Source organism: Cetorhinus maximus, chromosome 1, assembly GCF_964194155.1.
Source record: "Cetorhinus maximus chromosome 1, sCetMax3.hap1.1, whole genome shotgun sequence".
Classification (NCBI taxonomy): Eukaryota; Metazoa; Chordata; class Chondrichthyes; order Lamniformes; family Cetorhinidae; genus Cetorhinus; species Cetorhinus maximus.
Genome location: NC_135879.1, coordinates 190,576,483 through 190,854,645, shown reverse-complemented (window position 1 = coordinate 190,854,645; position 278,163 = coordinate 190,576,483). Strand labels below are relative to the sequence as shown.

The 278,163-nt window shown below is 41.9% G+C and overlaps 2 protein-coding genes across 4 annotated transcripts in view; one reads left to right on the top strand and one right to left on the bottom strand.

Annotated features, from left to right (window-relative positions):
• The window catches only part of nol6 (nucleolar protein 6 (RNA-associated)), a 125,509-nt gene extending 47,272 nt beyond the window's left edge, over positions 1-78,237 (bottom strand). Inside the window, exons 1-15 of the mRNA XM_078551346.1 lie at positions 78,100-78,237; positions 76,463-76,699; positions 67,554-67,670; positions 52,326-52,505; positions 46,784-46,952; positions 41,003-41,137; positions 34,684-34,847; positions 33,937-34,057; positions 31,249-31,307; positions 15,176-15,277; positions 13,952-14,067; positions 11,816-11,993; positions 7,979-8,101; positions 6,691-6,839; positions 4,111-4,186 (exon numbers count right to left, since the gene is read on the bottom strand). Coding sequence (XP_078407472.1) covers positions 4,111-4,186; positions 6,691-6,839; positions 7,979-8,101; positions 11,816-11,993; positions 13,952-14,067; positions 15,176-15,277; positions 31,249-31,307; positions 33,937-34,057; positions 34,684-34,847; positions 41,003-41,137; positions 46,784-46,952; positions 52,326-52,505; positions 67,554-67,670; positions 76,463-76,699; positions 78,100-78,147 — 1,974 coding nt within the window. The 5' untranslated portion in view covers positions 78,148-78,237. The remainder of the gene's footprint in view (positions 1-4,110; positions 4,187-6,690; positions 6,840-7,978; positions 8,102-11,815; positions 11,994-13,951; positions 14,068-15,175; positions 15,278-31,248; positions 31,308-33,936; positions 34,058-34,683; positions 34,848-41,002; positions 41,138-46,783; positions 46,953-52,325; positions 52,506-67,553; positions 67,671-76,462; positions 76,700-78,099) is intronic.
• Positions 78,238-101,327: 23,090 nt separating this feature from the next.
• On the top strand, positions 101,328-252,339 carry ube2r2 (ubiquitin-conjugating enzyme E2R 2). Of its 3 annotated transcripts, XM_078551389.1 has the most exons (6): positions 101,739-102,011; positions 216,124-216,210; positions 231,871-231,968; positions 245,225-245,359; positions 248,565-248,643; positions 251,104-252,339. In XM_078551389.1, exons 1-6 carry the CDS (start codon positions 101,835-101,837, stop codon positions 251,128-251,130), a joined length of 603 nt encoding a protein of 200 aa, XP_078407515.1. In that variant the 5' UTR covers positions 101,739-101,834; the 3' UTR covers positions 251,131-252,339. The 3 variants fall into 3 exon arrangements, with proteins under 3 accessions (XP_078407503.1, XP_078407509.1, XP_078407515.1); XM_078551377.1 differs by lacking the exon at positions 248,565-248,643 and having other exon boundaries at positions 101,328-102,011; XM_078551383.1 differs by lacking the exons at positions 216,124-216,210; positions 248,565-248,643 and having other exon boundaries at positions 101,376-102,011.
• The last annotated feature ends 25,824 nt before the right edge of the window (positions 252,340-278,163 follow it).

Genomic DNA, 278,163 nt, shown 5'->3' with positions numbered 1-278,163 from the left:
AATTTTAATCAGACATAAGAGAGAGGACAATACACACAAAAATCATCAGGAACAAAGAAAAAGGACAAACTCGATACTATCAAATGGGAATGAGTTGCAGGAATCTGCTGGGAAATGAGGTGGGCCAAGTGTCTGTGGGGAACATTTGGGTAAGGGTGAGCATCGTATCATAAGGTTCAGATTAGTAATGATATTATGGCAGGTGGCTGGTAAATGCCCAGCTGCCCAAATCCCAGGGGGAAACTTGAAGCAGCTGCCACAACTATTTGCAATTTGTACTTATTTCGAGATGCGGGCTTTGAATTCAGTAAAAAGGCCACCAAGTCTTATAGGTTTCTTACAAAACTAAATTAAACCTTTATTAATAGAAGAAATGATTTTAAGCACATACATAGATCTATAAATTACTACTATAATGACTTCTAAATCACCTAATTAATCTAAACCCCAGTAACACCTCCGTTAAGGCAACAGTGAGACACATAGATTTTAAAAGACCCAGGCAAAGTAACACAATACCCTGAACAGTCGAATTCAAAGTGAGTTTTTCTCCACTTCAATTCCTTGTAGACAGCAGCTTGAGGCTTAGATGTTGGAGGCTTTTCACACTTGTGGTATGCCTGCCCTTACATACAATCTTCGCTCCTTTATACATATCTTGCCCTTTGAATGTAAATTCCCATTGTTTCACTATGACTTTGGACTTGACCTCTCTCATAACAAAATATATCATAGTACCAATTTTACTAGTAATCTTTGGGAAAAATAAACACAGTTTTGTAACTTCTGGCTAAGTGCAACATTTCATTCCCTCTTTTGAATTCAAGCTAGTCTGGTTTATTTAAAATGTAAATGTTCCCTTTACACCTTATATTCTAAAATTCCCCCATGTTTACCTACCAACATTTCAAACCTAGCTTATCTTCTGATACGTCAAAGCCTTCAGACCAGCTGTCTTTAATTCAATTAAGTCCCACACACAGAGACCACAGTAAATTCCAATAACATTATGAAAATTATTATATCTTCCTGACAAATGGAGAAGAACAAGGAGCAATCTAATAAAAACTTCTAAACTGGAAGAGGGCTAATTTGAAGGAGAATTTGAGAAGGGATCTAGCCAAATGGAACCAAAGACTGACAGGAAAAGTTGTAACAGCACAATGGATGATCTTTAAGGAAGAGGTGCTTCAAGTACTGGATAGGTACATTCCAACAGGGACAAAGGATAAGGAAGTCAAAAGTAGGGCCTCCATAGATGACATGGAAGATGGAAATTATGATGAAACAAAAAAGGAGGGTGTGAAATGCAGGTCGCGTGAATTCTTCAAGTGAGAACCAGGTCATATACAATAGATGGAGAGTGCAAGTGAAGGGGAAAGTAAGACTGGCAAAAAAAGAGTATGAAAACAGAATAGCAGTCAACATAAAAAGGGAACCCAAAAATCTTTCTGATGACATATCAGAGAAATGTGATGAGGAGAATACAGCGAATGTTGCCTATATGGGTTTTAAGAAAGTGTTTGACAAGGTATCATTTAAAAGGCTAGTTAACAAAATTGAGGCTTGTGGAATAGGAGGGTCACTGTGCAATTGGATGAAAAAAATGGCTTAAGGACAGAAAGCAGCGAGTTGTGGTAGATGGCTGTCTTTTGGACTGAAGGGTCGTAGACAGCGGTGTTCTCCAAGAGTCAGTGCGAGGACTACTGCTTTTTTTTTTGCTATATATGAATGACAGGGATCATGGAATCAGAGTAAAATTTCAAAATTTGCGGATCATATCAAACTTGGAGGAGTGGCAAATGGTGAGGATGATACAAATTACCTGCAACAAACAGGCTAGCAGAATGGGCAGACAAGTGACAGATGGAATTTAACATAGAGAAGTGTAAGCTGATGCATGTTGGCAGAAGGGATGGGTAGAAGAAATATAGACTTAATGTCTCAATTCTAAACAGTGTGCAGCAACAGGGGGACCTGGGGATACATGTGCATCAATCTTTGTAGCTGGCAGGGAATATTAAGTGGTTAGCAAACATATAGGATCTTGGGCTTCATAAATAGAGGCATCAAGTACAAATGCAGGGAAGTTATGCTGAACCTTTATGAAACTCTGGTTAGGCCCCAGCTAGAGTACTGCATCCAGTTCTAGTCACCACACTTCAGGAAAGATGTGAAGGTCCTTGAGAGGTTGTAGAGGCAACTTACCCAGAATGGTTCCAGGGATGAGGGGTTTTAGTTACAAGACTAGGTTGGAGAAGCTGGGGTTGTTCGCCTGGAGCAAAGGAGATTGAGGGGAGATTTGATCAAGGTGTTCAAGATTATGACAGGCTCAGATAAAGTAGACAAAGAAAAGCTCTTCCCATTAGCTGATGGTACAAGGGCTAAGGGACAGAGATTTAAGATTTAGGGCAAGAGATGCAGGGGAAATGTGAGAAAGAACCTTTTTTTTTTAAAAAACACAGTGAGTGGCAATGACAGAGAACTCGCTGCCCACGAGGGTGGTGGAAGTGGAAACGGTCAATGATTTCAAAAGGAAACTGGATGGGCACTTGAAGGAAATAAACTTGGCAGGGTTACAAAGATCGAGTAGGGGGAGTGGGACTGAATGAACTGCTCCACAGGATGCTGGCACGGACTCAATGCTGCAAGCAGCTTGCTTCTGTGCTTTAATGACTCCAGGAGTGAGGATTGAGCTAGGAATTCACAGCCTGGCCAAGACTAAAGACTGCCGAGAGGAGATGTGAAGAAACCAGGTTAAAAACTGGATGCAAGATTCATCGTGTTTTTATTCTTTTCCTTCTCTTTGTGCTTTATGACAAATACAAAACCTACAATTAAATCTACTAAAGGTATTCAAAGTCCAGTGCACAAAACAAACATATTCCTGGGTAAAACTCTTTCAAGAAAAGTGTGCAATTGTAATTTAAGATCAGGCTAACAACCTTTTTGAAGAAAATTTCATAGATTAACAACAGAATAAAGCAATTGTGCAGCAATGTTGAGCTTAACCCATTTGTCTGTATCGCAGGTGGGGATAGAAGTATTTTCACAAATGGTGAGTGCTAATAGCTCATAGCAACTGACTCAGTTACTCAATCCAACAATTTAAGGAAAGTTAATTAGCTTAGAGTGATGCGTGGTCATTTAGCTTCTTTTCCTTTCATTCATCCTTAAGATGTGCAAGGCCAGCATTTATTGCCCAGTCCTGTTATCCAGTAAAAGTGGTGGTGGGCATCTTTATTGAACTGCACGGATAGCACTTTGATAGAACAGGGTGGCTTGCCAGATCATTTCACCTGCAGTTTAATGTCAATCATCCTAGCTTGACACTAGAGCAATGATGGCCAAATCAGGTGAGAACAGCAGGTTTACTTTCCTAAAGGAGATTAGTGAAACTGTTGGGTTTTTATGATTTCAAGGTCATTTTTCTGTTACCAGCTACTGCCAGATTCTTTATAAAATAATTACACAGTCACTGGCAAAAAGTCCCCAATCATTGTCTGCCATTTAATCTTTATTTCACTGATGCAAACACCTCATCCCCTTCCCAATAGACAGTCAGTCAGTTAAGTAGTCCTGACATACACCTCAACACTCAATATGTAAAAAGAATAGTATTTAGGTCATCACATTGGGCAGATGCTAGCAAATCAGATTTTTTTTGCCAACTTGGGGTCTCTAGGAAACACTGCTTTTCTCAAAGACACTATTTAACTGAGGATATTTCCACTGAAATGAGCCTGTTGAGTAGTGTGCATTTTTGCAAGTTCTGCCACGTAGGCTACTGCCAAGTTATCACATTCTGAAATTTGTACTATGCCTGGATTTAACGTAAAATTACTTCTGAAACTTTGAACCTGGCCTTCAACTAAATCAGTAAAAGATGTAGTCCTGGTCCCGAAAATAGAGAATGGGTCAGAGGGAAGAAACTTTAAATACCTTCTACTGTGTAACTGGATGTGGTGGCATTATGGATACCTTATTGGACTATTAATTCAGAGAATGAAAATAAGACAAAATGATTATACTACACCCCATCCCCCCGCCACTGAGTACGAGTGCAGATGGAGTACTCCTTCACTAGGTACTTTTAAATGAACTCCTTACCCCTTTTTCTACCTCGATGACAGAGTCCAGTAAGCCTCCAACATAGCACAATGATGATTTTGGTAGATCCACATGTCTAGTTGGGATAGGAAAAAGAAGGAAGAGTAGAGGGGAAAGAAAATATCAGTCAGCACTTACGAATCAATCAATTGTACCCTTGGTTCATAAACAGCCCAAATACCAAATACTTCAGAATGACTGTGTAAAGATTTGTTGGCTCCTTTTTCTCTGCCACAAATAATGGATAAATTTCACCATAAATTCAAATTATATGAGACAATACTCCTGACTGGCTATTATTCTGTGGGGGCTCTGCCTTTCGTTTGGAGAAAGGGAGAAAGCTCAAGTGTGACCTTCTGATATGTGGTCTGGGCTCACACGTAAAGAATGATGACTTGAACAAGTGTGCCAGCTGATAGTTCCACACCACCACAGGTCAATGTGCCAGGAGAGGAAGGGACAAACATTAAACAGTGGGAAAAAAAATAGTGAGGGGCAATAATTAAAAATAACGATGGAAATAAACACCATAGGTTTAAAGAAAAAGTGTTCCATCCTCCTCTGCCTCCTCCCACATTTAGTGGCAAACAGAGACAACACACTCAAACAAAATGAGCCGAATGAATACTGCCATTGTTATAACAAGAAACTCTACCCAGCTTGAGAACTGACTTACATATATGAAAATTTAAAAAGGTAGTTAGTTGTAATTTATAAAATATTTTTCACCATCGCTTATGGGGGCAGGGGAAATCAAATGAAAAAGCAGGATGTCTAAGATGCATAATTAAATGTTGCAACAGCTATGTGTCACTGCGGGGGGAGAAGCCAAGGCCTCTGGTTACACCACATATGCAGGGTGGGAACTTCTCTTTCCCCCATGTTGAAGCCATGACCCAATTGCTCACTGTGCAAGTGCGCAGCCAGGCGCAGGAGGCGTTTGAAGGATGAAAGGGGAAAATAGAATCTATGTCTAAAAAAAGGCCATTTCCAGCCAACTTACTGCTTTACAGCAACATCATTAACAATAATGTAACCCACAGACCAACAATGGATCATTGCCCACTTCTCAGGCTGACTCTGTAGTCTTAAGCCAGTCTATCACACCTGAGCACAGCTTCTGCCTGTTGCCACCAAACTACATCTCCCCTGTTTCCTCCTAAAATTGATCCTACAAACATATCCTTCCTCCTTCACAGCGCTGACTTCATCGTTCATTCCACAGGAATGGATGAGATTATTTTTGCAGCTATCAGAGGGCCAGAATCCTGAGTCTCATCCCAAATTTCTCTGGGAGGTGAGAGGAGAAAGTGAAATCAAAACAGAGGCGCTCAGGAAATATGAATATGCCAAGCAAGACCATTTAGCCCATTCCATCCAGGACCCATTTATAAATTATAGTGGTGAGGACCTCCCTCCCACACCACCTATTAATCCAATATTTAACCAACATGAGTTACCTTTCCCCTAGCCTGGCTGAAGAAAATCAGTGTTCTTGGGCCAACTTACAATCCCATCGCTCAACAGGTATTGATTTAGCACCTTTTTAAAAAATGTATCTGTTGCCCTTGATTCAACTATTTTCTCTGAGTTTGTTTCAAACATCTGCTATTCTGAGGGGATAAGATTTTTCAATTTCTTACCTTGCATTAGTTGTGAATTTTGTACTTTAGCCCTTCATTCCCAGTCCAATTTAACCAGATAGTTTACTTGGACCTCACCTATAACTTTCTATTCTGAACTCCTGTTTCGTGTGTTCCTTTAGTCTTCCAGCAAAAATAAACCAGTCATTTGAGCCTTTATTAATAACTTAGCCCCCTTAGACCTGGAATCATTCTGGTAAACCTTCTCTGAACCCTTCCCAATGCATTAATACACTCTAGAAGACCAAAGCCATACTCCAAAATTGGTCGTATCACTGAGCAGCACAATGTTAATATGGCTTGGTGAGAGACAGAGAGAGAGAGAGAGAGAGAGAGATATGAGAAGCATGAAGTGGAGATATGAGAAGCATGAAGTGGGAGACATCGAAAAGAGTGCAGTCTGCTGGAAATAGAGACTCACAGAAAAGAAAGATTAAAACATCTAAGGCGACAGAGATGGAAAGATGAAAACAAAAGTGTGAGAGCAGCACAGACAAACAAAAAGAATAGAAGACAAAGGCATAAATAGAGGGATGCAGCAAGATTAGAATGGGAAATGCACAAAGAGTTGCAGGAAGAGAGAATTTTTTATTTTTGCAGGGGATGAACAAGAAATTCTAAATTCCTTATCACCTCCCCAGTTCAAAGACAGAATGAGAATCAATTTGCTTCAGCAGCATTAGCTCTGCATTCAGCAGCCTGATTAAAGTAATAACGTGCACGTGATGAATCAACATATTGCATTAAAGCACCTCCCCTTCACATCAGCAATCTGGGTTCAAATTCAATTCAAACTGTGAGATGAAAGATTCTATGTACCATGAGTTTAATCAATCTTAACCCAGTTTATTCTAATCCTTTAAAAATTTGAGGAAACGGTTATGATAAGACATCGTCTGTCAGGAGTTCATTTTAACTTGAGTTAACAATGACTTACAGTTGAAGAAGATGTTTAATAATTTGTCCAGGGATAAGACGACAGTCACACATGTTGTCACCCTGCCAAAGGACAGCCTCGCAAATAGACCCATCCTGAAAACGTCTCAGCTCAGAATTCTCTCCCCAGAAGTCCCTGAATTCTGCTGCCTGTAATATTAAAAATAGAATATTTATTCATCTCCTTCAGTACAAGCCAGAACTGAAAAGAGTTAAGGCAGAAACACTAAACCAGCAAAGTTACCATGAGGCTCAAATACTAAAGATATAACCATATTTGGTGGCCAGGAAAATCTCTGGCTTTTCTATATAGTGCCAGGGAACACCTTACATGCACAGAAAGACAGGACTTCAGTTCAATTTTAACCCTGCCACCATTGTTGGAGTTTGGGAGGTGGGAGTGCATCTTCACTTAGACCTTAAGCTCTGGATTATCCTTCTTACACCCCTCTGTCTCTCCCTCTCTCTCCTCTTTAGAGATGCTCCATAAAACCTACCTCTTTGACCAAGCTTTTGGGCCATCTAACCTAATGTCTCTTTGTGCGGCTTGGTGTCATATTTTGTTTTAGAATTCTCCTGTGAAGTGCCTTGGGGCATTTTATTATGTTAAAGGCGCTTTATAAATATAAGTTGTTGTTGTTTAACTGTTAACAGTAACATATTTCCTACCACTGAACTTAAGCCACAGTTTTAGCCTAAGGGTTGGTAGATTTAAATCAGAGATGAGGAGGAATTACTTTTCTCAAAGGGTCGTGAATCTGTGGAATTCACTACCTCAGAGTGCAGTGGATGCCAGGACGCTGAATACATTTGAGGAGGAGATAGACAGATTTTTAATTATTAATGGCTGAAAGGTTATGGGGAGAGGGCGGGAAATTGGATTTGAGGCCGAAATGAGATCAGCCATGATCATAATGAATGGGGGGGGGGGCAGGCTCAAGGTGCTGAATTGCCTACTCCTGCTCCTAGTTCTTATGTTCTTATGCCCAGTGTTTTACTTAACACCAGTGTAACTGAATGCTAATGCTGCAAGATATCATCTGACTCAGTATCGCTTCACCTGTATGTTCCTCTGCAATGGAAGGGCACTGAGCTCTGGAGAAGCTCTATAAAATATTAATATTCAGAAAACTAGCTACAAACACATGTTGCAGCTACATTGACTCGACTCTAATAAGATGTATAAAATTCTCTGAAAATACAAATAACAATGTATTTGGAGAAAGGAAGAGGAATAGCAACATTACAACAGATTCAACTACTCTAAACTCTTAAAAAGAAGTCTTTACCTCAGGACTATCAGCCAGAGGTCCTTTTTCCAAAACATTTGCAGAAAACGCAGGGTTCAATAAAACACCAAATGACAAACATCTGCTGTCCTTGTGTTTTGGAGGATCTGCATTTATTGGCCACTGTATGAAAGGGGCACAAAAGGTCTGTTACTTCAATGCAAAAGCAAATGTAATCTTATTGTTCTGTATAAATTTTGTAAATCTCCACCTATATAGGTCAGTAATAATGCTTCACTTTCACTGATTAGTAGTGCTCCTTCCCAACATTTTTTGCTATACCAAACTGAAGCCATTCAGAAAGACAAATCATCAAAACAAAGATGATACAAGATCCCACAGCCCATGTAAAATGTTTTATCCTGAATGGCATACCATTACTATAGCAGTGAACAAAATTGGTACAGATTCTTTCAATATCCAAGGAAAGTGCCTTCAAACTCATTTAAATTCAGTACACATTACATTTACCAAAATAACTGGCAGAGGTATTTTAAGGCTTCAATGGCAATAATTTCAAAAAGCATAATGAATGGACATTTCTACTGCATCAGCAGTCTTCTAGTGCCTCACCGTGATGATCATTCTTCCCACGTAAGCCTCAATTGAGGATTCGCTTGCCAATCAATCACAAGAGAGACCACAGCCTATCCTCATCAACATCTACACTCCATTTCATAAAAAGGATTAAACTGATCAGCAACCAGGAGTTTATCATTTGTCCAGGGATATCTTGATCATTGCTCCCCACGTCCCCGCCCTCATTAAAAAGGGCATTAAAGACAAATGCAGTGTTTCCACCACCTCCGCTCCCCCAACTGAGATCAACAAACTCAGCTGAGTGGGAATCGAGCCTGGGCCTTGCTGGCCTGAAGCATCACCAAACCAACACAGCAGAGCTTGATCTGTCCATCAGCCTGTCTCTGAACATACATTGTGCAGAAATCTCTAAAGGGCAACGTGGAACAGCAATACTGAATGTCTCATCCTGCAAAGCCTACATGCAGCCAATGCTAATCCCCAGATGTTGCCAAGGAAGATTTTGCAGAGTTGCCTTGACTGAGGTTGCCTGATTGAACAGGCTTGTCCAATATTTCTCTTATTGTTCTGTTTAACAGTCGTTGTTCTATAGCTGAGTGGTTTGCTGGGCCACTTCAGTGGACATTAAGAGTCAACTAAATACTGTGGAAATGGAGTCAGCATAGACCAGTCTAGGTAGAAATAACAGGTTCATTTCCCTGAAGGATATTAATGAAATGACAATCTGGCAGCTTTCATGGTCATGTTTCAGGTGCTAGCCACAAGATAGAAGATATCAATTTCATAACATGCTACAATGGGATTTGAACTCATGATCTCTCATCATTGATCAGGTTAGTGTCTTCACTCCGATAGAGTACCCCCAAAAAAAAAATGTTTTTTTTTTACTTCATTCATGGGATGTGGGCTTCGCTGACTGGGCCAGCATTTATTGCCCATCCCTAGTTGCCCTTGAGAAGGTGGTGGTGAGCTACCTTCTTGAACCGCTACAGTCCATGTGGTGTGGGTACACCCACAGTGCTCTTAGGGAGGGAGTTCCAGGATTTTGACCCAGCAACAGTGAAGGAATGGCGATATATTTCCAAGTCAGGATGGAGAGAGACTTGGAGGGGAGCCTCCAGGTGGTGGTGTTCCCATCTATCTGCTGCCCTTGTCCTTCTAGGCGGTAGTGGTCATGGGTTTGGAAGGTGCTGTCGAGGAAGCCTTGGTGAATTTCTGCAGTGCATCCTGTAGATGGTACACACTGCTGCTACTGTGTGTCGGTGGTGGAGGGAGTGAATGTTTGTGGATGTGGTGATAATCAAGCGGGCTGCTTTGTCCTGCACAGTGTCAAATTTCTTGAGTGTTGTGGGAGCTGCACTCATCCAGGCAAATGGGGAGTATTCCATCACACTCCTGACTTGTGTCTTGTGGATGGTGGACAGGCTTTGGGGACTCAGGAGGTGAGTTACTCGTCACACGATTCCCAGCCTCTGACCTGCTCTTGTAGCCACAGTATTTATATGGCTAGTCCAGTTCAGTTTATGGTCAATGGTAACCCCCCCAGGATGTTGATAGTGGGGGATTCAGTGATGTTAATGCCATTGAGCATCAAGGGGCAATGGTTGGATTCTCAGTTGTTGGAGATGGTCATTGCCTGACACTTGTGTGGCGCAAAGGTTACTTGCCACTTGTCCACCCAAGCCTAGATATTGTCCAGGCCTTGCTGCATTTGGACATGAACTGCTTTGGTATCGGATGAATCGCAAATGGTACTGAACATTGTGCAATCATCACTGAATATCCCCACTTCTGCCCTTATGATGGAAGGAAGGTCATTGATGAAGCGGCTGAAGATGGTTGGGCCGAGGACACTACCGTGAGGAACCTCTGCAGTGATGTTCCTGGAGCTGAGATGACTGACCTCCAACAATCACAACTATCTTCCTTTGTGCTCGATATGACTCCAACTAGTGGAGAGTTTTCCCCGATTCCCATTGACTCCAGTTTTGCTAGGGCTCCTTCATGCCCCACTCGGTCAAATGCAGCCTTGACATCAAGGGCAGTCACTCTCACCTCACCTCAGGAGTTCAGCTCTTTTGTCATTGTTTGAACAAAAGCTGCAATGAGGTCAGGAGCCAAGTGGCTCCAAACTGGGTGTCAGTGAGCATGGTGACACTTGATAGCACTGTTGATGATCCCTTCCGTTACTTTACTGATGATCGAGAGTGGACTGATAGAGTGGTAATTGGCCAGGTTGGATTTGTCCTGCTTTTTGTAGATAGGACATAGCTAGGCAATTTTCCACATTGCCAGGTAGATGCCAGTGTTGTAGCTGTACTGGAACAGCCTGGCTAGGGGTGTGGCAAGTTCTGAAGCACGAGTCTTCAGTGCTATTGCTGGAACATTGTCAGGGCCCATAGACTTTGCAGTATCCGGTGCCTTCAGCCATTTCTGGATATCACGCAGAGCGAATCGAATTGGTTGAAGATGGACATCTGTGATGCTGGGGACCTCTGGAGGAAGCAGAGATGGATCATCTTCTCGGCACTTCTGGCTGAAGATTGTAGCAAATGCTTCAGCCTTATCTTTTGCACTGGCGTGCTGGGCTCCCCCATCATTGAGGATGGGGAAATTTGTGGAGCATCCTCCTCCAGTGAGTTGTTTAGTTGTCCACCACCATTCACCACTGCCAGGACTGCAGAGATTAGATCTGATTCGTTGATTGTGGGATCGCTTAGCTCCAATCACTTGTTGCTTATGCCGTTTGGCACACAAGTAGTCCTGTGTTATAGCTTCACCAGGTTGACACTTCAATTCTGGATGTGCCTGGTGCTGCTCCTGGCATGCCCTCCTGTACTCTTCATTGAACCAGGGTTGATCCCCTAGCTTGATGGTAATGGTAGAGTGTGGGATATGCTGGGCCATGAGGTTACAGATTGTGTTTCAGTACAATTCTACTGCTGTTGATGGCCTACAGCGCCTCATGGATGCCCAGTCTTGAGTTGCTAGACCTGTTCGAAATCTATCCCATTTAGCACGGCAGTAGTGTCATTAAATAAGCTACAAATGAACAACAGAGGGTAGGAGGACGTAAATCCAATAAAAGAAATGGCTGCTTAAACTACTAGATTTTGTTTTCCTTGAAAATAACAAAAAAGAACCAAATCAACGGTATTCTAGAAGCTAACTAATAAAAATGAAACTAACAGCAGCCCATGAGCAAGAAGTCATTTTTCACTATTCTGGAAAATATAATTTAGAACATATACAATTATTGCTCCATAACTCAAATGATCTTAAGATCACTGGACTTACTTCAGATGTTTGAAGAAGAGAGTGAGTAAGAAGGTGAATCCGCTGTCCCAGTCCACGGGTTAATAGTGACAGAAGGTGAGGTAAGATTGTCACAATATAGTTACCTCCATGATCAATCAAGTCATTGAGAAGTTTCATCTTTTTACAGCCTTCCTGCAGCTTGACAAGGTTCTTTAGACTATCAAGAAATATTTTAAAATGTGAAATTGCTCCTACACAAAATATTCTCACAATATGGACCAAATACCATTTAAAGAAAAAAAAATTCTTAGACCATAAGACATAGGAGCAGAAATTAGGCCATTTGGCCCATCGAGTCTGCTCCGCCATTCAATCACGGCTGATAAGATTCTCAACCCCATTCTCCCGCCTTCTCCCCGTAACCTTTGATCCCCTTACCAATCAAGAACCTATCTATCTCGGGCTTAAATACACTCAATGACCTGGCCTCCACAGCCTTCTGTGGCAATGAATTCCATATATTCACCACTCTTTGGCTAAAGAAGTTTCTCCTCATCTCTGTTCTAAAAGGTCTTCCCTTTACTCTGAGGCTGTGCCCTCAGGTCCTAGTCTCTCCTGCTAATGGAAACATCTTCTCCATGTCCACTCTATTCAGGCCTTTCAGTATTCTGTAAGTTTTAATCAGATCCCCCCTCATTCTTCTAAACTCCATCGAGTATAGACCCAGAGTCATCAAACGTTCCTCATATGTTAAGCCTTTCATTCCCGGGATCATTCTGAACTCTGAGATCCTCTGGACTCTCTCCAGGGCCAGCACATCCTTTCTGAGATACGGGGCCCAAAATTGCTCACAATATTCTAAATGTGGTCTGACCAGAGCCTTATAAAGCCTCAGCAGCACATCCCTGCTTTTATATTCTAGTCCTCTCGAAATAAATGCCAACATTGCATTTGCCTTCCTAACGACCGACTCAACCTGCAAGTTATCCTCAAGAGAATCCTGGACTAGGACTCCCAAGTCCCTTTGCACTCCAGACTTCGGAATTCTCTCCCCATTTAGAAAATAGTCTATGCCTCTATTCTTCTTACCAAAGTGCATGACCTCACACTTCCCCACGTTGTATTCCATCTGCCACTTCTTTGCCCATTCTCCTAACCTGTCCAAATCCTTCTGCAACCTCCCCGCCTCCTCAATACTACCTGTCCCTCCACCTAGCTTTGTATCACCTGCAAACTTAGCCAAGATGCCCTCAGTTCCTTCATCTAGATCATTAACGTATAAAGTGAAAAGTTGTGGTCCCAACACTGACCCCTGCGGAACTCCACTAGTCACCAGCCGCCACCCTTATCCCCACTCTCTGCCTCCTGCCAGACAGCCAATCTTCTATCCATGCTAATACCTTGCCTCTAACGCCATGGGCTCTTATCTTACTGAGCAGCCTCCTGTGCGGCACCTTGTCAAAGGCCTTCTGGAAGTCCAAGTAGATAACATCCATTGGCTCTCCTTTATCTAACCTACTTGTTACCTCCTCAAAGAATTCTAACAGATTTGTCAGGCATGACCTCCCCTTGATGAAACCATGCGGACTTTGCCCTATTTTACCGTGCACTTCCAAGTATTCTGAAATCTCATCCTTAATAATGGACTCTAAAATCTTACCAAAGACCGAGGTCAGGCTAATCAGCCTGTAATTTCCTGTCTTTGGCCTCACTCCCTTCTTAAATAAGGGGGTTACATTAGCAATTTTCCAGTCCTCTGGGACCCTCCCTGACTCCAGTGATTCCTGAAAGATCACCACTAGCGCCTCCACTATCTCTTCAGCTATCTCCTTCAGAACTCTGGGTGTAATCCATCTGGTCCAGGTGATTTATCCACCTTCAGGCCTTTCAGTTTTCCTAGCACCTTCTCCTTGGTAATGGCCACCATACTCACCTCTGCCCCCCGATTCTCTTGAACTTTGGGGATGTTACTCGTGTCTTCCACCGTGAAGACTGACGCAAAGTACCTATTCAGTTCCTCCACCATTTCTTTGTTTCCCACTACTACTTCTCCAGCGTCATTTTCCAGCGGCCCAATGTCCACTTTTGCCTCTCTCTTACCCTTGAAATATCTAAAAAAAACTCTTGCAATCTTCTTTTATATTACTGGCTAGTTTACCCTCATAATTAACTTACTGGAAGACATGGTCAAATGTTTGAAGAAGAGGCTTTCGGGTCATCAAAAGCACTTCAAATCCATCCACGGTCTTGTTGTCAAGAATTTCCATTGACTTCTGTGCTTCATATTGAATCTAGGAGGTTATCAGACAACAGGAAACCTCAACTGATCGGTCCTGATATGTTACAAATTCACATACACAGGAACAGAAATGCGAATTGTGAATCTATTGCTAGTTAGCAAACAATTATTTATTTCTTTAGTTCTTCCACATCTGTTTCTGGGTGGGAGTTTACTTATTACACAGTTAAGAGTCACTGAATTTGAGCAATATTATCTTTTGTTTGTCCCCTGCTTCAGATACTCCCACCGACAGCGAGTGTCAAATGGAATTGCAATATTTTTCCAGAGATTTGTGCCTGTTTCAGCTAAACAAAATAAGTGACAGCTATTTGCTGACTCACTCCTCAGGGCAATGCCTTGACCAATCAGGGTTAAGTAGCCTGGTTTAAATTTCAAACATTACTTGGCAGTTCACTGTCAGTCATCATCAATGGTGGCATTCTCCATGGTAACGCCTCTACCAGAGTCCACTTGCCAACCATACAGTATAAATTGTTGTTTTCCCCTTATATTGGTATTCTTGAGAATCATCCCGAGCGCAAGACAAAAAGCTTGGGCTGGTCTCTTTTTACAGACGTACGTGAATAGAGTGGTATGTGCCTGAATTTTCCAGCAACACTATGTGAGTGTTATTGGTCCATGCCGAGTTAGCTTATCTCACCAGAGTGGCAGCAGAAGCATGTAGCAGCTACTTGACTCCTATACCTATGCATTTTTCAATAATTCTCGCTGAGCACAAGGGAGGACGCTGACAAGGACACGGTTAGACACAACTGAAGTCCATCTTCCACCCTACATATAGTCAATCATGGTACCAATGTTCACTGATTGCTATTCTTCTCTAAGTCTCTATCCCAAAGGCGAGTAGAGACCGGCCACACCCTAGATAGAATCAGCACCTTCAAGAGTTGGGAACAGCAAATTTGGAGGAGGGGAAGAGAAAAAAAGCCAAGTGTGTTAAACTATTAACAAATACCAAATCCAGCATTCACACCCTCTCCCCGCCTTGCCAATAGTATCGTTGCCTTCATAAACGTTTCCACAGCAGAAACATTTTCCTTTAAATCAGGTCCATCGTATAATGAAAAGGAATTGCCAGCTGTCCCAAGCTACTTTACCTGTTTGTATTTGCTTGTAGTCATCTCAGCACAGAGGTTTACAAATCCCGAGGGATCGACAAATACAACTTCAAAGGCCTCGTGAAAGTCTTGAAGTGATGGCTGTGGGAGAAAAAGGTTAACAAATTATTTCAATAAATTACATTTCAATTAAAGCTTTTCAATTTAGACCTCTGCCCCATTGGCCTCAACCTTAGACATCATGGACAGAATTTTCTGCCTGTTGGGCGGGCAGGGAGCCGATCCCCGCCGGAGAAGCGGGCCGCACCGCCATTTTAAGCGGGCAGGCCAATTAAGGCCCGCCCAGCATGACGTCCGGCGGGAAGCGTTATGCACTTCCTGTGCAGGTGGGGGGATTCCGCAAAAGCGAGAGTGCGCTCTTTTGCGCATGCGCACGAAAGAGCACACATCTTCCTGAGGCAAAGTGCAGCCTCAGGGAGATCGCTTCCACTTTGAAAACGATTAAAAATAGAAAATAGACAATGTCACATGAGATGGGAAATGTTCATAATTTCCATAACAACTTTATTAAACTTTTTAAATCCCTACATGAAACCTCATCCCGCCGGTGGATGAGGTTTCATGTTTTTTCTATTGCCCGCCGGGGCTCCTGGCCTGCCCGCCAACCTTAAGGTTGGACAGGCAGGTCCTTTAATTGTTTAAATGATCCTGCCAAAGGCCTCAATTGGCCATTGACAGGTCGGCGGGCCCGCAGCTGATTTTGCTGTGCCCCCGCCTTCCTGAAAATTTAAATGGGGCGGGATGACGTCGGGGGGTCCACCCAATGTCATCCCGTGTCATTTTACGTGTCGGCGAGCGGGCCCGACCCCCTGCTCGCCGACGGCAAAACTCTGCCCCATATTTCCACAAAAAAAAACAATAATTCTGTTAGATAAACAAATAACATGTCACTTCATAAGACATGCAAAAAAGAGCTATTTAATACTGAAAGTAACATGTCTGTAATGCCATGTTGATGAACGGTGGCAGAGTGCAATCTATTCATCGACTCCAATTCTGAATAAAGAACAATGAACCAAGTTTCAGATGTGTAATTTATAATTGGTTTATTTTCAGGGTCTATTTCATGACTATTTGAACATAGTTGAGTTTAAAACAAATCATTTCATTCTTGAAATTAACTAATGGTAAAGAGCTAAACATCTTTGCTGCTGTTTGTTTCGTCAAACATTATCACTCTGATCAGTAAATAAAAAATGTTTAAAGCTTCTTATAGATGGTAGCAATTGTGCCTTAATATTTGAGTTTGTAAATTTGAATGCTAGTAGTTGGAGACTTGTTTGGGGCAGTTATTTTTGGAACTACATTATTAACACTTTAAAGTATTATTTTAAACATGTGTAAAATCCTTACATTTAATCTGGCAAAAATTTGTTTAATAACATGCATCAAGAGTATGCAGGAAACAAAATGAAGCAAGCAATTTGAGCATATACAAGTACATACATGCCAGTAAGAACAAGTGGAAGAGAAACTCAGGCCCCTCATAGATCAGATTCAATCCTCATTCTGTGATAGGCTATTATCTCAGTCATAGTAGCAATAGGATTGCAACAAATGACTGCATTAGCCAAGACAGGAAAAATATCTGGGGGCAAGCTCCTGATCAGGCTCAGCTATAGTGTCACAAAAACAGCAAACTGGGGTAGAAACACAAAGCGTCCCTTCACACACTTACTCCGCTGCCTGCCTCTGTGTGACTGATACAGCTTGATGTTTTACTCGGGCTTCTGTTTTGCCAATGCTTCAGGTAAACTGCAGTATAAAGAACTGTGCTGGACTATCAGTCTGCATTATGGAATCAGTTTTTGGAGTCAGGTTCTAACCTATCAAGTCCATCAGGAAAGACTAAACAAGCTGGGACTCATTATTCTCAACAAGAGAAGGCTGAGAGATGACCCAATAGCAATCTTCAAGGTTATGAAAGGGATTTAGAGGGTGGATGTAGAGAGGAGGTTTCCACTTGTTGGGGGAGGCCAAAATTAGAGGTCTTAAATACAAGACAATGACCAATAAATCAATAAAGAATTCAGGAGAAGGTTCTTTACCCAGAAAGTAGTTAGAACGTGATACTCACTGACACACTGAATGTTCGTGGCAAATTGGATACAATCATTTAAGGGGAAGCTAGATAAGGGCAAAAATAGGAAGAATAGAAAGTTATGTGACAGCGTTAGATGAAATAGGGTGGGAGGAGGTTCGTACAGAGCATAAACACCAACGTAGGACAGCTGGGGTGAGTGGCCTGTTTCTGTGCTGTAATTCTCTCAGTAAAAACTGCCCCTGTAAAGATTCCCTTTGATATTCGCAAAGGAAACACAGGTTGAGTGTCCTCAGTGAAGGTCTTTGTCATCGAATAGAGTGACTGGGCTGTTGAATGCCTCATAAAAGCAAATACTCTATACTGAAATTTATTTTTAATGGTGAGACACTAGAAGCTGCAGAGGATCAAAGGGGTTGGGCGGCCAAGTGCATAGGTCACAAAGATGATGCACAAGTACAAAGAGGCCAGCGTCATTTATCTCAAGGGTCTAAAATTAAAGAGTGATGAAGTTATGCTTCAGTTGTACAGAGCTTTAGTCAGACCCCAATAGCAATAGTACATTCAGTTTTGGCACCAAACCTCAGGAAGAATATACTGGCCTTGGATTGGGTAGAATACAGATTTACCAGAAATGAAATTGGGGCTCAAAAGGTTAAATTATGAGCACAGGTTACATAAATTTGGATTGTAGTCCCTTGAGTTTAGATTGTTAAGGGGTGATCTTATCAAAGCATTTTAAAGATGAACAAATTCAATATGTTAGATACAGAAAAGTCACTCCCTCTAATGGGAAAATCTCGAACATAAGGGCATGTTCTTTGCATGACAGCTAGACTATTTAGAAGTGAAATCACAAAGCACTTTTTCTACAAAGGAGTGGGTGAGTGGAAATCGGTATCTCATTTCCCAAAAGGATGTGGATGCTGGATGAATTAAAATTTTGAAGACTTAAATCCATAGCTTTTTGTCAGGTCGGGGTACGAAGGGATGTGGAACAACAGTTAAATGGAGTTGAGGTATAGATCAAACATGATCTAATCGAATGGTGGAACAAGCTCACTGGCTTGATTGAATTTTTTTTGAGGAGGTGACAAGGAGCATCGAGGAGCATCGACATTTGATGCAGTCTTTTGATAAGGTCCCACAGAGCAGACTGGTTGGAAAAGTAAGATTCCCTGGAATCCAAAAAGCAAGTGGCGAGTAGGATCCAAAATTGACTGAGTGGCAGAAAACAAAGGGTAATGGTTAACGAGTGTTTTTGTGACTGGAGGACTGTTTAAGATGGGGTTTTGCAGGGCAATGTTTCCTCTAATCTGCACATCCATATGGCAATGCAACAACCCAAAAGTTCCCACACAGGCCACACACAAGTCAGCTCCTTTAAGTTATCATGCGTGCATAGTTGCATAAAAAAGTTGAAAGGGGCTGCATGCTTAAATTTCCCACCAACCTCCAAAAAACATTAGAGGGTATGTTGGTCCTGGGACTCTTGCTTTACATGGAGCATAGCAATGAGTTAAGACTTAAATGTAGAGGGCATGATTAAGAAGTTTGCAGAGGATGCAAAAATTGGCCACATGGTTGGTTGTGAGGAGGATAGCTGTAGAATGCAGGGAGCTATTAATGGACTGGTCAGGTGGGCAGAAAAGAGGCAAATGGAGTTCAATCCAGAGAAGCAGGAGGTAATGCATTGGGGGAGGACAAACAAGGCAAGGAAATACACAATAAACGGTGGGACACTCAGAATTGTAGAGGAATCCAGAGATCCCTGAAAATAGCAGGAGCGGCATATAAGGTGATTAAGGAGGCATATGGAATATTCTCCTCTGCCTTCTTTAGACACAGGGGAGGTGCCAGAGGACTGGAGAATTGCAAATGTTACACCCTTGTTCAAAAAGGGGTGCAAGGAAAAAGCCGGCAACTACAGAGCAGTCAGTTTGACTTCAGTGGTAGGGAAACGTCTGGAAACTATAGTACAGGATAAAATCAATAGTCACTTAGGCAAGTACAGGATAATTAAGGAAAGCCAGCATGGTTTCATTAGGGGGAAATCGTGTCTAACTAACTTCGAGTTTTTTGAGGAGGTAACAGAGAAGGTTGGTAAGGGAAACGCTGTTGATGTAGGATTTACGGATTTTCTAAAGGCATTTGATACAGTGCCACACAACAGACTTGTGAGCAAAATTCTAGGTCATGGAATAAAAGGGAAAGCAGGCACTTGGATAAGAAATTGGCTGAGTGACAGGAAAGCAAAATACTGCAGATGCTGGAAATCTGAAATAAAAACAGAATGCTGGAAGAGCTCCGCGGGTCTGCCAACATCTGTGGACGGAGAGGCGGAATTGGCGTTTCAAGTCAGCATGACCCTGAAGAAAGGTTGTGCGGGCTCAGGGCGTTAACTCTTTCTCTCTCCACGGGTGCTGTCGGACCTGCTGAGTTTTTCCAGCATTTTCTGTGATAAATGGTTGTTTTTCCAGATTGGAGGAAGGTTTGTAGAGGAGTTCCCCAAGGGACCCTTGCTATTCCTGATATATATTAATGACCTAGGCTATGGCGTGCAGGGCATGATTTCAACATTTGCAGATGATTCGAAGATTAGAAATGTTGTCAACTGTGATGGGGATAATCTTGAACTTCAAAAGGACATAGAAATGTTGGTGGATTGGGCAGACAAGTGGCAGATGAAGTTCAGTGCAGAGAAATGTGAGGTGATTCATTTTGGCAGAAAAAACATGGTGAGATGGTATGAAATAAAAGGAGAGCCTCTAAGGGAGGTGCAGGAACAGAGCGACCTCAGTGTAAACGTACATAGGTGATTGAAGATGTCAGGGCATGTTGAGAGAGCAGTTAATAAAGCACATAGTATCTTAGGCTTTATTAATAGGGGCATTGAGTACAAGAGTAAGGAGGTCATGTTGAACTTGTATGAGGAACTAGTTAGGCCTCATGTGGAGTACTACATCCAGTTCTGGGCACCATACTTGAGAAGGATGTAAAGGCTTTGGAGAGAGTGTAGAGGAGATTCACAAGAATGATTCCAGCGATAAAGAACTGTAGCTATGAGGATAGATTGGAGGTTGGGACTCTTTTCCTTTGAGAAAAGGTGGCTGAGAGGAAACTTGATAGAGGTATTCAAGATCCTGAGGGGTATGAACAGGGTAAATAGTGGGAAACTGTTCCTACTCAAGAGAACATCAAGAGCTAGAGGGCACAGATTCAAAATAATTGGCAAAAATAGTAAATGTGATGCGAGACAAACTTTTTCATCCAGAGGGTGGATGGAGTCTGGAACAAACTACCTGAAAGAGTGGTGGAGGCAGGTTCGATCGAGGTATTCAAAAGGGAATTGGATTGCTACCTGAAAAGCGAGAATGTGCAAGGTTGCAGGAATATGGCAAGGATGTGGGACTAGGTGGAATGCTCTTTCCGAAAGCCAGTGCAGACACAATGGGCCGAATGGCCTCCTTAAGCACTGTATAGGTACTGTGATTAGTCAAGGCATGGAGCATAAGAGCAGAGGAGATTATGCTAGAATTGTATAAAGCACTAGTTAGGCCACAGCTAAAGTACTCTGTACAACTCTGGTCAGATTATAGGAAGGGTGTGATTGCACAAGAGAGGGTACGGAAGAAATTTACAAGGATATTGCCAGGGCTGGTGAGTTTTAGCTAAGCAGAAAGATTTGATCGGTTGTGGATGTTTCCTTTGGAACAGATGAGGCTGATGGAGATTTAATTGAGGTATATGAAGGGCCTAGATACAGTGGATAAGAAGGATCTATGCCCATTAGAAGAGAGCTCAATAACCAATGGCATAGATTTAAAGCAATTAGCATAAGGATTGAAAGGGAGTTGAGTTTTTAAAATTTCATTCAGAAGGCGGTGGGGGTCTAGAATTCACTGCCTGAAAATGATGGAAGATACAAAAACTCTCATTACGTTTAAAAAATACTTGGCTGCGCATTGAGGTGCATAACCTACAGGGCTACAGACCAAAAGCTGGAAAGTGGGATTAGGCTGGATAACTATTCTGGCTGGCCCAGACAAAATGGGCCGAATGGCCTCCGTCAGTACCATAAATTTTCTGTTTTTATCCTTACTTATGCTCCTATATTGAAATCAGTGGTGGGAAGTGAATATGGATTAGTTGATATTAAGTTGCTAAGTTATTAGCACTGAATCAGGCCCAGGGCAAAAGGACTTAATGAGTCATAAACAGGACACCACCACTCATATTTGTATGGGTCCCTTGGTTAAAAATGTAGCTGGATGGTAAGGGGGAGATTATAAAAGTGGAGCTGACCCTCTGGAGATTCATGCTTCAAGAACTGACTTTTTTTGTTTGCAATGCTTGACACAAAAAGGGATGAGCTCTTCTGACACAAAAGCAGAGTTTCTCACTGCCTTTGGAAGAAGTCGCAGTCTTTGTCACTGCATTAATCAGAAATAGATACATGAGTGTTGCAGTCTGGCACATTCCAAGGTCCAGGGCTACATGCTGAGGAACACACTAAAACTTGGGGCAATTGCCGCAAAGGTCAAAGGGGAAAGGCTACAGTTTAAGGCCCTCCCACCTTTGAACACTGAGGATGGAAACCTTGCAAAGCCCCTCAAGCTGAATGCACCAGAGAAAGTTTAGCATAAAATATAAATGTATTGCAAATATAACCTGTAATTCTAAGTGTAGTGAGGTACCTCAGAGCGTCATGTACTGTACAGAAATTACTTGAATGTACTGCACTTTGTAATTTAAACATGAACTGTTATATAACGTACTTGTGCACAACTTTATTCATAAAGTATCTTTTTGAGCAAAACAAAAAAAAAATTCAGAAAAAAAGATGCATTTCTTCTATTATTCTTGTACTCGGAAGGTATGAGAGATATTCTCACCAGTCCAAGATACCTTCAAGGGCAGAATATTAGTGGTTAGAAGCTAAATTGTGGCTACACAAGACTTACAGGCAAAGCTAAGAGTGCCAGTTAATTGCAAGTAGGCTGAGATAGATAGCTGAGGGGAAACCCATCACTCCTGTGCAAGGTGAATTCAGTCGGAACTAAAGATCCAAATGAAACAAATAACATGAAAAGGCTCATCGACTCAACACTCCAGAAACTAATGCCAGAGATGGAACTATACCACTCGTTAGAATGATGTTGTTTAAGCTCTGAACATTATTAATTACACGTGTAGACTTCAGATATTTGATAGCTTTGAATTAGCCAATCTTTTAACCTGTCAGCTATTTAAGCAATTACTGTCAAAGTAATCTCACCAATTTATAACCTGTGACTCCTGTTACTGCTTTGGGTAGTACTCCTCTTCTTAGTAATGATTTAAAGAGACATTGAATGTAAGGAATTCTCCTTTGATTAGTTAAACGATTCCTCATGGTTCAAGTTTGAGTGTATTGTCCAATTGCAAGTTTATTACTCAAACATAAAGTGAAGTAATTATTACAGTTACACAATAAACTCTTACATCCAGGTTTCCTACTGACCCGAGGTGATCAGGCTTGGTTTCTGTAGGCTGCACTTCTGACTGCCCCAACAGCTTAATCCAAAAGGCCCGTTATTTGTTCTTATGTTTTCCCCTTAATATGAGTCCTCCCACAAAATTCACAGAATATATATTGGTGACGTTCCTTCTCATCAAACTTCCAGACACATAATAGCCATCTTGATAGCTTGATAGTTAATTAGTTTAGCACGATGTCTACTGTCTGGCAATACAAAGGGACAGGACATGCCCTGGGCATCCCAGATAGATGATGTCATAAAACCTTGCATTATGTTTTGTACTGTCTCTAGTTTAAAGTAAAATAGAGTTAGGAAGAGATTCATGTGATCTGCTATGAGCTCTGCCTGACAACAAGCCTCCATGGCTTGGTTACCATGGGGACCGGGGGTTGGGGCGGAGCGGGCAGGTCAGATGTCATTGAAATGCACTTGCCAGGTTTAATACCTGAAAACAAAGGCAAAAGAAAATGGTCCTGTTGTTGTAGACTTTGTCTTGGAGATTTTGAACAGCAACAGAGAGAAACGGAGACAAAGAATAGTAGCTGCTGCAGTCTGCAGAAGGAAAAAGCTGTTTTCTCTGTTAGCTACCAGATAGAATGCTGTGAAAAGCTTGTTCACTGGTTGAAGAGAAGGAACCTGCAACAACTTAAGGACATTGAAAGATTCACCCTGGTCAGCAGAATAGGCCTTACTGCTAAAAGTCGGTTCGGGAATTCTCAGGAGATTGAGGGAAAGGACATTCGATGGTCATGGGACGTTATGACTCAACACAACAGGAAGAAGAAGTGAACCCATTGGAAGCTGGAAGTGACTGGAGACTGATTCCGATAAAGGCTAATCCTGTGGAATGTGTGAACAGTACATCTCCGGCTTAGGGTCCTCAGTTGTGTTAAAACATTAGTTAAGGGTTATATATCCTGTAGGGTATTAGTTGCCTACTAAATGATGTTTAATAGTTGTTGCTTTCAGTTTGTTACAGTAAAAGTCTTAGTGTGAAATCTTGTTATGCAATTCCTTTAAGTTGATCACTGGGAATTCAAGTCTCTTGTTTAAAATAATCAGTCTCTATGCAGATCATAACAGTGTCTTCTTCTTAGGCAGACTCTTGGATGACTTGCTTACACTCTGGTTCGATGAGTTCTGGGATGGCTGATAAGTCATCTAGAGACTCGGCTACATGTGTGGCAGATTGGTTTTTTTTTATTCATTCACGGGATGTGGGCTTTGCTGGCTGGGCCAGCATTTATTGCCCTCGAGAAGGTGGTGGTAAGCTGTCTTCTTGAACTGCTGCAGTCCATGCGGTGGAGGTACACCCCAGTGCTATTAGGAAAGGAGTTCCAGGATTTTGACCCAGCGAGAGTGAAGAAACGGTGATATATTTCCAAGTCTTAAAGGGGGAGTTGTTTGGAGGTTTGTGCAATCTCCCCAATAGCTCAACTTTGACTCTGCATATTTCCGATGAAGTCTCTCGATTTGTTCAGTGCCTTCATGAATGAACCTTCTCCATTTTGGTCGGTCACAAGCCAGAGACTCCCATTAGTCAGCGGGGATATTTGACCTCTTCAGAGATGCTTTGAGGTCATCCATAAAGCGTTTCCACTGTCCTTCTGCAACCAAGTTCCAAGTACAGCAGTTGCTTCGGGAATCTGGTGTCAAGCATACGAATGACAAGTCCTGCCCAGTAGAGCAGTCTTTGAGTACTTCATGCCTCACTGCTGGGCATGTTGGCTTAGGAGAGGACCCTACTGTTGGAACGCCTTTCTTGCCACCAGGTTTGAAGGATCTTCTGAAAACACCACTAATGGTGCTTGTCCAGTGCTTTGAGGTGGCTACTGTAGGTTGCCCAAGTTTCTGATGCATATTGGAGAGCAGGATCACTGCTCCCTGGTAAACCCAAGACTAAAGTCATGGTTTGAGATGCTTTTCTCAAATACCACTTTCCTTAGTCGGCTGAAGTCTCAGCTGGCACATTGGAGGCAATGATGAATTTCACCGTCTATCTCTGCCTTCATTGAGAGGACACTACCAAGATATGGAAACTGATCCACATTTTCCAGGGTCTCATCGTTGAGCTGAATCGACCAAGGGCAGCGTGTTGCTGTGGGGGCTGTTGGGAAGTGGATCTTTGTTTTCCAGACATTTCGTGAAAGGTCCATTTTCTCATATGCTTCCGAGGAGGAGTCGACAATGACCTGGGGCTCTCAGTGAGCGCACACATAGCCATCACCTGCATACTGAAGCTCTATGACTTGAGGTTGGATTGATTTTGGTTTTGGATCAAAGGCGACTCAGGTTGAACAGTTCCCCATCTGTTCTGTAGATTATCTCAAGGCCTGTGGGTAATTTGGTGGGGGTAAGGTGCAGTATTGAAGTGAGGAAAATAGAGAAGAGAGTTGGTGTAATGACACAGACTTTTTTAAAAAAAATTTGGGATGTGGGCATCGCTGACTAGACCAGCATTTATTGCCATCCCTAATCACCCTCGAGAAGGTGGTGGTGACCTGCCTTCTTGAACTGCTGCAGTCGATGTAGTGTAGGTGTACCCAGAGTGCTGTTAGGGAGGGAGTTCCAGGATTTTGACGCAGAGACATTGAGGGAACAGCGATATATTTCCAAGTCAGGATGGTGTGTGGCTTGGAGGGGAACTTGCAGGCAGTGGTGTTCCCATGCATCTGCTGCCCTTGTCCTTTGAGATGGGGGAGGTTGCAGGTTTGGAAGGTGCTGCCTAAACCACCTTGAGGAGTTGCTGCAGTGCATCTTGTAGATGGTGCACACTGCTGCCACTGTACATTGGTGGTGGAGAGAGTGAATGTTGAAGGTGGTGGATTGGGTGCCAATCAAGTGGGCTGCTTTGCCCTGGATGGTATCGAGCTTCTTGAGTGTTGTTGGAGCTGCACTCATCCAGGCAATGGAGAGTATGCCATCACACTCTTGGCTTGTGCCTTGTAGATGGTGGACAGACTTTGGGGAGTCAGGAGGTGAGTTACACTCTGCAGAATTGCTAGCCTCTGACCTGCTTTTGTAGCTACAGTATTTATTTGGTTGGTCTAGTTCAGTTTCTAGTCATTGGTAACCTCTCAGGTTGTTGATAGTGGAGGATTTAACAATGGTAATGCCATTGAAAGTCAAGGGCAGATGATTAGATTCTCTCTTGTTGGAGATGGTCATTGCCTGGCACTTGTGTGGTGCAAATGTTACTTGCCATTTTCTGCCCAAACCCAAATATTGTCCAGGTCTTGCTGCATCTGACTCAGACTGCTTCAATATCTGAGTTGTCACGAATGGCACTGAACATTGTGCAATAATCTGTGAACATCTTCAATTCTGACTTTATAATGAAGGGAAGGTCATTGATGAAGCAGCTGAAGATGGTTGGGCTGAGGATACTATCCTGAGGAACTCCTGCAGTGATGTCCTGGGGCTGAGGTGATTGACATCCAACAAACATGACCATCTTCCTTTGTGCTAGGTATGACTCCAACCAGTAGAGAGTTTTCCCCACATTCCCATTGGCTCCAATTTGCTAGGGCTCCTTGATGTCACATTCAGTCAAATGCAGCCTTGATGTCAGCTCACCTCTAGAGTTTAGTTCTTTTGTCCATGTTTGAACTAAGGCTGTAACGAGGTCAGGAGCAGAGAGGCCCTAGCTGAACCCAATTGAGTGTCAGTGGCAGGTAATTGCTATGTACGTCCCATGTGATAGCACTGTTGATAACCCCTTCCATCACTTTGCTGATGATCGAGAACAGACTGTTGAGTTGGTAATTGGCTGGGTTGGATTTGTCCTGCTTCTTGTGTACAGGACATACCTGGGCATTTTTTCACACAGTCGGGTAGATGCCTGTATTGTAGCTGTGCTGGAACAGTTTGGCCAGGGGCATAGTAAGTTCTGGAGCACAAGTCTTCAGTTCTATTACCAGAATGTAGTCAGGGCCCAAAGCCTTCGCTACATCCGGTTCCTTCAGCCATTTCTTGATATCACGTGGAGTGAATCCAATTGGCTAAAGACCGGTATCTGTGATGCTAGGGATCTCAAGAGGAGGCAGAGATGGCTCAATCACCTGACACTTCTGGCTGAAGATTGTTGCAAATGCTTCAGCCTTGTCTTTTGCACTGATGTGCTGGGCTGCTCCATCATTGAGAATGGGGACATTTGTGGAGCGTCCTCCTCCTGCTAGTTATTTAATTATCCACCACCATTCGTTACTGAATGTTGCAGAACTGTAGAGCTTAGATCTGATCCATTGACTATGTGATCACTTCAACCCTTTGAGACCGCTCCACCATTCAATGAGATCATGGCTAATCTTCTACTTCAGCACCATTTACCTGCACTATCCCTGTATCCCTTGATATTTTTAATATGTAGAAATCTATCGATCTGAGTCTTGAACATAGTCAACAACTGAATTTCCACAGCCTTCTGGAGCAGAGAATTCCAAAAATTCACCATCCACTAAGTGAAGAAATTTTTGCTCATCTCTGTCCTAAATGGCCTGCCCCTTATTCTGAGACTGTGCCTCTGATTCAAAAGCCCCCTGCATCTACCCTGTCAAGCCCTGTATGAATTTTTAATTTTTTTTAATGAGATCACCTCTCATTCGTCTAAACTCCAGAGAATAAAGGCCCAGTCTATTTAACTTTTCCTCATAGCAACATTTAGAATTATCCTGATTAACATGCAATTGGTGCAACAGATATTGGGGCTGACAGATTGGAATACCTGAAGGTAAGGGTTACCTTCAGTGTTCACACTACAGCATGGGAGATAAATGTTTATCTGTCACAGAGAATGAGTGGATTTTTTATCTTAGTACGGTCTACCCTTTAATGGTAGCTTAGCTCTGTCTACTGCATGCTGATCCCGTCTTCACTGAGAAAAGGTCTGTGGTGGTTCCACTGCTGAGGATTACAGCTTGCATGTCATCGTGGAGTAGGTGGAGGATGGCAACGAATCTCTAAGGGCAGTCAAATTTGAGGATACTCCATAAGCCTTCACGACTGACAGGATCAAAGGCTTTCATGGGGTTGAAAAAGGCCACATACTGTTAGTGCTGCTCCTTGCACTTTTCTTGGATCTGCCATGCAGTGAAAATCATGTTTGTGGTGCCCCTCGATGGACAAAAACCACACTGCGACTCTGGAAGGAGCTCTTTAGCCCCTGGAGATAACGTGATAACTGGCTAGCTGTAAGGAATTTCCATTATTCAAACTAACCTCTGATGTTAACATAAATCCTTATCCAAGATGTGATTAACTTTGATGGGACATAACCTTTAGCTGCTTGGTTTTTAAATAACTTTGTTGAGCAACTGTCCATTTATGATTTTCTATTCCACTGCGAGACACCCCGACTTCGCTCCTGCCTCAGTTGCTGTGTTGTTGAAACCCTTATCCACGCCTTAATTACCTCCAGACTCAACTATTCCAACGCACTCCCGAATAGACTCCAATATTCTACCCTCCTTAAACTTGAGGTCATTCAAAACTCTGCTGCCCATGTCTTAACTCACAGCAAGCGCCATTCCCCTATCACCCCAATGCTCACTGACCAACATCAGCTTCCAGTCAAGCAACGTCTTTATTTTTAAGTACTCGTCCTCATTTTCAAATCCCTCCATGGCCTCACCTCTCCCGATCTCTGTAATCTCCTCAAGCCCCACAGCATTCAGAGATATCCGTGCTCCTCTACTTCTGGCCGCTTGAGCAGACCGGATTTTAATAGCTCCGCCATTGGTGGCTGTGCTTTAAGTAGCCTAGGCTTCAAATTCTGGAACACCTTCCCTATACTTCTCTCCCTCATTTTCATCCTCTAAGATGCTCCTTAAAACCTACCTCCCTGAGGAAGTATTTGATCATCTGACCTACTATCTCTTTATCTAGCTCGGTGTCATCCTTTATTTTACAATGCCCTTGTGAAGTGCCTGGGAGTCTGTCGTTGCACTAGATGTGCAATATAAATATAACAAAACCACTTGACAATTTTCCTTTTGTCCCTCTTCTCCCTTTCACTTGCTCAAAACCTAATACATTTCTCACAGCCCTGATGAAAGTCATCAACTTGGAATGTTAACTGTTTTTCTCTCCACAGATGCTGCTGGATCTGCTAAATATTTCCAGTGTTTTCTGTTTTTATTGCAAAAGTGAATTCACTTACTCAGTAGATTGAGAGTAGCCTAATCAAGGGTTAGCAAATACACTTATATTCGAGCTAATAAGTCTAAGCCATCGCTCATCCCTAGGCCTAAGTTGGGAGGTAAAACTCCACTGGTTTTTTTCATAAGGAATAAAAGGAGGGAATTCAGGTTAGTCTAGTTCCTCAATAGATAGTTATCAAGATACAAAAATTCAACTTTCTTATAATAATGTTTCACGAGTGGAAAGCAGTTTCCAGTGGTGTTCCACAGGGCTCAGTATAAGGGCCCTTGCTGTTTGTTGTATATATTAGTGATTTAGACTTAAATGTGGGAGGTATGATTGGGAAATTTGTAGGAGTCACAAAGCTTTGCCGTGTAGTTGAGTTCAATGGTTTGGTTGAGTGGGCGAAGAAGTGGCAAATGAAATTCAATCCAGAAAAGTGAGAGGTAATACATTTGGGGAGGATAAACAAAGCAAGGGAATACTCAATAAACGGGAAGTTACTGAGAGGGGTTCAGGAAGTAAGAGACCTTGGAGTGCATGTCCACATGTCCTTGAAGGGACAGGTGGACAAGGTGGTCAAGAAAGAATATGGAATGCTTTCCTTTATTGGGCGAGGAATTGAATGCAAAAGCAGGCATGTAATGATGGAAATGTATAAAATGCTGGTTAGACCACAGCTGGAATTTTGTGTACAGTTCTGGTCACCACATTACAGGAAGGACATAATTGCTCTGGAAAGAGTGCAGAGAAGATTTACAAGAATGTTGCCAGGGTTTGAAAATTGCACCTATGAGGAGAGATTGGATTGGCTAGGGTTGTGTTGCTGAGAACTGAGGAGGCTAAGGGGTAGCCTACTTGAGGTGTACAAAATTATGAGGAGCATAGAGTGGACAGGAAAGGCTAGTTTCCCCTGAGAAGTCAATTACCAGGGAGCATAGATTTAAGGTGATTGGTAGAAGGATTAGAGAGGACATGAGGAAAAACCTTTTTAGCCAGAGGGTGGTGGGCATCTGGAATTCACTGCCTAAGTTGGTGGTTGAGGCTGAAGCGCTCAACTCATTTAAAAGGTACCTGGATCCGCATCTGAAGTACTGTAACCTGCAAGGCTACGGACTAGGTGCTGAAAAGCGGAATTAAAATAAACAACTAGTTTCTTTTTTCCCTTTTTGGCCAGGGCACACACGATGGGCCTCTTTCTGCACTGTAACTTTTCTACGTGTCTGTATTGGGTTTGGGAGAACAGCAGTGCTTGAAGTGCATGCTTTAATTATTTGAGAGAACCATAGAAAAGCTAGTGTTTTTTCTTTGAGAACTCAAGAAGGTAGAGTCCCATAGTTTTGAGATCCGCAAAAGAATGAGCTGGGTTCCAGTATTTTACCTCGTGGCATTAAAGCCAAGCACAGAAGGGGTTCCAAATCTGGGATATTCCTAGCCTGATGCAAAAGTAAATTACTGCAGATGCTGGATTTCTGAAATAAAAACAGAAAAAGCTGGGAACACCTAACAGGTCTGGCAGTATCTGCAGAGAGAGAAATAGAGTTAACATGCAGGTTGATGATCTTTCACTTCTGACAGAAGATCATTTGCCTGAAACATTAACTCTGTTTCTTGCTGCACAAGTGCTGAGAATTTCTAGCATTTTCTGTTTTTATCTTCCCAGCCTGCATAGCTCAGCTACTCTTACATAAACGTGCTCAGTTTTCAGGGATATTTTAGCTTAAAATTTAACATTCAAGAGTATTTGCCAATCATCAGCCAAGCCTCACTACACCAAAACTCTTAGACTTACTAGGTAGATTGTACACCATTATTGACAAAAATAGAAACATCTGCTGAACTAGACACTGCCAATTCACAGTGGACAAGTTGTTCATAATGTTGTTGAAATTGTTTTTAAAATACCAGCAGAAATTGCCAGGATAGGCATGGCACACAATTCAAAGCAAACTATACATAGCACAATAATAAAAGCAAAATGCTGCAGGAGCTGAAATATGAAATAAAAACAAAGTGTTGGAAATACTCAGTAGGTCTGGCAGCATCTGTGGAGAAACAGAGTTAACTTTTGAGTCGAATTTGACTTCCCTTCAGAACCCATTTACATTACACATCATACAAGTTATCAGGTTCCCAAGGTTGAAACAAAGCTTCAAGTGCCACATAATTTTGTGACTCAAAGCACAAAGACTGAATAATGTGGCGTAATCACAATGACAAATGCTTTAAAGATCCCTTGTCCAATTTAAAGGATTAATCAGGCTGCACAGAGCATTTTGCACTGGTTTCATTATTGCACATCTGCCATTTTAGAAAGAATGTAAAGTTACAATGAATGGAGATCGCCTTACCACCGAGTCGTCAGTGTCTTGGAAAAGACTGATGCCATTTTGAGTGAGATCCGTTACAGCTAAACAAAATTAAAAGTAAGAGAAACTAAAAATCACATATGAAACTGCATATAATCTTCATACTATGTGGGGGCAGAAACTGCAGCTTTTGTTTGACCAGGAAATCTGAAATCCATTCCCTCCAATGTCTGACACTGATTGCAGAGAGGCAGAATATTCTTCGAAATAATCGTCTGTGCAGAGATTTTCCTTTTCAACTTTCTCCCCTCTTCTCCTCAAAAAGCTAACCCATGCCAGAGTACAGTTTCTATCATGAACCCTCCAACACTTCATACCCAAATGGTCACTCTTCAAGGGAGAGCTGAAAGAGCGAAGTGGTGGCAGGCTGAAATGAAAATAGAAAATTCTGGAAATACTCAGCAGGTAAGGCAGCATCTGTGGGAGGGCCTCAACTGTTAGGTGTTCCCAATATTTTCTGTTTTTATTTCATCATGCCCACCTCACTCCACCACCGCCCCCCTCAGCAAGGATCTATCCTTTTGTCTCTCTTCTTCCTCATCTACATGCTTGGCAATATCATAACATTTGAGAGGTCCAAGAGGGCCTTCTCTAGACCACCAAGAATCAATGGGTAGAAATTCTGATTTTTGAGGTTCCCATACAAAAGCATAAATATTTATGCAACATTCCTGTATTTTATTTTTAACGAAGGTACATAACAAGATGTCACCAACAATGAAAAAGAAGTAGAACTGAACAAGGCAATGAGGAGTTTCACAGTGGGAAAGAATAAATTAGAGTGAAGACAGTTATGAATTGTTCCATGTTAATTTGAGGGGCAGAGTATAAAAGCAAGGAAGGCACATTAAACTTGTAAAAAACACTGGTTTGGCCCCAATTGGCATATTACATCCAGATCTGGGCACTACACTTTAGAAAACATATGAAGGCATTGGAGAGAGTGCAGAAAAGATTCGTGAGAATGGATCCAGGGATGAGGAACTTCAGTTACGTAGACAGATTGGGGAAGTTAGGACTGTTTTACTTAAGAGGAAAGAAGGCTGAGAGGAGATTTGATAGAGGTATACAAAATCATGAGGGGTCTGGACAGAGTAGATAGGGAGAAACTGTTCCCATTGGTGGTGCCAGCAGTTAACTGTCAGTCACCATCAATGAGTGCATTCTCCATGGCAACACCTCTACCAGAGTCCACTTGCCAACCAATCAGCACTCTCATCTCAAATAGTATAAATTATTGTTTTCCCCTGATATTGGTATTCTTGCGAAGTGTCCTGATGAGTGCAAGATGAAAAGCTTCGACTTTTTTTTCAGCAATACTCAAGTTCTGTACTACCAAATGACTGTTTTTATGTTTTTTTGCTAATTTACATTCATATTCTATTTTCCGTTTATTAGTTGGTTGGTCCTCCTTTGCTGTATTCTAAAATCCTCAGGTTTACCAATTTTCATAGGCCTTTTCTTTTAACCTTATACAATCCTTAATTTCCTTTGTTAGCCACGATTGACTGACTTTTCTTTTGGATTTAATACAGTAATTCTTTCCATTGGATCCAGATACTAGTGTTTGTCTTGACAATAGCTAAATTTTTTTCTGGCCTTTAGACGTGCAATTCACTCCAGATTTTACATTTCAAAAAACCCTATCTGAAATTTTGTGCACTTCCCTATATGAGAGAGAAAACAAACTACCGTTTTCCTGAACTCAGTAAAACTCTGTACTTGCATCCAAGTGTGTTATGTACTGACTTCAGTGTAACGCAAGGGCAAGTGGAGATGGTCCTGGTACATGAATGACAAAATGTTAGTATGGAGGTACAGTCAGTAATTAGGAAGGCAAATGGGATGTTGCTGTTTATTGCAAGGGGAATGGAATATAAAAGTAGGGATGTTTTCCTACAGTTATACAGGGTGTAGGTGGGAGCACTTCTGGAGTATTGCATACATTTGTGGTCTCTTTATTTGAAAAATGATATAAGTGCGTTAGAAGCAGTTCAGGAAAGGTTCATTTGACTGATGCCTAGGATGATGGTGGTGGTGGTGATGGAGGCGGTTGGATGGATGGGTTGGCAGGGGGAGGTGGTGGTGATGATTATCTTATGAGGAAATGTTGGATAGGCTGGGCCTGTATCCATTGGAGTTTACAAGAATCAGAAGTGACCCGGTTACAATACATAAGATCTTGAGGGGATTTGACAAGATGGATGCTGAGAGGATGTTTCCCCTTGTGGGAGAGACCAGACTAGGGGAGAGAGTTTAAAAATAAGGGGTCTCCCATTTAAGACAGAGATGAGAAGAATTTTTTTTCTCTCAGAAGGTCGTGAGGTTTTGGAACTCTCTTCTCTGAAGAGCGGTGGAGTATTGTTAGCTAAGGTGCTAGCTTCTTGGCTAACAAGTGAGTCAAAGGTCATCAGGGACAGGCAGAATGTGGAGTTGAGGCCACAATCAGACCAGCCATGATCTTACTGAATGGCAGAGCAGACTCAAGGGGCCAAATGACCTACTCCTGCTCCTAATTCATATGTTCTAAAGAACTGCTCAGATCATTCTCGCTGAGGGATCAGAACATGTTAGGAATGACAGTCCCGGTCAAAGTCAAAGAAATCAACTAGTTTTACAGTCATATTTGCAACGTGGGAACTTAACCTGAGAAATTAAAGCTTCACTTACCCAAGAACTGAAGGACATTACGCAGCACCTGGTACCCACTCATCATTTTGTTCAGTTTACGCTTAGAAAGCAAATATGCCACCAACATTGAAGCAAGAAATCCACTGAAACAGCCATAACCCTAAAGGGGCAGAAGAATTGCTTTTACACTTTTGAACTAATTATTAAAACTCATTTTTTTTTCTAAACAGGCATTTCAATGGATACAGAGCTATCATCCAGTGATGATGAAAAAAATGCTCAGTGGGGTTCAGTCTCTTTGGTAGAAAACTGAACTCTTCAAAAGGCTGCAAATTATAAAAACAGCAACACAAGTTGACCAGCATATTTTCCAGTCTTTTATTCTTTTACAGGATGACGTATGACCCAGCAGCAGTGAAGGAATGGGGATATAACTCCAAGATGGTGTGAGACTTGGAAGGGAACTCGTAAGTGATGGTCTTCTCATGCATCTAGTGCCCTTAAGTGGTAATAGTTGTGGGTTTAGAAGGTGCTGTCAAAGGAAGTTCCTTCATTGTGAAAGGTTAAAATCAATGCTGCTATTTAGCAGAAACATTATATTGAAATCTCAGAATTTAGTTGTGATTTTATTAAACCATCAGTTCTCCACTAGCATATGATAAATTACAGGTAACAATACCTTACATTACAATTCCAAACCTATTTTAACAGTGCTAAAATTCATCATGGACAGTCAAAGTTTAACATCTAAAGTTTACGCAAGATCAATGAGGTGCAGCATCATACCCTGCTCAATTCCCTCTGGTGGAGCCACACTTTAAGAATTCCAATTCCATCTTTCATTCCTGGGAAATCAGTGGCAGCATTGAAGAGGAAATGAAGATGTTTTTCCATCACCAGATCAATTAGTATGGTGTTATTATAGTGAGGCGTTGGAGGCTCGTCATTTTCTGAAAATGTAAATAATCTCTATAAGCTTATTTCAGCAAAAGGCAAGTGCATCTTTTGGCTCATTTTGTAAATACAGTGCCTATCTTGAAACATAGTCCAGGCTAGAGAAGTGGAAAATTAGTCTGCATTTCCAGTCCTGACTGGTATCTTGTGACTTCTGTGCCTATGAGTGTTCCTCGCCTGACAATCAGGCTCTGCTGCTACACCTGCCATTAATAAATAATTTTCTCATACTTGCTGCTCAAGCTCACACGAGAGAGGTACCAGGGAGTAGGCGATAACAGTGGAATCAATTCTCAGCACTTATTGACAATGTAACACAAGAATATGCTGTACTTCCGCTTTCTTTCAGAATGGACGTTGTCAGGAGAGAAAGAAATGAGGAAACAGGGACTAAAATATAAGCCGTGTTACAGACAGGAAAGGGAGGCAAACTGAACTTCTTTATCAGCCCATTATCTGTCCATAAGCAGAAGTGTTTTCAACCCTCAGTTTTGTGTGGTCCATTTTTTTTTAAGTAACTCGCAGTAAACTCTCTCTATGATTAACTCAGAAGGTTACTTTATTCCACATTCAAACCCAGGAGGATGTTCACAACCTCATACATACATATGCATCAAGTGGGGGGGGATAGAAAAAGGGAAGTTTCACAACTACAGATAACAAGAGTAAAAGAACCACAGAAATGAATATTAGTTCATGTGATTTCCAGAACCCAGAAAGTCAAAGTTCAGAGGGAGTTTCCTTTGTGGGAGAGTTCAGTTCAGATGGGGTCCCTGGTTGGAGGCAACAGTGCAAAAGTCTTTTAAAGCAAATAACGATGCAACAAGATGAGGTTTCTGTACATGGACTGCTTGGCAGGCAATCGAAGAATGCTTTTAAAATAAAACAAGCTCCGAGGAATGGAGAGATCGTGGCCAGCTGCTTGGTCAGCCAGGAGCCCTGCTGTTGTTCTTCTCAGGTTGGAGGTAATCAGCATACTCCTTGTTTCTCAGTTCTCAACTAAATATAGAGGTTTCAAAATGGTCACTCAGGTCATGTGACCTCCTTCCTCCACAATGATTTCAAAAGGGATGTTATTTGGTCTCTGGGTCTGGCTTTTGTGTTATGGCTTACAATGTCCCAGTCCTTAGCCTATGAAAGAGTCACCATCTATGTTGAAGATCTTATTTCGGGGAGGTATTATCTGGACAGACCCTATGACTCCTCTAGAGGGGCGAGCTTATAAAGATGCAAATGTCGTCCATTTTCTCCTCAATGCTCCCCTTCTGAAATGGACCTGGACAGTCCCAGGTATAAGTTGGGTCTGTTAACACCTCTACAGGAAAAACAAGTTTTAATCTCTGCGAGTCCCCTGGTTTTGTGATTATAATGTCCTTACAATAGGGTGCGAGATTTCACAAGGATGAGAGGGGAGCTCTTTTGTTCTTGTAACTCCTGTTGGAAGCTTCCAGGACACATGGTGAATCCTGTGAGTCATGAGACCTGTAGCAGCCATCTTTTAATTCAGCAAAAGTCCATTTTACGAACATAGATACGAACATATGAAAAAGGTGCAGAAGTAGGCCATTCAGCCCTTCGAGCCTGCTCCATCACTCAATAAGATCATAGCTGATCTGTTTGTGTTTTTAATTCCACATTCCCGTATATCTCTGACAACCTCTGATGTCATTGCCTAACAACAATCTATCCACTTCTGCCTTAAAAATATTCAATGACTCCACCTCCACCGCCTTCGGAGGCAGTGTTCCAAACTTATACAATACTTAGTGAAAAAATCTCTCATCTCTGTCCTAAAAGGGCAACCCCAATTTTAAAATAGTGTCCCCTAGTTCTGGGCTCACCCACAAAAGGAAACATCCTTTTTAGGTGGACATCTTGTCAATATCATTCAGGATCTTATATACTTCAACCAAATCACCCCTCACTCTTGTAAACTACAGTGGAAACAAGCCCAGTCTGTCTAACCTTTCCTCATAAGGCAACCCACTCATTCCAGATATCAATCTAGTAAACCTCTTCTGAACCGTCTCCAACGCATTTACATCCTTCCTTAAATAAGGAGAACAAAACCGCACACAATATTCAAGATGTGGTCTCACCAATACCCTGTATAACAGAAGCATAACATCCTTACTTTTATGCTCAATTCCTCCCTTAATAAATTCCATTAGCCTTTTTAATTATTTGCTGTACCTGCATAGTAATTTTTTTATGACTCATGCACTAGAACACCTATATCCCTCTGCACCTCAGAATTTTGCAGCCTTTCTTCATTTTAATACCCTGTTTTATTTTTCTTGCTAAAGTGAACAACTTCACATTTTCCGATATTATACTCCATCTGCCAGATTTGTGCCCACTCACTCAACCTATCTATATCTGTCTGCAAACTCCTTATGTCCTCTTCACAAAATGCAATGTCTGAGGCTCCTGCACTACTGTCTGCTTGGTGCTTTTTATGTCTCACTCACGGCCACATCCTCCTGTCCCTCACTGCTGACCAAAACAGATAACCCTCTTCTAAGAGGCTTGGCTGTCTTCTGGAACAAAGTGTCCAGGTACTCGTCCCTTTCCCTTATGTTGCGCAGTGCCTGCAGTTCAGCTTCCAGATCAATAATCCTCTAGCTGCTTACACTTTCTGGAGACGTGTTTATCATGGAATCGCCTTGATACCCAAAAGCTCCCACATTCCAAAGCTGCAACATAACACCTGTCCTGCCATTGTTACTTATGTTATTTAGTTAATTTAATTAAATTACTCAATTAACTTAGAATAATTTCTATGTACACTACATCTCTTTCCCCCATGCACCAAATTCTCATGTGAACCTAATTCACGACTCACTCAGTCTCTGTCTCACTCCAGTGTAGTCACAGGTCTCCTCGCGCGCCCCTTACTGATATTAAAATAGCAAAAAATAAATGAAGTTTGATGTACACAGTTTTGATTTCTTTCCAGTCTTACTGATATGTCATGAAGATAAAAATATAAAACATCGAGTAATAGCTGAAAACTTTACTTACTAAATCAGTTCTTCAACAAACATTTTTTCACACTTCTCTCCCTGCAATTTTCCTCCTCCCCTAAAGCTCATATTGTGGTCAGTTCTATGGGGTCATGGCACCTTTCATATATCTTGGCTTGCTGGTCAGTCTTCACTTCTGAGCCCTAACTGCAAACATTAGCAGGCTTTTTAAGCTTTGTGGGCATCACTGCCAAGCCTGATCCTGTCTTCACCCAACATGTCCACTCGTATGCGTACACATCCTAGCCAGTCAGCAATCAGGGCAGAAACTGGCTGATTTTGACCAAGTGACAGTGAAGGAATGGTGATATAGTCCGAAGTCAAGATGGTGTATAACTTGGAGTACTTCCAGGTGGTGATGTTCCCACGCATCTGCTGCCCTTGTCCTTCTAATTAATAGAGGTCACAGGTTTGGAAGGTATTGCCGAAGAAGCCTTGGTCAGTTGCTGCAGTGCATCTTATAGATGATACACACTGCTACCACTGTGGGCCGGTGGTGGAGGGAATGGATGTTTGAGGTGGTGGATGGGGTGCCAATCAAATGAGATGCTTTGTCCTGGATGGTGTCTAGCTTCTTGAATTAAAGCCACTGGAGAACATTCCATCACACTCCTGATTTCGCCTTGTAGATGGTGGTCAGGCTTTGGGGAGTCAGGTGGTGAGTTACTCACCACAGGATTCCCAGCCTCTGACCTGCTCCTGTAGCCACAGCATTTATGTGGCTAGTCCAGTTCAGATTTTGGTCAATGGTAACCCCCAGGAGGTTGATAGTGGGGGATTTAGTGATGGTAAAGACATTGAATGTCATGGGGAGATGTTTGGTTTCTGTGTTGTGCGAGATACCATTGCCTGGCACATGGGAGGCGTGAATGTTACTTGCTTATCAACCCAAGCCTGAATGTTGTCCAGGCCTTGCTGCTGATGGAGGATGGCACTGGAAGCTTTTTGTTTCACCTGAGCACTCTCCATGGCAATGCTCCTCATAAGAGACTGCTGCAATGGCATGCCTTCGCCTATAGTTCACCCCTTCCCATTTTCACCAAATAAATGTCATATGAAAAGTAAATCGGAAGCTTCTGTTATCTCCCCCAGCGCACTAGTCTCCTGTGAGCTGATGAGTTATGTGTACTTTGGGGACCCGGTTACCTCTGGGAAAATGTCTCTTAATCACCTCAAATACTTTAATTGGCTTCCCAATGCTGCCAAGCAGGCTGCCATCAACACAATGGAGCCGCCTCTTGGAAAGGAGGCGGGAGCATTAAGAATCCACTGACATTTATTTTTGCAATTTTCCCCGTGCCCCGTTAAGTATTTAGATATTCACTTGCGTTCCCATAGCCTCCAGGGCTATGGGTCAAGCGCTGGAAAATGGGATTGGTGTAGTCAGATCTTTGTAGACTGGCATGGACACGATGGGCCGAATGGCCTCCTTCTATGCTGTAAACGTGTATGAGGGATGCAGACCAAGAGCCAACATAAAAGTGGAAGAAAGAACTCCCTTTCTTGTTGATCATGAAATCAGTAGGCCTGTGAATCGAGGGTAAAGTGAAACATCTCAGGTGAGCAGCATTTCTGAAAGGCCAAGCAGAGGTGACCCCCCACCCTTTCCCAAACCCCTCCCAAAACCGAGCATAAAATATGGACACTAGCAGAATTGTTTTACCTTCTCCCTTAAATTTTGGATGCTGGTTGACATGTCCACATGTCCCCAGTTGCTACACAATAAGCACGGTTTCTGCAAGCCCCCTCCCAAGAGGCTGCCACACTCACAAAGCACAACATCGAGAACAAAATACAGCCAACTCTTCCCCACCACAAATGGGAGTCAAATCAGCCACCAAGCTCTTCCCCATCATTAACAATCTCATCTGCCCAATTACACAGCATTCCTGTCTGCACATCCTATTATCTCAATTTCCCATTCAGGGACCCTAAACTCACCTACACTCGCTGACAACCTCAGCATGACTCAAAAAAACTTCATAATCAGTTACATTTGAAGTTATATTACTGTCAGTTTATAGGCAAGCATAATAATGAGTTGGACATAGAAAAGCCTCAACAACAGTAACTGAGACAGATGATTAGCTAATTTATACTGATGGTGCTGGTTGACGTCATTCCAATATCTCTATTGATATTGGCCAAGAAACTGGGAGAAATCACTGCTTTTGATCTGCAAAGTGCATTTATATGAACAGACAGGGCTCCAATTTAACATCTAATCTCAAAGATGGCACCTCTCACATGAGGCACCACTTCAGTACAGCCCTGAAGTGCAGCTTGAAAAGACTAGTCTGGATTGCTCAGGAATCCTTCAATAATTTATCATTTACATGACTACTTGGAATGACCATATTTAAATAATCTAACATTTGAAATGTTTCATGGAGAGAGTCCTGCCGGAGATTCAAACTGGCAACAGCTGCCACATCTTAGGGTTGACTTATTTTTTTCATCTATCAGCATTCTTGATCTTATGATTTCTTCCATTGTCAAATCAGCCTTTAAGAAACTTGGTTTCTCCCTTTGATGCAAAAGTACATTTATGAAACCCACATCTGCCCAAGGTTTCAATAGTGTTTTCATATCTGGGAAGCTCATCAAACATCTTGCACGCTGGATAACAGAAAACAGAAGCACAAAGATTTACAGGGTGGTGGTTTTCAGTCCTTGATGGTTTTATGGTGCGCAATCTCCCTCTCATGCTTAGAGCTTTTCTTATTTCTATTTCATCTAATAGTTCTATGGTCGTGTACATTATAAACACCAAATGCACAGCTTTATAGGTTTCTTCCTTCCCCCCCATTACATCCTCGCTGTGTTCCATCATGAATCAACATACTAACTCCTCCCCCATCCCAGGAATCAAATCCACGCAGCTCAATACCTACAAGCTCTCAAAACTCAAGCTTAACAACACTTGATCATCTTCAAAATTTATCTATTTCCCTCTCCTACTCATTACCTATGGTGAAGTTCTGCACTGGCCTACTCAGTCGATCATTCAATCACATCAGCTTTACAAAATAAATAAAATAACATCTGGGAGCTAAAAGGTTAACTTCAGCATTACATAAAATACTACAGTAAAAAGGAAATAAGACACTTGTCACAGCACAAACCTCCCTGGGCAGATTCTTGCTCCAGAAACCAGGATACACGAACGTTGTTTTTGCTTGGATGAAAACGACTCAATTTGAAGAAAGAAGCAGGAGCACAAGGGTGAAGTCTTACTGTTACCAGTTTCTCATCTTTACCTAAAATGAGAGGATAAGCACTGTCAAAATACACATCACTGTAACTCAACTCTTGCCTTTTAACCTTTAAAAAGGGGAAAGGGAGTGAAGAGGAGGGCCTGAAGTTTTGGCAATTTCCAAACATTGGCCAAAACCAGCACAAACGATAGCATATTTTTAAATATAAATTACGTTCAGCACAAATAGAGAATCCACAACATTCATGCCAGTTTGAAAAAAAAACATTGTGCTAGAATCTGGTCTGACCAAGCCCCAACATCGAATTAATCACCATTAGGACTTTCCACTAATTATGCTCGCTTCCAAGCCTTCAAGGAGGCCCCAAAACTATTTTTAAAAAACACAAGGACACTAATAGGCTCATTTTAAAAGCCTTTGAATACAATCTTTTTTAATATACTAAGAAACTGACACCAATAACTAGCAAATGGTCGTATATTGATTTTAAAGTCACTTTCAGTTATTTGAAATTGGGTTACTCAGGTGCTGAACACAAAATTACCACAAATTTTTTATGGAATATTTTTAAAGCAATATTTTTTAATATTACCTTCTTAAATATTTACCAATTGTGCTGGTGCACAGCAGACTAGGTGTTTGGCGACATGCAAATGAGTGAACTGAAACTTGAGGAGAAAAACTCTTCTCTAAACTAATGTAATTTTGAGCACAATCGGTGCCCAGATCACCAACTGCATCCAAAATAGAACTACTTTTCAGGAATTTTCAATTACGTTCCAGGTTGTTTAGTTATTGGCAACACAAGGGTCAGAGAGAGATTTAGTTTTCCAAATCTCCTATCCTGCAAGGCAACAGTGTGATACAATGTTCAGAAAACAAGCAATTACAAAACACACAAGTAACTAAACCATGAGCAGTTTATGCTTTTTATTGCAAAGAGAATGGAATATAATAGCAGGGAAATTTTACTGCTGCTGTTGGTGAGACCACACTGGAATACAGTGTACAGTTTTGGTTTCCTTACTTGAATAAAGATATAATTGTGTTAGATGCAGTTCAGGGAAGGTTCACTCAACTCATTCCTGGGGTGCGGGGCTTATCTTGTGAAGAGAGGTTAAACAGGTTAGGCCTATAACCATTGGAGTTTAGAAGAACGAGAGGTGATCTTATTGAAACATGTAAGAACCTGAGGGGACTTGATAGGGTAGATAACAGGAGGATGTTTCCACTTGTGGAGGAGACTAGCACTAGAGGACACAGTTTAAGAATAAGAGGCCTCCCTTTTAAGGCCGAAATGAGAATTTGTTTCTCTCAGAGGGTTGTTAGTACGTGGAAATCACTTCCTCAAAAAGCAGTGAAGGCTGGGTCATTAAATTTATTCAGGGCAGAGTTAGACAGATTTTTGACGGACAAGGGAGTGAAGGGTTATGGGGGCAGAGCAGAAAGTGGAGTTGGGACCACAATCAGATCAGCCATGTTCTTATTGAATGGTGGAGCAGGCTCGAAGGGCTGAATAGCCTGGTCCTGCTCCTAAGTTCCCACTGTCAGTCCACAAGTTGCAAGAGATTCTTCTTCTCCTTCCAGGAAGCTTGACAGTTAAAATGATCCAAAATCTTATTTTATGTAAAGAATAAGTTTTAGAAAGGGCAACTAAACCAAACTCGCATTTAACTAGCACCATTCATGATCTCAACATATCCAAAGTGCTTCCCAATACAGGACTTTTGAGATGTAGTCATGGTTGGAATTGGGGACCCATAGCAAATAATTTGCGGACAGCAAGGTCAGACAAGTGGTCAAACAATCTATTACAGAAGTATTGGTTGAGGGATAAATTCTGGCCAAGGCACTGGAAGAACAGCACTGCTCTTTTCGAACAGTGTCAAGGGACACACTGACTACATTAAAGGGGTTATATAAATGCAAGTTTTTTTGTTGTTGCTTGTAGCTATTGAACTGGCTTTGAAGTGTAGTTGCTATTTTGTAGGTAAGTGTGCACTTAATTTGCGCAAACCAAGGTACCACAAAGGACATGGAGATAAACAACTGGTTAATTTGTTTTTCATGAGAAAAGAGATAAAAGCAAAATACTGCGGATACTGGAAATTCAAAATAAAAACAGAAAATGCTGGAAAATCTCAGCAGGTGAGAGTGTCTGTGAGAGAGAAACAGGGTTAACATTTCCAGTCCATATGACCCTTCTTCAGAGCTAAAGAGAAGTATAAAAATGATTAAATTTATACTATTTAACGGGGGTGGAACAGGTGAAGCTGGATAGAAGGCCAGCGATAGGTGGGGGCTAAGGGGAGGTTGACAAAGATGTCATGGGCAAAAAGACAAAGGGAGTATTAATGGTAGTGGTAGGGGCTTAAGAAGATGCTGATAGTGGCATAAAGGTAAGAAAGCAGAATGTGTTAATAGCAGAACAATCTGTGAAATAACAACATAGAACAAGTGACAGATGGCCCTTCTGGGGGTGGGGCGGGGGGAGGGGGCAGTGGTTGGGGAAAAAGGATAGAAAAAGGGATAAAAGGGGGGATAAAGAGGGGATAAAACAATGAATAAATGAAAATAAAAATTAAAAAAAAAATACATTTTTAAAAAAGGGGTGAAGATAGGAGGCGAGACTTCATGGTCTGATTTTGTTGAACTCAATGTAAAGTCCAGAAGGCTGTAAAGTGCCTAATCGGAAGATGAGGTGCTGTTCCTCCAGTTTGCATTGGGACTTCACTGGAACAGTGCAGCAGGCCAAGGGCGGACATGTGGGCATGAGAGCAGGGTGGTGTGTTGAAACAGCAAGCGAGAGGAAGGTCTGGGTCACGCTAATGGACAGGCCCGAAGGTGTTCCACAAAGTGGTGAACCCAGTCTGCATTTGGTCTCTCCAATGTAGAGGAGCATTGGGAGCAGCGAATGCAGTAGACCAAATTGAAGGAGGTGCAAGTGAAGCGCTGCTTCACCTGAAAGGAGTGTTTGGGCCCTTGGACAGTGAGGAGGGAGGAGGTAAAGGGGCAAGTGTTGCACCTTCTGCGATTGCATGGGAAGGTGCCGTGGGAAAGGAAGAGGTGTTGGGGGTGATGGAGGAGCGGACCAGGGCGTCCCAGAGGGAATGGTCCCTACGGAATGCTGACGATGGTTGGGGGGAGAGCAGGAATGGGAAGATATGTTTGGTGGTGGCATTATGCTAGAGTTGGCAGAAATGGCAGAGGATGATCCTTTGAATGCAGAGGCTGATGGGATGAAAAGTGAGGACAAGGGGTACCCTATCATGGGGAAGGTGTGAGGGCAGAAGCACGGGAGATGGGCTGGACATGGTTGAGGGCCCTGTCAACCACAGTAGGTGGGAAACCTCGGTTAAGGAAGAAGAAAGACATGTCAGAAGCGCCGTTTTGAAAAGTGGCATCATCAGAACAGATGCGACGGAGGCGAAGGAACTGAGAGAATGGGATGAAGTCCTTACAGGAAGCAGGGTGTGAGAAGCTGTAATCGAAGTAGCTGTGGGAGTCGGTAGGCTTGTAATGAATATTGTTGGACAGTCTAACACCGGAAATGGAGACAGAGAGGTCAAGGAAGGGAAGGGAAGAGTCGGAGATGGACCGACCATGAGAAGGTGATAGAGGGGTGAAAATTGGAAGCAAAGTTAATAAATTTTTCCAGGTCAAGACAAGAGCATGAAACGGCACCAAAGCAGTCATCGATGCACCGGAGAAAAAGAGTTGTGGGAGGGGGCCTGAGTAGGACTGGAACAAGGAATGTTCCACATACCCCATAAAGAGACAGGCATAGCTGGGGCCCATGCGGTTACCCATAGCCACAACTTTTATTTGGAGGAAGTGAGAGGAGTTTAAGGAGAAATTGTTCAGTGAGAGAACAAGTTCAGCCACACGGAGGAGAGTGGTAATGGATGGGGATTGTTCGGGCCTCTGTTCAAGGAAGAAGCGGAGAGCCCTCCGACTATCCTGGTCATGGGAAAAATATGTCGCAGCTCTGATGCCACCAGAAGCTTTAATTGCTGCCACTAAGGAAGAAGAGTCATACGGACTCAAAACATTAATTCAGTTTCTCTTTCCACAGATGCTGCCAGACCTGCTAAGTTTTTCCAGCATTTTCTGTTTTTATTTGTTATTATTTATTGCTGCCACAAACTTGCTTTTAGTACTTCCTTTGTCTTGGCTCAGTTCTAGCACTTTCCTCAGAGTCAGAAAATTGTGGGTTCAATAGCAAACTACTGGGAATGCTGGACATCTAGATAGAAACAGATAATTCTGGTAATAATCAGCAGATCAGGCAGCTATCGTGGAGAGAGATAGAGTTTGAGTTTCAGGTCGATGACCTTTTGCCAGAAAGTTTTAACAAAAAGATCATCAGCCCGAGACATGTTGTTTCTCTCTCCACAGATGCTGTCTTGCTTGAGTATCTCCAACATTTTCTGTTTTTATTTCAATTGTGGGTTAAAGCCTTACTCCAGAGATTTGAGCACAATCTGGGCTGACACTTCAGTATAGTAGTGATGGAGTGTTTTACTGTGTGAGATGCTATCTTTCAAATGAGATCTGAAACCTAATCTGCCCCTCTAGTGCCCCCAGTGCATCACCACTGTTGCTCTGATGAAGGATTCGCACCTGAAATGTTGACTTGTCTGTTTTTAACACAGGTGCTGGCTGATCTATTGTACAGTTCCAGTATTTTCTGTTTCTGATTCCAATTTTCAGTTTTTTATATTTTATTCATTATTATTCAGGAACTCAGTCAAAAGTGCTTACAAGTAGATGCCTTGTGAGGGCAGGACTCGGATGCTCACCACAATCAAATGTGGCTGACACTGCTTTAAGCTCATGCATGAGAAATGGGCACTTAAAACAGAATGGACAAGGCAAAAAGAACTTGCATTATTTGGCATTTTACACGGCTTGGGGATGTTCTGTCAGCACTTCCTGGTCCATGGACTACTTTTGAAAAACATAGTCACTGTTGTTTTAGAAGCAAATAATAGTGATATACTGAAGCATAACTGGAACCAGTGAAATTGTACCCCCGTCAGTGCCTTCAGGGGGGAAAAAAGTAATGGAGAAAAATAATAGCTCAGCAGAGAAGGCTGACTAAACATAAATGTGGATTAATATAACTAACCACAGCTCTTAATCCACCAAGCGTTTCTACCCAGTAATGACAAATATAACTCTAGATACTGTGGGCACTGTGAAGTGCCTCTTGAAAATTTGGGTTGCTCCCCCCGCCACCCGCCCAACAGCTACAGTTAAACTCTCAAAATATGTTACAATAATCAAGTCACAACTGTAAACTCAATTTAACATCACTAAAGAAACTACACTTCCAGATTTGTTCCCATATATTCTGCTGAGATGTTTTGATGCAATAAATGTACTCAACCCCAGCCTGAATACTTTGGTGTTTAGTCTCACAAAGGCAAGCGGACCATTCATGTGTTAATTTTCTAAGGAAAGGTCACATCAAACTTTACAAGTCCGCCCTGACAAAGAGTCCAATTCAAAATGAAACCAAGCTGAGGTTTTCTAGATATAACAGATGGTAACCCATTCATTTTTAATAAGACATGGTTAGCCCCCATTTTTAATATACTAACTGGCCGTTGGTGCATTTACAGCATTCTGTTTTAGTGTAACGTAACGGCTGCTCCATGGCAACATTTTTTGAAAATAACAAACCTTGTGGAGAAAGATACAAGATTGGTTTCAAGTGGTTGCTACTGAAGTAACCAAACTTCACACATCCAAAGAGTTTGTTCTTCGACAAATGATAGGCAATATGAGCCAGGTAGAGAGCACGCTTCCTGAGGTATCGCTGGTTAAGGTTGTCCTTCGCTTGGAGGATTTCCTGAAATTAGAAAGCTCAGGATCAACTTGGGAAATATCCCATCCCTCAGATTTCAATTACATCAGTCTATTTTTCTTTATTCCTTTTCCTATTTTGTCTTTCTGAAATTCGTTTCACCACATCAAAGGTAACTGTCATGGCTGAAATAGCAGAATTTCAATAGCAATCCATAAAGAAACTCAATGTCACTCGCTATATCGTCAGGCCAAGAGATGTATTTATTTGGTGTCAGATGCAAGTTACTCTTTAGCAGCTTACAATTTCATTCCCACTGATAACTGTCCAGGACAAAAACTTCCTCAGCAGTGTTGAAACGTGATAGACATTTGAGGCCAAGTCTGGAACTTCAGTCCTCCAATTTGAGTTCCAATGTCTTGTCACTGCATAAGATGCCTAGCCCCATTGTCAAATGTAATTTAAAAATCTGTTATTTTGCAACTTGCAAACATATGCTTATCTTATTTTACTGTATTCCCCCAGTTCTGTAAAACAAACCATTTTCAATATCACTTTGGCATTAGCAGAAGGTGCCCCAAAATGACAAGATTAGTTTCAATTCCCTCAGCTGGATTATTCTATTCAAGTACACAACCGCTTGCTGCTGCTTCCTCTTTTTTTCAGCTAATTCCTTATGGAGCTCCAAATTTCATCTACAATACCCACTCCCTTGCCAGAGGTGGGACCTATAGCCAGGGGTAATCACTCCAGGAAGAACAGAGCTTGCAATGACTTATGGCATTTCTTTCCAAAACATAATTTTAAGACTAACAATCTAACAATCTTGACATGCAGGAACTCAAAGAGGTTTACAGAGGTTATAGCTGGGGTAAGAAAAACTCAAGGTAATCGGGAAGAGCCAGCATGGTTTTGTGAGAGGGAAATCATGTTCAACCAATTTATTAGAGTTCTTTGAAGGAATAACACGTGCTGTGGACAAAGGGGAGCCTTTAACATACTGTACTTGAATTTCCAGAAGGTATTTGATAAGGTACCACACCAAAGGTTATTGCAGAAAATAAAAGCTCATGGTGTAGAGGGGTAACATATTAGCGTGGATAGAAGATTAACTAGCTGGCAGAAAACAGAGAGCACTCATAATTTACAAGATGTGACGAGCGGCAGCCTGCAGGAGTGTGTGCTGGGGACACAAATTTTTACAATTTTACATCAATGACTTAGATGAGCGGAGCAAAGACATATTAGCTAAATTTGCAGACCACACAAAGGTAAGTAGGAAAGTATGTTGTGAAGAAGGCATAAGGAGCTTGCAGACGGATATAGATAGGTTGAGTGAGTGGGCAGAAATTTGGCAGATGGAGTATAATGTGGGAAAACGTGAAGTTGTTCATTTTGGCAGGAAGAATAAAAAAGCAGAGCATTACTAAAATGGAGAATGACTGCAGAACTCCAAGGTGCAAAGGAATCTAGGTGTTCTTGTACATAAGTCATAAAAAGTTAGTATGCAGATACAGCACGTAATCAAGAAGGCTAATGGAATGCTACCCTTTATTATGAGAGAAGTTAAACATAAAAGTAAGGATTGTTTCGAGTCCATGTGACTCTTCAAGCTCTGAAGAGTCATACAGACTTGAAACGTTAACTCTGTCTTTCTCTCCACAGATGCTGTTAGACCGTCTGAGCTTTTCCAGCATTTTCTGTTTTTGTTTCAGATTTCCGGCATCCGTAGTATTTTGCTTTTATAAAAGTAAGGATGTTATGCCTCAATTATAGTGGGCATTGGAGAGACCACATCTCAAATACTTTGTGCAGTTTTGGTCTCCTTATTTAAGGAAGGATGTAAATGTGTTGGAGGTGGCTCAGAGATTTATTAGACTGATACCTGGAATGAGCGGGTTTGTCTTATGTGGAAAGGTTGGACGGACTGAGCTTGTTTCCACTGGAGTTTAGGAGTGAGGGGTGACTTGATTGAAGTATATAAGATCCTAAACGGTCTTGACAAGGTGGACATTAAGGTTATCAAGGGTAGATGGGAGTGTGGAATTTGAAACACAAACAGATCCTCATGATCTTATTGAATGGCAGAGCAGGCTCAAGGGACCAAATGGCTTACTTCTGCTCCTATTTCATGCGTTCGTATGTATGTAAATCACCTCAAGGTCCATTGAGTGAAAAGGGTCATGTATCTGGAAGTATGCAGATTAAGTGTTGACACATAAGTCTGAATCTTACAATGAGCTGGGAAGGGGACAGAGAAACAAAAAGCAAAAGGTTTTTGGAATAAGAGCTATGATGTGCAGAGCCAAGTACCCATCAAGACCAGTCATAGAACAGCTCCAGTTGGAAATTGTCTTGACTGAAAACAAACTCTCTTTAGATTATGCAGAACATATGGGACTGCCATCTTTTCTAGAAGTAGTTTGGAATAAGCAAATTGACTTGATATGAAATCAGAATGAGTCCACGTCAATATCAACATCCGTAAAAATAACTGAACATCACGCATCGATTCCAAATATCCACAAGCAAGAACAATGCAGCATCATATACGACATGTCACCTTTTCGACTCCCTCCCAGCTGTCATTACCTAGAACTTTGTTCCTTCCTCTTACTCTGAAGTTCAGTGTAGTTGTCATCACTTGGCTATATTAGAATCATAACATCATGCAATATGATATGAATTATTTTGAAGTTGTGAGTTGCACGAGATCACTGCAGAGATAAATTTAAGGGCCTGTAGCCTCAGCATAACAGGGACTCAAGGTTCTCTTGTAAACAAGAACCATGTTCCTATGAGGCCACTAAAAGAGAGAACAGCTCACGGAAACATTTTAAAACTGATCACACTTAAGGATCCCCAAGCCTTAACTCGTGACAATCTAAACCCAGTTCTCTGGGCTTAGAAAAGCTGAATGTGACCCTACACAAGAACAGCGTGCGCTCTATGGGCAGAATTTAGTGCCTGCTCCCCGCCACAGGCGAGTTCAGAGGCCAGGAGGTAGGAGGTGGTTTTGGGGGGGGGGGTGCAAATGGCAGAGGTCATGTGATCAGGCAGGAGAGAGCAGGACGGATACCTCATTGCCTCCCACCAATTAAGTCCAGGGTGGGAAAGCTTGTGAGTGGCCTTGCCACCCAGGAGCTAATTGATGCTCTTAAGCGGGAAATTAAAGCCCATTTAAGGGCCTCAACCCCCACCGCTGGAATTCAACCAACAATGGGAATCACCATGCGGATTTTCTTGCAGCCTAGTTTTGGGGGCAGTGTACCCCTTGTTCAAAGGCATTCAGTGCCTGATCAAGGGACCCAGCACCAAGAATGGGAGTGCCCAGTGAGAGCAATCCCCTGCCCTCTACTCTAACCAGCCCCCACCCACTCACCCACTCACCAGTGATCCTGCCATCACTTGCCTTTTGCCAAGGCTCCCATGATCAACTCTGGTGATGGCCCAAGTGCATTACCAGCAGCAACCACCACTCCCGATAACTCTGCTGGTAAGGGAGAGTTACCAGCCTCCGACTGGCCAGCAGCTCTCAGGAGTGGGGGATCCTCCCTAAAGGGGGAAGTGCAGCAATTAAAGGTCCCCCATGGAGCCAGGAGCCCCAGCAGCAAGATTCCTGCTGTCAATTAGGAAATTAACTCCCTCATGGTTTCCGGAGATTGGTCTGGGATGCCGCCAGTTATTGGTAGCAGACGTCTGGTCTCCCACCTTCCAAAGTAACTTCAGCCTCATCAGACAAACAGAAACACTAACCTAGAATTTGTTAACAAATTCAGTTTGGAGATTGTTGAAAATGGTGATGGGTAGCAGATACTGTACTGAAACATATAAGCTTGAGGGGATTTGACAGGGTGGATGCTGAGCATATGTTTCCAGTTATGGGCGAGACCAGGACATTATCTAGGAGACTAGGGGATACAGTTTAAAAATAACAGGTCTCCCATTTAGTACAGAGATGTGGAGAAATGTTTTCTCTCAGAGGAACATTAGCCTCTGGAATTCACATCCACAGAGAGCCGTTTGGTAGGACAGAACTTGAGTGCTGCTGACAAAAAAATAGACATGTCTGAGCTTTTCGTCTTGCACTCAGTCATAGAGTTTCACAGCACGGAAATAGGCCCTTCGTCCCATCGTGTCCACGCCAGTCATCAAGCTCCTATCTACTCTAATCCCATTTTCCAGCACTTAGCCCATAGCCTTGTATGCTATGGTGTTTCAAGTGTTCATCTAAATACTTCTTAAATGCTGTCATCAGGTCGCTCGCAAGAATACCAATATAAGGAGGGAAACAACAATTTATACTGTATATGAGAGAGTGCCGATTGGCTTGCAAGTGGCGTTGCCATGGAGAATGCACCACTGATTGTGACTGACAGTTAACTGCCAAGCATTGTTTGAAATTCAAACCAGGCAGCTTGACCCTGATTGGTCAAGGCATTGCCCTGCGGAATGAGTCAGCGAATGGCTGGCACTTATTTTGTTTAGCTGAAACAGGTGCAACGTGTGTACATGTTCTTTCTGTCTGCAAAGGACAGGGCCCTGTATATTAATATATGTAGCTTCCAATGCGTGTAAATGTGCCACAATGTGAGCCCGACTGACAATCTTAAATTGGTTGTCAGCGTAATTCTTAGCATGTTGAGGATTATTTAGCAAATGTTGTCCAATCGTGGGCTCACATCTAATGTTGGACACTGTTTCGCGTTTTGCAAGCACAGGCTGGTTTGGTATGGTCCGTACCCTGCCTGTTGCAAACAGTGGCTGGGACATGCTGTTTGATACGATCCACCAGTCTTTGAAACATAAGGCCTACGTACCTAGCATAACACTGGCACCAAAATTTATATACCACATTACTCATTTGTGTGATAGGCAGAATGTCTTTTTAGCTTAATGGCAGCATCCTGTTAGTGGCGAATACCACTCCTGTTGCTACTGCGTACTAGCAGTGTGAAGCAGCAATACTCAGAGCAGTGGAGGCTGGGTCATTGAATATATGCAAGGCTGAGTGAGATAGATTCTGGATTGACAAGGGAATAAAGTGTTATGGTGGGGTAGACAGGAAAGTGGAGCTGAGACCACATTTAGATCAGCCAATGTGCCATCAAAATGGCAACAGGCCCAAGGGGCCAAATGGCCTTTTTTAATCTTTCACAGGATGTGGGTGTCACTGAATAGACCAGAATTTATTGCCCATGCCTAATTGCCCTTGAGAAGGTGTTAGTGAGCTGCCTTTTGACTGCTGTAGTCCCATGTGCTACTCCTGCTCCTAATTCATATGTTCTTACATATGTATATATGGATGATCAAATGAAATGCAAAGTTAATTTAAGAAAAATTGAATTATGAAGTGAGCAAATCTGAACCCACCCCCCACCTCAACCCCCAAACAAAAATAACAATGACAAAACTTACTGCTGGCATTGTAACAGCAACATCCACATTGATCTCTGGCTTGATGCACGTACCAAGTAAATAACTTCCAATAACTTTTACAGAGGCAGGAGGTAGAAAGTGGAACTTCCCTTTGATATTGTATGGCATTTGAAGAAAGGGAACTTTCACACCTTTTGAAAGCCAAGATTGGTCGGTAACCTGTTGGAATACAAAAGTGTTACCAAAATAAACCCATTGCATAACAAAATACCATTTATCTACTATGTATTAACAATGGTTATTGGCTATATTATTCCATAGGTATTGCACTTACAGATGATGTTTTGAAAGTCACATTATGAACAGCTCAACCAATATTACTTGACTGCCTTAGAGAGTACTGAACTCTCCAGGTCAATCAACAGATAATTGTGTAAATATTAAAACATTTACAACTAAAATAGTGCTTTTAGATAACTCATAGATTGTACTCTCATGGCAAGTGTAAGTATAACCAAATGACAAATATTTAAAATTACTAGTTGCTGACCAGTCATTGGACAGCAATGAAAGTCTTGATCACTTTTTCCTCTCAGCAAATTTAACGGAAAAGCGTGAATGGGATGAGAAATCCGTAACTAGTCAATCTCCGAAACTGACCCCACAAGAAAGTAATAGAATAAGAAACCACCAGCCAACTCCCAAGAGGCAACAACCATCCACAAAGTCACCAAATCACAGCTCCCCAGTCAGAAGGGAAAACGCAATGTCAATCACAGTGAAACAAACTCCAAAACCAGAGCGCTGAAAAGAGCAACGTCTGGAAGCATTCACTCTCCCCCAGAGGCTAGTAAATCAAGCGAGACCCTTTCTTCTACTGAAAACAAAGTCAGGTCTAACACATTTCTTCCACACTTCCTCACTTGCCTCCCATCCCCAGGGAAATATCAGCCTTGCTTCCCCTCCTGATTGAGAGGTTGAGCCCTGCAATTCCCTGCCTTTATTTCACCCATGCACTCTACGCAGTATCCTCTGCCTCTCCCCATCCCCCACCCATGTTCATCATCTTACTTTTCCTCCACTATCATCTCTCTCCTTTCCCACATGGGTTCAGCTACCTTCCACCCTACAATACTGCACTTGGTCTTGAATCACAACATGCAATCCCATAGGAGATCAACTAGTAGGAACCTAAAAGTAGACAGCAAAGCCTGGTCTAATTCAGGTCAAAATACTGTGGATACATCAGGAACAGCAGCTAGATTGCTCTCTGTGGGAAAAGGGATAAAGTTTGAGGAAAATGGGGTCACTGATCCATGCTTCCCCCCAGTTAGTTTAAAAGCAGCAGTTTGCTCCCTCTTGTAGAATCAATAATTGGCAGCTGAATAAGTTCAAGGTGCTTAAGAGATAGGGGAACAATTGAAGGAAGGGAAGAATAAACCGACAATGCATTCAGAAAGATACTTCGGCAGCAAAAAAAAACACATTCCAATGTGATAGAAAATACATATGCAAAAAAAGCAAAAAACAAAAGCACATTAGGGATGCAGAATAGTAGGGCAGAGTTTTGTCCACTATAAGCAATTGTCCATTTAATCCATGTTTTGATTGTCAAATATGTCTGATGATTATTTCCTGATAAAGTTCCACAGGCATCAAAACAGAACTACTTCTTGTCCAGACCGCAAACAAATAGCACTCAACTACATTTTTCCAGAGCATGCATTATTTGACTTCAGGACCTATGCGAAAGAACTAGGCCCAAATTTTGCTGAATAACAACAGCGTAAATAATAACAACAGGGTAAATCTGACAGCAACTTCTGGACATCCACACAGATGTCATTAAACATGGAAAGCAATAAGTTGTTGTCAGAGATATGCTGTTTTTCCACAAGGTATGCTGCAGCTATCCTCACCAATAGACTTACCATAGAAATCATTATAGTGGCATGAACTTGAGAGTACTTACACACTGGTGCTGCAAAAAGGATAACTGAAAAAATAAGGCTAGTTCATTCAGGAATGTGTGTTTTTTTAAACACTGATAATTACTGCTGAACAGCCAATCTGGGCCTGCAAAAGTAATTCTACAACTATGTAATCTCATTCCCTAAAATCAACACTGCCTTTCTATTGTTTACAATTTTTTTTACTTTTCGTCTTTCATGTGAGATGTTAAACCAAGGCAACATCTGCCTGCTCAGGTGGATATTAACGGTCTCATGGCACAATTTCAAAGGGCAGCAGGGGAGTTATCCCTGGTGTCTTGATCAATATTTATACCTCAATCAACATCACAAAGAGAGATTAACTGGGCATTATCACACTGCTGCTGGGGAAGCCTGCAGTCTGCAAACTGACTGCCACGTTTCCTACATTACAATGGTGATTGCACATAGAAAAAAGTACTTCAATGGCTGTAAAACACTTCGAGATGTCCGATGGTCATGAGAAGCATTTTATAAATTTTTCTTTCTGCCTGCATGTCTCTTATCTCTCTCCCTTAATCCCATCTGTTTTCCCAATTTTTTCATTCTCTGCATGATTTAAATCTAATCTACATTTACTGCTTTATGCTTCCTGGGTTGGGCTCTGTGGGCTGGATCTTACTCACCCACGCTGGGCATGTTTTCGGCGATCAGGCAAGTATAATAGGGTGGGTACCCATCTCACCAGCTTCCCACCCACCCCCAAACTCACCCCCCATTAACACAGTAGGTGGGCGGGCACCGAAATCGATAACCCACCCGCCATGTTTAAAAAAAAATTAAGCATCAACTGAGCTTGTTAACAAACTAATTGGCCCCGATAATATGCCCCCCCTCCACCCCCATAATATGGTTGGAGTGGGCAGGCCATTTTTTTAAAGTTTTTAAAGGGATGGGAAGGAGGGAGGGGTACTATCTTTAGGAGGTGCCCTTTGCGCATCGGGGGCAGCCCCCACCCCCAAAGATAGTACACCCCCTTCCTTCCTACCTGCTTGCTCTCCAAAACCCACCCCCTGCACCTCCCTAAGCTGGCCAAACCCTACCCACCCAATAGCCCAGACTTACCTCACTCCAGGATCCATTGGGCCTTCTTCTTGGGACCACTTGCAGTCCTGACAGCACCCACTACTGAGCTCTGGGCACTACCAGGACTGCTGGAGCAATCCAGTTGGCTGGCAGGTCCCAAAGGTGGAGCCTCCTCCCCATTGAGGGGCAGAAGTCCCATTGTTAGCCAATTTAGCCTGCCCAAAGTGCATTATGCCTGCAGGGTGGGCTTGCATGAAGTCAGCCAGCTTCCAGTAAACTTTCCCTCCAGGGATTGGGAGCCATCTGCCCCACCCCCAACCCCAATAAAATGCAGCCCTGTGAATCTCAATGAGAGTTCTCCAATCTGATTAACTGAAGAGCCTTCCTGTTTCTTGCCCCATCTCCAGATGCCACAGTTCCATTGTAGAGGGAATTGCGATGGAACAGATGCCCAATGAGAGCAAGTCTCCGCTCTAAAGCCAATCAAATGTTTGGCAGCAGCTATTAGCGAGGTTGAGGCAAATGCTATTCCTTGAACACTGATCCCAAAATCAGAGCCAAAATCAAAATGATTCCGGTGGAAGCTGTCTCGACTGTGATCAGTGGTCACCTCCATTTAATCAGATTTCAAACAGCCCAACTCATCTACCATCAGGTCAGCTCCATTTGGGGCAGATTCAATTGAGCAGCGACAATTGTTCAAATCTGAGAATTAAAACAGGTGCTCTTGTATTTAAGATGTTTTGTTCTCAGCCAGTTAAACACAGCAGTGCTTGGAGTTTAAGATTACCATCTGTTTTTTTAAGCAATATTTTAAAATATTTCACGTTGAACCATGTTATTAGGTCACATATAGCATATATCCAGCAATCCAAACAGATGGTCTCTTAGCAGGGCCCCAGGAATCCAGTGATAATTCAAAACTTAAATCTGTCGCTAGACGATTTCTACACAAGCAGCCAGGTTCTTCTATTTTGTTTTTGTGTACATTGGTTAAATTCAAAATCCACCCCCACCTTACCCATCTAAAAGACTTGATTTACAAAATGACAGCCAATCCTCTCTATTTTCTCTCCAAAGATTAAAGCTTTACTGCCAGTGTGCCACTTATTTGATACATTTTCCTAGAAATCCCTGGAAATGAACAGCTCCAGAAGAACAGGTTGTGAAATATAAACTCCTCAAAATAAACGTTCTTGTAATTTACACCCATCCCGCAAATGGTGTGCCAGACAGGGGAGGGAATTAATTTGTTTTGGATTTCCAGCATCCGCAGTAGTTTTTTGTTTTTACCTCTGTGTTTAATTGACTGCCACTCCTCTTCAAGAAATGCCTACCTTGAAGAAGTATTGCTCTGTTCTCCGACAGGATTTCCGCCTGTCTCTTCTGCCTTGTTTACCTTCACTGCTTTCCATTTCTCTCCTGGTGTTTGACAAGGTGTTTACTAAAACCCGCTTTCACAGCCATATTTCCTTTCTCAGTGACTGTCTCCATCTCTGACTGACCCCACGTGGATTTCAACTGAAATTCCATCCCTCTAGTTTCGAACCCACCCAGGATTACAGGCATCTCTGGGACATAAAACGTTTCTCGGACTGCTGTTCCCGTCGCATTCTGAGATCCACACTCAGTGCCATGCGCCGCCATATGAACACACTCGACCTCTCCCTCCAGCAGCACCGCCGCACCCTTTATCAAAGCTGCGCGTTCCCCCAGTTTCATTTTATTCTTCGTCTCATCCGATGCCTCAACAAGAAACTTTTTCTCTTTCTCTCAAGTGCTAAGGAACGCAAGCTCCAACAACTCATCGACACCAACACCCATCTGGGACCCTCCACCCCTGCTTGTCCCTCCGTCCCCACCCCTTCTTCCAATCCCAGCCCCAGCCGCATATTCACTATACTCCCTGACCTTCCCCTCTCCGATGCTGAACGTTCAGTGCTCAGCAAAGGACTTAGTTTCATACCCTTACGCCCTCATCTCAATGAATTTCAGGCTCGGCACGATGCTGAACTCTTCTTCCGCCGTCTTCGTCTCCGTGCTCACTTCTTTGGGCAGGAGTCCTCTCCCCGTTCAACGGATCCTTTTACACACCTCCAATATTCTCCCTCCACCTGGACCCCTCCCTCTGGATTCTTACCTTCTCTTGATCTTTTCATTGAGAACTGTCGGCGTGACATTAGCCGTCTCAATTTCTCTGCTCCTCTCACCCATTCTAACCTGTCTCTCTCTGAACTTACTGCACTCCGTTCTCTCAGGTCCAACCCTAACATTGTCATCAAACCCGCTGACAAGGGTGGTGCTGTTGTTGTCTGCCGCACTGACCTCTACCTCGCGGAGGCTGAGCGTCAACTCGCAGACACTTCCTCCTACCTCTCCCTGGACCATGACCCCACCACTGAACATCAAGCCATTATTTCCAGGACTGTCACTGACCTCATCTCCTCTGGAGATCTTCCTCCCACAGCTTCCAACCTGATAGTCGCCCAACCTCGGATGGCCCGCTTCTACCTCCTACCCAAAATCCACAAACAGAACTGTTCCGGCAGACCGATCGTGTCAGCCTGTTCCTGCCCCACGGAACTCATTTCTCGCTATCTTGACTCCCTTCTCTCTCCCCTTGTCCAGTCCCTTCCCACCTACATCCGTGATTCCTCTGACACCTTACGTCACGTCAACAATTTCCAGTTCCCTGGCCCCAACCTCTTCCTCTTCGCCATGGACATCCAATCCCTCTACACCTCCATCCCCCACCAGGATGGTCTGAGGGCCCTTAGCTTCTTCCTTGAACAGAGGCCCCAACAATCCCCATCCACCACTACTCTCCTCCGTCTGGCTGAACTTGTTCTCACACTGAACAATTTCTCCTTTAACTCCTCTCACTTCCTCCAAATAAAAGGTGTGGCTATGGGTACCCGCATGGGCCCCAGCTATGCCTGTCTCTTTATGGGGTATGTGGAACATTCCTTGTTCCAGTCCTACTCCGGCCCTCTCCCACAACTCTTTCTCCGGTATATCGATGATTACTTCGGTGCGGCTTCATGCTCTCGTCGGGACCTGGAAAAATTTATTAATTTTGCTTCCAATCTCCACCCCTCCATCATTTTCACATGGTCCATCTCTGACACTTCCCTTCCCTTCCTTGACCTCTCTGTCTCAATTTCTGAAGATAGACCGTCCACCAATATCCATTACAAGCCTACCGACTCCCACAGCTACCTCGACTACAGCTCCTCACACCCCGCTTCCTGTAAGGACTCCACCCCATTCTCTCAGTTCCTTCGCCTCCGTCGCAACTGTTCGGATGATGCTACCTTCAAAAACAGTTCCTCTGACATGTCCTCCTTCTTCCTTAACCGAGGTTTTCCACCCACGGTTGTTGACAGGGCCCTCAACCGTGTCCGGCCCATCTCCCGCGCATCCGCCCTCATGCCTTCTCCTCCCTCCCAGAAACATGATAGGGTCCCCCTTGTCCTCACTTATCACCCCACCAGCCTCCGCATTCAAAGGATCATCCTCCGCCATTTCCGCCAACTCAAGCAGGATGCCACCACCAAACACATCTTCCCTTCACCCCACCCCGGCGGCATTCCGTAGGGATCATTCCCTCTGGGACACCCTGGTCCACTCCTCCATCACCCCCTACTCCTCAACCCCCACCTACGGCACCTCCCCATGCCCACGCAGAAGATGCAACACCTGCCCCTTCACTTCCTCTCTCCTCACCGTCCAAGGGCCCAAACACTCCTTTCAAGTGAAGCAGCATTTCACTTGCATTTCCCCTAACTTAGTCTACTGCATTCGTTGCTCCCAATGCGGTCTCCTCTACATTGGAGAGACTAAACGCAAACTAGGCGACCGTTTTGCGGAACACCTGCGGTCTGTCCGCAAGGAAGACCCAAACCTCCCTGTCGCTTGCCATTTTAACACTCCACCCTGCTCTCTTGCCCACATGTCTGTCCTTGGCTTGCTGCATTGTTCCAGTGAAGCCCAACGCAAACTGGAGGAACAGCACCTCATCTTCCGACTAGGCACTTTACAGCCTTCCAGGCTGAATATTGAATTCAACAACTTTAGATCTTAAACTCCCCCTCCCCCCATCCACATCCCCATTTCCGTTTCTTCCCCCTCCCTTTTGTTTTTTCCAATAATTTATATAGATTATTCTTTTCCCACCTATTTCCATTATTTTTAAATCTATAACTATAATACCCTGTCAGTCTTTCCACCCCACCCCCATTAGAGCTGTACCTTGAGTGTCCTGCCATCCATTCTTAATTAGCACATTCTCTTAGATAATATCACCACCTTTAACATCTCTCTGTTCCTTTATCTGTGACATCTTTTGACTATCTGCTCCTATCACTGCTTGCTTGTCCCTACAACCCCCCCACCCCCCACCCCACCCAACTTCTCTCTCTCTCTCCCCCCCCCTTAAACCAGCTTATATTTCACCCCTCTCCTAACTTCACTCTGCTGAAGGGTCATGAGGACTCAAAACGTCAACTCTTTTCTTCTCCGCCGATGCTGCCAGACCTGCTGAGTTTTTCCAGGTAATTCTGTTTTTGTGAAGGAATTAACACTGCCTATACTTTTACATACAGTATAATAAATCCAAGACACAATGCAGTCAGAGCACCTTTATAACCCATGCTGCAAAATTCCTAATCTCAACAGCAGACAGATAATAAAACAGTCACGCCTTGTTTTCTAAGTGGGGGGCAGAAGGAGGGGCTGGTTAAGAAACGTACAGAAGGAAAACAAATTGGAGAAAGAAATTTCTCGTCAACATCTTTCACTAATAATTTTAAATAGACCCCCCACTCCTAACAATATATGAGCATACAAATTAAGAGTAGCAACCACTCGGCCCCTCGAGCCTGCTCCACTATTCAATAAGATCACAGTGGATCTGATTGTAACCTCAACTCCACATTCCCAACTACCCCCAATAACCTATCACCCCCTTGCTTATCAAGGATCTATTTACCTCTGCCTTAAAAATATTCAGGACTCTGCTTCCACCAACTTTTGAGGAAGAGTTCCAAAGATCATGAACCTCAGAAAAAAATTCTCCTCATCTGTCTTAAATGAGCGGCCCCTTATTTTTAAACAGTGACCCCCTAGTTCTAAATTCTCCCACAAGAGGTAACATCCTTTCCACATCCTCCCTGCCAAGACTTTTCAAGATCTTACAAGATTTAATCAAGTTGCCTTTTCCTCTTCTAAACTCCAGCAGATACAAGCCTTGCCTGTCTAACCTTTCCTCAAAAGACAACCTGCCCATTACAGGTATTAGCCTCGTAAACCTTCTCTGAACTGCTTCCAATGCATTCACATCCTTCCTTAAGTAAGGAGACCAAAACTGCACACAATATTCGAGATGCAATCTCACCAATGTCCTGCATAACTGAGCGTAACATCCTTACTGTTATGTCCAATTCCTCTCATAATAATAATTCCATTAGCCTTCTTGGTTACATGCTGTACCCGCATATTAACTTATTGTGACTCATGTACAAGAACACCTAGATCTCTCTGCACTTTGGAGTTCTGCAGTCATTCTCCATTTAAGTAATACTCTGCTTTGATATCCTTCCTGACAAAGTAAACAACTTCACATTTTCCTACATGATACTCCATTTGCCAGATTTTTGCCCATTCACTCAACATATCTATATCAATCTGCAAACTCCTTATGTCTCCTCTACAACATACTTTCCTACCTATCTTGTGTTGTTTGTAAATTTTGTTCCCCTCATCTAAGTCATTGATGTAAATTGCAAAAAGTTGAGGCCCCAGCACAGACCCCTGCAGGACTCCACTCGTCATATCCTGCTAATCAGACAAAGACCCATTTACACATGCTCTGTTTTCTGCCAGCCAGCCAATCTTCTATCCAGGCTAATACATTACTCACTACACCATGAGTTTTTGTTTTCCATAATAACCTTTGATGTGGTACCTTATCAAATGCTTTCTGGAAATCCAAGTACAGTGTGTCTATCCACAGCACATGTTACGCCTTCAAAGAACTCTAATAAGCTGGTTAAACATGATTTCTCTTTCATAAAACCATGCTGACTCTCCCCGATTATCTCAAGTTTTTCTATGTGCCCAGCTGTAACCTCTTCAATGATCAATTGTAACACGTTCCCCACAACAGACGTCAAGCCAACTGGCCTATAAATTCCTGTGTTCTGCCTCCCTCCCTTCTTGAACAGAGTTGTTATATTTGCTACTTTCCAGTCTGAAGGAAGCTTTCCAGAATCTAGGGAATTTTGGAAAATTAACATCAATGCATCTACAACCTCATTAGCCACCTCTTTTAAGACCCTGAGTTGAAGTCTATCTGGATCCAGAGACTTGTCAGCCTGCAGCTCCATCAGTTTAAAAGCAAAAAACTGCGGATGCTGAAAATCCAAAACAAAAACAGAAACAGAAATACCTGGAAAAACTCAGCAGGTCTGGCAGCATCGGCGGAGGAGAGCACAGTTGACGTTTCGAGTCCTCATGACCCTTCAACAGAACTGAAGAATAGTTCTGTTGAAGGGTCATGAGGACTCGAAACGTCAACTGTGCTCTCCTCCGCCGATGCTGCCAGACCTGCTGAGTTTTTCCAGGTATTTCTAGCTCCATCAGTTTGCTCAGTACTGCTTCCCTGGTGATTGTAACTTCACCTCCTAACTTGCAGCTATTACTGGAATGACTTTTGTATCTTCTATAGTAAAGACAGAAGCAAAATATTTGTTCATTTCATTCGCCATTTCCTCATTATCTCCTATTAACTCCCTATTCTTATTCTCTAGACTCACTTTACCTACTCTTTTCCTGTTTAAATACCGGAAGAAACTCTTGCTATCCATTTTTGCATTTCTAGATAGCTTCCTCTCACACTCTAATTTCTTTCTCCTGATTAATCTTTTAGTCATTCTCTGCTGGTCTTTGTATTCTGACCAATCATCTGGCCTGCCACTCATCTTTGCGCAATTATATGCTTGCTCCTTATGTTTGATGCTTTCCTTAACTTCTTTAGATAAGAAGTGGTCACTGCTACCTAGGGGTGCCTTCATTCGTCCTGTCACATTGCACAATACCAAATCTAATATAACCTGCTCTCTGGCTGGTTCCAGAACATATTGCTCTAAGAAACTATCATGAAAACATTCTATGAACTCCTCATCCAGGCTACTACTGCCAATCTGATTTGTCCCGTTTATGTGTAGATTAAAGTCAGCTATGATTATTGCCGCCCCTTTATCACAAACACCTGATAGTTCTTCTTTTATACTTTGTCCTACATTGTGGTTACTGTTAGGGGGACTGTAGACTACTTCCATTAGTGACTTCTTTCCCCTACTATTCCTCATCCCCCATCCAACCCAATTCTACATCCTGACCTCCTGAGCCAAGCTCATCTTTAAATACTGCACAAATGCCATCCTTGATGAACAATCCTACCCCTCCATCTTCACCTAGCTTCCTATTCTTCTCGAATGTCACATGCCCCTCAATATTCAGGGCCCATTCCTCGTCATCCTGCAGCCAGGTCTCCATAATGGCTATCAGATCATTTTTATTTACTTCAACGTGTGCTATCAATCCATTTACTTTGTTATGAATGCTACGTACATTCAGATACAGAGCCTTTAGTTTAGTCTTTTTGTTATCTTTGTAATATCAAGTCTTGATTCTTTGCACATTCTTAGGTTTTTTCTCTGTCCCTGCCATTCTCCAACCCTCATCTCTCATATTACTATTTTCTTCTCTTACCTTGTCTCTACTCTTTGATATACCACATATTTCTGCATTTGATCACTTGCACTCCCCCCCACTATCTAGTATCTCTACTTCCCTAGTTACGTATTTCACAAGAACACTGGTCCCAGCCCAGTCCAGGTGTAGGCCGTCCCAACGGCATAGCCACCACTTTCCCCAGTAATGTTGCCTGTGCCCCACAAACTGGAACCCACTTCTCCCACACCAGTTTGTGAGCCATGTATTCATCGCTCTAATTTTATGTACCCTGTGCCAATTTGCACGCAGTTCATGTAATAATCCAGAGATTATAACATTTGACATTCTGCTTTTCAATTTAGTGCTGAGCTCCTCATACTCTCTAAGCAGAACCTCTTTCCTAGTTTTACCTATGACACTGGTAACTGACCCTCCCACTCTAAGTTCCTCTCTAGCCCTGAGCAGATGGCACTGGCAGACAACGCAGCCTCTACTCTCTACTCTTCTCTACTGCAGAGAAGTGTCAATCCCCCTGACTATACTGTCCTCTACCAGCTCTACGTTCCTTTTTGCTCCCCCCACTTGAATGGCTTCCTGTACCACGGCGCCATGGTCAGTTTGCTCATCCACCCCGCAGCCCCCATTCTCATCCAAACAAGCTGAAAGAACCTCATACCGACTGAATAATGGCAGAGGCTCACACTCCAGCCCTCTGGGTCCCCTTACCTGCCTCACTCACAGTCACACCCTCCTGTCCCTGACCAATGACCAAATCTGAACACCCAATCATAAGTGGTATGACTGCCTCCTGGTACAAAGCATCCAGGTAACTTTCCCCCTCCTTGATGTGTTGCAGAGTCTGCAGCTCAGCCTCCAGCTCAATGACTCTGAGCAAAAGTTCCTGAAGCCGCAAATACTTACTGCAGACGTGTTTGTCCTGGATCACAATGTTACCCAGGAGCTCCCACATGCTGCAGCCTTGACACATCACCTGTCCTGCCATCCTTAATGTGTTTTAAATAATTACTTAATTATATTATTCACTTATTTATGTTGCTTTTTTATATATGTTATTAGCTTTACCAATTTGTGTACTATTTTAAACCTTAAAAGGATAGAATAGAACTTACCAACTTACCATATACTCACCAGATAGCACCTTTCCCTGTGGTAGGGTAAAAACCAATTCCTACATGGTAAGGAAGATAGAAAAAGGAAATGGACACCTCCTTTCCCCCCACCACTTCACCAAACTCCGACTCTGCACTCAGTTTCCTCAGCTGCACTCATTTGCCTTAGCTGCACTAAAAACCCTGAATTTATAGTAATCTGAACTTGGCTACAGTAACCAGATTCAACCAGTTAGCTAATTAACTACTCAGCCCCCACAGCTGAGAGTGAGTTTACCCTGTCTAAACAGCAAAAAACTTAGTTTGCTTACACAGTCTGTTTACGAACTTCACCAAATAACAAATGACTAGGATTATCCTCTGGCAGGTTTCGAGCAAAATCCGATTTCTTAGAAATCAATTTCTCAATGTAAACATCTTTAATTTCACTAAATTAACTTTATCAGTACTGTAATTGACATGTAGAAATTTGCATGCTGATTTAATTTTCCATTGTCTGAAACTGAATTAAAGCCATTCAATAGAAACTTTATCAATCCTTAAAGTTTCTTTTCCCCAACAACCTTAAATTATTCATCAGAGCAGCCATTTACAGCACTACTTAGGAGAAATATTACACAGTCCATAACTCTCCTTGTTCAAAGTGTCATTTGCTTTGCTTCAGTAGATCTGTTTTCCAAAGATTCAGCCCTTGTATTTTCTCCTGAGTAAACTTACAATTACAATGATGTACAAATACAACAAGAACAATAACTTGTGCGCGTGTTGAGGAAAAACGTTTTCATCCAGAGAGTTGTGGGGTTCTGGATCTCATTGCCTGAAAGAATAGTAGAGGCAGAGACCCTCAATTCATTTAAAAAGGTGTCTGGATATGCACCTGAAGTGCCGTAACCTGCCCAGCTCTAGGCCGAATACTGGAAAGTGGAATTAGGCTGGGTGAATTGTTTTTCGGCTGGCACAGACACAATAGGCCAAGTGGCCTCTTTCTGAGCTGTAAACTTAATATGATTCTATGATTATATGATTATATAATAAGCCATGTAAAGTAATATAAGGGCAAATGGCCAAAGCTTGGTCAAAGGGGTGGGTTTTAAGGGACATCTTAAAGGAAGAAAGTGAGGTAGAGAGGAGAAGAGGTTTGGGGGGAAATCCAGAGTTTAGGGTCTAGGCAGCTGAATGCATGGCCACCAATTATGGAGTGATTAAAATCAGCAATGTTCAGGGGCCGGAATTAGATTAGCGCCGTTATCTTAGAGGCTTATGGAGCTGGAGGCAATTACAGAGATAGGGAGGCAGGGGGCCATGGACAGATTTGAAAACAAAGATGAGAATTTTAAAATCCAAGTGTTGTTTATCTAGGCACCAGTGTAGATCAGTGAGCATAGAGATGGTGGCTGAATGGAGTCTGCTGCTAATTAGGACATGGGCAACAGAATTTTGGATGACCTCAAGTTTAAGGAGGGTAGAATATGGGATGCCAGCCAGAAGCATGTTGGAATTGTCAAATCTATAGGCAGCAAACACATGGATGAAAATTTCAGCATCAGATATGGGTGGAGCCAGGCAGTGTTCTGGAGCAAGAAACAGGTGTTCTTATCAATGTCACAAATGTAGTCAGAAGCTCATCTCAGGGTGAAATATGATACCAGGTTTGCGAATAGTCTGGTTCACCTTCAGACCATGGCCAGAGAGAGGGATGGAGTTGATGACTAGGAAACAGAGTTTGTGTTAGGAACCGAAGACAATGGTTTCAGTCTTACAAATATTTAATTAGGGGAAATTTCTGCTCATCCAGTACTGAATGTCAGACAAGTAGTCTAATAAATTAGCAACAGTGGAAGAGTCAAGAAAGGTGGTGGTGAGGTAGAGCTGGGTATCATCAACATACAGATGAAAACGCTGTGTTTTTGGATGATGCTACTGAGGGGCAGCACGTAGATGCGAAATAGGAGGGGGACCAAAGATAGATCCTCGTGGGACAGAGGTAACAGTGCGGGAGAAGAAAGAGAAGCCATTGCAGGTGATACTCTAGCTATGAATAGATAGATAAGAATGAAACCAGGTAATGCACTGACAGCCAGCTGAATGACAATGGAGAGGCAAGAGGAGGATGGCTTGGTCAACCGTGTCAAAGGTTGCATACTGGTCAAGAGGACAAGGAGGAATAGTTGCTATTGTGAAAGTCATGTAGGGTTTCAATTGTGTAAGATTAAGACAGATGTAATAAGGTAGACAAAGAAAAACTGGTCCCCATTAGTTGATAGTACAAGGACTAAGGGACACAGATTTAAGGTTTTGGGCAAGAGATGGAGGGAGGATGTAAGGAAGAACTTTATTTTACATAGTGAGTTGTAATCACCTGGAACTTGCTATCTACAAGGGTGGTGGAAGCAGAGAAGATGGTACTTGAGGGAAACGTGCTTGCAGGGCAATGGGGACACAACAGGAGAATGGGACCGACTGGATTGCCCTGCAGAGAGTCGGCACAGACTTAGTAAGCTGAATGGCCTTCTTCTGGTTGGAATGACTCTATAGCCAGAATTTTCCAGCCCCGACACCAACGGGCACTGTCACGGACTGGACGGGAAAATTTGGAGAGACAGTGTCAGGGCCCGAAAATCCCGCCCTATGACTCTCATATAGCAGGTGATGGTAAAGAAAAGCCACTGCTGGAGATTACCTAAAAAGAAACAAAACTAGGGTAGTCTCAGTGAACTGCACTGGAGAAGAAGAGGATAGCGTGGTCACTCATCAAATGCCACGGGGAGGTCAAGCAGGGGCAGATAATGTATCACGATTAGAATAACACAGCATATCACTTCTGACTTGGATCCAAGCTGTTTCAGCCTTGTAGCAAGGCAAAATCCTGATTGAAGAGATTCAATCATGGAGTTAAAAATAAAAATCACTTGAATTTCTTTCAAAGGCATTTTAGAAATGGCAGTGATTCCAATACCTTCCTCCTTCGGTTGGGGAAATAACATGTCCATACTTCTTTTACCCTCTACCAGAAGTAGAGAATCCATTTTTTATTCATTGAGCTGCAAATGCACTCGCTTTCATTCGTTTCACGGTTCAAATGCTCGCATGTCCATGTTTGACCAATAGCCTCTCAGACAATGCACTGCCCATAATCAAAAATATACTGAGGCACAAGTCAGGCAAGTACAGATCAAAGGAAGAACTCAGTGAGAAATCATAAATGTGATTTTAAAAAGTTATGTCGTATATTTTGTTTGAAAATCAGTTTTCTTGGAGCTGTATATAATACTAGGTTATCAAATATGCTTACAGTGCAAACTACATTCAATTTAAGTACTCTCCTATAAATATAATTTAATTACTCTCCATATTGTAATAAAATAATAATTGAATTTGCTTACATCGACTTGCTTTGTTTCTGGTATGTTGCTGAGGAAATTCTTCACTTCATGGAGGAAGGTGTCAATAGCTTTGCGCTTTTTCTCTTTCAATTTCACTTCTTTTAGGAGTTCCTCAATCTGTAAAATACATTACAAGTCATCTAGAGGGACATGGACAATAGATTCCCAAGTTCTTTTTTAACCACTTCAACGATAACACCTCTTACTACTGAACTGCTTAATTCCTGCCTATGAAATCCCAAATCTTGCAACGGTTTCAATGGCTGACAGATAAACCTGTTGTCAATTGTGATAATGAGCCATACTGACATAAGAATACCCAGGTTCAATCTCTGAGAGAACCAGGAGAGAGATAGAATTGGAACAGGAAATGTCCCAAAACCTTCAAAGTACTGGTGTCAATACAGTGCTCAGCCATACAGAGTACACACTATCAGCTAATAATAATATTTAGAGTTAAGCATGCAGTGGAAGGCACTGTAAAAGCCCAGGCACAATGGGTACAATCTGTTTTCGTCCCACCACACCAGCTGAGAGACCAGCCAGTCCAAGAATTTCTTTGAATGAACAGATCTGTATCACATCATGCATTGTACTTACATTAAGCTGCAAGGACCAGGAAAGCTCAAGTTTGCTCTTCGGTCTATGCTGAGTTAGCTGGCATCATCACAGGAAGACACCAAGTGGAATGTTGCAAGCGTCTTTTGGGAACACAAGTTACTTCTTAGCTCTCTCCACAAATGACTCACTATCACCTTGACAAAACCCCTCAGATATGAATGGGGAGATACAAAATTAAATTCAAATTGTCACCTCAATCTGAAACATAACTTAATTCATCAGGAAGTCACTGAACTAACATGAACTTTTACCTCCATGGTTTAATATAAAGGCAAAAAAGTGAAATTTATTGGTCACTGCATAGAAAGGAAACCTCCCACAGTTATTATTTCCATTCCATATGACATCAGGTAGGTCCACTGTAAAAAATGCATCAACAAGAATGTGTTTATTAAATTAAAATAGAAATGAATTAAGAGTTTCATCAGATGAGTGCGCTCCCCTAAGCTTGTAGAAAATTAATTAAGAATGTTTACATCTGGCAATTGCACGGGTCATTTTAGCAACAGAAGGATGACTTTTTAATAGGATTTAAATTAAATTTTTAATTAAAGTAACTGTGAGGATGTTTGACTCTGAAAATTGTCAGATGGTGTGCCAGGCATTCTGAAGATTTCAAAACAGCACATTATCCATTTTCAACAATTTTTTTTAAGCATTAAATTTGTGGATTTTTTACTTGAGGAATTTTGTGTTTTTCAAGCATTAATGCTTTTCACTTACTTCTGAGTTTACTCAAAATGAATTAACATTGTTTAATAGGAATCAGCTTCCTCACAAGATGTAGCTTAGAAGTTTTAATCTAATTTCTGGCCTCCAAAACAACAAACTTTCGCTCGTGGTACAATTCTCTCAATAAAAGGATACCATGCATATGGCTCATTAACTTCCTTCAAATAAAATCTCTGTAGATATCAGTAGTTTCATTGACTTCAGAGCATTTTTGCTTTGATTGACCAACACATTATTAAGAAGCACAATATCTTTTGTCGGTCTTCACAGTCGAAAGCACAAGTTACATGCCAGAAATAGATGGTAACCCAAGGACTAATAAGAGAGAGGAAATTAAGGTAACTGATATCAGCAGAAGAGAAGTACTGGAAAAATTAAAGGCATTAGAATCCAACAAATCCCTGAGACCTGAAGGTATACATCCTAGAATTCTAAAAGAAATAGCTACATAACTCATGGATGTGTTGGCTATGATTTACCAAAATTCCCTAGATTCAGGAATGGTCCCAGCAGATTGGAAGTTAGCCATTGTAACACCACTATTCAAGAAAGGAGGGAAAGAGAACACAAGAGCTACAGGCCAGGTGGCCTGACAATCAATCATTGGCAAAATGCTGGAGTCTCTCATTAAGGAATCTTAATAATGCACTTAAAAAGCAGAGTATGATTAGAACAAGTCAACATGGTTTTACTAAAGGGAAATCCTGTTTTGACAAATTTATTTGCATTTTGAGCACGTAATAAAAAGGGTAGATTAAGGATAACCAGTAAATGTACCATACTTGGATTTCCAAAAGACATCTGATAAGGTGCCACACAAAAGGTTAACACAAAAGATAAGAGCTCATGGGCTTGGGGGTGAAATATTGGCATGGGTAGAGGATTAGTTAATGGGCGGGAAGCAAAGAGTAGGGATAAATTGGGCATTTTCAAGTAGGCAGGATGTGACTAATGGAGTGCCACAAGAATCAGTGCTGGGGCCTCAGCTATTGACAATCTATATTAATGTCTTAGACGAAGAGACAGAGAGTAATGTATCTAAGTTTGCTGGTGATACAAAGCTAGGTGGGAATGCAAGCTGTGAGGAGGTTGTCATCATCAGCGGTCCCTCGGAATCGAGGGTGACGTCCATCAGGCTTGGTGAGACTTCAGATGACCAAACAGCCCAATTCACGATCTACATGTTCTTCTGCAGCAGGGGAACATTGTTGCGCGGAACAGTGGAAATCACAGTCCCGAGTTGGCTTCCTTCTCCTTCCTTTGCCGCCATCATTCCATCTTGCTGTCGAGTCACAGGGCCTCGAAGTGGCTTGCACCTTGACAGACCAGGCGGTGCCATGCTGTGCGATCAACAGCATTCTCCTCCCAGTCGGTGATGTTAATGACTTCGTACTTTAGAGCGATCTTGATCGTATCCCTATACCTTTTCCTTTGGCCACTGGCCAACGGAGAGCTATGAGAAGAGAATCTGCCGATGGAGGCGGTTTTCGGGCTTCCAGACGCAATGGCCTGTCCATCGGAGTTGGTTTCACAGGAGCAGGTCTGCAATGCTGGTAGACGCAGCTTCATGGAGGATGCTCACGTTAGTCCAGTGGTCCTCCCATTTGACCCCCAGCATTCGATGCAAGCACCGTTGATGAAAGCTCTCAAGGATCTTAATGTGGCGTCAGTGGACAGTCCATGTTTTGCTACAGTAGAGGAGGGTGGTCAGTACAACGGCCTTATAATCCAGAACATTTGTTGACTTCCAAAGGTCCCTGTTGTCAAAGACATGTTGACGCAGCTTAAAGGCGGCAGCGCTGGCACGGTTGACTCAGCGTTGGACTTCTTCATCGATGGTAGTCCCTTGAGAGAGGTGGCTGCCGAGATAAGCGGAATGCTGCACGTTTTACAGAGCCACCACATCTACGTGGATGGAGCAGGGGGGTGCTCAACTGGCCCGGGGAAGGTTGGTGAAAGACCTTCGACTTGGCGATGTTTCAGGACAGGCCAAGCCAAGCCTCTTATACGAGCTGTTGAGAGGTCAAGCTTCCTTTGAATGGCTTGTACAGAGTGAGCGATCACGCAGCAGTCATCTGCAAACTAGTTGTCCATGGTGGTGAGTTTTGTTTTTGCCCGGAAGCAACCAAGGTTGACGAGCTTCCAGTTCAGACAATACTGAATGCCGTCACCAGGGGTAGGTCATCTCAGATGAGGCGGACAATGACAGGCAGGTACATGGTGAACAAGGTGGGGGGGGGGACCACACAACCTTGTTTGACCCCAGTCCGGATGCGAAAGGTGTCCGTTTCAGATCCTCCACTCAGGGACTGTGGTGGTCATGCAGGAGTCATTTGATGGTGGTGAACTTCAAGGGGCAATTAAAGTGTTGAAGATGATCTATAGAGCTTCATAATTTAAAGAATCAAAAGTCTTGGTCAGGTCGATGAAGGTGAGGAACAATTCTTGATTTTGCTCCTGACATTTTTCCTGGATCTGTCTAGCCACAAAGACCTTGTCCGCAGTGTCCCGGGAGGGTTGGAAGCCACACTGGGTTTCCAGGAGGATCTCCACAGTGACTGGGCGAAGGCGGCTCAGGAGGATACGGCCAGGATCTTACCCGCGATGGACATGAGGGAAATCCCCCTGTAGTTTTCTAAGTTTGCTGATGATACAAAGCTAGTTGGGAATGCAAGCTGTGGGGACAAAGAAAGACTGGAAAAAAACAGGTTAATCAAATAGGCAACAAGTTGGCAGATGGAGTATCATGTGGGGAAGTGTGAGGTTATTCACTTCAGTCATAAAAATAGTGAAGCAGAATATTTTTTAAAAGATGCGAAACTAGTAAATGTTGATGTGCAGATAGACTTGAATGTACTCATACAAGGAACACAAGAAGTTAGCATGCAGGTACAGTAAGCAATGAGGAAAGCAAAGGGCAAGTTGGCCTTTATTGCAAGAGGACTCAAGTACAGAAATAAAGAAGTCTTGCTGCAATCGTACAGGGCTTTGGTGACACCACACTAGGAATGTGTGCAATTTTTGTCTCTATATTTACAGAATCATATGCTTGCATTGGAGGCAGTGCAGTGAAGGTTCACCTGATTGTCCTTAGGATGGACGGTTGTCGTATGATGAGGTGCTGAGTAAATTGGTTCTCTATTCCCTGTAGTTTAGAAGAGCCAGAGGTGATCTTATTGAAACATTCAAGATTGTGAAGGGGCTTAACAAGATAGATACTGATACTTTGTTTTCCCTAGCTGGGGAATCCAGAATAAGGGGGCACAGTTTCAGGATAAGGGGCGGATCATTTAGGATTGAGATGAGAAGAAATTTCTTTGGAAATTTGTGAATCTTTGGAAATCTCTACCCCAGAGTGTTGTGGATGTGCCATCATTTAATATATTTAAGGCTGGGGTAGACATATCTTTTTGTTTCTCAGATAATTAAGGGATATGGGGAGTGGGTGGGAATGTGGAGCTGAAGCCCAAGATCAACCATGATCATATTAAATGGCAGAGCAGGCTCAATGTCTCCTCCTGCTCATTTTTCTTATGTTCTTCTGTTCAGAATACAGTGGGAAATGTCACAATTGCAGAAAGTCAACAATACGCTTGCCCAATTGAAAGTTTTTCATGAAATGTAGTGAGGTAACGCATATTCACAGATAATATGCTCTTGATTGCCGTCACAATTAAACTCGGTCCAGCCCTAAAATTACAAAAGTGCTCCTGCAGCACAGATCACTGGATAATGAATGTGAACTTAGCGTGAAGGATCATCGAAGATCCATACTCTTCCATAGTTACTGCAAGTTCACCATATTGCACCATTCACCAAACTAATCATTTGCAATTCTACAAGGCACGAGTCAGGAGTATGATGGAATACTCCCCACTTACCTAGATGAGTGCAGCCCCAACAACACTCAAGAAGCTTGACACCATCCAGGACAAAGCAGCCCACTTGATCCACAAACATTCACTCCCTCCACCATTGACACACAGTAGCAGCAGTGTGGACTATCTACAAGATGAACCACATGAATTTACCAAGGCTCCTTAGAGAGCACCTTCCAAACCCTTGACCTTTACCACCTAGAAGGACAAGGGCAGCAGATAAATGGGAACACCACCACCCAGATGTTCCCCTCCAAGCCACTCACCATCCTGACTTGGAACTATATTGCTGTTCCTTCACTGCTGCTGGGTCAAAATCCTGGAGCTCCCTTCCTATAGGTGTACTAACAACACTTGGACTGCAGTGGTTCAAGAAAGCAGCTCACCACCACCTTCTCAAGGGCAACTGGGGATGGGCAATAAATGCTGGCCTAGTCAGTGGTGCCCATATCCCGTGAATAAAAACTCCAAACCTTCTCCAATTTGAGCAAGAGCCATTTACCCTGTTTCCTCACCATCCATCAACATTTCACCCATGGTGCTTCATTTCCTTTTGTACCATATGCCTTCAACAGTCCCCTTATGGGAAAACATACTGAATACTTTCTAAAAATCCATATATATGGCGTCTTATTTATAATTTTTTCAAAGCCTCTTAAATCTTTCAAACATAATTTGCCTTTAACAAGCGAGTGCTGGCTGTCTTTGATTTAGATCAAGGATTTCTAAATGTTCACTACCTTGATCTCGAATTATAAACGCAAATAAAATCATGAGAACTATAAAAGATGTAGTGGGAAGGTGAAAACAGATTAGCAGGGCTAAAAAGGAAAATATAAAACGCTAGTAGACTGATGTTAGGCTAAATGATACATAATTACCTGGCTCATACTTCTCATACCTTCTTAAGCAAGGGTGTTACATTAGGTAATATCCATTCCCACTACACAACTTGAATATTCATGAAAGACTTAAATGTGGACAGAACCTTGGTGTCCTTACCCAACTGCCAAGTGTGCATGCTATTAGACCAGAGTGATATATTCACCTTGAGTTCTGTTAAATTGTTTCAGAACCAATCATTTTCTACAGTCGGGTTTTACATTTGTTCCATATCCTCTGCTAGTATACCCAATTCTTACTTCCACCGTAATGTGTAAAAAAAAATGACCAGTACATAATAACTATCATACCTTCATCCACCACAATAAGACTATGTGGTTCTATCGTCTCTATTCTACTCTGCGGTTATAAAAGTCCTTAATAATTCCTTTTGCATTGTCTACTACCCTTTTATATTTTCCCTTTTAGCCTTGCTAATCTGCTTTCACCTTCCCACCACATCTTTTATAGTTCTCATGATTTTATTTATTGTTAGTCCATCAAGCTTGTGAGGAAGATGTAAAGTGGCTACAGGAGGATTTGGACAGACTTAGTGAGTAGACAAAAACATGGCAGATGGAATATAATGTGGAAAAATGTAAGGTTATCAACTCTGGTAGAAGGAACAGATGTGCAGAGTATTTCCTAAATGGAAAGAGATTAGAAAGTGTAGATGTACTAAGAGACCTGGATGTCCTTGTCCATAAGTCATTGAAAGCTAATGTGCAGGTGTAGCAGGCTATTAGGAAAGCTAACGGAATGTTAATCTTTATCGCAAAAGGATTTGAGTACAGGAGTAGTGAAGTCTTGCTTCAGTTGCATAGAAGCTTGGTTAGGTCGCACCTGGAGTACTACGTGCAGTTTTGGTCCCCTTACCTCAGAAAGGATATTATTGCCATAGAGGGAGTGCAACGAAGGTTCACCAGACTTATTCCGGGGATGGCGGGACTGTCTTATGAAGAGAGATTGGGCAAACTGGGCTTGTATTCTCTACAGTTTTGAAAAATGAGAGGTGATCTCATTGAAACCTACAAAATACTTAAAGAAATAGACTGAGTAAATGCAGGTAAGATGTTTCCCTTGGCTGGGGAGTCTAGAACCAGGAGACGCAATTTTAAAATAAGGGGGAAGCCACTTAGGACTGAGATGAAGAGAAATTTCTTTACTCAGAGGGCTGTGAATCTCTGGAATTCTCTACCCCAAAGGGCCATGGAAGCTAAGTCATTGAGTATGTTTACGGTAGAGATTGACAGATTTCTGATTAACCATAACGTAAAGGGTTATGTGAATAGTATAGGTAAAAGGCATTGAGGTGTTCGGCCAGCCATGATCATATTGCATGGTGGAGCAGGCTCAATGGCTGAATGGCCTTCGCCTGTTCCTATGTTCGAAGTTTCAGTTATATTTATGTTACTCCACTTGTCCACCTGACACATCAACAGTTACTTCAGCATTTTCAAGGACTGCAGCAACAACTTGCATTTATTTAGCATCTTTAATATAGTGAAACATCCTGAGGTGGTAAGAACCACATAAGGAGATAATAGGACAGATGACCAAAAGCATGGTTTTAAGTAGCACCTCCATGACCTCACCCCTCATTATCGTAATCTTGTCTAGCCCCATAACCCTCAGATATCTGTGCTCCTCTACTTCTGGCCTCTTGAGCATCCCCGATTTTAAATGCTCCACCATTGGTGGCCGAACCTTCAGTTAGACATAGGCCCTAAGCTCTGGAATGCCCTCCCTTCATCTCCCCACCTCTCTACTTCAGTGTCCTTCTTTAAGACACTCCTTAAAAACTAGCTCTTTGACCAAGCTTTTGGTTACATTTCCTGATGTTGCTCAGTATTATATTTTATTTTCGAATGCTCCTGCAAACCAACTTGTGATGTTTTATTACATTATATATAAATATAATGTTATCTTAAAGGAGGGAGAGGTTGAGAGGATTAGAAAGGAAATTACAAACTTAGGGCCTAGGCAGCTGAAAGCATGGCCACCAAGGTGGAGCAACAAAATAAGAGCTGTGCAAGAGGACAGAGCTGGACCGCAGAGACATTAGGGGTTGTAAGGCTGGAGGTCACAGTGATATGGAGAGGGGAAGCCATGGAGGGATTTGAAAACAAGAATGAGAATCTTAATATTGAGGTGCTTCCAAACCAGGAACTAATGTAGGTCCGTGAGCACAAGAGTGATGTGAGAGTGCGAGTTAGGGTACAGGCAGTAGAGTTCTGGATGAGCTCAAGATTCTGGATGGATGGTGCAAGGTGTGAGGCCAGCCTGGAGAACATTGGAATATTCAACTCTAGAGCACCACTGAAAAAGGTATTTATTTCTAATTATTACTATATCATTGGGCTAGCTAATCTAAACCAAAAAGGGGACAAAGTTCTTCAACATACAATACATTCCAACTGCCATGTATAATAAGTGACTACAACGTGTTTCTGCAAAAAAAATTCCAAGCTCAGTATCTGCTGTGCGGTGCTAAATGATTTCAGCAACAGTTTGCCAAGGACTAAGATTTCAGATCACTCTCTAACAACTCCAAATGACGAGTGTGCATGTGTGGACACTGGCTAAAGAACTGGCTGCCAAAATTCACTGGCTTCACCCATGAAGAAGAGCAAGTGAGGTGCCAGAAGGGAGAAAAATCATATATTTTTTTAAATAGATACAATTTTTCAATCAATGTGATAGTGGGTGGAGGTGGGGTCGAGAAAAAGTAGTTTAGTTTTTTCCACAACAGAAACATTCCAATATCAAAAGCTTATATCATTCATGGTGCAGTACCTGCATTCTAAGCAGAGTGGAATGAAAGAGATTCTCCGTTTCTTTCAGCTGATTGAGCTCTTCATTAGTTGGTGGCTTATACAGCTCTCTTTTACTTAGTTTAACAGCTCCTATTACTCCAGCATCTGTTGTTTGCTTTTTTTTCATGACATTCCTTCTCTTTCCAGGCTTTTCAATCTCTTCATCTTTCTCCCCGTCATCACTATTGTTCCCAGCATCTTGGATTTTTTCTAAATCCTTAAATAAAAGCACAGAAGATTAAAAATACAATGTAACAAGTTACACTGTTAAATTAACAAACTACACTGGGAGAGCCAACCTCTATCTCAAGAGACTCTCACAGCTCTCTATTGCTGTAACATGACTCTTGACTTATCGACCCATGTGCTTAATCATGGAGGATTGCAGAAAAGGAGAGAACTGGGGGCAGCACTGCCACTATATGCACAAGCTTTCAGGATTTGACCGGGCTCTAAAGTAGAAAGCAAGGAGAGGTGGAGGATTCACTGTGGGTTTACCTTAAGATCATCCTTGCATTAAAGATCATGTAGGAGTGTAATGGTTCTAGCAGCAGCCACACACAATTGATATCAACTAAAAGAACAGACTTGTATTTATATAGCACCTTTCGCAAACTTCAGGACATCACAAAGCACTTTATAGCCAATGAGGCACTTTTTTATCCTGCAATCATTGTTCCAACGTCAGATGTGTTGCAATCAAGTTGCACACAGCAAGCTCCCACAAACAGCATTGTGATAATGCTCAGATAATCTGTTTTTGAGAGATGTATTGAGAATAAATATTGGCCAGAACAGTGGGGATAACTCCACCACTCTTCTTCAAAATAATGTCATGGGATCTTTTATCTTTGTGGGAAAGCGGAGTTAAGGTTTAACTTTTTGTCCGAAAGTCAACACCTCTGACAGTGCAGCACTCTCTCAGTACTGCACAGGAAGGTCAGCACATATTTTTGTGCTCAAGTTTCTAGAGTGGTACTTCAACCCGATAACTTAGGACAAGAGTGCTACCAACAAAGTACTATGGCTGACACCTTGGTAAGAAATGACAAATAACAGAGCAAACACCAGAATTGAGCTTCTTCTCAAAGTTCAAATGGGAACCCTCCACTGTGCTGGTTCACATTCCCTTGCACTGACACCAATGAACAAATTAATCACATTTTTCAAACTTCAACTGAACAACACAGTGAATTGAAACTGAGATGTGACAAGAGGACCATAAGACGTAGGAGCAGAAATTATTAACTTTCTGTGTGGCACCTTATCGAATGCCTTTTGGAAATCCAAGTATAGTACATCTCACCATCCTTAAGTTCCCATATTCTACAATCCAGACCCAGAACCTGTTCTGGCATATCTCCGACTAACCTAAATTTATTTACTTAATTAATTAAAATATTTTTAACCATAATTGATGAGAACGATGAGAGAGATTTGCTGTTAAGGTTTACTTGGGCATGATTCAATCACATGGACTACGGTTTAAAAACAAAAACTACGGTTTGATACTTGAGCAATGAGGACTATAATTGTACCGGGAGTAAAACATTTGAAACTAGCGCACGGAACGCATTGCACAAAAGTAGCTCAGAGCAATAAAACCAGTGCACATACCTGCTGTTCAGCAACGTGCAGATCAGTTTCAGGACTCTTTCTCTTCATCTTTCCCTTGTGCTTTCACAACCGGTTTTCCCGGAAGCAGTTCCTCAGCCTCGTCACACGTGCTGCCCTGAGTTCCGGCTCAGTCCGATTGGAACCCAACCCCCGCCTCCGCTCCACCTGATTGGTCCAACGCCTCTTCCACGCGCCACAGTTTCCGAATTCCCCATGATTCCATTCGCTGTCAATCACCGTGCGTCAGATTTCATTTGCTGTCCATCCCAGGATGTCGAACGTTCCCCGGGAATTTTCTCGGAGCTTCAACAGTAACAAAATACTCAGCTGATCAACAAGATGTGCTGCCTGATTTATTGATTATTTCCTGCATTTTCTGTTTGTACTTCAGCGCTTCATTGCTAGCGACGGAATTCTTTTGGGAGAGCGTTTACTTTGAGCAGTGAAATAAATTGGGTTTAGAACGTGTCCTGCATTTATTTGAATTGCTCCTGCATACAGTTTAACGCGGTGTTTGTACATAATACAGTCCAGGTTATGGGTTAACAATGTTTGCCATACTGCAAAGGAGGTGAATGTTTGTAATCAACAAGAATGATACAATTTGTAAACCGGTCTGAACATTTGAGGCGATTTAACTTTGTTTTAATTGCAAGGAGTGTCACTTTCCTGATCAGTAATACTTTGCAAGCTTAGCAAATATTACTGCACCTTTTCCTGGAAATGTCTTTCTCTCGTTGTATTATGTATTGTGGAGTTGGGTTGAGTAAATTTGAAAGAGAAATCACCTTTTACAAAAACATTGTATAAATTATTATTCTTTCAGCAGCCATGTTGCTGCTTTATTCCTCGGCAAGATCGAAACAAATAAAAACAGCATTACATCCAGGCATCGGCTCCCTCTGCTGGATACGTTTAAATGTATAATTAAAGAAGCAAGTGAACCATGTTCAGGCGGAAATTGGATACCACGGGGAAAAGCTGTCCCACAAGTCAACAGTAGCTTGTTGCTCAGCTAGATCCCAGAAGGGCGATTTGTGTGTCCCCCTACTACCCCATTTGAATTTAAAAATCGAGCGGTAGTGGTCTTCTGTGAACTCAGGATCTCAGAATTGCAGAAGGAGCCATTCAGCTATCATGTCTGCACCAGAAACAGAAATACCTGGAAAAACTCAGCAGGTCTGGCAGCATCAGTGGAGGAGCACAGTTGACGTTTCGAGTCCTCATGAACCTTCAACAGATCATGAGGACTCGAAACGTCAACTGTGCTCTTCTCCGCCGATGTTGCCAGACCTGCTGAGTTTTTCCAGGTATTTCTGTTTTTGTTTTGGATTTCCAGCATCCGCAGTTTTTTGTTTTTATGTCTGCACCAGCTCGCTGAGTAAACAATTCACTCAGTGTCATTCTCCCCTAACATTCTTTCTTTTCAGATAACAGTCTAATTTCCTTTTAAATGCCTCAATTGAACATGCCTCCACCGCACTCCGGCAGTGCATTTCAGACCTCAACCACTCACTATGTGAAAAAAAAATTCTAATATTGCTTTTGCTTCTTATGCCAATTGATTCAAATATGTGCCCTCTCATTCTTGATCCTTTCACAAGTGGGTACAGTTTGTCCCTATCTACTCTGTCCAGACCACTCAAGATTTTGAATGCCTTTATCAAATCTGCTCTCAGCCTTCTTTTCTCCAAGGAAAAGAGTCCCAACTTCTCCAGTCTACCCTCATAACTGAAGTTCCTCATCCTTGGAACCATTCTTTTGAATCTTTTTCTGTACTCTATCCAATGCCTTCACATCCTTCCTATAGTGCAGCACCCAGAACTGGACGCAATACTCCAGCTGAGGTCGAACTATGTTTAATAGTTCAAAATAATCTCCTTGTTCTTGTACTCTATGTCCCTATTAATAAATAGGGACTGTTACCATAAGACCATAAGACATAGGAGCAGAAGTTAGGCCATTTGGCCCATCGAGTCTGCTCAGCCATTCAATCATGGCTGATAAGTTTCTCAACCCCATTCTCCCCGTAACCTTTGATCCCCTTACAAATCAAGAACCTATCTATCTCCGTCTTAAATACACTCAATGACCTGGCCTCCACAGCCTTCTGTGGCAATGACTTCCATAGATTCACCACTCTCTAGCTAAAGAAGTTTCTCCTCATCTCTGTTTTAAAAGGTCTTCCCTTTACTCTGAGGCTGTGCACTCGGGTCCTAGTCTCTCCTTCTAATGGAAACATCTTCCCCACGTCCATTCTATCCAGGCCTTTCAGTATTCTGTAAGTTTCAATCAGATCCCCCCTCATCCTTCTAAACTCCATTGAGTATAGACCCAGAGTCCTCAAACGTTCCTCATATGTTAAGCCTTTCATTCCTGGGATCGTTCTCGTGAACCTCCTCTGGACCATCTCCAGGGCCAGCACATCCTTCCTGAGATACGGGGCCAAAAATTGCTCACAATATTCTAAATGTGGTCTGACCAGAGCCTTATAAAGCCTCAGCAGCACATCCCTGCTTTTATATTCTAGTCCTCTCGAAATAAATGCTAACATTGCATTTGCCTTCCTAACTACCGACTCAACCTGCAAGTTAACCTTAAGAGAATCCTGGACTCGGACTCCCAAGTCCCTTTGCACTCCAGATTTCTGAATTCTCTCCCCATTTAGAAAATAGTCTATGCCTCTATTCTTCCTACCAAAGTGCATGACCTCACACTTCCCCACGTGGTATTCCATCTGCCACTTCTTTGCCCACTCTCCTAACCTGTCCAAATCCTTCTGCAGCCTCCCTGCCTCCTCAATACTACCTGTCCCTCCACCTATCTTTGTATCATCTGCAAACTTAGCCAGAATGCCCTCAGTTCCTTCATCTAGATCATTAATGGATAAAGTGAAAAGTTACAACTGGGATGGGAGTGCACGAATTATCGAGCCCCACCACTCCACAGTCTGTACCATTAAATTAAATGTTTAATTTTCTCACCAAAATGGCCAATTGTGTACCTGTATCTCTAGTATCCAGGAGAAAAGAGACTCTGACCAGGCTTCTTTCAAAAACTTAAGAGTGATTAATTTATTTTAAAACCAAACTTCTTTTAACAAGTTGCAAGTACTGTTTAACACACAATTGTAATCGGCAAGTATAACTATCTATCTCTTCCTAAAGAATTCCTCCAGTACATACAGACATACAGACAAAGGACAAACAGATAGAGTCTGCAGAGATGGGCTAGGAAGGATGGGTGTTATAGAATAAAGGAAAAAGTCCACAGGGTCTCGACCCTGTGGACTTGGCGTTCTCTCATGTGAAGATTGGCCACGGGTCCCAGTGGATGCCTGGAAGTTCTCACCACTGGTCTTAGCTTTGCAGGTCCAAATGCAGACTGGTTATACTGAGATGATGGTTCTCTAGCTACACGTTAATAGCCACACACAATTTTGCACAAAGTAGAGACAGGGAGCCAGTCAAGGTAGGCTTCATTCTTCAGCTTGCTCTCCAACAGGACTGCCTTCAAAACAAGGAGGTTCACAACGTTAGTTTTTTGCCTCTGCCATGTGTTTGCCTTTTTGTCTCCCAGATTTTCATTAATTAGAGTGCTTTGCAGTTCAACAAACAGACAAACAACTCCTTCTCAAGTACCATATAGGTCAGGTGATTTCTTGGAAGAGGCGTGCTTGTTTACAGCTCCAAGGTGAACTTATGACCTTTTAAAAAAGTCCCAGGTTAGCATCCAGATGTCCAGATCATGCCAAATCCTTTAAATTTGTAAAATAAAACTTCAGTCTTGAGAGATATAATTCTAAAAATACCGTATGCTTTATTAACCACTCCTTAAGCTGGTAACTCCTGTTACCTTCAATGATTTATGCACATATACACCCTGGTTCCTCTGCTCCTGCACCCCCTTTAGAATTGTACCCTTTATTTTATATTGTCTCTCCATGTTTTTCCTACCAAAATGAATCACTTCACATTTCTTTGCATCGAACTTCATCTGTCACCTGTCCGCCCATTCCACCAACTTGTGTATGCCCTTTTGAAGTTGTACACTATACTCCTCACATTTCACTATGCTACCAAGTTTTATATCATCTGCAAATTTTGAAATTGTGCCCTGTACACTAAGGTCTATGTCATTTATATATATCAGGAAAAGCAAGGATCCCAACACTGACCCCTGAGGAATTCCATTACAAACCTTCATCCAGCCTGAAAAACATCCATTAACCATTGCTCTGTTTCTTGTCACTCAACCAATTTTGTATCCATGCTGCTACTGTCCCTTTTATTCCATGAGCTATAACTTTGTTCACAAGTCTGTTGTGCAGCATTCTATCAAATGTCCTTTTGGAAGGAAGTCCATGTATACCACATCAACAGCATTGCCCTCATCAACCCATTCTGTTAGCTTTTCAAAAAACTCCAGCAAGTCACTTGAATATAATTTTCCCCTTAAGAAATCTATGTTGGCTTTCTTTAATTAATCCACATTTGTCCATGTTATTACTGTCCAGTAAATTAAATAACTGCAATTGTTAGTTTTCTCTTTGCTGCTGTTGCTGCATGGTGTTCCCAGGCGGTTTGCACCCATAGTAATAAGGCGTAAATCATATACCCAGTGTAAAAGATGGAGTAAACTTGGGTGCAAATGTATTATGAACATAGTTACACCATACCCAAATTTCCTTGATCTTTATTGTACAATATTATTTCAATATGATTTAGGAACTATGTTGTCATGCAAAGGTATACATCCAGAATGCCATATCACTCATTGCTACACTATAGTTAGTGTACCAAAGAAACAATGTATCATTCCACAGGACATAGTGAGCTCTGGAAAAATACACTTGATTAAACGTTCCTGTATCTGTCTAAAAGCAGGTATCTGTGAGTAAAACCCAAACATTTTAAATGTAGTTAATGCTGGGTCAGATTGAGAAAAATCAACCCAAATTCATCTCAGAGAGAGAAAGAAAAGCCGAGTGAATTGTGCAAAACTGAAATGGCCACTACTACAGCAATGAATGCACAACTCAAGCCCAGGATGAATTTGGAGTCAGTGGCATAGTAGTATTGTCACTGGACTGGTATTCCAGAGATCCAGAGTAATGCTCTGGGGACCTGGGTTCAAATCCCACCATGGCAGATGGTGAAATCTGAATTCAATAAAAATCTGGAATTAAAAGACTGATGATGGCCATGAAATCATTGCCAATTGTCATAAAAACCCATCTGGTTCACTAATGTCCTTTAGGGAAGGAAATCTGCTGTCCTTACCTGGTCTGGCCTACATGTGGCTCCAGACCCACAGCAATGTGGTTGATTCTTAAATGCCCTCTGAACAAGGGAAATTAGGAATCGGCAATAAATGCTGGCCTAGCCAGCGGCGGCCACATCTCAAGAACAAATTTTTTAAAAGTCCTGAGAACAAAGCCAAATTCCAGATGCTGGACAAACATCCTTTGTTGTAGTCAATGTGGAGAAGGAAGGTCACATGACCTAAGACTCTGGCCTTTTGAGCAGTTTAATTTTGCCTTTCCACGCTGTGCAGCCAGCTCTGTTCATGTTGGACCACCAGCCCATCTAACCTGACTCTGTTGGAAGATTTTGTATCATTGCCTACAGAACTGATGCAATCTCTGCATGTCTACTTTATCTTGTGACATCAACGTCACCTGAAAAAGTGAATCTTACAACACCGGTCTCCAGCCAGCTGACCATCGAATGCCTATGTGAAAGAGTTCCTCATTGTACCCTGACTTTAAAAAGAACTAATTAAAAGCACCTTCTGTTTACGGACAAGTGATAAGAGGAAGACTCAGTTCTGTTGAAGGGTCATGAGGACTTGCAACGTCAACTGTGCTCTTCTCCGCCGATGCTGCCAGACCTGCTGAGTTTTTCCAGGTATTTCTGTTTCTGTTTTTGAAGAGGAAGACAGTGCTGTTTGGACTAACCCTCTCCTGTATGTAACAAAAGAAATAGATGAAAGGCTGGTCGTTTAGCTTCTTTGGGGCTCTGCACACTCCAACGTATGAAAATCTCTAATTAGAAAATACAACATTGCAGGCTGTTGGCATTGCCAGAGCATATGAAGTAATGGGCAGACAGATGAAGACACTGACTACCCAGACAGCTAGACTTCGGTTCATACAAGGGCAAGGCAGCAGGGTTGATGCAGTGAAACAGCAACAAAAGAATGGAGGCCAAACAGAGAGAAAGCTCTGCAAAAGCTGTGGACCACATAAGTCCACTGAAAGAAGTGTCCCACACACAGATCAAACTGCAGGGCTTGTGGAAAGCCCAATCACCAGGAAAAAAAAGTTCAGGAAAGAAAATGGTAAAGGAGTTATCAGATGCAGAGCAATAGGGCAAACAAGAAAGAAAAGAAAAAAAAATATCCATACCCGGGAAGAGGACAATGAATTTGAGGACACTATAGACATAGGAAATATACACCTACATGAAATGTCAGCATGCTACAGTTCCCATAGCAAAGAAATTCACACAGTCATTCTGATCAGGAAGAAGGTGATAATTAAGACCACAACCACAAATCTAAAGCTGAAGCTTGATACCGGAGCACAGAGTAACATCATCCTGTTCATACTATACCAGGAGATCTTTTCTGGAAATTTGAAGGAAAATGGTTACCCAAAGAAAGATGCCCTGAAACCAAGCAACTTCGTGCTGATAGCATATGGTGGAACTGAAATTTGATAGCTAGGAATGACCCAAATCAGAGGGACATATAAAGGAAGAGATATTAACTGCATGTTCTACATCACTGAAACAGATGACCCTGATATCCTAGGATTGAAAAGTTGCAAAGAGCAGTGGCTTATCTCAGTAAACCATGAGATGAAGGAGGCATCACTGAGGGGTGAAGGTAGTACACCCATTGAAAACCACCCTCTGATCAGAAGCAAGGAAGTTCTGATCCAAATGTATCCAAAGTGTTTCGATGAGATGGTTGGACATTTTGAAGATTTTGAGTATCACCATCACTATTCAGCCCCCATGAAGAGTACCAATAGAACTAAAAGAATAGCTTGAAAGAGAACTCCAAGACATGGAAGAAAAGAAAGCGATTGCCAGGGTCATGGAGTCTACAAATTGGCTAAAATTCATCATTATGAGGGATAACATGCAAAGCCAAATTAATGGGTTTCAGTCAGATATTGAAATTTTCAAGGCCAATATTGAAAGACACAAAGAGCTTGTGGCAGTAAAGGAAAGGGAGCTAATCCAGAAAGTTCAGGCAGCTAAAGAAGATGGTTTCCAGAAAGATGAAACGTTAGAACTGGAAAATAAAGACGCTGACCTGAAAAGACTGAAAACTGAACAGGACATTACATGGCAAGCTGAAAAGGAGCATATGGAAGAGTAACTGTAGCAAAAGAGACATCCAAAAGGGAGATCCTGACCTCGGGTTAAAACTTCAACAGCACATGTTTCAAGTAGAAGAAACTGAAAAAGAAAAAACAATAGTGCTGAGTTCAGACAGCAAATTCGTGAATTGCAGACACAGCATAACAGTATATCACCATCAGAGAATGATTTACTGGAGACCAATAACAAACTACAAGAAACACTGGAGCATTTAAAAGAGGAACTGTGAATTGCAAGAAGTCAAGAAGAGCAGGCACACCAGGAAGCTGAAAAATTGGCAGAAGACAGGTGCATAGAGTAGTTAGAAAAGATACATAAGTAAGGCAGAGCTTGAGGAAAAGTACTGCCAGGCCAAAGACCGATGCAGCATGCTGAAGAAGAGGCACACATTTTACCACCTATGTGATGCTGTGAATAATGTTTTTTGAGAAATGACAAGAAGTTATAAAGGAGTGTTTTAAGCTCAGAATTGTATCGATTGCATCAACATAACTTTTCCAATCATTAACTTTTTATTTATATTATGTCTGAACCAAAGAAGATTAAGTTGATCTAAAGAGACATATTATGTTTTTAAAGAAAGGGGGATGTTATATTATTCCAATATGATATAGGAACTATACTGACATGTGTAGGTATACATGTATATCCAAAATGCATTACAGTCAATGTATCAAAGCGGCCATGGTCATTCCACAGCACGAGGTGAGATCTGGAAAAATACACTTGAAAAGCTCTTGTATCTGTGTCTAATAGTGTGATTATGTCAAATTTCTGCAAACCACAAGACATAACAATGTTTCATATAAATAAATTGATCCTTGCATATGTACGTAACCCGGCTCAGCATAATGCAAATACTGTGGATGCTGGAAATCTGAAGTAAAATCGTCACAAGCATGAAATGTTAACTCTGTTTCTCTCTCCACAGATACTGCCAGACTTGCTGAGTGTTTTCAGCATAATGCCTTTGCTGCCCAGACTAAAGAGCTGTACAATATATGAACTTCCTGTATTTACACTGTTTTAAAATGGGTGTAAAATTAAGTCCAGAATTTTAGGTGCAGAAGGAAACAAAGTCAGGTGTTTCATTGCAATTTTTAAAGCAATTTCTTTTAAACTCACCCTTACTGAAACATTAAAAAAATTCTCATTGAGCCTGGGAGATGGAGGAAATTTAGTAAAATTATACCAGAATGAGGGACTTTAGTTATGTGAAGAAACAAAGATGGAAATGTTTTCCATACAGCAGATTTAATGCAAGCATTCAAGATTATGAAGTGTCAGATGGTGTAAATGAAGAAAAAGTCAACCTTTGAAGCTTTGAAAAATCCTTCCAAAAACAGGGGTTGACTTATATGCTTAAGTATAAAATGTGAACCACCAGTAGTTGCCATTTTGAAATCTGTGAGTATGATTTAAACTCCTGCACATCTTCTTCGCAAAGCAGCTCGTATTGTCAGCTTGTTGCCTGCATCGACTTATATGGTGAGTATACGCCATATCGTGGCATATATGTCGACCCAGCATATAAGACCATTCTTTCAGCACCAAAATGTACGTTTAGGCCCATGCTTGGTGTATAAGTCGACCCTCCATTCTTAAGTGATAAATGCATATTTAGGTCTATGCTCGCATTAGAAGTGAGCCTCAATTTTTCAGCCCGGAAATACATATTTAGAATTATACTCACCATATAAGTCAATGCAGGCAACAAGTGGGCCATATGAGCTGCTTTGCGAAGAAGGTGTGTAGGAGTTAAATCATACTCACAGATTTCAAAATGGCAACCACCGGTGGTTCACATTTTATACTTAAGCATATAAGTCAACACCTGTTTTTGGAAGGATTTTTCAAAGCTTCAAAGGTTGACTTAAACATTACGATCTACAGTATTCCCACTGGCAGGAAGGTTGGTAACTAGAGGGCACAAAATTAAAATCATTGGCAATAAAGCCAGAGGAAAGATGAGGAAAAAATACACAGCTGTTTTTTACAATCTGGAATGTACTGCCTGAGAGAGTGGTGGAAACAGATTAAATAAATTTGCAGGGGAGTGACACTAATTGAATAGAGCTTTCAAAGAGATGGCATGGACATGATAAGCCAAATGACCACCTTCTGAGTTCTATGATTCTATTAATTACATCTTAGACTGACTTTCATTCCTGTCAATAGCTGCCAAAGAAACCCGGCCATTGCTGTGTCTCTTTTCACAACTAAGTTTACCAGTGGTCATCACCATGACAGAGATGGGTCAGATTTGGCCAGATAAGTAAAATCCAAATTTTTCCTTAAAGTAATAGAATTGCATGATGACTGCACCTGGAGCATTGCCCTCTGTTCCATGACAGATTTTAATTTGTCATTTTTCTGTTCTTTGGCTTTGGGCATCTACGTTTTCCTCCTGTTCAGAATCTCATTACCTTCTGAATTATAATTTTGCCTATGGTAAAACTCCACTCTCATCCAGTCCATTCCACCTGGTTGGCTGATTTCATTAGCAAGTATGACTAGAAACACCCCCATTGGTTCAAAAAATGTATCATATCAGCCTTGTAACTGTGACATTTTTGAAATTCAATTTATTTAACTTTAGAAATGTATTCATCAAACATTGCCCACTTGGCTTCTTTTTTATTCTAAAGAGACTTAACATCAAATCTGTCAACTTTCCAGGCGTCACCAAGGGGAGGATCTGCGTCGTAATTATGGTTTTATTTAATGTGTAATGTACCTTTAAGAATAATGTTTGTTAAGGAAGATCACATGGTCTATAGTAACCAATAGGAGTGTAGCGCAGGCTACTTCAGTAGTTAGTAGTATAGGGATACAGTGTGAGTTGAAAGCATATGTATAGTTGCTGCTGAATGCCTTGTAAATAAACATAAAGTACCCACCAAAGAAGTGCCTGCAGATCAAAATGGTCTCAGATGTGACTATCTATCAATAGTACCAACTCAACCACCACTGACAACAATCTGTCAATTTCTATTCCCAAACGTTTTGATTTTATACTTTATCTTTACACCATTCCATTTCCTGCCTTTTTTTGTAAGTCTTTACAGAGACAGTCTTGGTATTCCCTTCACGTTAAAGACCTGTCCCAGCTATTGCTTCAGTTTGTGACATTTACTGCCAGCTTTCAACAAAGCAGTGGCCTCAGTAGACCCTTTTTCAGATAACCTTGAGCAAAATAAATAAAAGCTGGGACGAAAGAGCACAAATATATCTACCAAAATGTTCTAGACCATTTCAAAGTCAAATGTTAGCTCACTGTAGCTTACTGGCTGATACAGTCAACATTTAGGAGGTAAAACGCTGATAGTTTATTGATTTGCTCCACAAATGAACAAACAAGCTAAAAAAAATCTTCCTGACATTCACTGATGTTATGAGAGGTAGAAAAATGTTCAAACACAGGGTTGATTAAAGTTCAGATTTGAGGTTTAATTTTGCCACTGGTTGCAGCAGACTCCAAGTAAATAAACAAGCAATTAATGATATTGAGCTACACAAAATGGTCTCAGATGTGACTTTGGATCAATGCTGCATTAGCTGATCCCTGCCTAGACAATAGTGGGGTCTATGGAATTGGCCTCGGTCTTACCAAGATTTTGAAGATAAGTTCAGATGAGGGAAGCCATTCAACTCATCTGACTCATTCTTCTTTAGAAACCAATAGTTTCTATATCGCAGCGTCTAAGTGTCTCTTCTTGAAAGATTCCAGAGCTTTTGTCTCCACTATCCTGTCTGGAAATCACTTCAAGTATTTATCACTTTTGTATAAATAAGGAACTTTGGTTACTTACAGTAATCATGGCCTTGTCTTTTATTAATTTAAAACCAAATCTTGAAATCACGATTTAACTTCTCTATTTAGTTTAGTATCTTATGTAACTCTAAAAGGTCCTCTGTCATTGCTCAATTTTTAACAAAAAGGAGTGCGGGTTTTTCTAACCTTTCCCTATAATTCAGTCCTCAAACGGGGCTCAGTCTCATAAACATTCATTGAACTACTTTTGGGATTTGAATGTTTTATTTTTACCTCAATGACCAGGGCTAGGCACAGAACTCAAGCTAAGGCTCAGGAGAGCACACTGCAGCTTCAGCACAACTGCTTAGTAATCCATTCCACTGACTAGACAATTTAGCTAAGCATTTTGTGTGCATTGCTCTTGGTGATTGTGATCAACAATATCTATGCATAGTATAGGTTGAGTCTTTTCCAGATCCTTTTCAGTCCCTCCCAGATTAAGGTCAATACCATTCATTCAGTAAGTATACCCCCCAACTGTGTTAGGCTATTTTTCACTCGAGGCTATTTTCACTTTGGTGGCTGTGATTATACAGTTTTCTTTCACAATTCATTGTCACAGCCTAATGTGATTTTAGAATACTTAATAAGCACTTGCCTCCTGAAAATTTTGTCACACTTCCTAAAACAGACCTTGTGCGCCCAGTGGCAGGTTTCATGGCAGGTGGGAGCAGAAAATTTGGAGAGAGGCCAAAAATTGGATTCTTAGCAGCGGGAAAGCAGATTGGAATTTTCCCCTCACCACTTTCACGGCGAGCTGATGGCGGGTCAGGTTTCTCACTGATCCATGTCGGGAGCGCAATTTGCATGCATTACATTTTATGAATGTTCATTAAAAACGCCTCTCACCAGAATTACGTTCCCCCTCCCAATCTTGTGCTATGTCCAGGGGAAACTAGACCGCTCTAAATTGCGGCTGGAAATGAGTGGCATGCTGCTGTTGGCCCTCACTTCGCTTGTGACTTTGAGGTGAGTGCAACATTCAAAGCCTACCTGCAGCAGCACTGGTCCCTGACAGAGAGGCGCAACACAGGTGGGAGAGTAGGGTTGGTCTGCTCACTGGCTTCCCCTGTACTCTGGGATGGTGTCTTTTGTGGGTCTCAGGCAGGGGTCCAATATGAGACAGAGAGTAGCATTGCAGCTGGGGGGGCGGGCAGGTAATGACGGGAGGGGAAGGAAGACGGAGACACAGGCACAATGGGCAATAGTGAGGTTGGAGGGTGACAGGGGCTAAGAGGAAGGAGACATGGGGAACAAGGGACAGTGGCGGGTCGGAGTTGGGGAAAGGAAAATGGCGGCATGGGGGACAGTGGGCAATGGTGGCATTGGAGAGGGGCAAGACGATGACAGGCAGCGGGGAGACCAAGGGTGGGGAAGCTGGACCCCAACATGAAAGACTAGAACACAGGCACAGAAGGGATGGAAGGGAATCAGACTGTATGAATGGGACGGATGCATGCAGACTCCAGAATACGAGGAGGGGGAACTGCGTCAGTGTGGCACAAGGGGGATGGGTTGCAGAGGGACTCATGGAGGTGAGGGAAGGGAAAGGCTTGCACATGGGGGAGGGGTTGCACAGAGACTCATGGGGGCAGGAGAGATACTGTGTTGTCATCAGTAAAGAACTGGAGAGCTCATTGAAGGACAGTCATAGTCCCTAGTCTGGGGCCAAGAGGTTGGGTGAGAGATGAAAGGAGTTCTGAGGCTTTGTGCACCTCATAGTCAGGTTGAGAGATTAAGGGCAATCCTGGGGCTTTGCGGGCATGCTACAGCGATATGCATGGCATGCGTGTCGTAGTCCCACTCCAGGGAGGGACAAGGACTGTGTGCTCAATTGCGGTAAAGCACAGCTTGGTGTGCAGGTCCTGGTCATGATCTTACAGTCGGTGGCCATGGGCTTGTCTGGCTTGGCATTGGGCTGCAGATAGGATGGTTATAGTTAGGGGAGGCATCTGCAGCCTGTAAATGAGGAATAAGGAATAAAAAGGGGCAGTATTTGAAGCTCTCCTGAGGGGGAGATGGGTGTCTCCTCTGTACGTGACCATGCATACAGCCTCAAGATGGGGAGGGGAGAGCTCCATATTGGGCATGGGGACATCAACAGTGAAGAGTTCAGATGGGAGTGTTGGATTAAAATGGGATCCAGGATTACCCAGGAGAATAATGGAAGGGAGCTCTACCTGCATACCGTGGGGTTCCAGGAAGATTGGTGGAATCCAAGCACGGACAGGGGGAAGGTCGAAGCTGATCACAATATAAAAATGCATCACCACCATCTTGAAACCCCAAAATTATTGCACAATTTGAAATTGAAACTGGAAAAGAATCTGCTTGGGAAGGGTTTAAGTCAGTGTTGGAGAAGTGCAGGGCTGCACTCAGGGGCCCATTAACACTCCCTTTGTCCTTTAGTTCATGACATATTTGTCAATCCCTCCTTTGTCCCCACCTATCACTGGCCTTCTATCCAGCTCCACCTGCCCCACCCCACTTTAATAGTATAAATTTCATCACATTTCCACTTCTCTTCAGCTCTAAAGAAGGGCCATACAGACTCAAAACACTAACTCTGTTTCTCTATCCACAGATGCTACTAGACCTGCTGAGTTTTTCCTGCAGTTTCAGTTTTTGTTTCAGGAACCTGAATTGGGAGATGAGAGATGCCATCCAAGAAGTACAGCATGGAAGACCCGACCGTACCACATTGCTAACCACACAATTCCAGGAGGATGAAGGAACAGGCAACAGGATGCGGCCACATTCCTCCTGTCCCTTAGTGCCATGCCAATGCACTGAAAAGCCTTTACAACTCGTGACATCGAGAGCAAGTTCAGTATTCGGACATTGCACCGTAAAGCCTCATGATTCACTAGGCCCTAATCTTTGGAAAGGTCAGTGACGAACCCTGTATCTGTGCGCTCTGGGAAGTGAAAGTCAACACAACAGCACAAATGCTGCATCCAAGGACTTGATGCAGTCGTTGCCACCTTAATGAGGAACTTCAGCGGACACTGAGATGCACGCGTGGTTAGAGAGACCATCATGGCTGCAAATCTTATGCTTTGGCACTACCAATGAAGACAGCCATCTCATTTTGAGAGACAATTACAGCTACCTCTCCAAGGCTAATGAGCGCTAACTCCATGTTGTCTTATCAGGAATTTGGTTACTAATGCATTTCGTAAACATTTCCAGTAAAGAATTCGACACATCTCCCTGATGACACAAGGGTCGAGTAACTATCATGAGTCCACCGCACCTCACATGAATGTGAGGCTCACAAAAGGAGGCGATCTTGGAGTTGGAGCATGATTGCAATAAGAGGGCATAGATGCATATGCACAATGCTTTCAAATGATGAGACCATTCTCATGAGGAGCAAATGTATTTACAAAGGTGCATGATATAAACAGTGATTGAACACCCATGACCCTGAAGTGGTGTCAAAGCTTAATTTTCTAAGCCTACTGCTATGTGTAGGTGCATCTCTGACATCTGCAGCAGAGGTGGAGTCTGCTTACTGCTATGCCTTGTTGTCTTTGATGACTTTGGCAGGTATCCTCTAGAAGGCCAAGGCACTCACATGTTGGAGCCATGACACCAGGGAAAATGCGGACGGACTCCTCCAGCCTTCGCTCTAATCTGCTGACTGCCTCTCGCAACTCTCCCTGGTTTTCCACCGCCTGTCGTTGTACTTCCAGCATGTTAGAGGCGGCAACTTGCAAAGGCTCATCATCTGACTCGGACTCAGCGGGTGTCTGATCTCCAGCAGTCCTTGGAGCCCAGAGTCATGGGCTGTCACTGCCTATGACTGCTGTGGAGATGTGTCTGTGAGGTGTTCCCCAGAATGTGACCCCGAGCCTACATTATAACTATGACCCACCGGGGTGAGTGTATCTGTGCTGGTGGAGGGTGCAGGTGAATGCAATGATGGGTCTTCTTCAAATGGGTCCTCAGCATCCTCCTCTGAGGTGGCCTGAGGGCTGAGGGTAACATTGGCCCTGGTGGTCTGTCTGGATCTGCTGTGCCTGTAAGAGAGAGAAGATGGATTTAGTTCATGAACAGTCTGAATACAACATTGCATGTCACTCACTGAGGATGTCAGGATGTGATCAACTCATGGAAGACTCATCCATACTTGTTTGCTGGGAGAGGCCGATTTTGCCTTCCCCACAGGAGCAATCGCTGTCCTTGTCCGCTAATTCTGCAACCTTGTCCTCGAATTTGGACAGCTCCAGAACGTCGGCCCCCCCCGCCTGCAGTCTGCCTCCCAGGCAGTTGAAGTGAAACTGGTGGGCCTCCTGGAGCCATCCCTCGGCTAGAGGACATCCCAGTGCTGGTGGATTCCATGGATGAGGGCCTCAAGGGAGTCATTACTAAACCTTGGTGCGGCTTTCTTCTTGGAAGCAACCATATCGAGATGTCTCCTCCACACAGCTGGGCAGGAGAGAATGTGTGTTCCGGTTGCATTTAAATATGGCACCCAGACTTTTGACCCCCATTAGGTAACGGTGGGGTGGAGTATGCCCGCCCTGCCATGTGATTTGGGGAGCTACCCACCTATGCATTTTTAATGAGCTTCCAAACGTGAAATTGGGTACGAATTCCCGCCCCACCACCCAGCAGGAAACGCATCACGAAACCTGCCTGCTACCACACTTATTCTCAAAAATGGAAAATGCCACCCTTGTCATATCCTTTACAAGTCAGACAATCTATCACCTATGCCCATTGCATCTGATTTTTCTCCAGACCACTCCTGGTACTTGCTACTTGGTAAAGTGCCTGGTGACAGTTTTATCCACTTATCAACTCAAGCTGAACTCAGATACCAAAGGAACAATATTTATAAAAAGAAATTAAAGAAATAAGACACATAAAGGTTTGATATGATCACAGCAGGCCAATCTTTTAAAACTACACTCTGCCCTATACAGTAGTAAAGAGTACAGAATCTCATTTCCAGAAGTCTACAATAAACTTGCTATAGAGGGAGTGCAGCGAAGGTTTACCAGACTGATCCCTGGGATGGCGGGACTGATATATGAGGAGAGATTGAGTCGATTAGGATTATATTCGCTGGAGTTCAGAAGGATGAGGGGGGATCTCATAGAAACCTATAAAATTCTAACAGGACTAGACAGGGTAGATGCAGGAAGGATGTTCCCGATGGTGGGGGAGTCCAGAACCAGGGGTCACAGTCCGAGGATATGGGGTAGACTATTTAGGACTGAGATGAGGAGAAATTTCTTCACCCAGAGAGTGGTGAGCCTGTGGAATTCGTTACCACAGAAAGTAATTGAGACCAAAACATTGTATGTTTTCAAGAAGGAGTTAGTTATAGCTCTTGGGGTGAAAGGGATCAAAGAGTATGGGGAGAAAGCGGGAGCAGGCTATTGAGTTGCATGATCAGCCATGATCATAATGAATGGCGGAGCAGGCTCGAAGGGCCAAATGGCCTACTCCTGTTCCTCGTTTTTATGTTTCTGTGTAAACTTTAGTCCTTGCTTTTGGTTCTATTTTGATCAAAACCAAATTTTTGTGGTTCAAATTTTCCCTGTCCTTTGCAAGAAGCTCACTTGTTCTATTCACCTTTGAAATTTTAGTCTGTACAGTAAATACCATGTAGGCAAGAAATAATTAATTGTGATGTGACAGACTTTATCACAAATTAGTTCACCTAATAGTTTATTTTTTAAATTAATTGATTTACAATAATGACCTGTACTAATAAAACTTCCCAAGGCGCTTCACAGAAGTGTTATCAAAATAAATTGGCACTGAACCACAGAAAGAGATATTAGAACAGATGAAGATACACTCAGCCAAAAGGTAGGTTTTGAGGAGCATTTTAAAGGAAGAAAAGGAAGTATAGAGACTGAAGAGAGGGTGCTCCAAGAGAAGTGCAGATATCTCGGAGGGTTATAGGGCTGGAGGAGATTACAGAGGGCTAGGGAGAAGTAAGAGCATGGAGGGATTTAAAAACAAGCATGAGAATTTTAAAATCAAAGTGTTTCTTAACTGGAGACCACTGTAAGTCAGTGAGCACATGGGGTGCTGGGTGAACAGGACATGGTGCAAGCTGGGACAATGCAGAGTTTTGGATGACCTCAGGTTTTCGGGAGGTTAGACATATCAGAATAGTGAAGACCAGAGGTACCAAAAGTTTCAAAAGAGGCAGGAACAAAGTCAGGAAATGTAACCACAGTGGAAATTGGCAATCTTGGTGATGGCGTAGATTTGTGGTTATAGGTCATCTTGGGGTCAAGTAGGATATCAAAGTTGCAAACAGTCTGGTTCAGCCTCAAGGTTGTTGCCAGGATAAGGGATGGAGTCAATAACTGGAGAGCAGAGTTTGTGGTGGGCCTGAAGACAATGACTTTGGTCTCAATATTTAGCTGGAGAAAATTTCTGTTCATCCAATGCTGGATATTAGACAAGTAGCATGGCAATTTAAAGACTGTGGAGGGGTTAAGAAGTGATGTAGAGCTGCGTGTCATCTGCGTATATATGAAAATTGATGCTGTGTTTTTGGATGATGTCACATTAAGTGTAAATAGGAAGGGGCCAAGAATAGATCCTTGAGAGACACCAGAGGTAACATTGCAGGAATTGTTCGCACTCTCACCACTATACCCCTCCCCAAACAAACCTCTGGAAACCAGGCATATTGAGCTCTGTAGCCATCTTATCCTTGGCTTTATATTTATACATAGTGCAATATTTTATTTATAGTCATACCCACAAAGCAAATTTTGCCTCTGCCTACAGACAGGAATAGTAACATGAAATCTGTTGAAGTAATGCTTAAGTTAGTTCCTAATAATTCATTCCATTATTTGAGTAATTATTGGTCTACAATGAAAATACAGATTACTTGCTGATTTATTTACCTTCCTCCTCTTTTCCTCCCTCCCTCTTTTCTCCTTCCTTCATCTCTACTGCTCCTTTCCTCCTTCTCTCCCCCTTATCTCTCATCCTCCCTCTTGCCCCTCTCCATTGCTCCCTTCCTTCTGTCATGCCCAGTAAAGACATGTCATATTATGAACATACAATCAATACTTTTAAAAACTGAACACAAACAAGTTGTTAAGATGGCTGCCACAAATCATGTGACTTTGGTATTTGGACTACAGACAAATAAGTATCAAGTGTCTGGCAAATACCTAATCAAATTTGGATATAGGTGAGGGTACTTCACAGCTATTTGTGGAATTCACACATCTCACTGTTTAAGGATGGGCCAATACCTGAAGACCTTGGAGTTTCCAAGCAGCCTGTCTCCATATTTCATGCTGGACGAAAGGGAAGATTGAAACTCAATGGCTGCAATCAAGTTCCCATTATATTACAAAGGCCTCCCCCATCCAAACTAGACTGGTGTGCCTCAAAAGTGTTAACTCAGCTGTCATGTGATTGAAGTGGGTTTCAGGGACTTCACGCTTATTACCCCAGGACCCAGCAGATCCATTAAAACCATCAGCTGTCAGCCAGTCTGAAAACTAGACTCTGAAACTAGCTGCAAGTCATCAAGCAGCCAAAGTAGTTAACCTGTTCCTGTTTCAAAGTTCACCTGAGAACCAAGCTGCAAGATATTCGATGACAAGAAGCCTCACAACCTGCTATGAACCCATCACCTTGTAAAACCATCACTTCAACTTTAAATCATTGAACGCATTCAAAAAACCACAGGCCTGCCACATGGGAGACCGGAAATCATAAATCAGAGACTGAATTAACTGTAATCTGTAAAAGTGCACTATCTTTATCTGCATCTAATCTTTGTGTGTGTGCATGTGTGTTCATGTGCATGTGCTCGCATGAGACCTGTTGAGAGTCTAGAAAAACCATGTTATAAAAAGGGTCTGTCAATTCATATGACTAATTATAAATTAATTGTTTTAAAATATTGTGCTGATTTAGTATCTTGCTCTATCATTTGACTTCTGTGCACTGTATTCTGTTCCCCAAATATCAACTCCATCCCTCTTCCTGGTAACAAAATGAGATTAAGCCAGTGTGTTCACAAACTAGTGTCACATTTGATCCCAAGATGAGCTTCCAACCTTATATTTGCGCGAAGATCAGCTACTTCCACCTCCATAACATTGCCCGACTTCACCCTTGTCTCAACTCATCTTCTGCTGAAACCCTCATTCATTTGGTTCCTCTAGACTTGAATATTCCAATACACTCCCGGCTGGTCTCCCCTATTCTATTTTCCATAAACTTCAGCTTATCCAAAGCTCTGCTGCCCGTATTTTAACTCGTACCAAGTCCCAGTCCTCTATCATCCCATGCTCGGTGACCTACATTGACTCCTAATTAAGAAACACCTTGATTTTAAAATCCTCTTCCCCTTGTTTTCAAATCCCTTCATGGCCTTGTCCCTCCCTATTCCTATAATCTCCTCCAACACTACAACCTCTGAAATATCTTCACTGCTCTAATTCTAGCCTTTTGTGAACCCCCAAATTTAATTGCTCCACCTTTTGTGGCCATGCCTTCAGTTGACAAGGCCACAAGCTCTGGAATTCCCACCCTACATTTCTCCATCTTTCTACCTCACTTTCTTCCTCTAAGACACTCTTCAAAGTCTACCTCTTTGACTAAGCTTTTGGTCATCCAACCTAATAACTCCTTATGTTGCTCGATGTCATAGTTTGTTTTATAATGTTCCTGTGAAGCATCTTGGGATGTTTTATTGTTTTGAAAGTGCTATATAAATAAATTGTTGTTGATGTCGCTGTTAGGTTACCTGGAAAAACAATTGGATAGTTTTAGCCTGTGCATGTAAAATCTGGGGAGGCTACCACAGACAAAGCATGCACAGGTTTTTACTGTGGACACAAGAATAAATTATTGGAAGAAATTAGAAATTGTATTGAAGATTGAATCTGGGATATTCTTGCTTTTTGTAACTCCAATGTTCAGTATCCTAACCAGCTAATTCATGGATGAACTAATCTCTATCTCAAAATCAAGATCTTGATCATCCCCCCCAGCCCCCAACCAGGAACCCCTCAGGTGCTAGGATTTAACTCAAAGAAAAAGAGTGCACAAAATTAATTTTTAACACAGATTTATTTATTTTTGTTTTAAGTTATTAAGTTTTTTAAATAAATGTTTTTATCAGGAGTAAGGAAAACAAAGCAAAAAGCATAAGTCACTTCTCACCCTCCCAGTCCCTTTTTACATTTTGTAAGTAATCATACTGCAAATGTTGGCTAAGGGGAAATGGTAGACAAAATGTTCACTCATTTTGACAATGCATACTTGCAATTGAGGCACCTCTTGACAATCATGCACAATAAATGGGTTTTTTCAATATGTCCTATCCAGTTCACAACTGAATACTGTACTATAATGATGTCAGAGATATTGTCCATAGGTACAGGGTCAGATTTCACATGCGCACTGATGACATTGATCTCGACCTTGTCATTATCTATCGCAGGCCTCTTGCTGGCCCTCAGGTCACCGGCCTTTCACCAGGCCTCCCAATCGCAGGCCCCTCCCCAGCCCTCGGATTACAGGTCAATGCCCAGTACTTGGGATTTCAGGAATCTTCCCCATCCCTGGATCACATGTCACTCCCCAGGCCACCCGATCGCAGGTCACTCCCCAGACCTCCCAATCTCAGACCTTGCCCCAGGCCTACCAAATACATATCTTTTCACCGCCCTCCTAATCACAGATCTTGCACCAGCCCTCCTGATTGCAGGCCTCTCCCTCGGCCTCTTGATCGTAGGTCTCTCCCCAGCTTTCCCAATTGCAGGCCTTGTCCCAGCCCACCCTAAGGCCTCCCTCTTCTGCATCTCTCCTGCTGCTAGTGTTTCCTCCAACCTACAGTCCTAGTCCATTGATGAATGGTAGGCAGACTTATAAGATATTAATGAGGTCCTGCCTTTGAAATAGGTGGGATCTCTTAATTCACAGCCTTGGTGGAATCTTCATCCATTTTTGGTCTCCCCCAACCTCCCCACCCTTAAATATCGACCCACATCTTCTGCATCACCAAGACCACTTCTTTGCAACTCCACACAATTACTTCCTCCATCCCCATGATGAAGGTTGGACACTGCAACCTTCATCATGCCTAGACATGCCTTCATCATCTTCAGATTTAATGACCCGAAAGTGACCTTCCATCTTACACCATCCATAAATCCCAACTTGCCCAAAACTCTGCTGCATCTCCTATCTTACCTTGCACTAAGTCCTATTCTGCTGTCCTTGCAGATCTATGTAGTTTATTTTTAATTTTTATTAGTTAATTCTTTCATGGCAACTGGCAATGCTAGCATTTTTTGCCCATTCCTAATTTCCTTTGAACTGTGTGGATTGCTAGGCCATTTCACAGGACATTTTGAGAGTCAGCCACGTTACTGTGGATCTGGAGTCACATGTAGGCCAGACCAGGTAAGGATGGAAGATTTCCTTCCCTAAAGGGCTTTAGTGAACCAGGTGAGTTTTTACAACAATTGATGATAGTTGTCATGGTCACCATTGCTGAGTCTAGCTTTATATTCCAGAGTTATTAATTTAATTTAAATTCCACCAGCGACCATGGTGGGAATTGAATCCATATTCCCATAGCATTAGCCTGGGCCTCTGGATTACCAGTCCAGTGACATTACCACAACACCACCATCTCTCTTCAGGGCTCTGTGTCCAGGGCATTGAATTTAAAATCCTCTCCACACCCTATTTCTACAAATCAGTCCTGAATGTCCCCAAATACCCTTTACCTCTGACTTTGAAGCATCTGTGTATTACAGCCTCTTCACCACATGACTGATGGTAGAGCTTTCAACCATGTAGCAAATACTCTCTGAAATTTCCCCTTTAAACCTAATCACTGCTTCACCTCGCTCTCATCCTTTAAAAGCAAGAGAATCGTACATTTCTGAATGGGGTACTGAATTGCCTCTTTGAAACAAAAATTAGCCTCCTCTTTCCCCTAGCCCCGCAAGTTTTTTTCTTTTCAAGAGTATATCCATATGCCTTTTCAAAGTTACTCTTGAATCTGCTTTGCCCACTCTTTCAGTGCAGTGCATTCCAGTTCATATCTCACTGTGTGAAACAAATTCCACATACCTACCAGCTTATATTTCATCTCATTTCCATATGTCGTAGTTCTGATGAAGGGTCATACGGACTCGAAACGTCAACTGTATCCCTCTCCGCAGATGCTGTCAGACCTACTGAGTTTTTCCAGGTATTTTTGTTTTTTTTTCACATACCTCCCTCCTGGTTCATCCTCAAAAACCTATATATTTGACCAAGCTATCCGTTACCTCCAAAGCTACTTCCCTGGCTTGGTGTCCAATTTCATTATACCTATCTGCAAACTGCCTTATATAGATTCTACAACACTGAAACAGGCCATTCAGCCCAACTAGTCCATGCCTGTGCTTGTGCTTCACACAAGACTGCCCATGATGCTTTATCTACCCCTCTAACTTCCTATTTCTTTCCTTCTCATGTATTTATACACCTTCCCTCTAAGTGGATTGCTATTGTGATTTGTCATTCTTCTATGAAGGAGTTTGCATATCAGCAGTATGACAAACAGGAAGTTAACAGTCATATTTTCAGTGAATTCGTGAACCACCCATGACATTGGTCAGTGAGTCACTCATTTCGTTTTAAAGCATTGATGCTATTCCATGTAATTCACAGTGTTGTAATATTTCTTTACAGTAAAGGTGCAGCAAATGGGTTTTTTTATTCTTAAACATATATACAAATATTCCAAAATATTTTCCTTTTTAAGACACAGTTGTGAAACACGGTGCTCACGAATCAGATTCTTGTTCGAGAACGTCCTGTGCCAAACCAGGGTGGGGGTTCTTCTGCGCATGTTCAATCCTCATTGCCAACACATGGCAGAGGGCGGGGAAAGGATGCGTCACAATGGGCGGTGGTGATGTCACAGCGCGGGGGGAGGGGTACCGGCGGCCGCCAGCCGGGACTGAGGCGCAGCCGCAGTAGAAGCGGCAGCAGCTGGTGTTGGTGGGCCATTTTATTGCTGTCAGTGTGGGGAACGTACGGCCGGGATAATCATTACAGAGAGAGAAAAAAAATAAAACCAAACCGTAACAATAAGCAGCGAAATAAACATCTTTTTAATATAAAAAATACTCATCTTCATGAACTGTTGGTGGTCGACTTATTTTCCCCTATGTGTGGAGAATTGGTTTAATTATTTTTTCTGGTGAAGAGACTTGGCGTTGTGAAGGAGGAAGAAGGACTTTCTCTCTCTCTCTCTCTCTTTCCCCCCCATCCCCTTCTCTCAACTTACTGAAGAGTCCAGAGCGTCGTTCAGTTCATCGTCTGGTGTCAACCTACGGCTCTGTGTGTGCGCGTGTGTGTGGTGTGTGTGTGTTTTTATTATTTTATTTCCCCCTCCCCTTTGGTTTATTTTATCTTTTCTTTCTCCCCTCCCCCCCTCCTCCTCCCCTCCTTTTCTTCCCTTTCTTGTTTCTCTCTCTCTCTCTCTCTCTGGTTCCTCGCCCACCACCATGGCTCAGCAGCAGATGACGAGCTCTCAGAAGGCCTTAATGTTGGAACTGAAGAGTTTGCAGGAGGAGCCGGTAGAAGGTTTCAGGATCACTCTGGTGGACGAGTCCGATCTGTACAATTGGGAAGTGGCGATTTTCGGGCCGCCCAACACGCTCTATGAGGGAGGCTACTTCAAGGTAAATGATAGAGGCCCTGTTTACATCTCGGCTCCTTTCAAACCCTTTCTCAGTTACTGTTACTAATAAAGTAATCGCTGCTCTTGAGGATGTTCATGGTTTGGAGCATTTTTATACCTGTATGTTAAAAGAGACAATTGAAAATAGAGCCCAGGGCAGCAGCTAACCATTTTGTTAACGTGGATAAACAACCCCCCCACCCCCTCCTTTTGCTGTTGGTTTTGTCTCGGTCTTAATCGTGCATTTATTCGTGCAAATCTTATTTTTTAAATTATGTATTTCAGTACACCGAGGCTGTGTTTAAGCTTGCCTTCGACTGCACACCCGAGTAGTGTATTTTCTTTTCAAGTTGGATAGACTTTAAGTAATCAGCCTAATGGTTTCTATTGTGGTTTACATATGTGTTTAAAAAAGACACGATGTCTTTTTCATTGTTACACCCCGTCCAGTTATTTGGGGGAGGGGGGGTTCGTGTTTAATTATGTGAAACGAGTGGAGTTTATGAGACACTTTCCTTGTGGACTTGAAGTAAATACGTTTTATGTGATTTTTATCATCATGCTGTAAAGGATATATGCAGTAGCTTTTTAACAATGAAAAAGGAACAGATCTTTGAGCCTCCACGTTTTGGTAGCGAAGAATGAAGAACGGCCGTATTGAAGGAAGCAGAATATAGCACCTGATTTTTGTTGCTTTGTACTTTGAGAAGGGTAACAATTTTATCAATTGAAATTGAAATTTTGCGGTAATGATTATTTGTGCGCTTTCTCTTTATTCCCCCGGTCGGGTAGCCAACGAACCCGCGTAGATCTGAGATTTATATTTCATAAATGTGATTTTATTTTTGCGTGGTATATGGGAATGTTACAATTATGCATTTACTGTGTTATGCTCGTTGTTTTGATTTGTACAAAGCCGCTGACTGCATTGAATCACCCATCTGCGCAGTAATAAACTGCATTAGTTTCCCAGTATCCCTTATTGCAGCAGATTCCCTTGTCTTTCACTACCTCTTATTAATAGGGATGGGTTGCTTATTCATCTTTTTTTATACCCATGTACTTTGGAAATCGGTCACTACGAAAGCACTATGCCTTGTAATCGTTATTGCCATGTTCAGCTAATACCCTGGGGAATAAGGGCCATTTCAATATATTTTTATCAGGAAACTTAATTTTATCTTTCTTATCGATTAATATAATTCAGAGGAGGTTTCTCTACGATATGAAGTACAGAATATATTCAGTCTGGTTAATCCTACTAAGTTCTCTCTTGTAAACAAATGTCATATGGTGCTTTGCCATCTGCTGTAAAAGAGCTATAGGTTGTGATGAAAGAGGAGTGATATCTCTTTTGTCACCTATCCTGTTTCTGATTGTATGGGTCTTGGTCAATTTTTAGTTCACTTTATAAAATTGTGTACAGGTCACTAAAATCCATAAAGTAATGATCACATGAGAAGGAGCAAACTGCCATGTTTCCAAATGAGTACAGAATGTAACTTTGTAAACTGGGACATGGATAATAATTACCTTTGTCACCGCCTTTGCTTAAGAAGTAAACAAACTTTTTCTTTTCAACTACCTAATCTAAATCTAGCTACCCTATATTGCCAATCCGATTGGAGTAACCTGCGTAGTGCATTAAACCAAGCTTTATCAGTTCATCCATTACTATTATAGTGAATAGATTGTAAGGTGGAATGTTTTGTGATTCAACTCTGATGTTTGGAATATTATATGTCAAGCTCCTGAAAACCTGATGTCAGGTTTTGATTAATGTATAAAGTTCCCTGCTGAAAAATAGCTATTTGGGTCCTTGATACAAACATAATTGGGCTCAGCTATGATTTTGACATTTGACAGCACATTGACACTTGCTGTCCAACAATCAATTAGCAGAATGGCCATTTGAGCAAGATACCACAGTCCAACGTCCGTAGATCAGTACCCCAATGGGTGAGGACATGGATGTGTCCAATATATATGTTTAGCAATTCTGCACATTTTGATAACTTGGTCAAATAGTTTTTTTTTGAGTGTCAGTCACTTTGTATAAATGTGAGTAAAGGTTTGCCCAGAGCAATGTACAATTATTTTTTCTCATTGTTTTCTAAATATACAGTCAACTTTTATGGTCACATATCAGAGTTGTGTGAACCTGTATGACTTTACTCTCCAAGCTGCAACACAAGCTTATGGCATCTCAGCCTGCAGATATATCAAGAGATAATTTATATCAAAGGGCTGAATGGTCTACTCCTGCTCTGAAGTCCCATTGAGCCTTTTACAACCTTATGGCGCACCAAAATACTTCACAGCTGGTGTAGTCACCAAGGATTGCAGCAGCCAATTAACAGGATCTCAAACAGTAATGAGATGATGAGCAGATAATCTGATGTTGGTTGAGAGATAAATATTGGTTTGGACACTTACATAGAAACTTAGAAAATAGGAGCAGGAGTAGGCCACTCGGCCCTTCGAGCCTGCTCCACCATTCTTTATGATCATGGCTGATCATGCAACTCAATAGACCTCACCCGCTTTCTCCCCATATCCTTTGATCCCTTTCGCCCCAAGAGCTATATCTAACTTCTTTTTGAAAACATACAATGTTTTGGCCTCAACTACTTTCTGTGGTAGCGAATTCCACAGGCTCACCACTCTCGGTGAAGAAATTTCTCCTCATCTCAGTCCTAAATGGCCCACCCCGTATCTTCAGACTGTGAACCCTGGTTCTGGACTCCCCCGCCATTGGAAACATCCTTACTGCATCCATCCTGTCTAGTCCTGTTAGAATTTTATAGGTTTCTATGAGATCCCCCCTCATTCTTCTGAACTCCAGCGAATATAATCCTAACCGACTCAATCTCTACTAATATGTCAGTCCCGCCATACCAGGAATCAGTCTGGTAAACCTTCGCTGCACTCCCTCTATAGCAAGAACATCCTTCCTCAGATAAGGAGACCCAAAACTGCACACAGTATTCCAGGTGTGGCCTCACCAAGGCCCTGTGTAATTACAGCAAGACATCCCTGCTCTTGTACTCGAATCCTCTCGCTATGAAGGCCAACATACCGTTTGCCTTCTTTACCGCCTGCTGCTCCTGCATGCTTGCCTTCGGCGACTGATGTACGAGGACACCCAAGTCTCTATTCAAATGTTCTCCTGGAGCAAAGGAGATTTAGGGGTGGTTTGATAGACATGTACAGGATTATGATAGGTTCAGATGGGGCAGACAAAGGCTGTTCCCATTAGCTGATGGTACAATGGCTAGGTGACATAGATTTAAGGTTTTGGGCAAGCGATATAGGGGATGTGAGGAAGAATATTTTTACACAATGAGTGCTTATGACCTGGATCTTGCTTTTTACACAGATGGTGGAGGTGCAGATGATGACTGATTTTGAAGGAAATTGGATGGGCATTTGAGGGAAATAAGCTTGCAGTGACATGGGGATAGAAGATGGGGAAGATTGGATTGCTCTACAGAGAGCTAGCATGGACTTGATGGGTCAAATGGCCGTAATACTTTGACATCTAGCTGAGAAAGTAGGCAAGAGACTTTGGTTTAATATATCATCCAAAAGATATTACCTCCAAAAGTATAATGCTCCCTCAATACTGCCCTGGTGTCATTCTACATTCTGCGCGCAGTGAGACTTTAATTCACAATCAACTGATTTGGTCAAGAGTGCTACCACTGAGCTATGGTTGATGCCTGAAACGTACAGCAGCTCCAGCTACTGATCACGGTACTAAATATTTTGCCCCAAAACAACAAACTTTGTAATATAATATGCTATAACTGTTCTGTAAACAAGGCACTCATAAGTTTCATTAACTTGAGTATTTGTAGTGCTTTAAGTTGTACAGCCTGTTACTCTGATGTCGTTGTTATGGCACTTGAGCTTTTCTTTTAGTAGAGCTGTACTTCTGGTTTTGCACCAATGCAACATAACTAATCAAACTATACAATGGCAGCAGTGGGATTCTACCTAGAATGGTTCACTATCCTAATGAGATGTGAGTGGACTGTGAAAGTCCACACTAACACACCATAGTAACGGTTTCAGGCAAGAGAATACTGTTGGTCCACCCAGCCTCACGAGTCTAGTATTCCCTCTGTGTTTATAATAACCCTAAATCCCATTTCATGACCAGATTCTCTGGCTCTTTCTTGACACCCTTTAAGGTATCTTGTTCCATCACTAATGCCAGTAATCTGTTCCAATATTTATCAGCCTTATAGTAAAAGCCCTGCATTTCCTATTTTCTGCTCATAACACTCTGACGTATTACTGATTTAACCATGGTATAGAATGCAGAAGCAAAACAACTTATCACCAGCACGTCCAGACATATGTAAATCCTTAACTTTGTGCATTTAATGTAATAATTATCTTTTGTAGTGTAGGTTTACTTTATGGTAATACTTTTTTTGTTGCTTTGATAAATGTTACATCAGAAATTGAATTTTTTAAATTCTGCCACTGGCAAGGCCAATATTTGTTGCCCAAACCTATATTGCCCTTGAACTGCTACAGTCCACCTGGTGCAGGTACACCCACAGTGCTGCTGAGAAGGGAGTTCCAAGATTTTGATCCCATGACAGTGAAGACGATACAGTTCCAAGTCAGGATGGTAAGTGGCTAGGAGTGGAACTTACAGGTGGTGGTGTTCCCATGCACCTGCTATCTTTGTCCTTCTAGGCGGCAGAGCTCATGGTATGGTAAGGTGCTGTTTAAGGAGCCTTGGTGAGTTGCTGCACTGCATCTTGCATATAGTATACACTGCTGCCACTCTGTGTCAATGGTGGAGGAAGTGAATCTTTAAGCTGGTGGGTGGGTGCCAGACAAGTGGGCGGCTCTCTCCTGGATGGTGTCGAACTTCTTGAGTGTTGTTGGAGCTACACTCATCAGGCAAGTGGAGAGTATTCCATCACACTCCTGCCTTGTAGATGGTGGACAGTCTTTGGGGTGTCAGGAGGTGAATTACTCTCCAGAATTCTCAGCCTCTGACCTGCTCTTATAGCCACAGTATTTATATGGCTGGTTTAGTTTAGTTTCTGTTAAATGGTAACCCCTATGGTAGTGTGGGTGAGGGATTCAACGATGGTAATGGCATTGAATGTCAAGGGGAGATGGTTAGATTTTCTCTTGTTGGTGATGGTCATTGCTGCCATTTGTGTGGTGCGAATGTTCCTTGGCCTGGGACTGAGGTGATTAGCCTTCAACAGGCACAACCATCTTCCCATGTGCTAGGTTTGACTCCAACCAGTGGAGAGTTTTTCCCTGATTCCCATTGATTTCAATTTTGCCAGGGCTCCTTGATGCCACACTTGGCCAAATGCTGCCTCGATGCCGAGGGCAATCACTGCCTCACCTCCTCTATTGAGTCATAATTTTTATAACAGCAATCGTAATATTACATTCCTGTAATCTGATGGATGCTTCAAAAGCATCCAATACCTCAGAAATATTAAAAAAGCATTTGCAATTCCACCAATATCTTTCCCAAGTGGCCTTGACTGAGTGACTGTAGCATTGCAAGGAACAGCACAGCTGAACCTTATTCTTTCCTTGCCCAAAATCCATCTGAGATAATTGAATGGCAGGAAAGTGGAGTTGAGGCCACAGCCAGATCAGCCATGATCTTAATGAATGGCGGAGCAGGCTCTAGAGGTTAAATGATCTTCTCCTGCTCTTAAGTCATATGTTCCTAGGTTCGAGGATGATAACGAGGGAAAGAAGTCAATTGTGCGGTAACAAGTGATCTTCTGAGGTCAGGCCTTAAACATAATCCACTTGAGAGTGTTTGACTCAGCATCTGCCTGTACTGTACTAGTCAGACAGCTTTACATTGATACTCGGGTGCCTGAAGTGGGAAGAGGTCCAATCACCAACATTAATATCCCTCAATCAGATCATTTAAAAAAAAGCCTTTTCCTGCTTTCCTGAATGTGAGATTCATCCTGGGATATAATTTCAGTGCTATTGACAGACGTTGTTCTGCACTTTATGCATACTCTTCATGTTTTGAGTTTTGACTGCTGAGCATCAGTGACGCGGGAAGGTTGACAGCAAAACCAGGCCTGATTGTGGTCCTGTGCACATCTGTAGGTTCTAGCTGAGTTTTGTTTCATTATGATTTGTATGCATCAGGAATTGAACATAACTTGGTCGAGTTTCCGTGAGGTTGTGCTGCCTTTTCCAGTGTAGACCATCTGAAATTAGCCAAACCATCAGAAAAGATCAAAGAACTTCAAGTGCAAGTTATATCCAGTGCAAATCAGTTATCTCTGATCTTTTGCACTGATTTAAACAAGAAATAAATTTGAAATAAAACTGGTTTTTAGGGGGAGAGAATGGAACTAGGGAAAATAAACTGGAAAAATTTACAGGCTGACAGATATTAAAATTGCAGTAGAAAAGATCTAAAACAGTGCTCTGTAGAGTCCAGAGAAAATATATCGCACAAAAATCAAGAACAAACTAGGCAGCAATGACATACCATGGATAAATAAAGAATTAAGAACAAAAGTGAAACTGGAGAAAGTGACAGAGTAAGCGCATAGACAACAAAGGAGAGGATGACAAAATAACATGAAACCAGAGTAAAGAACTCAAAAAAAATAGGCAAACAAAGGGAAGCTACAATGAAATTATCACGGTAGTAGTGACGTATTTTGCGGACACATGGTTGCCATCCTTCCATCTATGAGAGATGATGGGAATGCAGCCTCAGAACTTTGGTGAGGTCACATGCAATCATCTGCTGCACGTCTTATGATGGTTGAACAAGCCGATTCTGGAAAGGCAAAGTCTGCCACACGTCAAGTCATTCCTTCCAGATCTTGCGGATCACCTCTGCTGACATCTTGTTTGCAAGACTGGCATCTGCTTTGGAGCTTCTGAAACCATATGCTAGAACCTTGTGGCCAACTCTAGCCCATAGCTGGTTTCGGCATTTGCATTGATCATCAGATGGCATTTCCCAATTGTTGTGATTTGATATTGAGAGTTTTCGTGTCTCTTTCTACAGAGTCCTTGAATTGAAGCTTTGGATGCCCGACTAATTTCTTGGTATGGGCTACCCCCAGATAGCATATCCTTAGGGATGTGGCCATGTTTCATCCTGTGCATATGCCCAAGACAGTGAAGCCGCCTTTTTTTTGATTAGCGCCAGCATATTTGACATGTTTGCCCTAGAAAGGACCACTTCATTGGTGACTGTCGTTCCATGTGATGCCAAGGATGCATTATAGGCACCGGTGATGGAAATTATTGAGCCTTTTACTTGGTAGGTGTAGGAGTCCAGGCTTCACTGTCATACAGCAATGTGCTGAGGATACAGGGCTTGTAGATAAGCACCTTGGCCCTGTGGGTCAGTTTGTTGTTCTTCCATTCCCATTTTGTTAGTCAGCCAAAGTTATTGGCTGTCTGGCACTGTGTGCGCTGAGATCTTCATCAAGAGACAGGTTCTTTCTCTGGAGCTCCAGGGTAGCAGAATTTGCTGACTGCTTCCAGTGGCGTGTTGAGTCTGATCACAGGTGGGACTCAACACCCTATTCCATAATCACTGTTTTCTCGACAAGATTTTTTTTCTTTCACTGATGTGGGCATTGCTGGCTAGGCCAGCATTAATTATCTTTTCGAATTGTCCTTGAGAAGGTGGTGGTGAACCCCCTTCTTGAACACTGCAGCCCATGTGGCGTAGGTACACCCACAGTGCTGTTAGGGAGGGAGTTGAAGAATTTTCTTACCCAGTGACAGTGAAGGAATGGTGATATAGTTCCAAGACAGGTTGATGTGTGGCTTGGAGGGGAACTTGCAGGTGGTTGTGTGCCCATGCATCTGCTGCCCTCCACCTTCTGGGAGGTGGAGGCCGCAGGTTTGGAAGGTGCTGTCAAAGATGGTGAAGGTGAGGGAGAGCATGACACAAGCATAAGACAGATAATCCATAAGCCTGTGGAGCTGATCATCTGTCTGAGCAACTGGCGTAACATCAGCAAACAAAAAAGTCTCTGATCCAGACGTGCCACACTTAAGTCTTTGCTTTCAGTCTTGACAGATTGAGGAGTTTCTCATCTGATCTTGTGTGGAGGTACACTGTTTCCTTGTCAGGGAAAGCATAGGACTGAGAAAAAGATACCAAACACAGTAGGAGCTAAGACACAGTCCTGTTTCACCCCATTCTTGATCTCAAAACTCTGGTGAAGCTGCCGAACTGAATGGTGCCGTGCATGTTTTCATGGAAGGACTGTATGAGACTGCCAAGTTTGGGAGGGCAGCTGATTTTCTCTAGTATCCAGTAAAGGCCTGTCCTGGTCAGTGTCAAATGCTTTTCTGAGAAACACAAAAGCAAGGTAGAATGGTGTTTGCTGCTCCAGAATATCACCCAGAGTGTCGTAGAAGTGATCTTTGTTTTTGACATTGGTACACAAGTTGGTACTTAAGTGAAGATGATGGTGACAAAATCTCCATCTGATGGTAGGCAAAGAGAAATGAGGCATTCAAAAGTTGTGATAGGTATCTCAAGTAGCTGCATCAATCTGTTGTTGACAACAAAGCCTACTCCATGTTCACGTTGATCATCTGCACTTTTTTCCATGCCGGTAGAAAGTATAATTGGCTTCACATATTGATTAAGTGTTGGCAAATCTAGTCTCTTGGAGAGCAATGATGTCAGTCTTGAACTTGTGTGGCTCACAGTCAATCAATGTTACCTCACATACATTGTCTGTTTACTGTATGGCCTCATGCATGCCAGGACCCACAGGTCTAACATTTCAGTTTCCAAGCTGGAGAATCTTCACCTTTTGTTTCTTGGGTACCCATTTACTGTCTGCTTGTCAGGATAGAATCTCTAATCATCACATGCCCATTGAGGAAGGCAGGCGCTGGTTGGTCAGTACCTGATTGATTGGCTGGGGGCTGCCCAACTAGAGGTGGGTGGTGACTGACCAGTAGAATACGATGGCCTTTCCCATTGTCAGAAAAAACCCATGGGCACCCTTCCTTAATACCAATCAAGCTGGGCTTATAACCAATAAACCACTCTTCTCTGCATTGATCCCCTTGCTGGGTAAGACTAAAGGATAAAGTGTCCACTCCATTTTTTTTGGCTGCATAGCCTGGGCAGGATTTGGAGACAGATTTGCCCAGCATCTGCATCTCCATCTTGACCTTATAGATTGAATCCAGAGGAAGTGGGTCGTTGTGGAGGCCTGTGTCTGGAGCCCACTCAGTTGCAGGAGTTTCCGGTTGTTGCTTGCTGCAAGGGATCACCAGGCACCTGCAGGACTCCACTCGAATGCCTTTGACTCTCCTGAGTTGGACACACAGGTACTGGGTACTATTTGACCTGTAGCTGGGACCTAGTTGTTGGATGCCAGAACATGTCCACACGGTGGGCCTGTATATCGTATCTTTGGGGGCCTGGGTTCCTCTGAGATCCCCTGCAACCTAGAACTGTAGGGTGCCTAGTTGCTGTGTGCCATCATGAGGAGGCACAGAGAATCCTTGGTGATGCAAGGCCTGTGTACCAGCAGGAGAAACTGATGCACTCTGCTCCCTCTTTGCAGTAAGCTAGTGAATCATGCAACTGCACTTGACATAACATAACCCTGTGGCAAACCGCTGACACACACAGATAGGGATAGGGCCACAAAGGAATGCACAATGATAAACTTGCATAAAATGACAGAATATTAAATAATTACTTTGCCACAGTATTTACCAAGAAGACGAACACAGAATCTCACAGTGCAGAAGAGGCCCTTCGACCCATCGAGTCTGCACCGACACGTAAGAAACACCTGACCTACCTAACCCCATTTATCAACACTTGGCCCATAGCCTTGAATGGTATGACGTGCCAAGTGCTCATCCAGGTACCTTTTAAAGGATGTGAGGCAACGCGCATTCCAGACTGTCACCACCCTCTGGGTAAAATAGCTTTTCCTCACATCCCCCCTAAACCTCCTGCCTCTCACCTTGAACTTATGTCCCCATGTGACTGACCCTTCAACTGAGGGGAACAGCTGCTCCCTATCCACCCTGTCCATGCCCCTCATAACCTTGTACACCTCGATCAGGTCGCCCCTCAGTCTTCTCTGCTCCAACAAAAACAACCCAAGTCTATCCAACCTCTCTTCATATCTTAAATGTTTCATCCCAGGCAACATCCTGGTGAATCTCCTCTGCACCCCCTCCAGTGCAATCACATCCTTCCTATAATGTGGCGACCAGAACTGCACACAGTACTCCAGCTGTGGCCTCACCAAGGTTCTATACAACTCCAACATGACCTCCCTACTTTTGTAATCTATGCCTCGATTGATAAAGGCAAGTGTCCCATATGCCTTTTCCACCACCCCACTAACATGCCCCTCTGCCTTCAGAGATCTATGGCACACACGCCAAGATCCTTTTGTTCCTCAGAACTTCCTAGCGTCATGTCGTTCATTGAATACTTCCTTGTCAGATTACTCCTTCCAAAGTGTATCACCTCACTTTTCAGGGTTAAATTCCATCTGTCACTTATCTGCCCATTTGACCATTACATCTATCTCTTCCTGTAGTCCAAGACTCTCAACCTCATTATTAACCACCCAACCAATCTTTGTGTCATCCGCAAACTTACTAATCCTACCCCCCACATAGTCATCTATGTCATTTGTATAAATGACAAATAATAAGGGACTGAGCACAGATCCCTGTTGTACGCCACTGGACACTGGCTTCCAGTCACTAAAGCATCCTTCTGTCATCACCCTCTGCCTCCTACAGCTAAGCCAATTTTGAATCCACCTTATCAAATTACCCTGTATCCCATGTGCATATGCCTTCTTTATAAGTCTCCCATGTGGGACCTTGTCAAAGACTTTGCTGAAATCTATATAAACTACATCAACTGCACTACTCATCTACACACCTGGTCATCACCTCAAAAAATTCAATCAAATTTGTTAGGCATGACTTCCTTCTGAAAAAGCCATGCTGACTATCCCTGATCAAACCTTGCCCCTCCAAGTGGAGATAGATACTCCCCTTCAGAACTTTCTCCAATAGTTTCCCTACCACTGACGCGAGACTCACTGGCCTGTAGTTCCCTGGCTTCTCTCTACAACCCTTCTTAAATAGCGGAACCACATTAGCTGTTCTCCAGTCCTCTGGCACCTCTCCTGTGGCCAGAGAGGAATTAAACATTTGGGTCATAAATGTCATGTTTCCATTTGCATCATGCATTACCTTACATTTATTCACTTTAAAATTATTCTTAATTGATCCAAATCCCTGAATCCCTCAGAACTATCACTTGCCACATAGCTTGTTCCCAGTAATAAATGTTTACTATAATTACTTCATAGTAAGGTTTGCCATAAAGTGTAACCAATCTTCCATACCAATAACTATACAACATTTACCGATTCCTATTTGTTTTTTTTCTAGATCCAGCCAGATTGATGTTGAAATCTGTAACATGTAGGTAGTAGGCACCAAAGTTAATGGAAAAAAATCATGGTTAAGTGAGTGGCCAAAAATTTGGCAGATGTAGTATAATGTGGGAAATTGAAGTTGTCCACTGGTGGGAAAAATAGAAAAGCTGTATATTATTTAAATGGAGAGACACAGCAGAATGCTATGGTACAGTGTGTTCTGGCCGCCCTCATACATGAATCACAATAAGTTAGCATGCAGGTACAGCAAGTAATTAGGAAGGCAAATGGAATGTTAACCTTTGTTGCAAGGGAGATGGAGTGTAAAAGTTGGGGAGTCTTGCTACAGCTGTACAGGGCATTGGAGAGACTCCACCTGGAGTACCGCATACAGTTTTGGCCTCATTAAGAGGAGGAAGTGCATTGGTGGAAGTTGAGAGAAGGTTCACTTGAGTGATTCCTGGAATGAAGGGGCTGTCTTATGACGAAAAATTTAGAGGGTTGAGCCTATACTTATTGAAGTTTAGAAGAATGAGAGCTGAGCTTGTAGAAACACACAAGATCCTGAAAGGACTTGAAAAGGTAGATGTTGAGAGAACGTTTCCCCTCGTGGGGAATTTGAGAGGGTACAGTTTAAAAATCAGGGGCCTCCCATTTAAGACGTGAGGTGAGGAAGAATTTCACCTGAGTGTCGTTAATTTTTAGTATTCTCCACCGCAGAGAGCAGTAGCGGCTGGTCGTTGAATATATTCAAGGCTGAGCCTGACAGATTTTTGATCTACAAGGGAGTCAAGGGTTATGGGTGGGTGGGGGGAATCAGGCAGGAAAGTGGAGTTAAAGCCGCCATCAGATTGGCCATGAAAATATTAAATGGCAGATCAGGCTTGAGAGGCCAAATGGTCCACTCCTGCTACTACTTATGTTCTTGTCATTGTAGAATTGAGGTGACACAATGCACATTCCATGTTTACAGTTCCAGTGTGCATTACTACATAGTTATCAGTATAAAAATTATTCATAATTGGCCAAAATTTCTGTATCCTATGTTTCCCTTATACTAGTCATCCTGCTTGGTCCCAGTAACAAATGTTAAAATATTGCAAGTAACTTCCGTCAAAAATAATAATGTGCATTTATATAGTGCCTTTAACAACATAACATAATATAAGGCTGGCGAAGGTTGCAGAGATGGAATGCAATGAGGCTCTGGGAGGAATCTTTGGATCAGGGCTTCCCAAATGATCCCCCAGTGGGGTCATGAGATGAGATTTTGGGGTGGCGAGCTTCAAAGCAGAAATGGCTGCCAAGGAACTTGGACTAATTTCTGATAGCTTAAATCCTTGCTCTTTTTTCCATCGATGGACATGCCTAATGGACTGCTCTTTGAGACAAGATTGCTGCTGCAAAAATGTCTGTGAAAAAGTAGGTGTTCATTTTTTTAGAAACCCTGCCTTTTCATCAACTCCTCCAAGTTATTAGTCAATGCCAAATCAACACAAACCTGAGTATTCAGATATAGAGCCTGTTGCATCTATCTCTTCTATCATTACGACAGCTAGGGGAAGGCAATGCCTTAGTGGTATTGTCGCTGGACTAGTAATCCAGAGACCCAGGATAATGCTCTGGGGATCCAGGTTCGAATCCTGCTATGGCAGATGGTGGAATTTGAATTCAATCAAAATCTTGGAATAAAAATTCTAATGATGACCATGAAACCATTGTCAATTGTTGTGAAAACTGGTTCACTACTGTCCTTTAGGGAAGGAAATCTGCTGTCCTCACCTGGTCCAGACCCACAGCAATGTGATTGACTCTAACATGCCCTCTGAAATGGCCTAGCAAGCCACTCAGTTGTAACAAACCACTACAAAGTCACAAAAAAGGAATAAAACCAGATGGACCGCCTGGCATCGGCCAAGGCACGGAAACGATCCTGCAAAGTCCTCCTTACCGACATCTGGGGACTAGTCTCTCAGACTAGTTAAGCAATATGGTCATCCTCACAGAATCATACCTTACAGATAATATCCCAGGCACCACCATCACCATCCCTGGGTATGTCCTGTGCCACTGACAGGATGGGCCCAGCAGAGATGGCAGCACAGTGGTATACAGTCGGGAGTCCTCAACATCGACTCCGGATCCCATGAAGTCTCATGGCATCAGGTCAAACATGGGCAAGAAAACCTCCTGCTGATTAACACGTACTGCCCTCCCTCAGCTGATGAATCAGTGCTCCTCCATGTTGAACACCACTTGGAAGAAGTCACTGAGGATGGTAAGGGCACAGAATGTACTCTGGGTGAGCGACTTCAATGTCCATCACCAAAAGTGGCTCGCTAGCACCACTACTGACCGAGTTAGCCAAGCCCTAAATGACATTGTTGCTAGACTGGCTCTGCGGCAGCTGCTGAGGAAACCAACAAGAGGGAAAAACCTACTTGACCTCATTCTCACCAACCTGCCTGTCCATGACAGTATCGGTAGGAGTGACCACCACACAGTCATTGTGGAGACGAAGTCCTGCCTTCACATTGAGGATACCCTCCATTGTGTTGTGTGGCACCACCACCATGCTAAATGGGATAGATTTGAGACAGATCTAGCAACTCAAGACTGGGCATCCATGAGGCGCTGTAGGCCGTCAGCAGCAGCAGAATTGTACTCGAACACAAACCTGTAACCTTTAGGCATACCTGGCATATCCCCCACTCCACCGTTACCACCAAGCCAGGGGATCAACCCTGGTTCAATGAAGAGTGCAGGAAGGCATGCCAGGAGCAGCAACAGCATACTTTAAAATGAGGTGCCAACCTGGTGAAGCTATAACACAGGACTACTTGCATGCCAAACAGCATAAGCATCAAGCGATAGACGAAGGTAAGTGATTCCACAACAAACGGATCAGATCTGAGCTCTGCAGTCTTGCCACATCCAATTGTGAATGGTGATAGACAATTAAACAATTCACTAGAGGAGGCTCCACAAATACCCTCGTCTTCAATGATGGAAGAGCCCAGCACATCAGTGCAAAAGATAAGGCCAGAAGTGCCGAGTGGATGATCCATCTCGGCCTCCTCTGGTGGTCCCCAGAATCATAGATGTCTGTCTTCAGCCAATTCGATTCACTCAACGTGATATCAAGAAATGGCTGAAGGCACTGGGATAGTGCAAAGGCAATGGGTCCTGACAATATTCCGACAATAGTACTGAAGGCTTGTGCTCCAGAACTTGCCATGTTCCTGGTCAAGCTGTTCCAGTACAGCTACAACACTCTCATCTACCCAGCTATGTGGAAAATTGCAGCAGTGTGTACCATCTACAAGGTGCACTGCAGAAATTCACCAAGGCTCCTTTGACAGCGCCTTCCAAACCCACGACCACAACCATTGAGAAGGACAAGGGCAGCCGATAGATGGGAACACCACCACCTGGAAATTCCCTTCCAAGTCACTCACCATCCTGACTTGGAAATATATCGCCGTCCCTTCACTGTCGCTGGGTCAAAATCCTGGAACTCCCTTCCCAACAGCACTGTGGGTGTACCTACACCACATGGACTGCAGCGGTTCAAGAAGGAAGCTTTCCACCACCTTCTCATAGGCAATAAATGCTGGCCCAGCCAGTGAAGCCCACATCTCATGAATTAATAAAAAAAAACTTTTGCAAGTCAGCCTATGTTAGAGAGATATACATAAGCAGTTTTAAAAAGCATATATTAATGCTTACTAAAAGTTTTGTGAGCCATGATATTTTTCGTAGGGGAGGAAAAACCTTGATGACTGTATCACACTAATATTTTTTGTTATGTGCAACTGAAAACTTATTGTGGTAACTATTATAAAATCTGGTTCTGCGTATAATTTGCAGCCATGTACATCACATGTTCTGTGGATGCAGAAGTGGAATTTCAAGAGTGTATGTAATTCTCTGCTACTGTACATAGTGTTGTATGAAATTTTAGATGAGGTTATCGCAAGTATTTATCTGCTTCCAAGTGCTCTGTATAACAATGATCGCGCAAGTTGTCAGACACAGGCTGTCGTACCCCCCCCCCCACCCCACCCCCACCCCAATTTTCACACTCGGGTATCACCAAGTAACTGGGGTCACACTGGGGAAAAAGGTTTGGAAGCACTGCTTTAGATGCTGAGGTTCTTGAAGTTAATGAACAGGCACTGAGGAATGGAGACCAGAGGACAATACTTGAAATGGGACTTGTGTGTGATAGGATGTTGTTGACAAAATTGTGAATGAGTAGTTTAGGTAGAATGGAGTTCCAGATTTTGAAAGAAAAGTAATTTGCAAGAGGGGCTTTCAGCAGTCGTTTGGTAAGGGGAGGACAGAAATGAGTGATTTCTTAGCTTGGGAGCGAGGTGGCTTTGGTGATGAGCTAATTCAACTCAGAATTGAGTAGGACAGTACTATTGCACAGTGTCAGGTTGAGGCGGAGCAGACATCTAGGAAGTGGGAAGAGACAGCCTAATATGTGGAGTTTCTGGTGGATCAGTTTTCTGGAGGAAGAAAACCTGGCTTCTCTGCAACAGACAATCAGAATTGTGGAATTGATGGTGCTGGTGGAGAGAAAATTAAGCATCATTTACATACTTGTGAACGCCATATCTGTGCTATTGATAATGTCAGAGATAGAATATACTGAAATATAGGAGAAGACCAAAGATGGAATGTTTGAACACAGGAGGTAACTCTGCAATCATGTGAACAGAAGCAATCATTGCGGATTTGCTAATTACACTGGGGCTGATGAGAGTGGAACCGCAATAAGGTAGTGACATCACAGAGGCTGAAGTAGGATGGTTTGATCAGACTTTTTAAAGGCTGTGAACTGAACGCGGCTCGTTGGAGACCAGTTCAGTTAAACAGTATAGAAGAGGATGGAGAGTGGGATGGTGCAATTTTGAAATGCAAGGGAAGTGTGCCTGAGGAGAAGGAGCAGTTGACTATTGGTCAACTTGAGGTGAAGGAGGAATATCTGAATTGTTTAAAGTTATGAGTGGTGTTAAGGCCATGTGGAATTCTTAGTTGTAGCTCTACCTTGCCATTTTTCTCCTCCACTCTGCCTAACAGAGTCTTGTCCAATCATCATCAGTTTTGATTTGGTGCAAGTCAATTTTCAATACATCCAGCTAACTTTTCATTAATGTTTCTATCAGAGAGCTGATGCCCAAAAATTCATGTCAGCTGTCCACTGGTTAACCCTTATGATGTTAACCCTGATCCCTTATTAACTTGATGTATTTCATTTGATCTAGATTGTAGACATTCAACATTTTTCCATAACCCTTGATTTACTGACCTGTGGATATTATAGATCCTCCATTGAATATGCAGCATTTATTTTACACACTTGTCATGGTTCCTCTTTTCAGCTTTTCCCATGTTACATGGGGTCACCACAATCATTTTCATCTCAACATTATGTGGGTAGTTTTACAGCAGGATGCCCTTCCTGCTGCCAACCCTCCCCATTTATCAGGGCTAGGGACTGGCACCAATACTTGCCTGCACCATTGGCTGGGATTTTTTGTACCCGACAAGTCCTTGAGCAAGACTTGAAACCGGGGCCATCCAGCTCCTAGGCAGAAGAGCTACCCACTGAGCCACTCCAGCCTTTGTATTTAACACGTTTATTATATATTATGTTTATTATTCTTCTTCCCTCCAATGCCATTGGTGGTTCTGGTCAGCATATCTGCCTCATGGCCCTCTATACTCTTGTGCAAATTATGGAATGCAAGCTATGAATCAAGAAATATTTGGATTTGTGCCATGCCTTGTCTTGTCTTAAAAGAACTTCACAAGACAATTATCCTCGAATTTCTAGCACTATTAAGTAGAGAAATACCGCAACCATTCTGTGCCAGCATCGTTTCTCCAACAGTAAATGAGTTAATTGTGTTTGATATTGGTTGAAGTAGAAATATATTGGTTGCGACATAAGTAGAACATTCTGTTCTTAAGATAATGCTGTACAATCTTCAGCACCCAATGCAAAAGGCAAATGGGAGCTTAGTTTAGTGTCCCATTTGAAGGGCAGTGCTTTTGACTCATTCTGTACTGGGATAGATTCTATACTGAAGCCTTCGCACCCAAAACTTTCTGACAGGTAAGAAAACTACCAACTGAACCGAACTAAGACCCACATTTACAATATGCACTGTAAATCATGAAATAGTATTTGGGAAAGGTTGGCAATTTTCTGTTTGGTTAGGTAAACAGCTGTTGCTGTACTACAGTATTTTTATTCATTTCAAGAGGAGCAGATAAGTTTAAACTTGTACTTTGCGTAGATTGATGGGGCAAATTCACACTTCATTGGTTAAATGAGGGCGTAAAACTTACAATACAAGTCGCAGCTTAATGGAACCGCTTGCTATAGACTTGTCTCCTTCTGAGTTTGATCAAATTTTAAATGCAATAAAGAAAAGTTAAAAATCCTGGATGAGTAAGTTTTCTTATTCACAGTAAAAGCTTGCAAAACATTTGTCTCTGCCCTTTGTCCACTATTTTAGTTTGACAGCATTTTTGTCTTTAATAATCAAAGTGAGGATGATTCCTAATTTAAGTTGGATAAGCCAGATTTTGCAGAATATTTGCTTTAAGAACATGAGACTGAAATGGTGAAACCCTGGATTTTTTGTACCATGAGTTAGATGTGCTTTTTAAGTTACTCAATTTTGTTTTCTCATTTTTAATATTCAGTGATATAAATTCTTGATCACATGCTTATAATGACAAACTAGTTTAAGATGCCATTTTTCCCCAAGCTTACCAGCTAGCCACCTTCAGTTTGGACAAGACCTCGGACTGAACAGTTAACAAATGCCTTGACCATCCATAATCTAAATAAAATATTTTACAAGTTTGGTCTTCAGGCATCACCAGAATTGGCTGCAGATATTGAAGTTTACACATTTGATTGTTCTCCAGTTTACCATTTTGAATTATACATTTTATTTAGGCAAGGGCTGCAAAATTTCATACAAAGAAGCAATTGGAAAACTACTCTACCCTGTTTTAAATGTGAAGTGAGAGTCTGAAAGATGTGGATTCGATCCGTGTTGCATGCTTGAGTATAGTGCTGTGGTACTGCTGCATTGTTAAGGCTGTTCCACTTTAGGATGAAATTTCAAACCAAGAAACAGTCTGTCTGTTTCAGTGGTTCAGGTGCACATTAAACAGCCCCGTTGATTTTTTTTTAAAGAAAATCCAAACTTTTTTGTGTCTTCAACATTATTCTTGAAATCATAAGACTGAAAAATATACATGGCATTTCATCTTTGTTTTTCATTTTGTCATATGCAAAATTTGCAAATGACCATATTTCAGAGCAGTTCATTGGGGTTTGAGACTAGATAGGTAATGCATAAATAAATGTCACCTTGTGCCTGCAATGCTAGTGATTATTACATGCAAAATTGCTTTAAGATTTATTTATCAAAATTGCCATTTTCTCCTGAAAATTATATATTTCTGACTGTGTTTGTCTGCATTTGTTGGGATGTGAAATCTGAGGAATGATGTTATTCTAGTCTGGGTGTACAGTTTTCTTCGCTGCAACCCATAGCAGTGCTGTAACTAGCAATTAATTATGCAGTCTAATAGTTGTCCTTTTCTTATTGGCAAGACATCAGTTCTTCTGTAATTGAAAAGCCTTCTTGAAGAAGAAGCCTTGCAGAAGAAAGACAGTATGAGTAAAATACTAGAAGCATACTACCACCTGTGGAACTGAGGAGAAAGGGGGTTATGGTTGGAAAATTAAAAGGTATGGGCTGAATTATATACTTAAGTGCAGCAACACTGAGCCAACCTGAATTCCTGAGCATGGTTTGATTAGCTTCTTGGAAGTAGTGAAGTAACTTTCCAAACGGGAGAGAGAACATCATGAACAGTGAGATTTTCAAGATTAATTTCTCAGTATCACCATATTATTACCGCTATATAGTACCAAAATTCTTTGACTCTTAATAGTGTGCAAAGATGCTGTTCCAACTTTTTCCACACTGAAATTTTTATTTTAAAATAATTATAGCAGTTATACATTATTAAACTTAATGTAATTTTTTTTTACATTTCTTATGCAGACATGAGTGTGACTAAATAATCAGCAGGTGTGCAATTCCCCTGCTCACCTTGAACAGATGTCTGATCGCTATTGATGGTGACAGAAAGGGACACGGAGTACAAATTGTGACAGGAAGGGACAGAGGGTGCAAATCTAAGAGTAAATCAGATAATGCTAGAGGTTACAAAAATAATAAAAGGACAAAACCAAAGGCTCTGTATGAATGCATGTAGCGTTGGAAACAAAACAGATGAACTGATGGCGCTAATAGAAATAATTAAGTATGACCTGATAGCCATTGCAGAGATATTGCTACAGAATGGCATCGATTGAGACCTGAGAGTATATGACATTTACAAAGCACAGGAAGCTAGGAAAAGGTGGAGTGATGGCCCTCTTAATAAGGGATGGTGTTTGTACAGTAGAGAAAGATGACCTGAGTTCAGGTAACCAGGATGTAGAAACGGTTTGGGTAGAGATGAGAAATGATAAAGACAACAAGTCACTTGTGGGAGTGGCGTACAGGGTCCCTAGCAGTAAACATATGATAGGGCAGGGTATAAAGGAATATATAATGGGAGCTTGTCAGAAAGGTATGCAATAATCATGGGTGATTTTAATCTACATATAGACTGGAAAAATCAAAAGGGCAAAGGTAGCCTATATGAGGAATTGATAGAATACTTTTGGGATAGTTTCTTAGAACAGCATGTTCTGGTACTAACCAGAGAGCAGGCTAAACTAGACCTGGTATTGTGGAACAAGATAGGATTAATTGGTGACCTCATAGTGAAGGTGCCCCTAAGTAGCAGAGATCATAATATGATTGAATTTTACATTTAGGTTGAGGGAGAGAAGAGTGGATTTAAGACCAGTATTTTAAAGTTAAATAAGGGCAATTATGAGGGCATGAAAGCAGAGCTAGCTAAAGCGAACTGGCAAATTAGGTTAAGGGATAGATTCACAGAGATGCAGGATATTTCAGAATACACAGAATAGATACATTCCAACGAGTAAGAAGAATTTCAAGAAGAGGACCCACCATCAATGGTTAACTAAAAAATCACCATTAAAAGTCACCATTAACTGGTGCGTTCATCATGGCAACGCCTCTACCAGTTAGAGTCCACTTGCCAGCACACTCCTCTTATACAGTATAAATATGTTGTTTCCCATGGCATTGGTATTTTGTTGCGAATTGTCCTGATGAGTACAAGATGCAAAGCTTCAACAAATGCTTAATTTTTTTCAGCAATGCTCAAGTTCTGTACTACCAAACAAGTAACTTTTTTAGGTAACAAGCTGTTGGTATCAAGCTGAAAGAAAAAGGATTTAATTGCGCAATGATAGATGGCGGGTCAGGCAGTTGGATAGATTTTTTAAAAACAGCAAAGAATGACTAAAAGATTAATAAGGAAGGAAAAATTAGAGTACAAGAGAAAGCTAGCTAGAAATGTAAAGATAGATAGTAAGAGTTTCTATAGATATTTTAAAAGAGTTAACAAAGTGACCATTGGCCCTATAAAAAGTGAGTCAGGGGAATTAATAATGGAAAATAAGGAGATGGCAGATAAATTGAACAGGTATTTTGCATCGGTCTTCACTATAGAGGATACAGTAACATCCCAGAAATAGCTATAAATCAGTAATTGGAAGGGAGGGAGGAACTCAAGAAAATTACAATCACCAGGGAAGTGGCACTTAGCAAATTGTTGGAGCTACGGGCTGACAAGTCCCTGGATCCTGATGGACTTCATCTTCGGGTCTTGAAAGAAGTGGGTAGTGAAATTGTTGATGTGTTGGTTTTAATTTTCCAAAATTCCCTGAATTCGGGAAGGTTCCATTAGATTGGAAATAGTGAATGTAGCTCGTTTATTCAAAAAGGGATGGAGACAGAAAGCAGGAAACTAAGGCCAGTTAGCTTAACATCTGTCATAGGGAAAATGCTAGAACTGATCATTAAAGACGTTATAGCAGGGCACTTATTAAAAAAAATACAAGGCAGTTGGGCAGAGACAAGGTGGTTTTTTGAAAGGGGCATCATGTTTAACCAATTTATTGGAGTTCTTTGAAGAAGTAACATATGCAGTGGATAAAGGGGAACTGATGGATGTTATGTACTTAGATTTCCAGAATACATTTGATAAAGTGCCACATCAAAGGTTATTGCAAAAAATGAAAGCTCATGATATAGGGGTAACATATTGACATGGATAGAAAATTTGCTAGCTAACAGGAAACAGGGTAGGCAAAAAAGGGTATTTTTATGTTAGGTAAGATTGAATAAGTGGTGTGCCACAGGGATCAGTGCTGGGGCCTCAACTTTTCACAATTTATATAAATGACTTGGATGAGAGGACCAAAGGTTAGGTTACTAAATTTGCTAATGAGACAAAACATAGGTAGGAAAATAAGATGTGAAGAGAACATGAGGCTACAAAGGGATATAGTTCGGTTAAGTGGGTGGGCAAAGATCTGGCAAGTGGAGTGTTGTGTGGGGAAAAAATGAAATAGTCCATTTTGGCAGGAAAAATAAAGAACCGTATTATCTAAATGATGCGAAATTGCACAACTCTGAGATGCAAAGGGATCTCGGTGCCCTAGTGCACGAATCACAAAAGCTTCGTATGCAGGTAAGCAAGAAATTAGGAAAGCTAATAGAATGTTATTGTTTATTACAAGGGGAGTTGAATACAAAAGTAGGGAGGTTATACTTCAGTTATATAGAGCATTGATGAGACCGCATCTGGTATACTGTGCATTGGTTTCCTTATTTAAGGAAGGATGCAGATGCATTAGAAGCAGTTAGAGAAGGTTTACTAGTCTAATACCTGGAATTGGTAGGTTGTCTTTGAGGAAAGATTAGGCAGGCTAGGCTTGTATCCACTGGAGTTTAGAAGAGTAAGGGGTGACTTGTTTGAAACATATAAGATCCTGATGGGTCTTGACAAGGTGGACGTGAAGAGGATGTTTCGTCTTGTGCGAGAATCTAGAACTAGGGGTCACTATTTAAAAATAAGGGGTTGCTCATTTCAGACAGAGATGAGAAATTTTTTTCTGAGAATCGTGAACCTTTGGAACTCTGCTTCCACTGCCTTTTCAGGAAGAGAGTCTCTGAATAATTTTAAGGCAAAGGTAGATAGATTCTTGATAAGCAAGGGGGTGAAAGGTTAAAGGGGTTAGGTGAGAATGTGGAGTTAAGGTTACAATCAGATCAGCCATGATCTTATTAAATGGCAGAACACGCTCAAGGGGCTGAATGGCCTACTCCTAATTTGTATGTTCGTGTGTAGTTGAGATGTAAACATACTGCATAGAAATGAGAGACAAAATATGTTCAGTCTTCCCACACATCATCATATAACAGCAATGATGCTAAGATTGAGTGTCTACCTTTAAGGCCAAAATAGCTAAGTAAATTGAAGTGCTCATTTCTCAGTTCAATTATTACCTGGGGCAAAACTTCAAAGATTAGAATGTGCTCACCAATTTGAGCACAGCAGATAAGTACAGGCCATTTGGCATTTTAAACTTGATTCACATTCGTTATTATGATGTGACACTTGGGAGCTACAGTTCTACTGCTCACAGCAGATCAGATGTTGATCAGATGTTGCACTGTTTTATAAGGAAATGTAAGTAATGCATATTGTAGCAATCTGTCTTCAAGGTGAAGGTGTCTTTCTTTTAAGATCATAGAATCTAATTTCTGTTAAATAAACGTAGTACTATTTCAAGTAGCAGGCCAGAATTCTCCATATTCTAATAGAGGAATTTTGTTCCTGGAAAATTTCACTCTGTGGGTTGGAATTTCCTATAGGCATAATTGCTAAATTAATCCAAAATTATGCTAAATTGTGTGCCTGTTTTGCAGATTCAAATTTACTAGCACTTGTAAATTTCTGGAACATAAACTTTGATGTATAGGAACAGAAGTCAGGGCACTAGGAAAGTGTGCAGCTCACAACATGTATTCCTTTTTGAAGTATGAAAACCCAAATTTCAATCCAGTTAACCATCATTAGGTGCAATACAGTATTTTTAAGGGTATGTGCTCATGGGCCCTTGAAAATTTATAAAAATGCATTCAATAAAACTGGTGCAGATCTCAGTGAATATAATGCTTTAAAAAAGTCCTTTTAAAATGGCAATAAAATACGAGAAAAATTAATTGCCTGCCACTCTGGGCGTAATGTTGCAGCTTTTTAACCTTTGGCAGACCCATTATACTGAGCCCAAGATGAATTGATTGACTTAAAAAAAGGAGGAAATTCTGGCTTGGTGTAATTGCCTGTGTATAATACACTTGTGACTGAGTTTGTTCAATCTTTTACGCATGGAATTTGCTTTACGCATTTCTCTGGATGCCAATACAGTGGCAATTCCACTCCACTCCAAATTTCTATATTTACCTCTATATATTTTTTAAATGTGACAAACAGAAAATGCTGGCTTGATGTACCATTTTTGTTCAGCTAATATAGGTATATATGAGGCTTTTAAAAAAATCTAGCATATTAAAATTCTTGCATAAAAAGCTACTTCCTCTAAGAAATAATGTTTATTTCTTTTTTACAATATGGTAACCATATGTTAACCCTATTTATTATATTTACATCTGGTCCAACCTTGTCACAGCTAGAGAGTGTGGTAATGGATGTGGCCAAGATAACATAAGGCATCAGAAGAGCTGCGGTTGTAAGTAGCATGAGACTACGAGGGGAGAAAAAATGGAGTCGAGATAAGAAGTAATAAACTCATTGGGGCAGGATCAGGCTGAAACAATGGGTCAGCCAGGGCAGTCCTGTTTATGGATCCCGGGAAGGAGGTAGAAATGGGCTATTCCCTGTTGAAGTATGAGGTTCGAGGCACTGGAGTGAAGATCTCCAGAGGGTATGAGGTCAGTGACGGTCCTGACACAATGGTTCGGTAGTGAGGTCGTGGTCAGGGGCAGGTAAGAGGAAATGTCAGAGAGTTGGTGTTCGACCACTGCTAGGTAGAGGTCAGTATGCCAGGCAAAAACAGCACCACCCTTGTCAACAGAGGCAATATTAGGGTTGGATCTCCGATAATGGAGTGCAGAAAGTTAGGAGGGAGACAGGTTAGAGTGACAGAGAGGAGCAAAGAAATTGCGACAGCCAATGTCATGCCACTTTGCTATGTCCATTATCACACTCTCTGCTGGTGCATCATGAAATCTTTTATTATTTAACCTCCCCTGGTCTCCACCCTATCACAGACCTTTTCCTTTGTTCTTCCTGCCTGCCTCCCACAACCCCACTGGCGTAAAAACTCTTACATTTCTATCATCCTTCAGCTCTGATGAAAGGCCATTGACCTGAACGTCAACTGTGTCTCTCCATAAGTGATTTTATGAGGTAGTACTTGAGGAAGTGGAATCATTTTCAGTGTCACCTAGCATGGGGGCCAGCAAGGGAAGTTGCCTATCAGCAGTCGACTTTAATGGGGTCATGAGGGGAAGAAGTGGGACGCATGGAGAGGGAAGAGATAGGAGAGACATTTTGAGATACAACAGGCAGAACATTGGTTTAGTGGGCAAGAGAAGAGGGGAATGTGACAGAGGCAGCTGAATGGGGATGGTCTCAATCTTGGTGACAAAGAAGATTGAGCTCCTTGCATTTGTTGGACGTGAGAGTGGAGGGAGCAGAGTGAGGGTCAAGGTGGTGTCAAAACCATAATGTCAGAGCAATTATTGTCAATAATCTGATAGGTGGCAAAGGCCAGAGAAATGTGCTTGTTGATCATCTGCCAGAGCCCAAGGAGGTACTGGTGTGTGAGGTGAAAGGGACAGGAAGGATATTGACACACTATTAGGGAAGGCAGTGGCATAGTGGTATTGTCACTGGACTCGCAATCCAGAGACCAAGAGCCATGGCAGATGTGAAATTTAAATTCAATGAAAATAAATTAATGGTTTAATTGTTACGGACTGAGATGGGAGGAGTGCAGAGTTAACACTAGCCCCACTTATCCTCAGGTCATAACAATAGTTTAAATGTTTAATTCACCCACAAAACTGGTCAGTAGTTATCCTTTGATACTGTTATTTCCAGCATAAAAAGACTTTAACCGGGCTTCTTTCAGTAAACACAAAAAATATTGATTTATTATAAAACAAACCACTTTTTTGAAAAACAAGTTAAATTGGTTAACATACAAGTTTTAGTTTAGAAGTATAATAGTTTTTACCTTTTTAACAAAAAACAGATATTCAAACCTCCATACACTGTCACACTAACACATAACAGGACAAAACAAACACAGCCCCCTGCGGAGGCTGGAGTATAGGAATGTTTCTTTTAAAAGGATAAAATTCAATAAGATCTCAACACTATTCATATAACAGAACTCTGGTCGCAATAGATCTAGAAGTTCTTTCAGATGGATTTGTTGGTGGAACTGTCCTCGATGACCCTTAGTTATCACAACTTTGTGAACTCTCAAAAAACAGGTGAGTTACCTGAATAAGATGTTTCTGAGGAAAGTTTAACACAAAGGTGGGGCAGAGACAAGGAAAGAGTGAATCTTTTCTTGCAGCCTGCTAGAGCACCCACACACTGCTTGAGAGTTTTAGAGACTAAGATGTTCAAAAAATGCTTCCCTTAGGCCAGGTGTTTTTAACCAATCAGCAAGAGTCTTTAGCCTGGCAACAGCAGTTCTTTGTTGACTTAGATATACAACATACCTCTTCCCCCTCCAGGTGTTTCCCGCTGGGCATCTATCTTGACCCGTGATTTCTTGCAGAATGGCATATTCACAGCCCCAAATTAATATTGCAAACTTTTAAAAATAACTCAGGAGGAAGAATGTCCAATGACCTTCAAATGTAATGATGACCATGAAACCATTGTCAATTGTTGTAAAAACTCACCTGGTTCACTAATATATTTAGGGAGGGACGTCCTTACCTGGTGGCCGACATGTGACTCCAGACCCACAGCATTGTGGTTGACTCTTAAATGCCCTCTGAAATGACCCAGTAAGCCATTATTGTATCAAACCACTAGAAAGTCTAAGAGGAATGAAACCAGGCCGACCATGCGGCATCAACCTAGGCACCGGGAAGGGCAGCAACAAATTCAGCCCTGTCGACCCTGCAAAGCCCTCCTTACTAATAACTGGGGGCATGTGCCAAAATTGGGAGAGCTGTCTCGCAAACTGGTCAAGCAACAGCCTGGCGTAGTCATGGTCACGGAATCATACCTTACAGATAATGTCCCGGGCAGCACCATTGCCTTCCCTGGGTATGTCCTGTCCCACCCCAGGACGAACCCAGAAGAGGTGGCGGCACAGTTGTATACATTCGGGAGGGTTAGGGTTAAGGAGTCCCTCGGAGTCCTCAATGTAGACTCCAGATCCCATGAAGTCTCATGGCATCAGGTCAAGCATGGGCAAGGAAAAGCATACTTGGCATCATCCTCACCAACCTGCCTGCCACAAATGCATCTGTTCATGACAGTAACGATAAGAGTGACCAGCGCAAAGTCCTTGTAGAGATGACGTCCCGTCTTTACATTGAGGACACCCTCCATCGTATTACCACCGTGGTAAGTGGGATAGATTTCCAACAGATCAAGCAACTCAAGACTTGCATCTATGAGGCGCTGTGGGACATCAACAGCAGTAGAATTGCACTCGACTACAATCTGCAACCTCATGGCCTGGCATATCCCGCAATCTACCATCTCCAGCAAGAGAGAATCTAACCATTGCCCATTGACATTCAATAGCATTACCATTGCTGAATCCTCCACTATCAATACCTGGAGGTTACCACTGATCAGAAACTGAATTGGACTAGCCATATAAATACTGTTGCTAAAAGAGCTGTTAAGAGGCTAGGAACCCTGTGGTGAGTAATTCACCTCCTGACTCCCCAAAGTCTGTCCCCCGTCTACTGGGTACAAGTCAGGAGTGTGATCGGATACTCTCAACTTGCCTGGATAAGTGCAGCTCCAACAACACTCTAAGCTGGGCACCATCCAGGGCAAATAAACCAATTTGAATGACATCCCATCCACAAACATTCACTCCCTCCACCACTGACGCACAGTGGCAGCAGTCTGTAACATCTCCACGATGCACTGCAGCAACTCACCAAAGCTCCTTAGACAGCACCTTCCAAACCCACAACTGCTACTATCTAGAAGAAGAAGAGCAGCAGGTACATGGGAATACCACCACCTAGGAGTTCCACTCCAAGCCACTCACCACCCTGACTTGGGAATATATCACCGTTCCTTCCCTGTCGCTGGGTCAAAATTCTGGAACTCCCTCCCTAACAACACTGTGGGTGGTACCAACATCACATGGACGGCAGAGGTTCAAGAAGGCAGCTCACCGCCACCTTCTCAAGGGCAATTAGGGATGGGCAATAAATGTTGGCCTAGCCAGCAACACCCACATCCCATGAATGAATTAGAAAGAAACTATATGAAGTTTATGAAGAAGATAGCAAACAAATCAATCAAAGCACTCATTTTCTTTTCTCAGCAACTCAAATTTCTAAAAATCAAAATAGGTTTTGAACCAAAATTAAATATGATTTACATTTCTGAATTAAGCTTTCTTTTTAATACTTTTGTTAATGTTTTAGTTTCAAGCCCCCGTCCTTTCAAGAGTTTGGATTTTGACTCTTGTTTATTCTCAGAACCTCCTTAGACTTGCAAATTACACCTGTGCTGTCTGTGTATGTGCAATTTGAAGAATTTGGCTTCATGCGTTGGTAGACTACTCTCTCAATTATATAAGTGCAGGCTACACCATCTCTCCTTTGCTTCAAAATGACTTGAAAACTGTGTGAGAGAGTTTTTAAATGCTAAATTCATGTGTTAATTTAGCTCAGCTGTAGCACACTTTGTGCTGAATCCAGTAGTCACTAATTCAAGCCCCACATAAACTTCAGAATGTATCCTAGCTTCATTGGAACACTGAGTACTGCCTTTTGAATGAGATGTTAAACTGGGGCCCTCTCTGCCTGTTCAGGTGGATGCCAAAGAGTCAATGGATCTGTTTGAAGAGGAGTTCTCCAGGTCAACATTCCTCGTTGAACCTATGTCATTAAAAAAGAGCTAACTGTCATTTATCTACTGTCTGTAATAGTTTGCAGTTGACAATTTGCTGCAGCATTTACTGTTGTAAGTAGCTATATTTTAAAAGGAGTTGGTTGTGAAACCTTCAAAATGTTTTTCTGGACGCAAGACACTAAATAAATGCAAGTTCATTGTTTAAATTCATGTATGCCTTTCAAATTTAAGCTTTTACATAATACTTAAAAAAAAAATCATTATTACTTGTTTGTGAGACCTAGCTGTGTGCAAATTGGGTGCCAAGTTTTCTTTATAGCAGTAGTGACCACTGAGCACTTTATCGGTAATAAAGTTCTTGAACATCCTGAGATTGTGAAAAGTGCTTTATGAATCCAAGCCTTTTTCTTTCTTTAATGCATAAATTTTACTTCTAAAAGAATGACAGGAACAGTGAAATTATGAAATATAACTTTGTTATTATAAAACTTATTTCTGATGTTTCTCCTTTTACAGAATGAAAGGTACACAATTTTTAAAACCTTATGTAAACAAACAAAATGTTAAAAACTTTAAGTAAACAAGCTAGGATGAATTATATACACTGATACATGGAATGCTGATTCATAGAAAATCTCTATTTTTACCAGTGTGGTGTGTGTCAGAGGTCGTCCCTTCTGCAGGAGCCAGCACACCCTACTTCAGAGCTGGATGAATAATGCACCTTGTCCTCAAAGCTCAATCAACTATCACCTATGGCTCCATATTGTTGCTTGTGTATAGACTCGGCCAACTGAGATAACTGCATTGGTTCGCAGGCCAAACCAGGTGAAAGTAGCATGCGGGCTCGTGTCCAGGTGTGAGGGAGAATGCTTATCTCCAACCATCCTTTTACAGTGCACAAAAAAAACTGGCTTGACTGATGGTAGCAGAGGAAATGGCATTTCCTTGCTAGTACTGAAAGCACCACAGCACAGTTGTGTGGACAGCTAGGAACTTCATCGGCATGGGTGCAGAAAGCGCTGCAGTTAATTTACTGCAGTCAGCCACATCTCCAGTTGTCTTGCTTTGTTAAGCCACCGAGAACAGATATGCAAAAGTGATAGAGTGGGGCTGACCAAACGCAATCCATCTCCACTGTGAACAACTGTCACACAGTTGTTTCATGTGTGCACACCTTACCAACTCCCTCACATGAATCTCATTCCTAATATCCTATATGTTTCAAAGTCAGTAATGATGCACATCCTGCTTGAAAGTAGAAGACAGGCTTTGTTCAAAGCAGGGGAGTCTGGGAACTTGGTAAGATAGGGACTCATAAGAGCCAAAATTTGTATTTAACTTTTCGGGGAGCTTTGAGAATTCGGATGGGTTTTGTTCAAAATTCCATCGGTAAAAACTAATAAACTCTGACATCCTCATAGGTTAGATTGAAGCATCCTTGCTTCTAAATCCCATTGATGCAGTTTGTATGCAGTGACATTCTGCAAAATTCACATGCCCAGAAGGCCCAGATGCAGCTGAAAATTCTGTACTTTAAAATACTTAATAAACAGACAGAATTTCAGGATAACATTTAATTGCAGCTTATTTTCCCATTATTGTCAAGATAAATGAGTAATTCTGATACAGCGTTGTCCATTGCATGGAATTGCAACAATGGGATAAAACAACAATGACCGACTCTCAGAGCTATGTCATGAAAGATAAACCAAATAAATTACTTGGCTTATCCAAAAATATTTTCATATTTCTTTGACAAAACAAGTTGAGAAAGCTATTATTTTAAACACGTATGGGAACACTTGACTTAGCACATTGTGAATGGTTATGATGCCACCAGGAATGGATCTATTGGGGCAAGAAGTTCTGCATGTGGGTGATGGTTTGACTTAGATGGCCCCGATCGCAATTGGAGCTGTTCTTCAAGTTCCACTTGTGGAGCAAGCATCTTCCCTGGCCCGTCCTCAAGCAGTTGAGTGTTGTCCAGATTTTCCGTAGAATGTTGAAACCTGGGAATTCACCACTTGGGTCAGTTACCAGGTGGTGATTGCTGTCATCCAGAAGCTGTGCCATTGAGCGGTGGAGTTGCTGTCAGTTTGTAGGGTGTGGTGTGTGTTTCAGTAGGGGATATGGAATTTCAAATGAGTGCATGGGTTTTTTTTGAGTTCCCATGTCAGTGGGAGTACTATCAACTGGTGGTGTTTGAAAAGGATGTTTTCTCTGCCAGACATCAGGAGGGTTCAATGTGTGCTCGCAAAGGAAGCCACTTGAACTGTGTTAGTCTCAATGTCCCAGAAATAATCCTCATGATTTCCCGGAGGCAGATATCTGCCATGTTTGTGTGCCTGCCTTCCCTGATTCCCAACATCGCCCAACCCTCACGTCAGCCTTGAACTACGATCCAAAAACTGAAAGCCAAAACCGCGCTGGAATCTGCGGAAGGACAACTGGGATGCCTACAGCAGAGACTTGGAAAGAACCATTAACCAGACCCCACCCCTCTCGAAAAACTGCAACCACTTTACTCCACTTCACAAACTGACAGCCCCTGCTGGACTCCAGAACATAGGAATTGGGAACAGGAGTAGGCCACGCAGCCCTTCAAACCTGCTCTGTCATTCAATAAGATCATGGCTGATCTGGTTGTGGCCTCAATTTCACTTTCCTGTCTGCCCCCATAACCCTTGTCTATCAAAAATCTATCGAACTCAGCCTTAAATAAATTCAATGACCTAGCCTCCATTGATTTCTGGGGAAGAGAGTTACACAGATTAACTGACCCTCTGAGTGAAAAAACATTCTCCGCCTCAAAAGGGAGACCTCTTATTGTTAAACTGTGTTCCGGATTTCTAGTCTTCCCCCAAAAGAGGAAACATCCCCTCGGTACCTACCTATCAAGTCCCCCCCACCAAAACCTTAAATGTTTCATTCAGCTAAAAACCCCTGGAAGAATACAAGGAAAAGGAAGACCCTGATGTGGCAACAACATTCTTTGAAAGATATCTCCTAAGATGGTGGGAAACAGCAGAGAAAATTGACTTCATGCATTCAAGGCAAAAAGCATGGAAGTTCCTGGGACCAGCTGAGCAAAGACCACACTAGAAGCCTAGAAAGAGCATTGATGCCATCGCTTCACAGCTTCTAATAAACTTGGAAGATAGGCGTAAGAGTGCAAAAGCGAAGAGGTTATGCTGAACCTTTATAATTAACTGGTTAACTAAACTTTATAATTAATTAGGCCTGAGCTAGAGTATTGAGTCCAATTTTGGGCACCATACTTCAGAAGAAATATTTCTTCAGAAGAAACTGTGGGCAGTTAGGTTGGAGAGCAGATTTGCCAGAATGATACCAGGGATGATCGACTCTTGTTATGTGGAGAGACGAAAGAAGCTGGGATTTTCTCTTTTGAGCACAGAAGGTTAAAGGTGATGTTTAAAATTGAGAGATTTCTATAGCATAAATGAGAAGAAACTGTTTCCACTGATGAGTGGGTTGGTGACCAGATTTAAGATAACTGGCCAAAGAACCAGAGGGGAGTTTTGCAGGGCCTTGAAGAAAGGGCAGGGCATAAAACTAATTAGGTAACTATTTCACACTGTGCCAAACAGCCTCCTAAGCTGTAAGATTCTATGGATTGCCATTTTACTATCTCAGAAACTCAAAATACCCAGATATGCTAATAAATAATGTGATCGAACTTGCCTATTAAACTGTCTTGTGTTTTTAACAATTCTCCTCAGGCCCTTACTGCTCTCAACAGCCTGGGCTTGGAGTTGATAGTTTTCCCAGAGCTATTATGTTGTTGGTTGCAGTGAGGTATCACATTTCAGTGTATCCAGTGTATACATTTCCCAGCACAAATCAACATGAATAAATGCAAATTGGTTGTTTCTTTCCTCAGGCTTTTACAGTAATGATTTTTTCCCCATCCAAATGATTTCAAAACCATACATTTTAAAAGCTTTATTTTAAATAATGCTCTTGATTTCAAGGTTCTAATCGAACAAATACTTAATTTATAGGGACAGCTCACGTGTCAGCATGTTCTGCTACTAAGCCCATTCCATCGCAATGTAATGGAAAAGCTCAAAATTGTCAATAACATTTTTAAATTCATAAACATTACATTGTGAACTCCACTCCAGAATACTTGGCTGTTCCCTCCATTAGAAGGCAGCAACATAGTGTGCTAGTAAACTTGCCAACCATAGACTGCTAGAGATAATGTGCTCATGAAGCATAGGCTGCTCTGATCTCACGGAGCCAGGTTGAAAACCTGGAGCTTAAGATGACTGGCTTGCATGGAAGGACAGTATGGGTTGAACCCATGACTGCAGTTGTGGCTTCAGTACATTATACTTGATTTTTTTTCCCTTCCAATGTTTGCATTCCATCTTAGAGAGTAGGGACTGATGCTAAAATATGGCTCCATGACCTTCAATTTCCTCCATGGATACAACCCGGAAGTTAGACCCGAAAATGCATCTATTCTCATGCTTAATCTGCTAATGTCAATTTAGGCACAGATTTCCTGCAAACACCCAAATGTAACATGGTCATACATCAGCACAAGTGTTTGCGGCACAATGTAAAAGTTATCTCGCACCATATATTTCTTCAAATATGAAAATCCAAGTTTTAACTCATTCAACAATTATTCATGTGCTTTGGACAAAGCATGTTTTGTTTTCCCAGGCAGCCTTCCATCTTGTAAGATGATAGTTGCGCCTTGTTGGTCAAGGTTGTCTTAAACATGGCTCAGGAGCCCCACTCTGACTTGGCAGTCTCTGTAGGTAAAGGTAGAAAACGAAGAAGATGCAAGATTCACTGATCTTTGTTTTCTCTGGGCCCTCTTCTTTGTCAGCTGAGTTTTCCATTTCCTCCTGCCTCTTCAGTGCTCTTCTGAACAGTCGGCCTCCAGAGGTCCCAGCCGGTGGGTATCTGTTGCGTCAGAAAATCTGTCATGATTTGAAGATGGCCTCTGAGCCAGTGCAATTAGAGGAAACTCGTTTAAGCAACTCTGTAACCCAAGGTTACAATTATTGTAAGGTAGAAATTCATTCAGCCATAGTAATTAATAGACCACTGTAAAAGATCAAAAAGATATCAGCCATCATACACAAGTAATTTATGCCAAAAATCCGTAATCTTTCAAATCATGATTTGCACCCAGATTTCAAATGTATCTGGGCGTGAATACATGGGAAATTCCTGACCATTGTGTCTGGTACATCACTATTTTGCCCAAGTGATTGCTGTGCATTGCCACTGATCTATGGCTGGCAAGTGAATACCATGATACAGATGTATTTATGTCATTGTCAGCTATCAGTACATCAATTGGCTATGAGAAGTGGTACTGAAACTAATAGCACCATTCATGAGAAATAAATTAATGGTGAAAGTTAAGATATTGTAAGGAACACATCTTTTTACTTCTGTTGGACTGGATTAGAATTACAATTGCTGCAGTGTGAAAGACATGTCCACTGGAACAGGATGAGAGATATATACAATGTTGCAGTCCGGGAACAGTGTGCCATGAACTACAGGATGATGGTGCCAGAAAGGAGTCCTGGACCAAGGGAGATGCCTGACAACGGCATTTTAATTGGTACCTAACCATGTGACCAGGGTTTTTTGTGGTAGCAATGCAGCAGAAAGCTCCTGGCCTGCAAAGAGAAAACATCATTCCCTCAAATTTCTATAACCTGCTCTCTCTTTGAGAAAACCCCTGTAAAAAGGCAAAGGGGAAAACCACTGTTAGAGGCATTGAAAGGCAAGTGCTCAACCAGTGAACTAAATACTGAAAGTGCTGGAAGACCACCTTGTGTCATCAACAAGAACTGAAAGGAATTTGGAAGACATCAATCAAAATCAACCTATTGAATCCTGTACTCCGGATTGGTGCTATTGAACTGTTTTACCCCACTCATAAAATCCATGTTTTGTGTGTCGTGTGTGTGTGGACTTAAGAAGGGGATAGAGTTGTTGCCACTAGTTAAAGACAATTTGTTCAATAATCAGTTATTTACTTATGAAGTTTACAAACCTGGTGCTCATATTCTGTTAACCTAAATTAAGCAGGTAGAATTGGGGCAATCTGGTGGTTTAGTCAAACTTTTCACATTTGTTGCAGCTCAGGGAACAGTGATATTAATGCACACTATCCCCAGTGAGTCGTGACAATATAATTTATGGTTACTGTTGTGCAATTTAATGCATCTGAGCAGTGATATTTTTAAAGTAACATGCTTCATTGAATATCGTTTACTCTTTACATGTTTCCTATACTGACTGCCATTGCCAGATTCTATTGTTGCACTTTATTCCACCACTACTGGCTCCTCTTTCTTTTCTATTGTTAATTACTTAGAGTGATGCAGAGTTAAATATCTGCACCCCACATCTCCGTGGAACCCAGTATAAATGAGTTCTATTTTCTGATCTTTCTGAATTCCAAAATAGTTGCCCAGTTTATCCAGCATCTCCCTCTGTCTCTGAATATTTAAAGTCAAATTATTCCATGGGGTTTTAAATTGAGTATATTTTGTTCTATTCTTGTTTGCAGTATATCACTCCTCCTATTTTCTTGGAATGTGCGCAAAGAGGGAAAACCTCATTGTTCAGTCACTTTAGGTTGTGCCCTTTGGTTGCTGCGTAATATTGTAGCACTACTTAAAAGTGTCCATTGAATTTTAGCTGTTTAAAAACATTTGAGCCAAGATTTGTAGCACAACTACAGATATTTCTTGCCATCGGAATGCAATTTATAAAGGCGAAGTATTCGTGTATCATAAAAAGACGCAATATTACAATTGCTGAATTTCTCTGAAAAATCACACCACTGCTTAATGGACCCACTCCAGGGAGATACACTTGCCTTGCTTCCTCCTTCCAGATCCATTTGAGTCATTTGAGCAGGAATATTTTGATATCTCTGCTGCCTGACCTGTAAAAGCCTGATTGCCACTCATGGAAAACCCCCAACAACATTTACAATGTGCAGAAAGGACTTGCATAACTACACACAAATAAGTAACTTGATGACCCTTGGCAACATAGCCTAAAGCTGCCCAACATCAACTCAAGCACAACTGTACATCCTAAAGCTGCTCTTCCCCAGAGTATTCCACAAACCCTTTAAAAAAACTCAATAACTCTGCCATGTACACTACATACTGCAAATGTAACGTGCAAAAACATGTTTTGATCAAAGAACATTTGAGGTGTGTAAATAATTTTTTTAAAACTTGAGGAAAAGGACTGCTTCGTGGCGAATGGTGTTTGCTCATGCTGAACACGAATGAGGTTTGTTTCCTGTCCAAAGTTTATCCACGGCTGAACATTGACACTAGGGTTGATGGACTCCTGTTATGTGCAGAGACAAAAGAAGCTGGGATTTTCTTTTTGAGCACAGAAGGTTTAAGGAGGTGTTCAAAATTGAGAGATTTCTGTAGCATAAATGAGGAGAAACTGTTTCCACTGGTTAGTGGGTTGGTCACCAGATTTAAGATAACTGGCCAAAGAACCACGGGGAAGTTTTTGTGTGTCTAGAGGCAAAGAGCAGTTTGTGCCATGCAGGGCAGAAGTTGTTTAAGCTTCTTCCATTGTTTCATACAAAGATTAATCCTTTGATAGTCTCATGGAAGTGATATCAAGAAATAGCTGAATATACTGGATACCACAAAGGCTATGGGCCCTGACAACATTCAGGCAATTGTACTGAAGACCTGTGCTCCAGGACTAGCCGCACCTCGAGCCAAGCTGTTCCAGTATGGCAACAACACTGGCATCTTCCCGACAATGTGGAAATTGCACTTGTTTGTCTTGTCCACAAAAAGCAGGCCAAATCCAATCTGTACATTACCAACCCATCAGCCTCGCTATCATCAGCCGAGCGGTGGAAGGTGTCGTCGACAGTGCTACCAAGTGGCACTTAAACAACAATTCCTGCTCATTGATGCTCAGCTTGGGCTCCGCCAGGGCCACTAGGTTGCTGGCCGTATTACAGCCTTGGTCCAAATGTAGACAAAATAATTGAGTTCCAGAGGTGAGGTGAGAGTTTCTGCTCATGACATCATGGAAGCATTTGATAGAGTGTGGCATCAAGGAGGCCTGGTAAATTTGAAGTCAGTGGGAATCAGAGGAACACTCTCCAGTGGTTGGGGTCATACCTAGCACAAATGAAGATGGTTGTGGTTATTGGAGGCCAGTCATCTCGGTTGCAGAACATTCTTGACTCCTCAGATACTGAAGCAGCCTGTGTCTATATGCAGCAGGACCTGGCAACATTCATGTTATGATGCGGCAGATGATGTGTGCCAGGCAGATCAAACCCACCAGGGAAACTTGATCATGTGGTCACAATGATTTTGCAATTTGTATTTTGTTTCGAGATGCATGCTTTGAATTCAGTAGTAATAAATCCACCGTACGTAAGACGTAGAGATTTTTTACAAAACTAAATTAAACATTTATTAACAAAAGATTTCAAGCACATACGTAGGTCTACAAATTACTACTGTAATAACTCCTAAAATCCCTAATTAATCTGGCTTCCAGTTACACCCCGGTTAAGGCAACAGTAAAAACAAATAGATTTAAACAGACCCAGGCAAAGCCACACAATACCCTGGATAGGAGAGTTCAAAGTGAGTTTTCTCAGCTTCAGTTCCTGTAGACAGAAACTTGATGCACAGAGGCTGGAGGCATTTCACACTTGTATTAGATCTTAGAATGCCATTTCCTCTTACTCACAGCCTCATCTCCTTTATACATGTTTCTTTCTTTTAATGTAAATTCCATTGTTTTTGCAAATGTACTTTTCTCATAATACAAACCTTTCATAGTACTAATTTTGTCAGCAACCTTTGGGAAAAATAAACACACTGTTTGGCTTAGCTTTTTCCGGCCATGTGTAACATCTTATCATCCCTTTGAAATTCAAACTACTCTAATTTATCTAAAAATGAAAATTTTCCTTACACCTCACATTCTAAAACTTCAGCCATGATTGTGTATTTAGCATTTCAAACCTAGCTTCTTGTTGATAACTCAAAACCTCCAGGCCAGCTGTCTCTAATTCAATTAAGTCTTCCCCCCCTCCACCTCCCCACACACACACACACACACACACACACAGAAACTAATCCAAACCCCACTATTACCCGCTTTTACAATAAATCGCAATAATTTTATGAAAATTATTATATTTTCATGACATTCAGACTTGGGTTGATAAGTAGCAGATAACATTCCCGCCAAGCAAGTACAAGGCAATGTGCTTCTCCAACAAGAGAGAAACAAACTGTCTACCCTTGACGTTCAATGGCATTGCCATTGTTGAGTCCCCAAATATCCCCATCCTGGAGAGTTATCATTAACCAGGAACTGAACTGGATGAACCATATAAATACTGTGGCTACAAGAGCAGGTCAGAGGCTGGGAATTCTGCGGTGAGTAACTCACTTCCTGACTCCCTAAAGCCTGTCTATCATCTACAAGGCACAAGTCAGGAGTGTGATGGAATACTCTCAAGTTGCCTGGATGAATACAGCTCCAAGAACACTCGAGGAGCTTGACACGATCCAGGACAAAGCAGCCTACCCCATACACCAACCTAAACATTCACTCTTTCCACCACCATTGCACAATGGCAACAGTGAGTACTATATACAAGATGCAGTGCAACCCACCCAAGGCTCCTTCGACAGCACCTTCCAAACTAGAGACCTCCATCACTTAGAAGGACAAGGTGAGTAAACGAATGGGAACACCATCTCCAAATTCCCCTTCAAGCCACATACCATCCTGACTTGCAACTATATTACCATTCCTTCATTGTTGCGGGATCAAAATCCTGGAACTGCTTATCAGCACTCAATGCACCTACACCAGATGGACTGCAGTGGTTCAAGAAGATGGCTTACCATCAACACTTAATGGGCAGTTAGGGTTGGGCAACAAATACAAGCCTTCCAGTGATGGCCACATTCCATGAAAGAAAAAAAGTTTGAAGGCTAAATGGAAAGACAAAAAGGCATCATAACCTTCCTTTACCCCAACAATGATGTGCAGCTTTCCATATCCCCTATTGAAAACATTGCTCTCTTTCTTCATATTTGACTTGCTTTTGATAGTCATACAGCACAGAAGGTTGTCATTTGGTCGATGTGTGTGAACTCTTTGAAAGTGTTTTCCAATTAGTTCCACTTCCTTGTTTTTCCATAGCCCTAATAACATCCGATAACTTCAACATTGTACTGTTTCATTGGAAAAGTAACACTTTGTTTTTTGTAAATTACATTTGTTTGGTGAAAGCACAAAGCAATTAAGACTTGTGGTGTGTCGATACTGATGGCTTAGGGTAATGCTGGTATGGGTTATGAGTTAGCGCTTTGGTTGGGCTTGGCATGTTTTTTCTTGGTGCAAAATGGCGTGTGTTGCTTATGGTCCAGTTACCTGCTGATAGGCTAGAAACATGGACCAGCTTTGCTTTTTGCATCTATTTTTCATACTTTTTAAAACCTCAATGAAATATACCATCTTGTTATTAGGAGTATTGTTTTGGTGAAAAGGAAAACCTTGCATCTATATGGCACCTCATATTCTTAGAATGTCCCAAAGCACTTCACAGCTGATGAATTATTTTTAAAGTGTAGACACTTGTTTTAAATACAAATGTGGTAGCCTATTTACACACAGAAAAATCGCACAAACAGCAATGAGATAAATGATGAATTTATTTTTGGTAGTGATGGTTGAGGGTGGAATATTGGCCAGGATACCAATGAAAGCTCCCTGTGCTACTTTGAATATTAACCTGGGATCTTTTATATCCACCTGATTGGGCAACCAGAGCATTGGTTTAATGCCTCATGAAAAAATGCATCTCTAACAATGTAGCACTTATGCAGTAATGCCTAGACTATATGTTTAATGGATTGAACCCGTAAACTTTTGACTTGGTTGAGAGTGCTATCAGTAGAACCATGTTGATGTGATTTTCTTTTATAAACCATGCCAAATAGTTATTTTTAAAGAAAGATGGTATGATTTAGATTTACATTTATAGATATTTCCTTCAGTGAGAATTAGTGTTTCATAGCATTTTGAGCATTTAACTTCATGAACAATTCTTTAATCAACACACACATTCATGGATAGAAGGTTGGGTAAACATGAAACTTTAGAGCATAAGAACAGCAGCAAGCAACTCGGCCCGTAAACTCGATCTTCCATTCAATTAGATCATGGTGAATCTGTATTTCAATTCCATCCATCTCCCTCCCTCAACGGTTTTAAAACCCTTGCTACCCTTACCTAACAAAAACCTTACAATCTTAATGTTCAAATCCTCAATTGATCTAACCTTAACTTCATTTTGGGGAAGGTTAAATTGGTTGTGTTCAGATTGGAAAAGGGTTGGAAGTGATTAGTGCTGGGTCAACTTTTATTCTCTTGGTAAATTATTTAGGTTTGTGTTTGTGGAATGCAGCTGCAACATTTGTGACACAGCTGCAGGAGGTGTTGCAAACAGTGATGCATATGGGTTAGTAGAATTGACAAAAGGGGGCTTTACACCTTGGGAGAAAACAATAAATGGGAGAAGGCATTGAATGGAAAGACACTGTTGAACAGAGATTTGGGAGTTCAAATACATACTCAGTGTGAATCCACATTATGGATAAGAACCTGCTCCTTGGGTAACCCTGAGGGAATTCATTTAAATCATGCCATTAGCAATTCTGAATTCAGAAAATATGGTAATTTGTTGACTAGAATCAGAATGATCATGAAGCTGTTGGATTGCTGTTCAAAAAAAAAGCTACATGGCTCAGTCTCAACGCCCTTAGTACGATGAGGGTTGGACAATGCTCAAGTGTCATTAAAATACATTTTCTGTATGTTTTATTTGACTTGTAAGCTGTGCCCCCTCAGTGACTTGTAGCACAATTTTATTCAGAAACTAGGTAGTACTCTTTGGTTGATGGTGCATTGCAGCACCAAGATTGCAAAGAGTAGGTATGAGAAAAGAGATAGTTGACGATTATTAGGGAATAGTGTTACAATTTCCATAGAGACAGATAACTTTTAAAGAAAAATACAAACTTTCAGTTGTTAGCTGAAAGAATGACATGTCAAGATTTCACATTTTTAACCATATCAAATGACTAAAAAACACTAATGGATAAACAGCATTTTCTGTTGTAGGCAACTCATAAACTAGAGAAATAAATGGTTTTTCGTCACTTTTCCCTGTCCACGGAAGTAGTTTTTATAGCAAACAGTTCACAGTTGCTCCTAGCTTCCAATGGGTTGCTTGCTTTTTACTTTCCCAGTAGGGTAACTCCTAATCCCAGAACTGCCTTTCACTGTGAGGGTTATGCTGTTGATCCCTTCCTCTAGCAAGAAGATAGGCGAATCTTTCAGCCCCCTTTAACTCCTCACAAGCTCTGTCTTTAAGCTGAATGTAACCTCCCACCCGTGTTCTGTGTGGTGAATGATAGAGACAGCAGTTTCTCTGCTGAAGGCACAGGCCTGGCTGATTCTATTTCTTGCTCTCTGCTTCTTAGTTGGCTGCGGACCACACAAAACAAAACTAAAACTGCAACTGCTATCTGTCTGTGATAAAGGGAAGCCTGTAGCCAGATCTCAAAATGGCTTCCTCATCCTCTTCTGTATGGCAATAGGCAACACATTGCTTAGTTAATAAACAAAAATGTAAATTAGTTTTGTTGAATACCAACTTCCTTTCACCTCAGAAGTAGAGGGGTAATTTACAGCACCACTGTTTACAAATTAATAGCTCGACTTCAGGAGACTTGGGGGTCTTATTCGTGGTATACTTAGTATCTTCTGGCATTGTCTCCAAACATAAATACGTTGTACCTTCCTCTCAGTATAATAATCGGCATCTTCCTCAGATCTTTTGACAATTAAACCACCCTTTACTTACTGTCAGGCATACTCCAGCACAGGCCATATGACCCCTTTCATCTACCCTACATTTAAAGCTAAAGTCCCAAACTATAGTAACCTTAAACACCAAAACACCAAAAGATACAATCTAAAACATAATTGTATAAACCTCACAATTGTACCAATAGTAAGCTTGGACTTCGTAGTTTATAGGTAAGAAAGCCTCAAGGAGACTTCAAGATACTGCACAGTTTTAAGATCTTGCAAAATAATTTGGAATGAATATCATGTTGATTTCAGCAGTGTGCTCTACTTTTAAAAACTGATGCATTTTGGTTGACCTGATTTGAGGAACCCAGGGTGCTTAAGTGCCACTTAGTGCTGCACAGTTGGGATTAGCTAACTCAGCTGCAAGAGTAAATATTTTTGGCAAAAATGCCCCAGTAAGTGTGCAACCCTCAATGATGTTTAAAATTTCCAAATATGGCCCTCGATTGAAGCATGGTTTGACGACATTAATGTGGATATATGGTTAGTAGTGCTTCCTGTCTTATACACAGCTAAGACCTTACTGGAAGTGGTTTTGTGGTAATACTTTATTTTAAATGAGCAGTATGCCTTAATGACTGGTGTAAAGTTGTAAATATTCTGTGGCAATATGCCAGGTTTCACATTTAATTCAAATAGAGCAACAGTGCTGCCACTTTTGTCAAGTTTAACCTTTTACCATGTATATGCTGGCTAATTTTACGCAAGCACATGGTCTCAGTCACCTGCTGTCAGGCCTCAGCGAGTGAGCCGGCAACCAATTTAAGAGGTTCACTTTTGTGTATATCACTTGTTATCATCCTCTTGTGGCATGAGTTAAGTTCTAGAAAAATTAATTTCTCTAATTACACTTAGGATATGTAACAATTTATATTAAAACATATTAACCCTTTGGAATGTTATGTTCTATGTTAGCTTACCAACAAAGTTAAGCTAGACTAGGCTTCAATTATGCTATAAATCAAGTGAATTAGACAGGCAGAATGTTTACCATTGTGGCAAGTATTCAATGAGTCCAAATGCTGACTGTACCTGTATTTTTAATACATTTTTAAATTCCTGGATCGAATTGTTGCTGTCATCCATTTGTACCAAATGCAGTTATGTTTTGCAAGAGTGGAACTTTCGCATCTTGAGGTAAAAGTGTAATAAGGGCTTGGCTGCCTTTGGATGTTGAATTTAATCGGAGGAGATATTAATGTTTGAAGTTGATTCATTATTTAATGCTTGTACTAGGGAGAGTGAGAGATTTCGTTTTCTGTTATTAATTTGTCTTCTGAGAAAGTGCATTGGCACTAATTCAAGGCAGTCACTTAGTGTGCGGCCAAAAGGGAAAGGTATGGGACTTTGAAAGAAAATAATTTGTATTTACATAGCTTAGATCCTCAAGACTTCCCAGAGCACTTCATAGGCAATGAAATACTTTTGAAGTGTAGTTACTGTTAAATAGCTAAAAGCAGAACCAGTTTATGAACAGCATGACTCCACAAACAGGAATCAGATAAGTGACCAAATAATCTATTTTAGTGTTGTTGGTTGAGGGGAAAATGTTGACCAGGACATCAAACAAATTATCTGTCTCTTCAAATAGTGCTGCGGGATCTTTATCCAAGCAGGAAAATAAAAATTTAATCAAAAAATGTTGGAAAGAGTTGATGTTTCGGGTCGAGATGTTCTTTCATCAGAACTGTTCTGAAAGGTCATCTCAACCTGAAACTTAAACTTGTGTGGCCTGAATGTTACTTCCACTTGTCAGCCCAAGCCTGGACATTGTCCAAGTCTTGCTATATTTGCATATGGTGTGCTTCAGTATCTGAGGAGTTGCGACTGATGCTAAACATTGTGCAATCATCATCAAGCATCCCCACATCTGATCATATAATGGAAGGAAGGTCATTAATAAAGTAGCTGAAGATGGTTGGACATTACCCTGAGGAACTCCTGCAGTAATGTCCTGGAACTAAGATGATTGACCTCCAACAACCACAATTGCTCCCAGTGATTTGAAAAAGCAATTTTGGCTAAAATTGAATCTTGCTTCACCATACAAACAGTTTATTATATGGAGAGATATGAATTTTCTTCTTTTCCATGAGCAGCACGAGAGGATATCCATTAGCATAAGTTTTATAAATCTCTATCCTCAGTCCTACTTATAACCCCTATTTTGGTTCCGTGTTTGCTTTCAGACTGCTCGTTAGCCTTCAAGGAAACTTGGATTTAACCCTTATTTGCATGGAATTTTCTGCCAAGGAACTAAATGAAAATTTTCTCCATTGAAATGAATAGAATGCTACTTGCAACCTGTTGTATCCAAAGTAAATTGCACGAGCTGTTTGATGGATCATTGAAGTGACTAAAGTAGTATTTTTGCACTTTGGCACATTTTTGAACATTGTTTGGCCCATGTGTTCTGCACACATAATATGTTTTTGTACTCTGGTATGAAATATTCACTGTTCAAAAATAAATCCATTGAATCCTGATAATTGAATAACTATTACACGAAGTGCTCTGCTTGAATCTTTAATTTGTTTTTTCGAACTTTTTTTTTTGTAGGCTGCGAGTGATAATGATGTTTAGTTTATTGGTTGCTGGGAGTATTCCAGTACTTGCCTTCATTGACTGTAACATGCAAACTCCTTCAGCCAATAGTGAATATCAGCATGATCTTAAACCAAGGAGGCATCATGGCAGAGCCCTATCCTCATCTGATGTCTACATGTATGAACTTTCAAACGAAGCTGCATTGCAGAGAGATTAGGAACATGAAACATTTACAGATATATATCTCCTGTCTCCACTCAACTCTTGTGTCATTGTCTCTTTGTATGTGCTCAAGTAACCTCCAATCAATGCTGTCCACCTGTACGTACTTACAATCCCTGCAGAGGCAGGTAACTTTAAAAAGGTGGTGTGAATTTGTCAGTGACTGACACAAAGAATCCCGTGACAAGATTTCGCATTTTAAGACTTGTACTGTAACAAGCAAACTAAAATCAACATGGCTAAACATTGCTTAGTCGACAATTCTGTTGTCTTAGTCATCTTCGCCTTGAAGGATGAATTTGACCATGTTCTTCATCTGCAGTGGTTGGTCATGTTCAGGTGGGTACATAGCTGACTGCTAAGGCCAATCTGTCCCTGGAAAGTTCCACTGCAACTAGGACAGGATAATGCAGACAACTGAGTTTTGGACGAGTTGCTGGCTTGGGATTTCCTCTTGAGTTTTCTTTCTGCCTCTGATATGTGCTTGCTTTTGAAGGTGGCTGCACCTTTTTTTGTTTGGTTGCGTCAGGTGCAGCGATCCCAGGGGAGCTTCTTCCAGGACGTGAAGTCAATATCAAAACTCCTAAGTGAATCATTCAGAGTGTCCTTGTAGTGCTTCCTTTGATCGCAATGAGGGCGCACCCCAGACTCAAGGTCTGCATAGAAGATTTGCTTTGGTGAGTGTCGGGCATTCTGGCAACATAACCAGACCACCTCAGTTGTGACTGTCTCAATATGGTGTGGCTGCTTGGCATGCCAGCTTTGCTGAGCACCTCAGTGTCTGGTATTTAGTTCTGCCGTCTGATTTTCAGAAGCATCTGAAGACAGCTCAAGTGAAAGTGGTTGAGCTTCTTGACATGACACTGGTACACAGCCCATGTCTCGCATGTGTAGAGCAGAGTGGGCAAGGCTTTTTTTTTATTCTTTAATGTGCGTGACTGGCAAAGCCAGTATTTGTTGCCCATCCCTAATTGCCCTTGAACTGATTGGCTTGCTAGACTGTTTCAGAGAGCAGTTAAGAGCCAGTCACATTGCTGTGGGTCTTGAGTCATATGTAGGCCAGGCCAGGTAAGGATGGCAGATTTCCCTCCCTAAAGGACATGAGTGAACCAGATGCGTTTTTAACAAGAATCTGAGATAGTTTTGTGGTAACCATCACTGAGACGAACTTTATATTCCAGAGTTATTAATTGAACGGAAATTCCACCAGCTGCCATTATGGGGTTTGAACCCTTGCCCCCAGAGCATTAGCCTGGATTATTAGCCCAGTGACAATTGGTCAACAGATTTTCAGTTTGGTAGGCAGACTTAGTCCTCTAGATAGCCAGACTGGCTTTTTTTTTAATCATTCTCAGGATGTGGGCTTTGCTGGCTGGGCCAGCATTTATTGCCCATCCCTGTTTGCCCTTGAGAAGGTGGTGGTGAGCTGCCGCCTTGAACCGCTGCAGTCTATGTGGTGTAGCCGTACCCACAATGCTGTTAGGAAAAGAGTTCCAGGATTTTGACCCAACGACAGTGAAGGAACGGTGATATATTTCCAAGTCAGGATGGTGAGTGACTTGGATGGGAAATTCCAGGTGGTGGTGCTCCCATCTATCTGCTGCCCTTGTCCTTCTAGATGGTAATGATCGTGGGTTTGGAAGGTGCTGTCAAAGGGGCCTTGGTGAATTCCTGCAGTGCATCATGTAGGTGGTACACAATGCTGTTGTGCATCGGTGGTGGAGGGAGTGAATGTTTGTGGATGTGTTGCCAATCAAGCAGGCTGCTTTGCCCTAGACGGTGTCAAGCTTCTTGAGTGTTGTGGGAGCTGTCCTTACCCAGGCAAGTGGAGAGTATTCCACTTGAACTCTGCCAAAGGCTACGCTTCCACTTTGGCCATTCTTGCATGTCTCGTCAGCATAGACAGCTGGAGAGAGCGAGTGTGCTTCCGTGATAGTGAACTTATCCACTGATGACCAGTCCTGGTCATAGCCTGAAACCTTGGGCTTGAGATAGAACTCTCCTGGAGCAGACTGGCACATTACTTCAGTTTTCTTTATGTTGATCATAAGGTTGAAGTTGCATGCATTGGAGAACAAGTCCATGTTACGCTGCCTATCCAAGCTCTGAACAAGCAGCTAATGCAGTCATTGGAAACATGAAAACATGATGTCCTTGGAGACCTTGGTCTTTGCCTGGAGTCGTCTCAGTGCATGGATGGGAATCTGCTCAATCTGATTTTGATGCCAGGATCACCATTATGGAAAGCATCGGAGAGCATGGCGGAGAAAAACATAAAGGGTTGGTGCTAGCATGCAGCCTTGTTTAACTCCATTAGTGACTGGGAATGAGTCAGAAGACTCACCATTCCCCAGGACATGCACGGGCATGCCATCATGGAACTGTTGAACCATTATGATGAATTTCTCAGGGCAGCCAAATTTCTCCATTACCATCCAAAGGCCTCCACCGATGACTGTGTGAAAGGCCTTGGTCAGGTCAACAAATGTGGTGTTGAGGTCCATGTTCTATTCTTGGTATTTCTCCTGGAACTGTCTAACTGCAAACACCATATCAGTGGTTCCTCAACCTTCTCTGAAACTGCACTAATTTTCTGATGGCAGATCCTGTTCAAGATATTGCATAAGCGGTTCAGAAGGATTCTGGCGAAGATTTTTCTGGAGAGGAGTGAGATTCCTTGGCTGCAAAATTGGCAAGTGCCTTTCCACTTGTACAGGTGGACAATGGGAGACATCTTTGTATTCATACAGGATGAGTCCTTGCTCCCATGTAGACTGAAAGAGTTGGAGTTCAGTAAACTTCGTAACCAGGCATTGACCTCCCAGCCTCGTAGACCTCAGCTGGGATAGCATCAGCTTCTAGAGCTTCACCATTAGACAGAAGTTTGATTATGTTTGTCATTTCTATTAGCATGGGAGGGTCATTAAGAGAGCAGTTGATAGCAACCTTTGGCAGCTTGTTGAATGATGGATGAAGGCCAATTGAGGATGAAGTTCAAGTGCTTTGTTTACCTTTCTAGAATTTTGGCTTTTTCTGTGAAGTGTTGATCTGTTAGCACCGAGGATTGATGATGAACCAGTAGACTGGGGCCTGTAGACAGACTTCAGATCATCATAGAATCTCTCCCAACCTTTGTGCTTTGATTATGACTGAGGTTTGCTTGCTTTCTGATTCAGCCAAGTGTCTTAAATCTCTCTGGACTTGCATTGGACAGCCTTATAGATGTTACGGTCGACATCGTGCTTGGATAGTAAATGCTTGTCATTAAGGGCAAACCCTATAGAGGTGATGTTTTCCCTCCTGGAGCTTCTGGATTACCTCATTGTTTTCATCGAATGAAACTTGATGTTTATGAGATTATTCCATCTTATAAGGTTTACTCCACTGCCTCTAGTGCAGTGGTGTATATTATATAGAGGGAGAAGGCGGGAGAATGGGGTTGAGAAACTTATCAGCCATGATTGAATGGCGGAGCAGACTCGATGGGCTGATTGGCCTAATTTCTGCTCCTATGTCTTATGGTCTTATATCCCTGAATGTCATCCATTCATTCTCAATGCTGTCAATGTCCGTTTTCACTGTACACAGGTTCAGGTTTCTCTAAAAGAAACTCCTACATGACTGCCGTAAGATGTAGAGACGCTTCTGAACCTTGTTGCCCTGGAGGCATCGATGGTGTAGATCTTGCTGTTTAGCTTTAAAATGATAAGGCAGTGGTCAGTCCAGCAATCAGCACCACATGTGGTTTTTGATTCATGCACATCCTGCCTGTTCCTCTGCCTGGTGATGACAATGGTCGATAAGATGCCAATGCATAGAAAGGGGGTGCATCCAAGATGTCTTGCTATGATTAGGGAGGTAGAAAACTGTGGTGATTAAGAGCTCATGCTCAGTGCACATCTTCAGCAAGAGGAGACCATTGCTGTTACAACAGCCAACCCTGTTTTTTCCAATGACTCCTTTCCATGCCCAGTGATCTGGACCAACGCTTGGGTTGAAGTCGCCAAGAATGATTAGCTTGTCTGACTTTGACAAAGTAGAAATCAGGGAGTGGAGGTCATCATTAATTTATCCCTGCCTTCTTCAGGATTTGTCTTGGTGGGGGCATGCACACTGTTGGGAGCTGCTTGCATGTTGCTCTGCGTGGGGAGTTTAAGTGCCCTCACATGATCATTAACACCCTTGGAAAGGCAACTCAACTTACTAACACTATGGTTTATGACAGCCTCTGCCAGCTTTGCACTGTTCTTCTTTTCCACAGTCACTCCAAAAGCATGTGTAACCTGCACTGATTTTCTTGAGCTGACCCTCCTCAGGTAGGAGAGTCTTGCTGAGGATGGTGATCTGGATGTTGTACTTGGCCAGCTTTCACTGACTAGCAGTTCTTCTCTCAGGTCTGTTGGCTGTCATGTTGCCCATGAAGGTGCACACATTTCATGTGTCAATGTTGACCGGTGTCTGCCTTGTTCTTTTTTGACATTGACTTAGGACTGTGTTGATGGGATCCCTCCCCTCTGTGGCCTGCTGGCCTGGGAGATGAAGCAGACAACGTTTAGGGCACCTTTTCTAGCCCCTTCCTCTTGCTAGGGTGATGAACAATGTCATACAGAAAAGATCTGCTCAACCACTTCGGGGGTTGCCGAGTTCCACTTATTCCTTCCAGCGAAAAACAACCCTGTCGCCTGAACCGCCTGTGTTGCAGGTTTGTAGCTACAGCTCCCAGTGAAGCCACACCTGCGACATCACTCACTCATTGTCATAGGACCTGTGACAGATAGATGACGGATGATAAAAGATGATGAACATAGGAGTGAATGAGATTATAGTGAGGGAGAGTTGCGCATCGTCAGCCAAGTGAGGGTAGGAGAGCAATTTGGCAATACTCAGTTGGGCCCCACATCCAGTTGCAATAGTTGGTAACTTTTAAGAGATCTCTGAAAACGTTACGTTTTATTTTTTGTAATTTGGTTGTCTCTGTTTCTGTGTCTATCTGTCTCTCTTCCTTTCTGCCTCTTCATCTATCTCTGTCATTCTTCCACTGTACATGCGTGTCTTTCTTTGTGTGTCATTAGATAAACATATTGTCATGTTATGGCATATGGTTTTCTTTGTTTAAAAAAACACTTCACAGGAATTTCATGAGTGAAAGATGAATGTGAACAATGCAAAAATAATTTTGTTTTAATTGGATCATCAATAAAGCGGTAGTTTACATGGGTTTATGCATTATTTTTACATAGGAAGTTTTCAATATAAGTGTTAAAAGAGTTTGTGGACAAAAAATGTGTTTCATGTGTAACACATTTACAATATAAGTATTTTTTGCTTGATCTTCCACATTAGAATTGAATAAGGTGCTTATACCTTGTTGCTCCTTACCTTTCTTCATTACGTGATTCTAAAAGATAGCATTTACTTTCTCCTTTACTTCCTACAGTGCATTTCTACTGAAGCTATCGGCGTAGCAACACTGGAAGATTTTTCTCATTGTCTAGTTTCCAGTGACCAAGACTTGAAGTAGACTATGATTTGCCATCATATGAACAAGACTGGCTGACCCCAGCCAGTAGTGCCTTTGGTCAGCATCCATGTTCCTTCATAAACATTTCATTCTGGCACCTGCACAAGCCTCATTAATCTTTCTCAGCAGCATAGAAAATATCCTCAGCACAAATACCCTCGGTTCAAAAATTTTATTTAAAGACTTAAAAAAGTGTCAGCTTTTGTATAATTTAAGTAATAAATTTTTACGGGAATATTGTACCAAGAACATGGTGAGCTGTTCACATAGGTGGGGGAGAAAATAAAATAAAGTGACAGCTTTTGTATAATTTATCTTATTTTCTCCCCCACCTATGTGAACAGCTCACCATGTTCTTGGTACAATATTCCCATAAAAACAGGGTGAAAACTGAAATTCCAATAACGCACCTCTCCCTCACACAGAATTTGTCTGTAGGAGCTTAAAGATCCCAGTACCCATGCATAGGTGAAATTTCCAACTTTGAGGCTGAAGCAGAAATCTAGTCTACCCCAGAGAGAGGGGGAAGCTTCTTTGTGGGGAACTCTTTACAGAGATTTATAACAATTAAAAATAAGTAATTTTATGAATAACTTTAAAGGTCCCACACTTCACGTTTCATGTATGACAAGCCTTTTAATTGCATTGGTGTTTCCGTTGCTTTCCTATAGTATAATCTGAGGGGTCTATATTAGTCAAATATACTGCTTGCATCAAGTTAAATAAAAGCGTAAGATTTCTGGATTCTACACAATGTAGAAGTGAAAATTTAAGGGCAATCACAATGGTGAAGATGCTTATACATAAAAATAGGTATTCAAAGATGCATTTTGCTGATTACTGGAGATCATGTGCGTCTTTCTCCTTTGCTGCTTCATTAAAATAGATGTCATATGGAATCATTGGTGAAAACACAGATGGCCATTAGCTGCTGTAGTGGAGTTATTCAACAGTTGGCTTTTTTTAATAATGGGCACATATTCTCAGAACAGTAATTTTTATCTGTATTTCAGTGAATGTCATCTTGTCATGGTGATGTACATACGTACATAGGAACATACCTACATACAACTTGGGCGCAGGAGTAGGCCACTTGGCCCCTCAAGCCTGCTCTACCATTCAATAAGATCATGGCTGATCTGATTTTAACCTTATATTCTTGCCTACCCTGATAACCTTTCACCCCCTTACTTATCAAGAACCTATCTACCTCTGCCTTAAAGATATTCAAGGACGCTGCCTCAACCACTTTTTGATGAAGAGAATTCCAAGTGTCTCAACTCTGAGAGAAAAAAACTTTCCTGATCTGTTGGGTAACTGGTCCATTCCATTGAAGGTATTGTCGTGTCTTGTAAACACGAGTGTGCTTGTGTTTTTTCTTCTTCCATTTTCAATCTCCACAAAATAAGATAGCAGATCTGGTGGTTTTTCCAAAACCTGGTCTTCACGATTCTGGTCATAAATGCACACCGACTCCCTGGGCCTGTAGTTCTGGTAAGCTACATACTGTATGGCATTGATTAGGTTTCTGGTTTGATTTACACAATACATCTCCTCCACCTCTAAAGCTGCTGCTTTGAGGCAGGGCATAAGGGTGTGTGGAAGAGCAGGAAGTTGAGTCCACAGACGTCTTCCCATTAGAAGTTCGGCCAGAGCTAGACCATTCTGGAGTGATGTGGGATGGTAGCTCAACAGGGCCAAGTTGAGATACCATTCTTTCTTAAACAAATCCTTGACTGTCCTTATTCCTCTTTCGGCCTCCCCATTAGCTTGCAGGTATCTGGCTGAGCTAATCATGTGGACAAACCCTTAGGCTTCTGCGAACTAAAAACATTCATTGGAAAACTGTGGGCCATTATCTGAAATGATTAGGTCTGGAATGCCGTGCATGGCAAAACTTTCTTTTAGTAACGTAATGACAGCTTCCGACCACGTGTTACGACCGGGATGGGAGGAGTGCGCAGTTTATCACACCATTAGTGTAAAAGTTGAATTCACTCATCAAAATGGCCAATTTTTTTTAACCTTTGCTACTGTTAGACCCTGAATAAAAGAGACTTTAACCAGGCTTTTTTTCCAATAAACTCAATGATTGATTTATTGTAAAACAAGACTTTTTTAAAACAAATTGCAAGAACAGGTTAACATACAATTGTAATCTGGAAGAAAAACTGTCTATCCCTTTTAAAATTCCCCAGCATGTGTGTGCTCACACAAACTAAGGACAGATCGGATATCTGCAGAGATGAGCTTTGGAGAATAGACTTTATCAAAGAAAAAAGATAAGATTTTGATGCTGTGGTCTGGAGTTCCCCCCGTGTGTCGAGGCCTAGAGGTTCTCACCAACTGAGCTTTGAAGTGGAGAAAAGTAGATCTTGATCAATCCTTCTCATCTCAGCCTCTCTGGTTTCCAAGTACAGACAAGTTCCACTGATTTGAGGACTCTTAGCTGGATACAGTTAACCACTCTGCTTCAGGCAAGGCAAGGAGAATGCAGGCTGGTCAGTTGAACCTTTTCTCAGTTCTGTCGCAACTGAATTCAAAAAACCAAGTCCAAAACTTAAAGCTCATGCCTGTCATGTGATTTCCAGTGAAGCACTACCCTTTGCCTTTAAACCAGTCTTTCCCTGTCCATTAAAATAATTGCAGTGCAAACAAGCAAACAGCTCTTCAAGCACCATGTTGGTCAGGTGATTTCTTGGAAAAGGCATGCTTGTGCCTGGTCCAAACTTTTGACCCTTTTAACAAAAAGCAATCCAGGTCAGCTTCCAAGTGACCAAATAATGCAGTGTCCTTCTGCATTTTAAAAGAAAATGTGTTTTTTTAGCACATGCAGATGCTTAACCTCAATCGATCTGGAGTAATTGTCAATGGATGGAAATGAGGATACCATCAGTGGTTCTCTTGACTCCTGGTGATGAATTGCAGAGGTGATGCAGTTTGAAATAATTTCATCTAATGATTTTCACACTCTGGCATGACACTTTGTAATGGCCAGGTGTATTCTGTGAAGGATATTGAGTCTGAGGACTCTAGGTATAACCAATCTCTCGTCATAAATCAGCAAGTTGTCCTGAGATCCCTTTGTTGTTCAAAGTATTGCTTCAGGATGATATTATTTGGAACGTATTCTGGCCATCCTTTGATGCAGTACTCCAAAATTTTAGCATATTCTTCATTTACGTTTTCTGCCTTTCAAATATCATTTGGCCTCTGTTGTTACTGGTAGAAATTTTGTGGTCAATGAAGTATAGGACTAGACATCTTTGACAACATTTATGTCGTCTTGTTCAGGCTTTTCAACAGGAATGTGTGACAATGTGTCGACTATAGTTGTTTTCCTTGGACATACTCAGTTGTAGTATCTGGCCTTGATGTGATGAGCTGTTTTCAGCTTCCCAAGGCCTTAAATAAGTTTGAAAATTCCTGAGTCCTTTCAGTTTGTCTAGGCTTTCCAATTCTTCTGCTTTATATTTATGTTTATAGATGAGTTGTAGACCTGTGCAAAACTTTCAGCTTAATAGTGAACACTCTTGGTTTTGGATGACGTACAAAGTTTCTGTGATTTCTCTTGGTACTGAAGTGTAGTAGTAAACTGTTCCTTGACCTTCAGTTGAATGTGTCCTGCTTTTTCAGTCACTGGGCTTTTTCCATCTGTCTCCAGTCTTGCTGGGATTTTTACTTGTTGCTTTTTTCGTTGTCTTTACTACTGGCATCATCTGTTATCATTGTTGTAGGTCTTATCTTAGGTTGTCCTTGATTAGGATCAATAGAGACTGCTGGAGGCAAGGCTGTTGGTAAGCTTTACCTTTTATTAAACATTCTTCTACTTCAGGCTTGTCCAACCGGCGGCCCATGGGCCAAATACAGCCCCCCGAAGCTATTCCATGTGGCCCCTGGAGCCAGCTTTCAAAATGTTAGTATTGTGACACAGCCGATGGTAGAGGTTGAGTTGTTCGAATCCCAGAGAGAAACTTGGAGCAACTGTAATAACCTATTTTTCCCATTTGTATGTTTCGAGATGCAGGCCATGATTCAGTAGTAACAAGACCACCGAGTCTCAAGAGGTTTTTATAAAGCTAAATTAAACATTTATTAATGCAAGAAAGATTGTAACCACTTAATTAGGTCTACAAAATTATTACTATAATAACTACAAAAATCCCCAAATTAATCTACCTCTCAGTTACACCCCTGTTAAGGCAACAGTAAAACTCCTAGATTTAACAGACCTCTGGCAAAGCACACTCTGGATAGTCGCATTCAAAATGAGTTACTTTCAGCTCTGGATCCTTACAGACATCCTTACTGATGCTTCTCACACTTGTTGGATCTTAAATGCCTCTGCCTTACACACACTCTCCTTTCTCCTTTATACATATCTTTCTCTTTGAATGTAAACTTTCTATTTTATCACTAGGCTTTTAATTTTACCTGTTCTAACTATACATCCTTTAATTCCACCAATTTTATTAGTAGGCTGAAAAAAATAAACACATTGCTTGGCATCTTCAGCTAGGTGCAAGATTTCACCTATGGTTTATTTAAAAATGCAAATTGCCCCCTTGACACACATGTTTCTAAACTTCCCCATGTTTATCTAATTACTGTTTCAAAACTACTTTCTAAGCAATAAAGCACCCAGACTAGCTGGCTTTAATCCAACTAAGACACACACACACATATATACACGCACAGACACTACTAAACTCTATTTTAAAAAAGTAATTTCCAATAACATTGTAGACATTAATTTCTTCATGACACTGGTCAAACGGGTAAGTTGGAGTGGAAGATTCTGCAAACAACTTCTCCACCAATCACAGGCCAATCCTGAACAAACCTTCCACCTAGCAAACGGCAGCTCAGAACAAGGGCTTGGTCCAGGTAAATGCCTCGCCCCCATCTACACACCTTCTGGAACTTCTGTACCAACGCTTACAAGACTAATTCATCTCTATGTACCTATTCCATCGTGGAAGTCATCCCTACTGAAAAAGTGAATTACCCAACATCTGTTTTCAGCCTGCCAACCTCTGTGAAAGAATGCATCATTGAACTTTTGATTCTGGACTCAGATGAAACAATAAGTCTTTGCTCTATGGTCTTTGCCCTGTAACTCATTATTTCTCTATGCCTCTTTTATTGCATGAATGCACAGCTACATAGCGCCATCCCTCTCCCACGTTTTGAGTAGATGCGAATAAACTAATCCTAACTCGAGTTTGCTGTAGGATTATTAATAAAAATTGGACCACACCAATACTGAGGGGTTGGGAAATATGCCACCAATTATAAAGGGGGGAAATCAAAATCAAACCACCTTTCTGTTTACAGACAGGTGGTGAGAGGAGAAATCAGGGATGCTTAAATTAAACCCCCTCCGATCCGTAGCATAACTTAGCAATTTATTGCTATTAGATTGTTTTATTTTTGCTCAGCAATTGTTTGTTAATACTTGGAACTTTTTTTTGAAATACAGTTCCAAGTTGTGCCAAACCTTGAGCAAAATTTGCTCATTAACCCCTTGAGTAAGACAAAAATCGAAATGTGGCCTCCCAAGCGAAAGGTTGGACAAGCCTGTTCAAACTATACACAGGACAAGGCTTAGCATGAGGCTTCACACAGACCCATCCCTCAGTAGGCTTTGTTGTCATGTGATCTTACGTTACTGATAATGTAGACTGTCTATTTACATATTTAATACTAACCCTTTACACTACAATAGAGGAGTATAAAAAGTGAAGGGGGGAACTTAAAAAGGAAATTAGGAAGCTAAGAGAGTGCATGAGAAAGCATTGGTGGGTAGAATGAAGCAAAACCTAAAGGTTTTTTTTAAATATATAAAGAGCAAGAGAATAACTCGGGAAAGAGTAGGGCCAATTAGGGACCATTGAGGTAATCTGTATGTGGACCCAGAAAGCGTGGGTACAGACCTCAATGACTACTTTGCGTCGGTTTTCACAATGGAAATGGATGATGCAGGTATATACGTCAGGTTGGAGACTGTGAAATATTAGAGGAAATTAAAGAGAGAGAGAGGAGGTACTAGCGGGTTTAACGGCCTTAAAAGTGGATAACTCCGCCGGCCCGGATGAGATGTATCCCAGGCTGTTGAGAGAGGCAACGGAAGAGATATCAGGGGCCCTGGCAGTAATTTTTAAATCCTCTCTGGCCACAGGTGAAGTGCCAAAGGACTGGAGGACTGCTAACGTCCTATTATTAAAAAAGAAGGGAGAAAGTGTAGACCAGGAAATTACAGGCCAGTCAGTCTAACCTCAGTGGTGGGGAAGTTGCTAGAAAGAATTTTGAGGGACAGAATATATCTGCACTTGGTGAGACACGGATTAATCAGGGATAGTCAGCATGGATTTGTTAAGGGAAGGTCATGTTTGACAAATTTGATCAAATTTTTTGAGGAGGTAGCCAGGAGTGTTGATGAGGATAATGCATTTGATGTGGCCTACATGGACTTTAGCAAGGTTTTTGATAAGGGTTCTCATGGCAAACTGGTCAGAAAAGTAAGAGCCCATGGGATCCAAGGCAAAGTGGCACATTGGATCCAAAATTGGCTGAGAGGCAGGAAGCAGAGGATGATGGTAGAGGGATGTTTCTGTGACTAGAAGTCTGTTCCAAGTGGGGTTCCGCAGGGCACTGTGCTGGGGCCCTTGCTGTTTGTGGTGTACATAACTGATTTGGACTGAAATCTAGGGGGTATGATCAAGAAGTTCGCAGGTGACACGACAATTGGTAGGGTGGTAAATAGTGAGGAGGATAGCTGTAAACAGAAGGAGGATATCAGTGGACTGGTCAGGTGGGCAGAGCAGTGGTAAATGGAATTTAACCCAGAAAAGTGTGAGGTAATGCACTTGGGGAGGGCTAACAAGGCAAGGGATTACACTATGAATGGTAGGACCCTGGAAAGTACTGAAGATCAGAGGGATCTTGGTGTGCATATCCACAGACCCCTGAAGGTAGCAGGGCAGGTAGATAAAGCGGTTAAGAAGGCATATGGGATATTTGACTTTATTAGCCGAGGCATAGAATACAAGATCAGGGGGGATTATGTTGGAACTGTATAAAACACTGGTTAGGCCACAACTGGAGTACTGCGTGCAGTTCTGGTCACCACATTATAGGAAGGATGTGTTTATACTGGAGAGGTTGCAAAGGAGATTTACCAGGATGCTGCCTGGGCTGGAGGGTCTGAGCTATGAGGAAAGATTGGATAGGCTGGGGTTGTTTTCCTTGGAGCAGCGAAGCTTGAGAGGGAATCTGATTGAGGTGTAATAACATTGAGGGGCATAGATAGGGTGGATAGGAAGGCACTTTTTCCATTAGTAGAGGGGCCAATAACCATGGGGCATAGATTTAAGGTAAGAGCTAAGAGGGGAGTTGAGAAATTTTTTCACCCAGAGGGTGTTGGGAGTCTGGAATCACTGCCTGAAGGGGTGGTTGAGTCAGAAACTCTCGTAACATTTAAGTATTTGGATATTCACTTGAGATGCCATAGCCTCCAGGGCTATGGGCCAAGTGCTGGAAAATGGGATTAGTGTAGTCAAATCTTTGTCGACTGGTGCGGACACGATGGACCGAATGGCCTCCTGTGTCGTAAATGTCCATGAGTAGATCTTGAGTTCATTCATTTAAATCTTAAAGATAGACTGGACAGTATAAAAATAGTTCTGGAGGTTTTATTCAGCTTGCTCTTTTAGCTTAATGGGAAGGAAATATGTATCTTGCGTACAGTTTTTCTTCGTGTAACTACAAATACAAACCTATTGTAAAAACAGTAATGGATATTTTCCAGTCATAAAAATGCAATGTGATTTGTTGAAGTATTGTAGTTAAACATCGTAGTGAGACAAAGCATTCGGATTTTTTTTTCTATTTGCAGTTAATGTTTCCTGTGTTCTTCCTTGAACCATATCAACTGCAGCAGAGAGGATGGGTAATCTGCTTGCTGGGCTTCATGGATACTGCTGGAATACATGAAAACAGTTTTTTGAAAAACTCCTAAGAGACATCTCTTGTCAGCAGGTCCTTTACAATTGCTAAATTTAGAAGTATGAGGAATTATGGATGCAAAAGATCAAAGTGCTCCCTGATGTCCTCATTTCTGTTACAACTTCTATTTGAAATTGCTCCATTCCCGAAGCAGATTCTTCTACGCAATGTGATTGAGAATTACTGACCTCAATCTTCCTTGCCACATCAGAAATTTCCACGTATGGCATTTTTGCTGAACCGAAGCAACAAAGTCTGTTTAGAGCTCTGATAGGGCTGTCAGTGAGAAGCACACCACAGGAAAAGAAACAATCTCCAAGGTATGAGAAGGAGACTGGTTCTTGGATCATGGTTCTACCTGTTAGAAGTAACCCAGCATTAAATTTATTTATGGAAGATGAGGAGGGACAGGTGTTCATGTAATTCTCCAAATGAATATACAAAATAAAATATGGTTCAGAACTGGTGATTCAACTTGAAATCCACTCCTAACAAATGCCTGGTCTTTCTCACCAATCAGCAACTGACTTAATTTGACTGGGCATTGGAAATTGAGGTGCAGTGGGTGGTTTTGAAGCATCATATTTTTCTTGACTTAGAACAGTCATTGTTGACCATACACATTCATGAAAAAAAATTTTGAAAAGTAAGACAACACAGTTGTGAATTTCCAGATTTTTGTGTTGATGAAAAATCTTAAGTACTCTAGGAGCAAAGGCAGTGCTGATGAAAACTGCCTGCTTTTGAAGTGCAGTATTGTTTTCCTTAATGCCCTTATGAGTATTTGCTGAGGTATAGTTAAAATTAATCTAATATTTTGTGCCTTCTGTCTTAATCCTAAAATGGACTGATTTGGAAAAATATATTGGTGTAATCCTGTGCATTGGAGCTGCAATGCACCGTCCAAAAAAGCGGCAAAATGCAGATTTGAGATTCCAATCCCAGCTGCTTTGCTGCAGGGAAGCCAAATAGAGCCTGCTGTGTTTTGTGGAGAACAGACAATAGGGTGTTAATACCATACGATAGTACATTGTGTAATTGGGTGGTCATGCACCTCTGACAGGACCTGGAAGCAGTCTGCAGCTCCACCTGCTCAGCAGAAATGCTACCTGTGGGGTGTGAGAGGAATGGAGTATATTCCCACAATTTGTTTTTTAGTTTCCATCTCCAATGCAGAATCAAGAGTGTGAATGAATGTGTAAATTGAAATTATTGGTTTTAAAATCACCTGTTCCTGTAGGGTGTGTAGAATCCGTGTGTGCAAGAGTGAGAGCCAACTTATTTCTATTATAGACTGTTGCACGAAAAGAAGTCAATTCATGTATGAGTATGTTTGAACTGGGGCACTATGAGATATGGTCCTTGTTTTTGAAAACAGACAAACTAGCCTTGGAAACCTTTTTAATTTGTGTTTTAGGTAAGAGTTTGTTTTAGTTTTTAAGAAGTTTTGTAAATGAATTGACACAAATCTGTACCCTCAAGAAATTCCAATCAGTAGTTTTTTGTTTTTATCTCTGTACCCTCAAAGTGTAAATCTGCCTTTCTAAAGTTGATTTTCCAATGTACTTAATCCCTCTTTCATCATATGCTTTGCCTTTAACTCTGCCATATTCTAATAATTGTTACCAAGGTGTTCTGATTTACTCAGTTAGCTACTAGTTAATACCAGCTTCCCTTTGACCAATTCTTAAAACTTGTTTGTCTAAACCACTCCCTACAGCATAGCAGGAATTTCTCCTAAATAAATCTCTCCCCTTTTCTCTGTTAGTTTCCTGTGACAACAGCAGGCATTAGATTTTCCCTCTATTGGCTGCACTCCTTAGTTTGTGGTTGTAGTTGCCAGAACGTTGTGGGTTCATATCCCACTCCAGAGACTTGAGCACAGATATCTAGGCTGGCACTCCAGTGTAGTACTAAAGGGGTGCTGCAATGTTTCAGGTGCTACCTTTTGGTCGGGATGTTAAACCGAGGCTGTTTGCCCTCTGAGGTGGATGTAAACGATCCCATGACACTATATTTCAAAGAAGGTCAAGGGAGTTACCACAGGTTAACGACCCTCTTGGAGAAGAAATTCCTCCTCATCTCTGTCTTAAATGGGTGACCCCTCACTCTGAGATTATGCCCTCTGGTCCTAGACTCTCCCACAAGGAGAAACAACCTCTCAGCATCTATCCTGTCAAGGCCCCTAAGCATCATATATGTTTCAATAAGGTCACCTCTCATTCTTCTAAATCCCAATGAATACAGGCCCAACCGACTCAACCTCTCCTCATAAGAAAATCCCTCCATACCTCGGATCAACCTAGTGAACCTTCTCTGGACTGCCTCCAATGCCAGCATATCTTTCCTTAGATAAGGGGACCAAAACTGTTCACCGTATTCTAGGTGTGGTCTAACTAGTGCCTTGTATAGCTTTAGCAAGACTTCCCTATTTTTATGCCCCATTCCCTTTGAAATAAAGGCCAACATTCTATTTGCCTTCCCTATTACCTGCTGAATTTATATGCCAGCTTTTTGGGATTCATGCACGAGGACCTCCAAATCTCTGTGTAATGCAGCCTCCTTCAGTCTTTCTCCATTTAATTAATATTCAGCTCCATTATTCTTCCTGCCAAAGTGCATAACCTCATATTTTTCCACATTATATTCCATCTGCCACATTTTTGCCCACTCGCTTAACTTGTCTATATCCCCCTGAAGACTTTTTGTCACCCTTACCACTTGCTTTCCCACCTATTTTTGTGTCATTGGCAAACTTGGCGATAGTACATTCATTTCCCTCGTCCAAGTCATTAATATATATTGGAAATAATTTTGGCCCCAGCACTGATCTCTGTGGCACTCCTGAAAATGCCCCTCGTATCCCAGCTCTCTGTCTTCTATTAGTTAGCCAATCCTCTATCCAAGCTAATATACTACCCCCAAAACCATGGGCTCTTATCTTATTAAGTAGCCTTATGTGTGATACCTTATCGAACGCCTTTTGGAAATCCAAATATATTACATCTACTGGCTCCTTTTATCTATCCTGCTTGTTACCTCCTCAAAGAATTCTAATAAATTTGCCAGGCATGATTTCCCCTTCATGAAGTCATGCTGACTCTGCTTGATTATATTATGCATTTCTAAATGCTCTGCTATCACATCCTTTTTGATGGACTCTAACATTTTCCCAATGACAGATGTTAAGCTAACTGGTCTATAGTTACCTGTTTTTTGTCTCCTTCCCGTTTTGAATACGGATGTTACATTGGCAGTTTTCCAATCCTCTGGGACTTTTCCAGAATCTAAGGATTCATGGAAGATTACTACCAGCGCATCCTCTATCTCTGCACCTATTTCCTTTAATATCCTAAGATGCAACCCATCAGGCCCAGGTGACTTATTGGCCTTTAGCCCCATTAGTTTCCCTAGTACTTTATCTCTATTGATAGTTATTGTATTCATTTCGTCCACCCCCTCCCCCTTTTGCCCCATGATTATTTAGTATTTTAGGTGTGCTATGAGAGTTTTCTTCCGTGAAGACTGATGCAAAGTATTTATTCAACTCCTCTGCCACTTCCTGGTTCCCCATTATTATTTTCCCAGCTTCATTCTCTAAGGAACCTATATTGACTTTGGCCTCTCACTTCCTTTTTATATATTTAAGGAAGCTCTTACTGTCCGTTTTTATATTCCATGCTAATTTATTCAAAGTTTATTTTCCTCCCCTTTATTTTTTTTTGGGCCAGAGGATTGGAAAACTGTCAATGTCACACCCTTATTCAAACAGGGAGGGAGACAAAAAACAGGCAACTATAGGCCAGTTAGCTTAACATCTGTCATTGGGAAAATTGGTTTTTAAAACTTTCCCAATCCCCTGGCTTACCGCTAATTTTTGCCACATTGTGTTTTTTTTCTTTCAATTTAATACTATCCTTAACTTCCTTGGATAACCGTGGTTAGTTTCTCCCCTTCCTAGAATCCGCCTTCCTCATTGGGATATACCTTTGCTGTGAGTCATGAACTATTTTCTTAAACGTCTGCCATTGTTCATCAGCCGTCTTGTTTGTTAAAACTCCTTTCTCAGTCCACTCGAGCCAACTCTGCCAATTCCAATTCGAGCCAATTCCTTTGTAATTACCCTTATTTAAGTTTAGCACAGTTGTTTCCGAACTAAGTTTCTCACTCTCAAACTGAATGCTAAATTCGAACATGTTATGGTCACTGTTTCCTGGGGGATCTTTTACTCTGAAATCATTTATTAAACCTGCCTCATTACACATTACCTGATCCAAAATAACCTGATCCCTGGTTGGATCTACAACATATTGTTCTAGGAATCTGTCCCAAATACACTATGAATTCTTGCTCATGGCTACCTCTGCCAATTTTATTTTCCCAATCTACATGAAGATTAAAGTCACTCATGATTAATATACTGCCTTTTTTATATGCCCTCATTATCTCTTGATTTATTCTCTGTCCGACAGCATAGCTGCTGTTCGGGGGCCTATAGACTACTCCCACCAGTGCTGTCTTCCTCTTGTTATTTCTTACCTCAAAGTTTACTTAAAATAATTGTAGGATTTGTCAAGATCTATCTCCAGAACAGCTTTCATTGTATTTGTGACTTAGGAGGAACTCCATGTATTGGCAGCAATGACATTACCGTCCTCAGTTTAATTATATCCTAGATATAAGCAAAAAAACTGCGGATGCTGGAAATTGAAAACAAAAACAAAAATACCTGGAAAAACTCAGCAGGTCTGCAGCATCCGTGGAGAGGAGCACAGTTAACGTTTCGAGTCCGCAGGACTCTTCAACAGTACTAAGTAAAAACAGAAAAGAGGGTGAAATATAAGCTGGTTTAAGGGGCAGTTGGGACAAGAGCTGGATAGAGGGCCAGTGATAGGTGGAGATAACCAAAAGATGTCTCAGACAAAAGGACAAAGAGGTGTTTAAGGTGGTGATATTATCTAAAGGAATGTGCTAATTAAGGGTAGAAAGCAGGATGAGCAAGGTACAGATAGCCCTAGTGGGGGTGGGGTGGGGGTGAAGGAATCGAAAAAGGCCAAAAGGTAGAGATGGAAATACGTTTAAAAATAATGGAAATAGGTGGGAAAAGAAAAATCTATATAAATTATTGGAAAAACCAAAAAGGACAGGGAAAATCGGAAAGGGGGTGGGGATGGAGGAGAGAGTTCAGTCCGGAAGGCTGTAAAGTGCCTAGTCGGAAGATGAGGTGTTGTTATTCCAGTTTGCGTTGAGCTTCACTGGAACAATGCAGCAAGCCAAGGACTGACATGTGGGCATGAGAGCAGGGTGGAGTGTTGAAATGGCAAGCGACAGGGAGGTCTGGGTAATGCTTGCGGACAGAACGAAGCGAAGCGGTCACCTAGTCTGCATTTGGTCTCTCCAATGTAGAGAAACCGCATTGAGAGCAGCGAATGCAGTAGACTAAGTTGAGCGAAGTGCAAGTGAAATGCTGCTTCACTTGAAAGGAGTGTTTGGGGCCCTTGGACGGTGAGGAGAGGGGAAGTAAAGGGGCAGGTGTTGCATCTTCTGCGGTTGCATGGGAAGGTGCCGTGGGAGGGGGTTGAGGTATAGGGGGTGATAGAGGAGTGGACCAGGATGTCAGGGAGGGAACGATCCCTATGGAATGCCGCCGGGGGGGGGGTGAAGGGAAGATGTGTTTGGTGGTGGCATCATGCTGGAGTTGGCGGAAATGGCGGAGGATGATCCTTTGAATGTGGAGGCTGGTGGGGTGATAAGTGAGGACAAGGGGGACCCTATCATGTTTCTGGGAGGGAGAAGGTGTGAGGGTGGATGCGCTAATTATTTCCTAGAGTTACTGCTGTTGAAAACGAAGTGTGCGCTATATATGGAAGTTGGTATACTATCTATCCAAATATCCTACAACTCAGTGAAGTTTCAAAACCAGTATGAAAAGAGTAGATTGCTCTGAATAAATAATTAATGCTGGTTGCCCTCATCATAAGATCACTCTTGTAGATGGACACATGGAGACAAGTCAATTGTTATATGTTTCCACCTTGCGTTAACTTAGTCTGCTTTCTTATCTATAATTTATGTTGGCTTTCAATTAATCACAAGTTAGGCATGAATTTGAAGACTAATGCAGAATTCATTTTTGACTGTTAAGCAGGATTTTTGCCCTGATATGAGGGTGAGAAAAGAGTCAGGCGGATGAGTAATGTTGCCGCCAGACAGTTTACAGGAACCGTCCTGCAAGCCCCGGGTAGTTTAAGATTACCAAATAAAGGCCAATTAAAGCCAATTACCAAAGGACTCCCTGGTGGCATTGGGAGCACGGCAACTGACTGTAGATGGCCTCCTAGCAGCAGATCAGGGGCCAGAGCTCTAAGATGCCATTGAAGCCCTCCTTAACTGGTTACAGCTGCAGCTACATGCCACTTTATGAAGGGGTTCCCCCTCCAAAGTGGTGGGTCTGGCAGCTGTGGCCATTTTTATTTCCAATTTGTTGAAGTTACTGAGAGTGCAGTTCAAGATGGAGGTGCTCCCTCTCCCATAGCTGCAATGGCAGGCTGCAGCTCCTCCTGTGCTCAAGGATCTCCTGTTGATCCTCTGACTTGAGCTTGCTCGTCATCCTTAATTGGACAGCGAGCCACCCTCTGAACATCAGTTGACTAATTTGGGCAGAATCACTGTCGGCTGACTGTTCCTGACACAGTATGAGGTTGGGACACCCTTTTCACCCCAACGTTGAGGTCCTGACCCAGACAGCAATATCCTGTCCTCATGTCTGTAAGAAATATTATTAGTGAGAAGTGTCACTTTGTACAGTAATAGCAATTAATTGTGATACATTGTCCGTTGCTGCATAAACAGTAACAAAGTTCAGAATATTTCGACATTCAGGAGCAGAATTTGATTATTTGTGCCTGGAGGTGCATGGAATTGAGGATTTAACACAAATACCCGTTGTAATGGTTGAGCAATCTTGAGCCAGAGTGTATTGAGCACACAACACTACATCACAATTTTCTTGACCTGTTATGACCATCTATCATCTTTGCACCCAGACTAACCTGAAACTCAATATAATACTTCCTCATCCAGGCTAAAGAGCATGGATGTGGTTTTTCTGAAATTACTATGGTTCAAAATGTGTATGAAATCAAGCCCAGAATTTTAGGCACAGCAGGAAATGGTCATTTTTCCAATGTTTTAGGCAATTTTTTTCACTTAGTCTCTCCAAGCCTTGCACTGTATTCTCCATCCCTTTGAAAGCATTTTTCAGACATCAGTATGAGTCACAAGAATGTAAAAGCACCCACGATTGCATGTTCTTCAACATAATATCCATAATTAACATGAATAATGACTAAATAGCTTGAAACTTCAAATTTCATACTTAAAGAAGGAATATATAGCGTGAATTTGATGTTATCCTCATGATTGTTTACTTTTGCTTCCTCTTGTTCATGCCAAATTTTATATTCCAATGTATAGTCAAAAATTTGAGTAAATTGATGGCAAAATGGGCATACAAATGAGTGTCATGTGGAGTGTCGCTTCCCATTTACACCCACAGAAAATTTCACCCCTTATAACCTTCTGTTTACTTGTATTTCTGGGTGAAGTTGTAAACAAGAAACCTGTTGAAAAGATACCCTAAAAGTGGCATTGAATAAAATAAAAGATGTTTTGAAAGTGCTAAATGTGGAAGGCTAGCTAATTTTCCACTAGTTAAAAACACTTTCATTAAGAAGAGTCCAATTTTGTAACTGTTAGCCAATTGGTGCCAAAATTACCGTAAAGTCTTCAACTTAAGTATACTGTAACAGCATATAATGTGAGTATTATATAATAATCAGCATTATGTATATGTGCAAAACGAGTATTACCAGGGCCATAACCAACATATTAACAAACAGATTATCTCCTCTAATTGTTTTCTGCCCTGTGTTGTAATCATAGATCGCACTGCTGAATCATGTTTGAGAAAAGGATATAATCATTTCCTATTTTGTAGGGGGCAGACAAAATTAGCTGTTCTACACCTTGGGATATTCCTGTGCACACACTGGATGAGCTTGGTTCCAATTGTAGCGTGTGTAGCTCATCACTCTCGCCTGAGGGACTCTAGGTATTATGGAAGAGAGAGGTTTATAAATAGATTAATGTTAACATCTTGAGGACAGAATCTTGACAGATCAGTGATGGTAATGTCATTGAACATGAAGGAACGGTGGCTAGATTCTCTCTTGTTGGAGATGGTCACTGCCTGACACTTATGTGGCGCGAATGTTACTTTTCACTTGTCAGCCCAAGCTACTTGGACTGCTAGGGCTCCTTGATGCCACACTCAGTCAAGTGCGGCCTTGATGTCAGGGGCAGTCACTCTCACCTCACCTCCGCAGTTCAGCTCTTTTGTCCCTGGTTGGACCAAGGCTGTAATGAGATCAGGAGCTGCATGGCCCTGACGGAACCCAAACTGGGTGTCAGTGAGCAGGTTGCTGCTAAGTAAGTGCCACTTGATAGCACTGTTGATGACACCTTCCATCACTTTACTGATGATGGAGAGTAGACTAATGGGCGGTAATTGGCCAGGTTGGATTTGTCCTGCTTTTTGTGTACACCTTGTCAAATGCCTTAGTAACATCCATGTAGACAACATCCGCTGCACTACCCTTATCAATCCTCCTTGTTACTTACTCAAAAAATTTAATTAAATTAGTAAGACTTGACCTTCTCCTAACAAAACCATGCTGATGATCCATCATCAATCCATGCCTTTCTAAGTGACAGTTTATCCGGTGTCTCAATTGATTCCAATAATTTGCCCACCACCGAACTCAGGCTGACCGGCCTATAATTTTCTGGCCTATCCCTCACATCCTTTTTAAATAATGGTCGCAGACCTCCAATCTTCTGGGACCTGTATCTAGTGAGGATTAAAAAATGATCCTCAAAGCATTCACCATTTCCTCCCTGGTTTTCTTTAACAACGTTGTATAGTAAAGTTTATTTTTGTTTGTTTGAGCTGACACAGCTGATCTGGTGTTGGATCTCTTAGTTACTGGTGGCCTTTTGAGAGAGGTGGTTGCTAAGGCATGGGAAGTGCTCAACATATTCTAGAGTCTCTCCTTCGGCATATATGGCGGGGTGGAATATTTGGCTGACCAGGTGCAGGTTGATACGAGTTTTGTTTAGGCAACATTAAAGGACAAGCAGAGTCTCTTGCATGCAGAATTGAAGAGATGAGAGTGGCTTGCAAATCTGGGTTCGCCCCCTCATTTGGGTGAGCAGAGGGCATCCTGAAGGTTTGCTCAGTCACAAATGTTGCTGCCCAAAAACACCTCTGTCCCAACACACGTGTCAAATGACCTCCTTGCATCTGTGGCCTGTGTGCAGGTTCTTGATTAGGGATTCCCAGGGTCGAAGCCTGCATGTGGCTTTGTTTAACATCAGGGACCTTGGCGGCATCATTGTCCACACAGGCTTGGCAGGTTGGTGGTCAGATTTCAGTCATGTGTCAAACTGTGATGACCGTAACCACCTTGCTGTGCCAGCCTTTCCCCACCTCTGCAGCCAGTATGACGCAAAGTACTTCTTCGCCTGTTCTGCCATTGTAGGCTTTTTGGACCACACTTTGTCTGGCACCTCCGCCTGACTTTGCCACCATGGTTGGCCTGTCAGCATCACTCAAGGGATCGATGGAGTGCACAAGCCTCTCCATGACACCAAGGGGGTGATCCACGGAGAGTTGGGTAGGCAACACAACTTTTGGAGATCTTGGCCATGACTACAGAGAAGTGTCTATCCTCCTGACTGTACTGTTGCCTATCACTACCATGTTCCTTTTCATTCCCCCCACTTGAATAGCACCCTGCACAATGCTGCTATGGTCAGTCCGCTCATGCGACCTGCATTCCTCCTTATCATCCATGCAGGTAGCAAGCACCTTGTACTTGTTGGTCAAAGTCAAGGGCTAAGCTCTCCATCTCTATGTGCTGGATCTCCACACCTTCCTGACTTCCAATCATACCCCTGTCCCTGACCATTGATCAATTCTGAATTAATGTACTAGCCTACTCCAGGAAAGGCTTATCTCATGCCCAAGGTTTCAGTCCATGATCAGGACCAGCCAGCAATGGATAAATTCACTTTTCTCAGCAGCACACCCTCTCGTATTGCCAACTTCGATGATGAGACACACGTAAGAATTGCCAAAGCAAGTACAGCCTTCGACAGACTTCGAATGTTAGTCTGGGAATGAAGAGGAAGAGGTCTGTCTACCAAACTATGTCTTTTGAGCTATAGTCCTGCCCATTCTGCTCTATGCATATGAGACCTGCACTGTGTACCAGCATCATGTCAAGAAGCTCAACCACTTTCACTTGAGCTGCACTTCATTGCAATATTTAAACCAGATGGATTTTGATAAACATGTCCACGCAGCAGCAAACTCCTGGAAGCTTCTGAAGATCGGATGGTTGGACAAAATACCAGACACTGAGGTGAACACCTGAGCTGGCATGCCAAGCATGCACACCATTTGAGACAGTTACAGCTGAGGTGGGCTGGCCATGTAGCCACAATGCCAAACACTTGCTTACCAAAGTGAATCTTCAATGGAGAGTTTGAGCCTGGTGTGTACTCTCAGGGTGGGCAAAAGAAGTGCTACAAGTACACTGAAGGCTTTGGTAAGGAGTTTTGTTGGGAAAGGCTCGACCAGGAATGCTGTACCTGGCGCAGCCAAATAAAACAAGGGTGCGGCTCCTTCGAAAACCATCTTACATCAGAGGCAGAGAGAAAGCTTGTGGAAACAGGAGCTCATCAAAAACTCAATCTGCAGTATCCTATGTGTAGTAGTACCTTCGGATGCAGATCAGCCTTAACAGTCACTTATGTACACACCTGAACCCTACCAAACACCCCAGACTATGAGCGTAGTCATCGCCTCAAAGGACAAACAAGAAGTGTTTGAAGTAGAAACAATGTAAACATTTAAGATTAGATTAGATGGATGGGTAACAGAAAAGGGGTTTTAAGGACTATGGGAACAGGGTGGGTAAGCATGATTAAAGTCCCTAGCTCCAAATGACCTGTTTCTATGTATTAATTGTGTGCATGCGCTTGTGTGAATAAACCTATATCACGCTCACACCTGGATACTTTTTTTAAAAATTAATATATTAAACTTTTTTATTTTTCTATAACAAAAACAGAAAATGTTAGAAACACTCGTAGTCAGCATCTGTGGAGATTAGCAGTTGATGTTAAGAGCTGCATTCTGCTGGGCTTGAATTTACCACGGACACAATTTTAACTTTTGACACCACTTTACCTTTCTGTTCCTGGGATGATTGCAATGAAGTTGCAATTTTTCTTTTATTTATCCATACTTTATTCCAATTATATTTTGGGAAGGAACTTATGCACTCATGCAGACCATAAGTTTATTTTAGACAGTAAAGTCTGAAATATTGCATATGTCTTGACTGTGGAAGATTAAGGCATGCAGAAATATCCACTCCATAATTAAGTGTTGGGCTTAAGATAGCATCCATTTTGAGTACTGGAATTCCTTAAAATGATTAAAGTGTGAATACTTACTCATGCTTTCTCTCCATTTGAAACCTTGGATTACATCTGTTAAAATTATAAAATGAATGTATGTAATCTCCTACCCATATAGACAGACATTTCTATGTATATTTCTTCCTCAGAAATCATTGTTTTCACAGTATTGATAGTTGATGAGGAATATCCAAGTGTGATATGGTGGATGGAACATGATTTCAATGAGCATTTTTCTGGACTACTCAATTTTTAGAAAATATATCCACTGAGACAGAACATTGTACAATTTCATTTAATCTAAATAGATAGCAGGAGTTCAAGTCAGATCCGTATTAGTTGGTTATCCTTCACATAATGATGGAATAACCTCATCAACAATAAAAATCATATGGACATTAATCTGTTTTTGACTTGCCAAATGCAAGGGATCAGAAACATTATTTGAGACACTCCATGAACCCAAAAATAGAAGTAAAATACTGCGGATGCTAGAAATTTGAAATACAAGCAGAAAATGCTGGAACAACTCAACAGGTCTGGCAGCATCTGTGGAGAGAGGAACAGAGTTAACGTTTCATGTTCAATATGACTCCTCTTCAGAATCGAGTTTTACACGATAAGCCAAACATTTATTTTAAGAGGGACATTTTAATAGATCACGAATAAATCTGGATACAAAATAGTTTGCAAGGTTTACAAATGCCAGGACTAAAAATTGTCATTGCTGCATAGATGCCTGGAGGATGTATCTTGTGTATTAAGTGTATTAACAGAATGCATTGATGGTATACCAGTTGACCTTCTATGAAGCTACTTGTGGACAGAAGTAAAACAATATGTAGTTCATTGTTCCTGTAATTGTTTTTCTGCATGTCATCTTTTGTATGACATTATCTTTCTTTTTCTTTCAAGCTGAATCCTCCTGCTCTCTTGACTCTGTAGTTTTCACCTTTGCTGCTTCTATCGCTGACGAATAAACGAGTTAATATTTCCTGTTTTAAAATTAATTTATAAGACCTTGCTCTGATCCATGTTAATTGCTGCAGTGTAATGGTGAGAGTTGCAAGGGTTTTTAAGCAATTAAATTCATATCCACAACTATTACATTTTCCAATACTGTCTTTGAATATTTTCACTACCAATTATATTGAGGAGTTTCTGCCAGCTAAGCTAATTGTGGTAGTTTCTAATTTTCCTTTCCTTTTGTGTTTCCTGTCTGAAAGATAGCTTTGAGGCATGCACTAAAATTCCATGCTTCAGGCCAGCGAGTTTTTATAGCAAAATACTTTAAAACAATTTCAGATAATCGCAACCTTACTCCTCTTCTCGCCAAAGCTCCTCTACATTGTTACTGTATCGAGGATACTGCACCCTGGTGTAATATGCTGCCTTGATAATATAAAGTGCAATGTCAGTGTCCACATATACACTTTTGACACCCAACTGCACCGCACCACCACCTCTCTTGACCCCTCCATAGTCTCTAAATTACCAGACAACTTAGCTGGCATCCAGTACTGGATGAGCAGAAACTTCCTCCGAGTCAGCATTAGGAAGACTGAAGCTATTGTTTTCAGCCTCCACCACAATTGTCACAGATTCCATCTCTCTTCCTGGCAAATGTCTGAGGCTGAAACAGACTGTTTGCAACCTCTGTATCATATTTGACTCTGTGATGAGGTTTCAACCTTATACCATCACTAAGACTGCCATTTTCCACTTCTGTAACATCGTCCATTTCTGACCTTTACCCCAGTTCATCAGCTGCTGGAAACCTTCATCTGTGCCTTTGTTATTTCCAGACGATTCTACAATATTCCCAGGTGGCCTCCCACCTTTTATCCTCCTAAGCTTGAGATCATTGAAAACTCTGCCCATTTTCTGAACTCATGCCAAATGCTGTTCATCCATTACTCCTGCACTCGCTGACCCACACTGGCTCCCGTTTAAGCAACCTCTCAATTTTAAAATTCTTATCCTTGTTTTCAAACCTCTCTGTGGCCTCGTCCCTCCCTATCTCAGTAATCTATTCCAGACCTACAACCTTTTGAATATTTGCGGTCTTCTAATTCAGCCTCTTGAGCATTCCCAATTATCATTGCCCCACCGTTGGTGGCCATGCCTTGAGTTGACTCGGCCCTAAGCTCTGGAATTCCCTCTTACACCTCTCTGTCTCTCTCCCTTGCTTTCTTCCTTTAAATGTTACAATCTCCACAGAGACTGAAAACTGGAAGTTTGAATTTCTTTTTAAAAGTTAATGGCTGAAAATATGACACGAGATTGCATGTTTTAAGACTTTTACTATAACAAAAGACTATTGACTGAGCACGATCTTTGTAGGCAATTTATAATTTAAACCACAAAACAGAAGATCGAGGTGTACAAGATTATGAGGGGCATGGGCAGGGTGGATAGGGAGCAGCTATTCCCCTTAGTTGAAGGGTCAGTCACGAGGGGACACAAGTTCAAGGTGAGCAGGAGCTTTAGGGGGGGATGTGAGGAAAAACCTTTTTACCCAGAGGGTGGTGACGGTCTGGAATGTGCTGCCTGGGAGGGTGGTGGAGGCGGGTTGCCTCACATCCTTTAAAAAGGACCTGGATGAGTACTTGGCACGTTCAAGGCTATGAGCCAAGTGCTGGTAAATGGGATTAGGTAGGTAGGTCAGGTGTTTCTCACGTGTCGGTGCAGACTCGATGGGCCGAAGGGTCTCTTCTGCACTGTGTGATTCTGTGAAAAAAAGATTCACCTTCTTCTTTTAACACAACCAAAAGCGCTCTTCACAAATATACTTTACTCTTTCCTTTACATAGACATTCAATTCTCCCAGAACCAGTCCATGGTGATTCTTAGTTCCTGGGGGTTTACTTCTGTCCTTTTCTTTTCTCAACCTGGGAACTTTAAATCTCAGTGTGATTTTTTTCTTCCAGAGATTCTTACTCCAGTGTAAGCTGGGCAAATCTTCCAGCCTTGTTTCAACTCCCCATGAAGCTGGCCTTTTCAATTTGAGCGCAAACTCCCGCCTGCATTCCTGCATGGTGAACTACAATGTCTTGCTCCCTGTATCTTCTCTCCCTCTCCTGGATCCTGGAAGACCAACCTTATCTGAGAGTTTTCAGAGATATCTTAGAGCACTAACTCCTGCTGCCAACAGGAAAGGTGTCAGGAACAGTTGCACATGTTGAACCTGGCCCACATTGCACCGCTGGCACATGTGCAGATTCGGAACTCTGCCTTGCAGCTTTTAAATGCTATGAAGAGTGCACAATAGGCTTTACACCCCTGTTTTTGGAGGCAAGAAATCGAGTTCAGTTAATTTGGATTTTGGACTGTCACTGAAGGCTGGAGTTATTGATATTGTGCCCCCCATAACAATGTTATTCTTGTGATTAAATATGCATAAAATGCAATTTTTAAATGCTCTCAATATGCTGTGGTACATGTTATTAATATCGCAGCAGATAGGGTTATATTTTAAGCGATATAATGCCAATGTTTCTTGGAAAGCCTGTGAACAAGTTTGGAAAGACTTTGTGCAAGGCAGCCTGACTAGCTCAGTTGATAGCTATTGGGATTCTTATTCTCAGGGTTACGGTTTCAAATTCAACATAGGATAATAAATTTTTTCTTCTTTTTATTCAAAATAATGTTTTTACTATTGATTTTACCAAAAAGTGTATTTAAACTGAATGTTACAATCAATTCTCCATATTGGAAGTTGGGAAATTTCCTGATTATATATCTTGATTATTTACTGAATTGTCAGGAGCACGTTTTAAAGTGGGAATAGTTGCTAAATGATAGGTAGGCAAAATATAACAACTTGCAATTGTTTTTTTCAACTTGCAAAAGGACTGCACAGACCTAAAAATGGGTAACTTGAACTTTATTGTTAATCTGTATCAATCCAACTTGTTTGTTTTTATACAGGAAGCTGACACTCTTGACATTGACAGAAACTGCATCTGCGCATGTGCAGGAAATGCTCCCCTGTAGCGTTGTGGCACAAATAAACACAGCCATCTTCGAAACACTTCTCCTCTCAAAGCCATTCTCTGTGGCAATGTAAATCACTTGGTCTTGCATCTAGGTAGATATTCTGATCAGCTAAGATTGAGATGCCAACTCTCTCTTACCTTGGAATTAAATGGACAGTGTAAAGCACAACTGTTTACAAGCTGACATTCGCATACTTATCTGTGACTGCGGAGACACTCAGTCTAACCACTGTTAGTACTCAGACTGCTGCAGTTGTCTCCTTGCCTCTTCTTCCCAGTAAAACAAACTGGGCCCCCTTTAATCTCTAACAGTCAAACCAGCCAGGTTTGCTAAAAGCAAAATACTGTGGATGTTGGAAATCTGAAACAAAAACAAAAATAGCTGGAAAAATTCAGCAGGTCTGACAGCAACTGTGGAGAGGAAGACAGAGTTAATGTTTAGAGTCTCTATGACTCTTCATCAGAACTACAGAGAAATAGAAATGAGGTGAAATATAAGCTGTTTAAGGGGAGTGGGACAGGTGGAGCTGGATAGATGGCCAGTGATAGGTGGAAGCAAAGGAGAGATTGCCAAAGATGTCATAGACAAAAGGTCAAAGGGATGTTGACAGCCCTTAATGTCACCATTAGCACATCCTTTATATCACCACCGTCAACACCCCTTTGACCTTTTGTCTATGACATTTTTGGCAACCTTTCCTTTGCCTCCACCTATCACTGGCCCTTTATCCAACTCTGCCTGTCCCCACCCCCCCCTTAAACAGCTTATATTTCACCTCATTTCTATTTCTCTTTCTCATGACCCTTCGGCAGAACTGAAGTATAGTTAGGAGAGAGGTGAAACTCCTAACTATACTTCAGTTCTGCCGAAGGGTCATGAGGACTCGAAACGTCAACTGTTTTCTCCTCCACCGATGCTGCCAGACCTGCTGAGTTTTTCCAGGTAATTCTGTTTTTGTAGAGGATAGGGGAAGTTGTTTTTGGGATCAACTGACACACTTTCGTTTAAACCCAGGAATTTCACAGACAGACAATTGCAACTTTGGTCTTGTGTAGTTTGCAGCTCACTGAGTTGAGGGAGCAAAAGAGGTAAACATTAGTTGGGCCTGTACTTTAAGCAGAGAAAATGTTAACTTTATTGTTCACCATGTGAATGCGGGTGGAAGCTTGAGGGGAAAAGAAGCTGGGAGATTTGCCTAGCTTTAAGCTAGAGGAAAGAACCTGCAGTAACCCTCACAGGGAACGACAGTTACCCTGGGAGTAGACTTGGAGAAAGCAGTCCGTGTCTGTTCAAAGCCAGGATAAGGAACAGAGGGCTATTAGAAACCCTAGGGGTTTTTAAATCACTATTCAAGAAGGCAGTTTTAGGCCCAAGTTTGAGTTGAGGAGTCCAAAATTCTGAGGTTAAACAAGAGTCAGAGTGTCGTCTAGCCAAATGCTATTGGCAGGATTCCAAAAGAATTTCATACCTTGGAGAGTAGCTGGAACATTGAGGAAAAACCGAAGTGAATTCCTGATAGCTGGGGTATACTTGGTTTGTTCCAGAAGGCTAAATGATAAACCGCCAAGATCTTATATTGTATAAAGGAACTCTTGGGTGGAATTAGGAAGTAAAAGGGGAACTGGATTTATACCCTTAAGCCTTGGCAAACTATAGTGTTAAGTTTGTAGTGCTTGCTTTGTTTAATATTTTTATATATAGTAAAGTTTGTTTTTGTTTAAAATTGAAATCTTGTGGTGTAGCTCTTTCAGGTAATCACTGGATGTTCGAATTTCTCTTTAAATGTTTATGATCTCTACGGCGATGGTAACACCACACACCATCCTGACTTGGAACTATATTGCTGCTACTTTAATGTCACTGTCAAAATTCTGTAACTCCCTTCCTAGCAGCAGTGTGGGTATACCTGCACTGATGGACTGCAGTAGTTCAAGAAGGTGGCTCACCACCACCTTCACCAGGGGTGGAGATGGGCAACAAATGCTGGCCTTGCCAGCGAAGCCCATATCCCATGAAAGAATAAAAATCTTAGAATACTGAGGTAAATCGGTGATCAGCTTACAGAAGTTCTGATTTGTTTATTAAATGTCTTTGGAGATGAAAGTTTTTGTCAGGGGTCTCCAGGGTTGTTGTTGTAAACCTCTTCAGGAAAGATGACTACACCAGTCAACGATAGCACAGGTAGCTGAACCTCCGGATAATGTAGAAACTGTAGAAAATTGATAAGATTAGTACTTAAAAAGATATGGGATAATTGAGGACAGGTCTTGTGGATAAAGAACATGTCATATCTGACAAATTTAATAGCTGTTTGAGGAAATAACTAAATGCATTGATGAAGGAAATATAGTTGATACTTTCATATAGATTTTCAAATTTTTTTTAATATGGTGCCACATAAGAGGCTTTTGGATAAATATGGGCCTATAATATTAAAGAGGATGTGGCCACACAAGTAAGAGTAAAGGACAGAAACAGCCAAAGTTGATGTTTTTTCTGGGCTGAAGAGATATAAATAGTGGACTCCTCCAGGCACCCATATTCAGAAAATTGCTTCTCTCAAAAACATACACAGCTATAAATTGAGAGAGGGGAATGTGCAACGAGACCTGGGTGTCCTCATACACCAGTCGCTGAAGGTAAGCATGCAAGTGCAGCAGGCGATAAAGAAGGCAAATGGTATGTTGGCCTTCATAGCGAGAGGATTCGAGTACAGGAGCAGGGATGTCTTGCTACAATTATACAGGGCCTTGGTGAGACCATACCTGGAATATTGTGTGCAGTTTTGGTCTCCTTATCTGAGGAAGGATGTTCTTGCTAGAGAGGGAGTGCAGCGAAGGTTTACCAGACTGATTCCTGGGATGGCATATAAGGCAAGATTGAGTCAGTTAGGATTATATTCGCTGGAGTTCAGAAGAATGAGGGGGGATCTATTAGAAACTTATAAAATTCTAACAGGACTAGACAGGGTAGATGCAGGAAGGATGTTCCCGATTATGTGGGAGTCCAGAACCAAGGGTCACAGTCTGAGGATACGGGGTAGACTATTTAGGACTGAGATGAGGAGAAATTTCTTCACCCAGAGAGTGGTGAGCCTGTGGAATTTGCTACCACAGAAAGTAGTTGAGGCCAAAACATTGTATGTCTTCAAGAAGGAGTTAGATATAGCTCTTGAGGCAAAAGGGGTCAAGGGATATGGGGAGAAAGTGGGAGCAGGCTATTGAGTTGCATGATCAGCCATGATCGTAATGAATGGCGGAGCAGGTTCGAAGGGCCGAATGGCCTACTCCTATTTTCTATGTATGTTTCTATGTATATAATTTGAAAATAAAATCTGCATGTGTATGGTTTGGACATGGATATGGGAGCACAGTATCAAAATTTGTATACAAGAATGGAGGGAGCGTAGTTTAACTGTGAATTAGACTCTAACTGCAGGAAGGTACGAATTAGTAAATTGGAAAGTTAAATGCTGCATGAAATTTGATGTGGGAAAATGAATGATGCATTTTGGGAGGAAGGCTCAGAGGATAAAAACAAAAGATAGAAATTTAAAAGGAATAGGAGAGATGGGAAGCAGAGTAGTAGAAGAAAACATTTTATTTACTTAGTGCCTTTCATAATCTCAGGACATCCCAAAGCATGACTGAAGCAATGTTAAAATAATGTGCTAATTTATCACTTCTTTCCTCTTTTTTATCCCCCTCTCTCCTTTATTCCTCTTTATTTCTCTCAAGTTAAAAATCAGGAGAGATATAAAATGGGCTGCCGATTTTCTATCTTCCAGTTTTACACTATTGCAGAAAGTCAAAATCTATCCGGTGGTTTGAGTTTCTATAAGCCTGGTTTGTACTAAATAATCGTTCACATTGGATCAAGTGGGCGTGAATTGAAATCAGTACCTCAGCAATTGCATTCACCTCTTGCTTGACCCAGTTCATACATTGTATAAGTGCCTGCTTACCATGCTAATAGACAAGGGAGCCAGATTTTTCTGTCAGATTAACAGTAGTGAGGTTAATGCTTGCTGTTATTAAATGTAAATGGTCAAACAATTTCAGGCGACGGCAGATAGATGCATGGTGAAGTGCCAGTACCCAAAAGTTGCTATTTGTTTTGGACAATCCATCATTAGCTTCATGAAAACAACATCTTGCTGTTTGCTCACTATTGAATGATGTGAAGTTGCTGTATTTGCAAGGTAGACATGAACTTAACTTGCCACAGAAAGTTGTAATTTCAAGAACCCATTTAACGTGATTATTATTTCCTACCAATGAATCTCTCTGACACTGAAAATTAATTACTTCAAGTGCAGGACCTCATTCCTTCAGGTGTCAATTTTAAGAATGTTAAAAAATGTCAAATTTAAAAAATCTTATTTTACTTTTCTGTCTCTTGTCCTCTCGTAATCCAATTTTTTTCCCTTTCTCCTCTTTCTGTACCTGATTTGACATTGAATTCGCCAACTCTAACTTACATTTCCTTCTAAACGTACAAGGGATAAATCTGGCAAATGGGAGATGTGACAGCCAATATTTCTTTGTTTATAAAACTTGTAGTGAATGGTATTTGGACATCTGATACCAGGCTGATCAATTAGAATCCGAAGTATGACAAATTTTAAACTAACATTGGTGGGATTGTATGCTGAAAATTACTGTTTGTACTCAAGATGTAGGTTAGAAGCATCAAGAATATTCAGAACAAATCGGATTAACATTAGAGATAGTTTTAAGTATCGATTTTAGTTCAGTTCTAGATGTGCAACAATTTTTTTTGTTGCTTTTACTTTGCATATTTGAATGTTCAGTTATCTGATGAGACGTGCTCCTCTAAGTAAGCACTGGTTGAAGACAAGTTGACATGAAGCCTCTATTTTGCAATTTATTTATTAGTTAGCAAATGTTGCAAACCTCATTTTGGATTAGCATAAATTTGAACACACTTTCATCTTTACTTTGGTTTCAGTTTTGTTTTTATAATAACTACTTGTTATTTATCTAGTGTTATTGTTAGCTGTTTGGTAGTAGAGAACTTGAGTATTGCTGAAAAAGGAGACGTTCTTTTGTTGAAGCTTTTCGTCTTGCCCCCATCAGGACAATTCGCAAGGAAATGCCAATGTTAGGGGAAGCAATATATTTATACTGTATGAGAAGAGAATGCTGATTGGTTGGCAAGTGGACTCCATTGGTAGAGGCATTGCCATGGAGAATGCAGCAGCTGATAATGACTGAAAGTTAACTGCCAGGCATTCTCCAGCTAAACAAAATAAGTGACAGCCATTCGCTGGTTTGTTCCCCAGGGCAATGCCTTGACCAATCAGAGTCGAACTGCCTGGTTTAAGTTTCAAACAGTGCTTGGCAGTTAACTGTCAGTCACCATCGACTGATGCATTCTCCATGGCAACGCCTCTGCCAATCAGAGCCCACTTGCCAACCAGTCAGCACACTCTTCTCATACAGTATAAATATGTTATTTCCCCTGACTTTGGCATTTTGTTGCAAATTGTCCTGGCCAATGCTTTGACCAAAAATGTCCCTCTTTTTCAGCAATACTGCAGTGTTATTGTATTTTTACTTCTGCTGTAGTGCATAGGGCTCTGTGGTGTTCCAGTGCAAATTCTACTTGCTAACTGAAAATACATTTTGTGACCAAGTTATGTCAGACATGGAGTCCTCTTGTAACAGCTCAAATCCAATCCAAATCAATATCACTCGCTGCTTGGCTTCTAAGTGAAGCAAATTAATTTTCCAATCAATTTGTAAGAGATGCAAGTCCAAAAAGCAAAATTTATACATGAAGTGCACTAAAGAAGACTGCAAGGATGGCTGGCATAAAATGGATATTCATTGCTGCATTACAATTTCTTCTGTGGTTGAGTTTTAATGTCAGACAATAAGCAGCCAGACCTAATTGGGGAGCGCAAATTGCAAAACATGTAACTTTCCTGACTTGCACATTTAAAGAATTAGTTTAAAATGTTTTCGGAACTTTTGCGTTATTTTTAACACTGGGCCACTTTCAAAGCCATTTTACTTGGAACCAGTGCACGCTGATTGTGAAAAGTTATTCTGATCAATAGCTTACAAAATTGAATGTATTTCCTTTCCAATAAAATATGTATTTGTATTTCAATGTGCAAGGTTATCCAATACACAGCTAAATCTGAAGAAGAAAAATACAGATCAGTTAATCATGTATCAGAAATAAGATACTGCAGATGCTGAAAATTTGGAATAAAAACAGAAGATGCTGGAAATATTCAGTTGTTTTGGCAGCATCTGTGGAGAGAGAAACAGGGTTAATGTTTCATGTTTGTGACCTTTCATCAGAACTGGGGAAGTTAGTAATATAATAGGTTTTAAGTGGGTCAAATGAGGGAGGGAGGAAAAAGAAGAAAAGGGAAGATCTGTGATAGGATGGGAGAGATTAAATGACAAAAGAGTTGGTGGTGCAGGCCCAAAGGGAGAATGGCACAAGTTAAGAAGCAAAAGATGTGTCCAGAGGAGCTGTGAATGGCAGGATAATGAACAACTGCTATCCAAAAGCAAAAACGAGTAAAACTGAAACATGCAAAGAGAAGGAAACAAAATGGAGGCAGAGATTATGGTCTGAAATTGTTGAAATTAATGCTGTGTCCAGAAGGCTGTAAAGTGCCTTTTCGAAAGATGAGGTGCTGTGATTTGACCTTTCGTTAAGCCTCATTGGAACACTGCAGTAGGCCAGGGACAGGTGTCTGAGAGATCATGGTGGACAATTAAAATAGCAGGCCGCTGGAAGCTTGAAATCATGTTTGTAGAATGGGGGTGCAAAGCGATCACCCAATCTGCTTTTTATCTCCCCACTATAGAGCAGACCACATTGTGAGCAGCGAATACAATTCCCTGTGGCTCTGCCCAACCAACTCTTTTGTCGCTTAATTTCTCCTGCCTTCTGCTCTAGCACAGACCTTCCCATTTATTCTTTTTCTACCCTCCCTCATTTGACCTACATAAAATCCATTACATTTCTGACTTTTCCCAGTTGTGATGAAAAGTCATCAACCTAAAATGTTAATGATGCATCACTTCAACTCTGTGGTCAGATTTTAAGTTACATTGCAATTTTGAGAGCTGAAAAGCTGTTGTCTTAAAACAAGCACATTTTCAAAATCCTCTTGGATAAGACTAAAATGTGTGTTAGTGTTTCCTTTTTATCTTTGCCAGTTTTGTTCCCGCTTCCTCTATCAAATGCATTGTACCCTTGGCTGGAATATAGTTCCACAGATGCTAGTATCATGCACATGTGAGAGTATCAGGCTATTCAGCAGGGTAGGAGGTAATAAAGCTGAGCTGGAACCTAGTCACAACTGAAGTCAGCACACCTGCATTTCCACCTGTGTTGTCAAGCAGTACATAAGTATGGGAACGTTGGCTCACATTGTTAAAATAAAAATTGATTTCCAACCCCCCAAAAAAACTTCCTGATTGAGTGGTGCTGAGGCAGCCCTACTGTCAGTACAGACCAAGGATTTTACTTTGCCCAGTATGGCTCAGGGGGTCACTGCAAAAATAAATTGCTGAGCTTGGTTCAGCCACTGTTAATCTCCCTCTGAGACATCTAAAGTGAAATTAAATATTTCTGTGCATGGCATTCAACTTCTACCCACAAATGTTGCATTTGATGTAATTTTGCATTATGCTTTTTATGCCAACATTTAATATTGATGGAATTGTACAAAATGCTTTTCTTAATCTACCATTTCTGTTCAATGACTGAAATTTCCATTTGCCAATAATAAGGTTTTATGAATTAACTTGTCTTTATATAGAACCCTGTTAACAAGCTCACAGCATCCCAAAATGCTGTTATAAGAAAATGCAACAGCCAGTTTGTGTACAGCAAGGTCCCACAAATAGCAATAAAACATAATCTGATTGTGATTTTGGTTGAGGGAGATATCTTAGGCAGATTGATTACACAGGAATAATCGCAGCATTAAAGAGAATGGGATGCCTTCATCCTTACACAAATGGAAACCCTGCATGCCACTAAAGTTAAAAGAAGGGAGACATGGTAAAGCAAACCAAGTTGACTACTGGTCAAATTAAACTAAAACATAACTTTCTTTTCACAGGTTTAAGGAAAATAACCCTCAGGAGAACAGGGATAGATATCGAACTCAGCTAAAGGCAACAAAAGCTGCTATCAGCACAACTAAAAAGTGAAGAAGAGGATAGTGGATAGGTCTTTTTCAGTTAAGTTAGTAATCAGAGAACAATTAAGGACTGTATAACACTATTGAAGGATTCCTTTGGGCAGATTTGGGTGAACTCTCAGAATATTGCAGATTTTAAATGGCTGTTCTGCATCACTCTAATTACTGAAAATGAATGATGGCTTTCCAGTAATGCCACATAGGTTTGATACTATAGTTAAACATGTCAAAGTAGTTGTGGATATTACAAAAGCAAAGAACAGATGCTGACAATCTGATTTTTTTTTTAAATGATGGAAATACTCAGCAGATCAAGCAGCATATGTGGAGAGAAACAGAGTTAACACTTCAGATCAGTGACTCTTCGTCGTCATCTGATGAAGAGGGCCATTGGCCTGAAACGTTAACTCTGCTTCTCTCCATAGATGCTGCCTGACCTGCTGAGTAGATGTGAATATTGAACTGGCTAGAATTAGTGATCTCAAAACAAATCAAGCTCTGACACTAACAACATTCACCCAAGTGTGATCAAAGAAATAGCAACTGTGCTCTTCAAGCCACTTGATCTAATATTGAACAGCCCACAGGGGCCTGTGATTGTTCCTATGGATTGGAGAGAGGCCAAAGAACTAGTGCCAATCTTTGAAAAAGATAGTACTTCAGAACTAGGAAGCTACAAACCTATTAGATTGACTTTGATATTATGAGACACCATTATCAGGGGAAAAATAAACTTTCATTTGGAAAGGCTTGGGTTAATGGAGGAGAGCCAGCATGAATTTATTAAGTTGTGTCTGACTAACCTTATTAAATTCTTAGAGGTAACCGCGAAGGTTGATCAAGGTAGTGCAATATATGTATTAGAAGTGCCACACAGGAGGCTTGTTCAGATGGAGGCCCATTGCATTAAGAGAAAAATGGTGGTACGGATAGGAAATTGGCTCAGTGAATGGGAGCAGAGGGTGGTGATGGATGGATGTTTTTCAAGCTAGGAGGTGGTTTGCAATGGTGTTCCCCAAAGGTTCGTTGCTTTCATTTTTTTATAAATGACCTGGACCTGGGGATAGACAACTTGGTGAAATGGGCAGAAACATGTCAGATGGAGTTAAATGCAGAATAGTGCAAAGTGATGCAGTTTGGGAGGACTAATATGGAAAGACAGTATACTATTAATGGCATGGTTTTGAAATGTTTAAATGAGCAGAAGTGTCCATATGTTCACATCCTTAAAAGGTGGCACAGCAAGTTGATAACACAATTTAAAAGAGAGCATATGGGTTATTTGGGCTTATAAATAGAAGCATGGACTACAAAAGCAAAGATCTAATGCTGGAACTTTATACATCACTAGTTAAGCCTCAGCTGAAGTACTGTAGACAATTCTGGACACCAGGAAAAATGTCAAACTTAGAAAAGTCTTAGAGACTTACCAAAGATGTGGGAATTCAGTCATGCAGAGAGGATGGAAAATTTATGACTGTTGTCCTTAGAACAGAGAAGGTCAGAAGGTGACCTAGTGAAGGTTTTCAAGGTGATGAGCAGTTTTAATTAGTTGATAGGGAATAACTATTCTCTCTGGTGAGTGGGTCAATAAATAGAGGCCATGGATTTAAAATCATTGGCAGAAGATCCAGAGGGCATTTGAGGATTTTTTTTTTCACCCAGGTTGTTGGGATCTGTAATGCTGTGCCTGAAAAGTTGGTGGAAGCTGATTCCATAAATAATTTTAAAAGGGAATTGGACAGGTACTTGAGGATGAGGAATTGGCACATCGTGCTGACGGACCATTTCCTGTTGTGAAACTTACTGTGATTCAGTCAAGCTTTCATTTCAAGCTTTTCATTGCAACCTTTTGCTTCAAATGAATAGTTTTATTTCACATATGAACATAAGTGATTTGCATGATTTTCCAGCAAGCAATGTTACTTTCTCATCAGCTTACATTACTATCTCCTCATCCTGTTCGGTTTTGAGAATTTCTTTATCTCCATTTCAAACAAAGTACAGATTAAATTCTCAAAGATTTATTTCAGACAAATGAAAACACTTCTTCAAATTTATTAACAGTTAATCAATCTAGCGTAATGTTACACATCAAAAGTCAAGAAATCTATTAGTTTAGGCAATAGGGTAGACATTTGGGGCTGATGCCCAGGCATGTTATTACCCTGGCAGGCCAGAACAGGAAAGGAGTAATAGTGAACATGAGGAGCGAGGGGTAAGGCATGAAGAAAAGGGGCAAAGTGAAGAGAAAGAAAATAGTTTGGGATAAACCTTAAACTAGATTACAATAGCATTAACACTGGACAGATAATCTTTGGTCACTTTTCCAAATTTATTATTCTTTTGACCTTTTAAAGTAGAGCTACAAAACTGATTTGAAAATTAAATAAAAACAAGAAAAAAACAATTGCAGGATGGTGGTTGATCGCTATTGTTAATTCAAAGTTAATGGTTTGAGTTCACAACTGGCAGGATTCCAGAGGTTAGCTTTAAAAGGCCATATGCTTCTCTTCTTTTAAGTAGCAAGGATCTCTGTTATAGAAGTATATGTGAATGTTAAGGGATTTTATCTAGTTTGACTGACCCTGCCAGCTATACAAAGGACACATGCCCTATCTGATAACTAGTTGTTATGTCTGAACCAGCACTGCCAGATTTGTATAGTCACCGCTTGGAGCTGATAAAATGGATTAGGCCCAAAATTAAAGCCTGCTAGGGACAGCTTAAATATATTGAACTCATTCAACTTGTTACAGCATTTAATACAAGCAGGCCATCTATCTGGCACATGTGCATCTGTCCATGGCAGTACTGGAACAGATAACCACTGCATTGTTCTTGTGGCGATGAATCCCTATCATCACACCAAGGACACCCTCCTTTGTGTTTGGCACTACCACTGTGCTAAATGGGATAGATTCAGAACATGGATATCCAGTTTTGTGGGCAATCAGCAGCAGCAGAATTGTATTCCACCACAATGTAATCCATGGCCCAGCATATCCCTTACTCTACCATTACCATCAAGCTAGGGGACCACACCAGGTATGGTGAGGATTGTCCAAGAGCCAGGCAGGAGCAGCACCACTCATTCTTGAAAATGAAGTTCCAACCTGGTGAAGCTAGAGCTCAGGATTTACATGCATGCTCAACAACATGCTACAGGTGGAGCTAAGCAATTCCACACCAACGGATCAGATCAGAACTTTGCAGTCCTGCCCATTCCAGTCATGAAGGGTGGTGGACAAATAAACAATTAATGGGGAGTCAAGTGCCCATGAGCTTCGGCAACACCCCTCTCTTTTCAGCAACATTTAAGTTCTGTATTACTAAACAATTGTAAACCTGGATTTTGAAAAGGCATTTGTAAAGGTGCCACGCAAAAGGTTGTTTGGCAAGATAAGAGTTCATGGAGTTCATAGGTTAAGTGAACAGGCAACAAGATCACAGATGGAGTTTAATGTAGGGAAGTGTAAGATTATTCACCTTGGTCATGCGAACACAAAAACAGAATATTATTTAAAAGGAGCGAAACTTGTAAATGCTGACCCATAAAAGGAACGCCGTTAGCATGTGTGTACAGCAAGCAATTAAGAAGGCAAATGGCATGTTGGCCTTTACTGCAAGAGGATTGGAATACTGGAATAAAGTCTTGCTACATTTGCACAGGGCTTTGGTGCAACCACCTGTGTGCAGTTTTGGTCTCCATATTTAAGGCAAGGATATACTTGCATTGGAGGCAGTACAGCGAAGGGTCACTGGATTCATCCTGGGATGAAGGGTTGTCCTATGACGAAATGCTGAGTAAATTCAGACCATTATTCTCTGGAGTTTAGAACAATATAAAGTGATCTCATTGAAACAAGATTCTCAAGGGGCTTGACAAGGTAAACTGAGAGGCTGCTTCCACTGGCTAGGTAATCTAGAATACGGGGGCACAGTCTCAGGATAAGGGGACAATCATTTAGCAAAGAGTTGAGAGATTTCTTCTCTCAAGGGATTGTGAATCTCCTGGAATTCTCCAGCCCAAAGGATTGTGAATGCTTTATTACAGCGCTGCCTATTGGTATTACAGGGAATTATTAAACAAAGGGTCAACACAAGTGTGACCTTTTAACATATAAATCTGCATAGATTATTTTCTTAGTAATTTTAAACACAACGTGCAATTCACATACTTTTTAAATATATTACTAGTAAATTGCCTGTGGCATTTCTAAGTCTATTGAGGAAGCAATGTTTCTTTATATACAAGATAGCAAAGAGCTGGAAGATTTCTGAAATCCATACTAAAACTTCACCTATGCCCAGAGCCCATAACCACATCAATACTGAAGCCAATCAGATTTGACTTGCCAGCCGATCAACACCCTTTTCTCATACAGTATAAATTGTTGCTCCCTTTGAAATTTGGCATTCTTGCATCTGTCCTGATGAGTGCAAGACGAAAAGCTTTGAAATCATAGCCTGTTTTTCAGCAAGACTGAATTTCTATTCTAGGAGCATGGGAACAGGTGTAAGTCGTTCAGCCCTTGGAACCTTTTCTGTCATCCAACTCGGTCACAGTTGATCTGTATGTTCACTCCAAGTCATTGATAAATGGAATGAAAAATTACACTATGATACTTGGGAGTGGAGGGGTGTGGTTGGTGGTGTACAACACTAGTCACATCCTACCAATTGATTACATACCCAATTCTGTATGCAACTTCCTAAACAAGTTTCCCACTCGGATCAAAAGGTTGCCTCCAATACCATGTACTTCCATTTTCCTTATGGTCTCTTTATGGTAACCTTATTACGTGCCTTGTAGAAATCCATATAAGTAACGTGCATGGCCACTCCCCTATTTGCTACCTTAGTGGCCTTAATATTCAACTGGATTAAATAGACATGAGTTAACCTTGACAAATCTATGCTGTCTCCTTCTGATCAGTTCATATTTGTTAGTGTTTCTCATTTTGATCCTAATATCATTTTCTGGTAACTTCCCCACAATAGACTTTAGATTAATTGAACTATTATATCCTGGTTTATTTCTCCCACCTTTCATAAACAATGAAGCATTTTAAATCAAAGTCAACCTATGCAGTTGACATAAAAGTATCATCAAAAGTTGTGGTGTATAGAAAATTTATCAGTGGGTAGATTATATTTTTCTTATGATTGCCTTGCAGCAACACCTGTGATTGTGGGTTCTTTGTTGATGAAAGAACAGAACAATGGTCATTTATCAAGAGGGCCTTTGTTTTAAATGGCCTGTCTATTTCTGTAGAAAGTCAGATTTTAAAAAAACTCTATTCCAATCCACTTTACTGAAGGTAATGTTTCACTTTACAAACTAGGCAAGTGCATAAACAGGGAATGTTTGAACATTTTGAGGTACTTTTAGTGGAAATTTGTTTATTAAAGGTAGCTAACACTATTAGCTGTCCCACCCACTAATAGTGCACTGAAGGCTAAATTTTCCATTCCTTTGCTAAGGTACATGAAAGCGCACATCAGAAAATTACCTACCCTCAATCCGTTAATTTTAATAGATGAAAAATCACAAGTTGAAGAAATGTAATTTCCTCATACTGTATGCATACTGTACATGCCAGGCGAATGTGCGTCAGGAGAGGATGCCAATAGGTAGTAAGGTTATGAAAGAGTGGTACCTGATGACCCTAAAGGGGACAAAGTAGCTTCTGCTCAGTTCCCTGGATCCCAGCCCTCAAGCTAAACTCTGCTCTTCCCCACCCAGTTATTAACACAAACCACAACCAACAGCCATCTAACACAACTCCCCATTAAATGCACCAAAATCATCTCTATAGCCAGCTGGACTCCAAAATCCATGCTAACCTGCAGTCTTCCCACTCCAAGCTTCTGGGCCAGCTCTATGTTTTAACAAACCCATAACCTGCATTGCCAGCACTTGATTATTGCAGGACCCACTCTGACTCTGAGAACTCTCTCCCAGCTCTCAGGCAAGGACACCTCTCCCACTGATTTCAGGAGCTGTCCTTGTGTCCTGAGAAACCGCTGAAACCCCTTTCCTTCTGCTCTCAGTAGCTCTAGTAATATTAGTTGGCAAAGTATCCTTGTCTTACAAATCCTCTAACTCAGAGTGACTAAACAGGACATCTAAAAGTGCATTTAAAATGTTCCTTTTCAACTGAGGCATTGATCTTAAGGTGAGAATTCCTCTGGCTCCCACATGAAATAATAACATAAAAACATTTCAAAGGACTTCTCCTCAGTTATTTCTAGCAGAATTGTAAATGTGCTTCTATGCAATGCATTTTCATTTTGCTAGAAAGAGCAAACCAATAAGCTCTAATCCCATTTATTTGCATTGTTCTAACATAGTGGTCAAAGAAATTCTTATTCCAGCACCTTCCAAACCCACGACCACTACTATCTAGAAGGACACGGGCAGCAGATACAGGGAAACACCACCACCTGAAAGTTCCCCTCCAAGCCGCTCATCATCCTAACTTGGGACTATATCACCATTCCTTCACTGTTGCAGGGTCAAAATTCTGGAACTCCCTAACAGCACCGTGGGTGTACCCGCATCATGTGGACTGCAGCGGTTCAAGAAGGCAGCTCACCACCACCTTCTCAAGGGGCAGTTAAGGATGGGCAATAAATGCTGGCCTAGCCAGTGACAGCCACATCCTGTAAATAAATTTTTAAAAGGTTTTCTGAATGCAAATTTGATTGCTAAATTTTCACCATTTATAACTAATCTTTTTTACTGTGGTATGAATGTAAATTTAATTTGATCAAGATTTTAATTAAAATAAAGCAAAATAGAGGAATAAGTCACTTCTAATGCATTTTTGGAGCCAAGCTTTACTTGTAGTTTAATGAATACTGTCTTTAAATGTCAAGCTTGCCCCTTCTGACATTCAGTAAACATTTTGCCAGTTATAGTACAGGGAATGTATTTATTTGGCCTCTTGGCAAACTGTCTACACACGTACGCAGAGGCAGGGAAGCTTTTTTTTTGAGTGTTTGCATCATGTGGAATAAGTGTTGACACGCAATTCTATATTTAGATAGCAAAAAAAAGTCAGTGATAAAAGCTTAATCCAAAGCGATTGTTTCACTGATAAAATGATGATAATTAGACTCAATGCCTCTAATAAAGATATTATTTAAGTAATCAATATTTTTATAAACATTAATTTTTGCATTAGTACCATTGCTTTGTATCTCTTTCAAGTTGGATTTTTCACCACGTAGTTCCAAGTTGTAAAGATCCTGGCAGCAAAGCTGTGTAGTTGTGAGTACAATAATAATGTATATTATTGGATTTTTACTTAACTTTGTAACTTCTCACAACTTCTGAATTAGTTAGATGCCTTGCATGCAGTTATTTGTTGTCTGGAGTTTATTCCATTGATTGAGGTGGTGGGTCTCTCGTTTGAATTGTTTTTACTGAATAATTGAAAATATTAGTAAATGTTCACCCTTATTCAAAAAAGGTATAAGGATAAGTCAGTCAAACCAGGCCAGTCCGTTTAATCTTGGTATCAGCAAAACTTTTAGAAATGATAATTCGGAACAAAATTAGCAGTCACTCACAATTTCAGAAAAAATTCACAAGAATGGTTCCTGGGATGAGGAACTTCTGTTATGAAGATAGATTGAAGAAGTTAGGACTGTTTTCCCTAGAGAAAAGAAGGCTGAGAGGAGATTTGATAGAACTATTCAAAATCATGGAGGGTCTGGACAGAGTAGATGGGGGCAAACTGTTCCCACTCATGAAAGGATTGAGAACGAGAGAGCACAGGTTTAAAATAATTATCAAAGGAAGCAGCAGTGAAATGAAGAAAAACTTTTTCATGCAGCGAGTGGTTAAGGTCTGGAATGCTCTGCATGAATGTGTGGTGGGGGCAGGTTCAACTGAAGAATTCAAAAGGAAATTAGACTGTCATTTGAAAAGAGAGAATTACGGGGAGCAGGATTACAGGGAGAAGATGAGAGAATGACACAAGTTGAGTTGCTCATTTGGAGAACTGGTGCAGACATGGTGGGCCAAATGGCGGCCTCCTGCACTGTAACAATTATGAGATTCTGTGACTTGGGCAAATATGGATTAATTAAGGAAAGCCAGCACAGATTTAAGGGAAAATAGTGTTTAACTGACTAACTTGAGAGTTTTGGTGAGAAACAGAGAGTGGATGTGGGTAATGTGGTTAATGTGATGTACAAGAAGACATTTAATAAAGTGGAATATTACAGGCTTGTCAGCAAAGTTGAAGCCCATGGAATTCAAGTGACAGTAGCAGTGTGGATGCAAAATTGGCTGAGTAACAGGAAACAGATAGTGGTGGTGAAAGTTGTTTTTCAGATGGAGGAAGGTATGTAGTGAGATTCCCCAAGGGTTGGTGTTTGGTTGATACATGTTAATGATCTGGGTGTACAGGGCACAATTTCAAAATTTGCGAATGATGCAAAACTTCAAAGTGTTGTGAACTGAAGAGGATAGTGTTAAATTTCAGGAGGACATAGGCAGGCTGGTGTAATGGACGACCAGGTGGCAGATGAAGTTTAGTGCCGACAAGTGTGAAGTGATTCAATTTGGTAGGAAGAATGAAGCGAAGCAATATAAAATAAAGGATACAATTATAAACGGGGTGCAAGAGCAGAGGGACCTGGATGTATATGTACATAAATCAATGAAAGTGACAGGGCAGGCTGAGAGAGTGGTTAAGAAAAGCATATGTGATCCGGAGCTTTATAAATAGGGGCATAGAGTAAACCTTTATAAAACATTGGTTCGGCCTGAACTGTAGTATTACATCCAGTTCTAGGCACAGCACTTTAGCAGGAAGGATGTGAAGGCATAGAGAGGGTGAAGAAAAGATTCGTGAGAATGGTTCCAAGGATGAGGGACTTCAGTTTGTTAATCAATTGGAGAAGAGAAGGTTGAGAGGAGATTTGATGGAGGAGTTCAAAATCATGAGGGGTCATGGGAGCAGATAGGGAACAACTGTTGCTATTGATGAAAGGATCAAGAACCAGAGGACACCCATTTAAGATGATTGGCAAAAGAAGCAAAGGCAGCAGGTTTATGCAGCAAATGATTAGAAGCTGGAACGCATTGCCTGAGAGTGGTGGAGGCAGGTTCAATGGTGGCTGTCAAAAGAGAATTGGATATTATCTAAGGAGAAAAATTTGCAGTGCTACGAGATAAAAGCAGGGGAGGGGACTCAGTGAGTTCTTGCAGAGAGCCAGCATAGACATGATGGGCTGAATGGCCGCCTCCTCCTATGCTGTAACCATTCTATGAAAACTAGGTAAGTCACCTGAGGGGGCATTAGTGTGTTACTGGGGTCAGATGAGTAGGAGTGACAGCTTCTGTTCCTTGATATATATTAGTGAACCACTTGGGTTTGCACTACAATCTGAGGAATTCGCATCACTTTTCTCTTCTCTGGTGCCAGCCCATAAATTCCCAGATTTTATTGAATTCAATTTCACATTTGTTATAGTAACCTATTGCTAGTTCATTGCCATAACCCTAAACTTCTGTGCGTACAGTTATACATGAGGAGTCACTGGCAAGGCATTTGTCTTGCCTTTTGATTAAATAAAGCCTTTGAGTTATAGAATTATACAGGACAGAAAGAAGCTATCCGGCCCATTGTGCCAACTCTCCGAAAGCTAGCAATTAGCTGCACTCCCTTTCTCTTTCCACAGAGCCCTTTAAGTATTTATCCAATTCCCTTTTCAAATTATTAAATCTGCTTCCACAACCCTTTCAGATCATAACAGCTCATCACATGAAAAAAATTCCTACATGTGAAACAGGTGAAAATTTTGAAATGGGCTCATTAGGGTTTGATCACTCAGGTAAATATGGAGATAGTGATGGAGAGTAAGTCTTTGTGCAGGTCTGCAGTGTTTCAGATAAGTTGAAGCTTGCAAAGGATTGAGGCAAGACAGCCAGCTCGAAGCCCATTGGAGGATTCAAACCTTGAGCTGTTGGACATGAACTAGATTTTTAACAGTTGAAAGACAGAGATGGTGTTGAGACAAAATGTTGTGAAATGGAGGACTTCTAGACATTCCTCTAACATTTGTCTAAGCAATTTCAACCAGTGTAACAGATCGTCTTATATCAATATTTTTCATCTTATAGTTATAACAATATGTTGATCTGATTCTGTGTACCCTGTAACTTAGATATTAGAAAGCCTTTGTAAATTTACTTATTGTATTTGATGCTTGTACTGCATTAACTTTTTAATGTTCCCATGTATTGCAGTTAGTTAAAATTTATAATAGGGTGGATGGCAGAAGAGGTTAAATGACGAAAGGGATGACGGTGTAAAGCGAAACGGAATAGTAGTAGGGCAACTGGGGAAAAAATAAGATAGCTTCACTACTATTCATTGGCAGAATTTAAGTACATGCTGCTAATATTTTCTATTTATGCATCTTTAGCACCTGAATTCCTTAAATATGTAAAATATTGGAAATAGGTGTTGCAAAGACAGAATTCAAGCATTTTAGCCATTGATATTGTTTGACTTTCAGACCTAGATGCAACTAGAGGTTGCACTAAAGGCCCCACTAGAGCTGTACCTTGAGTGTCCTGCCATCCATTCTTAATTAGCACATTTTCTTAGATAATATCACCACCTTCAACACCTCTTTGATCCTTTTGTCTGTGACATCTTTTGATTATCTGCTCCTATCACTGCTTGCTTGTCCCTACAACCACCCCCCCCTCCCTCAACTTCTCTCCACCCCCCTCCCCACCTTAAACCAGCTTATATTTCACCCCTCTCCTAACTATATTCAGTTCTGCTGAAGGGTCATGAGGACTCGAAACGTCAACTCTTTTCTTCTCCGCCGATGCTGCCAGACCTGCTGAGTTTTTGCAGGTAATTCTGTTTTTGTTTTGGATTTCCAGCATCCGCAGTAGTTTTTTGTTTTTATCTGTGTTTAATTGACTGCCACTCCTCTTCAAGAAATGCCTACCTTGAAGAAGTATTGCTCTGTTCTCCGACAGGATTTCCGCCTGTCTCTTCTGCCTTGTTCACCTTCATTGCTTTCCATTTCTCTCCTGGTGTTTGACAAGGTGTTTACTAAAACCCGCTTTCACAGCCATACTTCCTTTCTCAGTGACTGTCTCCATCTCCGACTCACCCCACGTGGATTTCAACTGAAATCCCATCCCTCTTGTTTCGAACCCACCCAGGATTACAGGTATCTCCGGGACATAAAACGTTTCTCGGACTGCTGTTCCCGTCGCATTCTGAGATCCACACTCAGTGCCATGCGCCACCATATGAACACACTCGGCCTCTCCCTCCAGCAGCACCACCACACCCTTTTTCAAAGCTGCGCGTGCCCCCAGTTTCATTTTATTCTTTGTCTCATCCGACGCCTCAACAAGAAACATTTTCTCTTTCTCTCAAGTGCTAAGGAACGCAAGCTCCAACAACTCATCGACACCAACACCCATCTGGGACCCTCAACCCCTGCTTGTCCCTCCGTCCCCACCCCATCTTCCAATCCCAGCCCCAGCCGCATATTCACTATACTCCCTGACCTTCCCCTCTCCGATGCTGAACGTTCAGTGCTCAGCAAAGGACTTAGTTTCATACCCTTACGCCCTCATCTCAATGAATTTTGGGCTCGGCAAGATGCTGAACTCTTCTTCCGCCGTCTTCGTCTCCGTGCTCACTTCTTTGGGAAGGAGTCCTCTCCCCGTTCAACGGATCCTTTTACACACCTCCAATATTCTCCCTCCACCTGGACCCCTCTCTCTGGAATCTTACCTTCTCTTGATCTTTTCATTGAGAACTGTCGGCGTGACATTAGCCGTCTCAATTTCTCTGCTCCTCTCACCCATTCTAACCTGTCTCTCTCTGAACTTACTGCACTCCGTTCTCTCAGGTCCAACCCCAACATTGTCATCAAACCCGCTAACAAGGGTGGTGCTGTTGTTGTCTGCCGCACTGACCTCTACCTCGCGGAGGCTGAGCGTCAACTCGCAGACACTTCCTCCTACCTCACCCTGGACCATGACCCCACCACTGAACATCAAGCCATTGTTTCCAGGACTGTTACTGACCTCATCTCATCTCTGGAGATCTTCCTCCTACAGCTTCCAACCTGATAGTCGCCCAACCTTGGACGGCCCGCTTCTACCTCCTACCCAAAATCCACAAACAGAACTGTCCCGGCAGACCGATCGTGTCAGCCTGTTCCTGCCCCACGGAACTCATTTCTCGTTATCTTGACTCCCTTCTCTCTCCCCTTGTCCAGTCCCTTCTCACCTACATCCGTGATTCCTCTGACACCTTACGTCACGTCAACAATTTCCAGTTCCCTGGCCCCAACCGCTTCCTCTTCACCATGGACGTCCATTCCCTGTACACCTCCATCCCCCACCAGGATGGTCTGAGGGCCCTTAGCTTCTTCCTTGAACAGAGGCCCGAACAATCCCCATCCACCACTACTCTCCTCCGTCTGGCTAAACTTGTTCTCACACGGAACAATTTCTCCTTTAACTCCTCTCACTTCCTCCAAATAAAAGGCGTGGCTATGGGTACCTGCATGGGCCCCAGCTATGCCTGTCTCTTTATGGGGTATGTGGAACATTCCTTGTTCCAGTCCTACTCCGGCCCCCTCCCACAGCTCTTTCTCCGGTACATCGATGATTACTTCGGTGCGGCTTCGTGCTCTCGTCGGGACCTGGAAAAATTTATTAATTTTGCTTCCAATCTCCACCCCTCCATCATTTTCACATGGTCCATCTCTGACACTTCCCTTCCCTTCCTTAACCTCTCTGTCTCAATTTCTGGTGATAGACTGTCCACCAATATCCATTACAAGCCTACCGACTCCCACAGCTACCTCGACTACAGCTCCTCACACCCTGCTTCCTGTAAGGACTCCATCCCATTCTCTCAGTTCCTTCGCCTCCGTCGCATCTGTTCTGATGACGCTACCTTCAAAAACAGTTCCTCTGACATGTCCTCCTTCTTCCTTAACCGAGGTTTTCCACCCACGGTTGTTGACAGGGCCCTCAACTGTGTCTGGCCCATCTCCCGCGCATCCACCCTCACGCCTTCTCCTCCCCCACAGAAACATGATAGGGTCCCCCTTGTCCTCACTTATCACCCCACCAGCCTCCACATTCAAAGGATCATCCTCCGCCATTTCCGCCAACTCAAGCATGATGCCACCACCAAACACATCTTCCCTTCACCCCCCCTGGCGGCATTCCGTAGGGATCGTTCCCTCCGGGACACCCTGGTCTACTCCTCCATCACCCCCTACTCCTCAACCCCCACCTATGGCACCTCCCCATGCCCACGCAGAAGATGCAACACCTGCCCCTTCACTTCCTCTCTCCTCATCGTCCAAGGACCCAAACACTCCTTTCAAGTGAAGCAGCATTTCACTTGCATTTCCCCTAACTTAGTCCACTGCATTCATTGCTCCCAATGCGGTCTCCTCTACATTGGAGAGACCAAACGCAAACTGGCCGACCGCCTTGCAGAACACCTGCGGTCTGTCCGCAAGAAAGACCCAAACCTCCCTGTCGCTTGCCATTTTAACACTCCACCCTGCTCTCTTGCCCACATGTCTGTCTTTGGCTTGCTGCATTGTTCCAGTGAAGCCCAACGCAAACTGGAGGAACAGCACCTCATCTTCTGACTAGGCACTTTACAGCCTTCTGGGCTGAATATTGAATTCAACAACTTTAGATCTTAAACTCCCTCCCCCCATCCCCACCCCGTTTCTTCCCCCTCCCTTTTGTTTTTTTCAATAATTTATATAGATTTTTCTTTTCCCACCTATTTCCATTATTTTAAAATCTACAGCTAATACCTTGTCAGTCTTTCCACCCCACCCCCACTAGAGCTGTACCTTGAGTGTCCTGCCATCCATTCTTAATTAGCACATTTTCTTAGATAATATCACCACCTTCAACACCTCTTTGATCCTTTTGTCTGTGACATCTTTTGATTATCTGCTCCTATCACTGCTTGCTTGTCCCTACAACCACCCCCCCCACCCTCAACTTTTCTCCACCCCCCTCCCCATCTTAAACCAGCTTATATTTCACCCCTCTCCTAACTATACTCAGTTCTGCTGAAGGGTCATGAGGACTCGAAACGTCAACTCTTTTCTTCTCCACCGATGCTGCCAGACCTGCTGAGTTTTTCCAGGTAATTCTGTTTTTGTTTTTTTTTGCAACTAAAGGTTACCTATTTGACTATTCCCTTAAATATTTTGTACATTGTGCACAAAATCACCTAAACATTTATTTGTGAAATGTGGTGTTTTAACATCTTTTAATAGAGTGAAATACCTCCACAGGTGTTGCTCACAGATAAAAACGTTTTTTCCATGGTAAAAGACACTTAACTGAGAAAGTTATCTGCCTCGCCCTATCCATACAGAGTGCCTGTCCTCTGCTCATCATCTACTGATGGTCAATCTACTACATTTTTAAGATCCAATTTCATGCATGCTAAAACCATTGAGATGCAAATATGATAAAGAAGACTTCATAGCCAGTTAAGTACCTTTGAAGTGTAGTCACTGTTATGTAATGCAGAAAAGTACAACTGCCAATTTGTGCATAGCAAGGTCCTGTAAAAATCAGTGTGGTAAATAATCAAACAATCTGCTTTAGTGATATTGGTTGAAGGATAAATGTTGTCTGTTACACTGGGATAACTCTCCTGCTCCTCGTTTCCCACCTGAGAGGGCTGATGCCAGAGCCTCTGTTTATTGCTTCATCCAGAAGACAGCAACTGCAACAATATAATACTCCTTAATTGCTGCACTGATGTTTCAGCCTTGATTATGTGATCAAGTCTTTGCAGTGGGGCATTAGCCTTCAAACTTCTATCTGAGGTGAGGGTGCTACCACTGAAACAAGGCTAAAACCTGAAGCCTGTAGTTTTGCATGAATTCTTTTGCATACATAATTTAATGTTAAGCAAATTACTTATAAAAGTGAATTTTGGACCTGAATCAAAATATCTATAAATGCTTAAAAATATTTTCAAAACTCTGTTGCATCACTAATGTAACAATTAATCTTTCACACAATGGGGTAATAGAAATCTGGAATTCCCTGCCCCAAAAAGCTGGAGCAATTGGAGCTTCTAAGACTGAGATTGATAGTTTTTTGTTAGATTTGAGCATCAAGGGTTGTGAGACTCAAGTAGGGTTCCCAACCCCCCTCCTTTGGACAGGAGTCTTCCAAAATCGGTGATTCGACTCCTGAGTGCCTGCAGTTAATCTGTGCCTGATGACCATGCTGCATGCTGCTGATGGGGCACACCACAACTTTATCTCAAGCCGTTGAGGCTGCTGTTGGTCGACCTGCTCGATGTCCTGTGAATGACAGTTGGCTCCTGCACCTCACCAAGAGTGATTTCTTGGCACTGACCTTGTACCTGAAATTTAAATGGACGTGCTCCATCTACCTGAGGACAGAATCCAAATCAGCAAGTGTCAGCTCCTGCCAGACAATATGAATGCTGTGAATCAAATGTCAGACAAGTCAGGAACACACCTCTTAGTGTGAGAGCATATATGTAAATAGCCCAATATTTATAGGGGAATTCCTCCTCCCAAATATATGAATAATCCTGCTCAAGAGCATTTTGATTTTTTACCCACTCCCCCTGAAGTTACTGAGCCTGCCCTGTGGGCTGTGGCTCCCCAAGCATTGACACTCACTTTGGTACAGTTAACCTGGCATTGGCCCTCGCTATGATACACCACCCTGTTGCCAACACTTGCTTGGTACGATAATCCTGGTACCTGCTGCCACTAGATGGCTATTTTTCATATGCAAGCAATGTCATAGGATAACATAGGATGTCACATGTCAGCTGCTAGAATGACAGTGAAGGGAACAAAGAAAATTAGGATAAGAGCCTCCAGTTCAATGAATTGCATATTGCTACCAAACATAATTTGCATAAAGTACTACTGTCTTACAAAATAAATGCAGAATTACAACTATATTGATTAAATGTGCAATATATAAAAGTCTAAAGCCCTGTACCAGAAGTTGAAATTCCATGTAGCTATCTCCTACTTGAAAAAAAAAGATCCTCAGAAAAGTTATGGTGCTCTTACTAGTTTTGGAGGGAGCTGCCTTGTCTCATTTTGAACACACTATTGCGTGTTGTTACGATCCAGTTAGGGACCAGTAACTGTTTAAAGTGGACGAAGTTTGAAATCTCAGTACTTAGTAAGAGAATAATGCCACAAGATTCCACGGTTTTAAACAAAACAAAATAAATTTTACTATACAAAGTCAGAAAAATAAAACAATCTGTGATATCCACCTTATACTCTAATATTCTCAGAATTAACATGAGGTAAATATGAATTAACATGCAAACTGTGGTCAAACACACCACACTGCACATTAAGTGGCAATGCAGCTAAGAGCAATCCCATGGATTTCTCAGCAGACCACTGAGTCACAAAATATTGTTAAAACTCTGTCTCCCTCACAAGGGATTTCAACTCTTCACTTTTGAAGATCTAGCCCCTGCATTCCCTAAAAAGTTGCTCCGACTCAGACTGCCTCAACTCTTGCACACCACCTAATGGTTAAATTCCTTCTCCTGAGACTACCTTCCACGGGGTTTACAATGCTGCACTCCTGCCCCTAATTACTGGCACACTTCAACTCTTTTGCAAACTGCGAGCTACACTAAGCCGGCACTGCCCCTGGATTTCTCTAAGTTTCTGTCTCCTGGCTGCAACAAGCTAAAAATGGCTCCCAGGGCTTCTTTGAGCCCTAGATGCCTGGCACGGAACCAATGACCTTCAGCTCCCTTCTTAGTTCCCCAGGACATCTGAGCCCTAACTACCTGGAGCCTGCTAAGAGCTCCCAGGGCTCCTCTGAGCTGCAAACCACACAAGGTCCAAACTGCAACCAATCCCCTCTCCCAGCGAACACACAGAAAAATTTAAACCAGAGAACCTTCTTAAGCTCCACCCATCTCTATGACGACATAGCCTTTCAGGGTTCCCTGAATGCTTTTAAGCTAATTTAGCTCTAACTTCCAAAACAAAACTTCTTTCCAAGTAGTGTGGACTTCACATCTCCAATTCTCCAGCCAAGTAAACCCATCTGCTGTTTTATGGTTCCATCTTTTCTATTCTGACTCTATTAAATAAACATTGATAACTTCTGAATTGCCATTTTCTTAGGTGTTCTGGCAGTCTCCAACGCCCAGCATTTTAGTTACCTTATCTCCACAACAATGATCTTCCCAGAACTAAACCTTACTTCAAATATTAACATGAACCATGAACTAGATCATCTTCACAATGTGTACAAACAACCAGTGGGACCATTGGCTTAAGAGTGGGATTCTTGTTTTGGGTTGTTGGTTAAAATATGCGCAAGGTCCTGAGTTCATATCAATCATGATCCAGTCGAATGGTGGAACGGGGTTTAAGAGCTGAATTCCCGATTTCTTTTATGTTTCTAAGCGTGAGCACAAATATATATTGATGTAGTTTGTTTGGAAGCTTTGAATCTGTAAAACTGTTTTGAGAAAAATAGTGCAACTAGACCAAATTTCTCTAATGGAATAGTGTGTTGGAAATTCACAACAAAACATATCCTGAATTTTTGAAATTTACTGTCAAACTTCTGATGAAGGGTCATATGGACTTGAAACGTCAACAGTATTCGTCTCCGCAGATGCTGTCAGACCTGCTGAGTTTTTCCAGGTATTTTTGTTTTTGATCAGCCATTTTACTTTTGGTCAAGGTACTCAAAAGTAGATTATTGACTCTTCATAATAACATGTCAGTCTTCATGATGTAATATGTTGTACCCTGTTCTCCTTTCTTTTCATTCAGCCTCTTTCACCTTTCTCTCTGCCCCTTCCCATTCTCCTCGGTCAGTGAATTTACTGAGGTTTTCTTTTGTCAAGTTCGGAAAAGCAAACTAGCTCCAGCTTGAATCAACTGTCTATGCTACACTATTTTCTTCTACCTACTGTAATTAATTCTTGTGCTGTTCAGAGAAACTGTTCATGGAACAGAATCTTCAATTTGCAAAGCAGAAAACAACTGCTAGGAAAGTTTTATTATGTGAAGTTTGAGGTTTTGATGTTTCCCTTGCCTTGAGTAAACAATTTATTCTCTAGTTTTGATATAATATAGGCTATATTCCCCACTACACTGTTTTATTTTCCATTGTTAATGCCATTTTCCTCTGTACATAGCCGAATGTTGGTAAAGCATCTTTGCAAACTAAATCTTGGCAAAGGTTGCACATTTATTATTTGGCACCAAAACTTAGATGACCGTTTTAAAATGCATGCCAACTACTGAAGATTTACTGGAGATGTTTTTTAAATAAATTATTTAGATATATGGTAGATACTGTATTTCCTTATTCTTGTGCATATATGCTCAAATAAGCATAATTTTGATATTCTACTCACAAAGGAGATGGTATTCAGTTTAGGACTTCATATCACTGAAAAGAAAATTGTCTGGACTTAAACTTCTGGTGAATTGGTGTACTTAAAAATTTAAAAACGTTATTAGCAATTGTCTTAAGAGTTGGGGATAAAAGCTTTAAATAACAATACAAGTAGTGAGATGAACATGATTTTTTTGTTTTATTTTGAGCATTCAAAGCTACCAGTTATTGAATTGAATTACATAAAATCTACAGAAACAGGTCATTCAGCTCACCTGTCTATGTTAGTATTTATATTTCACACGGGCCTCCTTCCTCTCTAATTACTCCTACCCACTATGCCACTATCCTTCTATTTTATTCTCTCACTGCATCAGGCCTCTTAAATGCACCAATCCTCTGCCCAGCCATTCCACGCGGCAATGAGTTCCACATCCTCTGGAGATCCCCACCATCACAGATGCCAGTCTTCAGTCAATTCGATTCTCTCCACGTGATATCAAGAAACCGCTGAAGGCACTGGATACTGCATGGGCCCTGGCAATATTCTGGCAATACCACAAGATTTGTGCTCCAGAATTTGCCGCGCCCCTAGCCAAGCTGGTCCATTACAGCTACAACACTGGCATCTGTCCGACTATATGGAAAATTGCCCAGGTATGTCCTGTACACAAAAAGAAGGGCAAATCCAACCTGGCCAATTACTGCCCCATTGTTCTACTCTCGATCGTCAGTAAAGTAATGGAAGGGGTCATCAACAGTGCTATCAAGCAGCACTTGCTTAGCAATAACCTGCTCACTGACGCCCAGTTTGGGTTCTGCCAGGGCCACTCAGCTCCTGACCTCATTGCAGCCTTGGTTAAAACGTGGACAAAGAGCTGAACTCACGAGGTGAGGTGGGAGTGATTGCCCTTGACATCAAGGCTGCATTTAAACGAGTATGGCATCAAGGAGCCCTAGCAAAACTAGAGTCAGTGGGAATCGAGGGGAAAGCTCTCTGGTTGGAGTCATACCTAGCTCAAAGGAAGACGGTTGTGGTTGTTGGAGGTCAGTCATCTCAGCTCCAGGACATCACTGCAGGAGTGCCTCAGAGTAGTGTCCTCGGCCCAACCATCTTCAGCTGCTTCAACAATGACCTTCCTTCCATCATAAGGTCAAGAAGCTTGACACCGTCCAGGTCAAAGCAGTCAGCTTGATTGACACCACATCCACAAACACTCATTCCCTCCACCACCGATGCACAGTAGCAGCAGTGTGTACCATCTACAAGATGCACTGCAGGAATTCACTAAGTCACCTTCGACAGCACCTTCCAAACCCACGACCACTACCATCTGGAAGGACCAGGGCAGCAGGTAGATGGGAATTCCACCACCTGGAAGTTCCCCTCCAAGCCACTCACCACTCTGACTTAGAAATATATCGCCCTTCCCTCGCTGCCGCTGGGTCAGAATGCTGGAACTCCCTTCTTAACAGCACTGAGTGTACCTACACCAGGTGGACTGCAGAATTTCAAAAAGGCAGCTCACCACCATCTTCTCAAGAGCAACTAGGGATGGGCAATAAATGCATGCTCAGCCAGCGAAGCCTACATCCCGTGAATGAACAATAAAAAAAAAAATACTCACCACTCTAAAGAAGTGCCTCCAAAATGCTTTATTTGACCTGGTCAGGTCTATCTTGTATGTATTTCTCCTTTTTCTGCATTGAGCCACAAGTAGAACCTACACACTGAGGGCTCCCTCCATCATGTTATGTAATGCTACAATCACACTAAAGGATGAATTCAGAACAGTTCAAAACTAAACTTCCATGAGGTACTGTGGGCCAACAGCAGCATTGTATTCCTCGACAATCTGTAATCTTATGACCCAGCTTATCCTCCACTCTACCATTATCATGAAGCCTGGGTACTGGCCCTGGCTCAATGTGGAGTGTAGGAGAGCATGCCGAGAGCAGCACCAGGCAGTCCTAAAAACGAGGTGCCAACCAAGTGAAGCTACAGTGCATTCTAAACCGCATATGTTAGAGAACTAAGCGATTCCACAACCAATGGATCAGATCAAAGCCTGCAGTCCTGCCACATCCAGTTGTGAATGGATTTTCTCCGTATTCATTTTATCAAACCCATTCACAATTTTAAAGGCCTCTATTAATCTCTTAAACAGAAACAAATCCCAGCCTGCTCAATCTTTCCTGGTAGTTGTATCTGCTCTTGTAAATCATTTCTGCAGTTTCTCTAGTCCTTCAATCTTCTTGGATGTTCCTCCAGCTCAATGGTGTGTTGTTAGCTCCATGAAGGTCTCCAAGAATGGTAACTGTGCAAGGAGGTGAGCAGGGCAATCCTGATCAGAGAAACTGTTACTTTCTTCAGCTTAGTCAATTTCCTTTGAGGCACTTGTTAACCTTGCAAACCACCCTTCATTTGCAAGAGATACTTTAGGAGCTCAGATACAAAGGAAAGCTGTAAGCACTGGAAAGTATAGAGCCCTCCCACTGTAACGCAAGGGGGCCCAACAAAGAGCACAATCTCTCGCTCTTAGCTTGAAGATGTACTTCCCACCCCATTCCCCACAATAAGTAAGTCAGCCACCGTTATTTCCCACATATTTCAATACAAGTAATAGATGTACAACTTTCTGGAACTGGAGAAATGCTAAGCAGTGGACTCAACACACACAATTGTTACCCAGCATGAGAGAGTGTAGGCCAATTTAGGTCAGATAGGATGGGCAAGCTGGGTGTTGCACAACTTCCAAGATTTCTAAGTGAGGACATAAAACTTGGCGCTTAAATAGTGGAGAAACTACAGTGACTGGTGATGGACTTCAGTATTAGAATGCAATTCGGAAGACATTGAAGATGAAATTTCAAGTACAGCCAGGAGCTGGGGCTTCTATGTGTCACCTTCATAATGTTTTTGTCACGCTTTTTAGTTTCTAATTCATTCAAATGACATCTGCATCGCTGACAAGGGACTGTTTATAGCACATCAATAATTGCCTTGAACTGGTGGCTTGCTGGACCATTGCAGAGGGCAGTTAAGAATCAGCCACATTGGTGTGCCACTTGAGTCATATATGGACTGAACCAGGTAAGGATGGCAGATTTTCTCCCCTGAAGGGCATAAGTAAACCAGATAGGGTTTTACAGCAATCCAGTGGATATATGGTTACCATTGCCAATGCTAGCTTTTTATTCCAGATTTATTTATTAATTGAACTTAAATTCCCCAGCTGCCATGGCGAGATTTGGAGGAGGTTACTTTCTCAAACCGTTTGACGGAAGTCTTTGCTGGTGTTTCTCTCTGGCAATGGCGATCAGGACTGCCCTGCTCACCTCCTTGCACAGTTACCATTCTTGGAGCTAACAACACACCATTGTCACTGCGCTTTCTCAACCTTGAGTTCTTTGTATCCAAGAAGATTATACCAGATCAATTGGACCTCTCTCCAATCTGGCCCTGAGGAGGACTCGGTTCAAGTGGATTCAGAGCCAGGCGAGAGAGTTCACAAGATTATGCCCCTCCACCAGTTAGCTGACAAATCATGCCCTTCCCTGCATAACCAGTGCCACAATATCCTGAAAAGATATTACCTCTAGGACCTGGTAATGCCCTGGAGACCTGAGTTAAGTCCTCAGAATTTTCTTTCACTTACTCCCAACAGCCTCAGGGAGACTCATCATTGTGCACCAGTGCTGTGTGCACCATACTCCTTTCATGACCAAAGATAGGACAGAAAACTTGTGGATTGCCCAGGGATGAGATTGAGTATTTTGTTAAGGGGGAGGGAAACAGCAAGAGTTGTGAAAACAAATCTTCAACACTACCACCTCCTCATAAAACACAAAAAAAATCATACATTGTGGTGTTCCACAACATTTCATCTCATACAAAATTGCTGGGGTGAATATAGTTAGGGCACCCATATTTTCATCATGCCCCTGCATTCAGTCATTCTGAATATTAGCCCAGAGAACCACAAGACCGTGCAATTCTGAAGGAGACAGCTCAGTGTTTTCTGATTTCCTATGTTACAACAGTGACTACACTTCAAACATATTTCATGCTTCATTAGGTGTAAAGCTTTGGGACGTCCTGAAGCTGTGAAAGACATTATATAAATGCAAGATTTCTTTCTTTCTGAGCCAACCACTGGAATGCAAGGGGACCTCATAATGAGCATAAACTCTCACTTTTAGCTTGAAGAGATACTTCCCACCAAACTCCCCCACAATAAGCAAGTCAGTCAACCCAACTACGAATGTGATTGGGTTATTTCCCTTGTACTTCGGTGAGAATAACTGATGTACAACTTCCTTCTGGAACTGGAGAAATGCCAAGCAGTGCACTTGAACAACTGTTTACCCAGCATGAGGGAATATAGGCCAGTTTAGGTCAGCAAGGAAGGACGTGATGGGTCAACAGGTCTTGCTTTGGGATTGGATACGGCAGCTGAGCTGAGGTTTACAGATTGTGGTGAATGGAAGGCCGACCAGGAGGTAATTACAAAAGTTGAGCCTAATATTGATAATGGCACAGGTAAGAATTTTACACTGACAACCAATTTAAGATTGTCAGTCAGACTCAGTATGGTGCATTTGCGTGTACTGGAAGCTACATATATTAATACACAGAGCCCTGTTCTTTGCAGACAGAAAGAACATGTACACACAATTGTGCCTGCTTCAGCTAAACAAAATAAGTGATAGCCATTTGCTGGTTCATTCTTCAGGGTAATGCCTTGACCAATCAGAGTCAAGCTGCCTGGTTTAAATTTCAGACAATGCTTGGCTGTTAACTGTCAGTCACTATTAACAGGTCAGCAGGTCTAGCAGCATCTGTGAAGAGAGAAACAGAGTTAACGTTTCAAGTCCGTATGACCCTTCTTCAGAGCTGAAGAGAAGTGGAAATGTGATGAAATTTATACTGTTAAAGGGGGGTGGGGCAGGTGGAGCTGGATAGAAGGCCAGGGATAGGTGGGGACAAAGGACGGATTGACAAGGTTGTGTTGGGCTTCACTGGAACATTGCAGCAGGCCAAGGATTGACATGTGGGCATGAGAGCAGTGTGTTAGATTTGTGTTCCAATGAAGCCCAACGCAAACTGGAGGAACAGAACCTCATCTTCCGATTAGGCACTTTACAGCCTTCTGAACTTTATCTGTGGTTTTATACCCTTTTTTATACCCTTCTATCCCATTTTCTATCCTTTTTTTCCACATCACTGCCCCCTCCCCCCGCCCCATCCCCTACAGGGCCATCCGTTGGTTGTTCCATGATGTTCTTTCACATAATGCTACCCTTGTCCCTTGTTCTGCTATTATCACATTCTGCTTTCTTACCTTCATGCCACCATCAGCACCTTTCTTTAGCACTTACCACTACCATTAGCACTCCCTTTGTCCTTTAGTTCATGACATCTTTGTCAATCCCTTCTTTGTCCCCACCTATCGCTAGCCTTCTATCCAGCTCCACCTGCCCCATCTCCCTTTTAATAGTATAAATTTCATCACTTTTCCACTTCTCTTCAGCTCTGAAGAAGGGTCATATGGACTCGAAATGTTAACTCTGTTTTTCTCTTCACAGTTGCTGCTAGACCTGCTGAGCTTTTCCAGCATTTTGTTTTTGTTTCAGATTTCCAGCATCTGCAGTATTTTGGTTTTACCATTAACAGGTCCATTTACCAACCAATCAGCATTCTCTTCTCATCCACTATAAAGTTGTCGCTTCCCCTGACATTGGTATTCTTGCGATTGTCTTAATGTGTGCAAGACGAAAAGCTTCGACAAAATGCCTTTTCAGCAATACTCAAGTTCTGTACTACCAAATTCGAAATTCTCGAAAGTAAATATGGAATAAATCCAGTCAAAACAGGAGCCAGTTTATGGTATGGTTGAACCCAAAGTAACACTTATTGTCTCTCTTTTGACCTGATGAGTTCTTAAATCAACTTTGGAACGACTGTTGCTTTGTTTTTAGACTATGATCCTTTCTCTGGGACACAATGGAATTTGGGAAATTAAAGTTTAGCTTTAATCTGTAAATGTGAACGTCAGAAAATACCAGTTAATGGCCAACTCGCTTACGAATTCATGACTGGCCTGCCTCGAATTTGTCAACAAACCTTTGCCCAGCTCGCCATGTGAACATTTCATCCAGGATCCAAGGTTGTCATATCATAGTTTGCCTTAATGCTGGCCATGATGATAATAGATAGCTTGGCAGCTTGCTTTGCTGCATGAGAATGCAGTTTCTGTTGCTAGGCAGCAGTATCTATTAGCTATGTCAGGCCATATTTAGTACTGCCCTTGATTGCTGAAGTTGTGGTCGGGCAGAGACAACTGCCAATAAATGTGGTGTCTCCCCTAGTGGTTTAAGTGATAAATTTCTTTTGTTTTATTTTACAGTACTAGGTAGGATAAAATATGATTTCCTTTTAAGCACAATTTGAATGCTTATGCCACTTTGACAGTAAACTGTATGTTGTCAAGAATAAAAATTGATCCTCCCATTATGGTATGCTTAAGACATAACTGTGCTTTCTAAAGCATCTTTCACATAATTGAATTTTTTTTCAAGAAGTGCTTTTTCAATTTGCTTTTACAGACATAAGTGGGCTGAGTTAACTAAAAATAGCGACCACTGTCTTCTATCCCAAAACGTATAAAATGACCAAATTAAGCTGTGTATATTAAAATACAGAGCATGTCCCCTCTTGTTGAATGCACTGCTTGACATGGCTGCAACATAAAGCGTAGAATGATCATAAATTTGATCTGTGGCCTATGGAGTTTGTCATCTCAGTTGAGGTAATAAAGGAGGTACCTTGCAATAGCATCTTCAGGCTTCAAGGTAAGGGAAAACAGCAGCACCCCTCAGTCCAAGGCAGGAAGATGAGTGACTTGGAGGGGAACTGGTGTTCCATGCATCTATTGCCCTTGTTGTTCTCGGTTACTGAGGTCCCGGGTTTGGAAGTTACTGTGGAGTGAGCCTTTGGGGAATTACTACAGCACATCTTGTATGTAGTACTCTCTCTGCTGCCACTGTGAGCCAGTGGTGGATGGGATGCCCAATCATCTAGGCTGTTTTGTCCTAGATGGTGTCGAGCTTCATGAGTGCTATTGGAGCTGCAGTTGTCCAGGCAAGTATATAGTCGTTGTTTGACATACCAGAACAATACTGGCAGTTATGGAAACATACCTGAGTATGAGTCATCACTTAAGAAGAGATAGACTAAGGGAGGATACTGGAGAAGAACGTGAACGGAATATGCCTATAAGTACCTGCAATATAAAGTCAGTGTCTTTGTAAGGTTACAATTCAGTTGTATTTTTTGAGGATTCTTGTAGTGACAGGCTGTGAAAGACCAGTTTGTTAGTGTACACATTTAGAATAAGTCAGCTGACGTTTCTGACAGCTGTACTTGGAACATCTGATGAGAATAGGTCATCTCTGCTGGGCAGTGGCACTTGCTGAAACTAATCTATCAACAGAATGTATTTTTCAGTGCTGAAGAGCCAGATATCTCTCTTCTCTGCAGCAGACTTCTGCTGTAAGATTGCCTCATGTTAGAAACAATCCTGTGAAGGCACAGTAAATGTATAAGATGTTTCCCCAACTGCCATTTATCCTTTTAATGAGCATTCAATTTTGGGCTCTTTAAATAAGAACTGAGTTTATGTAATATTTTTATTCAAAAACTTCTCCCAAACGATAAGCTCTGAAGACCCACAACTTCATAAAAGATTGATTATCAAATCTAATCAGTATTGTAAAATTCTCAGGAGAACTCTATGACTGGATGATTGCACTCGCCTGATTCCTTATCTATCCAGCCGTAGCCAGAAAATCACCTGCAATGGTATCTCTTCCCACACCATTAGCTCTTGTGGGCCCTAAGGATCTATCATTGGCCCCCCTCCTATTTCTCATCTGCATTCAACGTTCTACAACATCATCTGAAAACGATGTCAGGTTCCACGTGTATGCTGATGATACCCAGCTGTACCTCCCCACCACCTCTCTTGATCCCTCCACTGTCTCTGAGAAGATATCTTCTGCAACTAAATATTGAGAAGTCCAAAACCACTGCCTTTGGTCCTCTTCGCCAGCTCCGTTACCTAGCCACGGGCTCTACCCGTCTCTCTGGTAACTGGCTGATGCTGAACCAGACTGCTCACAGCCTTGGTGTAAGATTTGAACTGAACTTCTGACCACACACACCCGACCATCGCTGAGAGCACCTTTGTCTGCCTCCATGACATCACCCGAATCTACCTCTGTCTCAGCTCATCAGCTGAAACCCTTATGCTTTTGTTACCTCTGGACTTGATTGCCCCACCACAATTCTGGCCAATCTTTCACCCTTCTGCTACCAACATCCTAACTTTTCCCAAGGCCTGTTCACCTATCAACCCTATGCTCGCTGACCTCATTGGCTCCTCATTAAGCAGTGCTTTGATTTTAAAATCCTCATCCTTATTTTCAAATTCCTCCATGGTCTCGCCCCTCCCTATCTCTCTAATCTCCTCAAGCCCCATAACCTTCTGCGATATCTGTGCTCCTAATTCTGGCCTCTTGAGCATCCTTTGTTCAAATTGGTCCATCATTGGTCGCCATGCCTTAGCTGCAGAAGCCCTAAGCTTTGCATTCCCTCCCTTAACATCTCCACTTCTCTAACTCTCTTTCCTCCTTTAAGACGCTCTTTCCTCCTTTAAGACGCTCTTTAAAACCTACCTCCTTGACCCAGGATTGGTCATATGCCTTAATATCTCCTTATGCACCTTGGTATCGAATTTTGTTGATGATGCACCTGTGAAGTGCTTTGGGCTGTTTTGCTATGTTAGAGGCTATTTAAATGCAAGTTGTTGTTGTTCATGTACTGCATCTTTGAAAATACATTTTTCTCCCTGATGTTTTGCTGAATTTTATCCAGTAAATTCCTGAGTCATGCAGACCTAGAAATTCTCAGGTTTGACCTTTGATTTCTACTCTGAAAGTTAATCTCTACCAGCCAGGAGAATACAGCATCAAGTCACAACATAGGACAGAATTTGACGGTTCTGTTGCGGCGGGGGTGGGACCGTAAAATGCAACAAACCATTCAAAGCCCATTGGTTTCAGCGGGACTGTAAAATCCCGCCGGAGTAAAATTCCGCCCATAGTAATCAGAAGTATGGGCTTTGGCTAATTTTCGCCTCCCTAATGCAGAGTTGCTGTGATTGTTGGAGCATGAGATGTTTTGCCACAATGAGTGGTTAAGGCAATGAAGCTGTTAGCTTCAGGAAAACATTAATATTAGCCTGACAACGTCTGTTAAAAACCTGTAGGTTCCAGTTTTGTTTCCCCCTTTAATACCTGAATCCTGTATTAGGATTCTTTATTGAAGAATAGATTGTCTCTATCTACCCTACGTGTTTCCCTTAGTATCTCGAAAACTTCGATCAAATCACCCCTTGACTTTCCAAGGAAAATAACCCTCGATTGTGTAATCTCTCTTTGCAATTTAACCATTGGAGTTTAGCTATTATTCTGGTAAAATGATGCTGCGCTACCTCCAGGGCTAATACATCCTTCCTAAGCTTTGGTGCCCAGAACTGATCACAATACTTCCAGGCCTAACCAGGGCTCTGTTCAGCTGAAAGCTGATTTTTGTCTCCTTGTATTCTAGTGCTCTAGCTATAAAGGCCAGCATTCCATTAGCCTATTTGATTATTTCCTGTATCTGTTCATGATATTTCAATTATCTTTGGACCTGGACCCCCAAGATTCTTTGGACCTCCACTGTTTCTAGCTTCTCAGCCTTTAAAAAGTACCCTGTTGTATGCTTCAAGTGGGTGACCTCGCGTTGAAATCCATTTGCCACAATTTTGCCCATTCATATTATCAGTATCTCTTTTTAATTGTATGCTTTCATCTACATTTCTTACAATGCTCCCTATCTTTGTATCATTGGCAAATGTGGATATATGGCTTTCTATTCTATCTAAGTTGTTAATAAGTACAGTGAATAGTTGAGGCCCTAACACAGATCCTTGTGGGATGCCATGAGTCACATTCTACCAATTAGAGTACCTTCACAGTCCCCTGCTACTCAGCGAATTTCCTAACCAATTCAATAATTTGCTTTCTATTCCATGAGTTTCAACTCCAGCTAACAGCCCCTTATAAGGGCCTTATGTGGGAGATGGTGATCAGCCAGAGGTCATGGTCCACATTGGTACCAATGACTTAGGTAAGAAAGGGGATGAGGTCCTGAAAGCAGACTTTAGGGAGCTAGGGAGGAGATTGAAAAGCAGGACCTCTAAAGCAGTAATCTCAGAATTACTCCCAGTCCCATGTGCAAGCCAGCATAGAAATAGGAGAATTGAGCAAATAAACACGTGGCTGGAAAGCTGGTGTAGGAGGGAGGGCATCAGGTTTCTGAGGCATTGAGACTGGTTCTGGGAAAGGTGGGACCTGTACAAGCTGGACGGTCTACACCTGAACAGGAATGGGATGGATATCCTCGCAGGGATATTTGCAAATGCTGTTGGGGGCATTTAAACTAGATTGCCAAGGGGATGGGAATGCGAGGGCAAATTCAGAGCAGGGAACAGGAGATGGAGAATTAGTGAGTGACACTGAAAGACAGAAGCAGCACAGGTTAAAGCATACAGCACAGGAATTTGGCAGTGCTAAGAGGTATATATGTAAGCGTAAGGAGTATAGGAAATAAAGCCAATGAGCTGAGGGCACAGATATCATCACTGTGACGGAAACTTGGCTTAAGGAGGGGCAAAAATGGCAGCTCAACATCCCTGGATTTAGAGTTTTCAGGCAGGACAGGGAGGGGGATAAAAAGGGTTGGGGTGAAGCATTATTGGTTAAAGGATCAATGACAGCTGTGAGTAGGGATAATACACTAAATGAAGCATCAAATGAGGCCATACGGACAGAGCTCAGAAATGAAAAAGGGGCAGCCACACTGCTAGGAGTGTACTAAGACCTACAAATAGTGGAAGGAAGTTAGAAGAGCAAATACGTAGACAGATTTCTGAGTGCAAAAACAGTATGGCAGTAATCTTTGGGGACTTCAACTACCCTAATATCAATTGGGATACGAACAGTGTGAAGGGCACAGAGGATGCAAAATTCTTGAATTGCATTCAAGAGAACTTTTTTAGCCAGCACATAACAAGCCTAACGAGAGGGCGTGCAATTCTAGATTTAGTCTTAGGAAATGAAGCTGAGCAAGTGGATGAAGGAAGTGTTGGGGGAACCATTTCGCAGATAGTGCCCATAATATAGTTAGATTTAACATCATCATGGAAAAGAACAAAGATAGAACAGGAGTAAAAGCTCTAAATTGGGGGAAGACAAATTTTACAAAGCTAAGAGATGAGCTGGCAAGTGTGGACTGGATACGGCTATTAGAAGGAATAACTGTCTCAAATCAGTGGGAGGCATTCAAAGGTGAGATTCTACAGGCACAGTGTAGACATGTCTCCACCAAGAAAAAGGGTGGTGCTGCCAAATCTAGAGCCCCCTGGTTAACCAGAAGCATAAAGGCTGAGATAAAGCAGAAAAAGAAAGCTTATGACAGTCACAAAAGACTTAATACTGTAGAAAGCCTCGGAGTATAGAAAGGACAGGAGTGAAGTAAAAATGGAAATTAGGAAAGCAAAGAGGATACAAAAAAATATTGGCAGGTGAAGAAAATCCTGAGATGTTTTATGAGTACATTAAGAGCAAGAGAATAACTAAGAAAAGATAGGGCCTATCAGAGATGTACATGGTAACTTGTGAGTTGATACAGAAGATGTGGCCAGTGCTCTCAATGAGTGCATTGTCTCTGTCTTCACTATGGAGAGGAATGATGCAGACATTCTAGTTAAAGAGGAGGGGTGAAATATTAGACACGATAAGCGTAGTGAGAGAGGAAGTACTGAAGGGACGGGCATCCTTGAAGGTGGATAAATCACAAGGGCCAGAGGAGTTGTACCCCAGGCTGTTGAAGGAAGCCAAGGAGGAAATAGTGGATGCTCTGAGGATCATTTTCCAACCCTCACTAGATATAGGCGAGGTCCCAGAGTACTGGAGGTCTGCAAGCATCGTACCATTATTTTAAAAGGGTGTGAGGGATAGGCCAGAAAATTATAGGCTAGTCAGTCTGACTTTGGTCGTGGGCAAATTATTGGAAACAATTCTGAGAGACTGGATAAACTGTCACTTAGAAAGGCACGGATTCATCAGGGATAGTCAGCATGGTTTTGTTAGGGAGGAAGTAACAAGGAGGATTGATGTAGGTAGTGCAGCGGATGTTGTCCACATGGATTTTAGTAAGGCATTTGAGAAGGTCCCTCATGGCAGACTAGCCAGGAAAGTGAGATCTCATGGGATACAGGGGAAGGTAGCAGGTTGGATCCAAAATTGTCTCAGTGACAGAAAGCAAAGGGTATTGGTCAATGGATGTTTTTGAAAATGGAAAACGGTTACCAGTGGTGTTCCGCAGGGCTCAGTGTTGGGGCCCTTGCTGTTTGTTGTATATATTAATGATTTAGACTTAAATGTGGGGGGCATGATTGGGAAATTTGCATATGACACAAAAGTTGTCCGTGTAGTTGATAGTGAAGAGGATAACTGTCGACTCCAGAATGATATCAAATGGTTTGGTTGAGTGGGCGGAGAAGTGGCAAATGGAATTCAATCCGAAAAGTGTGAGGTAATGCTTTTGGGGAGGGCAAACAAAGCAAGGGTATACTCAATAAACCGGAAGTTATTGAGAGGGGTTGAGGAAGTGAGAGACCTTGGAGTGCATGTCCACACATCCTTGAAGGTGACAGGTCAGGTGGACAAGGTGGTAAAGAAAGCATATGGAATGCTTTCCTTTCTTGGATGAGGTACTGAATTCAAAAGCAGGGATGTAATGATGGAACTGTATAAAATACTGGTTAGGCCACAGCTGGAATTTTGTGTACAGTTCTGGTCATCACATTACAGGAAGGACATAATTGGTCTGGAGAGCGTGCAGAGGAGATTTACAAGAATGTTGCCAGGGTTTGAAAATTGCAGCAATGAAGAGACATTGGATAGGCTAGGGCTGTTTTCCTTAGGAGGAGGCTAAGGAGTGGCCTAATTGAGGCGTACAAAATTACTAAGGCCTAGATAGGGTGGACGGGAAAGACTAGTTTCCCCTAGCTGAGGGGTCAATTACCAGGGTGCATAGACTTAAGGTGATTGGTAGAAGGATTAGAGGGGAAATGAGGAATAGGTTTTTCACCCAGAGGATGTTGCGTGTCTAGAATTCACTGCCGAAGTTGATGGTTGAGGCTGAAACACTCAGCTCATTTAAAAGGTACCTGGATCTGCATCTGAAGTGTTGTAACCTACAAGGCTATGAACCAGGTGCTGGAAAGTGGGATTAAAATGAGCGGCTAGTTTCTTTTTTCCCTTTTTAGCTGGTGCGGACACAATGGGCTGCACTGTAACTTTTTTATGGTTCTAAGGGACGCAGGAGATTGGGCTTTATTAACTATCTTCCGTCTGGGAAAAATAACACCCTTAGAAATGCCCCTTCCCACCTGCTTTAGTCACCTCTTCAAAAAAATTTCATCAGATTCGTCAGACATGACCTACCCTTTATAAATCCAGTCTGTGATCAGCTGAAAAATTTCAAGGTCACCTATCCTCAATTATACATTCCAGTAATTTCTGATGACAGATGTTAAGGCTAACTGGTCAATAATTCCTTGGTTTTCCCCTCATCTTTCTTAAAAAACAGAGTAACGAGCAATTTTCCAATCTACAGAAATGATTCCTGAACCGAGAGACCTTAAGATGATTATTGTTAGGGCACCTGCAGTGTTCTCACCTCCTTCCTTTAAATCCCAGAAATGGAAACCATCTGGTCCAGGGGATTTGTCATTCTTCAGTGCCCTTATTTTCTTCTTTACTGTTATTTTGCTTATGTTGATGATTTTTTGGTGTAATTTTAGTTTAAACCTTGTTTCTATGCTGAGTTGATAAACTCTACAGCTATTCTAAAAGGAGCATATTTTGACCATGCCTTCTATTTTCTCCTAGGCTCATCTGAAATTCCCAATAGATTATCCATATTCTCCACCTACCTTCAGATTTCTGACAAAAATGTGGCACCCAAATATTTATGAGGTAAGTTTCTGTGAAATTATAATTTGGTTTTTCTTGAAACTTTAAGATGAGCATTTGAAATCATCACCATAAGCTGCTGACTTCACTTAAACTTTGTCATTTTTAAAAAATAATATTCCTCCCCATCTAGTCCAGTTATCACCAGGACAGCTGTTTCCCTCTATTTAGTAGTAAGGCATTCCTAAGTAGTACAAAATACCAGGAGTGCTCAAAAACTTGAATAAAAACATAAAATGATGGAAATGCTCAGCAGGTCAGGCAGCATCTCTGGAGAGAAACATATTAACATTTCAGGTCAATGACCACTGTTCATGAACAGATATTTAGGGGCCCGAGTTCAGAAATGACTAAAGGTTGACAGATATATACACAAAAAGAATTAACAAGGCCTGTTGGCCTTTATCACAAGGGGTGCAATCCAAAGGGGTAGCAGTTAGGGCAGCTAGGGATGGGCAATAAATTCTGGCCCAGCCAGCGAAGCCCACTTTCCGTGAATGAATTTTTTAAAAGTTATGTTTCAGCTGTGTAAAGCTCTGATTAGATTCCATCTGGAGAAGTGCATTCAGTTTTGGACACTGCAACTCAGGTAGAATCTATTGGCTTCGGAGGAAGTGCAACACAGATTCACCAGAGTGATACTAGGCTGAAAGAGTTAAAGTATGAGGATAGATAGTGTAGACAAGAAGATTAAAGAGCATTCTAATTGGTGTTTAAATGATTGTAGTGTTTGGTAGGATGGATGGCGAGAAACTTTCCTCCGTTGGGAGAGTCCAAAATAAGGGGACATAATCTTAAGATTAATACTGGGCTGTTCATCTTGAAACATCTAACAAAAAAAGCTGTTGAGTCTAAGTCCATTGAAAATTTCAAAACTAGAACTGACAAATGTTTGTTACACAAGGGTGTTAAGAGCTGCAGAACTAAGGTGGGCCAATGGAGTTAAGTTATAAATCGACCATTACTTAATTGAACACTGGAACAGGCATAGGGTTGGGGGCTTAAGACATTTGTGAACATAGCACCTGAAATAGGCCATTTCTAACTTTCGTATTTTCCTCAAGTACTTGGATCCTTTGAGAGTACTGCAAGCTGGCCTAAAAAGGGAGGTGTTCATCAACTAGCTTCTGCACAGATTTGGAATACTCATTTGCATTTAGGAATTAAAAAATAAATATTGGATCACCTGATATTTGCACTTCGTGGGCACAATCTTTGTCCGCTGGCCACAACATTTTTCTGTCACAGCTCAAGTCAGTCAGTCTAGGTTATCTCTGCAGACCTGGATTTCCAAAATCTAATTTCCCTTAATCATTTCTCCAAAACATTCCAGTTTAACTCTGCCAGTTTCTCCTTATAAATTAGAAACCCTGGCCTCAGCATCATCCTTGTTATTCCTTTCTGCATCCTAGTTCAACAATATGCTTTCAAAGGTAGCTAAAGTGAAACACCGATGATTAACAGAAGTTTTGGACAACATTTCAATTTGAATATCTGGAATCTTTTGACACACCTAATATTTAATTGACTGCTTCACTAAATAAAACTGTCAACATTCATCTTTTTAAAAGGAAAACTAATAAATTTTTTCCAAATTTTTATATATGCGTTCAAATAGCCCACTGTCTCCTTATGAGGTGTGGGAATTGCCTAAACTGCATACATTTCTATGAAGATTTGAGTTTGTTCAGTTCAACTCTGCTAACATGACTATTCCAAATTTACTGTTTTTTTAAATCCTTCTCAACAAGCCAAAATTTGTTTAAAAAATTTCTCACTCAAATGTCCTCGTTCAAAAAAAAAAGCAGATTGGTATATTTAGACCTGAGTAGTTTGATAATCACATGCAGAACTCCTTCCTATGCCTGTCAAAAACGAAACAATTACAGCAAATTTCAAATGTTCAACAAGATGGGTTGAGACTGCTCAGATTTACTCTTGAACTCCAGGTTACTGTGCCTGGTCTAATGGGACAGCTAATAGAATGAAACAAATGCAGAATTACTTAATTTTGTTCAACTGATTTCCAAAATATCTTAATGCTTTATTTCTCCTCCCTCTTGCATAGAATCATAGAATGGTCACAACGCCGAAGGCAGCCATTCAGCCCATCGTGTGCATGCCAGTTTATGCAAGACCAACTTGGCTAATCCCATTCCCCCACTCTTATGCCTTGCAAATTTTTTTCTCTTCAGGTGCTTATCCAATTCCCTTTTGAAAGTCTTGATTTTATCTACCTCTACCACATTCTTGAGGCAGTGCATTCCAGATCATGATCACTCACTGCATTTAACAAAAAATTTCCTCATGTCATCAATGATTCTTTTGCCATTCACCTTTTGCTGCTCATAATCGCAAAGCAGAACCTCCTCAGGAGTTCAGTGTTCTTTGGTTCTCGAACCTTGTGCCAGTGGGAACAGTTTCTGTCTATCCACTCTGCCTTGACCCTTCATCATTTTGGACACCTCTATCAAATCTCATCTCGACCTTCTCTAAGGAGAACACCCCAAGCTGCCCCAGTCGATCCACACAACAGATGTCCCTGATTTCTGGAACTATTCTTGTAAATCTTTTCTGCACCCGCTCTAAAGTCTTTACATTCTTCCTAAAGTGTAGTTTATAGAGGGTGGTGGATATGAAGACACACAGAAGAACATTGAATTAGTTGAGTCCAAATGTAACAAAGGCACAGTATAAAAAGGTCTCTTAATCAAAAGGAGCGCATCCTTCTCTTTCCTCACACTTCAAGTGATGGAAGTTTATTTTTCTTTGTAAAAGGGAATCTTATTCAGAGAATAAAGATGACCATGCTTGTGGCAATTATTGAAGATTCTACATGACTGACCTTCGATTGAGCACAAATATTTACACAAAAAAGCTGAATGTTGTCATTGCTGTAATCATCTTTGAGTGTATTGTCTCTTAGGTACTACATGATAAAATGGTTGCCGTGTCTCTTTTGTTAAGTATGGCGGAAATGGTGGCATAGTGGTAATGTCACTCAACTCTTAATCCAGAAGCCCGAGCTAATGCTCTGGGGGCATATGTTCAAATTCCACCACGGCAGCTGGTGTAATTTAAATTCAGTTAATAAGTCTGGAATATAAACTAGTCTCAGTAATGGTAACCTGAAACTATCATCGATTATTGTAAAGACCCATCTGGTTCACTAATGCCCTTTAGGGGAGGAAATCTGCTGTCCTTACCCTGGTCTGGCCTACATGTGACTCCAGACCCACAGGCATGTGGTTCCAGACCCACAGGCATGTGGTTTGCTCTTGAACTGTCCTCTGAAATGTTCCATTCAAGGCCAGTTAGGAATAGGCAACAAATACTGTGACGCCCACATCCTTTGAAAGAATAAAAAAAGTGTATTGCAAGAAAAAATGAAAGATGTGTTTTTGTATGAAGTTATTGAATCTCGTAATTTTCAGACCAGCAGCTAGGTGGCCAGTTCTGAACTGGTTCTTTGGAGATGAGTGACTCAGGGAAGCAGTTTTCTTGTGCTTTCATTTCACCCATTTGCTATTGTGTATCTTTTATATCATACATCATAGTGTTTGGCTTTTACACAAAAAAGCTGAATGTTGTCATTGCTGTAATCATCTTTGAGTGTATCATCTCTTAGGTACAACATGATAAAATGGTTGCCGTGTCTCTTTTGTTAAGTATGGGGGAAATGGTGGCATATTGGTAATGTCACTCAACTCTTAATCCAGAGGCCCGAGCTAATGCTCTGAGGTGGCTTGCAGAGAACTCAACAGATGGGGGTGTTGTTACATCTTAATGTTTAATCTAAAAGACCAAATCTATGTCCAGAGAAAAATGTTTTGAGGACGCAAAGGGAAAACTGAAAGGAAATTTAGGCCTCAATCATCTAACATGGACCATTTCCTTCAATGCCCTTAGAGAAATCTAGTATGATCAAGAGAGAAGATACAGGGAGAACATCGGTGAGAAAAAAGGGGAACGCTGGGTACCTTTGAATTCTGAAAGATCAAACCCAATGCATGTTGTCTGTTCCAGAGTGTTTATCGCTATATAGTCCCCTTCATTTCTTCAGCACCATTTCTTTAATTATACATAGAAACTAGGATCAAGAGTAGGCTATTCAGCCCTTAGAGCCTGCTCCACCATTCACTATGATCATGGCTGATCATCCAACTCAATAGCCTGCTCCTGCTTTCTCCCCATACCCTTTGATCCCTTTTCGTCCCAAGAGCTATATCTAACTCCTTCTTGAAAGCATACAATGTTTTGGACTCAACTACTTTCTGTGGTAACAAATTCCACAGGCTCACCACTCTCTGGGTGAAGAAATTTCTCCTCATCTCAGTCCTAAGTGGTCTACCCCATATCCTCAGACTGTGACCCCTGGTTCTGGACTCCCCCACCATCGGGAACATCCTTCCTGCATCTATCCTGTCTACTCCTGTTAGAATTTTATAGGTTTCAATGAGATCCCCCCTCATTCTTCTGAACTCCAACGAATATAATCCTAATCGAATCAATCTCTCCTCATATGTCAGTCCCGCCATCCCAGGAATCAGTCGGGTAAACCTTCGCTGCACTCCCTTTATAGCAAGTACATCCTTCCTCAGATAAGGAGACCAAACTGCACACAGTATTCCAGGAGTGGTCTCACCAAGGCCCTGTACAATTGCAGCAAGACATTCCTGTTCCTGTACTCGAATCCTTTAGTTATGAAGGCCAACATACCATTTGCCTTCTTTACCGTGTGCTGCACCTGCATGCTTACCTTCAGCGACTGGTGTATAAGGACAACAAAGTCTCATTGCACATTCCCCCCTCTCAATTTATAGCCATTCAGATAATAATCTGCCTTCCTGTTTCCGAAAACTGAAAGGTCTGAAGGTGAATAAATCACCTGGACCAGATGGATTACACCCCAGAGTTCTGAAGGAGATAGCTGAAGAGATAGTGGAGGCGTTAGTGGTGATCTTTCAGGAATCACGGGAGTCAAGGAGGGTCCCAGAGGACTGGAAAATCGCTAATGTAACCCCCCCCTGTTTTAGAAGGGAGTGAGGCAAAAGATGGGAAATTACAGGCCGATTAGCCTGACCTCGGTTGTTGGTAAGATTTTAGAGTCCATTATTAAAGATGAGATTTCAGAATACTTGGAAGTGCATGGTAAAATAGGGCAAAGTCAGCATAGTTTCATCAAGGGGAGATCATGCCTGACAAATCTGTTAGAATTCTTTGAGGAGGTAACAAGTAGGTTAGACAAAGGAGAGCCAATGGATGTTATCTACTTGGACTTCCAGAAGGCCTTTGACAAGGTGCCGCACAGGAGGCTGCTCAGTAAGATAAGAGCCCATGGCGTTAGAGGCAAGGTATTAGCTTGGATAGAAGATTGGCTGTCTGGCAGGAGGCAGAGAGTGGGGATAAGGGTGGCGGCCGGTGACTAGTGGAGTTCCGCAGGGGTCAGTGTTGGGACCACAACTTTTCACTTTATACGTTAATGATCTAGATGAAGGAACTGAGGGCATCCTGGCTAAGTTTGCAGATGATACAAAGATAGGTGGAGGGACAGGTAGTATTGAGGAGGCGGGGAGGCTGCAGAAGGATTTGGACAGGTTAGGAGAATGGGCAAAGAAGTGGCAGATGGAATACAACGTGGGGAAGTGTGAGGTCATGCACTTTGGTAGGAAGAATAGAGGCATAGACTATTTTCTAAATGGGGAGAGAATTCAGAAATCTGGAGTGCAAAGGAACTTGGGAGTCTTAGTCCAGGATTCTCTTAAGTTTAACTTGCAGGTTGAGTCGTCAGTTAGGAAGGCAAATGCAATGTTGGCATTTATTTCGAGAGGACTAGAATATAAAAGCAGGGATGTGCTGCTGAGGCTTTATAAGGCTCTGGTCAGACCACATTTAGAATATTGTGAGCAATTTTGGCCCCGTATCTCAGGAAGGATGTGCTGGCCCTGGAGATGGTCCAGAGGAGGTTCACGAGAACGATCCCAGGAATGAAAGGCTTAACATATGAGGAACGTTTGCGGACTCTGGGTCTAGAAGTTTAGAAGGATGAGGGGGGATCCGATTGAAACTTACAGAATACTGAAAGGCCTGGATAGAGTGGACGTGGGGAAGATGTTTCCATTAGTATGAGAGACTAGGACCCGAGTGCACAGCCTCAGAGTAAAGGGAAGACCTTTTAGAACAGAGATGAGGAGAAACTTCTTTAGCCAGAGAGTGGTGCATCTATGGAATTCATTGCCACAGAAGGCTGTGGAGGCCAGGTCATTGAGTGTATTTGAGACGGAGATAGATAGGTTCTTGATTGGTAAGGGGATCAAAGGTTACGGGGAGAAGGTGGGAGAATGTGGTTGAGAAACTTATCAGCCATGATTGAATGGCGGAGCAGACTTGATGGGCCGATTGGCCTAATTTCTGCTCCTAGTCACCGCCACTAGTCACCGGCCGCCATCCTGAGAAGGACCCCTTATCCCCACTCTCTGCCTCCTGCCAGACAGCCAATCTTCTATCCATGCTAGTACCTTGCCTCTAACACCATGGGCTCTTATCTTATTGAGCAGCCTCCTGTGCGGCAACTTGTCAAAGGCCTTCTGGAAGTCCAAGTAGATAACATCCATTGGCTCTCCTTTATCTAACCTACTCGTTACCTCCTCAAAGAATTCTAACAGATTTGTCAGGCATGACCTCCCCTTGATGAAACCATGCTGACTTTGCCCTATTTTACCATGCACTTCCAAGTATTCTGAAATCTCATCTTTAATAATGGACTCTAAAATCTTACCAACGACCGAGGTCAGGCTAATCGGCCTGTAATTTCCCGTCTTTTGCCTCACTCCCTTCTTAAACAGGGGGGTTTCATTAGGAATTTTCCAGTCTTCTGGAACCCTCCCTGACTCCCGTGATTCCTGAAAGATCACCACTAACGCCTCCACTAACTCTTCAGCTATCTCCTTCAGAACTCTGGAGTGTAATCCATCTGGTCCAGGTGATTTATCCACCTTCAGACCTTTCTGTTTTCCTATTACCTTCTCCTTGGTAATGGCCACCATACTCACCTCTGCCCCCCCGACTCTCTTGAACTTTGGGGATATTACTCATGTCTTCCACCGTGAAGACTGACGCAAAGTACCTATTCAGTTCCTCCGCCATTTCTTTATTCCCCACTACTACTTCTCCAGCGTCATTTTCCAGCAGCCCAATGTCCACTTTTGCCTCTCTCTTACCCTTTATATATCTAAAAAAACTCTTGCAATCTTCTTTTATATTACTGGCTAGTTTACCCTCATATTTAATCATCTCCCTCCTTATTTCTTTTTTAGTTGTCCTCTGTTGGTCTTTGTAGGCTTCCCAATCCCCTGGTTTCCCACTGCTCTTCGGCACATTGTATGCTTTCTCTTTAGCTTTTATGCTGTCCCTGATATCCCTTGTCAGCCATTGTTGCCTCGTCCTCCCTTTAGTATGCTTCTTCTTCCTAGGGATGAATTTTTGCTGTGTCTCCCAAATTACTCCCAGAAACTCCTGCCATTGCTGTTCCACTGTCTTTCCTGCTAGGCTCATCTCCCAGTCATTTTGGCCAGCTCCTCCCTCGTGCCTCTGTAGTTGCCTTTATTCAACTGTAATAGCGTTACATCTGATTCCACCTTTTTACTCTCAAATTGCAGGATAAGTTCTATTTATGGTCACTTCCTCCTAAGGGTTCCTTCACCTTAAGCTCCCTTATCAAATCTGCCTCATTACACATCACTAAATCTAGAATTGCCTGTTCCCTAGTGGGCTCCACCACAAGCTACTCCAAAAAGCCATCTCGTAAACATTCCACAAATTCCTTTACTTGGAATCCACTACCAACCTGATTTTCCCAGTCTACCCGCATATTGAAATCCCCATGATCACTGTAACCTTGCCTTTCTCTCACACCTTTTCTATCTCCTGGTGTATCTTGTGCCCCACATCCTGACTACTGTTCGGAGGCCTGTACATAACTCCCATTATGGTTTTTTCACCTTTGCGGTTCCTCAACTCTACCCACATAGATTCTACATCACCTGACCCTACGTCATTTCTTGCTATCAATTTAATTTCATTTCTTACTAACAAAGCAACCCCACCCCCTCTGCCAACCTGCCTATCTTTTCGATAGGATGTATATCCTTGGATATTTAGCTCCCAGTCCTGATCCCCTTGCAGCCATGTCTCCGTGATGCCCACCACATCATACCTGCCAATTTCAATCTGCGCCACAAGCTCATTTACCTTATTTCGTATACTGCATGCATTCAGATACAACACCTTCAGTCCTGTATTTCCCATCCCCTTTCTCATTGTCGTCCCTTTATCTGATGTGCTTGAAGTTAGATTCCTAGCCCTTTCCAAACACTCTGTCCTATTTTGTGTTCTGGGGACTTTAATAGCCTCTCCTGGGCTCTCCTTTTCAGTTTTTTTATAATTTTCCATGAAGTTGAATCCACCCCCCCACACGCTAACCTGCTGCTTTGTTTCCCATTAGTCATACTTCTTGGAGTTTTACCCTTCCCTCCCCCCCACTTTCTAGTTTAAAGTCCTGTTGACCACCCTATTTACCCTTTTCGCTAGAATATTGGTCCCAGATCTGTTCAGGTGGAGACCGTCCCAATGGTACAGATCCTTCCTGTTCCAATACTGATGCCAGTGCCCCACGAAATGGAACCCCTCTTTCCCGCACCACTCCTTTAGCCACGTGTTTACTTCCCTTATTCTCGCGTCCCTAAGCCAATTTGCACGTGGCTCGGGTAGTAATCCGTAGATTATAACCCTTGAGGACCTGTTCTTTAATTTAGTTCCTAGCTCCTGATAATCCCCAAACACGTCCTCTTTCCTAGTCTTACCTATGTTATTTGTTCCGACGTGGACCACAACAACTGGATCCTCCCCTTCCCTCTCCAATATCCTTTCAAGCCGGTCCGAGATGTCCCTCACCCTGGCACCGGGCAGGCAACATACCATGCGGGACTCTCGATCCTGCTTACAAAGGATGCTATCAATTCCGCTAATTATAGAATCCCCTACAACTACCAGTTGTCTTTTTGCTCCCCCCTCTTGAATGGCCTCCTGTGCCACGGTGCCGTGGTCAGCTGGCTCATCCTCCCTACAGCCCTGTTCCTCATCCACACATGGAGCAAGTACCTCGTACCTGTTGGACAAGGTCAAGAGCTGAGGCTCCTCTGTTCCTGAACACAGGATCACTCTATCTGCCTCACTTGCAGTCACACCCTGCTGACCCTGACCACTGACCGAACTTGAGGTACTTAATCTACCGGGTGTGACCGCCTCCTGAAACAAAGCATCCAGGTAACTCTCCCCCTCCCGGATGTGCCGCAGCGTCCGGAGCTTGGACTCCAGCTCATCAATTCTGAGCCGGAGTTCCTCCAGCAACCAACACTTGCTGCAGATGTAGTCACTGCGGCTCGCAATGGGATCTGCCAGCTCCCACATCATACAACTACAGCAGATCACCTGCCCAGCCATCTCGACTTAGATAATTAATTTATTCGCTTTGCAGTGTTTTTTCCCCAAATTTGGTGCAGATTTCCTACCAACCAATCAGGTCACAGCTTTCCTGTGATGTCACTTTTTCAGTTACTCTGTGCCCCGAGGTCACCGCTCCGGTGCTCCTCCCTCCGAGTCTGCTCCCTGGAGACAAGGCCGTGAATCCCCAAGGTAAGCTAGATTTATACTCACCGCTCCGGTGCTCCTCCCTCCAAGTCTGCTCCCAGGATTTACTCACCAATCAGCTGCTTTTTCGTTAAAATCCACTTTCAGAAGTGTGTCCCTCGCAGGTCTGGTGCACTCCTGAAGGCACTGCCTCTTCCTCTCTTTTTTAGGTTTGAGGAGGAGGGAGGGATGGAAACACTACAGTAATGTAATGTTTTGGGCTATTCCGTTCTTTGACAGTGGGTCCTCCTCAATTCCCTCCTGAGTCACAGTGGCTGCGGTGACTTCTCCCAGAATGCTTCAGTCACTTCTCACCAGCACCCTCTGTTGGATCTATGTCACTCTCCATCTTGATAAAGAATTCCATCATATTATGGTCGCTCATCCCCAAGGGGCCTCACACAACTAGATTGCCAATTATTCCTTTCTCATTACACAATACCCAGTCGAGGATGGCCTGTTCTCTCATTGGGTTCCTCAATGTATTGGTCCAGAAAAACATCCCGTATACACTCCAGGAATTCCTCCTCTACAGTATTGTTACTAATTTGATTTGCCCAATCTATATGCATATTAAAGTCACCCATAATTACAGATGTTCCTTTATTACGTGCATCTCTAATTTCCTGTTTAATGCCATTCCCAACATCACCACTACAGCTTGGGGGTCAATATACAACCCCCACTAATGTTTTTTGCTCCTTAGTGTTTCTCAGCTCTACCCATACAGATTCCACATCGTCGGAGCTAATAACTTTCCTCACTATTGTGTTAATTTCCTCTTTAACCAGCAATGCAACTCCACCGCCTTTTCCTTTTTGTCTGTCCTTCCTAAATACTGAATACCCCTGGAGGTTCAGTTCCCATCCCTGGTCACCCTGCAGTTATGTCTCCATAATTCCAACTATATTATACCTGTTTACATCTATTTGCGCGGTTAATTCATTCACTTTATTGCGAATGCTCCTCGCGTTAAGGCGCAAAGCCTTAAGGCTTGTCTTTTTAACATTATTTGTCCCGTTCCCACTATTTTTCACTGAGGCCCTGTTTGATTCTTGCCCTTGATTTCTCTGCCTATCACTTTTCTTATCCCGCTTTCTGTCTTTTGTTCTTGTCTTTGATTCCCCTTCCTCTGACTCCTTGCATAGGCTCTCATCCCCCTGCCATTTTAGTTTAAACCCTCCCCAACCACTCTAGCAAATATTCCCCCTAGGACATCAGTCCCGGTCCTGCCCAGGTGTAACCTGTCCAGTTTGTACTGGTCCCACCTCCCCCAGAACCAGTCCCAATGTCCCAGGAATCTGAAACCCTCCCCTTCACACCATCTCTTCAGCCATGTATTCATCCGATATATCCCGCTATTTCTACTCTGACTGGCACGTGGCACTGGTAGTAATCCTGAGATCACTACCTTTGAGGTCCTACTTTTCAACTTACTTCCTAACTCCCTATATTCTGCTTTAAGGACCTCATCCCTTTTTTTTTACCTATGTCGTTTGTACCAATGTGTACCACGACCACTGGCTGTTCACCCTCCCCCTTCAGAATGTCCTCTAGCCGCTCTGAGACATCCTTGACCCTAGCACCAGGGAGGCAACGTACCATCCTGGAGTCTCGTTTGTGGCCACAGAAATGCCCATTTATTCCCCTTACAATCGAATCCTCTATAACAATTGCATTCCCACACTTTTTACTCCTCCCCTGTGCAGCAGAGCCAACCGTGATGCAACAAATTTGGCTATTGCTGCTTTCTCCTGAGAGGCCATTCCCCCCAACAGTATCCAAAGCAGCATATCTGTTTTGCAGGGGAATAGCCATAGGAGATTCCTGCACTGCCTGCCTACTGATTTCTTTCAATTCTTAACTCTCGCTAGACCCTAGGTTCTGCATTATTTCCGGAATGTTTATATTGCTTTTGAACTTGCCCTTTCTTTAGCCTCCCACCCCCGTGCCAACTCTTAAAGTTCTATCTACTGTCCTAGATATTTGACACTGGTTACTGCCTAGTTTATGCGTGGCCCATCCCAGCAGATCAGCTCCCTGTTTCCCAAGTACAGGTGTCAATGCTCCCTGAATCAAAACCCCTGCCTCCCTAAATCAAAACCCCTGCCTCCCACACTACTCTTCTAACCTGCTTATCCTTATGCCAATTGATGTGCAGCTCAGGGAACAATGCAGAAATCACACTCTTTAATTTTAATTGCTTTTTAATTTGGACTCAAAATCCTCAGACTCTCTCAGCAGCACATCATTCCTGGTTCTATCTTTGTCATTGGTTCCCCTTCCACTCCAAGTTCTTCTCCAGCCACCAGGAGATGTATTTAACCCTGGCACAGGGCAGACAACACAATCTTCAGAAATCCTGGTCATGGCTGCAGAGAACAGTGTCTATTCCCCTGACTATACTGCCCCCTATTAATACCGCATTCTTTTCCATGTCACTTCTAACCTGCTTATCCCGTCAGTGGTTTCCTGCACCATGGCACTGAGGACAGTTTGTCCATACATTCTAAAGTTGTTGTTTTCATCCATATAGGTAGTAAGTACCTTGCACATGTTGGTCAATTTCAAGGGCCATGGATCCTTCTTCACTACATGCTGGACCCCATATTTACCTGACTTGCAGTCACACCCTCCCATCCTGACCATTGACCAATTCCAAAGTTTTACCTACCCTAAGGAGTGTGACTGCCTCCTGGAACAAAGTGTCCAGGTAACTTGCCCTTTCTCTGATGCCCTGGAATGTCTGCATGACAGACTCCAGCTTAACAACTTTGAGCCAAAGTTCCTCGAGCTGTGGGTATGGTTGCCCTGGATTGCAATGCTTTTCACATATCTCCACAAGCTGCAGTTACGGCACACAGCATGCCCTGCCAGATCTATCTAGCCTTTATTTATTTGCTTATTTTATACTTTCATGGGATGTGTGCATTACTAGCAAGGCCGGTATATGTTGCCCATCCCCAATTGCCCTTGAATCACTGCAGTCCATCTGGAAGTAATGGTGATATAGTTGCAAATCAGGACGATGTGTGACTTGAAGGGGAACTTGCAGGTGTTGGTCTAATCATGCATCTGTTGCTCTTGTCCTTCTTGTAGTAGGGGTCATGGGTTTGGAAGATGCTGTTGAAGGAGGCTTGGCAAGTTGCTGCTGTGCATCTTATAGCTGTTACACACTGCTACTTTTGTGCACTGGTAGTGGAAGGAGTGAATGTTCAAGGTGGTTGAGGTGCCAATCAAGAGGGCTGCTTTTTGCTGGATGGTGTCAAGCTTCGTGTGTTATTGGAGCAACACTCATCTGTTCCATCACAAACCTGACTTGTGCCCTGTAGATGGCGAGCACGTTTTTGCGAGTCTGGAGGTGAGTTATTCACCACAGACTTCCCAGCCTCTGACCTGCTGTTATAGTCACAGTATTTATATGGCTGGTCCCGTTAAGTTTTTGGTCAATGGTATCTCCCACGATGCTAATGGGTGGGGTTTCAGTGATCGTGATGCCGTTGAATATCCAGGGAAGTTGGTTAAATTCACTCCTGTTGAAGATATTCATTGCCTGGCACTTGTGTGGCATGGATGTTACTTGTCACTTACCAGTCCAGGTCTGAATGTTGTCCAGGTCTTGCTGCACATGGATGCAAACCGCTTCAGTATCTGAGGATTCGCGAATGGTACTGAACACCGTGCTATCATCAGCTAATGTTGCCTCATCAAGGTCATTGATGAAACAACTGAAGATGATTGGGATTAGGGTGCTGAGGAACTTGTAAGATTATTAACACTGAACCTTGTATAATTCTTTTGTAGTCTAGAAAGGTTGGAAAATGTAGATATAGGACATAATATAGAAGGGTTATGGGAAATAATATCATGCTTTAAAATACTTAGTACAGCTAAAAGCTAAAGTCCTTGAAGGCACTTGTGTAAGCTAAAAGGCAGAAATACAGGGCTCTCTCTGAGGTGAATGACCATGGGACTTAGCAGCCGTGAGGTAAGAGGAAATAGAAGAATGGTGAATACGCAGAACATTTTGTAATTTTGTAAGGCTAATATTGCTTGTGTGAAATGTGCCTGATTGGTTAAGAAAACCACACCCAGGACATTGTCACCATGGGGATGAGCATGAATGGACACAGCGGAGAAGAACTAGAAACCAGAGGTCAAGAGAAACAGAAGAGAATAAGATTGAAGACCAAATACCAAAGCTTCAAGAGACGACATGTTCTCTTCTGTCCAAACTTGAAATGGGAAGAGTAACCTGCGATAAACTGTATCTGTTGCCCGAGTTTATCATTGTAGTTTGCATGAAGCTTGATAAACTTGTCCTAAATTTTTGTTAATAAAGTAGTTTCACAACTGAACTTTGTTCCCAAGTTTAGTTTTGTGCTATCTTCTCAAGGTGATCTTCCTTCACTTATTGGATTTGATTGCATTGTCAAATTAGTAAATGCTTTCCTACCGTGGTGCTTCAAATTGGAAAACACCCTGATGCAGAAATGGCTATATAACTAGCATGTCAAATATTTCAGAGTAAACCCCTGTAATGCAGAAGTGTCATTAGCCTTCAAAAAAAGACAGGTCATAAGAACTGACCCTTGGAAAGTCTTTATTAGGTTTGTTTACTCCTTGATTTAGAAATTGACAGAAAACAATCCAAACCAAGAACTGTATAATTCTTGCCTGAACAGAGAATGGATGTCTGAAATCTCATTACTAGTGGATTTAGTTTAAGAATTATTTTCTCAAGTGCACAGGTTTGCATAGAGTTTGCCTTTCACTCGTGTCTCTAAACTTGGTGCAAAAGTAGTTAGTTGGAGCAGCAAACTGACAGCTAAAAAATATATTTGACCAGAAATCTTTCATAGACTATGTGGTGTCAAACTAGGTGCATTTAACAGAATGAGTAATTTTAAGTTGTTCAGTTGTTTCACTTGACCTCTGCAGAAGTGAAACTCCACATTGGCAACCTCCTGCTGAGCCACAGCACTGGTCAGGGGAATGTGGACATCTTCATCTTGTGTGCAGCCAGATATCTAGAAACAAATAAACAAAAGAGATTCCTGTGAATAGGGTTGCCAGTTCTTCCAGTTTGTTAACAAAGGCTCTAGAAATGAGGTATTTGAATACTGGATAATTGGATACTGCTGCAAGTTGCTGGGAGAAAAATCATCACCTTAAATTAAGAATAAAACTGAGGTGATGTTGGTTGAGGGTTGTGTTGGGAAACCATTTGACCGACAGTAAAGAACCATTTAATTGGGTAAAAGCCTATTTGCTTCGTAATTGGCACGGGAAGACAGTGTGCTGCGAGGATGGATGTGTTGGGTAACAAAGGTAGGAGCCTCGGTTTGGAGTTGGAGACCCTGACCCCATGTGGTCCTCCTGGAATATGTCTAATCAGAGTTGCCAACCTTACTTGTGAACTGGGATTGTTTGAAGAGGAAAGCAAATACAAATAATATTGTTGTGAAAATCCAGTTGATTCACTAACACTTGGGGAAAGAAACTTGCCATCCTGGCCTATTTGTGACCCTAGTCCCACATCAGCAGGATTACTGTTGACTGCCCTCTGAAGTGTTTTATCATGCCACTTAACTAAATCCATGGACAACGAGGGATGAATAATTAACTTTGCGTGCCACACCCACATCTCAAGAATTAATTTGAAGTGCTGTTTTCAGGCTGAGTAGAAACTGTGAATCAGATGTTCTCCTGTTGTTTTTTTTAACTTCTTTGTAAATTATTTTGAAATTTAAATTTGAAGGAGATACGGACATCAAAATTGGGACAAGTCACTGAATCATTATGCCCTTGTAACAATAGAAACTGAGACAAAGGAAATGTTTAACAATAGTGTGTCACTGCATATTGTACAAGATTAATTGACACTCAGGAATGATCAAATGTAAATGTTTTAAATGTGTTTTTATGGCATTGTTTGAAGGATTTGTTTGACAACTTGGAGTCTTTTGCTTTTAGAATGGAGATGTTTGCATTTCAATCCTTCACCCACCAGTAGATGATCCTCAGAGCGGTGAACTACCTTCTGAAAGATGGAATCCAACTCAAAATGTCAGGTAAGCTACTCTGTATTGACAAGAATTTAAAGTGTATTAGGATTTGTTCTTCTGTACTTTGTGGATGTATGGCTAGTTGTACAAACATTTTTGTCTATTGAGAACTAATTTGAATCATACTCTCCAAATACATTATAGCTATTAGTCCTCGCCCAACTAAACGTTCCTGAATTGCTTGTTTTTCCTGTTGAGGATAAAGTACATTCATTTGCTTTATCACATAACCTGTGTAGCCAGGATTTTGCTGTTCACCTCGCATACAGTTGTCCAGAAACTTTTTTCAGTCTTGTACATTGAGATGCCTGATAATCAGGCATCTGATCCAGTGCAGCACCCTCTACATGGAATTGGTGCCATCTGTGAACTGGTGAGGCAGCAGGGGAGTGCTTTTCAACCAATCACACTTACACATTCTCACTGAGATATGCAAAGATGAAATTAATAAAACAGGAAAGATAAATTAGAATTGCATTATTATACTGGAAGAAAAATAGAGATTGGGCCTATAGAATTGTGGGAGAGATATGGAAGAAAAGTTAAGCTTTTTTAATTTTCTCCATTAATTTTCTTGAGTTGCTGAGGCACCACACCTGTAAAATTAATTTTTCATGGCAATGGAGGTTGTTCAGTAATTATCACCTACTATACCATTAAAAGCTCAGTTCCTCTGCACAGGACATCATTTCTTCATCCATCCTTATTATAGACTAGTAGGTAATTATCCTAATTTCAAGCTACAATTGTGATTTCTGTACAGATTCCATTGGCGAAGATTACAGCAGTGTAGTTTGTGGAGGAGCAGGATATCAGTCATTTAACTGTGCATGTGCAGACGCCAGAAATTGCTGCCAGTTTTGCTCTGTATTAACGGCGATGTTGATGCCTTGCTGTAATTAATCTAGCAAAATCTAGGCCAATGTTAAAGCTAGACAGTTGTGCGCACATTTTTGTGATCTTTCAATTTTTGTTCCTATTCTTGTTCTTTTTTTCCTGTCAAAATACTGCAAGAGCAGTCATTTTAACATTTGTTTTGATCCCAGCTGATGTTACCACTGGACAAGCCAGATCTCGGTGAAATCCGGTTGATAGATCCTAACTTTAATTTTTTGTTTAGATACATGGAGAGCGGCTACTGAACAGAGTCACAGAAGGCAGTTGATGAACTTTTAACAAAAGAATAAAACATTTATTAAACAAGAAAAGATGAAATATATTACAATACCCCATCACCCACAACTATACCTTTACAGACATGTACAAATTCGGAAGGATAACACAAGTTGCAAAAACTATCTTATACTCTAATGTTCAATAGTAAGTACACAGTCAATGTAAACCACTAGGCAACCTTTGGTCAGACACACCACGCTCTGAAACCAAGTGACAGATGCCACCCCAAACAGATTCTGTGGATCTGTCCTCGCTCCTCTCCCGCCAGATGCTTGTTACACCGTGAGCCAACCAGTTGCACTGGCTCAGTCTTTCACACAAGGGTTTCTGATCACCACTCTCCAAAAACTGGCTTTGGAATCTTCCCCCAAACCAGCACTTTCTCTCAGATGCCTTCTGCAAGGGTCCACCTTCAGGGTTTTGAACTCTCCTTCTGATGTTCCTCTCCCCGGATTGCCACGTGCTTTCAAGCTTTCTTCCATGCACGCTCTTTCACTGACTCAGCCGTGCCACTGCTTCACATGCCCACAGTAAAGAGTTACAGACCTTCAGCTGCCTCTTTGATCTTCTGGCTTCTCGCTTTAAATCTGCTCCTGCAGCTTTCTTCTCTTTAAGCCTGAAGCTTGGAGCCTTCTTCTCTGCTCCTTACTTTCACTTCCGCAGAACAGAACATTTACCAGATTCCTGTCCTCATCCTTTGACTAGACTGTCCTCTTGGAACTTTTTCTGTTCCACTCCCCTGGATTTGGATTTGGGAACCACCCCCTGTGGTTTCTGGAACCTGCTTCTGCAGGTTCCTCCCCTGTCTAGCTTCCCTTGGCAGCTGGCTTCAATGTCAGTTTGGGAGTTGATATCTGTTCCTCTGCTGCTTCTAACCTCTCTGGAATCCTGGCTGCAACTCATCTTAGATTCTTAGACTTATTCCCCTCTGCAGTCTGCTAATATGTCAGCTGGAGAGAAACTTAAACTGTTTCCTTCAACTTACAGCATAATGACCAACTGAACTCCCAGCTGCTTTCGTCTTCTCTACGTGTGTGTGTGTGTGTGTGGACAGGACCTCCTTCTCTGGTCCTCTGTTGCTCGGCAACAGCACAGTTCTTTTTAACCTGGTCTTTGTTTAATCCTTTCAAGAGTCATAAAACCTTCATTAAAATGCAGGCATCTTTTAAAGTGAAACTAAAACTCCACTCCTTTCCTTAACACACAAATATAGGAATACAAATCAAACTTAAACTATCTCTATTTCCTAACACATTCAAGATATTTTTTAATGATTCCAAGGTTTTTATCTTCACTAATCTATCCAGGAGTCCATTTCATACATTGATAATTCTTTGTGAAGAAGAACTTGTGACACCAGTCCTAAATTTGTCCTTTACTAGTTTGAACTACGTTCTTGTGTTTTATTCTTATAGTTTAATTTGAAGTAACTTTCCAGATTTAGATTTTCCAGTTTACTCTGTTGTATATTCTACAATAACTCTTCTATTGTAACTCTCTTCATGGTTGACATTTCTGTTTCTCCGCCAAACAAAATGACTGAGACCTTTGACGATCTACACTCTCCAACACACACTGGCTCCAAATTATTAACTAAAAATTGGTTTATGTATCTTTTTTAAAATAGTTATTCGGAGCCATGTATTAGTCTTTCACAAGAATTGTCAAGATAAGTTTTCCTGCAGTCCTGACCTACAATATGGATCAATGTGAATTTACATAACCTTTAGTCAGGAAGCGGGGCAGATGCATGGAAACAGCACAATAGGGTCTGCATTCACAACCTGTGCCATTTTGAAACCTTGTAACTACTTACAGCAGTTAAGTTCTGAATAATTAATGTTTCAAGAATTAAATATTCAGCTTTATTTGTGCCAATAAAATATTGCTATTTTTCCTTAAATCACAAGAAGCAACTTGTCAGAGTTTGAACTTAGTTTATCCTCCTGTCACTTGCTGCATTTGGTAATGGCTCACTCTCTGGTCTTTAGCAACATTTTTATATGGCCACTAGATATGGAAAAACTGTCCTTCAGATTTAATTTTTCTTCCTATAGGAATTGCCTTGCCCTTATTATTGTGCTCTTCCTGTACTCCTTTACTTTATGGAACCTGCTTTAACAAAGTTGAAAATATGGAACAAGCAGCAGTTGAAACATAACTTAAGAAATAGGAGCTATTTGTGTGTGGCCATTTGGCCCTTGAAGCGTGCTCAATCTCAATGAGGTCACGATTGATCTTCTACCTCAATTCCATCTCCCTGCACTATCCCCATATCCTTTAATTACCTTCATAACCAAAATCTATCGACCTCTGGTTTAAATATACTCAACAATTGAGCATCCACAACTCCCTGGAGTAAAGAATTCTAAAGATTCACAACCCTTTGAGTAAAGAAGTTTCTCTTTACCTCCATCCTAAATGGCCAACCTCTTATTCTGAGACTGTGATGCCATGCTCTAGATTCCACAGCCAGGGGAAACAGTTTCTCAGTAATCTACCCTGTGAAGACCCTTAAGAATTTTGTACATTTCAATTAGGTCACCTATTGTTCTTCTGAACTTCAGAGAATATAGGCCTAGTCTACTCAGTCTCTCCCCCTAGTTTACTCTCCTCATTCCAGGAATCTGTCTAGTAAACCTTTGTTGCACTCCCTTGAAAGCAAAAATGTTGTTCCTTTGACAAGGAGACCAAAAACGACACACACCATTCCAGGTGTGGCCTCACCAATGCCCTGTATAATTGTTTCTCCTTTACTATTTTTTTTACTCCTTTTTACTCTTATACTTTTTGTATTAAAAGCTAACATACCACTTGCCTTCATAATTGCTTGCTGTACCTGCATGTTAACTTGCTGTGATTCATGTACAAGGATACCCAGGTCCCTCAGAATGCAAACATTTCACTGTATCTCAGCCTTCAAAAAATATTCCACTTTTTAAGATTTTTCCTGCTGAAGTGGATACCTTCACCACATTCCACCTGTCATGTTCTTGTCCACTCACCCACCCTGTCTTTATTGACCTGTAGCCTCTTGGCTTCATCCTCACCACTTTTCCACCTAAGTTTTTATCATCAGAATACTTAGATATGTTACGTTCAGCCCACTCATCTATGTCATTAATATAGATCAGCGCTTCTCAAACTATTTTCCAATACGACCCGCTTTAACACTTGAAAATTAATGGCACATAAGCTCTGATCTCCGGGAAGTTGTAGCGGGGAGGTACTGCAAAGATACGTTGGGGGGGTCTCCTGGAAGCCCCCACATAAGGACTGCATGGGAATTGCCCGGGAAGTTACCCTGCACTGGGAACTATCCAATACTTCAATTTAAATTGCAGTCTTCAGATGGTTCTGACTGTCTTACAGGGATAGTTACCCAGGAAAGGTTGGAAGAATTAAAACCACTTCTAACTCGTGGGTAAATATAACACCACCTACCCTGACCCCCCCACCCCCGGACTACTCTTCTGACCTTCCCGACTACACCCACCCCCACAGACTACCATCCCGACCCTCGGCAACTCTCGGCTACCCTCTTGACTACAACCCCCCCCCAAACCAACCACCCTCCAAACCCCCACCACCATCAGAGACCATCTGACTCGACCCCCGCCACCGACTGAGCACCTGTGCCCTGACTGACCACCCATCCCCCTTCCTACCCATTATCCCCTTCCTACCCATTTACCTTACAAACTTCTCTTTTCCCTGGTTTCTCAAAATGGCTGGACCTTTAAACTTATGGCAGCTAGTGCCATAAAAAAGGTGTGACTTCCTTACCCCCAGTTCTCTTGCACTCAACAGAAGGACTCAGGAACCCGCTGCGCTGCACCTTTCTCACCCGGCCTGAGTCGGAAGGCCGGGTGAGAAAGGGTTGGCTGCATTTCGGTGTAAGTAAATCAGTGTGGAGTGGCAATCTGACTGTGAGTGCCACTTCATGGAAGTTCTGGCCCAGTGTGACCCCAGATGCCAACAAAAACAAAGCAGCAAAGTAACATTCAGTATATAATTATCAGAGTTCACATATTAGAGATCAACATATAATACATAAATGTTAAAAAAAATATTTTTAACTTACTTTGTAAAAATGTTATTTTGTATACTCATCAGTCCATTACTACGTCTGAACCACTCCAGCTCAAGGACCTTAACCAGAAAGCAGCAGAAGCATAAGTCGAGGTTCTTGGAGTGCCTGATGTTGAAGCCCAGGTCGTTCCATGGCACAAGGGTGACAAGTTGGGCTCAGACAGGCAGTAGCGTAGTAGCTGAGATATAGCTGCTGGGTTCATGGTCGGGCTGGGCTTTGTGAGGAAAGTGGATTGCTTCTGAACAAGCATTGAATATAATGTGTGACAGTTACTGGCCACTGAGGGTTCAGCTAATCTCTCTTGATTCCCTGGTAACAGTAGACTGAGTGAAATGGCCATGGGCAAGAGCCTATGGCCCAGAGAGAGACGTCAAGAGATGAGCAGGGAAAGGGCAGGGCCGGACACCACCTGGACCTCAGTTTAGGTGCGTAGCGCAGTCAAAGAGTGGGGGCGGAGCCCATGATATGACCCCATTCGCTGGCGACCCACAGTTTAGGAACCGCTGATATATATTGTAAATAGCTGGGCTCTAGCACTGATCCTTGATTCGGTTTCAGGCAGCCAACCCAAAAAATGTCCCATTTATTCTAACTCTGTTTTCCGTGCATTAACCAATCTTCAATCCATGCTAATATATTACCCCAATGGCGTTAGCACTGTATGGTATCTTATCGCATGCTTTTTGAAAATCCGAATACACTACATCTGCTGGTTCTCCTGACCTATCGTTCTTACATTCCCAAAAAAATCTATGATGCATCTGTCAAAATGATTTCAGTTTCATAACTCTGTTTTGAATCTGCTTAATCAGATGATAATTTTCTAACTGCTCTGTTACCACGAGTCTAATAAAATAGATTCTAGCGCAACAACAACAAAAATTGCTGGAAAAACTCAGCAGGTCTGACAGTATATGTGGAGAGGAAGACAGAGTTAACGTTTCGAGTCCGTATGACTCTTCAATAGATTCTAGCATTTTGTCTACCACTGATATTAGGCAAACTGGCTCTGCTTTCTCTCATCTTCCCTTTTTAAATGCTAGGTAATGTTTTCTACCTTCCAATCTTTGGGGACTGTTTTGAAATCTAAGCAATTCTGGAAAATCCAAACCAATGCATCTACTATAAAAACAAAAAACTACTGCGGATGCTGGAAATCCAAAACAAAAACAGAATTACCTGGAAAAACTCAGCATCATTTGAGTTGACGTACGAGTTGAGGACTCGAAACGTCAACTCTTTTCTTCTCCGCCGATGCTGCCAGACCTGCTGAGTTTTTCTAGGTAATTCTGTTTTCCAATGCATCTACTATCTCTGCAGCTATATTTTTTAAAGCCCTAGAATGCAGGTTGGGATTTGTTGTTGCATAACCCCATTCATTTCTCCAGTACTTTTTTTTAAACTTACATTGATTCTTTAAGTTCCTCATTTTCACTAGACCCTTGGCTCCCCATTATTTCTGGAATTTTTTTGTATCTTCTACTGTAAAGACCGATACAAAGTATCCGTTTACTGTCTCTACCATTTCCTTATTCCCCATTTTAATTTGACCTGATCCTACCTCTAATGGACCCATATTTGCTTTCACTAATCTCTTCCTACTTGCATAACTATAGAATGTTCGCAATCTGTTTTATGCCTGTTGCTAGTCTAGTCTCATACTCTCTTTCATTCTCCATTTCTTGGTCCTCCTTTTCTGAATTCTAAAATTTTCTCAATTCTAAGGCTCACTGCTTTCTTCAGCAATGTTATAATCCTCCTCCTGATGTTATGTTATCTTTCATTCCTCTTGTTAGCCATGATTGGATCACTTTTGTGGGTTTTTTGTACCTTAAAGGAATGTACCTTGCCTACTCACCCCTCACACCTATGTACTTTGTCTTGTTTAGATTTAAGATCCTAGTTGCAGACTCGACTAAATCGCTAACAAGCTCAATGTAAAATTCTGTCATATTATGGTCAGTCTTCCCTACTAGCTCCTTTGCTACAAGTTTATTAATTTAACCCTTTCTCATTATACACTAGGTCTAAAATAGCCTGTTCCTAGTTGGTTCTTCAACATAATGATCTGGAAAACTATTGTACAGATGCCATGAGCTCATCCTCTACACTATTACTGCAAATTTGGTTTATCCAGTCTATATCATATAATCATGTTTACAACACAGAAGACCATTTGGCCCATCATGTCCATGCTCGCCCTCTAAAAGAGCAATCCACTTTGTGTCACTCCCCTGCCTTTTCCTCAAAGCTTTGCAAATTTTTCCTTTTCAGATGATGACTTATTTCCTTTTTGAAAGCCTCAATTGACCCTGCTTCCATCACATTCTTAGTGCATTCCAGATCCTAACCACTTGCTGCATGATAAGGTTTTTCCTCATGTCGCCATGACTTCTTTTGCCAGTTACCTGAAATCTGTGCCCTCTGATTCGTGATCCTTCCACCAATAGAAAGAATTTCTCCCTATCTACTCTGTCCAGACCCTTCATGACTTTGAATACCTCTAGCAAACCTATTCTCAATATTCTCCTCTCCAAGGAAAGCAGTCTCAGATCTTCCTATGTAACTGAAGTTTCCTCATTCTGGAACCATTCCCGTGAATCTTTTCTGCACCCTCTATAATGCCTTCACATCCTTCCTAAAGTGTGGTGGCCAGAACTGGACACAATACACTGTTGAGGCCGAACCAGTGTTTTATACATGTTCATCATAATGTCCTTGCTTTTGTACTCCATGCTCCTGTTGGTAAAAGCCCAGGATGTGTATGGTTTATTAACCACTCCCTCAACCTGTCCTACCATCTTCAATGATTTAAGCACAAATACACCCAGGTCCCTCTGCTCCTGCGCCCTTTAGAATTGTACCCTTTATTTTATATTGTCTCTCTGTGATCTTCCTACCATAATAAATCACTTCACACTCCTCTGCATTAAATTTCGTCTTTTCCACCCATTCCACCAACCTGTCAATGCCCTTTATAAGTTCTAATTATCCCCTCATGGTTCACAATGCTTTAGGGTTTCGTATCATCCGTAAATTTTGAAATTGTACCATGTACATCAAGGTCTAGGTCATTAATCCATATCAGGAAGAACAGGTGTCCTAACACCAAGCCCTGGGGAAATCTTCCACCAGTCTGAAAAACAACCATTCACCACTGTTTCCTGTCATTCAGCCAATTTTACATCCATATTGCCACTGTTCCTTTTATTCCACGAGCTCTAACTTTGCTGACAGGTCTGTTGTGCAGCACTCTATCCTTTGGGAAGCCCATGTACATTACATCACAACAACGTTATCCACAACAACCCTTTCTATTACTTCATCAAAAAACTCCAATAAGTTAGTTAAACACCATTTTCCCTGAACAAATCCATGCTGGCTTTCCTTAATTAATCCACATTTGCTCATGTGACTATTAATTTTGTCCCAAATTATTGTTCCTAAAAGTTTCCCAACCACCAAAGTTAAATTGACTGGCCTGTAGTTGCTGGGCTTATCTTTACACACTTTTTTGAACAAAGGTGTAACATTTCCAACCTCCAGTCCTCTGGCACCACCCCGTGAGTCTAAGGAAGATTGGAGAATTATGATCAGTGCCTCTACAATTTCGACTCTCACTTCCCTCAGCTTCCTTGAATGCATCTCATCTGGTCCTGGTACCTTTTCAACTTTAAGTACAGACAGCCTAGCCAAAACCTCTTCCTTATCAATTTTAAGTCCTTCTAGTATCTGAATTACCTCCTCTTTCAGCATAACCCAAGCAGCATCTTTTTCCTTGATAGAGACAGATGCAAAATATTCACTTACTACCTCATCCATGTCCCCTGCCTCCATGCATAAATCCCCTTTTAGGGCCCTATTCGCCACAATCCTCCTCTTACCACCATTTTACAATTTATATGCCCATAGAAGACTTTTGGATTCCTTTTTGTTAGCTACAGCCTCTCCTCGAACTCTTTTCTTGTTTCTCATTTTTGCTTTTTCAATTCTTCTCTAAACCTTCTATATTTGGCATGGTTCTCAATTGTATTACCCATCTTTCATCTGTCATAAGCACACTTTTTCAGCTTCATCTTAATCTCTATCTCTTTCGTCGTCCACTGAGCTCTGGATTTGTTTGTCCTACCTTTCCATTTCATGGGAATATACCTTCACTACACTTGAGCTATCTCTCCTTTAAAAGCAGTCCATTGTTCAGTTACAGTTCAGTTACAGTTTTGCCGCTAATCTTTGATTCCATTTTATCTGGGCCAGATCCATTCTTACCCCATTGACGTTAGCTCTCAACATTTAATTATTCTTACTCTGGATTGCTCCTTGTCCTTTTCCAAAACCAACTTAAACCTTATGACACAATGATCACTGCACTTAAATGTTCCCCTGCTGACACTTGACCCACTTGGCCCACCTCATTCCCAAGAACCTGGCCCAGCAATGCCTCCTTTCTCACTGATCTGGAAACATACTACTGTAGAAAATTCTCCTCAATATACTATGGGAACTTTGGTCCCTCTCTGCTCTTTACACTACTACTATCCCAGACTATATTTGGATAATTAAAGTTTCCGATTATAACTGCTCTATATTTCCTGCTCTTCTGTAATTTCCTTGCAAATTTATTCCTCTGCATCTTTCCCACTAGTTGGTGGCCTATCGACTACACCTAGCAATGTAATTGCATTTTTTTTGTTCCTTTGCTCGAACCAAATAGATTCTGTCCTTCAGCCAGCACCAGGCATATACTTTGAAGCATCAGACATAACTGTTGATGGCACCAATCTCAAGGTTGAAGAAAAATTCACATAACTTAGTAGTGTGTTCTCTAGGGATGCCACTTTGGTGAAGATATCAATGCATCTATCCAGAAAGCAAGTTCTGCCTATGACCAACTCTGTGATTGTGTCTGGAAGCAGCATGACATTAAGCTGAAGACTAAAATCAAACTCTACCAGACCATTGCCCTTATCATCCTGCTGTATGATATAGAATCATAGATCTGCTATAGATGCCACATCAAAGCTCTAGAATATTTCTCTCATGTCTCCCAGATGGATGACATCCCAAGCAGATCTTCTATGCAGAACTGTCTCAAGGCAAACAAAATCAAGGTGGTCAGTATAAATGATATAAGGGCACCCTAAAAAAGAGCCTATCTAACATCTGCGTTACCACCTCTCTTGGGAAAGCACTGCAACCGACTGGCTTACGTGGAGGTGAGCACTGAAACTTGGTTCAGCATGCTTTGAGAACCATCTACATCAAACTTGCAACATCCAATGCGCCCTGAGGAAGACCAGAAGCTGCTACAGAAGTTCCCCTAAGCACCAAAAGCAACAAAATGAACTGCCAGTTCTCTGGACATAATGCCCATCCCTCATTGGACTCTATAGCCATAAGAGGACCCACAGAAGATGATGAAATCACTTACTGCTCAGATATACTCAAACAACAAGGAGCCCAGAATTATTATTAATTTTCCTGTTTATTGCCTTACTCTACAACTACTGTTAGGAGGAACGATAAAAAAAATCCTACTTATGTTTTTCTGTCCCTTGCTGTTTCTTAGCTTCACCTAAATTGGTTCTATATCTTGATTTTCTGAGTTCTCTTTCTCTCTCCTTTCATCCTTTCTCTCTAATCTCCTTATCCCATCCTTTGTTATCAGCGCTACCCCTCTTAATTTTCCATTTTCCTGTCTCATCTGAAAGTAAGTATCCTGGAATATTTAGTTTCCAACTTTGACCACTTTACAGCCACGTTTCCATTATTGCTTTTTACTCATTCATGGGATATGAGCATCACAGTTTAGCATTTATTGCCCAACTACCTTTGAGATAGTGGCAGTGAGCCACCACCTTGAACCACGCAGCCCATGTGGTGCTGTTAGGAAGGGAGTTCCAAGTTTTTGACCCGGCAACAGTGAAGTAATAGTGATATAGTTCCAAATCAGAATGGTATTTTGGTTTATTATAGAATCATAGAATGGTTAAAACACAGGAGGCTGTTCTGCCCATCATATCTGTGCCAGCTCTTTGCAAGAGCAATTCACTAAGTCCCACTCCCCTGCCTTTTCCCTGTCAACCTGCACAATTTTTCACTTGGATAATTATCCAGTTCTCTTTTGAAGAAAGTTTTTCTTCATGCTGCTATTGCTTCACCTTAAATTGATGCCCTCTGGTTTTTGACTCTTCCACCATCTCAGCTCCAGGTCATCACTGCAGGAGTTCCCCAGGGTAGTGCCCTAGGCCCAACCATCTTCAGCTGCTTCATCAATGACCTTCCTTCCATCATAAGGTCAGAAGTAGGGATGTTCGCTGATGATTGCACGATGTTCAGCACCATTCACGACTCCTCAGATACTGAAGTAGTTCATGTCCAAATGCAACAAGATCTGGACAATATCCAGGCTTGGGCTGACAAGTAGCAAGTAACATTCGTGCGACACTATTATCAGGCAATGACCATCTCCAACAAGAGAGAATCCAACCATCACCCTTTGATGTTCAATGGCATTACCATCATTGAAACCCCCACTATCAACATCCTGGGGGTTACCATTGACCAGAAATTGAACTGGACTAGCCATATAAATACTGTGGCTACAAGAGCAGGTCAGAGGCTAGGAATCATGCGACGAGTAACGCACCTCCTGACTCCCCAAAGTTGCCCACCATCTACAAGGCACAAGTCAGGAGTGTGATAGAATACACCCCACTTGCCTGGATGAGTGCAGCTCCCACAATACTCAAGAAGCTTGACACCGTCTAGGACAAAGCAACCTGCTTGATTGGCACTACATCCACAAACATTCACTCCCTCCACCATCGACGCACTGTAGCAGCAGTGTGTACCGTCTACAAGATGCACTGCAAGAATTTACCACGGGTCCTTTGACAGCACCTTCAAACCCATGACCGCTGCCATCTAGAAGGACAAGGGCAGCAGATGGATGGGAACACCACCACCTGGAAGTTCCCCTCCAAGTCACTCACCATCCTGACTTGGAAATATATTGCCGTTGCTTCACTGTTGCTGGGTCAAAATCCTGGAACTCCCTTCCTAACAGCACAGTGGGTGTACCTGCACCACATGGACTTCAGCGGTTCAAGAAGGCAGCTCACCACCACCTTCTCAAGGGCGATTCGGGATGGACAATAAATGCTGGCCCAGCCAGTGAAGCCCACATCCTGTGAATGAATAAAACAAAATGTATATATTGACTGCCAAGTTTCTTACTTTACAACAGTGACTACACTTCAAAATCACTTTTTTGGCTACAAAACACTTTAGGATGTACTAAGGTTGTGAAAGGCAATATATAAATGCAAGTATTTATTTATTGATTCCACAGATAATGTGCAATTTTAACCATTAGCCCCAACTTTGTTGTCAAAGGTGTCTGGGGGGTGGGGGGGGCGGGGTGGCGGGGCGGTGTTGTCTTTAAATCTGATCCTAAATTTTTTCTTCAAATTTCTGCTAATTTTACGTTTAATTCAAGTTTAATAATAGAAACATATTTAAATTGGGTAACCATATGATCACCCTGGGAGAACTCTTGCAATGGGCTTGTTGAATGCAGGACAGGCATTTCTCACAAGCTGTGTTAGCCTACCGTGTTACTGACATGGACATCAATTGCAGGTCCCATTGCCTGACTAGTCTACTGTCTCTTAGAGAATATCACGTGCAATTTTGAGGCAACGAACCCGGATAAGATGAATTTTTTAAAAAAAATAAGCTGGAGATTAATTTCTGCCACCTTCATAGTTGATTTTCTGGCCTGTATGTGGGACTGTGAAATAATCTGTGCTCACTGCTGATGTATCATTTGTCCTGCTGTTTTCTGATGTCCATTTATATGGTCTTAAAAGGGAATATTTCTGTTATATATAATTTTTTTTGATCCATGGCTTTTTAAACAAAGCTTGCAAAATTTAATAAGGAAATTAAGGAAATAATTTAACTGTTTTGCTCTAACCCCATTTCCCAGGACTATACTTTTAAGTGTCATCTCCTTATTGAATGAACCAAACACATTCTCGCCAGCAAATGTGGATGCCTCAGTCATGTTCAGAAAATGGAGAGATAGCAAAGGGAAAGACAAAGAATATGCTGAAATCATCAGGTAAGAAATGTAGATTTTAAAAATCATAGTCTTAAAATAGAGCTTCTCTCTCTTTTATCCAGCTCCCCCCTTGCACCACTGCCTGACTGTGAACTGGAATTTGTCTCTAAACCATATAAATGGCTCATAGGTGCATAATTCTAAAATATTGAAGCACATGTCATCCTTGTGACCATTTAGCCTTCAAATAGATTTTGGAAAGTTTGAGTTCCTATCTGAATATTTAACCAATTTAAGATTGGGTGTAACTAGGAATCCAGTTGTTATGGTTATTTTGATTCTAAAAGGGTTCTAAAAGATTCCATTGCTTGATCAAACTGACTTAAATGGAAATTAAATACATGTGCTGCAATATTATGTATACAAGTATTCACTTAAATGTAATGAATTACCCTGTAATCCAAAAATACATTAGAGGGAGATAACTGCATACTTAATGTTATCCCGCAGTCATTCTTTATTTATTATTTAGACCTTCTTGGAAACAAAAGGCTTGTTAAATATTAAAATCAGATTGCTACATTGTATTTAGAAATGTATTAAAAGCCTCCACGTCAAACGTTTTCTCTGGGAAAATTCATATTTCTCTAACATTATTAACACCATAATGCACAAATCAATAAATATTGAAGCCTATAAAACATGATTATGAAAAAAAAAACTAGAGTTGTAAAAATCCAGAACGAGCTGCAACTTGTAAAGTTTCAAAGAAACCGGGTCCTCTTCCTCCTCCACCACATATGGGCATGACTGAGAAATATTGTTCATGCCACTGTTCTGATTCATGTTGTCTCATCAGGAGGAATTCTATACACAACTCTGCTCCTCAGCTGATCAGCAAGTGCACGTTGTCACTTGAGTAGTTTCAGAAATTAACCAGACTAAATTTCTGCTTTTGTAGACATTTGGATTTTAAGCATTGTACAAGGGATTTGCAGTTAAAAAAGACTGTCTTTATGAACATGTTCAGATATTTTTTGTTTGGAAAGGAAGGGCCGTGCATTGATTGCATTGTAGGCTACCTGACACCAACGATTCAATTCATTAATTATGTTGTGTTTGTAAGAAAAAGGTTTTGCTGTTAATATGGGTTGTATTAGGAAAACACCCTTTCCAATTGTGGTTGACCGCAGAAAAGATCATGTGTTATGAGCTTTAATTCTGCCTGCCCACATCCCTTTCCCTCTGCCCCCAATAACAGCAGCAAGAATAATAATGACTTGTATTTATATAGTGCCTTTAAAGTGGTAAAACATACCAAGTAGCTTCAAAGGAGCATTATCAAACAAAATTTGACACAGAGTCATGTAAGGAGATATTAGTGTACTTGGTTGGGTGAGAGGTCAAGAGAGGTGGTGATGAGGTAGACTTTGGTGTCGTCAGCGTAGATATAGAACCTTGACGTGTTTTCAGATGATGTCGCTGAGGGGCAGCATGTAGATGAGGAATGGGAGGGGGTGAAGGATAAATCTTTGGGGGACATCAGAGGTAACATTGTGGTAGTGGGAAGAGAAGCTATTGCATGGATTCGATGGCTCAGACTGGACAGAGAAGAAAGGAACCAAGTGAAAGCTCTCCCACTCAGCTGGACATTGGTAGAGAAGCATTGGAGGAGGATAATGTGCTCAACCAAGTCAAAGGCTGCAGACAGGCCGAGAACAGACGAGGGGTATGGTTTATCTTTCTCAGCCGCCTAGGACGTCATTTGTGAATTTGATAAGAATTGTTTGGTACAGACAATATATCAGGAGAGAAAGCCACTAATAATATTCCCAATATTGGAGTTGGCAAGGGAAGTTAGGCGACCAGCAGTTTAAAGGGAGTAGAGTTAAGGGAGCAGGAGATGGGTTTCATGACAAAGAAGAGCCCAGTGATGGAATAACACAACCAAAGCAACTTGTATTTATAGACCACCTTTAACATCCCAAGGTGCTTCATAGAGACATTATAAAACAAAAGGAATTATTAGGCCAGGTGACCAAAAGCTTGGTCAAAGAGGTAGGTTTTAAGGAATATCTTAAATGAGGAAAGCGAGGTGGAGAGTTTTAAGGAGGGAATTCCAGAGCTTGGGAACTAGGCAGCTGAAGGCATGGTCACCAATGGTGGATCATTAAAATCGGGGGTACTTGAGGCTAGAATTAGATGAGTGCAGATTTCCCGGAGGGTTGTGGGGCTGGAGGAGATAGAGATAGGGAGGGACAAGGCCATGGAGAGATTTGAAAACAAGAATGAGAATTTTAAGGGGAAATAGAAGAGAAACCAGAGAGAGTTGCAGGGGCTAGTGCAGGAGGTTATCCTTCGAAGTTTGATTCAGTGGATTAGGGAGGGAGGCAATTAATTGGTTGGCCTCAGTCTTAGTGATAATGAAGCCCGTGAACTCCTCGCACTTGTTGGAGGATACGGGGCGGGGGGGGGGGGGATTAAAAAAAATTCCGATTGTAGTCGAGAAAATAAGACCCTCCAAAAATTGCTGGGAAGATATGTTATTGTGCTGCCTGTTATAATCACCTTGTCTCATTTAGTCTTGGAATCTTAGATCTTAGACTTGGAGCTTGATCTATTCTATTTGCATGGCTGTTTAAATACAAGGACTATTTCAATAATACAAATGTTCTTGTGAAACTGTGTGGTTTCTTTTAACATGTTCCTTTTTAAAGATTTGCAGGATTACTATTTTAATTACCAAGGATATGACAGGACTTGGTCTTAATTTTTGTACAGTAGATCTGGTTCTGTTGAAACTCTAGCACATGGATGACATTTCCTCCCATAGGTTCTGATTCTCCTCCAAGCTCAGCTTTGTGACTAAGAGCAAAATTAATGGCAGATGCAAAAAGCTTTAGTGTACAAACAGGCTAAAGCTGCAAACGGGCATCATAAACCAGAGCTGTGGAATGCCCTGCAGTGGAAATGTAATTGTTTGCCACTGTTTTGCAATTCCCAACTTGAAGCTTGCAAAAATTGAAAGCTCTAAATACCAGTAATAATTGGCTATTTGCTTCAGAATTTCAAGGACTGACAGAAAGTACACTCAGCTGAGGAAATATTCCTTCTGATTTGGGATTGTTCATTTAGGTATAAATGGTGAAACTTTGGCTCAGTTTGTACAGGAAATAGACCAGCATGAGCAGGTAGCTATCATTTCCAATGTGCCTTTCTATATTTAAAAAAAATCTTTCTCTATTTTTAACCTTTTCTCTCTCAGGTCTGACATCCTTCCTAAAATGTTGTGCCCAGAATTGGACATGGTGCTTCACCTGAGGCCGAACCAGTGGTTTATAAAGGTGTAGCATAACTTCCGTATACTATGCCTCAATTTATAAAGCTTGGGATCCCATATGTTTTAACAACTTTTTCAGCTTGTCCTACCACCTTCAAAGGTTTGTGTATGTGAACCCCCATGTGTCTCTGTTCCTGCACTCCCTTTAAAATTTGTTTCATTTAGTTTGTTAGCATAGATCCACAAAACATTTGATGTGCAATTATTATCTTTAATTCAACAAAACTTTTTTAAGATCCCCATCCTATGCCATTCCATCTACCCATTCCATCTCTCTCATATCATCCCCAACCCATCCCCCATTCCATGCATTCTCCCCTCCCCATCCCATCCCCCTACCCTCCCCTCTTACAGAAAGCCTTATGTTTGGTGAGGCTGTTCTGCAAAACCCTGTTATTCTGCACCTGATAGTTGGTTGGTTAGATATTTTGAAACTTTATTATAACATTCACCTACTTAGTGTACTCAAGCACCGCCCACCAAAAAAACCTGCCAACAGACTCACCCCTAAACTGATCAGTCAAAATAGTCCACTCAGACAAAAACTACATATTATGATAATGCCTCCTTATTTTTTGTCTGAAATGTATAATTTCACTCTTCTGCATTGAATTTAATCTGCCAAGTGTCAACCAATTTGACCAGTCTGTGTTTGTCCTTCCGTTTCCTTCTCCATAGCTTCAACCCAATATAATTCGTTTTGTGTAAACTACCAGTTTCCAGATTTACAGTCTTTATAGTAATTTGCAGCCCTTTAATTTTGTGCTTGTCAACGCAGGGCTGTTAGCATTGGAGAATGGAATATCTTTTCACCCAGTGTCAGTGTGGGCAGGTACAGTGCAGCCCATTCCCTCCTGTAACATTTTTAACTTGCCCGCTCCCTAAACGGCCATTGTTTTCTGGTGAGACTCAATTTTATGTTAATTTGAGGGGGAGTTTTGAACTCAGAACTGGGCTGAGACAGCCCAAACCTATCCTGGGATCGCAGAGTACCCAATCTGTTTCAGTGACTCTGGTTCAGCTGTCAATTTGGTATGAAGTTATAGTTCAGCACTTGTTAATGGGGAGGTGCTGTTTGCTGTCAGAGTAACCAAAGGGCATGAACCTTCCCACAGGTAAGAAAGTGTATCTTTAATCAAATCCCATTTAATAAATTTTTAATTTACTCCATCATCTTATACTGGAATATTTTGAATAAAATGTATTTCCTCTAGTCCTAAACCAACTCCTTTAACAAAAAAGTTAAGTACTGAGATGATGACTGTGAAATCTTATTTGCCTAATATAACTACTATATGGCTTGGGGATTATTGTAATTCTTACAAAAGTAAGTTATCAAAAAGGCCAATGTTGGCAATTAATGCAGGATGGAATATAGAAGAAGTGAGGAGTTGTTGCTTCAGAACCTTGATCAAGCCTGTCTGAAGTACTGCGTTCAGCTTTGGGCAGCACACTTAGAAACATAGAAAATAGGAGCAGGAATAGGTCATTCGAGCCTGCTCCGCTGTTCAGTATGATCATGACTGATCCTCTATCACAATGCCATACTCCCACTCTCTCCCCATACCCCTTGATGCCTTTAGAGTTTAGAATTCTATCTGTTTCATCCTTAAATATATTCAGTGACTTGGCCTCCACAGCCCTCTGTGGCAGAGAATTCCACAAGTTCACCACTCTCCTCATCTCAGTCCTAAATGGCCTACCCTATATCCTGAGATTGTGACCTCTTGTTCTAGACCCCCTCTCCCCCCAGCCAGAGGAAACCTCATCCCTGCATCCAGTCTTTCCTGCCCTGTCAGAATTTTATACATTTCAATGAGATCCCCTCTCATTCTTCTAAACTCTAGTGAATACAGGCCTAGTTGGCCCAATCTCTCCTCTTATGACACTCCTGCCATCCCAGGAATCAGTCTGGTCAACCTTCGTTGCACTCCTTCTATGGCAAGTATATCCTTTCTTGGGTAAGGAGACCAAAACTGCACACACTACTCCAGGTGTGGTCTCACCAAGGTCCTGTACAGCTGCAGTGAAGGCATACAGTACAAATTCACCAGAAACTGTTAAATAATGTATTCAGCACAATTCATGAAGTTGAGGAGTAACCTGATTGAAGTATTTAAAATGACACAAGGATTCAATAGGGTAGATACAGATAAACTATTTCCATTGGTGAGGGAATCCTAAGCAAGGGGGCACAATCTTAAAATTAGAGCCAGACTATTTAAGAGTGAAGTCAGGAAATGGTTGTTGTTGTTGTTGTCTGTACACAGTGTTGGTGGGCTATCAGGTAGGTAAGGAGTTTAAAGCACTGTCCATGAATGCATTGGACATAGAGGCATAATGAATTTTGATTTCCACACAGAGAGGTCCTTTCTGTTCTGCAGATCAAAATGGAAATTTGGTGCACAGAACAGTTGTGAAGTTCAATTATTTATTGTTACCATTTTACTGTTCCTCTTATTAGGAAACAAGTGCTTTCAACCAAGGCTGAAGCTGAAAAAGATGGTGTGAAGGTTCCAACCACACTGGCTGAATATTGCATCAAGACCAAAGTGCCTTCCAGTGACAACAGTTCAGACTTGCTTTATGATGATTTATATGATGACGATATAGACGAAGAGGAGGAGGAAGAAGAAGATGCTGACTGTTATGATGATGAGGACTCTGGAAATGAGGAGTCGTGACGTACACAGGCCAGAAAGGGAGCAGCACTAACCTAGCAACAGCCCAGCCCAGAACTTGCCACCTGCTGCATCCTGTTGTGTGGGTCTTGAAATGCTCCTTTTTAATGGACCTCTTAACTCCACAGACTGTCTATGAAACCTCCATACTAGACTATAATCCCACTATATAATGTAACTGGATCTGCTCATTCTCTTCAAAAAAAAAACAATTGTTCACACCCGATTCTTACTCCTTCCTGCCATGGAAGACCTATGTACGCCCAGTAATTTGATTTTGTTGGGGGAGGGGGGTTCAGTGGGGATATATGGAGACTTGTAGCACTCAGTAGTAAAATGGACTGCCAAGGTTAAGCTGCTCCTGTCACATAGTGTGCACCTCTTGATATTTTTTCTTAACTATGTGGTGAAATATTCTTTTTTTGGGGAGGGAACATTGGGGAGTGTGTAGCCTACTGCTTTTTGATTCTTAAATATGTTGCTATCTAGATTTTTCTTTGGCAGTTTTTACAACCCTTGAGTACACTGCATTCTCCAGCAATTTGCATTTTGAGTTTTTTTTTTATTGTAGCTGTAGAAGTTCTATCAATAGCTGAGCTCGATCAAGTTTTCTCATTTCTTTTCTTCTTTTTTATAAATTGTGGTCAAAAGTCCCTGAATTTGGTTTAAAAATGGTCACACCCAATATTAATGCTGACATTTGCTAGATCTTAGCTTATTTATTTTTCTTTTTGCAGTCGCTGGATTTTTCACTTAATAAACACGTTTACATGATGTAAAGCAATGGCAATGGATCGGAAAATTTTATTAATTGGAGATTTGGAAATCAATACAGTGCACTAAATAACATAGCTCTATTTCCAGCTGCGATTCCTTGAATTTTTATTTGGTTCTTTTCTGCAATTTTTTTCTTTCTTGTAGGAATTGAAAATATTTTGTGTTGTCTCCTGCGCTATAAATTACTTTGTCTTTGCATCTACTAATAAAATGTGAATAAAAATGTTGGTTTTGTTATGAAATATACAGGGTTTTCATTACTTTTCAATGTACCTTAAGCTATCCATTTAATAATAGTGCATTTTCCCATTCAGCAATTGGGTTGTTACATTGATGAGCAGCTGTAAAGACCTAGCAAACTAAGAGTGATAGATTTTTGCTACATAAGGGTATTAAGAGGTATAAGTTATAGATCAGCCATTATTTAAGTGAATAGTGAAACAGGCTCGGTGTGGGGTGATTGGAAGCTGAATGACATTTGTATACATAAGAACAGGAGTACATTAATAAACTTGTATAATAAGAAAATGGTTGGCAAATGAAGTTCAATGCAGAGAAATATAAGGTAGGGAGAATAGGGAGGTCACTCATTACTTGGAAGGTACAAGTCTAGGTGGGTAGAGGAGCAAAGGGATCTCGGAGTACAAATAGACCAATCACTAAAAGTTGTGCCACAGGTTAGTAAGACCATTAAAACAAATAGCAAACCAAGCACTAGGCTCTATTTCTAGATAGATAGAACTGAAAAGTAGATAAGTTATGCTAAACTTGCATTGAACCATGGTTAATAGTTAGATCATCCTTTCAGTACTAAAGGCAGTTCTGGTCACCATATTATCAAAAGGAGATATAGAGGCACTGGTGAGAGTACAGAAACAAGGATGATATTAGGAAAGGATTGACAGGCTGAGTCTCTTTTCTGTTGGAAAAAGGCTGGGGGGGTGACCTAATAGAGGTCTTTAAAATTATAAAAGGTTTTTTGAGGTGAAGTTGCTATATAAATATAAGTTGATTGGATGCAGAGCAAATGCTTCTTCTTGTGGGGAAGAGCATAACTAGAGACCGTCAAGAAATCCAATGGGGAATTCAGAAGAAACTCCTTATCCAAAGAGTGGTGAGAATGTGGAATTCATTTTGCAGGGAGTGGTTGAAATGGATGGTGTAGATGCATTTATGGGGAAGCTAAACAAGCATATGAGAGCAAAGGGAATAGAGGACTATGGTAGATTTAGATGAGAAAAGATGGGAGGAGGGTCAAATGGCGCATGACCGCTGGTTGGACCGAATGGTCCGTTTCTGTACTGTAATTAAATAAAATACGAAAGTGACGGCAGGATGAGTGAAGTGTTGCTGTTGCAGCATGTGGTAGCTGCTAGACACCAAGGTGATCCAGAGCGCAAACATCTGTAGTAAGCGTTTGCAACTCAAGAAACTTCGGAGCCGAGTTGAGCTGGAGTCCGAGCTGCATACGTTGCACCACATCAGGGAGAGCGAAAGCTACCTGGACACTTTGCTCCAGGAGATGGTCACACCCCTCAGATTAGGTCATTCAAATTTGGTCTGTGATCAGGGTTGCGAGGGTGAGTGCAGGTGAGGCAGGTATAAGGACCCAGGGAGTAACGTTCAAGGAGCCTTGGCCCCTGCAATTGTCCAACAGTTACAAGGTTCTTGCAAGCTGCGTGGAAAAGAGTGGGGACTGCAGAGAGGATGAGTGAACTCACCATGGCATCATGGTACAGGGAGTCATTCAGGCAGAGGGAGGAAATAGGAATGTAGTAGTGATAGGGGACAGTATAATTAGGAGGATAGATACTGTTCTCTGCAGCTGTGAGCGTGAGTCCCGAAGGCTGTGTTGCGTGCCTGGTGCAGGGTTAAGGATGACACCTCAGGGCTGGAGAGGAGCTTGGAGTGGGAGGGAAGGGATCCAGTTGTCATCCATGTTGGTACCAACGACATTGATAGGTCTAGAAAGGAGGTACTGCTGCAAGAATTTGAACAGTTAGGAGCTAAATTAAAAAACAGAACCTCCAAGGTAATAATCTCAGGATTACGACCTGAGCCATGGGCAAACTGGCATAGGGTAAATAAAGTCAAGGAGTTAAATGTGTGGCTCAAAGATTGGTGTGGGAGGAATGGGTTTCTATTCATGGGGCACTGGCACCAGCACTAGGGTAGAAGGGAGCTGTTCCGATAGGATCAGTGTCCTGGCAAATCGAATAACTAGGGCTGCAGAGAGGGCTTTAAACTAAATAGAGGAGGAGGTTGGAGAGGGGATGCGTAGGCTTAAAGCAAAAGGATATGGAAGCATTGCAGGGCAGCTATTTACGTAATGATACCCAGAATATGACAGGAAGAGATAGTGTACAAACAAAAAAAGCAGCAAATAGGATCAAAGGGGGGAAAACTGGTAAAAAGGCAATATTAATGGCTCTTTACTTAAATGCACATAGTATTCGGACAAAATAAATGAATTAACGGCACAAATGGAGGTTAATGGGTATGATCTTATAGCCATTATGGAGACATGGTTACAAGGAGATCAAAGATAGGAACTAAATATTCAGCAGTACGTGAATTTTCAAAAGGACAGACAGGAAAGAAAGGGTGGTGGGGTAGCTTTGTTAGTATGAGATGAAATAAGTACGATAGCAAGAAATGACCTTGGATTGGAGGATGTAGAATCCATATTGGAGGTAAGAAATAACAAGGGGAAGATGACACTGATCGGAGTAGTCTGTAGGCCTCCTAACAGTAGCTATACTGTAGGACAGAGAATAAATCAGGAGGTAATGAAGGCATGTAAAAAAGGCAGTACATAATCATGGGTGACTTTAATCTTCATGTAGATTGGCAGAATCAAACTGGCAGAGGTAGCCACGAGCAAGAATTCATAGAGCGTATTTGGGACAGTTCCTAGAACAATATGTTGTAGATCCAACCAGGGATCAGGCTATTTTAGATCTGGTAATGTGTAATGAGGCAGGTTTAATAAATGATCTGAGTAAAAGATCCCCTAGGAAACAGTGACCATAACATGGTAGAATTTAGCATTCAATTTGAGTGTGAGGGGCCTGAATTTCTCAAGCGTGGATGGTTGCAGAGCCGTTTGTTGCCCACGATCAGCTCTGCGCCACCATTTTACGAGGGTGGGCCAATTAAGGCCCGCACAGCGTTATACGTGAGCCGCAGCGTTCAGGACTACTTGTGCGGGAGGAGGGAGAGTCGGGGCCAGCACTCTTTCGTGCGTGCGCGGGGAACAGCTCTTCAATCTCCCTGAGGCACGGAGCTGCTTCAGGGAGATTGAATCGATGTACAAAAAAATTAAATAAATGTTTGAAAAATTTATTTAAACGTGTCCCCTCGTGACTGTGTCACGAGATAGGACATGTATTTATATTTATGACAATTTTTTTACTTAATAAAAGCTTTAGGAAACCTCATCCCGCTCATGGATGAGGTTTCCTAAAAATACGAAGGCCGCTTCGCCTTTTTGCCTGCCCGCCAACCTTACGGTTGGATGGGCAGTGTTTAAAATGACCTTAATTAGTCCAAAAATGGCCTTAATAGGCTGTTGACATATCGGCGGGCGCGCAACCGACTCTGGCTCAAGCCCACCAAACAAAACATCGCAACTCAGCGCAATGACGTCAGGACGCATACCCGACGTCATCACACGTCATTTTACGCATTGGCGTGTGGGGCCCGCCCCTGAACGCCAACTGAAATTCCTGCCCAGAAACTTGGGTTGGAAACAACTGTGTTAAACTTAAATAAGGGTAATTACAAAGGAATGAGAGCAGAGTTGGCTGGAGTGGACTGGGAAAGGAGTTTAGCAGAAAAGACGGTTGATGAACAATGGCAGATGTTGAAGAAAATAGTTCATGATTCACAACAAAGATATATCCCAGTGAGGAAGAAGGATTCTAGGAAGGGGATAAACCAACCATGGTTAACCAAGGAAGTTAAGGATAGTATCAAGTTGAAAGAAAAAGCATACAATGTGGTAAAGATTAATGGTAATCCAAAGGATTGGGAAAGTTTTAAAAAGCAACAAAAGATGACCAAGAAATTAATAAAGGAGAAAATAAACTTTGAGGGTAAACTAGCAAGTAATATAAAAACAGAGAGCAAGAGCTTCTTTAAATATATAAAAAGGAAGAGATAGGCCAAAGTGAACATAGGCCCTTTAGAGAATGAGGCTGTGGAAGTAATAATGGGGAACCAGGAACTGGCAGAGGAATTGAATAAATATTTTGCATCATGGTAGAAGACATTAATAGCTTTCCAAAAATACTAAATAATAAAGGGGCAAAAGCAGGGGAGGAAATAAATACAATAGCTATTACTTTGCTGGAAACTAATGGGGCTGAAGGCCGATAAGTCCCCTGGACATGATGGGTTGCACCCTAGGATATTAAAGGAAGTAGCCACAGAGATCGTGGATGCAGTGGTAATAATCTTTCAAGAATCCTTAGATTCTGGAAAAGTTCCAGAGGATTGGAAAACTGCCAATGTAACACCCTTAGTCAAAAAGGAAGGGAGACAAAAACATGTAACTATAGGCTAGTTGGCTTAACATCCGTCATTGGGAAAATGTTAAAGTCTATTATGAAGGATGTAATAGCAGAGCATTTGAAAATGCATATTATAATCAAGCAGAGTCAGCATAGCTTCATGAAGGGGAAATTATGCCTGACAAATTTATTAGAATTCTTTGAGGAGGTAACAAGCAGGATAGATAAAGGGGAACCAGTAGATGTAATATATTTGGATTTCCAAAGGGCTTTCGAAAAGGCTGCTTAATAAGATAAGAGCCCATGGTGTTGGGCGAGCATATTAGCATGGATAGAGGACTGGCTAACTAATAGAAGACAGAGTTGGGATAAGGAGGGCATTTTCAGGATGGCAACCTGCATCTAGTGGAGTGCCAAAGGGATCAGTGCTGGGGCCACAATTATTTACAATATGTATTAATGACAGATGAGAGAAGTGAATGTACTATCGCCAAGTTTGCAGATGACACAAAAATAGGTGGGAAGGCAAGTGGTGAGAAATGCATAAAGAGTCTTCAGAGGGATATAGACAGGTTAAATGAGTGGGCAAAAATGTGGCAGATGGAATATAATGTGGGAAAATGTGAGGTTCTGAACTTTGGCAGGAAGAATAGAGGAGCTGAATGTTATTTAAATTGAGAAAGACTGCAGAAAGCTACAGCACAGAGCATGAATCTCAAAAAGCTAACATACAAGCAGGTAATAGGGAAGCCAAATGGAATGTTGGCCTTTATTTCAAAGGGAATGGAGCATAAAAATAGGGAAGTCTTGCTAAAACTATACAAGGCACTAGTTAGACCACACCGAGAATACTGTGAACAGTTTTGGTCCCCTTATCTAAGGAAAGACATTCTGGCATTGGAGAAGCAGTCCAGAGAAGGTTCACTAGGTTGATCCTGGGTATGGAGAGATTTTCTTATGAGGAGAGGTTGAGCCTGTACTCATTGGAGTTTAGAAGAAAGAGGGGCAACCTTACTGAAACATATAAGATTCTTAGGTGGCTTGATAGGGTAGATGCTGAGAGGTTGTTTCCCCTTGTGGAAGAGTCTAGGACTAGAGAGCATAATCTCAGAGTGAGGGGTCGCCCATTTAAGACAGAGATGAGGAATTTTTTCTCTGAGGGTAGTAAATCTTTGGAATTCTTTGCCACAGAGGGCTGTATATGCTGAGTTAAGTATATTCAAGGCTGAGATAGACAAGATTTTTAATCAGTAAGGGAATCAAGGGTCATGGAGAAAAGGCAGGAAAGTGGAATTGAGAATTATTGGATCAGCCATGATCTCACTGAATGGCGGAGCAAACTCAATGGGCTGAATGGCCTACTTATGTTCCTACGTCTTATGGTCTTATACCCTATGTAATCCTAGCTTTGTGATAATGAGATTTCAGGAGCTACTTTCCTATGTGACTTTGAATTTTTCAGTCAACCCTATTGAAGAAGCCATATTGAACTTAAAAGGAGAAACAAAAAATGTTTTTAAAAATTAAGAAAATGGAAGTTTGATGCATGCTCTCCAACGATTCTCTTGGTGAATACAGCAAAGCACACCAGAGTCCCAGGGGACCTGGGTTCAAATCCCACCACAGCAGATGGTGGAATTTAAATTCAAAACAAATCTGGAATTAAAAGTCTAATGATAAACACGAAACCATTGTCGATTGTCGAAAAATCCATCTGGTTCTCTAATGTCCTTCAGGGAAGGAAATCTGCTGTGATTCCAGGTCCACAGCAATGTGGCCTATGAAACCACTTAGTTTCTCGAGGGCAATTATTGATGGGCAATAAATGTTAGCCAGGCCAGTGACTTATTGGTTTGTTGTGAAGAATAGCCATTTGGACAAGATAGTAAAAGTATTCTGGCCCTGTAGAACCAAATCTAAACATGAGTAGCAATCTCCAGAGAAAAGAGAAGAAAAATTTGAATTACAGTGTGCTTGCACACGAACAGGGGAGAGAGCACATTCTGAGTGGGACACAGCCAGAGTGGGTATTGGCAATTTGATGCAAAGTGGGAATTCGGTGCATAGGGGACAAGGTGCTCTTTGCATTTTTTCCTTTCTATCCAACTTCTTAAATCGTCAGAGCGTGGGTCTTGCCCTGCTGCAGCAGTAGAGGCTACAAGGGAAAGGAATCATAGGTAAATAGTAGGCAAGTTGTTTACTACTTTAATCGCTTATAGTTTAAGATCTTTTTGTGGTTTATAGTTTGTATATTCTACAATAACGAGGATCAGGAAAGAAATCCCTTTAAATTAAACCTCTTAAGTCAATTACTCTAGGGACCAAGTCATGGCAGGAGCGCTCAAAGCCGTGGTGTGCTCCTCGTGCTCTATGTGGGAAGCCAGGGACATTTCCAGTGCCCAGGACCAGCATGTGTGCAGTAAGTGTATCCAGCTGCAGCTCATGGAAGCTCGGGTTTCAGAGCTGGAACAGCGGCTGGGTACACTGTGGAGCATCTGCAAATCTGAGAGCATCGTGGATAGCACGTTTAGAGAGGTGGTCACACCGCAGATGAAAGGACTTGAGGAAGGAAGGGAATGGGTAACCACCAGGCAGTCCAAGAGAAACAAGCAGGTAGTTCAGGAGTCCCCTGGGGTCCCACTCACAAATAGATATTGCGTTTTGGTGGCTGATGAGAGCACTGGTTCCTCCAGGGAGTGCGGACAGAGCCAAGCTTCTGGCACCTCAAGCAGCCTGTGTGTACAGGAGGACAGGAAGGGAGGAAGAGCAATAGCAATAGGGAATTCTATAGTCAGGAACAGATAGGCACTACTGTGGCCGTCAACGTGACTCCAGGATGGTATGTTGCCTCCCTGATGCCAGGGTCCGAGATGTCACTGAACGGCTGCAGAGCATCCTGAAGGGGGAGGGTGATAAGGCAGAGGTCATGGTACATGTTGGTGCCAATGACATAGGTAGAAAGAGGGATGAGGTCTTGCATCAAGAATTCAGGGAGTTAGGCAGTAGACTAAAAAGCAAGACCTCTCGGGTTGTAATCTCTGGATTACTCCCAGTGCCACGTGCTAGCGAGCTCAGAAATAGGAGAATAGCACAGATGAATATGTGGCTTAGGATTTGGTGCAGGAGGGAGAGTTTTAGATTCCTGCATCACTGGGGCCATTTCTGGGGAAAGTGGGACCTGTACAAGCGGGACGGTCTACATCTGAACCAGAGCGGGACTAACATCCTTGCGGGGGGGTTTGCTAGTGCTGTTGGGAGGAGTTTAATCTAATTCAGCAGCGGGAGGGGACACAGAATGTTAGCAGAATAGGGACACTTCATAATACAGTAAAACAATCAAGTCAGAGGGAGTACAGCTTCATTAAGCTTCAAGGGAATAAGGCAAGGCTGGATGGCCTCTACTTTAATGCCAGGAGTATTACAGATAAAACGGATGAGTTAAGGGTGAGGATTGACAAGTGGAATTGTGATATAGTAGCCATCACTGAGATGTGGTTGAGGGAAGGGCAGGATTGGCAGCTCAACATTCCGGGATATAGAATCTTCAGGCAAGACAGGGGAGGGGGTAAAAGAGGAGGAGACGTTGCTTTATTAGTTAAGGAGTCAGTTACTGCAGTAAGGAGAAATGATGTCTTGGAGGGGGCATGGAATGAAGCTTTGTGGGTAGAATTTAGGAATAAAAAAGGGGCAGCCACATTGTTAGGTGTTTATTATAGACCCCCAGATAGCGGGAAATTGAGGAGCAACTATGTGCACAATTTGTGAAGGTGTGTAAAAACAATAACAATAGGGTAATTATATTAGGTGATTTCAACTTTCCAAACATTAATTGGGATAGACATAGTGTTAAGGACTTGGGTGGAGTGGATTTCTTGAAATGTGCACAGGAGAACTTTTTGGGTCAATATGTAGATGGTCCAACAAGGGACGGCGCAGTGCTGGACCTAATTCTGGGAAATGAAGCCGGACAGATGGCTGAGGTGGTGGGCGAGCATTTTAGCGATAGCAACCACAGCATGGTACAGTTTAAGTTTGTTATGGACAAAGAAATTGACAAATTGTAAAAAAAATGTTTTGGATTGGGGGGAGTGAATTTTAGTAAAATAAGGCAGGATCTGGCCAAGGTAGACAGGGAACAGTTACTTGTGGGGAAATCTACAGAGGAGCAGTGGGGGGTGTTCAAAAAGGAAATGGGGAGGGTACAGGCTCAACATGTTCCCTCTAGGGTGATAGGAAGCAGTAACAAGCCCAGAGAACCATAGATGACCAGAGATATTCAGGTTACGATGAGAAGGAAAAGAGAGGCTTTTAGCAGGTAAGGGAAGCAAATCAGCGGAGGCATTAGTGGAGTACAGAAAGTGTAAGGTGGAGCTTAAGAAAGCAATTAGGAGAGGAAAGAGGAGATATGAGAAAGCTCTAAAACAAAAACAGAAACAGAAATACCTGGAAAAACTCAGCAGGTCTGGCAGCATCGGCGGAGAAGAGCACAGTTGACGTTTCGAGTCCTCATGACCCTTCAACAGAACTAAGTAAAAATAGGAAAAAGGTGAAATATAAGCTGGTTTAAGGGGGCGGGGGGAAGGCGGGGGGTGGTGGGGGGGTGTTTGTTGGGACAAGCAGCCAGTGATAGGAGGAGATAACCAAAAGATGTCACAGACAAAATAACAAGGAGGTGTTGAAGGTGGTGATATTATCTAAAGGAATGTGCTAATTAAGTAGAGAGCAGGACAAGCAAGGTACAGATAGCTCTAGTGGGGGTGGGGTGAAATAATACTAAAAGGGCATAAAAGGTATAGATAAGCAATGGGTGGAAATATATTTAAAAATAATGGAAATAGATGGGAAAAGAAAAATCTATATAAATTATTGGAAAAAACAAAAATGAGGGGGAAGAAATGGAAAGGGGGTGGGGATGGAAGAGAGAGTTCAAGATCTAAAATTGTTGAACTCAATATTCAGTCCGGAAGGCTGTAAAGTGCCTAGTCGGAAGATGAGGTGCTGTTCCTCCAGTTTGCGTTGAGCTTCACTGGAACAATGCAGCAAGCCAAGGACAGACATGTGGGCATGAGAGCAGGGTGGAGTGTTGAAATGGCAAGCGACAGGGAGGTCTGGGTAATGCTTGCGGACAGACCGAAGGTGTTCTGCAAAGTGGTCACCCAGTCTGTGTTTGGTCTCTCCAATGTAGAGGAAACCGCATTGGGAGCAACAAATGCAGTAGACTAAGTTGAGGGAAGTGCAAGTGAAATGCTGCTTCACTTGAAAGGAGTGTTTGGGCCCTTGGATGGTGAGGAGAAAGGAAGTGAAGGGGCAGGTGTTGCATCTTCTGCGTTTGCATGGGGAGGTGCCGTGGGAGGGGGTTGAGGAGTAGGGGGTGATGGAGGAGTGGACCAGGGTGTCATGGAGGGAATGATCCCTACAGAATGCCACCGGGGGGGGTGGAGGGAAGATGTGTTTGGTGGTGGCATCATGCTGGAGTTGGCGGAAATGGCGGAGGATGATCCTTTGAATGCGGAGGCTGGTGGGGTGATAAGTGAGGACAAGGGTGACCCTATCATGTTTCTGGGAGGGAGGAGAAGGCGTGAGGGTGGATGCGCGGGAGATGGGCCGGACACGGTTGAGGGCCCTGTCAACCACCGTGGGTGGAAAACCTCGGTTAAGGAAGAAGGAGGACATGTCAGAGGAACTGTTTTTGAAAGTAGCATCATCAGAACAGATGTGACGGAGGCAAAGGAACTGAGAGAATGGGATGGAGTCCTTACAGGAAGCGGGGTGTGAGGAGCTGTAGTCGAGGTAGCTGTGGGAGTCGGTAGGCTTGTAATGGATATTGGTGGACAGTCTATCACCAGAAATTGAGACAGAGAGGTCAAGGAAGGGAAGGGAAGTGTCAGAGATGGACCATGTGAAAATGATGGAGGGGTGGAGATTGGAAGCAAAATTAATAAATTTTTCCAGGTCCCGACGAGAGCATGAAGCAGCACTGAAGTAATCATCGATGTACCGGAGAAAGAGTTGTGGGAGGGGTCCGGAGTAGGACTGGAACAAGGAATGTTCCACATACCCCATAAAGAGACAGGCATAGCTGGGGCCCATGCGGGTACCCATAGCCACGCCTTTTATTTGGAGGAAGTGAGAGGAGTTAAAGGAGAAATTGTTCAGTGTGAGAACAAATTCAGCCAGACGGAGGAGAGTAGTGGTGGATGGGGATTGTTCGGGCCTCTGTTCGAGGAAGAAGCAGAGAGCCCTCAGACCATCCCGGTGGGGGATGGAGGTGTAGAGGGATTGGACATCCATGGTGAAGAGGAGGCGGTTGGGGCCAGGGAACTGGAAATTGTTGATGTGACGTAAGGTGTCAGAGGAATCATGGATGTAGGTGGGAAGGGACTGGACAAGGGGAGAGAGAAGGGAGTCAAGATAGCGAGAAATGAGTTCCGTGGGGCAGGAACAGGCAAACAAAGCTCTGGCTGGTAAAAGTAGGGAAAATCCCAAGCTATTCTATAAGTATATCAATGGGAAGAGGATAACCAGGGCAAGAATAGGGCCCATAAAGGACCAAGGGGGCAATCTATGGGTGGAGCCAGAGGACATTGCTAGAGTGTTGAATGAATACTTCACATCCGTCTTCATCCAAGAGAATGAGGATGAAGTATCGACCCCAGGGAGAGGGACTGCGAGGCTCTTAAGCAAATTGATATAGGGAGTGGCAAGTTATTGGAGGTGTTGGCAGGCTTAAAAGTGGACAAATCTCCAGGTCCAGATGATTTGTGTCCCAGACTGCGGAGGGAGGCAAGGAAGGAGATCGCAGGGGCTCTGACCCAAATTTTTAATTCCTCTCTCACCACAGGGGAGATGCCAGAGGACTGGAGAACAGCTAATGTGGTTCCGCTATTTAAGAAGGGTTGTAGAGATAAGCCAGGGAACTACAGGCCAGTGAGTCTCATGTCAGTGGTAGGGAAATTATTGGAGAAAATTCTGAAGGAGAGACAAGGTTTGATCAGAGAAAGTCAGCATGGCTTTGTCAGAGGGAGGTCATGCCTAACAAATTTGATTGAATTTTGAGGAGGCGACCAGGTGTGTAGATGAGTGCAGTGCAATTGATGTAGTTTAAATGGATTTCAGCAAAGCCTTTGACAAGGCCCCACATGGGAGACTTATAAAGAAGGCAAATGCACATGGGATACAGGGTAATTTGATAAGGTGGATTCAAAATTGGCTTAGTTGTAGGAGGCAGAGGGTGATGACAGAAGGATGCTTTAGTGACTGGAAGCCAGTGTCCAGTGATGTACCACAGGAATCTGTGCTGGGTCCCCTATTATTTGTCATTTATATAAACGACATAGATGACTATGTGGGGGGTAGGATTAGTAAGTTTGCCGGGTGGTTAACAGTGAGGCTGAGTGTCTTGGGCTACAGGAAGATATAGATGGGATGGTCAAATGGACAGATAAGTGGCAGATGGAACTTAACCCTGAAAAGTGTGAGATGATGCACTTTGGAAGGAGTAATTTGACAAGGAAGTATTCAATGAACGGCATGACACTAGGAAGTTCTGAGGAACAAAGGGACCTTGGCATGTGTGTCCATAGATCTCTGAAGGCAGAGGGGCATGTTAGTGGGGTGGTGGAAAAGGCATAGGGGACACTTGCCTTTATCAATCGAAGCATAGATTACAAAAGTAGGGAGGTCATGTTGGAGTTGTATAGAATCTTAGTGAGGCCACAGCTGGAGTACTGTGTGCAGTTCTGGTCGCCACATTATAGGAAGGATGTGATTGCACTGGAGGGGGTGCAGAGGAGATTCACCAGGATGTTGCCTGGGATGAAACATTTAACTTAGGAAGAGAGGTTGGATAGACTTGGGTTGTTTTTGTTGAAGCAGAGAAGACTGAGGGGCGACCTGATCGAGGTGTACAAGGTTATGAGGGGCATGGACAGGGTGGATAGGGAGCAGCTGTTCCCCTTAGTTGAAGGGTCAGTCACAAGAGGGCATAAGTTCAAGGTAAGGGGCAGGAGGTTTAAGGGGGATGTGAGGAAAAACATTTTTACCCAGAGGGTGGTGATGGTCTGGAATGCACTGCCTGGGAGGGTGGTGGAGGTGGGTTGCCTCACATCCTTTAAAAAGTACCTGGATGAGCACTTGGCACGTCACAACATTCAAGGCTATGGGCCAAGTGCTGGTAAATGGGATTAGGTGGGTAGGTCAGGTGTTTCTCACGTGTCAGTGCAGACTCGATGGGCTGAGGGGCCTCTTCTGCACTGTGTGATTTTGTGATTCTGTGAATTATGTTTTAAGAACTAGAAGAAACAATTAAATTCAACAAACCTGTCCATTTTTGATTTGTATGAACAAAAAAATAAGATTTATATGTAAGACTATATCAAATTCGGAATTAAGCTCAAATTACAGAATGATTTGGCAAAATAAAATGGCACAATTTTAAGGGGGGTGTCGGATCAGAGGGACTTAGGGGTATATGTGTACAAGTCATTGAAGATGGCAGGGCAGGCTGAGAAAGTTAAGGCATATGGGATCCTGGGCTTATAGATAGAAGCACAGAGTACAAAAGCAAGGAAGTTATTATAAAACATTGATTTGGCTTCAGCTAAAGTACTGTGTCCAATTCTGGGCACCATGCTTTAGGAAAAATGTGAAGGCTTTAGAAAGGGAGCAGAAAAGATTTATGAGAATGATTCAAGCAATGAGAGGCTTAATTTACATGGATAGATTGGGGAAGCTGGGGTTGTTCTAAGAGAAGAGAAGGTTGGGAGGAAAGCTGTTCAAAATCATGAGGAGTCTGGACAGTAGATAGGGAGAAACTACCACTGTGGAAGGGCCATCAAGAACCAGGGAACATTGATTAAGGTGGATGGCAAAAGGACTAAAGGTGACTTGAAAAACCTTTTTTACGCAGCGAATGGTTATGACCTGGAATGCACTAACTGAGAGTGTATGGCTTCTAAATGGAAATTGGATAACTATCTGAAGAGAAAAAAATGTGCAGGGCTTTGGGGAAAAGGGACTAGTTGAGTTGCTGTCTTGCAGAGTGCCAGCACAGACATAATGAGCTGAAAGGCCTCCTATGCCTTAAACTATGATTCGATGATAAAATGCTAGTGAACAGAATAATGGCAGATGAAATCTAATGCAGACAAAATGAAGTGGTGATAAAAGAAAGGACAAGGTACTTATCTGGTGTTACCATTGCAAGACTAGGACAAGAGGTCATGGGGTCAAACTAGTAGAAGACAAGATTAGGATTGAAACAAAAGGTTTTCATCACTCAGAGGGTAAGTAATGCACAATGGACTTCCAGATATAGTAGAATTGAAAACCTTAGAATCATTTAAAACTCAATTGGATGGTACAATGGCAAAAGATCTTAAGATCATTCTGGATAAAAATGGGTCAAATGGCTTTCCTCATCCACAATTATTTTGATGGATAAAATTAAGTAAACTGTTTTCAAATTCTTGACAAAGAAGTACAGATTGTGATTGTTCCTAAATCAAAATTGAGCAAATTTTGTATCCAGTGATTGGGGCTCAGGAATCTGTAACACTTCTTTCAGGATCAATAAAACATATGTTGGAAGGAATTGTAAAGAACTATAAGCCTGCAAGGCATCTGGACAAATGGAGGTGTATATCATAATCCTAAAGGAATGAGTGTGGAGATAGCAAAATGTTTAAATAACAAATACAGGAACTATCTGAGGACTGGAAATTGAGAGGTTTATTCAAAGTCTGTTCTGAACCTAAAAAGTTGAGAAGTTATTGTGGGAATAAATGCTAAAGGGCGTTGCACTTGGAATCATAAAATGTTATAGCACAGAAGGAGGCCAATTTGCCTGTGCCAGTCCTTTGAAAGAGATTTCCATTTAGTCCCATTCCCCTGCTCTTTAACCATAGCCTTGTAAAGTTTTCCCTTCAAGTATTCTTCCAATTCCCTTTTGAAAGTTGTTATTGAATCTGCTTCCACCACCCATTCAGGCAATTAATTCTGGATAATAACTTGCTGCTTAAAAAAATCTCATCTTGCCTCTGGTTCTTCTGCCACTCACATTAAATCTGTCCCCTCTTGTTACTGACTCAGCACAATCCCAGTTTTGCTAGTCTCTCCATGTAACTGAAGCCCCACATCCCTTGTACAATTCTCTTCTGCACCATCTCTAAGTCGTGCCCAGAATTGGACACAACCCTCCAACTGGGGCTAAGCCCGTAATATATAAAGGCAGACTTCCATCCAATAGAATGAAAATTAGACAGGTTCTATGTGTAACAGGCAAATCCATCTTTGTGCTGAAGACAAAAATTTACTCGTGGAATAATAAGAATACATTTTCTGAAGATATTAAAGAACAATCATCAAAATTTCAGCGCTGAACATGGCCATCGTGCCTGTGCCAGCTCCATATCGAATCTTCCATTTTCAAAATTCAATTTTCCACCTTTTGTCTTTATATTTATTTCTCTAAAATGCTATGATTAATTACACATCAGTTGTTCACTTGCAGTAATGCATTCCTTATTCTAAATCACTGAAAAACTTTGCCCTTTGAATATTTTCAGTACAAATGGTTTTCTTTTTCGTTCACTGATCAGTGAAACTGATCTGCCTGTCTTTGTTCTTTTTTTAAAAAAACGTGAAAAATTGTGTAAGATCCTCCTTAACCATCCCTTCTCATGAATGATGTCCTAATTTTTCACGTTTCCCATCATGTTTATAACCTCTCAACCCTGATATCATCCTAGCAAATCTAGACTTCACCTTTTCCAAGGTTTCAACCTCTTGTCTTTAATTGGGTTCTCAAAACTTCACAAAGCACCCCCTACTCAGGTCATCTTGTATATCACTTGCTCTTTGTTTTTTCATTCGTTTGCCCTGCATATGGAACCCAGATTTGCAATTGTCCTTTTTATGGATTCTTTCCATGTGCAATTTTGCTTTTAAAAATCCTTTTATATGTATCCCACATTTTGTTTTCTCCACTTCTGCAAAATTTCACTCTCTTCTCCAGTTTACCATTCCTCCTATTTGGCAAATATTAATAGTGCCTCTGCCCATTTATTTATATGGAGAACAAGGATAGATCCTGAGTTACATGTTACAAAACTGAAAGGCCTCCATTTTACTCCTAATTTTCTCACTATACTTCAGGCATCCTCTATCTCATGCTGGACGTTTGCTATTGATCCATTGGGGATTAAAGCAATGAAGCACTTTATAAAGGTTTTTTGAAACTCTAAATATGCCACGGGTACTGCACTCCCTTTATATCTGTATTTTATAATTATCTTGAAGAATTCAATGAAATTCAAGTGTGACCTGACTTTTAGAAATCTGAGTTGACTGCCTATTAGTCCTTATTATCATAATCTCTATCATTAGCAACACTCCCAATGTGAAGCTAACTGGTCTTTAATTATAACGTCCCTTTCTTTTTGTTGAGTTAGGTGCACCATTCACCATTTTCCAGTGCTTTGGTACAATAGCAGTTTCCAAGAAATTTTAATTATTAACATTTTTGCTAGTTCATCACTAACTTGCCTAAATATAACATGTAGACCACTGATGTCTAATACATGGCCCAATGTTCAACTCTGGCCCTTATTATTCGTCCCTCAGTGTGCTATGCATTTTATAATTCAATGTAAAAGAAACTCAGGCCCAATTTTTTTTTAGTAAACACAAATTTCTTCTGTTGGCTTCAGCTGTTTGAGAAAGTAAGCTGCCTCCACTACTGTTCCATTATAAGTGGATTTAGGACACTGGAGACTGGGAGCTCTGTTTTCCCACCAATTAGAAGTGTTTGCTAATCCTCCAAACCTGGGAAAGTTGAATTTAGCAGAAGAAATGAGTGAACATCAATGGAAATTGCAGAGGCAATGGAAGCCCCTTGATGGACAAGGTCCAGTGGATTTTCAGAACAGTGGTACTTATGTCATATTGTTGGGCAGCTCAGATTTTTGAGAGGGCTTGTATTCAGTGGATTACAGAGTTTTGTCTTGTACCTGGTATTCTGTAACAGCTTTTCATTAATACAATCTCAAGGTTTTATGGTAAAATGATATTAAATTTTATAAAGTGAATTCTATAATTGATATGACCATGGACTGAGGTGGTGCATTTTATTTTTAAAACTAAAAACATTGTTTATGTGTTGTGCTTTTCTGAACAACAGTTTTTTGACATCATGTTGTTGAATTTTTTCTTAAGATCTGGCTTGTTTTAAATTTAAGTTGTTGGAAATTTTAATACTCAAGTAAATTTTCCAATGGTGTGGCCTAATGCAGAGCCTTGCTCATCAGAGCACATATCAGGAAGCTACATGTGCAGCTCGTAACTTTATATCCATCTAAATGATTGAATGATAAATTGTGTGTTCTCTGAGGACAAGACTTCCAACCCTTTTCACAGGAAAACTTATTCATAGTTTTCATATGTGGCCCACTTACTGGCCCCCTTTTCTAACAGTTTGATACTCCTAGTTTCTGGCTTGGTGATTTATCTATTTTAATTCCCATTACTCTCTAATTATCTCTTTTTTAATATTTCTGGTTCTTAGATGTTGTATTCCTGCAATCCTTCCTTCACATTCCTCTAAATACAGAGGCAAAGTATTTACATCTCTGCCATTCCTTTATTATTGAAGCCGTCCACGTCCAAATGCAGCAAGACCTGGAAAATATCCAGGCTTGGACTGACAAGTGGCAAGTAACATTCAAGCTACACAAGTGCCAGGCAATGATCATCTCCAACAAGAGAATCTAACCATTGCCCCATGACATTCAATGGCATTACCATCACCGAATCCCCCACTCCCCCAACCTAGAGGTTACCTTTGACTAAATATTGAACTGAGCTAGCCAAATAAACATTGTGGTTACAAGAGTAGGTCAGAGGCTAGGAATCCCATGGCGAGTAACTCACCTCATGACTCCCCAAAGCCTGTCCACCATCTACAAGGCACAAGTGTGATGGAATATTCTCCACTTGCCTGGATGAGTGCAGCTCCAAAAGCACTCAAGAAGCTTGAAACAGGAAACAGCAGCCCATTTGATTGGCACCCTACCCACAAACATTCACTCCCTCCACCACTGACGCACAGTAACAGCAGTATGTACCATCTAAAAGATGCATTGCAGGAACTCACCAAAGCTCCTTAGACAGCACCTTCCAAACCCATGACCACTACCCTACAGAAGGACAAAGGCAGCAGACACATGGGAACACCATCACCTGAAAGTTCCCCTCCAAGTCACTTACCATCCTGAATTGGAAATACATCGCCCTTCCTTCACTGTTGCTGGATCAAAATCCTGGAAATCCCTCCCTAACAGCACATGGGCTACAGCAGTTCAAGAAGGCAGCTCACCACCATCTTCTCAAGGGCAATTAGGGATGGGCAATAAATGTTGGCCTAGCCAGCAATGCCCATATCCCATGAATGAATTTTTTAAAAATTACTTTCTTTGTCCCTAAATGGCTCCATCTCTTTAACTATTCTTTGCTACGACTCCCAGACTTCTTTCATACTGTTCATGTATCAATGTTTTCAATCTCCCTTTTCACTTTTTAACGCTTTTGGTATTTCTTCTGGTTTCATTGTATTACTAACATTACTTCATTGTATATGCCCCTAGATTAATATTCTAAATCATCCCTAGACGTTTTCCCTTCAATCCTTTTTACCCTCGTTCTGAATTCATTTAGTCTGTACCCTAATTATCTCCTCAAATTTTCCTGACTGCCAGCTTTGCTGCCAAGTTTATATGGGTATGACTATCTTCCATCACTTCCTTTTGTTTTATTGTAAAGTAAACCAAATTATGTTGTGGCCATGGCCCCCAAATTTTTCCCTACCTTTGTTCCACTTCTCTGCTCTAGTTCATTACCCAGAATCAGTTCCAGCAATGCATCTTTTCTCATTGGATTTGTAACATGTTGGACTTATATTGTTTTGAATATTGTTTTTAATGCATTAATTGAACCTCTGGTCATTTTGATGACTATTAATGAAATTATCTAAACCTATATCTGTATAGTTACAGTCTTATTACAACTTGATTACTTATACAATTATGCAATAATTTGTATTTATTGTAATACCTTTAACATAATAAAATACTCTTCAGCACTTCACAAAAGTGTTTTCAAACAAAATTCAACACTTAGCCACATAGGGGTCTGGATTTCACAATCCATAGCAAAGCAGTGCTCGCCACTGACCTCGAACAAAGTTTCCCACAAGAATCGAGCAATCTCTGTGGTATGAATTTTCCCTCTGCCGAAGCCAGTTTGAATCTTCATGCCAATCAAGGGGATCTCCAGGCATCCAGCAGCTGTGGTGTCATCAAGCAGAGTATGCAGCAACATTGAAGTATTCTCACAGACAGCAAACCATGAAGTAAAAGCCACGGGATATCTTCAATATTTATATTTGACAGATAGCAAAAATATCAAACAAACTTCATTTTTTTTTTAAATATGTGGAATTTCTGATCATAATGGAAAAATTTGACATTCAACCTATAATTACTCTTTCAGGCCCAGTGAGGCTATTTAGGAGTAATTATCAACTTAGTACACTGTTAATTCAATAAGGTAAAACTTTTTAAAGCATTTTTACAGCAGGACTTCTAACCATAAAAAGTGGATGTTCTTGACAGTTCAATGATTATCAATTGACTAGTCTTGTGGAGCCTTAACAGCACCCCCTATGGCAAAGTGTAGGATAACTGACAGCAACTTCGGGATTTCTGTGTTTAACTGCACATGTGGATTCCAGATGTTGCTGGCAGTTTCGGAGGAATAATGATGGCGACTGTTGACAGTTTTGCCATCATTATTAGTGCAAAATCAAGGAGCCCAAAAGCTTGGTCAAAACTGTAGATTTTAACGAGCATCTTAAAGGAGGAGAGGGAGAGGCTCAAGAAGGAAAGTCTAAAGCTTAGGGTCATGACAGCTAACGGCACAGCCATCAATGGTAGAGCAATTAAATTTCAAGGTACTCAAAAGGCAAGAATTGGAGGAGTGCACATATCTTAGAGGATTATAGGACCGGAAATAAATTGCAGTCAGGGAAGGGTGACTACATGGAGGGATTTGAAAACAAAGCTAAGGAATTTTAAAATTGATGCGTTGGACTCTTGTCTATAACAAACATATGGTCACTATTATTGAAATTATCTTATTTTTTCTATTCAATCCAGAAGGACTCTATCTTTAGTTTCTGTAGTGGTGTCCTTATTTAGAAATGCTATCTTTCTTCCCTTGATCACTTATAAAATTTTATAGCTTATGTTCTCAGTCCTATTCTGACCAAAGTCAAGTTCTGAAGCCAAAACTATGATAACATGCATCCCTATAGTAGCTAGCACTTATGGTGTCAACATTAGCATTCTCACCTGAGTCAGGAGGTTATGGGTTCAAGTTCCATTCCAGGACTTGAGCACAAAAATAAAGGCTGACACTTTAGTGCGGTACTACGAGAACGCTGCGCTGTCAACTGTTCTATCTTTTGGATGAGATGTTAAAACAGACTCCATCTGCCCTCTTGCGAGTGTAAAAGATCCCATAGCACTATGTTGAAAGGCCAGAGGGGTGGCAGGGATGTTACCCCCCCACCCCCTCCAGGCCAACATTTATCCCTCATTACCACATCGCTATTTGTGAGAGTATGCTATGTGAAAATTGACTGCTGTTTTGTACAACAGTGACTACACTTCAGATGTACTACATTGGCTAAAAAGTATTTTGGAATGTCCTAAGGTCATGAAAGGCACAAGATTTTTTCCATAGGCTGCAGCCCAAATTTCATTTATGTTTTGCATTCATGTATTGATATTTCAACTTAATTCCATTGTTGTCTGATTCCATTCTCTTCTACATTTTCCTTATTTCTTTCATTATTCTTATATTAATTCAGTATGTTCTCCAGCCCTTCTCTGGTCCTTTGATTTAATTCTCATGCAAATTCTCTCCACCCATCACCCCACCATTGACAGCCATAATTTAAGCAGTTAGGCCCTACAATCTGGAATTCTTTTCCTAAATTTCTCCAACTCCTGCCCTTTCTCCTTTAACATACCCCATCCCACCCTTCCGCCAAATCCACCTCTTTAGCCCAGTTTTTGCTCACTCTCCCTGATGCCTCTTTATTCAGCTGTGTCCATTTTTAAAAATGCATTTCTGTGAAGCGCTTTGAGATGTTTTTCTTCATTTAATGGCATTATATATTGGAAATGCAAGTTGTTGTTGACATGAACTGTTGAGGTTTCCATGAAGAATGGCAGTTTAAGTATAATGTAACAGAGATTAATCACTGGCAAGAGTTGTGCAGCACGTATTTGTCAATAATTTACTTCCTGGGGGATTGCTTTTTTTTCTCCAATGTATGTGTGGATCAAAGTGGTACATTCATGGTTAGCAGTATATTAGCACCAAATATACCTTAAAAGCTAAAATTCCAAAATGCAATTACCGGGAATGTTACACATTTATCCTTACTAAAGGTCTTGGGTATGGTTCACATTTCCATTCCACAAACCTGGCTTTGTAATTTTCTATTACTGTATGCTTTTAACATCACCATTTATGACCAAAAATACAAAGCACCATGGCAACACTTCATGTTAAAACCAGAGTTCAAAATGGTTCTGCCACAGTTGCAGCCCCTGGTCACTAGATGTCATTATTGTACTCCCCCTGCCTCCACCAATCTGCATATTCGCTTTGGGAGTACTTGCTGCCAAATCGCTGTAGAGAATGTGTTAAACTTCAAAACATAAACTATAAAAATTTACATTTTAAAAGCTACTAAAATGTCCTGAGCTATCAGACTGGGTGAAATCTTCCACAACCACTCCTCACCATTCACTGTGAAAAATATTCCACTTCCCCTAAAAATGCCATTTCCAAGGGCTTTTAAGCTGCAGCTTTTCTTGCCCAGCTTCTTACTTGCCACTCTTCATGGGCAAAATTGCTATTTTCAACCCTGTGGAAACCTGCTCAAATTGTGGGTTTACGCCAAAATACCCACTTAAATCACCATGCTCCACTTCCTACTCGCAGTTCCCTATGCACTTCTGCCATCTTATCCGTCATACTTATCTAACCAACTAGTTACTTGAGTACTCTATTTGCCTAGTGTCTCTTTGCTAAGGTGCTGCATACCTTGCTAATTCTTACCAGTACTGCTTTCGCCCACTCACTGCTCTTCTTGGGATTAAAAAAACTTATCCTGATCCTGCTTATTTGGCCTTTGAACTCTACATTGTCGACCCCTGCTTGTAGCAGAGAAAAAAATAAAACCATAGCCCAGCTCTTCACAATACCTACTTGCTTCTTAAATTTCTCAATCTTAGCATGAACAGCACAGAAGCAGGCCATGTATTTGTCCCAACAAGTGAAAGTGTGTTTATGCTATAGACAAGCCTGTTCCAACCTCACTTCATCTCACCCTATTATATCCTTCTATTTCTGCCTTTAATTAGCTTCCCCTTAACTGAAGTTTAACAATTCCATGTAGTAGGAGGTTCACATTTTCATTACTCAGGAGTAAAGAAGGTACTCCTGGTTCTATATTAGATTGATTAGTGACTATTGTATATTTATGGGCCCTCGTTTTGCCCACATACACATCTTTATTAAAATTCATTAGCTATTTACATCTGCAGATGAATAAGTGGGATATGTGGACAGGGTGGGAAGAGAGAATTTGAGTTGGAGAAAGCTGGTATGGAATATAAACACAGGCATAGACCATTTGGGTCTTCAGTTATGCACAAATTCTCTTCCATACGTTTCTTTCTGGTATTCTAATCCAAATCATGTTCTCAAAAACCTTCCAAGAAGCAATGCCTGCAGTATGTCTTTGTAAGAATTCGTACATAAGAACTGACCACTTGAAATCCATTCTTGATCAACTCAGATTTTGAGTGTGTCAATTACTTTTGTCTCAATTACCCAGGCTGACAAATTGCAAATATTTGTTACTCTTTCAGTAGTTCCAAGTTTCCAATATTAAATGCAAAGAGCTGGGAGTTTATGAAATGGAGTGGCTTGCTAAACTGTGACAATGGAAATTTGATGAGTACAGGTATTCAGGGCAGAGGCAGGTGGTAAATACTTTAAACCAAGGCGTAACAGTAAACAATCATTAACCAATTAGATCTAAAGGGACAAAATCACAAAAGTACAGGATGCTAACATTTTAAAGATCCAAGTTGCATTAATTAAAAGCTGATATACAAAAATAATTAAGTCAGAATAAGGTATATAACAAATTGTATAACAAATTGCATAATAAGTTTCAGCAAAATAACAAGACAATAGCTTCTATTTATATGGCATCATTAAATGTAGTAAAATGTTCCAAGGTGCTTCACAGGAACATGACCAAACAGAATTTGATACTGAACCACTTAAGGAGATATTAGGGCAGATAGCCAAAAGTTACGTCAAAAAGGAAGGTTTTAAAGAGCATCTTAAAAAGGGAGGCGGATAAATTTAGGGAGGAAATTCCAGAGCTTAGGGCCTTGGGAGCTGAAGACACAGTCTCCAATGGTGGAATGATTGAAATTAGGGATGCTCGAGAACAGAACTGGAGGAGCACAGATATCTAAGAAAATTGTAGGACTGGAAGAGATTATAGAGACAGTGATGAAGCCATGAAAGGTTTTGAAAACAAGGAGAATTTAAAAATTGAGGCATTGTTTAATGAGATTGACAGGAGCCAATGTAGGTCAGCAAGTATAGGGGTGATGAGTAGGGATAAATGTAAATTTGGACGCAGGCAGCAGAATTTTGGATGACCTCACGTTTAAAGAGGGTAGAATGTAGGAGGCCAGCAGAGGATATGGCAGAACAGAGGCAACAAAGGCATGGATGAGGTTTCAGCAGATGAGCTAAGGCAGGAGCAGAGATGGACAATGCTATGAAGGTGGAAATAGATAGTCTTAGTAACAGTGCAGATGTAGTCAGAAGTTTACCTTGGAGTTAAATATGGCACCAAGTTTGCAAACAATCTGGTTCAATCTCAGACAGTTGCCACAGGGAGGGATGGAGTCAGTGGGTAGGAAAAGTTTGTGGCAGGGATCAAAGATAATGGCTTTGGTCTTCCTAATATTTCATCAGAGGAAATTTCTGTTTATCCAGTACTGGATGCCAGACAAGCAGTCTTGACAATTGAGATAGTGCAGGGGTTGAGAGAGATGGTAATGAGGTAGAGCTAGGTGTCAGCAGAGTACATTTGGAAACTAACACGTACAAACAAGGAGTAGGCCCATTCAGCCCCTCGAGCCTGCTGCACCATTTAATAAGATCATGACTGATCAGATAGGAACCTCAAATCTGCATCCCAACTACCTCCGATAACACTGTTTTCAAATGGTGTCGCAGAGAGGTAGCATGTAGATGAGAAATACGAGGAGGTTAAGATCCTTGGAGGACATGAGCGATAACGTGGGAGCGGGATGAGATGCCCCTGATGACGATTCTCTGACAACTGTATGGATAAGAAATGAACCTGGCGAGTGCAGTCCCACCCAGCTGGATGACTGTGGACAGGTATTGAAAGAGGTGGTCAACAGATCTAAAAGACAATGAATGATAGTTTACCTTTGCTGCAGCCACATAGAACTTTATTTGTGACTTGGGTTTCAGTATTGTAATTGAGGCAGAAACCTGGTTGGCGGGATTAACAGGGACTTCTGGAAAAGATAGTCATGAATGAGAAGCAACAGCACAATGAATGACTTTGGAAAGATCCCATTTCAGGGTTAGGTCACCAGAGAACCTTAGAGGAAGATAGGTCTGGTGGATTAGGGGGTAGTAAAAGGAAGCAGCAGGGGCAGCTGATCAGGTAGTCTCAATTTTAGTGACAAAGACAACATGTCTCCTCACAATTTTGGAGGGGATGGCAGAGGAAAAAGGAGCGGGGTTTAAGAAGATGGCCTGCAGTAGGGAGAGTCACTGGGGGGTGTTAAGTTGATCTGGCGGTGAATAGCTAAACCAGTTGTCTGCCATATCCATTCAAGTCTGCATACTTTGAAACCTAAGGGAGCAGAGATGAGGATAGAACTGAAAGATATTAATGGATTTAATGGGCACTGGGACAAAGGTGGAGATGAGGGTGTACTTGATAAAATCAGTAGCTGCAGAAGTGAGGTGAAGGGAACAGCTGAGACCCATTGCTTACAATTCCCACACCATGCAGAAACTCCAGATGCCCTTATGCCCAGAGTAACCATACGTGCAGGAAATGCCACTAGTTGCTTTAACTTGAGGGGCTGAGAATTTCCTGGAGCATACATTTCACTGCTAGAGAATAGCAAATGGGTGGCTATCCCACAGATAGGTAGAGGTAAGGCAGTGTAAGAATTCTCAGTGTGGCAATTCCAAAGCAGTTTTCAATGCTGGTGCCAGGGTAGAGGGTGTAGAATACTTTGATGGGGGAAAGGTAACAGCCAGAAGTTGTGACCCACTAATGATGTAGGAAAGAAAACAGTTGAGGTCCTAGTCAGAATTCCAGGAATTTAAAGAGCAGGGCCTCAAAGGTAGCAATCTCTAGCTTACCTCTAGTGGAATATGATAGTGATAATAGGAACAGAAGAGTAAAGCAGGTTAAGACATGTCCTTCCTCCTATACCATTTCTCCAGCCTCCTGGGACATTGAAATCTGTTCAAAGTGGACAGGGATGCACCTCAACGCCCCCACAGAAGGTTAACTAATGGTTTAGAGGATGAGCACAGGTTGAAACAACATGCAGAGAGGACTTGGGGAGACAAAAGTAGTAGATGTTTGTATATATATGGACTTTCAAAAGGAGTTGGCAAAATAATAGCCAGATAGCCTCTCTCTGACCCTGAAAAACATTTTTACGAGTGTGGAGCCATTTCCATGCTTTTTACTTTTGGTTTGCTATCTGAGAATTCTTCAATCTGATAGGCTAATCAGTTTACTTGATGACTTCACTGTTCCTGGGTTGCCAGATGGCACAGATTACCTTTAGATGGCACCAGATTCAAAGTCACATTGAAATAGGGGAAAATCAAAACTCTCAGAGCCCACTAAAGTTTGTGGGCAGTTTTTTAAACAGTCAGCAACAAGCAGCATTCCTTCACTGCTGGCTGCAAAATATGAGCCAATATTTCAAAAAGTAATGTGAGGTAATGCAAACTTTAGGTACACAATTAAAGTTTACCACTATAAAAGAAATCCTATGGACATGGCCATCAACTTGTCTAATTTTGTTTCCAGACTATAATCTATTTATTACATATCAAATTTGTAGATTGAGGTTAGACAGGAATGCATCTACTGATAAATCAGAACAGCTACTCAATGGGATCTTGCCAAAGATCACTACAGTGAGTGAGTCCTGAAACCATAAAATATAAATTAACTCCTAAAGTCACCAATAGTACAGGCATTACATGGTTAATAATTGCCAACAGTGTGACTGCCTCTTAACTTTCCAGCCAGATCCTGAGGCTGCAGTCTGTAATAAATCAAGTCTGAGGCAGTTTTCACCGTCAACAATTCCAGAACCT

What these genes read in the sequence shown, in the direction of transcription:
- ube2r2 (XM_078551377.1), top strand. Translation starts at nt 101,835, where the DNA reads ATGGCTCAGCAGCAGATGACGAGCTCTCAGAAGGCCTTAATGTTGGAA. An exon ending in GGCACCCAAATATTTATGAG is followed by an intron (nt 216,211 to 231,870) that starts GTAAGTTTCTGT and finishes TTTTGCTTTTAG; the next exon opens with AATGGAGATGTTTGCATTTC. An exon ending in AATCCAACTCAAAATGTCAG is followed by an intron (nt 231,969 to 245,224) that starts GTAAGCTACTCT and finishes CCCATTTCCCAG; the next exon opens with GACTATACTTTTAAGTGTCA.